Below are 288358 nucleotides of genomic sequence, written 5' to 3'. Positions count from 1 at the left end.
AACTATCTGATGATGAATGAGGTTCAATGCAGCTCCTGAATCCACTAGTGCTGTAACACATGATTGGTTAACTTAAATAAAAATGGTCACAGGAAGAGTACAATTCTGACTGGAAACTGAATCAAATGTGATGCTCACCCTTAGAGAAGATCCAGCTGAGGCTCTGGCTCTATGTGGGCATGTGTTACAGTGATGTCCTGGTTGGCCACAGTAGAAATACAACCTCTCATCTCGTTTGTGCTGCCGTTCCTCTTCGGGAACCATCATACGCCCGATTTGCATGGGTTCATTCGATTCGGCTGACGAAGTAACAGGAGATGAGGCAGTAGCAGAGAAATGCTTGAGTACACTGGATCGTGGCTGATTGCGCATGAGATTGTCAATTTTAAAGGTCAAGGTAATGTACTCAGACAAAGTTAATGATTCATCCTTGCATGCCAGCTCAGCTTGCAGTGTGGGATTTAAACCTTCTTGGAATACTGATTATCGTTCCAACCGCTCTGTGCTGCTAAAGTACGAAATTGTACTGGATAATCGGCTGCACATAATTTCCTCTGGTGTAGATGCAATAACTGCACAAAAATGTCTCTTCCCCCTGCAGGGTATTCAAAAACATCCTTAATCTGTTGCGAGAAATACGTGAAGGACTTGCGAATTTGTTCATCAATATCCCAAATTGCCGAAGTCCACTCTAATGCTTTTCCGGTAAACAAACTCATCAATAAAGCACATTCCCCTTCTGTCACTCACTCAACATTGCGTCGATGTAGTGACACTAGGGGTCGCCCTTGGGAGCCCCAAACACCTCAGATCTTTGAGAAAAGACCAATGAAAGTTGGCGAGTGGAATTTGCATGTACTCCCCCAGACATACTGGTATAATAGGAGCTGGCTCGCAACCACTCATTCAGATTTTTTCTTAGGAGCCGAGCGGTTGTGTGTCAGCACGCTATCTTCCACTACCGGTCCATTCACCTCCCAAGAAGCGTTTGCTGTTGGATATATGCCGCATTCCAGCGGCTTTTCTCTCCTGCACAGATCTGTGCAGATTACGCCCATGGGCGCTTCGACAGCACAAAGAGAGTTTATATTCCTGCAAAGAGTATATTTTCTCTATTAGAGCAAACATATTGACATGAACGCCTTTTTAAAGACGTGTCTTTTTCAAGATGCCTTTCCGTCTTTGTGTGATTCCTGGATGCGGTCGCTATCTCTCCGCTTCCAATGGCCACGGGCACTGCCTCATGTGTCTGGGTTGTAATCACACTGAGGCAGTGTTTGTGGATGGTTCATGTTCTCATTGTGAGAATATTACCATGGCAACGTTGCAGTCACGGCTTTCCTTCTTCCAGGGGAAAGCCACTCTAGCCTCCCCCCGTGCCGTGCCTTCTACCTCCGGGTACAAGACCGGCCCGGCTGGCACTGGAGACGATTTGGGGGCTTCAATGGGCACGGCTCCGCCGGGTAAATCTTCGTGGACCTCCCATTCCCCAGCACGCTTGTTTGCCCCTGGCGAGTTCCAAAAGGAGACCAGCTTGCCCCAGGGCCAGCTTAGTGCCCCTTTCAGAGCTCCGGAGTGGGATGAGTGCTCGATCGCTGCATTGGAGAGCATATTGGCAATGTCAGATGCCGAGGACTCGACTGGGCTGCCACCTTCAGGTCAGCCCACCCAGTCTGAGGCTGACAGCGAGATGACCGCCATGCTTGCCCGGGCCGCCGCGTGTGTCGGGTTGGAGTGGAACCTTCCACCCTTCTCTGAGCCCTCACGGCTAGATGATTGGTTCCTGGGTTCGGGGTGCAGCTCACAGCCAAGCCCCCGGTCCCTTTCTTCCTGGAAGTGCACGATGAGCTGACGAGGTCGTGGAGGGCACCTTTTTCTGCCCGAAACCGACCTCCCAGCTCGTCTGCTCTCACTACCCTCAATGGCGGGGCAGCCCACAGGTATATGGAGATCCCTCAGGTGGATAAGGCGGTTGCGGTGCACATGTGCCCGCAAAGCACAGCCACCTGGCGGGATCACCCGGCACTCCCTTCCAAGGCCTGTAGGACGACGTCGTCTCCGAAGGCCAAAGCCTACAGCACCGCTGGTCAGGCCGCCTCTGCCCTGCATTCCATGGCCCTCCTGCAAGTACACCAGGCCAAGGCACAAAAGGAACTGCACGTGGGTAGTCCTGATCCCGATGTGATGCAGGAGCTGCACTCGGCGACCGACCCTGCCCTCCGGGCGACGAAGGTCACAGCGCAAGCACTCGGGCAGGTGATGTCCACCCTCGTAGTCCAGGAATGAGATGAGGGACACGGACAAGGTTCACTTTCTCAATGCCTCCATCTCCCAGATCGGCCTATTCGGCGACACCGTCGAGGACTTCGCACAGCAGTTCTCGGCGGTGAGGAAGCAGATGGAGGCTATACAACACATCTTGCACCGGCGCGGCTCAAGATCCCGTATCCCGTCTGCTCGCCGAGGGCATCCCCCTGCGGCGGCGAAAGCCCAGGCAGCTCTGCCTCAGCCCGAGCCCAGTTCTCGGCCCCAGCGTAGAGCCCCCTGCAAGAAGCTGATGCCCCCCGCCTCACGGGCACGAGGACACTGAAGGCTCCTAAGCGCCCCTGAGACAGACAGCCCAGGGAGCGAGATGTCTGCTGCAAACCCGGAGCTGGTATCCAGACCACTCCATCCCCCGGTGGAGGGCCGGGAGGTAAATCCTTGGTTTCCTTTTCTTTTATGTTCGCCGCACCCCAAACGGGCTGTGGTACCCAAATTCTCAATAAAAGAGCAGTTTCCTCACTCCTTGGGCCCCCCGCCTTCGCGCTTCCAGTCGCACCACACTCACACCCACAGCCAGGTGGTTGTGACGGACTACGAGGATGGTCAAAAAGTCCCTCCTCCCCTGTCGCCAACCTCCCCGACGCCGGGTACATAGAGCAAGGTAAGTGCTTCGAGGGTCCCCTCAGCACAGCCACGAGTTCGAGACGAAGCGAGGCTCCTCGACGTGGCATCCCCTGCTCCCTCCAGCTGCGAGGCCCCACCCACAGGTACGTTAAACACGATCGTCCCCTTAGTGCCCCTCGCCTGGAGCTTGGACACGTGCCTAGCACTTTCCAACCCATCGCGGTGGTTGGCCAGGACCATCCGACTCGGCTACACGATTCAGTTCGGCAGGCGCCCGGTTCAGCGGCGTCCTCTTCACTTTGGCGAAGGGCCACCTTGCGTGTGGAGATCGCGACCCTTCTGCGTAAGGGCGCGATAGAGCCTGTCCCTCCAGCCGAGATGAAGAAAGGGTTCTACAGCTCTTACTTCATCGTACCGAAGAAAGACAGTGGGTTGCAGCAAATCTTGGACCTGCAAGTTCTGAACCGGGCCTTGCACAGACTCCCGTTCAAGATGCTGACTCCAAAGCACATTTTGGCGTGTGTCCGGCATCAAGATTGTTTCGCAGCGGTAGACCTGAAGGACATGTACATTCACGTCTCAGTTCTACCTCGACACAGACCTTTCCTATGGTTTGCTTTCGATGGCCGGGCGTATCAGTACAAGGTCCTCCCCTTCGGCCTGTCCCTGTCCCCTTATGTCTTCACGAAAGTCGCAGAGGCCCGTTAAGGGAAGTGGGCATCTGCATTCTCAACTACCTCGATGACTGGCTGATTCTAGCTCACTCTCGAGAGTTGCTGTGCGCACACAGGGACCTCGTGCTCAGGCACCTCAGCTTCGGGTCAGCTGGAAAAAGAGCAAGCTCTCCCCGGTTCAGAGCATCTCTTTTCTCGGCATGGAGTTAGACTGAGTCTCGATGATAGCACGCCTCACGAGCGAGCATGCACGGTCGGTGCTGAACTGCCTGAAGTCGTTCAAGCAGAGAACAGCGGTTCCACTGAAACACTTTCAGAGGCTCCTGGGGCATATGGCATCCTCGGCGCTGGTCACGCCACTAGGGTTGATGCATATGAGACCGCTTCAGCACTGGCTTCAGACTCGAGTCCCGAGATGGGCATGGCGCCGCGGCACACATCGCGTGGCCATCACGCTGATCTCCTGCCACTTGTTCAGCCCTTGGACAGACCTTGCATTTCTACGGGCAGGAGTTCCCCTACAGCAAGTGTCCAGGCGTGTCGTCATTATGACAGATGCCTCCAAGCGAGGCTGGGGCACCGTGTGCAACTGGCATGCAGCCGCAGGCTCCTGGACAGGACCGCGACTGTGTTGGCACATCAACTGCCTCGAGTTGCTGGCAGTATTGCTCACCCTGCGGAGGCATAGAGAGAATATAGAGAGAAAAGGGCGCGGCCTGCTCCCATACTAGATACGTCTCTCTCTTTTTGTTGTTGTTGTCATTTTTACATCTAGATGCTGTTTATGAATAGTGTATATATATTTTTATATAAGCAAAATGTGATCAAAGATTAAAGGTTGAACTTAAGTTCTAAATAAAGTAATCGATTAATGTACTCAAAAGCAAACGTACTCAAAATTTCCATACCTAATTACTTACTGGCTTAAGCCAAATGTATTAGCACACCCCTCCTCAACAAGCCAGCAAAATTTGAGGTAGGCTATCGTTCATGTCCATAGCACAAACATTGTGGAACGAATTACACACCAATGTCTGCTGTAGGGGTTTGTTCAAATCTCTAACCCTACCGGTATGTGCAATATTAGTGATACTTGCCTAATAGTGATGCTTGCCTTAGCAGGCATCGCTACTGTAGTAACTACGGGATTTTGGAGAAAACTGCAGTTACTATGGTGACTATTTGCAAGGGTTAAATTTGTCTATCAGTGTTTGGGACTGAAAATAAATCAGTCAGGTATTGCAGTAGGTGACAAAGCAGGTAGCTTGTCCGTTTAATCTTAGCTAAACTGATTAGAGAATGTTATCTTACTCTGAGACCTCTGTCACAAGTGAAGCCCAGTGTTCACATTAATAAGAGCACACTGGTTGTAGCTTTTTCCAGCTGAGTTCAATGGCTCATTAAATGCCTTTTATTTAGATTTAAACTTACACACTAGAATTGAGTGGCACAACTGTGTTCATGCACCTCCGTGTGTGCCGGCATTTTGTAAACAGAAGGGCTCAAGGACTTGTAGTTGCTAGGAGAGAGGCCAGATAATGCTCGCCTCCCACGCATAGCACGATTGTGTGTGTTCATCACTGCTGCAGTAAGATACAGAAGGCCACTAATATCACTCTATTCAATTAGAGAGATCACTAATAGGATTGCTTCTTTTGGGTCACATTAGGACCACACAGGCCTACTGCTTTTGCCAGAGAGCAGAAAAATGTCCCCAAACAAATGATTTGTTGACTGTGGCAGCATTCGTTATAGTCAGCTTCTATCAAAACAGCAAATGTTTTTTGAAGCCAAGTAGGTCCGTATAGTTTTTAGCCCTAAAACCAGGTAGAGAATAGCATTTTCGAGCTTCCAATGGGATTTTAGAATGGCGGTTTTCAGATTCATGAGTAAAATATGGTCTGTAGTTAAAGGTGCAGTATGTAAGATTCAGAAACCCTTGTTATTAATGACACCTGTGGCCATTAAGTGAACTGCAGCCAGCTACCTGTTGCTCGTGCTCGCGCTTATGCACACACTCCATAGGGACGCGAGCGAGCGATCATCGGCCAAAACAATGACATAATGTACAAAGAGACTGAACGTGATCCACTGGCATCATGCTGACAGATAAGGTAGCATAATTAAAATTACACAGTTATGATTGTTTTAATACAAACTTTGAGACTAAACTAAAACATAGCATACTGATAAACACATACAGCTACATACTACTGTACTACACCAGACAGTTTACTGTTGCACTGCAGTGTTATGTTGCACTAATGTATGTTTTGTATGTCACATGTTGTACTATGATCAACAAACCAGCGTATTTGCTTAAATTCATCCTGTATACCTGACTTTTAGTATAAAGAGAAGATCGTTACGAAGCAATTCGTCAATGTTAGCAGGCAAGATCAAGTTAGCTAAAATTACACAGATCAAGCCTTATGGCACTATATTTCACATGCATTGCAGTTATAAGCTTACCTGTCTAATAAGAAGAATGCTCCCTTCACATGAAAATCAGTCTACAGGCTTTAATAGGCAACCTAGGAAGTCCGGGAAAGGCTCATTTTTAAGTTGCATTACAAGCCGTTCACACATTGGCAAAAAAAAAAGGCAAAAATTACATGAAAATTGTTACATATTTCACCTTTAACATTCCTTGAAAATACTTTTACATTTTGTTTTACAGCATACACACAGTGCAGTCATACCTCAAACGTGACTTTTGTAGCCAGTGTCTTTTTGAAAAAAGTAAGTTGCTTACAACTTGCAAAATAAGGTCTACAACTACCACATCAATGTGAGTTTATGTGCTTGACAAATTAGACAACCATTGTAGTCCTTGAAACATGTGTTTTCAAAATTCATGTTTAAGGCATGACTGTATCATTTATGTTGTAGAACAAAAAGTCTCTTCAAGAATTGTTAACAACAGACATTATTTTACCAATAAACCGATAAGCTCTTAGGAGGGGCGATTCTAAGGTCAGTGGATATTCAGGGCTTAGCCCAGACCTCTGTGGATACATATGGGACCATCCATTGATGAAACATCAGAATATAACCTCCTGAGACCAGAGCGTGACTGCTGTGTGCATTTTCCATTTCCCTTATTGATTTGTAACTAGTAGCACCTAATAAACATGCAAATAATAATAATACGAATAAGAAGAAGATGAAGAAAATTTCTAGAGCAAATAGTTTTCCTAAAAATTTATTTCAGCATATTTGGACAGCGTGACTAAGTTTTGACATTTTTAATAATACCAAGCTATAGATATTCAGATTTTTTTTTTTTTTTTTTTTTTTTAATCAAACTGTATTGATTATGTTTCCAGGAGTGTTGGATGTTTATGTTTTTGAGACGTTACAGGCATTACAGCTGATTTTCTGTAAAGCTGCTTTGGAACAATGTGTATTGGGAAAAGCACATTTAAAACTATACAAATAAAAATGATTTAACTTGATTTTACTTTTATGTTACAAATGTTTTTCTACTTTGGCAACAAAATCTTAATGTTCTCTCTTTGCACTGTCAAAAAAACAAGTGAATCATAAATTTGCATAATTAAATCTGATACAAATAATGGCCAGCATCATCCAATCACTGCCAAGCATGTTAAAATAAAGTTATACATTAAATGGTCTATTTAATTTATGAAGTTATACATGTTGAGTGGTCCAAACTCCATCTGCAGCCTGAAACTGAACTTTTGTTTGGATTTTAGGAGTGAATGCACTTGGCTGCATAGGAAATCTATAGGATATTCCATTGCTCCCTATTTAGTGAAAGACTTAACCTCCAGTGTGCTGTTTGTCTGCACTGGTCTCAGAACAGTTTGATATGAACCTTATTTTCATCCCAACTCCAAATAAATACTCTTAAAGCAATTTTTTTCTCAATGTGATAATGCAGAGTAAATATAGGATTTTTAATGAAAAACTAGCATTATTGTCCAGTATAGTGTACATTGCGTTTAACAGCATTCTGCTTTGCGATAAATCGCACAAATGTTAAAAATGGCAAATCGGATGAAACTAGAGACTCTAATCTTTAACTTAAACAGGTTTCAATGTAAAAACCTAATTAGGTTTCTTACCAAATGTAGCTTTGTTGGCATTTTTCCCAAAGACGAACTCGTGCCATATTGTTTTTTCACATAACTCTGTACATCGAAAGTTTAACCTTTTACTGACCAGTGTTGGGGTAACGTGATAAAAGTAATGCACGTTACGTAATCAGACTACTTTTTCAAGTAATGAGTAAAGTAACGCAATATTTTTTATTTTAGACCATAATATCGGAGTTACTTTTTAAATAAAGTAACACGGCGCTTTTGTACCCCTACTGTTCCTGTATTGTGAGAAATCAGTAATAAAAGTGTGCAAATTTGGGGGAGGAGACCTGGTTCATGATTGGCATTGTATTTCTATAGAGTGTGAGGCTGGAGACCATTTAGCAGATAGAGACGAGTCACTTCTATTTAAATGAATGGGAGAAACTGGAATGCCAAATAAGAAGCTCTAGCACCCAACAGTCAATGGATGTAGAAAGGAAGTCCCGCCTTGCAGGTAAAAGAGCCAATCACCTTTTAGATATAGACATCGCTGTCAATCAACTCACTAACACGCATGCGCATTTAGTGTTTTAGCTTAAAATTAGGTCAGCATTCGTTTGAGTGAAACGCGATTGATTCATGTGTTAATACACACTCCATTAAAAAAAAATCAGTAAACGCGTTTAGGCAGAGGGATTATAAGACTAGTCTTTTACACTGGCCACAACTTTATACACAGGGTGAAATACTCACTCAATTCACTGACTTATGCAGCCGAACTGATCTGTGTTACAGCTCCCTGTAACTGGGAGAATGGGATAAGAAAAGCTGACTCTGGATCAGTGACTCCAAGCAACGTTCTACATCGATTGTGTATGCAGAGAAAATGTCTTAGTTTCTAAAAATATTCTACATTTTTGTTTTATAATAAACAAGTAGTTTGGTTCATGAAACAAACCGTTTTTATGACATTTTGATAGAATTAAAAACGATTCCATTCAAGTTGTATCAACATGCGCCTTTTAAGTTGTGGCGTCTGTACGCACACTGTGGATCAACTCAAAACAAGCGTGCACTGAGATGATTTAATGAAAATTCCATTCAAGTTGTATCAACATGCGCCTTTTAAGTTGTGGTGTCTGTACGCACTGTGGATCAACTCAAAACAAGCATGCACTGAGATGACTTAATGAAAAATTTTCATTTATTCATCAGACTTATTCCTTGAACATGTTATGCTGGCATTCCCCACTGAATTTTATCCTGACTTTTGAAAAACATCTTAAGTTGACTCTGACATTGTCGATGGGCACAGCACATGATGACAGATATGATGCAGGTTCAAGTGTTGGACTTTGCTGCTTTAGGCAAGAAAAAAATTGGTTATTTTTCATTATTCATGTTGGCTGCCATGTTGATGGAAAAACAAATCATGCGTATTCATGTTATTGATTCTTTTTATAAATATGATGTGAAGACCTACTATCTAAATATCTGTTTGTGTAATATGTTGTTTTGACATGAGTGTTGTACAGTAGCTAGCGTGTCCTGTAATGTCTCTTGTATGGAATGCATGGCTTATTTGTATGGAATGCATGGCATAGCAGAAGAGAAAGTGGCTGTGAGAAAAAAGTAACACAAAAGTAACGTAACGCTTTACTTTCCATAAATTACTTTTTAATTAATTAAGTTAATTTTTTAAGAAGTATGGCAATATTCTAACGAGTTACTTTTAAAAGTAACAGTACCCAACAATGTCTTCTAAACTGAAATCAATCTGTTGAAATGAATTTAAATGAGTTTAAATTATGCATTGCATATTGCAAAATCAAAATACAATGTCCACGCAGAAGGACGCGGGGTTGAACGAGGATAATACACTTTATGGGGGTATTTACAGTTGGTCACTTCACATGTTTTTGCTGATCGAATTGCTAGCCGATCATGAAAAGATATAAATCTGATCATTCAACCACATCCGGAGGTGGTTTGAGACACATTCCATTCAAAACTCTGTCAAGTGTAAATGCATCCGTCTGTTCAAGTCACATATTTAAACTTTACTCCTCCCAATTAGTGCTACATCAGCATAGGGAAAATGTGAAATATAACAGCAGGTACCAAGTATTTGAATAGGGCTTGCGTCGTGCAATAAATAATACCAAATTAAGAAATGGATGCATGTTGCTGGATGCATTTGAAGCAGAACGCTGATGAAACACTGAAAATGAGTGCAGTTGACATGCATAGACATATCTTACAACAACCCCAGAGGGGCAAAATACAGTGCACGCATGGGATTCATGGGGCAAAGTCACTTGAAATAAAATAATAAATCACATTTTTTAAATTAACTGCCTGGCATTAGCATTATCATTATCAAAATGAAAAACTTTGTTTATTTACATATACTGTAGGCCTAGCATGGGAATTGGCGGAGACACATTGATGTGGCCAAGCGTAAATGGAATGTGCTCATTTAATCAGATAGCATGAAGTGGCCAAGTGTAAATATAAAATAAAATTTACACACAAAAAATGAAAGTTTTAAAAATGGCATCTGTGAGATGTTATTGATATAGTAAATATTTAAATATTACTGAAACTAAAACTAAAAGGTCCAGTTAAGCTTCAGATATGCTTGAAGATCAAAAATTGCATGCTTTCAACACTAAAACTTGATTTTAAAAAACACTCTATTGTCCCTTTCGGCTTTCCGTCGTTCTACGCATATTATGTACAATTGACTGTTTAATTCCAATCATTAATTTGTCATGTGTTTTAAAGGGATAGTTCATCCAAAAATGAAAATTCTCTCATCGTTTACTCACCCTCATGCCATCCCAGATGTGTATGACTTTCTTTCATCTGCTGAACACAAAGATTTTTAGAAGAATTTTTCAGCTCTTTTGGTCCATACAATGCAAGTGAATGGGTGCCAAAAATGTTAAGCTCCTCCCTTTAAATTAGTTTAGAAGACAGCAAACTGTAAATAGGCTCAAATAGGTACAGTTGAAGTTAGAGGTTAACATACACCTTAGCCAAATACATTTAAACTTAGTTTTTCACAATTCCTGACCTTTAATCATAGAAAACATTCCCTGGGTTAGGTCAGTTAGGATCACTACTTTATTTTAAGAATGAGAAATGTTGGAATAGTAGTAGAGAGAATTATTTATTTCAGCTTTTATTTCTTTCATTACATTCCCAGTGGGTCAGAAGTTTATATACACTTTGTTAGTATTTGGTAGCATTGCCTTTAAATTGTTTAACTTGGGTCAAACGTTTTGGGTAGCCTTCCACAAGCATCTCACAATAAGTTGCTGGAATTTTGGCCCATTCCTCCAGACAGAACTGATGTAACTGAGTCAGGTTTGCAGGCCTCCTTGCTCGCACATGCTTTTTTAGTTATGCCCACAAATTTTCTATCGGAGTGAGGTCAGGGCTTTGTGATGGCCACTCCAATACCTTGACTTTGTTGTCATTAAACCATTTTGCCACAACTTTGGAGGTATGCTTGGTGTCATTGTCCATTTGGAAGACCCATTTGTGACCGAGCTTTAACTTCCTGGCTGATGTCTTGAGATGTTGCTTCAATATATCCACATCATTTTCCTTCCTCATGATGCCATTTATTTTGCGAAGTGCACCAGTCCCTCCTGCAGCAAAGCACCCCCACAACATGATGCTGCCACCCCCATGCTTCACGGTTGGGATGGTGTTCTTCGGTTTGCAAACCTCACCCTTTTTCCTCCAAACATAACGATGGTCATTATGGCTAAACAGTTAAATATTTGTTTCATTAGACCAGAGGACATTTCCCCAAATAGTAAGATCTTTGTCTCCATGTGCACTTGCAAACTGTAGTCTGGATTTTTTATGGCGGTTTTGGAGCAGTGGCTTCTTTCTTGCTGAGCAGCCTTTCAGGTTATGTCGATATAGGACTTGTTTTACAGTGGATATAGATACTTGTCTGCCTGTTTCCTCCAGCATCTTCACAAGGTCCTTTGCTGTTGTTCTGGGATTAATTTGTAATTTTTGCACCAAACTACGTTCATCTCTAGGAGACAGAATGCATCTCCTTCCTGAGTGGTATGATGGCTGCGTGGTCACATGGTGTTTATACTTGCGTACTATTGTTTGTACAGATGAACGTGGTACCTTCAGGTGTTTGGAAATTGCTCCCAAGGATGAACCAGACTTGTGGGGGTCCACAATTTTTTTCTGAGGTCTTGGCCGATTTCTTTTGATTTCCCCATGATTTCAAGCAAAGAGGCACTGAGTTTGAAGGTATGCCTTAAAATACATTCACAGGTACACCTCCTATCAGAAGCTAATTGGCTAATTGTCTAAAGGCTTGACATCATGTTCTGTAATTTTCCAAGCAGCATAAAGGCACAGTTAACTTAGTGTATGTAAACTTCTGACCCACTGGAATTGTGATATAGTCAATTAAAAGTGAAACAATCTGTCTGTAAACAATTGTTGGAAAAATGACTCAAGTCATGCACAAAGTAGATGTCCTAAATGACTTGCCAAAACTACAGTTTTGCTAATTTTAAATCTGTGGAGTGGTTAAAAAATGAGTTTTAATGACTTCAACCTAAGTGTATGTAAACTTCTGACTTCAACTATACTTATGAGGAGATAATAGTTGTTAGATTTGCCAAAGTTTGAGGTTTATTGTATGGTGTCTTAAAAGAGTTCTACAAAAATAAAAATAAAAAAGCAAATGTCCTGACTCATGACTTAAAGTTTGCAAATTCTGTTACATATCTAAATATTTGGTACTTATTGCATCCGGATGGACAAACTCAACTCAAGTTTCCAAAATCTCACCAAGAGAGGTAAGTTGACTAGAGACACAGTGCTCTTCTTGCGTGCGTGCACAAACATATGATGAAAAAAGGAAAGCAGCTGCCAATAAGACAGCTCTTGTACTGAATTGAGTCTGTATTTGGTGTATAAAGACAGGTAGCCTATCATTAATTTGTATAACTTCATATTAAAATACTAAATAATATGTTTTAGTATCAACATGAAACCAAAGCACTGGTATCTGACATCACTACAAGATGATAAAAACATTCGTGGCTTAAGCTCTGGTAGCCCAGCCTTAATGCTGTCCATGGTTAATAGTAGTGCTGTTAGTTTAGGTAACAACTGTTTTTCACAGAGAAAATCAAAACAGTGCACACTAGACATTTTCACTAACACGTTTTCATTTGAAAACGCATCGTTTTTGTTACTTTTACTCCTCTCATTCACAGTGGAATGCCATTTTCTTTTTCTTTTTTCTTTCTTTTTTTTCCCTCCCCTTTTCTCTCCAATTTAAAATGCTCAGTTCCCAATGCGCTCTAAGTCCTCGTGGTGGCATAGTGACTTGCCTCAATTTGGGTGGCAGAGGACGAATTTCAGTTGCCTCTGCATCTCAGACCATCAATCCGCGCATCTTATCACGTGGCTTGTTGAGCGCATTACCGCAGAGCACGTGTGGAGGCTTCATGCTATTCACCACGGCATCCACGCACAACTCACCACACGCCCCACCGAGAGCGAACCACATTATAGTGACCACGAGGAGGTTAACCCAACGTGACTCTACCCACCCTAGCAACCGGACAAATTTGGTTGCTTAGGAGACCTGGCTGGAATCACTCAGCACACCCTGGATTTGAACTCACAACTCCAGGAGTGGTAGTCAGCGTCAATACTCGCTGAGCTACCCAGGCCCCCTGGAATGCCATTTTCCTCGAAAAACAGATAATTTTTATAATGCTCTCCATAACCTCTTACTTTGGAAAAACATTGACATTCAGAAACAGAAAACTTAGTTTTCAAACTTAATACACTCTGAACCAAACTTTGACAGATTCGTCAGGGTCACTTTGCAATGGATATCTATAAAATCCTGAAGATAACTAGCAGCCAGAACACTAATCTTTATTTTTATTTTTATTTTATTTTTTTGCCAGAGTTAATTGCATATGATTAAATGAAAGTTTTTAGTTGCCCCATTTGCAATGTGTCATTGTTCTTCATTATCTTTTTTGCATCACAAAAAGGCAATGTTTTTCTCTCACTTTGTGTGTTGGTTGTGAATTTGTGTTTGATTCTGCCCTCTTTGCTACTCTGTGAAATACAAAACACGGATCAACTGCAACATGGCATTTTGTTAAGGTGACACAAACATCATGCCTACTGCTTCTATTCCAGGTAACTAACCTTCCCAAGTGCTTCAATTCGTGTTTGACTCTGTAAACTCTTCATGACACGCAATTTCTCATTTGACAAAAGGAACTAAAAATTATTCCACTCATAAGCCTGTAAAATAATCTTCCTCATATAAATCTAAATTACAGAAGACAGGAAGTCAAAAGATTAACCGAGCATGTCATGCTGAAAGAGTGAGAAAATGCTGCCAGTCATTGGCATATGCCAAAGCATCTCTTGACAGATAATAAGGTGTCTCTGTGTTAGGAGTCATTACAGGTCAGGACCCCCAGCAGCATGTCATGAGGACTTCTAATTGCAATTTATGTAATAAGTGGGAAAGAGTTTTAGTAACATGGTTGAAAACGGAGAATAAATGATTAGGGCTTGGCAGAAATGACAGTTTTCAGTTTGGTACACCGCTCACTCTGTCTCACGCTTTCTCTTGCTGTGGCTCACTCAGCAATTAACTCATCGCCCATTACATCCTCAGTGCTGATCTGACTGACATGGAAAATGTCTATATTTATAATTATGGAGAGTGAAGTGACTGCTCCATCAAGCTTTTTTGTGACATGAAGGTTTTGACTGATACTGTTGATGTCAGGTGTAGCGTTTTGGGGCATTTGATGCTGTGCTTTGGTTGTTGCTTGGTTTGGTTAAATATTAACACACAAATCACAAAATCAATTCTAATAAATTAGAATTGATTTCCAGCAGATGTTCTTGATGTTGAAAAGAAAAATATATAATCAACTTGAGTTCTGATGGTGTTCTTAAAGGGACCGTTCACTCAGAAATATATTTTTTTAAATATGTTTGATACATGTTTAAATAATTGTAAGTAGTTTATACATTTTTACAAATATTTTACTATTTGGTCAGATTTTGGTCTGCTAAAGACTGATGCATGCTTTTGTCATTTTGTACATTATCGTCAACAAAAATATGTTACTTTTATAGACTAAAATTACAGTATATGCTTTTTTAGTCAGCGTACAATTGACTAAAATAAACAAATGACTAAATTTAAAGGATATTTTCATCAAAAGACAAAAATTATGACTATTATAAAAAACTGTTAACACTAACATTGTGTTACAGTCTAAGTCAGCAGTCACTTTCATTGTATGGACAAAAGATGCAATGAAAGTGAATGGTGACTGAAACTTACATAATGCCTAAAATCTCCTTTTGTGTTCCAAGGAAATGCATTTATCATTTGGAAATATTCAGTTCATATCAGGCCATGCACAAACCTTAAAAAACATAAGCATCTGATTCCTTTTATAAGCAGGTTTAATCTTGTTGCTTTAATCACATGACCAGGCTGTCTGTCTTTGCAGATTCTCAGAATCAAATGTTTATCTCCGTAACGTACAATGGAAAATCACCAGCCATCTAATACCCTGTCGAAATATGGTGCACACAGATGTGAGATAAACTTGTTACAGCAATCAAAGGGTTAAAGTGGGTGCATCAAAGTAAAATAAGCATGTCTGATGTGAATCTATTGTTTCACAAGAGCCACTCATCCATCTTTTGTGGGTCTCTCCAGCCAGTGCGCCCTCTCTGCATGCTACATCTCATTCAGTCGTTCATTCACTGACCTTTTGTTACCATTCAATGTCTTCATGCAGACATCCTCAAAGCTAACAAAACTCTTACAATTCAAATGATTTAGCAGTTTGGTGTATGCTTTCCCATGAAACTGTGCACTATTTGCGGAGTAATGCAAAATGTTCATTTCCTATAAATATGAGTGAGATTGGCAATGAAATCTTGTTCCAAAATGAACTTTCTTGGGCAGAGCTTGTTTATTTAGTATGTGGTCAGCAGGGAAACATATTAAATATCTGGAGAGCCTACTTGAGCAAAAAGTCTTCATTTTTTTTTTTGGCTAATTCTGTTTGTTTTATATTCATTGTGATTGTGACTTTGGCAGTGATTTTAAATCCCCACAGTGAAGACGCCTTTTCTGTAATGACACTTCTGAGGACTCTGCAAAAAGGTCCTGCTTAGAATGTTGTAGTTTTGCTGGGTGAAATTCAAATAACAATAGGAAGCATATATAACAGGGTATGTAAATGCCAGTACCCTGATAGATGTGTGAAGTAAAGTGTTTTGGTTTGGGCCTGCACTTATTCACTCTATTGTGTATTGTGTCTGCAGCATGTACAGTAACTGAATCATATTGATTGGTGAAAAGGATATCCAGGTGCCAGAAATTTGTGGCTTTGCTGTGATGATATTATTTTTCTCTGTGGTTGACCACTTTGCATTAGACATCGGTAACCATTATCTGGTTTAGTACAATAACTGTCAAGATGCTTGTGGTGACAAAAATGCAAGAGCAATTTCTTTCTTTAAAGGTGCACTCTGTATTTTTTGTTTACGTTGCGCTTGGTGATATGGCGTTCGTCTTGGATTTATACTGACACCTAGTGGCCTGGATGCTGCATCATTCAAAAGCAATCATTTATTTATTTCATTATGTAAGATGTCCTTTAATGGGGGAGTAACTGAGATCAAATAAGTAGTATTCGGGTGGTCATGTGATCTCAACATAGACATCAGCCCAGCTCTATGTAAAATAAAACAGCTTTTATAAGGCTACTAATATGGCTGGAGTCCTTATGTGAACTTATGTGAGTATGCATGATTTTAAACATATTTTTCAAACGTTGTGTTCATTTATTTTGGGATAACTATTAATGAGATAAAAAATAAAAATTAAAATTAAAAAAAAGTATGTGTACCTTATTGTACTGTTTATAACACCTCCATTAGCTTTGCATTTCATTCTTGATAGTGTAATTGTTGTTTAAGGGTGCAGATGTCTTCATTGTGGTACGTTGATATACAGTATGTTTGTGATGTGTGTAAATTCATATGCATGTTTGTTTTTGTTTGTGCATATGTGTTTGGAATCTTTTCCTTTCTTTGTCTCATGTCTACATGAGGAACATTTAATTTGAGGCTCTTGGAATCCTCTGGTGAAAATGTGCTCACAAACAAGTTCACTGTGAAAAACAGATGTAGAGTCACAGAGCCCTCTGCAGAGCACTCATAAATCTTTAAGAACAAGTGATAATGCACAACAGAACTCAAATGGTGTGTTGAGGACTTGTATTTGAAATTGAAGGTATATTCTGTGCCTTTGAGCAAAATATTCACCTGCAAAATTCTGGTATATGGAGGGCTGGTATGGTGTGATTTCAAATGCCCCATAAAAAATTTAAGAAAAGGGTTTTGAATAACTATTTTCAACAATTCTTTAAAAATGAATTATACATAAATAAACAATAAACAAATGCAGAAATATTTTTAATTTGCTTTTACTAAGAAACATTTAATATAGTAATTGTTCCTTTCCTTTTAACTTTTCTTCTTTTTATTATTATAGTCAAGTCAAAAACTTCATATAAATATTGCAATAATGTGCTTGTCATGAACATAATGTAAGCATGTACTTACAGTGCATACGGAAAGTATTCACAGCGCTTCACTTTTTTCACATTTTGTTATGTTACAGCCTTATTCCAAATTGGATTAAATTCATTATTTTCCTCAAAATTCTACCAACAATACCCCATAATGACAACGTGAAAGAAGTTTGTTTGAAATCTTTGCAAATTTATAAAAAATAAAAAACGAAAAAAATCACATGTACATAAGTATTCACAGCCTTTGCCATGACACTCAAAATTGAGCTCAGGTGCATCCTGTTTCCACTGATCATCCTTGAGATGTTTCTACAACTTGATTGGAGCCCACCTGTGGTAAATTCATTTGATTGGACATGATTTGGAAAGGCACACACCTGTCTATATAAGGTCCCACAGTTAACAGTGCATGTCAGAGCACAAACCAAGCCATGAAGTCCAAGGAATTGTCTGTAGACCGCCAAGACAGGATTGTATCGAGGCACAGATCTGGGGAAGGGTACAGAAAAATTTCTGCAGCACTGAAGGTCCCAATGAGCACAGTGGCCTCCATCATCCGTAAATGGAAGAAGTTTGAAACCACCAGGACTCTTGGCACGCTGGCCGCCTGGCTAAACTGAGCGATCGGGGGAGAAGGGCCTTAGTCAGGGAGGTGACCAAGAGCCCGATGGTCACTCTGACAGAGCTCCAGCATTTCTCTGTGGAGAGAGGAGAACCTTCCAGAAGAACAACCATCTCTGCAGCACTCCACCAATCAGGCCTGCATGGTAGAGTGGCCAGACGGAAGCCACTCCTCAGTAAAAGGCACATGTCAGCCTGCCTGGAGTTTGCCAAAAGGCACCTGAAGGACTCTCAGACTATGAGAAACAAAGATTGAACTCTTTGACCTGAATGGCAAGCATCATGTCTGGAGGAAACCAGGCACCACTCATCACCTGGCCAATACCATCCCTATGGTAGCATGGTGGTGGCAGCATCATGCTGTGGGGGTGTTTTTCAGCAGCAGGAACTGGGAGACAAGTCAGGATCGAGGGAAAGATGAATGCAGCAATGTACAGAGACATCCTTGATGAAAACCTGCTCCAGAGCGCTCTGGACCTCAGACTGGGGCGAAGGTTCATCTTCCAACAGTACAATGACCCTAAGCACACAGCCAAGATAACAAAGGAGTGGCTCTGGGACAACTTTGTGAATGTCCTTGAGTGGCCCAGCCAGAGCCCAGACTTGAACCCGATTGAACATCTCTGGAGAGATCTGAAAATGGCTGTGGACCGACGCTCCCCATCCAACCTGATGGAGCTTGAGAGGTCCTGCAAAGAAGAATGGGAGAAACTGCCCAAAAATAGGTGTGCCAAGCTTGTAGCATCATACTCAAAAAGACTTGAGGCTGTAATTTGTGCCAAAGGTGCTTCAACAAAGTACTGAGCAAAGGCTGTGAATCCTTGTGATTTTTTTCGTTTTTTATTTTTAAAAATTGGCAAAGATTTCAAACAAACTTCTTTCACGTTGTCATTATGAGGTATTGTTTGTAGAATTTTGAGGAAAATAATGAATTTAATCCATTTTGGAATAAGGCTGTAACATAACAAAATGTGGAAAAAGTGAAGCGCTGTGAATACTTTCCGGACGCACTGTACATATATATGTATATATATTTCATCTTTCATAATGATACATTATGTATGTATGTATATATGTATATGTATACATCTATATATATATATATATATATATATATATATATATATATATATATATATATATATATATATATAGCAGTAGCCTCCGTCTACTGCTCCACCGTCAAGAACTGCTGGGCAAAGTCCTCGACGGTGTCGCCGAATAGGCCAGCCTGGGAGATGGGGGCAGCAAGGAATCTTGTCCTGTCGGCCTCACCCATCTCGACCAAGTTGAGCCCAAGGTGGCGCTCCTGGACCACTAATGTGGACATCGTCCACCCTATAGACCGCACTGTGACCTCCGTCGCTCGGAGAGCGAGGTCGGTCAACGAGCACAGTTCTTGCATCAATCCCGGGGCGGAACTACCCTCGTGCAGTTCCTTTAGCACCTTGGTGGACTTGCAGGAGAGCCATGGCGTGCAGGGCGGAGGCTGCTTGTCCAGCGGCACCATAGGCCTTGGCCGTCAGAGACAACGTAAACCTACAGGCCTTGGACAGGGGCTTTGGGCACCCGCACCAGGTGGCGGCGCTCTGCGGGCATAGGTGCACCGCGAGCGCCTTTATCCACCGGGGGATTGCCGAATAGCACTTGGCCGCTCCGCCATCGAGGGTAGTGAGGGCAGGGAAGCTGAAAAGATCAGGACAGAGCAGTAAAAATGCCTCCCACGAACTTGTCAGCTCTTCATGCACTTCCGGGAAGAAAGGAACGGGGACGGGGCATGGGTTTGCGCAGCGGCACGAGCCCAGGAACCAATCATCGAGCCGCGAGGGTTCAGGGAAGAGCAGAGGATTCCACTCTAGCCGACGCTCACGGCTGCCCGGGAAAGCATGTTGTCATCTCCGCGTCAGCCTGTGACTGGGCAATCGTCCCCGAAGAGAGGAGCCCAGCTGAGGCTTCCGCGTCCGACTGAACGAGCCCGCTCTCCGATGCTGCGCTCGAGAGCTCATCACTTTCGAGTGCTCCGAATAAGAGGTCGAACTCGCTGTGAGACGAGCTGGCAGACACATCCGGAAGCCCGATCGGGGCAGACGAGCGTGCTGGGGAATGGGAGGTCTGCGGGGGGATACCCGGCAGAGGCGGTCCCATTGGGGTCCCCAAATCGCCCCCAGTGCTAGCTGCTCTGTCCTCATACCCGTGGGTAAAAGGACCGAGGCGGGGAGCCTCTGGGGTGGCTCGCTTTCTTACGAAGGTGAGCCGCGACCGCATCGTTGCCATGGACATGTCCTCGCAATAAGAACATGACCATCCACGAACGCTGTCTCCGCGTGAGCAGTGCCCAGACCCATCAGAAGGCGAGCGATAACAAGCGCAACCAGGAATAACACACAATCGGAAAGGCATCTTTAAAAAGACGCGTCTTTAAAAAGATGTTCCGTGTGTGCCGCTCTTTTAGAGAAATATACTCTTTTAGAGAAATATACTCTTATTTCTGCCGAAGTGCCCAGGGGCATTCTATGCATTGCACCAGTGCAGAGGGAGGAGAAGCCACTGAAATGAAAATCAGATCCAGCAGAGGGAATCTCTGTTGTGGGAATTCAGCTCAGTGAGCGTGACCGTTCGGCTCCGAAGAGAAAATCTGAATGAGTGGTTGCATACCAGCTCCTTTTATACCCGTATATCCGGGGGAGTGGCATACCACTCGCCAATTTTCTTTGGCCTTTTATCAAAGACCAGAGGTGTCTCGGGCTCCCAAGAGTGACCCCTAGTGTCACTACATCGACACAACGTCAAGTGAGTGACAGATAGGGAACTGAGGTATTTTGACAAAAATTTTAGTATCATTTAAATTAGGCTAACCTTTTAGGTCAAATCAATTATACTTTTGTTTATTGAAAATGTGTTGTAATAAATAATGTTTTTTAAGTGTTAATAGGCTCCTATTGTATTCATAAATAATATTTATTATTAGAAAGACTAGCTACATTGACTTAACCACAGAAATTAGGAGCCATTATGGTCTAATATGCTTATGGCTTTGCATTGTACATAGATATTTGAAAATAAACTGGCCTTGTTTTGTAAACTGGCACTTTTATAATACTGGCACTATTTATTAATTTTACAATGCATTTGGTGACTTGGAGTGTCTCAGTTCTCTTAAGTCCGATGAAGACGAATAAAAAACATTGAGACAAATATCGCAATATATCGTAGTTTTGAATAGCAATACGCAAAAAAAAAAAGAATCACAATAATGCCGTATCTTGACCTAAGCATTGATATTATATCATATCGCCAGTTACCTTGTGATATTCACCCCTAGTGTGTAATACAACTACATACACTGATTTCTACTCTCAGAGGATTAATCTATGCATTTTTGTTTACAGAGAATGAGCCTTAGACAGAACATATTTCTACACCTCCTTTTCACAAGACTATTTATCAATCACAATTGCATGTTTAGTATTTATAACGTCATGACGAAACATGAGTGTGGCAGTATGTAAATAGTTGATGTGATTACAACACCCTCGCATGAGAAATTGCTTCTTCGTTATGCTGGCCAGGGCTTATTTTTGATACTTAAGTAGGAAATTGAAAAGCAAACATCAGAAAACATATTGCAACACTGCCAGGGGCAGTCCCTCTGCACCCCAAATAAAAAACAACAAAGTGCACCTTTAATTATTTTGTGTCTCCCAATAACAACTTTAATTGGCTTGTGGAGGCAGGCAGGGACTGTGGAAGCGGAGCCTGTGTTCAGTTGGGACTTGAAGGGGACGGAGACTGTCCCCTAATGGCTCACATCACTAGTTCAACAGTCACAGCCTGCTAATGACTTCACTTGTCACCCATCTCGTTAGCACAGGTCCGACCTCAGCAGGCCCTCCCCTTGCCCAGTCGCCAGGGACAGGCCTAATTGGGTACAGGGTGTGGCTGGATTTAGGGTGGATGGCGGTCACTGTTGCATGTATGAGTACACTTGATAATAGACTCCCGGGAGACTGCATTAATCTACAGTTTCAAACCTGTAAATTGAACACCCATGCTCTGGCCTATCTCTAGGCGGACACCTAATAAACCATGCGCTTTAGTGCAAATGTATGGAGTTGGATACATATTGGTCATTCTTTGATTTGGCATAACACAACAACTCTGTTAACTGTATTGAACTTTTAGGCTATAGATTTTATAATTATACAGTGCCTTGAAAAAGTATTCAGACCCTTAACCAACACATTAACTTGGGTTGGTGTCGAGACAGCCATTGACCGGGAAAATAAAAAATGGCACTCCGTGTCAAAAAGGTTGCAGACCCCTGCACTAGACAGACATCTTTGATGGTTCTCATGTATCAAGCACTGCTTTTAAAAGACACTATGTCAAGTTACAACTCTGAAAAGGAGACCCCATTCTGTTTCATTCAGCTGCTCTGCGTCTTGTTGTTTTGAGCACAAACACGTCCTGGACTCATTGTTGCGCCCATATGTGCTATTTTTAATTGTTGATGTATGTAAACATGCACTAGATGGATGTCTTTGACCGTCTTGTTGCGTTTCCTGCGATGTGCACTTCAGTGCAGGAAGATACTGTATGTGTGTGCGTCTTGTTTCATCGTGGTTTGGACTATGTGTGTTTTTTTCGGCTCAGACAGAGGGCCAGAGACAGGGGGCTTTATATTAAGAGCACTAGCGCTAAGCCAAAAGTCATTAGCGCAGAGTCAAAGGGCATGGCCAGAGGCGGACTGGCCATCGGGAGAACGGTGATTTTTCCTGGTGAGCCGGCCGCAAAACGATGCCGTGATATGATAAAGGAGGCCGCGATATTTGGAAAGGGACAGTAAAACACATTGTAACAACGACCCCTCACCCCCCGGTCAACAACTTGATATCGCCCCCCAGCTGTGTTCATCTACTGACACATAAATCATGGCTAGTATTACACGATTTTGGTTTTGAACAATTAAATTCATTTATTGAAACATGAAAAAAATTAACCAAAAATATTTATAAATTTAAATTACACTTCAAACGAAACAAAAATATTATCAAAATAACAAAATGGTGTAAAAAAAAATCAAACTGTACAAAAAATCCAAACATTTATCCTCTCCAACTTCTTTCACCGGCACCTATTGCAGTGACTTAAAAATCACTCTTCGACAACAGGTGGAAAAATACCAACACAAATTAGATCATAAATACAATTGTAAATATAAACATAATAATAATCATTGAAAAATAAACCATGACCTATAGATAGTTTAACACAAAGCTAATACATTTTTGTTTCATAAGATGTTTCATAAATCGTCAGGGACATAATTTGATGTTCCACTATATTTTCAGAGTTTGGACATAAACTTTATTACCACTTGCTGGTGGAATCTCCAAACTGCAAATGTAGGGACTGAGTTTAGACTTTGTGCTGAAAATAGAGGTGGTTTTAAAACGTTTTAGCGCGATGACCTATTTCTCAGGAAAATAGCAAATTGCATTTTGCCACATCATATTAACACAATACACCCACGGTTTGCACGCATACACCCACAGTTAGCGCAAACAATCCCAGGGTACTATATGTGTATGACAAAAATTCATCTGGTGCACTGGTTTAAATGATACATTCAAATTTGAAGAGAAGTTGCCAATATTGATTCCGAGAGTTCCACTAACCTAGTGTCAGCTACATTATGCCGACACACTGACAAGTGCCATCTCCCATCAGACATTTTTGCATCGGCTCAAGTGTGTTTACCTTCCCTTGTGGTATGACCACAAGTATGTTGTGTGAGCAGCGTGAGACACCCAGGTTTGCATCCCACACTGAAACCAGGAAGTAATCATGTTTGCATAGTCAGTGACAAGCGTGATTCAGAGGCTCCACTGATGGTTAGGTTTAGTTTTGGGTTTGGGTTGGGGGGCACAGTTTATAAAATATGCATTCCACTTTACATCCTGTAAAGATGAAAACAACTCGCTTTACAACTTTCTTTTGGCGCCCCTCCGTGGACATTTCATTCACGTGCCAATACGTCTACAACACTTACTGCTTTAGCCACTGGGGGCAGTGATTCAGATTTTGGTGAGCACAGACTGATTTTAGCTAAAGAAAAGTCATCCAACTGTTTCCGATTTCACTGTGAGATCAGTCTCCTGCTAGTGCATTAGCGAACATATTACAGCTTTATAAAATCCATTTTTAATATAAGCTGTCCATCATGGTTCTGCAGTTTGCTTCTTCTTGCAATGTCACATTTGGTTGTCTAATTAATCTACACAGGGGAGAAATTCACCAAAGAGCCTGTCACCCAGCAGCCATTTTGACAGGTCCTGTCACAAAAATATGAAACTGTATATCAAGACTACTCAAATTTGGAAAGGTCAGGGGCCGCAAGCTGGATCCCTTTACCCTTGAGGGCCACACTCTTATGGCATAGTTCACCTAAAAATTACAATTTTCCACTATTGTGCGTGAAAATCCCAGGAGATCAGCAGTTACAGAAATACTCAAACCAGCCCGTCTGGCACCAACAATCATGCCACGGTCCAAATCACTGAGATCACATTTTTTCCCCATTCTAATGGTTGATGTGAACATTAACTGAAGCTCCTTGCCCATATCGGAATGATTTTATGCACTGCTGCCACACAATTGGCTGATTAGATAATCGCATGGATGATTGTTGGTGCTAGACGGGCTGGTTTTTTTTTTTTTTTTCTGTAACTGCTGATCTCCTGAGATTTTCACATACAACAGTCTCTAGAATTTACTCTGAATGGTGCCAAAAACAAAAAACATCCAGTGAGTGGCAATTCTGTGGATGGAAACACCTTGTTGATGGGAGAGGTCAACAGAGAATGGCCAGACTGTTTTGACCTGACAAAGTCTTCGGTAACTCAGATAACTGCCCTGTACAACTGTGGTGAGAAGAATATCATTTCAAAATGCTATTCTGAGATGCAGGTTGGCACTGTTTTGACAGCACGAGAGGGACCTACACAATATTAGGCAGGTGGTTTTAATGTTGTGGCTTATCGGTGTAGATTTAACCACTGGAGTCATATGGATTGATTTTATGCTGCTTTTATGTGCTTTTTTGGGCTTCAAAATTCTGGCCACCATTCACTTGCATTGTATGGAAGAACAGAGCTGAGATATTCTTCTAAAAAATCTTCATGTATGTTCTGCAGAAGAAAGAAAATCATACACATCTGGGATGGCATGAAGGTGAGTAAATGACAATATTTTGGGGTCAACTATACCTTTCAGTCATTATTTTAAACATAAGGGGTGTAATAGTTAAATTTTCTGATATGGAACAGTTCTGTTGTCACTGTGATTGTCCACTAACAAACACCACGCGTGCTCAACTTCACATACACCAGAGATTTGTTCAAAAACCAAGAGCTATATATCGAAAAGTAGCAACAAAAATCCTTAAGTCATAAAGATTTGTTCACCCCCTTTGCGTTTTGTGTCAAAGTAGATCACTAAAAAGCATTTGCGTGAAGGCGCCTCAACGCCGTCACTGCAGGAAAACTGTTTTATTTTTGTTTTTTTCTTCCTGTAAATACTGTTGTCATGATGAGGACATATCTCTGATGAGCTATTCAAGATATTGGGCAGATTTGCGCCGTGTTGAGTCACTCTCAATTGAGATTGTGAGCGTGCATGTTTGATTGACAGACCACGCCTGAGCGCACATGTACTGTGTATGAACGCGCGCGCAGACCGACCGCCGCTCTCATAACATCAGCCATGCTCAGATATTATTTGTTGTTTTTTATTTGTAACACGTCCTCTTGTTGAATTCCCTCTCTAACGTGATTCAGCAATGTAGAGAACTAGCGTAAATCCTCATGAAAATGGACACCTCACAATTCATACAGATTTCATAGGCTGCTGATAAAATATATTGATGATGATATCGGCCGCGTGTCGACTAGCGCTGCTGTATAGGCTATACATACTTGACACAATCCACAAGTTTCACTTTCTGCTCTGCTCTGCACCCAGCAGGCAAATAAACAGCGAAATCAGGGCATTGACTGGCTTTTAGTGTTTTCTGTCAGAAACTGGAATAGAATCAGAAAACACTGAGCTTGTCTTCATTATTACCATTTATGGTGATACTGTTATACAGTACAGTAATATTTTCCCACTTTACTGTACATATGTAGGTGCCACATAGTGTAAAAAATAGATTTCCGACCTTAATATTATATTCCTCTCTTTGTCTGCAAGCTCCTGGACTATATATAAGTAATGCAATATGTATATTATAGGAAAAGAATTGCATAGAGATCTAATTCTAATAATAATAAAAAAGCGAATAAATAATGACAGTTCTGAGGTCAGATCACAGAAGATTGTAGTATAAAGATGGCAATGACAATCTGCTGTGTGCCTCAACAATATGTAGTATCACCGAAAATATAAGTTACATGCTTGTAGTTACATACAGTAAACACATATATAGTAGAAAAATGTAAATCTCTGCACACTAGAGATGGTGGTCTTTGAGATTATATTTTTCTGCTTTATTTTTCCAAATATGTGCATGCTTTAAGGTTTAAACTTTAGCAGCTAAAATGTGTCAACATTGCTGCTATCCTGTAGTGTGGCAACAATTAAATAATCCCAACACACATACACACACGCCATCAAACACATACATAGCCATCTGGCGTGTCTGTCAGAGGACCTGACAGTCTTACCAGATATCACAGAGGGTGCTGTATGATGTCACACAAGAAACAGCCTCCAAAGTGATTTCCCGCCCCCTCCTATGCATGGCACTATTATAAACCGTGAACACACTGGCTCTCTTTACATATATGCCCCTTCTATAGGAGACTGAATACATCTCCATGTTTTATCACTGAGCAAATTGCCTTCGAATATGACTGCATAAGAGTACACAATGTCCACCTAATGTCCATCCTGTTCTCAGTGCTATAGTCCAATATTGTTATATCCTCATAGTCTTTACATTGCAACAAAACTACTTATTTGTCTCTGAAACGGACCATTATGCCAATTAAAATAATGTAAAGCTGAATAAAGAAGGAGGGGCCTAATCCCCTCAAACACAGGTCTCCCATGAGGAATAGGTGTGAAAATTCACTACCATCTCGTCTTGTGCCCCCTTCATCCAGCTTTCTCCTCTGCCAATCGACCCCTCCCAACAAACACACACCAAAAGCGCCTAGCGCACTCCTGGCATAGTGTATATAATATGTAGCTAGCTAATTGCAAATCATCTGTGATGTACACGACTGCTTCACTAATTGCCGTTGGAAGCTGTGCTCATTAACTGTTCTCATCTGGCTCGGTACACAAGCTAAACAACCTGCAAACGATCCAGCAATTACTGTTATTTTACTTTGACGACGCCAGGCGCGCATGAAAATAGCTGCTGTAAATAACAAAAGACATTTGGCTGCAAATGTCTGGAAATGCATCACCGCCAAAAAAAGAGGCTCATTAAAGAGTAGTTATTTATTGAAGAATGTCTTGAACAAAAGACGCAAAAGCAGCAGGGCACTCCTGAGGGACTCACTGCGGCTTTCCTGAGTTCGGAGGTACACCCACGGATCATTTATTGACCAAACTGAGCTTTGTTGTTTACCGATAAAATGGTGGTACACTGACAATGTTTGTGTAACATATGCCTCACGCATACTGTATGTCACCAGAAACGCACCCTTACAATTGGGTGAGACAGTGTTTGTGTGTACAGTGTGTGTGATTGAGAGAGGCGGAATGAAATGGAACACACTGAACAATTTTTTGTCATATTGACTGTCTATCTTCTGTTGAGTTCTCACAGACACCCCTTTGCTAATTAAACACTTTCACGCATATATTCTCGGCTGCTCCAGATGCCTTTACAAATATACATGTATACAAATGCACAGACCCAATCAGGGAGGAGTCGAGTTTTACTGCTGTAGTGGCTGTATTATGAATGTTTATTATTGGGGCACTCCTTTAGACATATCTTTGGAAAGGCAAATTTGTCAATTAGTGACATTTTTGTGACCTCACCCATAAAGACATTCTTGTCTAGTGCTAGCATGCTTGGTCCACATTAGCAATCAGCAGAAATTGTTTTAAAGAACGTGACATTTACCTTAAAGGAATATTCAACACACTCTCACGGCGAAATCGTAAGAATTCATACAGGGGGCCTAGGTAGCTCAGTGAGTATTGACACTGACTACCAACCCTGGAGCCGTGAGTTCGAATTCAGGGTGTGCTGAGTGACTCCAGCCAGGTCTCCTAAGCAACCACATTGGCCCGGTTGTTAAGGAGGGTAGAGTCACATGGGGTAACCTCCTCGTGGTCGTGATTAGTGGTTCTCGCTCTCAATGGGGCGTGCGGTAAATTGTGCGTGGATTACGGAGAGTAGCATGAGCCTCCACATGCTGTGAGTCTCTGCGGTGTCATGCACAACGAGCCACATGATAAGATGCGCAGATTGATTGTCTCAGAAGCGGAGGCAACTGAGGCTTGTCCTCCACCACCCAGATTGAGGTGAGTAACCACGCCACCACGAGGACCTACTAAGCAGTGGGAATTGGGCATTTTTTTAAAAGAATTCATACGATTTCTCTAAATTTGCCAAATTCTTATGTTATCGCACGACTTCTCTCATATGAATTCATACGACTTTCACTACAGCCAATCACATTGCGCGACATCGTTTCCATCTAATACACAACTATTTCTTTCTACTGTCACACACAACTGCTTCTTATCATGTTTACACACTCTACTGATCGGTTAGGTTTAGATGAAGGGTTTGGGTAAGGGCATAATATTAACAAGCATGTCCTTGATGCCTCGCACACGGAACTCGTGCTTATTTACGCATAACACATCCAGGCATTTGCACGTGACCAACTCATACAAATTCATACTAACAACATCATCATATGATTAAAATGTGAAGCTTTTAATATTATAAAAGCACTTACATTAATTCTTCTGTTAAAACTTGTGTGTTAGAGCAAAACATATTAGTGGGGAACAAAATCTTTATGGCTGCATTACAGTCAGTAATCTCTCATTTCATCAGCATGTAACATGATATAACATTATTACATTAATTTACTGCATCCTATATAGTGCTTAGCCCATTATGTGCATGTTGTTTCCCACCATTGAATCTACTGATGATGCAATAATGGTGTTTGGAAATTCAGCAAATTAAGTGTGTAGAAATGCATTGAGAGAAATCATTGTAAGAGAAAGTGAAAGTGCTGAAATATCTTGACATTTAATCAGAAAATGATGAGACTTACCTTGTATTTGCTGATATAATCATACAGAAATGGAATCATGCTCTGAAACATCAGTGTTATTACGGCGTGCCATAAAATGTGGATAAATGACTAGATAAAATAACAGGAATTAGAGGAACGTGAGATCAATGAAAATGAAAGGATTAAAGACTGTCGGTTGCATTTGGAGAAATTTGGGACCGGGAAAAAAAAAATCTGATTGGCAAAACATTGGATCTGTCTGAGATTTGCTTTTGAAAACATAAACTTTAATAATACACTCAGAAACAAAGTAGCTCAGTTTGATGTCCCTCCCTCTCACCCTCTCTATTTTCTGTTTTACATACCCTTTCGTCACATTTCCCCATACAGACACACGCACGTGCACAAAGAGAACTCATTTTAATGTGTTTATGGAATTTGAAGCCATTCATTTTCGAAATCTTTTCTCTTAACCATTATCTCTCATTGTAACACATAAGGGCGGAGACGGGAGATTTTGTGTGTGGGTGTACAGCAGGCTTCTCTGTGCAATCATCTTAGAGGGAGAACGAGAAAGAATGGTGATCTGAAATTAATCCAAAAAAGGTAGAGACACTAGAGGAGGGAAAGTGAGGCCATTAATGCAGACACTGCTGGTAGACAGAAGGGCACTCTCTACCACAGATCTGGATAATTATTCTAGGAGAGAGAGAGAGAGAGAGAGAGAGAGAGAGAGAGAGATATGATAAAATTGCTTGATTAAGAAAGAGGGGGAAAAAGAGAGGGAAAAGAAAGAGGGGGATGGGTAAATATCCAACTAACCATATCATTTTCTGCCTTGAAAATCAAACAGTAACAAAATCATGCAGATGTGATCAGGAGCTTGACTTAAAGGGATGCCAAAAATGAAAAATCTGTCATCATTTACTTACCCTCATGTTGATCAAAACCCGTGGAACACATGCAAGTGTCAGTCATTTTCTTCCATACACTGAAAGTAAATGGTTACTGAGTCATTCTGCACAACATCTCCTTTTGTTTTCCACAGAGGAAAGAAAGTTATACAGGTTTTGAACAACATTCTAATTTTGGGTGAACTATCCATTTAAAAACCAAAGGACATCTTTGGAATTATTTTTTCATTTTCATCATGGATCTAATTTTCACAACAGAACAAGAAAATACCTTTTCCAAAAATAATCTTTAGGTTTCATCAAATTGTTCTTTGATACTCGAGTAACAAATCCTGTTTTGACCACCTGCTGATAGTAATCTCCTTTTTTTACGTGACTATATTAAGGACAAAGATTAGCATGTATTTTGGCTTTTACAAAAGGAGGGGAAAATGTAATTTGCCTCAATAAGGCTTGATTTAATACACTTCTCTGCATGTAATTTATTATGGAATCTTTTATGATCTCATTGGTTGGAACATATTGAAAAGACATCTGACAAATCTGTTCCACCAGCATAATGCTCTTAGGTTACACATTATGTGTTTTCTGTTATCTTTGTCCTAGAGAGCAAAAGTAACTCCCTAATCCAAAGCACTTGCCATCACTTTAACCAGAATATCAGCTCTGCCACTTAATCCTCTGAGCAGTGTCTCTATACAGCATTGCACCACCCAGCACAAACATATAAGCAAGGCAGAGAGCTTAACAGGAGTAGTGGCAGGCCGAGTGGGTTGTGAGCTGAACTAATGAAGCTCAGGTTGGAGCATCATCGTCCTGTGCTTTCCCACCTTTCACAGACGCTACCAAGGGAATTAGTTTGAACAAATACAGAACATATTGTGGCTGGGTTCATTGCGGTGTTAATTAATGTAGCAGACGCTGAAGAAACTCTGAGTACAGCGAGTCCCAATTATCCAGGGAGCTGATTTGCCATTTGTTATATTAAGTATTTGGAATTAGCCTAGTCCAGGTATAATTAAAAATTGTGCCACTTTCACCTGCAACATGTGGAAACTTGTTAATTCCCAACTTTTCCCCCCTTTCCCCCATGATTTAACAGATGGTGAGAGAGAAGTAAAGGGTAGTGCATAAAAGAAACATGTTGTTGTTTAATGTAGAAGTGGAGCATAGCTTAATAAAGAGAAGTTGGCAATATTATTCTGTTTGATGTAAATGAGGGGACAAAGAATTTCTGATGTTGTGTTTATCCAGGTTTTTTCGTGTCACTGAGGATTAACCAGTCACATGTCTCATTTCTCACTCGGAGGCTCGTTGGCGTGCTAATCTTTTTTCACTTTTGCTGTTTGTTTGTTTGGAGTCTGCCTTCACTTTCTGTACCAATAAAACAAAACAGTGGAGGCGAGACACAAAATAGTAATCATTTCGATCAACACGTTGCAGGGCTTCTTCCTCAGGCGTCTGTGCTGAAATAGAATTGTGCAGTATGCATTGAGGGAAATGTCTGCGAGCTACATCTTCAAATCACAATATTTCTGATATGTGTGTGTAGATGTGTGTGTGTTTGCTTTTATAGGCTGGGTTATGGCGTCAGTAGGAAGCCGACTTCATTTGAGCATGTGTGTGCACGGTGATGTGGGGGCTCAGTGTGAATCGTAGGGTTGACATGGAGGACTTCAGACACAGGTCATTTAGCACAGTGGGAATTCTGTTCCACCACAGCACAAACACACACAGTACACAATCATACACACAAATATACACTTGTGCTGCTGTAAATACACTGTGCCTTACATGAATTTTTCTGGACCTTCCTCAAAAGTGTAGTTTGAAAGAAACTTTACAAGTAGTCTTCAGAAGTCAGTTCTTACTGTAAAAATGTGCAGTTGTTACCTTAAGGAGTTTTTTTTTTTTTTTTCTACTTTATCTGGCCCTTAAAAATGATTTTGGTGTAACCCAATGAAGTCAGGTTGATTCAATCAATTTAAATAACAATTGTGACTTAAATAAAACCAGCTAATTTAGATGTTCCCACATGACATGAAGCAAATTTCTCAAAGGATCATTTCACCCAAAACTTTAAATTCTTTCATTATTTACTCACCCTAATGCTGCTTCAAAGCCGTTCTTACTTTCCATAAAACCACCGTAAAAGTATTGGACCCACTTTATATTAGGTGTCTTTAACTACTATGTACTTAATCATTGGATACAATGTACTTATGTATATACTTGTTGTTTCATTGAACTTATATTTAAAGTACCTCCATTTAATTACATCTGTAGTTACACAGTTAACCTTACCCCTAAACCTACCCCAACACTTACCCTAAATCTGACCCTACACCAACCCTTACCCTAAACTAAGGGCGTAGTCAAGAAATTTTTTTTTACCAAATTTTCCTTATCAACAGAGAGGCAGCACATTCAAACAGTTTTTTCACACTTTCAGAAATCAGAATTTATGCATTTTTTAAAACTATTTTAAATATATAATTGAAGTCATAGAATAATCTCTAATATTTTGGTTGGGCCTGGGTCTAATTTGGGCCCACCCTTGGCTACGCCACTGCCCTAAACCCTAACCCTATTCCTAAACCTACCCGTACCTCAACCTCAGTAGCAACAAATGGGAATCTTGTGAGAATTTTGCGGAACTACAGAGTTACACAAGAATCTCGATAACATCAAACCTCATTGGTAAACCGATAAGTAATTGTACAAAATAGCTCGGACAAAAAACTTTCAACATTTACTCCCACAGAAAGAAAAAAAAACGAACCAACGAATGATGTAATGATTTCCTAAATTCAACCACTGACCCAATCCTAATCCTAACCATGATTTCAACAAGAAAATAACTTTTATGTACCACTGAAGAAAGATAACATCTGGCTTTGAACGAGACGAGGTGAGCATATTTCAGGTTATTGATATACATCAGCGGTTTGTATTGCTTAAATAAATATGGAATGAGTAACTGAATTTGATAACAGATGTTTCTTTTCTTCAAATAAATTGTTGGAAAGGAGGCTCACTAGAATCTATTGAATCAAATTGAAATTTTGTTTGTTGTTTGGTTGGTCTCTACACTGTAAACCTTGCTGTAAATTACAGGGTAAATAATGGTAAAATGGCCAGTATATTACTGTAATATCAATAAACAGTACTTTACTGTAATATGAGGGGCGTAAACAATAAATTACAGTGACCAACTGTAACATTAAACAGTAAATTACTGTCATTTTAAACTGGCCCGACCTTCATAACACCTTTTCTTTGAAAAGTGTGTAAATCTTCAGGCAGAAAACAAGGATTTATGCATCAACACACACACGCACCGGCTGACTTTCCCAAAAGCGGAGGTGAGTGCGCCTTTAAGTCAGTCAGAGTTTGTCCGCTTTTCACTGTCCAGTCATCAGTCAGTTGTTGCATTTTCATACTTTTGGCCTCATAATGGAGCATCCAACAACTAGTAAGTAAAAGTTCAAATATTGGTGAGGGTTTAAATATATGATGTAATGTTAAATCGTTATTATGCGGTCTTGGACCCGCTCAGCTCCAGATAGATAGCTAGCTGGTAACCTGTCCTCACAACTTTCAATAACATCCCTTGGGGTAAGATTTTCTTCGTATAACTACATTTATCAATAATTGACCACTCAACTTAGTTTGTTCAATTTATTGGTTTGTTAAAATTAGCCACATACCATGTACATATGCAAATTCTGCGACTTGCCTTTCCGGCAACTAAAAGTTTTTTATGCACATGTGAAAAGACACCAACATAGAGCACATTTTTAATTTGCCTGTGGAATACAGCGGTGCCCTTGCATGTTTGAGAAATTCTCCATATTTAGGTCACATATGCACAGAAATCACAGACAGTCACAAAAACAGGATACACATAGGCTTCCACAGGCTAACCTGCACTGTAAGGTTCCAGGGTGTGCATTTGTGGCTGGGAATTTTTCAGAGCTGTGCCTCCACCTGCAAATTCATATTAGAGATGGTAGAAAGGTGTGCTGTCCAGTTGAAGGCTGTTTGAAATATCTTAGAGTGAGTACATCATTCATCACCCATCTAAATACTTAAAATAATAAAAGTATAATTTTTTTTGGTTATTTATATATTCAATTAATTTAAAGAAACACCCTCAGCTTTTTTAGTGATCATGTTAAACTGAATTCAGCATGCTCCTTTTCTTTCTGAGCTGTAAAACAAATGGCTGTGGTGGCTCTCTTAGTAGTGTTACAAGTTTGTGAAACATTTAAAGGAATGGTAAACTGAAAAATGAAAATTGTCATCATTTACTCACCCTCATGACATTTCATCCAAACCCGTATGACTTTTGTTTATCTTCTGAACACAAATAAAGATATTTGAATAATGAGGAGTAAAACTTTGATACTCCAAAAAAGATACAAAGGCATCGTCAGTGTAATCCATGTGACTTGTGTGGTTTAATCCAAGTCTTCTGAAGCAATTTAATTCCTTTAGGTGCAATAAAAAACAATAATTTAGTGTTTATTAGCAAAATATAATCACTCCCACTCTGCTCTCTAATGCATGGTTTAAACTTTAATTATTGTTTTTTATTGCATCCAAAAGAATTGAATTGCTTAAGAAGACTAGAAATAAACCACACGAGTCACGTGGATTACACTGACATTATCATTATAGGGACACAAACAGCTGAAAACTTTATTCAAATATCTTCATTTGTGCTCTGAAGATTAACAAAAGTCATATGGGTTTGTAACAACATGAGGGAGAGTAAATAAAGACAGATTCAAAACCAACAAGACAGTAATCTTAAAGAGAACTGAGATTACTCCATATCATGAGATACTGCTTGAATTAAAGCAGTTGAGTAATCTTATTATTTTTTGTTTTCAAGGAAACGTCCACCAAGATGTCTATAGAAAATGAGCTAAACCTACCAGCCACACCAAGGCTTATCATGCACGGTAAGTAGGTTTTATATCATTTACAATGTATATGTTCCTTTGCACTTGTATTTATGGTGACTTTTCATATTTCAGGAGATAAACTTCTAGCTTCATCCAAGTGGTTGGTCAGCATTGAGGGAAAAGTCACACATTGCATGGACAACCAGCTGGATTTTGCTGCAGCACTCTGTGTGTTCTTTGGGTGCTTCTATGTTTTTAATATAGAGTACCAGGAGTCAGCCAGTGCCACACTAGAGCACATTTAAAGGTGAGTGTTGAGAACATTTTTATGTCCAGCCATGGCTTTATTTGAATAACCGCTACTCCAATACTTTCACCCAGGGAACAAGTACTGTTTTGCCACATTTTGCCACATTGGTGGTAGGCTATATAAGACTCTTTTTCCTCCAGTAGCTATGCTTCCTTTCTCTCACCATCTCCATATACTTAGCTTCCCCATCTGCTTTTTCTTTCTTCCTCTCTTTCTTTTTTTTTCTTTTTTTTTTTTCTTTTTTTCTTTTATATCTATTTGTTGTACTTCTCATAAAACTGGAACTGTTTGATTTGTTACTGACTGACAAAATTCTCAAATTGATGTTGTGTCTGATTTAATCATCAGATTCTTTGTAAGGATTAATCCTGAGGGTACGAAGTGTGCTTCGAAAGCAGGAACTAGCCGCAAAACCGGGTCAGCTGTTAAAAGAAAGGGCCAAAGCTTTAATCCACGTCTATACATTTTTGCAGAGGGTCACCGAATTTGAGTGGAAAACATCTAATTAAGTAAGTGCAAGCAGTAACATAAACTTCAAGGGATAGTCCCCAAAAATGAAAATTGTCATCATTTACTCACCCTCATGTCGTTCCAAACCTGTATGACTTGTGTTCATATTTGGGACACAAATTAATTAATAATAATTAATAATTTTCTTTATTTATCACACATTATACATTTGCACATATACAGTGAAATTCTTCTTTTTCACATATCCCAGCTAGGCTGGGGTCAGAGTGCAGGGTCAGCCATGATACAGTGCCCCTGGAGCAGATAGGGTCAAGGGCCTTGCTCAAGGGCCCAACAGTGGCATCTTGGCAGTGCTGGGGCTTGAACCCCTGACCTTCTGATCAGTAACCCAGAGCCTTAACTGCTGAGCCACCACTGCCCCTTTTTTTAATTAATAATTATATTTATTTATCACACATTTGCACATATACAGTGAAATTCTTTTTTTCACATATCCCAGCTAGGCTGGGGTCAGAGTGCAGGGTCAGCCATGATGTGCTGCCCCTGGAGCAGATAGGGTCAAGGGCCTTGCTCAAGGGCCCAACAGTGGCAACTTGGCAGTGCTGGGGCTTGAACCCCCAACCTTCTGATCAGTAACCTAGAGCCTTAGCTGCTGAGCCACCACTGCCCCTAATTAAGATATTTGAAGAATATTTTCAGCTGTTTTTGTCCGTATAATGAAAGTCAATGGTGGCCGATTTTTCTTTTTTGTTGAACTAAGGTTTGTTTGTTTTGTTTTTTGCTGCTATTGGTTATAGGATGTTATTATATTGGCCATTCTATTGGAAATGTGTTTAATGAATTACTTGAAGTCATACAGTGGCAATGTTATGTTCATTTTTGTGTAATATTGTTATGTCATGATTTGATGAATTTCCTGAATTATTTTATATGTATTGTGTATATATGTGTGCCACACTAAAAAAAAAAAAAAACAACAACATTTAAAATGCTTGCCCTTTTTTAAAAGGAAATAACAAACTGTGAAGATTAATTTTTACAGTATTTTTTTACGGTATAAGACAACAACAGTAATGACATGTGTATACAGTATTATCCTGTGAGTGGTTGCATTACAGTAATTAACTGGCAACACTGTTGCCAGTTAATTACTGTAAAAAAGCCCAGTTAGGTCTAACAGTGGGAATAAAAGTCGTACCTTCTTTACGAGCAAAGTCATACAATATCTTACGATTTGGCCATCTTTTATTATTTTTTACACTTTGTGCTACTTGCAGTGAAGGTGGCCTTTAAAAATGATGTGTGAGATCATGGAAAACAAGCAGTGTTGTTTTCAAATGTGGACAAACATCTGTCCATCAAACCACACTGTGTTTCGGAGTGCTCAGACAAAGGTTTAAAACCTGCAAAGAAAGCACACTTGCACTGATGCACACACACACAAACACACTAAAACAACAGTTAGCATGATGATGAAGACAATGATTTAAACAAACAATCGCGTAAAACACAAGATAGGATCAACAACAAATCTCAACAGGAACAAACCTTTACAGGAAGGTGTGTATGTGTTTGTGTGATCATCACCTTGCAGACAACAGTTGAGGATGTTTTACAATGTTGCTATGGTGATGGTTTCTTTGACATCCAATAAAATGTCTATAGCTTTATCTTAGACTGTAACAATTTTTACTATCCATAAATGCTTATTTTTAACTAAATACACCCTGACACCCTAGGACAGTGGAATGGTGCTTCAGTCTTGCAGGTACATGTAACCTAATAAAGGTGTAAGCTCATGAGTCTTTTCAGTTTTCAATGTGATAAACTACCAAGAACAAAATAATTGTCAAAGCTAATGTCCCATTCAACCATAAAATGACTGTGAAAAAAGGAGTATGAATCTTGCACATTATGGTGAATTAAAAATATTTCTGAAAGTCAACAATGAAGACTATATTTGAAAATTATTCTTAACAGCCTGCACTCTAAAAAGTGAATACAGGCAGACATTACCTTAGAGAGCTATATCTACCTGATTTGGCATTTATAAATTACTTTCATTTGTGTAACTTAATGTATTCAGGTTGATTTAGTCATATTAAATTATGTATTTGACTTGAATACAACCAGTTAATTTAGATGATACCACATGCAGCACATTTTACAAAACAGTTTTTTTTTTTTTTTTTTTTACAGTTTGTTCACAAACCTTTTAAAATCAGGATCAAGCTTGTTTCTCCCTCACGGTTCATTCCCTTCTCACTCTTCGCTCTCTCATTTTCCTCTTTCTTTTCGCGTATTATATTCATTGGCCTCAAGGCACTGGGTCGCCATTGGGGTGACACAATAAGAGCTGAGACAATAACAAAACCTCATTTAGGATGCAATGCTGAGTTGAGAGCCCCACTATAATGTCCTCATAAACATTTATTTCACCCTTTCCACACATAAACACAGTCAAACTGCTCAAACTTTGTAAAATAGGGTTACCAGACATCCCCGTTTTCCGGGAATAATCCCGTTTTTTTGGTGGTCTGTCCCCGGAAATGTCCCCATTTTTCCTGAGCATTCAAGACAGTGTTCATAGTGAAATATTGCATTGTAAGAAAGCCCGAGCAGCAAAGCCTACCATGTGTTGTTTGTTTTGACCAACAGAGGGGGCTGCTCGCAATAGCAACTTTAATACGTTCGTCTTCCTTTACTGATTACTTGGTCGGGCCAGTTTTGCCATTAAGAACTGGACCAGGCAATTGAAGAGAATTAACATCATTGCTATAAGCTTCAAAGTAATGCACATACTAACTATTTATGTTATAAAGTTATATTGTTATGTATTTTATAACAGGTTCTGAATTCGGCACGGGATTGTATTGAAAGTTTGGCCTTCATAATGCGGGAGTTCCCGCACAAACTATAACATGCTGGTGAAGAGTAGTCAAAATAATCAGAATATTATTTTATCTTTAATCAGTGTGTGATATGTATTTCAGCACTATCGGCCCACCACCCCCTCTCATTCCCTCTCGCACCAGTAATATTCACACACTAAAAGAAGCACCTTCTCACATATTTACTCATTTGTTGTATTAACATATATAATATGACATTAATAACATGGAAAAATAATGTATAATAAAATATCAGTAGGTCACTACATTACCACATGAATTACAATGCACCTTGCAGGGAAACAAGTGAGTGAAAAGGAGCACCATAATACGCAAGACTCGATCAAAATAAAAGGTAGTAATTAAGAAAAAAAGGTCCATGTGAGATATGCAAACAGTTAGGTTAAATAGTATTATAATAATAATTATTATCATTACTATACAATATTGAATATCTTTGTGTCCATTGATAAAATATGTTTTAGATGCTAAATGTTTACATTCTTCACTGTATTCCATGAAATTATTACGATGCTCAAAGGGCAGGACCCCTGTTCTGTGGAGTCAGCTGCAATAGTTCCTCATTGTTTATACATGTTTGTTTAGTTCACTTTTATGACACACTGTCATCTGTACAGCATAGAAAAGAATGAACTAATTGAAGATGAAACAGAAGAGCATCTAAAAATGATCAACTTTACCTCCCTGTTTGAATTTCATTGAGACAGGCTACAGTATTCAATAGAGCATGATACACCACACTGTAAAAATTATTTCCATGATTTAACTTTATATTTTTACCAGATCAACTTAGAATCACTAATGTGTTCAGATAACATAAGAATTTGTGTTGAGTAAACTAATGGAACGTTGGCAATGCACTGATATAATGTTAAATATATATATATATATATATATATATATATATATATATATATATATATATATATAAACAATTAAATTATACACGTCCACGTGCGAATTACTGTTCTCATTTGAATTTGCAGATATTGATTGTTTTGCATCCGTGTTATGAGTGTGAACGGTGGGGTAGACCTATATGGACAGAGCAAGTTGCAGGAAGAAGAGAATTAAATAAATGTATATTAAATAACTAACTGATATTTAATATACATTTCTATTACATTTATTTCTTTATTTTATTTTATTATCATATTTAATTTTAAATGAACTCAAAATTTTAAGGCAACCAGGTTACTTACTTTTTTTAAGTTAAACCAAAATAATTTATTTCAGTGCATAGTCAGGCACATTACTACATTCACCATGGTCAAAATACATAAAATCCGATTTGTCCCCTTTTTTAATAAGTAACGTGAAATTTCAATGACCTACTGACCACTGATTTTCAGAAATCTGGTCACCTTATTGTAAAAGAATCAGGCCTGCTCCTGAATTTGTTCTAAACTGGCCTCACAAGCCAAAGCAGTGTGTTTGTTAGATGTTTTTATTTGTCAAAGATCCCTATGCAGTCACAGTTTAATTGACAAGTGAGTTTTGCCTTATGTAAAATCTGATTTAATCCAAATGCCTTTTCTAATAGGCATGTTAACAACACAAGATATTAGTAAGCAGTAGCACAAACAAGTCATATTAATGAACGAAAAATATTTTGATGATACATTAATGTGTCAAGAGCTGTGGTTTCAAAAGGAATGTGTATAATTAGTTTTTCCTGCAGACACACTGAAGTCACAGAGCTCTCAGTGAGGGGCAATCACATGAAACTTTATTGAGCACTGCCATCTACAGGCGTGATGAGACATTGCACGACATTAAGAAATCAAAGGACGTTTTTAATAATTTTGTAATTATTTATTAAATAATTAGTATTCCAGACTTATTTGAACCTTATAACGATTGAGAAACTTGGTGAGAAAAAAGACAAATATAATAATAATAATAATAATTAAAATACACCATGACACCCGAGGACAGTGGAATGGTGCTTCAGTCTTCAGGTTCAATGCAAGTTAAAATAATTTGTGGCGTAATGTTGATTACCAGCTAAATGTATTGTAGCCTAGGTATATAACAACAACAACAATAATTATTATTATTATTATTATTATTATTATTTATTTATTTATTTATTTATACAGTATATCTCGGTTAAATTAAGGAACGAACGGGCCAGTACTTAAACATTAATATACACACTGTTTCAAAAGCATAGCAACAAAATAACATTACGCGATTTTAGTGTGATAACATTAGGGATGTACCATTTAAATCCTAAATTATAAAATTCTTCAATTCTAAATTTGCCATTTAGCCCTACCAGCAGTGTTTACACCGCTGTGTCGTCAGTCGTCATGACGAAGCTGTAGGATAAAACTTTACACAAATAATGAATTTATTACTCCAAAATCCTTTTAACACGTAGGCCTATAATGTTTACGTCTTGTACTATACTTTTGAAACGGTGTTTTTTTATTTTTATTTATTTTTTTCTAAATGGCCCCCTTCACATTCATAAATTGTTAGCGATTTACTGTTATCGCGATTTTTGCTTGTTTTTTTTTTTTTTTTTTTGCTATCAACATGCCACAAATGCTGAGCTGAACTTGTATTGAACCCAGGGCTGAATTGGTAATCTGGCATACCGGGCGTTTTCCCGGTGGGCCGACGCACTTTGGGGCCGATTAGGGGCGGACTAGCCATAGGGAGAACCGGGACAAAACTGAAATGAGCCGCCGCGTTATGCAGAACGGGACACAAAACGGCGCCGCGATATGCCGAAGGGGGCAGCGATATGCAGAAAAGGACAGGGACACCTCATCTCAGCAAATGAGGCATCATACTAACCTTCACACTGTCTGCGAGGGGGCGCTGTGTACCGAATCTTGCCAATCTTTATTTCAGAGAGGGATTCTTTGGTTTGACACCTGATCTTGACTCTTTTGGTCATTGAATATGTTTAATTATCAAATATTTAAGGTCTTTGAAGTGAAAATGAAAGAGATGCTTCAATATGTTTTAATCACTGGAAAAAAAAAAAAAAAAATATATATATATATATATATATATATATATATATATATATATATATATATATATATATATATAGTGTACTGTATATTGGTGTTCAAAGCTCCCAACTTCTCTTTAAGTGGCTGGACCTTTCTCTTCTTCCTGCAACTTGCTGCTTTGAGAAATTTGATTTTCTGCAACTTGCTGTCCATATAGGTCTGCCCCCCCATTCACACTCATAACACCGATGCAGAACAATCAATATCTGCAAATTCAAATGGGAACAGTAATTCGCACATGGACATGTATACATTGAAAACAATTCGCATGTGGACATCTTTACATCACAACAATTTACGAGTGCATATCCTGATGTGTTTGGGATAGGAGGTCCGCACTCTGATATGTACGTATGCCTATAAGTGGAAAAAACTATTTGTACGTGTGAACAGGCCTTGTCATTCCATGCAGACATCAAGCGAAATTGTGTGACTGAGGTTTGCTGGATGAACGAACAGGGCTTAAGTGGTCATGGTCTCTCAAGGAAGCAAATGCCAAGTAGTGATAGGATTTGTGTCTTGGATCAAGTGCTTGTTCGAAAAAAATTAACTTAATGGTCAGTTATTACCTATTGGACAGAGGCCTACGCATTGCTGTAGTTCACTCTGCTGGATCCAATTAGATGTTGATGGCCTATGGCCTATATTTAGCCTGTAATTTAGTGTTTGGATTGGCTGAACCTGTTTGTTTTTGTCTGACCCAAACAACGATCGGGGATTACTGTAATGAGCGATGACCTGCTAACGCCATGCAATCAGCTTACATATAAACCTGTATCCAAGATAATACATAAATCTTTCAAGCACACTCATTTATGACAAATGCTTAATTGAGGGCATTGTTTGCAGGCTAAGGGTTTCTTGTTTGTGGCCATCACATCTTAATCCATACAGTATATTTGTAAATATTTTGGGCTTTGTGCATGAAAGATTGGTGACCCCAAAGCACTAGTGTAAACAGAGATGCTTCCAGGTTTTGTATTGTCTTATGTCACTACAGCATTTAATGCAGCACTTGTGATTGACAGAAAGTGTCAAAGGCCAATCATCCTTGGGGCAAGGGTTTCCAGCTTGGGAACAGTACTCGGATAACAGCAACATCACACAGGCATTATATATGAGTTTGACATAGGAAAACATGGTATCAGGCATTGGCAAACTATATCATTTCTCTAAAAATCTTAACATCTATCTCTGTCTATAAATGAAAATTTGTTCCTGTATCTCAGGAACCTGCAACTGTTATCATAAGGAGCAATATAATATAATATAACATAACATAACATAATATAATACAATACATGCAGACGCTTTTATCAAAAGTTACTTACAAATGAAGAACATAAGCAATTTATCATTCAAAAGTCAACAATATCTTCAGTATTGCACTGTCAAGTTCTCAAAGTGGCTGGAGTAGCATAGATGCTTATAATAATATAATATGATATAATATAATATTAGTATAGTATAATATAATATAAGATAAGATAAGATAACACCTGACATGAACATGATTATTAACCAGTAGATGGCATTATTTTAGTTCGTCTTATAGTCTTTAGTCTGTAAACCTGGATTAAAGAATTTTATATCTCTCTACAAAGAAACCATTAGTTGTTGTTATCATAGAATAAAACAGTGTTTCAGCATAATTGCTCAGCAGCACAGGCTGCTATTGCTATTTGGGGATAAAGTACATAAAGCAGCACCACATTTTAATCATGTTTCTCTTCTCTAACAGTTTATGAGATTCACATTTAACAAGGTACTGTGATTCAAGCCAACAATCTGAATTAAGCATCAGGATCTGGAGAATGGATGTCACTTCTCGTAGGATAGTAATACATTATGAATCAGGAAACAGATCATGTCTAATGTCCAATCGCACAGACATAGCCAACACGAGAAGGAAAGTTGACTTAGCTAATTGATGTAATAGTGTTTGGATAGCTTATAAGCCATTGAGCGCTGCCACATGAACTTGAGGCCTAACACGTTGATTTCTCACAACCTGCTGCATGAATATCGTCTGAACGGCAACATAAAAAAACGGAGACGCAGAGAGGGTGAGTGGAGTGGCAAACAAAAGTCCAGCTGTGAGCCTGTAGAACCCGCGTCTAAATGAAGACGGAAAAGATGGAAAACCAAATGTGTCAGAATACCATAATTTACATTTGAAATGCATCCACAGCATATTACATTCACAAAGCGTTTCATTGAGCCATTAAATGAGTATTTCTATGGATTTATTTGTATGGGTTATTTATTTATTGATGTTTTCCGTCGTCAGAGTGAATGTCAAATTGTACGGGGCAGGAGCTTAAGCAGTCACGCAACAGCAGGTGGTGATGCTTCCAGGATAGACAAGCTGCGTATAGACACACAAACTGCCAATCAACAGAGGTTTGAATGGTACACAAAGTGTTGAAACTTTGAGATCAAATAATTACTTAAAGGAGCTTCAACCATCATACCTAATGCCTATAACCTTAGGGATGTAGCCCTGTTATATAAACCAAAAATGTTAGATTGGCTAATATCACAGTTGGTAGAGTTTTGGTTTCCCTGTTATTGTCTTTCCACCCTAAACCAAAATGGATAGTGTCACACTCTGAGCAAGTATCACTTCAGGTAACCTAAAGAAAAAAATTCATCATGCGGTAACTTTTTATTTCAAGACTAAAAACTAAAACCTGAAAACATTAGGTTAGACCAACAGAAGTATTTTTTATTATTATTATTAGATCAAGTACAAACATCACCTTAAGTAACAATTGCATGTACTGGTAACAACTTTTTATAATGTACTCTGAAAGAAAAGAAAATGTGCTTCATGTGGTAACATCTAAATTAACTGGATTGTTTCAAGTCAAAAATGTTACTTAACATCATTGAACCAACCTGAATACATTAGATTACACCAACAAAACTCATTTTCAGGGTTGGATCAAGTTGAAATAGCTTAAGATAGCAACCGCATGCAACAACTTTTTATAGTTTAGGATGGCCTCAGATACAATAGTGCAACCTGCTCTCTAGAAAGGACAAATCAAGTTATATTCTCATATCCAGAAAATTGTGCCTCTTTTAATCCATTTTGGAATTAGATTGACAAAATATGAAATAATGATTATTGCCCAAAATCATACTATAACTAATTTCCTAGATTGCTAACTGTGCAAACTGTGAAAAATATTCTGTGTTGTGTGTGTTTGCATAAGTGTAGGTGCATACTGTATGTGAACATATGGCATTTTCTTTGGGGGATCTGAGTCATTTTTGATTCCTTAGGATAATAGAAGTGTTAAATTGGTTCATACACTCAACCACTGGGTCATTTATGGAACAATACAGAATATAGGTCGAATCACATGATGGATTGTGGGATTCAAATCCCACACTAAAAGTATGGAACCATTTTTATTCATAGCACATGACTCTCAGAAAGTTTGAGTACTGTCTTATTAAGAGATTACAGCAGTGGCAGTAATCCCCAGAGACTGTTGGTCCCTCATCACACAATTTAGAGTGAAATAAAGGAGGCAGGTTTTGGGGCTGATTATGAGACTCTTCTGAGATATATATTACAGTTAAAAATGATGTGCTAGTATGTACAGGTATACAGTATAATGGTACTGTATTCACTTGTATCTGTATTGCCTGCCTGGATATGGCCTTTTTGTCTTAGCTTGTGCACAAACTAAAGGTAGACCGGAATTTCATTGCCTATACAATTTTGGACCATGAACTAAAATTTTACTATTTTTAAATGTTGCTATTTGTCATCTGTTCCATTTTTCTGATTTTTATAGCTCTGATTTAAGTAAGCATCTTTATTAACCAAGTTGGAATGAAAGTGACAATTAGTTGTTAAAACCTCAGAAAAACCCACTCAACCCCTGAGGCTATCTATGAACACAGTGTACAAAAGACAACAGAGAAAGTGTGACAGCTTGGATCTCAGACCAGGTGCACCTATGCTGATCAGCATGCTTGAGACAACTATATGTGAAAAATGAGGCCTGGGGGTGTTAAAAACTAAATGGAGACAGAACTGCTCTGTCAAATGAAATCACTAATTATGACTTCCACCAAGTCCCTCAGTTCTGGCAACTGACGGCTCCTTTAATGGGACCATTGGCATAATGAGAAGGAGAGAGAGAGTGAGAGAAACTGTCTAAAAGGGGTGTCTTGCGTTGACTGACATCTTTGATGTCGAAACCAATTAGATTGGGCAGAGCGGGGTGGACTCGCCGCTCCCCCTTTCCCGAGTTTATTATATTCTGTCACAGACGCAAGGCTCGATTTGTCAATTCGGTATCAGGTTGTGTGGGTCTGATGGAAAGGGGGATGTGGAGATTGACAGGGTTTGGAGGGCCCAGAGAACAAATGAGTGTGTCTGATAATGGGCATTCCACGCACTGTGTGACATTTCCTACCCAGCTGTCCGTGGGCCTGTCTAGCATTTAAAGAATCGGGCCCTTTGTATGGCCACTCTGAATGGAGGCCCTGAGCAGTTTCCCAGAGAGGAAACTGAGAGGCTAATAGAACGAGTGAGATGTGTTGCCAGGTTCTTTCATTATGTCCATATTCCAAGGGTTGTGTTAACGAGGCGTCGCCTCAGGTTGAGGTTAACAAGCTGTCTATCACTCTACAATCACATATACTTGTGCGCGCGCACACACACACGCACACACAAAGAGAGAAAGGGGTGGAGGAAGGAGGAGACCCAGTGCTAACAAGGGCCACAAACACCATTCATATTGGGTGTAGAGTTCTGTGCTAAACAGTTAGTGCCTTCAGATGAGGTTCAGATGTATGATATACATGTCTAGAAGAAGACACAACACATATAAGGCTTAAGGATACAGAGCAGCAGTGGTGTAGACATTTATGAAAGTTTGTGATGAATGCATTGTGAAGATTTCAATTCACAATGATGTTCAGAGCTGACCAATATGGTAGATATGTTTAAAGAATTGTTGAAATCATGGCTGGGATTTTCCTTGTGCTCCCCATATACTTCTGACGCTCCCCCCAACTCCCCCTCCAGTCGGGTGCCGAAACGACCAAGGCCCCCGCCCCCCCATATTTATCTATTTTCTAATCAAAGCTAAAGCGTGTAATTTGTTGTGTTAAAATACTTTTTCCACTCCAAGCTTAATGTGCAAAGACAAGTATTAGTAAGCCATTTGAAGGTCAATTTCCCCATAAAGTGTAAACGCTGTGACTTTGGGGGGCTATCAAAACTTTTTTCTGTTTGTTTTAGCATCACACAGCGACATCGGCTCATAATTGGTCAGTAACAATAACAGAAAAAGTGCATGTTCCTAGTATTTCTCCCCATGAAATAGTTCACAATGAGTGTGCTGATCGTGTCCTAAAGGGGCCATGATGAGGGAGCATTGATTCACCAATGTAGTAGTAAAGATGCTGTGCCTTAAGATGCTGATGGTTTTTTGTGGTGTTCATATGAATTTTAGAAACAAGGGGTTTGAGCTCTGTAAGCGTGCTAAGTATAAGATGCAGTATGACTCGGACTTCCTTGGAGTGATGTTGGAATTAACAGTTGTGTCATTGTGGGCTGTGATGTTGTTTTCATTTCAGCTAGCTTTGATTAGCGTAGCATCAGATGTAAGTTAGCCTTTAGCTAGCTTCAACATAGGGATGTGTGTGTGTGTTTGTATTATTCAGACATTTTAATTGTACAATAAACTATATAAACCAATATAGGCTACATCTTATAAATTCTTTAGCAAACAGTATTAGCATTGTAGCATTGCCTTATAAAATAAAAATGATTAACAAACCTCTATATACCTCCAAAGACTACCTTAGAATATGTTCTGGGAAAACAGAGCTCTGCTACGTTTCTTTACTCCATTACCCTGTTAGTGTTGTAAGACAGAATGACAGTGTGTACACTTGCATTGATTTTCAGGTCTGTTCATTCATGCATTCGGAGAAATCTGCTTCCCTCACAGTGAATCTTGGCAACAGGAAAAGATGGTTTGGGAAGTCTCTAAATATTTTCTTTTAGATTGAGTATAACATTTACTAAATAAAATCAAAATACTGACAATTACACATACAGCATAAATCAGAAATATCAATAAATGCATACTGTTAATTACAAGGGCAGACTACCTCAACACTTATAAACATAATCACTTCCATTAAGAGCATGCATTGTGATCTACTAAGAACATTCATTTAGGGAGGTTAAATCCTCCAGCCATAAGAGTGGCAGGCTGTCTGTTAGTTTAATCCAGCTGTCAGCATACAGTACACCACCATTCTCATTTGTGGCCATTGTTAGTGGGGCAAGTGTCATGCTTTGGTGTAATCCTTTCTTAATGCATTATAAGAAATTTCAAATATCTTCATTAGATTTAATTCACCTTTTCATTTTAAGGAACCTGTGATATATTGGTGCTACACAAACATACTAGTCTTTCTTCTTCTTCACAATTGCATGTACAGCACAGAATTGATGATAGCTGTTGTGACTGTTGTAATGTTTCGACTAAAGCTGTGTAGTTAAGCATTGTTCTTTGGGATCATAGACTTGTTTTTCTTCCCCTTGTTCTCCACCAAGTGCACTGGGGGCAAGAGACATCCTCTTTTAGGCTGCAGTAAGACCTATAAAACATGTAGTTTGCCTTGCTTTCTGAGTGCTAAATGCAGAGCTATGCTTATAGCTTATATGCTTATAGGAAGAGCAAGAATCAAAATAAAGGAAAACAACTGTGTGTATGCACAAGGGAGTGTGTGCAAGCACTAGGGAGATCTTCATGTTCCTTTAGTGCTATTCTGTCTAAAAGGGTGGGGAACCCTGCTCCTGGAGGGCCACTGTCCTGCAGAATTTAATCAAGCAAACCTGAGCAAACTAATGAAGGTCTCCAGCATTACTTGAAAAAATGAAGGGCAGGTATGTTTGATTAGGGTTGGAGATAAACTCTGCAAAAACAGTGGCCCTCCAGGTGCAGGGTTTCCCCAACCCTGGAACAGACACTCCACATCCCTTGTCCATCTCCCTGTGACATAACAAGGAGCAAAAAAAATGAATGAAAAAATTGTGTATTTTAGTGTTGCTTTGATAATCATGGATAATTTAATGATTCTAGTATTCCCTGGCCCAAATTAAAGAAGCTTTCAAATTAGCTGCTTGTGCTTTTAAAATGAAGGTCAGTCATCATGAAGTCACTCTGCCATCTGACACATATCGTTTGCAGCCGTGTGTGAAATAAAGATCCATTTTCAAGCTCAAATTAGAACATGAACCAACACACAAATAACCCATTTTCTCAGAGACAGTCTTCTGAGTACCCCGTCCAAATAATTATCCAACCACCACATCCAATTAAATAGAACATAAGAATATTAAAATGTGAAAGTTGGAACAAAGACTGTATTAAACAATGATGAGGTGAAAGGTTAATAAAACCCCCTTTTACTCTGGCCGTTGAGTTGGCCATTTTTGGGAGCATGTTGAGTTGGGGGAGCAGCGGGTGGACCATGCTCCCTCTCCCCTGACCTTTTACAAGTTGCGTCCTTGTCACAACATATCTCCTCTCGCCGATGACCTATTAAACTCTCCTGGCCTCAGTCATTCAGCGGCATCCATACAGCGCTACTGTCAGCGTGCCTACCTCTGTGGACACTGAATTACTCTATCCAAAGTAGGGCATGTATAATCCTCCCGTGCTGTATCTCAACATGCCAGCCATGCTGGATAAATAAATAAACTGAATCTCTGGAAGTATTGCACAAACACTGAAATCTGCAGCTTTAGCACTTTTGGAGAGGGAATCATGAAAAGGCCTGTCAGTCAAAACTCAAAAATAATTTTGATTAATTTGTTCCGAAAGGAAAATTCTTTTCCAAAATAAATAAATAGAAAAAATAAAATAACAGAATAGACCATTTCATAATTTCATGTAATATTAGTATTATTAGTGACACTTTACTATACGGTTCAAAACATGAACAAATTTTAATACATTTATTAACATGAACTAACAATAATGTTTTTTTTGTTTTTTTGTTTTTGTTTTTTTACAACATTTATTATTCTTGGTTAATTTATAAATATACACTTGTTTATTGTTATGTCATATTGCATTAACTAATGTTAACATATACAACATTTAAGATTAAAAATGTATTAATATATGTAGAAATTAACATGAACTGAGATCAATAAATCCCATAGAAGTATTGTTAATTGATAGTTCATGTAAACTATTGTCTTAACTAATTACATAATTATACAATCTTATTGTAAAGCGTTCCATATTTTAAAACTTAGTACTTCATACTGTGATACTTAATTAGATTCAAAGTATATTGTGCATGTTATTACTGACACCATGTGCAGTGTTGCATGCTGGTGGGAAAAAACATACAGAAACAAACTTTAAAAAAAAACTTTATTTGCATATTTAATTTTACTCAAGTTATCTAGAAAAGATATTTACATGCAAAAGCCGAAGTCTTGATTTTTAACGGTCATGCACTCTATCTGGAATCTGTTTGAACTCCAGATGACCCTTAATAATTTCCATCAAATGCACATTGCACATAAGCCCTGCTAAAACCGATACCAGTTCCTTATGCTCCAGAAACTATAGTTTGTTTGCATTCAGTGTGTGCACCTTTGCTAATTGTCCAACAATTATGAAAAGACACAGATTGATTTCCAAAGCATAAACACCCTGGGCTGCTGTGTCTGTGTGTGGGCAGTTACATTTTTATTTGTTAGTTTCTACGCCATCATCCCTACCCTCTCTTTTTCATCCCTTCTGAATGGGAGGCAACTCTGCCTTCCCTGCACTAGCCCAGCCTCTGCATGGCTCATTCTCTTTTTTTTTCGTCCTGTCAGAGTTTGCGTGCTGTTTTATAATGTTTTCATTGATGTCAAGACCTTGGTATAAAACATGACTAGCACTGCACTAATTCTCCCTGCGGTCCCCTGTGTCTTCCCCCAGTTTCCTCCTTGAGCTAGTGACACAGCTGCAGGACTATTTACCCTACGCCTTATTTCCCCTTTATCTTAGATGTCCCAGGATGTCAAAGGCTGTGAATTTAATATTGATTTTATAAAGTACTTTTACTGTAACATGTCAGCTTGGATTAGGCTCAAACGCTCCACGGCTCGCGCAGTGAGCCGGGTTTGCACGCAATGTTGCTTTGCTGGGGCTCTCACTGAGCAGCTAACTGGAGCGAGTGCTTTATTTATTAAAGCGACAGTGTGCTGTGAAAGCAAGGACAGCACACAGCTCCCAGCGATCTTGCTGTCTTGTGTACATAGCATCAGCGCTTTGTGTATACATTATGCTTGGCAATTGAAGTGGATCAGAGAAGTATCATTTTGCTGATATGTAAACAGACCAATGAGTTTATAGATTGTAAAAAGCCCCAGTGACAAAGCCTTCGAGCAAAGCCCCCCACCCCCCAAGGATTTATGTGAGTGAGAGATAGGGAGGTATCTCCACAGCCCTGATACTCAAAATGTCAGATTGGTGGTGCCTGCTTGTTACCACACTAACTGTTTCAACACATTCCCATGATCCAACACAAACAGCAGATCCCGAGGGTACATGTACAAAAATATGCTGGGGAGACAAGCTCTTTATTACTCTTGCAGAAGTACAGAAGAGCTTGCAGCCAAATTAAATCAATGAATAGCTATACATAAAGCTATTTTTCAAATGAATGCAAACTAGTCCATATTTTTAGGCCTTAATTTTTCTCACATGTAAAGCATCACATGCCTTTTTCATAATCAGTTAACAGTGATTTAGGCTACACAAGTGTGAAGGACTTATTACAATGTGACTGTTTTTCAATGTGTTTTTCTAGAATGTGTGGTTGTTAATTGCCATCATAAGAGGCTTCTCACTGAGTGTGTGGGCCCACCCATTAAGTGACCTTCAGAGGTATTCTATACACTGCGAAGTTGAAGTATGCATCAAATGTGTTAATTAACTGTGGCCAGTAATCTACAGTAAATCTATAAATCACCATGCTCTATGGTGTTCTTTACACTCCATGGCTCTGACCGCTATTTGCTCCAGGAGGATTGTTTATGCTTTAACCCTGTAACACCGTGCATATTATATTTGATAAATATTTTCTAAAGCCTCTATATCATCAACATGATCAAAGCTTTGCTGAAAAACCAATATGCAATGAATTAGATGTCTACTGCCTCCTGGTGGAAGTTTCCGTGCGCTTCTGGGTGTAGAAGACCTTGTAAAATAATTTCCAAAATGGCCGCCTTCATATTATGATGAACATGTCTTTTTGTTGTAAATTTCTTTGCTGATTTTGATAAAGTAACAATAATGTTTGTATTATTACTGATATTGCTAAATGAGTAGGCCTATTTGCTGAACTGAAGCAGCTTGTACTTGCTTAAAATTTCATGCATTATTTTATATAAAGATCACAAAATGTGTCTATTAAATATGATGCCACAGGCTTTTGAGGAATTTTGATCTCTCTGACATCATTACATTCTATTTTTGCCTACCACAAAAAAATAAATAAGAGCTTTGAAAATACTGAAATATAATTTTAATAAATCTATTTAAAGTGTGAACTGATATTTCTATGTATTTTTATATATACAGCAAGGCTCTAGACTGTGCCTAAAATGGTTGCAAATGTGCCCAAAAAGAACTGATTGCGACAACAATTAAAAATGTAGTCACCATTGGCGACAGTCGGGTAGTGTGCGTTCATATGCGGTTTCGTCAGATATCATCTTGTGAGATATTGAATACATCTTTAGAGCGCAAGTGTGTCTCAAGCCGCTTTGCATTCTGTTTCTGATGAGCTTGCTGCACCGCAACAACAAACCCAGCACGAGAGAGTCGTTAACAAATAACTATTTTGAACCGGGTCTTTTTCATGAATCACCTGAGGGAACTGAGGGTTTCAACTCAGGAGCTCAGGTTAGCAGTTTGAATCAGATTCACTTTCTAAGCAAATCAGCCATCAGTGAGCTCACAACTGGGAGCACAGACATTTCAAAATAAGAGTCCCATGTGTATTTCGGGCTTGTTTATAATTAAAAGTCCCATATAGTGTACCACTTTTTTTGTCTCTGGTAATTATTGATTGGGATTGGAGTAGCCCAATTAACTGCATCTGGGATTCCATTCAACTTGCACGCTTGTAGTCTCTGTGTCTGGGTCATTGATGCTCAAGAAGACAACACACTACTATATGCATACTATGTAGATTCTGAAGAGCAGTACTAAATGTTTATCTCTTATATTTGTATAATCATGAAAGTGGTGTGAACATTTATGAGACAAAAGGGAATGCAAACTTATCTTCTCAACTATACACACTGTTTATTAAACCTCCGATTAATGGGTTTTCAGCTGTCTTCCGTTTCTTCTGCTTTCTGTCTTGTTTCTGAACAACAATCTAAATCGAGCAATTCTTTGATTTGGCTCCTTAATGTTTCAGTTTAGAAGCTAATGGCTCCTAAGTCCTTAGTCTGGAGCCCTGTACAGCCTGCTTTGTCATTTTAAAGATCTAATTGTTTTACATTACAAGCTATTATGATTTCAATTTTTTTAAATTCACATTGTATTTGATGTGCTGAATTGTAACATCATACATTTAGACAATTTAGACAAAAATGAATTGCTAGGTCTCAGGAGGATAATTACCTTTAAAGCCTGATGAATGAAATATGAAAATAAATAAATAAATAAAATCATTTAGAAAAATTTTAGATTTTGTTTATAGGTTCAAAAACAGTTCCATTAAAAAATAATAATATTCTGAGTATTATTTTATATTTCAGGCTTCATAGGGTTAAAACTATTTGAAATCTAGCATTTAAAAAATCATCTTAAAAGCCTTAAAATAAAAACTTTAAGGATTTTGAAAAATGTAAATGCAGGAAATATTTAGCATTCTCAACTATTTATGAACAAGTCATTATTTTAAACTTGTTGAGCGAAAAAAGAAATGTAGGTAGTAATTTAAAAGTAAAATATCATTATTTTGAACTTGTTGAGTGAAAAAAGAAATTTAGGTAGTAATTTAAAAGTAAAATATTTAGTAATGTGAGTACTCTTGATGAAATAATCTGATTACAGTTTTAGAGAATTTAGTAGTAATTTGTAGTGGATTACTTTAAGTAACTTTCCCAACACTGTTTATAGGTCACTAATCAAATGAAAGCAATTTGTGGCACTGACCAAGTTAACTCCTTACAAACTGTAAGGCAGGACTAGTGGGCAAAATCTGGGCCGCCAATCATCTTTGTCTGGCCCTACGACCAAGGACGGATTAACCACTGGATGATTGGGCCGTTGCCCAGGGGCCTCTAAACCCAAAGAGCCCCAAGCTCTAAATCAATTATTTCTTTTTTTAAGATATCTATTATAAATCCATGTATGTCAGCCTTATGTGAAATACCATTTGTTCGGCCGAATGCATGCTGGACTACAACAGCGCGAGCACAGACACACGAGTGCGCGCTCAGGGAATCTGTCTCTCACAGGTGCAGCACATTTATTTGAAGGACTACAGAGAACAGCGTCTGATTTAAAAAAACTCTTCCAAAGATAAGGTGCAGTTTACCCTGGCTGTGTAGAAAGTGGTTAAAATTCGTGCTACAGTATAGATGACTAAAAAAGTTGAATATGCACGGTAACATTTTGTAATATTTGGTTAACCGTAAGAGTTCACGAATGGTTATTGTATTATTTGTTGGGAGTCAGGACTCGGGAATAAAGAAAGTTTATTGCCATGGATGCATCAAACGGTCACAGTCTGTCTCCCTCGTGTATCCTAGGACTCTTATTTTGAAGTGTTTCCCCCGGACTACATTACCCAGTATGCACTGCCCTCATCACTGCCATCTGTTCCTCACTGTTCTCACCTGTTTTCCATTCCCTCATTAGTTCTTGTTTGTATAAATAGCCTTTAGTTTTTGTATTCCTTTGTCAGTTCTTGTTTGTTGTTTTGATTTCACATTTGTTTGTTTCACTGTCATCATTTTTATTAAAGCCTGCAAATAGATCCTACGTCTCCTGTCTCATCTCAGCAACTATGTGTGAGACAAACACAATCTCAGACTAGCAGGGAATAAAGTGCACAATGAGCTATGAGCCGAAATAGCACTATACATAGATCTTCAAATGATAAAATAACATTAAAGTTGAACAAAAATAATCTCTGTCACTGCCTGCAACATAGCAGGCCTATTTTTAATAAATGGAAAATGCGTAATTCTGCTCGGGCAGGTTCACTTTCCATGAGGCATTGAATGCTATGGATTATAGGACTTCTTCGGGATGCTTTGATTTTTAAATGATTCAGCATTTAACTTGTGTAATTATTCTGCACACCAGAGCAAAAGGTGGGAAAAACATTGGCTCACTGTTTAACAAGTGCTGAAACTTTGCCAGGTGAAAAACAATCTGGAATAATGTGTAGGCTAACAGTCGCATTAAAGAGCCCATATTATGCTAAATTACAGGTTCATGATTTTATTTTAGGGGTCTACTAGAATAGGTTTACATCCTTTAATGTTCAAAAAACACATTATTTTTCTCATACTGTACATTTCTGCTAAACCTATTTTCATCCTCTGGCTCAAACGCTCTGAATTAGATCCTGTCTCTTTAAAGCCCCTCTTTCTGAAAAGACCAGTCTGCTCTGATTGGTCAGCTGGCCTAGTCTGTTGTGATTGGTCAACCGCATTGAGCATGTGTCGGAAATGTAATGCCCCTTACTATAACTGAGTTTCAGGCTTCCTTAACAGCTGTAAACACTATTGTAACTACAGTAACAGTGGCGTCAGTTTTTGCCGTACCAGTTTGAGTCCGATAATGAACGTTTGGAAGAACAAGCTGATCGACCCGAACCACTTTCGCAAGCACGACTTGAGCAGGACGTTTCACAGTGGTAAGTTTGACTTTTGTAGCTTTCGTACAAGTACACTGTTGATTATTGTGAATCTAACAAAGCTTCAAGTAAAAGACACGTAGTGCATCTAAGTTAGTCATCTTTTGCTGGAATGGGTGTAGCCGAACTTTATTCGCCTGAGATATGAACGGAGAACAGAGGCTTACTCCCGGTTGGACATTACCGGATGTATTAGAGAGTTACTGAGCAAGTTAGCCATGGACTACCATTAGCGTCCATAACATTACAGCTTGTAATTATGTAATTATATAAGACTCTTGAGATTGACCATTTTTTTACACAGTTTTAGGTAAATGCCAGCCCACAGCTGAATGATAAACCCTTACCAAAACATTAACATTACATAGCAAATTAGCCGAGCACTACCATGGATTGCAGAAGTAAAATTACCATTTGTAAAAATAAATCCATCTCCACACTTGATCACTATTCATGATAGTAAGAACAACAAACAATCTGCATAATTCTATACAATTGTAGGTAAAAGTGGGCCCGCAGCTGATTAGCAAAACAATTTCGACACAATAACATTAGCTAGCAGGTTAGCAGGGGCCTATAGCTGTGCACTGGGTGTACACCGTAGCTACAACACAAAACTCTGCATTTGAACTCTCGGTAGCAGATAAATCCACAAATAATCAAACATACTTACAGGTTGTGATCCTGAAGTGCCAGATTGTTCCAACAAAGTGGGAACTGCAGGAGTATTCGTCTTAAAAATCTGGCATTGGTTGTGGTTGTACTGCTGAGGAATAGTGGTAAAAATACATTTTAACCACTGATTCTATAAATTCGTCTGCCTTTGGAAGTCCAAACAAAGAGGTTTTGCTTTCGCAGTGAAGAGAACAGCGTCTTCTCGACATGGCGACAACACTAACCCAACTCAGCTATAACTACGTTTGTTTGAGGGCGGACCAAAGTAGCCCTTAGGCAGGCATTATGCAAATGTGTTACATGGTGACGAAGATACTTTACGGAAGAAATGGCTGGACTACAATCCAGCCGTTTCTTGTAGTACTTGAGCAGTGTTTTCTGTGGGAGAGAATAACTCCCTTTTGCGTGGACGTTGTGCTTTGTTGCTTTACAGACCTTTTACATGCACAAACAGCTATATTACACACTAAAGGAAAGGTAAAATCCCAAAAAGCATAATAGGGCCTCTTTAAGTACTCTTTGCAACTTGAACTTCATTAGAATGTTGATTTGTGACACAAGTACTGAAAAAGCTTGATGCAGCACAACAAATGGTGATACAGAACACAGGTTTATAAATATTATAAACTTTTAAACTTCTAAAAACTTTTAAACTTAATGCAGTGTCTAAAAAATGCCACGGTCCTGAGTTGCGGCACAGCACAACGATTAAAGACGTCCGTCCAGTGCGTGTTTACATAGAAAAACCATTTAAAAACAGTGCAGACGCACATGTGAACAGCCCGTAACTAGCCATATAGCTTACTTGAAACTGACCCAAACCTTGCCCAAAACCTGTAGGTTTGTCGGGTACCGTCGGACTCAGATCGGTTTGAAGAACTTGCGTGCAGAATAACCGAACTGTGATATTGATATTTGAATACCGTGCATATCCCTAATAATAACGCATGATTAATTAAAAAGTACATATAATTGGCCGTGTCAGACATTGCTACAAACGTTTCTTCCATCTATTTGAAAAATCCAACCAAATCTGACAAGCGTCCTGTAGCGCATAAAGGTGAACGTAATCACATCATGGGGGGCCTCCACAGTGTACCGACCCATGGGCCTCTCAGGTCTTAATCCGTCCTTGCCTCCGACTGAATTTTGATCAAATTGTCTCATCATCTGAAATACCAGAGCGCTCTCTGTGCAAAGCTCAGCGTTCATAGGCATGAGCCTAAGCAATCATCGGTGAGTTTAACAACTCTCATTAGCACATGCAACAGCATTCAGCCGTCATCACTTGTGCGGCACTTGAGCGCGTGTTTAAGCTTTTCTGGCAATAGTTTAGTTACACTGTTTGCTAAACATGGATCACACTGTTTAGGTGAGCATTTTATAGCATCTTTTTCAATCAAATGTGTTCATATAAAATTGCTTAGTTGTGTGGAGTGCGGTCAAATCTTCAGATGTAAAAAAAAAGATCACCGCAGTTGTTACAGAAATGTTGTCAGCACATAAGCACATTAGGCAACAAAAGCAATCACTTATGAAAACTGAACGTTCAAAGAAAATGTGCTGAAAATTTGTTTTTAGTCACTATTCTTGAAGTGTCAAACGATCGTGTCTCATCTGTTCAGGGTCTGTAGGCTTAGAAAAAAATTATAACGTGAAACTGAACCAGCAAATATCCTGATTATATTCGGTTATATACAGCTGTGAGTCAGTCCTCTCAATCACGATCAGCATCAACTCAGTTTGTTCTTTTGCCAGTGATTACCTACACAAAATCTGGCTCCTGCACTGGCTGTTGTGTGCAAATTCACAATATTTGCAGGACTCATTTTTTCCTCACTGAACAGGATGATACTTTATAGAGAAAATGGAAGAATAGACATTTTTCATTAAAAAAAATTAAAATTGCAGACATTAAAAAGTAAACATGACATGACTATTGTTTTCAAATGTGGGTTGATATTGTGAGAGGGCTTTAGCAGGTCTATATATTTCTCCTTAGTTTTAATAATTTGTAAACAATAGCCCTAAAATGTTAAAATTATATATATATATATATATATATATATATATATATATATATATATATATATATATATATATATATATATATATATATTTTTTTTTTTTTTTTTTTAAGTAAAGTTGATAAAACAATTATTTGGTAGTTAAGAGTATAACTCATGTTTGTTCTTCGACCATATCTTATGAAAGAATTTATGGACAGACCTTAAAAAATTATAATTCAATATACAGTATACCCTGTGACTATTTTAATATGAATAAATGCACAGTATTAAGGGTGTTTTTTTAAGTAGCATGTTACTTGTGATGAAAGTGATAGCTAAGATAATACAGAAAAATAATTCTGGCCCCCGCCAAGTTTTCATCTGGATAATCTGACCCCAGCAAGAAAGTAGATGAAGAGCCCTGCTGTAAGGTTTCCTTGGTTCCATTGAAGCACACAAGATGCTCTTTGAAATATTCTGGAATATTCAAATCATGCTGGGATAACATGGATCAACAGGTTTTGCCCAAATTTTATTTAAACTTTTTACTTAAAATATTATGCTGTTTTTAATGAATAATAATAACATGAATAAATGGAATCCATTATTTATTTCATTATAAAAATGTAACAAAACAAAAAAACAAGCCTTTTTACTAGTCTAGTGGCCTCAGACTTTTGTACCCCACTGTATTTACCATAGTATCTACAACCTAAATATATGCTCTCTACTAGGATTCAAATCAAAACTTTAATATGACAGGTGAAAAGAGGAGGCGTGGAGTATATTGGTTCTGTTACAGGACCTTTGCAGCACTCATGGGGAATAATTGAATAGATCTGGCATTGCAATTGCAACCCGGTTTATCCAGTCTCTAACATAACCTACAGCAAATCTTTCATTATTGTGCAAAGGGTCACAACTACAAAGAGTACTCTAAATGTATATCTGTGAATATTATACAACATCACATTGTGTTTGGTTTTAATCAAAGGTTTGGCTACAAATAAAAGGCGTGATTTAGCAGTGGATCGCAAAGCCGATACCGAGTTTCACACTTGGCCAGATGTAAGCTGTACACCTCCGCATGGCTGTTTTGATGGAAACAGTGTTTGACAGACACCCTCACATCAACAATGGAGCAGAGAAAAGAGGAGAGTGAAGAGATGTCCCCATGCCCTCCACGTTCTGTGTTTGTTCTCTGGAGCATGTTGTATTATAAACACACCCAATTTGGTAAAGCAGAACAGGAAGGAGGGGGTGTTCGGGGAATCGAGTGGAGAGCGGGTTGTTGGGAGCTAGGCCTCTCTTCGCTTACCCATGCTTCATTACTCCGTAGTCCAAACTGTTCACTGACCTTCTAACCCTGGATTGCTCCCATGGCATGGGGAGACCAACACTGCCTAATAAGGGCTTGAAGTAGGGAAGTCATTGGTTAATCCAGACAGGAATTCCAGCAGGGCATCAGAGGAGTTGGACAGCTCTCCACTGGCATGAGCTCTGATCTGTATTCTTCCCTTCATTAGCATGAGGCCTGGGGAACCTGGTAGAACAAATTAATCCACCTGCAGGCCCCCCTACCATGCTAAGACTCTCCATCTTGACACAGACCGTCATGGAAGCACATTAATGAGTTCTCTTGAAGAGTCCCGCATACTTTTGAAAATGAGAGAAACCTTGGAAAGAAAAAATCAAGTAGCACCTAGAATCTTCACAAAGTAGCAAAAGTTCCACTGAGACAATTTCAAATTTAGTAGTGAACAATTAAAGCATTAAGCCATGACAGGCCATGCATTACAGTGATTTTACCATGGCTTAGGGGCCAACCACACCGAATGCGTTTTTGTTAACATGAGCTAGATAGACAATTTTAACCATTGTGCCGCATCTCACTGGAGCGCAATGATTTTTTAGAGGATGTGTCGACTTAAAAAGGAACTTAAACTTTTAAAAACATGTCTTAAGACTCCTGCATTCTGTTCTATCCGCTGCGCCGCATCTTCCTTTTTTATTGTAAGAACATGTTCGCTCTAAACGCTTAGACCTTATTCACGCTAGCACCATCTTTGATTTTTAATGGGAATGACAAAGAAGCTGTGAGAGATAGACATACAGTCTCTTTAATAGGCTGTACTGAAGATTAAAATGTTTTTGGATTGTTCTGCAGACAAAGCATTGATAGAATATCTGTCCAAGAACATTCAGTATACAAAGAACTTCAGACAACATGAGTTGTGGAAAATCAGATGTGATCTAGGAGCTTTATACAGCTTTATGTTGTGTTCCAGTGGAAATCAGAGGTGGGAATACTTGAATTGAAATTCCACTTACAACCAAAAACGCTCCAGTCCATCATGCTTTGCGTTTCACTGTCGCCAGATGCAATGTTATCACTAACTAGCTGGCTATTTGCTAACTAGCTAGCTAGTAGCTCATTAACAAGCAAAATAGGCAAAAATGTTGCCATTCATTAATGTACAACCACTTCTTCGATGTTCGAACATCTTCTCATGCAGTGAAAATACTTAAAAACTAGTTTTTTTCCTTTGACATAACCCAGTCACCATCTTGGAAATGACGTCAAAGGACACTTCTCACTGAAGTCTAGGTTGATTGATCAGCCCCAACTTTTTCAAGTCTGATGTCTGACCTCGAGTGCCATTTAATTTTTTTCCAAGTAGGAGTCGGGAAAAATCCAAGTTTTCTGGAACAAAGCATTACAAAATATACTGTATATTATAACTATACTTAATATGAATACAATATACAGGTGCATCTCAATAAATTAGAATGTCGTGGAAAAGTTCATTTATTTCAGTAATTCAACTCAAATTGTGAAACTCGTGTATTAAATGAATTCAATGCACACAGACTTAAGTAGTTTAAGTCTTTGGTTCTTTTAATTGTGATGATTTTGGCTCACATTTAACAAAAACCCACCAATTCACTATCTCAAAAAATTAGAATATGGTGACATGCCAATCAGCTAATCAACTCAAAACACCTGCATAGGTTTCCTGAGCCTTCAAAATGGTCTCTCAGTTTGGTTCACTAGGCTACACAATCATGGGGAAGACTGCTGATCTGACAGTTGTCCAGAAGACAATCATTGACACCCTTCACAAGGAGGGTAAGCCACAAACATTCATTGCCAAAGAAGCTGGCTGTTCACAGAGTGCTGTATCCAAGCATGTTAACAGAAAGTTGAGTGGAAGGAAAAAGTGTGGAAGAAAAAGATGCACAACCAACCGAGAGAACCGCAGCCTTATGAGGATTGTAAGCAAAATCGATTCAAGAATTTGGGTGAACTTCACAAGGAATGGACTGAGGCTGGGGTCAAGGCATCAAGAGCCACCACACACAGACGTGTCAAGGAATTTGGCTACAGTTGTCGTATTCCTCTTGTTAAGCCACTCCTGAACCACAGACAATGTCAGAGGCGTCTTACCTGGGCTAAGGAGAAGAAGAACTGGACTGTTGCCCAGTGGTCCAAAGTCCTCTTTTCAGGCGAGAGCAAGTTTTGTATTTCATTTGGAATCCAAGGTCCTAGAGTCTGGAGGAAGGGTGGAGAAGCTCATAGCCCAAGTTGCTTGAAGTCCAGTGTTAAGTTTCCACAGTCTGTGATGATTTGGGGTGCAATGTCATCTACTGGTGTTGGTCCATTGTGTTTTTTGAAAACCAAAGTCACTGCACCCGTTTACCAAGAAATTTTGGAGCACTTCATGCTTCCTTCTGCTGACCAGCTTTTTAAAGATGATGATTTCATTTTCCAGCAGGATTTGGCACCTGCCCACACTGCCAAAAGCACCAAAAGTTGGTTAAATGACCATGGTGTTGGTGTGCTTGACTGGCCAGCAAACTCACCAGACTTGAACCCCATAGAGAATCTATGGGGTATTGTCAAGAGGAAAATGAGAAACAAGAGACCAAAAAATGCAGATGAGCTGAAGGCCACTGTCAAAGAAACCTGGGCTTCCATACCACCTCAGCAGTGCCACAAACTGATCACCTCCATGCCACGCCGAATTGAGGCAGTAATTAAAGCAAAAGGAGCCCCTACCAAGTATTGAGTACATATACAGTAAATGAACATACTTTCCAGAAGGCCAACAATTCACTAAAAATGTTTTTTTTATTGGTCTTATGATGTATTCTAATTTTTTGAGATAGTGAATTGGTGGGTTTTTGTTAAATGTGAGCCAAAATCATCACAATTAAGACTTAAACTACTTCAGTCTGTGTGCATTGAATTCATTTAATACACGAGTTTCACAATTTGAGTTGAATTACTGAAATAAATGAACTTTTCCACGACATTCTAATTTATTGAGATGCACCTGTACAGTTCAAGTCAGAAGATTACATACAATTTTTTAACCACTCCACAGATTTAACATTAGCTAACTATAGTTTTGGCAAGTCGTTTAGGACATCTACTTTATGCATGACACGAGTCATTTTTCCAACAATTGTTTACAGACAGATTGTTTCACTTTTAATTGACTATATCAAAATTCCAGTGGGTCAGAAATTTACATACACTAAGTTAACTTTGCCTATAAGCAGCTTGGAAAATTCCAGAAAATGATGTCAAGCCTTTAGACAATTAGCCAATTAGCTTCTGATAGGGGGGTGTACTGAATTGGAGGTGTACCTGTGGATGTATTTTAAGGCCTAGCTTCAAACTCAGTGCCTCTTTGCTTGACATCATTGTAAAATTAATAGAAATCAGCCAAGGAAATCAATTGTGGACCTCCACAAGTCTGGTTCAGCCTTGGGATCAATTTCCAGATGCCTGACTGTACCACGTCTATCTGTACAAGCAATAGTACGCAAGTATAAACACCATGGGACCATGCAGCCATCAAACCGCTCAGGAAGGAGATGCATTCTGTCTCCTAGAGATTAACATAGTTTGGTGCGAAAAGTGCAAATCAATCCCGGAAACAACAGCAAAGGACCTTGTGAAGATGCTGGAGGAAACAGGTAGACAAGTATCTATATCCACAGTACAACGAGTCCTATATCGACATAACCTGAAAGGCTGCTCAGCAAGGAAGGAGTCACTGCTCCAAAACTGCCATAAAAAGCCAAACTACAGTGTGCAAGTGCACATGTGGGCAAAGATCTTACTTTTTGGAGAAATTTCCTCTGGTCTGATGAAACAAAAATGTAACTTTTTGGTCATAATGACCATCGTTATGTTTGGAGGAAAAAGGGTGAGGCTTGCAAGCCGAAGAACACCATCCCAACCGTGAAGCATGGGGGTGGCAGCATCATGTTATGGGGGTGCTTTGCTGCAGGAGGGACTGGTGCACTTCACAAAATAGATGGCATCATGAGGAAGGAAAATTATTTGGATATATTGAATCAACATCTCAAGACATCAGCCAGGAAGTTAAAGCTCGGTCGCAAATGGGTCTTCCAAATGATCAATGACCCCAAGCATACCTCCAAAGTTCTGTCAAAATGGTTTAAAGACAACAAAGTCAAGGTATTGGAGCAGCCATCACAAAGCCCTGACCTCAGTCTGATAGAAAATTTGTGGGCAAAACTGAAAAAGCGTGTGCAAGCAAGGAGGCCTATAAACTTGATTCAGTTACACCAGTTCTGTTTGGAGGAATGGGCCAAAATTCCAGCAGCTTATTGTGAGAGGCTTGTGGAAGGCTACCCAAAACGTTTGACCCAAGTTATACAATTTAAAGGCAATGCTACCAAATACTAACAAATTGTATGTAAACTTATGACCCACTGGGTATGTGATGAAAGAAATAAAAGCTGAAATAATTCATTCTCTCTACTATTATTCTGACTTTTTTCATTCTTAAAATAAAGCAGTGATCCTAACTGACCTAAGACAGGGAATGTTTTCTACGATTAAATGTCAGGAATTGTGAAAAACTGAGTTTAAATGTATTTGGCTAAGGTGTATGTTAACCTCTAACTTCAACTGTGTGTATGTGTATATATATATACATAGCCTATAGAATACAATTAATAATAGAATGTACAGTCACAGGTTTATAGTCATTTTACAACAGCTTTGAATGCTGCTGGTCCAATCAGAATTTACAGTTGGAACTATGCGTTTTATGAAACAAAATTAAATCACTTTTACTCAAGATATTTAAGTAAATCTGTACCAGTGGCAGCAATAAAAGAACTTCAAGCTCTTTTTTTCCCTTGCCAAAAGCTGTATGGTCAGAGTAGACATCCAGTAGAGTAGATATCCAGTAGAAATAGTCTGTTAACCAGTGACCCCAGAGTCTCATCTAGAGCCCCTCACAAGCCCTACCACCTGACAGGCCAAGTCATCCTCTCAATATTTCATTAAAACAATTAAGCTTCCCCGGACAGATGTTCCCTGTTGACAGAATCGCTCACTGTTGAAAATGTCTGCACTGTAATGTGTTGCATGAGTGAGACCATTAAAAGAGCATGAAAACAATTGCCCTGTTTGCACCAAGTCTGCGCCCAGTCCATGGCTTAAAGCCACTGATGTCAAGTCGCATTAACAGAGCAGCGCCAATATGCTCACTATGGGCTGTTTTCGTAGGTGAATTTAACCACATCACACATGCAAATGTGTCTCTGAAATCTCCCGAAAGCGCTTTAATAATGCAGTGGAATTCAATTGAACTGCATGCAAGACAAGCACTAAAATATAGCACAATGAGGGGAGTGACCTAGGGCCATGAAGAGCTAAGGAAATATCTAATCCCATTAGAAGGCCTATGATCCAGCCTTTTTTCTTTTCTTTTTTTTATCCCCTTTTCTCCCAATTTTGAATGCCCAATTCCCACTACTTAGTAGGTCCTCATGGTGGCACGGTTACTCACCTCAATCCGGGTGGCAGAGGACAAGTCTCAGTTGCCTCCGCTTCTGAGATAGTCAATCTGCACATCTTATCATGTGGCTCGTCATGCATGACACTGCGGAGACCCTGCATGTGGAGGCTCATGCTATTCTCCGCAATCCATGCACAATTTACCACGCGCCCCATTGAGAGCGAGAACCACTAATCGTGACCACGAGGAGGTTACCCCATGTGACTCTACCCTCCCTAGCAACTGAGCCAATTTGGTTGCTTAGGAGACCTGGCTGGAGTCACTCAGCTCACCCTGGATTCAAACTCGCTACTCCAGGGGTGGTAGTCTGGCCTTACACTTTATTACTGAGTTCATAACGCTGATCTGTAGGTCTGGAGTCTGTGCACATCACTTTGTTTTTATGAATGAGCTGAGATAAAAAGTTTTAACCAAAGTTCACAGCTTTTGTAGAATAATATCTTAAAGCTGCACTCAGTGATTTTCTTCCTCTTTAAAAAGTTTTACCCCTAAATAAAAGCATAGTACTTTTGGAAAAATAAATTACAGACTCTCACATGAGATTATTTTACATGGAACCGTCATGCTGAGATCGCATGACCAGCCAAATACTATTTATTTGATCTCTACTCTATTATCAGACACTTTTGCTTGTGGAATAAATTATTAATGGCTGACAGAAAATTGCGCATTTGAACAAAAGCTTTGGTAACCGAAAATGATTGCTTTTGTGTGATGCCAATAGGTGTCAGTATACATCATTTGCTGTGATTGCAATTAATTATTCGGTTTTTAGTCCAAATAATTGTGATTAAGCTTTTTGTTTTCTCGACTGGTTTGGAGTATAAAAAAATAAAAAATAAAAACATGGAAATGTACCAAAACATGGAAAATGAGTTTGTTTCGTGTTCAAGATGATGGGGGGCTGGCAAATTCACATGCTAAGACTAAGCCTCAGCCATGGTACTTTATTTGAAAAGCCAGATTATCTTGAGCAGTGCTAGCAGACAAGAACCAAGTGGAGCGAATTTAACCTGACCTTCCCCAGCAGCTTGAACCCCCACCACTCCCCAGCCATGCGTGTACAGAGGGAATGGTCTTAAGACGTCTCTCCATTTATAATGCATAACCATATTTATGGAGCATTTACGAGTATGCAAGCACAGAGCAGAAATCCAGTGCCCTCCAGAGAAGCTGGCACTGGGTTTGCTTGATTGTTTACAAACCATTTTAACTCTAACCCTTAAAGGGAGCGTTCACTTGAAAATAAAAATTATGTCATTATTTACTCACCCTAATGTGTGCCGAATCTGTATAACTTTCTTTCTTATGTGGAACACAAAAGACGATGTTAAGTGAAAGGAATGCCTCAGTCACCATTCATTTTCATTGTTTGGAAAAAAGATCCAATGAAAGTGAATGATGACTGAGGCTAACATTCTGCCTTAACATCTCTTTTTTGTGTTCCCATAACAAAGAAAGTAATATGGATTTGGAACAACATAAGGGTGATTAAATGATGACAACATTTTCATTTTAACTATCCTTTTAATAAACAGGCAGTATAGAAAAAAAAATCAACAAGTCTAAATAAATTACATCTAAATACTTTTTAAAAATAATTTTTCAATAGGAAAAAGCTTTTACCCTCACAGAAATCTAGGTTTCAGAAACAGAAATAGCTCAATGCAAGAAAAATAGCACTATACCCAAGCAATAGCTGAGGGTTAAAATTAAAACCATGAATCATAACTGGCTTGTTCCAGTTATGCTTGTTTTCATGTCTGAAAAAAAACAAAACAAAAAACAAAACAAAAACAAAAAACATAAAATCACCATATCTGTGACAGATACATTCTCTCATATTTCTTAAACAAAAAATCTATCTTTTATGAGTAGTTTAACATGAGAGATGAGAGCTGTTGCCAATGGTTACCTATACTAGGACAAACACATACATATTGGGTTATTCACTCTATTAGTTTCTAGGCAACATGTGTCTGGATTGCATTTCAACCGGTCACACAAATGTTCTCTACAGCCAACAACAAACAAATACACATACTGATTCTCTGTCAAGGGTTAATAAAAACAGCAGCAGCAACATTTGAAATGTATATATTTTATATATATATATATATATATATATATATATATATATATATATATATATATATATATATATAGGACTGTCTATATCCTTGGATATTTCCAAAAATCTTTCTTCAAAGACCTCATGAAATCAACTGACAACCATTTTTATTTTATTTTATATTGTACCAACGTATTTCCTATGTAGCGCAATAGTCTGGTTCCGGAAGTAAAAATCCCATTCATTTTTCCAAAGGGGAATTAATTAGTAGTGATAACTCTTAAACCTTTACCAAAAGGAATTGCAATAATAGACATTAGCCCTATTTGGATGGCAATTGTTTCTCAGGGTGACGTCTGTAAAAGTACATTTTCATGGCTCCTCTGTGATAAAACTCATGTGTTCGGATGGCAATTAAATCACAGGGGATGAGCGAGACCTTTTGTCGATCACATGATTGCAGTTGCACTTGTTATATGGAAAATTCATCAATCCACAAACTGTGTCCTCTGTATTTGCGTTTAAATATGTTTGGAATTAGTGGGGCCTGGGTAGCTCAGCGAGTACTGATGCTGACTACCACCCCTGGAGTCGTGACTTTGAATCCAGGGCGTGCTGAGTGACTTCAGCCAGGTCTCCTAAGCAACCAAATTGGCCCAGTTGCTAGGGAGGGTAGAGTCACATGAGGTAACCTCCTCGTGGTCGCTATAATGTGTGGTTCTCGCTCTCGGTGGGGCACGTGGTGAGTTGTACATGGATGCCGCGGAGAATAGTGTGAAGACTCCACACGCTATGTCTCTGCGGTCAACAAGCCATGTGATAAGATGCACAGACTGACGGTCTCGAACGTGGAGGCAACTGAGATTCGTCCTCTGCCACCTGGATTGAGGCGAGTCACTACGCCACCACGAGGACTTAGAGCGCATTGGGAATTGGGCATTCCAAATTTGGGATAAAAACTATATATATATATATATATATATATATATATATATATATATATATATATATATATATTATATATATGTTTGGAATTACGCTTAAGTGAAAATAAAAATTTTAATGCATGAGGGAACCGTGCTGCAAAGCGATTTGGATATTTACAGTGTACATTTTCACATACGGAGCAAGCCAAAATTCTTGCGAAGAGCAATTAAATGAATCAAGAAACTATAGGGACAAGACTGTTTATCGATGCAGCCAAATATATCTGTCAATGGGGGTACGCATGTTTCATCACCCGCATCACCTCAGTTGCGCCGCTAGCGTACTCTCTCCTAAGCGCACGCAAGGAGATATAGAAGCTGCACTTATCAAAGACAGTAAAGATAAATGGCTTTTGGAATATAAACTCAAGAGATGTGGATTCGGACGGTAATTAAATTACCACACGAAAAATAGCCTGCTCCTCTCCCGCCGTTGCTTGCGTGCTAGTGATTACATGATTACAATGACATAATATAAGAAATATTTAAGATTCCACACAATTTCATGATCAGTAATCAAATAAGCAAATCTGTTACTGAGATATCATTTTGTACAGAATTACAGGTTTTCTTTCATTAAAGCACTTTCACAGGATGCTCTGTGAAAATTCACATGCAGGATCATGATTATATCATAATCATCAGGTTTTGCACAAATTTGTCAGCACAGCCATTGACCAGGAAAATAAAAAAATGGCACTCCATGTCAAAAAGGTTGCCGACTCCTGGTTTAGAGTATAAAGAGCCAGCACAATTCTGATTAATCACAACAATTGGATTATTGAGTTTACAGTGCTGTTCTTTTAAATGGTTAAGACACCCTACACAAACACACAGACACACAGCACCACAACACACAAGTCTTTGAAACAAGCACATTAACACACATAAATAAACACCTCTCTCCTCGCTCAGTGTCTTTCACACATACAGGATGACACCTAAATGAACATTACCAATTATTCTTTGTTGTCTGTGTGATGAACAGTGGCCACGAAAAAGGACAACAATTTGGACACTTAAGCCACACATAATGCATGTACATAACTGCATTACATAACAAAATATCAAACCAAGTGGCATTTGTTTAAAGAAAGATAGCACAAGCACACAATCGAAACTTCTTACAAAAAAAGTTTGGTAGGGGAACATCATCCATTGAAAATGACCTCGGGAGCACTTGTTTACAAGTAATTGCAAAAATAGCCAAGAAAAGTTTAGTTAGTTTGAGAAACACTCTAGCTTTATTTGTTTGTAGATGCCTCTTGGATCATTTTATTATCTAATGCAATGAAATTCATACAATTTAAGTGTGCCTTAAGTGTCCAAATACTGTTTGTTCTAAACTGGGAGTACCAGTATGCCAGACTCTGGGAAGAAAAATAAGGTGGATAGGGGAGGGATGGCTGGTCCTCTGTTGCTAGAATCTTCACGTGGCTCCCTCATGGTATGGCTAATCCAGGTCTTGACTTCCACAAAATCCAAGCTTCCCTGCTGGAGAGAGAAACAACATAGTCAATCATTTAATCACAGGCAATCTCAAATATGTATTTACTAACATTGTCTACTCCATATGTTCCCTTTAATGATGTGGCTCTACCCTTGCGCTGCAGCTGCTGTGCTGACCTGTGCAAACGTTTTTTGAGCTTGTCTTGGGCTGAACGGTTTATTATGTATGCATATGGCTATATTCTCAGGGGCTCAAAGCAGACAAATAGTGGACAGTTAATCCCTTGGAAGCTTGATCCTCAAATAGAACCTTTAGAGATTTATGTAATGTGGGACTAGGGCAATCAAAGCCCAGGGATTTGTATCGTTATATAGTTGTATCGTCTTCCTTCTTGCTTATTTCTTGATTAATCTAGGAATTAATTTTATTGAGCTGGCACTCCATGATGTAAAAATTAGCCCTGCATTTTGACAAAATATTAAAGCTCACTTCTAACAAATTAGTTAGCTACCATTGCATTTGAGAATAATTATCTCCTTTGTTTTAAGAGAATGTGCAGGCGCTAACATGTATGTCTAATTGATTAGATAAAGCAATTAATTATGGAGGGAATGAATTATCTCACTATCTCTGGTCCGCAGTTTAAACTTTCTAAATCAATCAATCTATCTATCTATCTTTAAATGGATGTTCAAAAGTTACTGTTTGTGGTGCAGTTTTGCATATTCTTTGGTACAACATTATAGTCCAAAATCTGTACCATTTAAACAGACCATTCGATAGACATCTTTTTGCCATTAGGCTGATAGCTCATCATAACCTTCAAACCACTCTACTGCATGCTTCCAACAACAAAAAACACAGACCCGACCTTCCATCCAGAGACGGTTGCTATGAAACACATTTTCCTTGTATAATTCATTTACACACTGCATTCAAATATGTGGACAATTAACCCCTTTTGTTTGCATAATAAATTTGTATATTTAATGGAAGCTCATCCACATGTGCTCTACAAGCTAGAAGAAAACAAAGCGGCAGCGTTGTGCAAACCACAACGCCCCATCCACTGCAATCATGCCCTGCTACCTGATTTCAGTACAGAGCCAGAAAAGGAGGATAAATTACCCCTAGTACAGCACAGAGCTTTAATTATAGCCTTGCAGACAAGAGAAAAGCTCATTGATGTGTAGATGAGGATGGGCTATGCATGTTGCACTGAAAGAACCCATGTTTTGGTGGTTCTCTATCAAAAGAACAGCTGGGTTGCCATTTTCTCTCAAATTAGATTTCACCAAAGCAATGCAATGTGAAACTAAGAGAGGCAATTTCAAAAAGTTATTTTTCTTGTTTGTTGAGTCATAAGAGCAACAGGAAAAGTTGATCTTGAATTATGTTCGCTGGCAAAAACGGGAGAGGAAGCAAACATCCCAATCATCTGCGCTAGGTTCAAAGGTTGAATTGAAATATATGCGATCGTTTTTTGGCTCAACCTTTTCAGACCCTGAAGCAGAATAATGCCATATCACAGAAAGGCTAAGATTATGTATGCAACAGCTTGAACTAATAATTTCATACATTCAAAGGAAACAAGTGATATTTAAAAGAAGAAACAAAGAAATCAATCATGTAATTTCAGCAGGGGAGGCATGCTTTTTTTTTTTTAAGGGAGAGTATGTTGGGTGAAAGATGTTACCTCTGTCCAGAGACTTGGTGCTAGCAGTCCATCCTGTGTGTTTGTTTTCAGTGTGCTTTAAAAAAGATAGTGTGGTGAAACGTTGGGGTTATTGATACCCCTGCATGCCTCAGAGAGAAGAAGGCTCCACCCAATTGTGAACCCTGTGACCTGTGGGTGACGAAAAAGAAGAGAGCACACACAGAGGCACACAAACACACACACACACACACACACACACACACAGGCATATCAAACTTGTTTGCTTTTCTTTGTTATACCGATGGAGGTTTGTTTCTTGCTTTTCACCCTTAGAGAGTTTTCTGCCATGCAAATCAAATCATATCACAAATAATGATAGGCCTATGCTTATTCGTATTACAACATAAGCTCATTTGGGAGCATTATTCATTAATCTTTCAAACACAAAATTGGATAAATTGCATAGGAGTCTGTGAATTGTGTTGCTCACTAGGAAACAAAACAACTAAAATCATTAAATTATTTAGGCTCATGTTATGATAACAAGACAATTTTGCCCAGAGTCAAAAGAGTCTGCCTGCAAGTCTTTATGATGTTCTGGTCCATAGATGTGGCTTAGGTCCCTTCTTAAATGCAAGTATATAGGATTTTTTTGTTTGCCAGGCAAAAATCATAAGTATGATTGCTTAGAAAAGCAATAGCACACATCTCTTCAAAAAGCTGCATGATTTGAAGTCAGTCATGTCAAGATGAGTTACATGTCGAAATGTAATACTCAGTAACAGTGATGCTTTACTTAGCAAAAACCAAACCACTAATGAACACCTGTTATGATAAAATGGTGTATATTCCCAAAAGAATATTTTCCAAATCAATATCAGCCGTTAACAAAACTTTTGACAATCGGATGAAAGCGAAGAAAGAAATAAGTCATTCTCTGATGTCTCGCTGCTGTTCTTGCCCTGAATCTTTTCACATTTCTGATTAGCAGACACATTTTATCACTCTTCAGACAACTCAATTTTCGTTTTGGGAGGGGAGACAGGGAAGGTGACAGCCCAGGGCCTTTAAGGCGGCTTGGGGACCCCAGCGAGCCCAGCGCTGAAGCTGATAATTAGACTTCCCTGAACCACAGGTCAAAGAGACAGAATTATTTGGCCTGTGTAGACAGCATTTTCCTTAAGCCACACGAGATGAGACATCGCAAGCTGTTATACACGAGCACCGGGAAGCCTCAAGAGTAGGGTTGGAGTCAATCCTGTTCCCAATAGAAATTTGTATGTTGAAAGAGCAGCTAACTAGGGACCATGAGCATTTAATTTGACTTCTTTCAGGGGACCGTGTTCCTCAGCCATCAATTTCAGAGACTGGTTTGCAGCTCTTACATACTCTGATAATAATATCTAGGTTTTTCCCCTGCTTTTTTGTTTCTCGAGGAGAGAGCTCTTAATCAAGGTTGCCGGTCATGTCGATTAAATGTATCAAAAGTGACAGAATATAATGAAAAGGTTGCTGTCTCCTGTGTAAGCTCTATCACTCTCGCTTTGATAAAAAGAGGCTGGGGGTTTTCAGAATGTAGCAGAGGTGTGTAGAAGTGTGGGATCCGGAGTGCATCACACCATCTCGGAAAGTCTTAGTATACTAGCCATAATTGAGATAGTGGATGATTGATGCCTCATATGCTTGGGATGAAACTACCAGAAATTATTGTTTTAAAAATAGCTGTCATTCCACCCTCCTCTCAAAGTGTGAAAGATATAGCATGCAAGAGTATTTAGAATACATATTTTACTACCATTTACACATATTTCCATGTTCCCTGTTAAAAAAAACCTATGTGCCATTTCCCATATTTTGAGCAGAGATCTGGATATAACTGACAAATTTGGTAGAGTTCTCAGCAGAGCTCTAGACACAAAATTACAAAATATGAAAACATGCTTTTCTCTGTGACAAATCGAGGAATTTGTATGTAGACTCAAAGTTAGTCGGCTGTCTTTGTAAATTTATACAATGTTACATTATCCTCAAGCATTATATGGCCCATGACACCTGCTTCACAAAGTACAATGAACGGTTGAGTTGAAAGGAGAGAAAGTTGTGGCAGATTCTTCATGAAAGCCTTTACTGAAAAAGGTGTTTTTTTGTGAGACAGAGGCTGATGCAGTGGCTGGAAATGCAAACACAGGGACAGCTGTTTAATTATACTGTTTTTACTGTCGGGAGCTCAGTATGTGAGAGGAGAATTAGCATCGCACCTGTGCATAATTGGCTAAATTAGCTTGCATAATGCAAACTCTGAGAGGCATTGGACACTGGGGGAGGAAGTGCTGTTTTGAAAATTGAGGGAGTTGTTTGGACTCCCTCTGGAATTTAGTCATGGGAAGAAAAGCATGGCCTGTAATGTTATATCTCAAGTCAAAAGAGCATTCAAGGACCCCCTTGCAAGTGTTGTCAAACAATAGGCAAGTCAAGACCTTGATCGAGGTCTCCTGGATCTGCTCAGGCAGGACAAACAGACAAGCAGCCCAGCACTTATTTGTTTTAATCCACTCCAGTGAGTCTCTGAATCAGTTGTGACTGCTCAGACAGAACAGCACAGATTAGTTTACAGGTGGGAGAAAACTGTGAGCTGAATTTAGCACATGCCCAAAATAACTACTTGAGAAATCTTTTACAACACTTTTCCCTCCAGGGGCACCAGATGTATTAATCAGTTCTTATTATCAAGACCAATGAGTAAATAGATGACTAGGTCAAACAGTACAAATGCAAGGTTTTCCATTTTCAAGCATTACATCCTGACATAACGCTCAGTAGCGAAACTTGCCCACAGTTAGATTTCATCACAATCTTCCATTCTTTTCCATGAAATTTTCAGATATCAAGTGTATTTTTTTTTTTTAATTGTTATTATTATTATTTGTGTGTGTGTTTGTATCTTTTAGACTAATTTAAAGAAAGTTGAATTTGAAACTTAAAAAGGTCTAAAACAGAAAACAGAAGTCCCCCCCCCCCCCCCCTTTTTCAATTATGCTGTTGTAGAAATAAATAGGGTAACGTAATAAAAAACAAATACATGAAATCAAGTAAAGGATGTCATTTAATATTAGGTCATTAAATTACACGATTCACAAAATATTTCAAGCATATAGGCATAAGCTAACTTATTAACATTATCTTATGTGAAAATAATTTTAGAAAATATACTTACCAACTTTTGACCTTTTGTGGTCCTCAAAAGCATGTCTTGTTCAGTCTGGGGTGGATATGTCAAATTAGTGGACAAATATCATCAGTTAATCTCTGATCTGGGATGAGGATCAAAAGCATCTCTGCTTTAAAATATTTTGATCTGCTACCACCTACTGGTTAGTTATACTAATGGGGCATCAAAAAGGCGTTTTCTTGGGTGTAAACTGTAGTACAGTCAGTGCATGTGAAAATATATCTGACATAAAAGGAAATTATTTATATATAGATTAAAAACTCACATGCACATTGCGATAGCCTACTTAAAATATAATAAAATAGAGTGATTTAATAAAGCTTTATAAAGCAATTAACCTGAAACAGCTAACACCAAATTAAACAATTGAAAAGTATCACTTACTATAGTGTTTGGCCTCTGCCAAAAAAAATAATAATAATAAAAAAATAAAAAAATAAAAAAAAAAAAAAATATATATATATATATATATATATATATATATATATATATATATATATATATATATATATATATATAAGAATCAAACTTCACATTTTAAATGGTTGTAAAAGTCCTCTGTGTTGACTTTTATTTTGAAGGAAAAAACGGAAGTGGCGTATTGTGTGACCTTATGTGCCTTTTCCGCAGCGCAACGTTTTAGTCAGAGCCCCGCCCACCGGAAAACCTCTGTTTTGGTTTGAATTGAACCAACCGAAAGCAGGCGGAGGCGGATTTTCACGGGGAGAGGGAGTTTTAAATTTGTATAATGCAATTTACACACACGTATTGCTTGGATATATTTTATTACAATTAGGCTATCTTTTAATGTCTATATGAGTATGTGTTCTATCTTTTAAACCGAAATAACAATTGTATATTTCTTACTCTGATAACACTGAAGTGAATGCAATGGCAGTTAGTGAGTTAGCAGCAGACTGCTAATTGTTGGCGTATTTTTGCACATGTCACAGCGATCATTTTAACATTTCTTTACGTTTTACTTTCTGATCGCTGTTTAACAAACTAATAATAAGAGCGAAAAAAGAGATGGGTACTGAGGTAAAAGAGATAAAGGACGATAGCGATCTCAGTAAGTTGTTTTTCTTACAAGTTTGCTTACTTATCAACGACACTTTCAAAGTCTTCCTAATGATAATAACAATAATCGGGTATCTTACTTTATAGCAGGATGTTTTTACCCTCTTTTCTAATGAAGTTAAGATCTTGTTAATTGAGATCTGTGTCTGGTCTTTAGTTTGTGTACTTTGTAAGCGGCCCGACAACATTCCAGAAAAATATGGGGAGAAGATCACTGTTGAACAGCACAAACTGACTGTCCACTATTTCTGTTTGGTGAGCGACTGTGAGCTTACTTTTATACTTTACAGTTTGAGTGAAGCACATGCTATGAGCTTCTTATTAGGACCAGCAGCTCTATTGCAAACATGGCCACTGACAGCTGTTTTACATTTATGCTGGTGTTGTATATTTGGACAAACATTTAATTTTGGAGTCCTCCCTTTTGAAATTGTCCAGGTTAAATTATTGGTGGAATTCTGTCCCATTTACCCCGAAGCTTGTGATTCTTACAAAACCTGTCAAGAAAATATCCTAGTCCTATTTTAGTCAATAACAACACACACACACACACACCCACTTATATTAATAAAAATGTCTGTGTTACAGTAATGAGAATCATCACTGAAAATCAGGTACTAAAAACAAAATGGTTTTCATCTGAGCAGAAACAGTATTTTTTTGTTTGGTTAAGGCTGCAGCCTTCTTTCCAATGGTAACTGGTTACAGCTAAATAAAAGAATGTTGAACAACAGTCATTTTAAAATGACATTACTCAGTGCTACGAGTGGGTTAAATACCATTTGCAGTCTTTCCAGATCTATTAAAAGAAACAAGGCACCTGTTTTGGAGGAAAAAACAAGCTCAAAATGAGGGATTTGCCTCACCCAAAATAAGCAAAAACAAGGTATAACTTTCAGGTTAGAAATCATTAGCATAGTATACAATAGACTGTGTAAAGTAACATCTTTTCAATCAATTTTTTATTTTTTTTATCCCCCTTTTTTTTACCAATTTTGAATGCCCAATTCCCACTACTTAGTAGGTCCTCGTGGTGGCACGGTTACTCACCTCAGTCTGGGTGGCGGAGGACAAGTCTCAGTTGCCTCCGCTTCTGAGACCGTCAATCCACGCATCTTATCACGTGGCTCGTTGTGCATGACACCGCGGAGACTCGCAGCATGTGGAGGCTCATGCTACTCTCTGTGATCCACGCACAACTTACCGCACGCCACATTGAGAGCGAGAACCACTAATCGCGACCACGAGGAGGTTACCCCATGTGACTCTACTCTCCCTAGCAACTGGGCCAATTTGGTTGCTTAGGAGACCTGGCTTGAGTCACTCAGCACACCCTGGATTCGAAACTTGCAACAGCAGGGGTAGTAGTCAGCGTTAATACTCGCTGAGCAACCCAGGCCCCAATAAATGTATTATTAATATTAAATGTATCCCCAAAAATATTTCAAATATTAATTTGGCCACCTAAAATCAAGTAATAGCCCAAATCTGTCTCTCCTGCATGTATGCACACACTGCATGGGCATGTTTGGACTAAACGTCACCTCTTGCAGGCTGAATGATTGGTTTTTAAACTAGCAGTTTCCTTTAGAATCAAAGTGCATGCTCATGTTCTGCTAAAAAGAGAGAAGCCTCATTTTCTTCAGGCAACAGGAAGTGATATAATTCTGAAAATGTACTGTGATAAACCTTTTGGTCTTTGGTTTCATGAAAAAATTATCGGAACAAAATTAACCAGTAATAAATTGATTACCAGCATTTAAAAATAATGTTTTTACTACAGAACAATTGAAAGGGATTTCTTTCTGGTTTTTGGTTACGTTCTGCAAAAAGTTTAGTTCATTTTCGGTTTTCGTTCCTTGAACTGTTTTTAGTCCATGTTGAAAACAGTGGGAATGGTAAAAATAAAACCTGTGGACAAATTACTGTAATGAGAATTGAGTTAAATGTGCTAAAGTGTCCTGAAAATAATGTAACAAAATGCTAAAAATCATGATAATATGGGGTTAAATATGAGAATTTGTGAGAATCACCTGTAATTTGTCAGCCATGAATCTCTTATGGGAATGCAGAATATCATATCTCACATACTGTATGTTCTCTATAATTCAGACCTGTTTCAAACAAGAAAGCTGTTCCCTTCTAAACTGAGGTTCTGACGATTTGTAAATATGAATTATTCTGTATTATTTTGTACAAATATTGCAAAAGCCCAACACTAGACTCTTAATTCAAGTATAAAGGTACTAAAATAGTCCTAAAAGTATTCTTCTATCTCGTACAGCTGGTGTCTAGTGGAGTATTTCAGAGAGGAAAAGAGGATGAAGGCATACTTGGTTTTCTTGTGGATGACATCAAGAAGGAGATTCGCAGATCTGCGAGGCTGGTAAATCCACAACTGTCATATTCAATTCAATAACATCACTGCGTAAATTCTTCTGAGACGGTAACGTTTTAAAAACTTCACTTGCAGAAATGCACGCACTGCAAAAAAAATGGTGCTTCAGTGGGGTGCTATGTCAAAAGCTGCAGACAAGTGGTCCACCTGCCTTGTGGAATCGAGCAGGAGTTTATTTTCCAGTTCAATGGCTCGTTTCCGTAAGTATCTCTTGAATAGGTATCATCACTTTTGCTTTCCAAAGAAAGATGATAGTGTAGGGTCCCACAAACCATAACTTAGACTGTAAAGAAAATCTAGAGTGAAATTTCCTTTAAATGATTATTTAAATGAAAACAGGGGGCTGATCTTGGTATAGTACAGAGCCTCTGAGATATTGATTATGATTGCTCTTGTTTGCAGGTCTTACTGCAAAAAACATGCACCTACTCAGGTCTGTGTGTCCAGCCCCAGTCTGCCACTGTCCTGCTCTGTGTGTCTGGAACCCACTGAACCTATTCTCTCCTTTAATGTGCTCAAGTGTCCTGCATGTCATGGAAGCTGGTTTCACAGGGATTGTGTACAGGTAACCAACCATACTGTAAATTCAAGCATGCTTTTAGATGAACGTGTCCTATATAACTATAAATATAAAAATTAGAGGTAGACTGGTATATTGGTTTTACAGATTAATCGGTGCCGATAGTCGCTTTTTGGCAATATCGGTTATCGTCAAAAATCTATGCCGATAGTTGCCAATATTTCTTTTCCCCTCATTTGTTTTTATTTTGTATCAATAAACCTCATCTGGTGAAACATACACATACAAAACCCTTCATCTGATGAATATATAGGCAATAAAAAGCTTAATTTGGTAAATATTTACATATAGAGCATTGTAACAAAGCCACGTCTCTGTCATTTCAAAATAAGTGTCCTCTGTGTATTTCAAGCTTCTTTATAGTTAAAAGTCTAGCATTATGTACCAAATCATAATTTTTCTGGTTATTATTGGGATTTTGGTTGCACAATAAACTGCTTTTGGGATTTTATTAATTTTGGACTCTTGTAACATCGGTGTCTGTGCCTGTCATAGTAAGGAAAGACTAAGAATTTTTTTAACATTCTATAAATCAGTTGTAAAACATTATCGCCCGATTAATTGGTTGTCGGCCTTTTCCACAACCTTAGTTATCGGTATTGGCAAAATCCACTATCGGTCAACCTCTAATAAAAATCAGGTGCTGCAAATCTAAGCCTGGTTCTCAACTCTGTTGTTCCAGCAACATGCATACAGTGCAGCCATGTTTTTCTTCAAATGCACACTTTGCAATAACCAGGACCAGTTCCAGCAAGAAATGCTTAGAATGGGTATATATATACCAGAGAGGTAAGTGACAATTGCTTTCTGCTGATTTTGATTCTGCTGATAAACACTGCATTCTCATTGGCACTTTTTCCCTCAGTATTTGATTTGTACTATCCTTAAAACTGATGTGTGTCATTTATTCAATGTTAAAATACTTTCTCCAATGGTAGCTTGTTATGCAAAAACAACAATTAGTAAGCAATTCACTGGTTGATTTCCCTGAAAGTGTTAACACTGTGGCATTATCACAACATAGCTGTGTTTGAGCATCTCGACAAGCCATAAAGCATCATTGGCTCAACCAATGGCATGAGTTTGAGTGGGACTGTCTGTTTGTCTGACCAATAGCAGATTGGGGAGTGAGAAAACCTGTCAGAAATGACACACTTCAACTATAAGTACCTGTAGATTTAACTAACCATATGATGAAATATTGTATATTTGCTTCAGGGATGCATCATGGGAACTAGAGGAAAATGCATATAGGGAATTATTGCAGGTGTACCAGCACTGTGATGCTGCAAAGTGTCGCTGTTCTGGAGGTCGTACACAGAGTTCACAGTCAGGGTAATCTGTGCACTTTATTATTCTAATTTCTTACATAATTAAACAGAATCAGTTTAATAATGTTTGATAAAGGTTACAAACAAATTAAGATTTTATGTACTGATTGAGCACTATGGTACCGGAAATTAAGATTGGGTATGACTGTGGTTCACAGGCCTTTTGAAATCATTCTTTGTAAGTTCTGTGGATCCAGCGGAACTCATCGAAAGTGCTCCAACCTCAGGCTTTATGATACCGACTGGGGCTGTGCTGACTGTAAAGCTGTTGTTGAGGGGAAAAGTAAGTTCTCCTGAACTATTATTATTGATCATCCTGTATCAGTATCCTGTATAGAATTTTCTATCAGTTTTTGTTAACTTAAGGTTTACTTAGTAATTTTTTTCTTCATTAAATAGTTTTACCCTTTACTACACTTTTTAAGACACCTGGGTTCTGGAAGTATTTTCCCTTAATTTTTTTGTATAGGCTTTTTATAAAAACCCCCACAAAGAGTTGTAAGCCATGAACCAAACCAACCAACCCCGAGGCGAATCACAACATTACAAACTTTGTTTTGAGGCAAAAAAGTTTTTGAAAATCGGATAAAAAGACAAAGGTACAAGACTGTTGTGACGAGGAGGAGGGCGTGGCCGGGCCGGGCCGGGCCGTGACGACGCACGCCCAGCACTGAATTGTCGTAATCAGCTGGGAGGGGGATAAAGACTAGCCGTTAGCGCCAGTTTGAGAGAGAGAGAGACACACGGCTGCTGTGTGTGTGCGTGTGTTTTATGTTGTTTTAAGTTATTTTATGTCGTTAAAGTTATGTTGACTGTTCTGCCAGTTCCCGCGTCCTCCTTGCCCATCCTTTACCCGTTACATTGATGCCGAAACCCGGGAAGGAGGAGGGATGCGCTGTTGCGGAGTCCTCGCCACTGCCATCTGCCAGGGGAGCAGCCGCGGCCGTCTGCCTGGGGACGGAGGGGTCGCTGCCGGCCACCGTGAGTTGGAGGACTCGCTGCTGTCCGTCAGAGGTCGGAGAAGTGGCTGAGGACCAGGCGATGGCATGTCCGGGGACCGGCGAGCCAGTTTTCTCTCTCTCTCCTCTCCCTCTCTCTCTGTTGCTCCGCCTCGCTCTTTCCCTCTCCCCTTTCCTTCCCCTCGTCTCTCCCAGGGCTCCAGAAAGGTGGGGAAGACCTGCCGGCAGGCACGGAGTACGTCATGCCGGGGGTTTCCCCAGCCTGTGTCGGGCGATGGAGGAGTGTGATGAGGAGAAGGGCCGGGCTGTGAGGACACACGCCCGGCCCTGAATCGGGCTAATCAGCCGGTAGGGGGATAAAGACGAGCCGGCGTCAGTTCGAGAGCCACATGTGGCCGCGGTGTGTGTGTGTCTATGTGTTTAAGTTGATTTGAGTTAATTTATGTTATTAAAACTTACATTGACTGTTCAGCCGGTTCCCACCTCCTCCTTGCCCACCTTACCCCGTTACAACTGTGTAATAAAATGTTTCACATGAACACGAACTACAATCCCATGAAGCATTGCAAATTATGTAAATGAATAAAAACAATGGGAATATATAAAACTATTGGTTTTATTGTTGTTGATTAGAAGTATAGAAACAATATATTTGATGTTTATTGCTAAATATTCTGATATGTACAAGTATATAAGTCGTTTAAGTGTGAAGGGAGGCTGACTCGATTACGTCATATGCAGTGCGTCATGGGTAGTCACTCCTGGGCTCTTTTCTCTGATTGGTGAAGCTTTTTCTGCTGGACTATGCGTAATGTTTGGGGGCAGTGGTGGCTCAGTGGTCAAGGCTCTGGGTTACTGATCAGAAGGTCGGGGGTTCAAGCCCCAGCATCACCAAGATGCCACTGTTGGGCCCTTGAGCAAGGCCCTTGACCCTATCTGCTCCAGGGGCACCGTATCATGGCTGACCCTGCACTCTGACCCCAGCTTAGCTGGGATATGTGAAAAAAAAAGAATTTCACTGTATATGTGCAAATGTATAATGTGTGATAAATAAATAAAAAAATAAAAAATGTAGTTGTTCACCAGGAATTTTGCAATCAAACACAATTTTTAAACAATGAAGTTGAAATAATGCAGACTGATGACAGAAGCATATACCATTGATGAACAACCTCAGAGCTCAGGATAGGTCTGTCTTTAAATGTTTATAAGTTATCGTTGGAAATCAATCAATCTATGAAAGAGATTTTTACTTCCGGAACCAGACTGTTGTGCTCTATTGATGGGCGCTTTAGTTAACAAAATAAATTAAACAGAGCTGACTGTGAATAGCCCATTTCTACAATAGCATCAAATTATTACTTTTGCGTGATGCTGCATTCACACTGGCTTTAGTGTCCACAGTTTTCCTGACCAACCACTGGGTGGCGCCATGACACCTGGACTAATTTTTGGTTCCGGTCTCCAAAGAAGCGATGTAAAATATACTAAATGAGCAAACCAGACGGAGAACGATAACCATTTTAAGCATTAGTTAAAATGAGTTCAGACTCATCTTGTGCAGTAGTTAGCTGTCATAACAACTCGGAAGTAGTTAATGATATCAGCATAACAAACCTCAGGCCGTCACACTGGTGAGGTACTGTCAAAAGACAGTCATCGCAACGCTGTAAAATCTGGACACTATGGAGCCACATGTATGCTAAACACAATTAATATGCTAAACATCACATTATCCGCTAAAACATGCACAGATACAAGTAAAAACACTGGAAACCGGAAAAGGAAAACACACTTCTGTTTTGAATCGGGGGTATTCAGAAAGCAGTTCCGTTTGGTGGTACTAGTGGCACAGAAATGACATACTTCAGCTATAAGACAGTAAGTCACAGTTTGCAGATACCATAAAAATTAACGGGGAGAGTCGTAAACGCACACTAACCTGTCGCAAAAATGTCCGTGTCATTTTACTGTAGTAAACTCCACACATATTTCATTCCAAAAGTATTGTTTACTGTAAAACAGCAGACAGGCATCTCCTCCATAGACATCCATAAAAAAATCTGGTTTCCTTACCAATGTACAGCCCCATAGAATGTATATGACTGCCAGGTTATGCATTTTGTTGCTAACCTTGTAGGCTCCCCTTGGTAGGAGGGCTCTAAAAAAGGTGGGCAAGTTCAAGATGCCTGCCATAATGGCCAGCGCAACATATAGAGAAAATTACTGAGTGTTAAATTACTGCTTACATTTAATATTTAAAAAGTACTGTATGTGCAGTGAAGTAATCAAATTATATAGAACAAAATCTAGTTTTATGGTTCCCATGGTCATGGAAAACCTGGAAATATCAGATTTTAAAATGGAGATTTTCAGGCCTGGAAAAGTCATAGAAATTAGTTAAATCCTTAAAAGTCATGGAAATTTCTTTAGTGAATATATTTTAAAAATTAATTGGTTTAGCACAGCTCTAAAATATTTTATTGGCTTGAATCCAGATCTGTATTCTGAACCACTCATAGAAAAATTGTGGAAATTATTTTGTCAAAAAGCACGGGAATCCTGTAGCTTCATTCTCACTCTTCTTTGCCACCTGTATTAAACCTGTGTTCTCTCACTTTGGCAGAGTCAGTGCCTTTGCCAAATTATGTTACATCACCACTGGCTAAAAGGCAAGAGAGGAAGAGGCTGTTGCAAAATATTTCAGACCTTCACTCTTCACTCATCACAAAAAGGTACTTGCTTAATCACCAGCATCTGGTTTTGTAAGGGAACTTTCTGGAGAACTTATATGTGCAGCATCTGTGGCATGCTGTTAATTACCACAGAATAGAGCTGCACAATTAATAGTATTTTAATCGAGATCACGATTTCTGCCTCTCACAGTTCATTATGCATAAACATCTGTGATATTAGTGAGCTAGCAAACAGAAATTTTCAGCCAGGTATAGTTGCAAATTGTTAATTTTCATTATAGGCTGTCTATGGATGATAAATCACAAGTTTCACTTGTTTTGACTATAAAAACTCTGCCAGTACAGTAAGACAAAATACACATGTTAAAAATACATTCTCTGAAAAACCTAAATATCTTATGCAGTGTTGTTTCTAAAACAAGATAAATCTAACTGACCTAGTTTTAAGGATTTTTTGATATTTTTACAGGAAAACAATACAAAAATATGATTTTTGCCCTAATATCAAAGGTCTTACTAGAAAAAAGAAATTATGATCCAACGTGAATTTTCTTGATAAAAAAATATGATCGTGCCTGGTAACGTGCATGTAAAATGGCTAGAAATAGCATTTTAGCTTAGTGTAAAGCTGACAATTTACACAAGGATTATTTCTATTTCTTCTGCTCCAAACTTACTTCAAACTTACTTCTCTGTCTACTCGTATGAATGTAACACATCATAAGAAAGTGTTTCACCGCTGTTCAAATGCACTTTGGATCGCATCATTTATATGTATAAATGTTTTCCATCTGAAAGGACTTAATATTAAATGAAACAAATGACAATAAAATGCAAAGTAACTGTATTCTAATTACCAATGATTTAAATTGTAACTGTAGTGGAATATAGTTTCTTATATTTTGTATTTTAAATACTTATTCCCGTTACATGTATTCCGTTGCTCCCCAACACTGGGTGAGGATAATGCACGAGATTCCATCTGTGCTCTGAGTTCAGATCGGTTCGTGGGCATCGCTAACGTGCGCTGACGGCGTTATATATAAAGTGCTCCAGATTTACTCAGTTGCACATTTGCGTTATTCCAAATATGTTTGGCCATTACAAGTATGTAAGCAAATCTAAAGTAACCCCACGGCACTGGGGTTGTGTGGAGCAAGGAGGAGATAAGAGCATATCACCATGTATGGAAGGAACACAAAACTATTGTCACTTGCTGAGTTCGTAATTGCATACTACCCTACTACTCCTACTACTTCTGCCATATCTGTCTATGGCAAAAATAGTGAGAGTAACATGATAGTATGCAATTCCGAACTCAGCGTCTGTCACTTCTGCTGGTAATACACAGAAACAACACACTGTCTTCCTTCAAAATAAAAGACTAAATAAAATAATTAGGTTTCCTTCAAAATAAAGGCTTGAGACTGTATAACATTTCTGCTTGCTCAATTATTACAGAAATATATTTATATTATCTATTACTGAAGGGTATGGGAATAAAATAATTTAAAGAATGGATCTTAAAAGAGGATGCAAGTGTAAACATTACTACAGAGTAACTTTTTCTATTAGCAGTAAAGAATGGGCAAAACATCACTTAATTTTGGTCAAAAGGAATAATTTACTTGTTTGTAGTTCCTACAACTTGTTCAGCACTGTTTAATGTAATTTTATGTTTTCTGTTTTTTAGAATCGATATCTAAGCAGTGGCAGCAGTAAAAAAAAAAAAACATGTTCAAATTGTGCAGTCTTGTAATAATCCCCCCCAAATGACAGAATAATCGCAATTAATAATTGTGATTAAAAGTTTGCGCAAAATAATCGTGATTATCACTTTCACCATTATCGTGCAGCCCTACCACAGAACATTTCTTCAGTTTGTGATAGATTTTGATCTTAAAGCAATCTTTCGATGTGCATTTGGAAACTTAGAATTAGTAATTATTCATTTAGTTGGCTAAATTCTGTTTCATCAACAAAACCTAACATGAATAAACTGTGAACATATCAGAGGTTAGTAGAGGATAAAACACTTGTTGAATCTATTACAACGCACACTAAAGCCAATCAAGTGGATCATGATTTTTTTTTTCTAGAATTTTGTTGCTTAACTTTACTGCATATATACAGGTGCATCTCAATAAATTAGAATGTTATGGAAAAGTTCATTTATTTCAGTAATTCAACTCAAATTGTGAAACTCGTGTATTAAATAAATTCAATGCACACAGACTTAAGTAGTTTAAGTCTTTGGTTCTTTTAATTGTGATGATTTTGGCTCACATTTAACAAAAACCCACCAATTCACTATCTCAAAAAATTAGAATATGGTGACATGCCAATCAGCTAATCAACTCAAAACACCTGCAAAGGTTTCCTGAGCCTTCAAAATGGTCTCTCAGTTTGGTTCACTAGGCTACACAATCATGGGGAAGACTGCTGATCTGACAGTTGTCCAGAAGACAATCATTGACACCCTTCACAAGGAGGGTAAGCCACAAACATTAATTGCCAAAGAAGCTGGCTGTTCACAGAGTGCTGTATCCAAGAATGTTAACAGAAAGTTGAGAGGAAGGAAAAAGTGTGGAAGAAAAAGATGCACAACCAACCGAGAGAACCACAGCCTTATGAGGATTGTCAAGCAAAATCGATTTAAGAATTTGGGTGAACTTCACAAGGAATGGACTGAGGCTGGGGTCAAGGCATCAAGAGCCACCACACACAGACGTGTCAAGGAATTTGGCTACAGTTGTCGTATTCATCTTGTTAAGCCACTCCTGAACCACAGACAACGTCAGAGGCGTCTTACCTGGGTTAAGGAGAAGAAGAACTGGACTGTTGCCCAGTGGTCCAAAGTCCTCTTTTCAGATGAGAGCAAGTTTTGTATTTCATTTGGAAACCAAGGTCCTAGAGTCTGGAGGAAGGGTGGAGAAGTTCGTAGCCCAAGTTGCTTGAAGTCCAGTGTTAAGTTTCCACAGTCTGTGATGATTTGGGGTGCAATGTCATCTGCTGGTATTGGTCCATTGTGTTTTTTGAAAACCAAAGTCACTGCACCTGTTTACCAAGAAATTTTGGAGCACTTCATGCTTCCTTCTGCTGACCAGCTTTTTAAAGATGCTGATTTCATTTTCCAGCAGGATTTGGCACCTGCCCACACTGCCAAAAGCACCAAAAGTTGGTTAAATGACCATGGTGTTGGTGTGCTTGACTGGCCAGCAAACTCACCAGACCTGAACCCCATAGAGAATCTATGGGGTATTGTCAAGAGGAAAATGAGAAACAAGAGACCAAAAAATGCAGATGAGCTGAAGGCCACTGTCAAAGAAACCTGGGCTTCCATACCACCTCAGCAGTGCCACAAACTGATCACCTCCATGCCATGCCAAATTGAGGCAGTAATTAAAGTAAAAGGAGCCCCTACCAAGTATTGAGTACATATACAGTAAATGAACATACTTTCCAGAAGGCCAACAATTCACTAAAAATGTTTTTTTTATTGGTCTTATGATGTATTCTAATTTTTTGAGATAGTGAATTGGTGGGTTTTTGTTAAATGTGAGCCAAAATCATCACAATTAAAAGAACCAAAGACTTAAACTACTTCAGTCTGTGTGCATTGAATTTATTTAATACACGAGTTTCACAATTTGAGTTGAATTACTGAAATAAATGAACTTTTCCACGACATTCTAATTTATTGAGATGCACCTGTAGAATAGAGTTTTTGAAGTCTATTGAACTTCTTGTTTTTTAGGCAGTGTGTGTCAGCCACTTCTCCAGAGATTTTAATGGATCTGGCCTGTCAGATTTCACAGCAGCATTCCATAGAGGTGCTAGTGGGAGATGATGTTAATGAGGTGCTGGAAGCAGCTCTGCGGGTTCTGCGGCAAAGTGACTTTAACCCGTGCTACACTCTTTCTGTAAAATTCTCCAAAGACAATCTGAACAACAACGTTAGGAATCAGCATCTGTTCCTCAATGGCCTCGTTCAAAACTTACAGATGTCAGAAATCTTTGAGGGACCTCATGGAGCTAAAAACCTGGTTCTGAATTCAAAAGGTAGGTCAGGCTTTTATTATTTGACTAACTATTTTTTTATTTAAAGGGACAGAAGAAGTTTATTTGATTTCCAATACAGTACCACTCACTCCGAACAACTGACCTTCAAAACTAACAATTGTATCATATGAACAGCCCTGAGGGATGATCTTTACTTTGAGGTTGGTAGCCTGCTGGCTCTCTCTTTGGTTCATGGTGGTCCTCCCGTGGGCTTCTTCTCTCCAGCGCTGTACCATAGTCTGTTCCACTACCCCACAGACTACAGGCCTACTTTAGAAGACCTGGGAGACACTGCTTTTGCACATAAAATCAGAAGGGTGAGTATTATTTAGATTTTAAGATTCAGAACTGGACAGATGTACATTTGTGGAGGCACAAATCATCATTATAGCTAGCAGAATGCAAATTACTGTTGTTGTACATATTTTAGATTGCAGAAGCAAACTCCATGAAGGAGTTGAAATACGCAATGCAGTCAGCATCACAGTATTTGGAAGTAGCAGGCTGCTGGCGAAAGATCGGCAAACTGTCTGAGAAAGACATGTTGGTGGAGGATGTTCTAAATTTTTACCTGATCATCAGAGTGCAGCTGCCTCTTCAAAGGTTGGTACCCTAAACTGCTTGTGTCTTATATGTACAGTTGTGCTCAAAAGTTTGCATATCCTTGGAGAACTGGTAATATATGTACCATTTTAAAGAAAACATGAGTGAGCAGGCAAAACACATTCCTTTTATTTCTTAAGGGATTCATATTCAACTGTAGTTTATAAGAGAATGGCACAATCATAAAACAAAACATGGCAACAATGGAAAAAATTGAAATGACCCCTGTTCAAAAGTCTGCATACCCGTAGTTCTTAATACTGTGTATTGCCCCCTTTAGCATCAATGACAGCGTGCAGTCTTTTGTAATAGCTGTCTATGAGGCCGCAAATTCTTGCAGGTGGTATAGCTGCCCATTCGTCTTGGCAAAATGCCTCCAGGTCATGTAAAGTCTTTGGTCGTCTTGCATAAACCGCACGTTTGAGATCTCCCCAGAGTGGCTTGATGATATTAAGGTCAGGAGACTGTGATGGCCACTCCAGAACCTTCACCTTTTTCTGCTGTACCCACTGGAGGGTCAACTTGGCCTTGTGCTTAGGGTCATTGTCGTGCTGGAAAGTCCAAGAACATCCCATGCGCAGCTTTTGTGCAGAAGATTGCAAATTGTCTGCCAGTATTTTCTGATAACATGCTGCATTCATCTTGCCATCAATTTTCACAAGATTCCCCGTGCCTTTAGAGTTCTTTTCTGCTCCCCATGGCTCAGTATCTAGCCTGCTCAGTGCATCCACATGAGAGCTAACAAACTCATTGACTATTTATACACAGACACTAATTGCAATTTAAAAAACCACAGGTGTGATTAACCTTTAATTGCCATTTAAACCTGTGTGTATTACCTTGTGTGTCTGTAACAAGGCCAAACATTCAAGGGTATGTAAACTTTTGATCAGGGCCATTTGGGTGATTTCTGTTATCATTATGATTTAAAAAGAAGCCAAACAACTATGTGATAATAAATGGCTTCGTATGATCACTATCCTTAAATAAAAGACAGTTTTTTTGCACGATCAGTCCTATTTTCAAAATCAATGCCAAAATTTCACAATTTCTGCTAGGGTATGCAAGCTTTTGAGCACAACTGTATACCTACAGTGTATACAGTAAGTTAAAAAAATGTTTTATGATTTTCCATAAGTTCCTATTTTCTTTTTTCAGATTTCGTGAGGGTCTGAGGACACTAGGACTGTTTGAGCGAGTTCAGATGTGTGCAGAGGGTTTCTATTCGGTTTTCTGTGGCCCCATGGAGAGGCTGACAGCTGAATCCATGATGGAGCTCTTCACTGCCCAACTTTCAGAGGAGAACGAACAACAAGCAAAGGAGCACACAACCATAAGCTTTTGGAAACAGTATCTACATGAGTGTGAGGGTATGTTTCATACAAAATTAGTAATGTGTGTTGGTAGAATTTAGAAACACAGTTTTTGTTTGGAGAATGAGTCCAGTCCACTGGCCATATAATAGCTGTTTTCCTGAGCAACCACTGGGTGGCACCATGATTATTCTAATTGCCTGTTTTGTGTTTCTGGTCTCATAACACAATGTAAAAACTACCAAAACGAGAGATCCAGATGGAGAATAACCATTTCAGGTTTTTTTTGGAGTAAAAATTAATTTCAGGCTCTACTTGGGCAGATGTTGGCTGTCATAACAACTCAAAGTAGATAATGATATCAACATAAGTAGCCTCAGAAAATCGCTTCATATCATCTACCCTAAAAATATGGTCATCTCGACTCTGTAAAGTAACACAACCCGCTAAGAATATACGCCAATGTGAGTTAAAACTCTGGAGACTGGAAACTGAAAACACTTCCACGTTCAGGAAAAAGGTGAATAGAACTGGATTGCTGATGATGTCATAACATCAAAGCCACTGTGCCGCCATATTGGTGTTCCCAAACATTCAAGTGTGCCTACTGGCTTAATAGAAAATCTTCTCATTTCAGTGAGTAAATGTTAGCTATTCAATCACTGATTTTCTATCAAAAATCTGCCTGTAAAACCTTGCTAACTTCCTACGCATGTGCAAGGTTTATTTGAATTGTAACTGATGTGCTTGGTTTTAATGGTTTTTAAATGGCAAATACACACACAGAATGTGTGACGTGTATGACTACAGAGAGTACGTCAATATGAAAACAAAGTCAAATCCAGGGCAATTTAGAAACTCGGACCAGACTGAAAAAGAGGACCTCCGGGAAGAAGCATGTATGTTCAACCTATAACAAGTAGAAATTGCAACTTTTCCTACTAGCATCACAACCTGTGGACAGTTTTGCCACATCTCTTAGTGAACATTGTGCTGTATTGATACGCAGCACCCCAGGGCAAACGGATGCTCTTGAGTCGACATCGCGATTCACAAATATCTTCTCCCTTGCAACTAATATTATCCATAATGAACAAATTCAAAGTTAATCAAGCGAAATGTGTCAATCTTACCTGAAGGTTGGAGACTGTGATACGGCACCGTTATCACCTGTCAGTTGTTGGGGATACCAATATGACCACTTGAACACTTCCAGTGGCTTCAGCTCCTGCAGCAATCCAGTTCTAATTAAAGATCATTGGTCCAGTTCCAGAGCGCTTGCATAATATAAAACTTGTGTATACCTCATTTCTATTAACAAGATGTGAATATCCAGTAACTTACATTTTAGACACAATTTGGTCAGTTATTTTGTCTGTATTTGCTCCACTAGTTAAAGTGATAGTTCACCCCAAAATGTTAATTCTCTCATTATTTACTCATCCTCATGGTATCCCAGTTGTGTATGACTTTCTTTCTTCACCAGAACACATTTGAAGAAAAATAGAAAACTATCTCAGCTCACAAAATGCAGTGAATGGTGATCCGATTTTTGAAGCTCCAAAAATCACAGACAGTCAGCATAAACTTCAAGAAAGTCATACACACCTGGGATATCACGAGGGTGAGTAAATAATGAGAGAATTTTCATTTTTGGGTGAACTATCCCTTTAAAATCATTCCAAACAAAGTCAAAGCAGGATCAACCTTGTGGTCAAGCAAAGCACATACTGAGAGCCTGTCTGGAATGCTGGGAATACTGACAAAAAAGTGATACAAACAGTGAAGTGCCCAAGTGCTGTTATAATAAATATTATCACTCTTAAGGGGGTCGCACACCATATGCGTCTGGCGGATGACATGGCGCATTCTAAAATTCGAAACAACTGTTTTCAATGAAGGTACGGACACCACCGCCACTCGGCGTCTGTCGGCAGCGCCCAGCTACGACTCCGGAGGCTGCTCAAATTTCTGCCACTCCACGGAGCGCAACTTGCATATTTTCCATTTAAATTCAACCCAAATCATTATCAAAGGACATATATTATTTACTTTAGCGTTCTTCATTCTTGAACAAGGGAAAAACCTTGGTAACTTTTGTGTGTACTGTCTGCAACCTGAACCACATCTACGTGCCCCATGTTTGATACCTGTGCCGTGTCCTAGCTGCGGCATGGTCTAGCGCTTCTCGTCCGGTGTGCAACCGCTTTTAGAATGCTGCTAGTCCAGTCAGATTTGAGGGCTGTAACTAACTGTTGTATCATTGCATACAACATATATTTTATTTCCAGCATATAGTGGTACAACATGAGCTTAATCCTGTCCTTGTGTTTCAGGAGGCCGGTGTGCAGCGTCACTTGAGGATGTTCTAACGTTTGCCACTGCTACAGATGTGATTCCTTCCATTGGATTCAACCCGGCTCCGTCTCTTTCATTCCTAAACTCGCCAGACACTTCCTGTGCCTTTCCTCAGAGCAACTGTGACACCAATCATCTCATTCTGCCAATACTACCTTCTTATGAGATCTTCAAGAAGCACTTGGATTACACTGTGTGTCAGTTTTCAGTTATGCAGGCCACTTAAAGAAACTCTTCCTCCACTCTGTGGATATTTCAGTAGATTCATGGTGTAGATTTACCCAGTGATCTACAATGGTGCTAAATATCTATGTTTCTAATTATTGGAGTTATTGATTATTGTTATATGAACAGTATTTTTCACTGTAGCTCACAGCAGCATTACTTTGATTACCATGACCATAGGTTGCTCCTTACCCAATTTAACCTTTCACATTCATCAGAAGCTTCTAGCAGTTATTTGGCAGTAAATTGGAATTTCTAAACAGAAAATACAGATGATGTCCTGGCACTGTTACAGTTTGCTAATATTTACATTAATAACTGCAACCAGTCAGCAGTTGTCACATTTCATAGGAATTCTCAGTTATGAGGCAATGCAAGTTCTTTACATTCTTAGACTTATGTTAAGGTTCTGTATTCTTTGTGCATTTTCTAAAGAATAGTTGCATTTTTTTTTTTTTCTCAAAGAAGAGATGTTCTTTCTATTGTTAATTGCTGTAAATTTGGTCTTTATAGTGAGATCTTAAAAGTACTTGAAAACTTGTAATTTATGCAAATGCATGTACACAAATGGCTCTACAATAAATTGTCTCTTTGGTGTCAGCTAAATGTTCCTAGCTATACATTTCAGAGGTGCACAGGTTTTAGTTAGTAGTGCAACCAAAGTTTAAATTGTTGAATAGGTAGTGTTGTATGTACTTACAGCACGTGTACTAGGCAGCGAAGAGAATTTGATTTTCACACAAGAAAGGTTCACATTGTAGTCTAAAAACTGATAGCAATTTCCAGGTAGCCACAAGATTGAGCAATTGTTCATTTTGTCATCATTATTCGCCAACATCCAGTTGCCCCACAATAGACAAGATAAGATGTGGTCTACGATCTTTTTAATAGCTTTATACAGTGCATTTCTTTGAAGAGAAGGTAAGTCTATCCCTCACAGCTTTGTTTTCATTCCTGTAAAAAAATCAAAGATAGCGCTGCTGTGAATAAGGTCTATGAATTTGAGTCAGCTGTTGCTGAGTTCTATGTTCTCAATTTGTTTGTCCCTGAGACTATTGTAGCAATCATACACAAGCAATGTATATATTTTTCACATGTATAGTTTTCTATTTTTCCTGTTTTTGTTTAAGAGTATACGATGGCTTGCCTGTTCTGTAACTCATAATTTATTACATTCTTTCCCTTTACAGTTACACTCATTGTTTCCCCTCTTGGATTTAATAAATAATTGTATATCTATGCAAGTATGACATTTATTACTGAGAAATGGAAAAGCCAGTTCCAAGACATCACACATTAAAATATGCATTTTTGTTTCAAAGATTATATCCATATCAAAGACAACAATCCAGTAAGACAAAGACAAATGGAGCATAACATGTAATCTGAAGTTAATCAAGTGGACCTTTCTTTTTTTGCCTGAATATGATGGATATATATATATATATATATATATATATATATATATATATATATATATATACACACACACACACACATTCACAATGGTGTCAAATAAACTTTTCTAGAAACGGCACACATTCTTAGCAGGCAATGTGCTGTTGAAAGGATTACATTTGTAAAAACTGTCAAAAAAACGGGACTGTATAGTGTTACTACGTTGACATTAACTACTTTTAGTTGTAATGACAGCCAACAACTGCACAAGTTGAGCCTGAAATTGATTTTTACTCCTAAAAAAAACTTAAATGTTTGTTCTCCATCTGGATTGCTCATTTTGGTAGTTTTTGCATTGCGTCTCAAGACCAGAAACAGAAAACAGGCAATTAGAATCATATAATGGCGCCGCCCATTGGTTACTCAGGAAAACTGTGGATAGCCAATTGTACAACTTCGTTGCCATGACGATGTAATGTCAACAAACCCTAAAATGACTGTAAAATGGTTACAGGAGTTTTAAAGGAAGAATTAATGTAAGTGCTTTTATAAAATTATAAGATTCACATAATCTGCCTTTAAACTATCCAAAAAATGGCCCATTCACTTCAATTGTAAGTGCCTCACTGTAACCTCGATTTTTGCTTCTTTTTTTTTCTTTTTTTTTTTTTTTAAAGAAAAGGAGGGATAATTCTGAATAATTTTTGTGGTAATCAACATTATGCCACAAATGCTGTCGATTGAGTTTAATTTATTGAACCTGGAATATTCCTTTAAGCCTGCTCTGTGCCTGTTCAAAATTCTGTGTATAGACGCAATGGCGCATAAAAGCCAGACTAAATTAAGCCTGCTCTGACCCTGCTCTGGTTCACTCACATTGCGTCTGCTGACGCTAAGGGGAACTCCTACAACCTATTGAAGCCCTTATGCCATAACGCCAATCTGCTGATTGGCAATGGTGTTTGAACCCCGCCCACCTAGGCGCTGTTAATAAGCCTACAGTTGAAGTCATAAGTTTACATACACTTTGGTTGAAGTCATTAAAACTCATTTTTTAACCACTCCACAGATTTCATATTAGTAAACTATAGCTTTGGCAAGTTGTTTAGGACATCTACTTGATGAATGAAACAAGTAATTTTTCCAACAATTGTTTACAGACAGATTGTTTCACTTTTAACTGACTACAGGTGCATCTCAATAAATTAGAATGTCGTGGAAAAGTTCATTTATTTCAGTAATTCAACTCAAATTGTGAAACTCGTGTATTAAATAAATTCAATGCTCACAGACTGAAGTAGTTTAAGTCTTTGGTTCTTTTAATTGTGATGATTTTGGCTCACATTTAACAAAAACCCACCAATTCACTATCTCAAAAAATTAGAATATGGTGACATGCCAATCAGCTAATCAACTCAAAACACCTGCAAAGGTTTCCTGAGCCTTCAAAATGGTCTCTCAGTTTGGTTCACTAGGCTACACAATCATGGGGAAGACTGCTGATCTGACAGTTGTCCAGAAGACAATCACTGACACCCTTCACAAGGAGGGTAAGCCACAAACATTCATTGCCAAAGAAGCTGGCTGTTCACAGAGTGCTGTATCCAAGCATGTTAACAGAAAGTTGAGTGGAAGGAAAAAGTGTGGAAGAAAAAGATGCACAACCAACCGAGAGAACCGCAGCCTTATGATTGTCAAGCAAAATCGATTCAAGAATTTGGGTGAACTTCACAAGGAATGGACTGAGGCTGGGGTCAAGGCATCAAGAGCCACCACACACAGACGTGTCAAGGAATTTGGCTACAGTTGTCATATTCCTCTTGTTAAGCCACTCCTGAACTACAGACAATGTCAGAGGCGTCTTACCTGGGTTAAGGAGAAGAAGAACTGGACTGTTGCCCAGTGGTCCAAAGTCCTCTTTTCAGATGAGAGCAAGTTTTGTATTTCATTTGGAAACCAAGGTCCTAGAGTCTGGAGGGAGGGTGGAGAAGCTCATAGCCCAAGTTGCTTGAAGTCCAGTGTTAAGTTTCCACAGTCTGTGATGATTTGGGGTGCAATGTCATCTGCTGGTGTTGGTCCATTGTGTTTTTTGAAAACCAAAGTCACTGCACCCGTTTACCAAGAATTTTGGAGCACTTCATGCTTCCTTCTGCTGACCAGCTTTTTAAAGATGCTGATTTCATTTTCCAGCAGGATTTGGCACCTGCTCACACTGCCAAAAGCACCAAAAGTTGGTTAAATGACCATGGTGTTGGTGTGCTTGACTGGCCAGCAAACTCACCAGACCTGAACCCCATAGAGAATCTATGGGGTATTGTCAAGAGGAAAATGAGAAACAAGAGACCAAAGAATGCAGATGAGCTGAAGGCCACTGTCAAAGAAACCTGGGCTTCCATACCACCTCAGCAGTGCCACAAACTGATCACCTTCATGCCACGCCGAATTGAGGCAGTAATTAAAGCAAAAGGAGCCCCTACCAAGTATTGAGTACATATACAGTAAATGAACATACTTTCCAGAAGGCCAACAATTCACTAAAAATGTTTTTTTTTTATTGGTCTTATGATGTATTCTAATTTGTTGAGATAGTGGATTGGTGGGTTTTTGTTAAATGTGAGCCAAAATCATCACAATTAAAAGAACCAAAGACTTAAACTACTTCAGTCTGTGAGCATTGAATTCATTTAATACACGAGTTTCACAATTTGAGTTGAATTACTGAAATAAATGAACTTTTCCACGACATTCTAATTTATTGAGATGCACCTGTATATCACAATTCCAGTGGGTCAGAAGTTTACATACACTAAGTTAACTGTGCCTTTAAGCAGCTTGGAAAATTCCAGAAAATTATGTCAAGTCTTTAGACAATGAGCCAATCTGATAGGATGTGTACCTGTGGATGTATTTTAAGGCCTGCCTTCAAACTCAGTGCCTCTTTGCTTGACATCATGGGAAAATGAAAAGAAATCAGCCAAGACCTCAGAAAAAAAAAATGTGGACTCCCATAAGTCTGGTTCATCCTTAGGAGCAATTTCCAGACACCTGAAGGTAACACGTTCATCTGTACAAACAAGAGTACTCAAGTATAAACACCATGGGACCACGCAGGCATCATACCGCTCAAGAAGGAGATGCATTCTGTCTCCTAGAGATGAACGTAGTTTGGTGCGAAAAGTGCAAATCAATCCCAGAACAACAGCAAAGGACCTTGTGAAGATGCTGGAGGAAACAGGGAGACAAGTATCTATATCCACAGTAAAACAAGTCCTATATCGACATATCCTGAAAGACTGTTCAGCAAGGAAGAAGCGACTGCTCCAAAACTGCCATAAAAAAGCCAGACTACAGACTACACGTGCACATGTGGACAAAGATCTTCCTCTGGCCTAATGAAACAAAAATTGAACTGTTTGGCCATAATGACCATCGTTATGTTTGGAGGAAAAAGGGTGAAGCTTGCAAGCCAAAGAATACCATCCCAACCGTGAAGCACGAGGATGGCAGCATCATGTTGTGGGGTGCACTTCACAAAATAGATGGCATCATGAGGAAGGAAAATTATGTGGATATATTGAAGCAACATCTCAAGACATCAGCCAGGAAGTTAAAGCTCGGTTGCATTCCTCCAAAGTTGTGGCAAAATAGCTTAAGGACAACAAAGTCAAGGTATTGGAGTGGCCATCACAAAGCCCTGACCTCAGTCCGATAGAAAATTTGTGGGCAGAACTGAAAAAGCGAGTGCGAGCAAGGAGGCCTACAAACCTGACTCAGTTTCACCAGTTCTATCTGGAGGAATGGGCCAAAATTCCAACATCTTATTGTGAGAAGCTTGTGGAAGTCTACCCAAAATGTTTGACCCAAGTTAAACAATTTAAAGGCAATGCTACCAAATACTAACAAAGTGTATATAAACTTCTGACCCACTGGGAATGTGATGAAAGAAATTAAAGTTAAAATAAATAATTCTCTCTACTATTATTCTGACATTTCACATTCTTAAAATAAAGTAGTGATCCTAACTGACCTAAGACAGGGAATGTTTTCTAAGATGGTGTATGTAAACTTCTTCAACTGTATAAGTGGTTACTCAAACAACATTTCTTCAGAATTTTCTTCCTTCAAGACTGCGACTACACCTCTGGTCTTGAACGCTCTCTCAACTCTGCTTTGCCGTCGAAGACACGCATTCAGTGGAGGGATTCTCGACTTGGACTCGAGCAAGATGACTCATCACCTTGACTGCCAGCAGACACCTCAGCATTTTAGCTGTATCTGCAGCACCTCAGCGGAGAGTTGTATCCTTTATTGCCATGTATTTTATATACTGTATTTATATTGTTGTTCCTCCACAGAGGATATCATAAAAGAGCCGCTTGTGTACGCGTCTTTTTGAAGATGTCGTTTCTCAAGTTTGCCCTTTGCGAGTCACACATCCCGCCATCTGACGGACATGAGAACAGTATTAGGGTTGGGCGATACCACTTATTTTCTTTTCAATGCGATACCAATAATTTCAAGTCCAATGATACCGATACCAATACCGATACTTCTATTAAATAAATTTTTTTGCGATTTCTTGGGATAAAATGGGTAATTTAAGATATTATTTTGTCATAATTCGTCATTATTATTATTATTATTATTTTACATTTGTGAGCCTAAACAGAAAATTATTAGACTTCTGTTTTGTTTACCCTTACAAAAATTAACCATAGGTTCACTACAGTAGGCTAACAATAGTTTAACCATGGAATTTAGTTAAACCATAGTTACCAAACAATTAACCATGGTTACTACTACAATATTACTGTAGTAAAACCATATGGTTTCAAAAATTCCCTAGACTACATTACATTTACAGAATGTTAAAATGAGCTACGAGTCTGTTTTGGAATGTTCATGATTTCAAACTTCAGTTTTCAAAAACTATTTTAAACTTTCAGACAAGGTTTTGTCAGGCCAACATTATAGTTTGTCTCGACAAACTTTATGTATCTAGTTTAATCAGTACTTTTAAACCACACAATAAAATGTCAATATTTTCTTTTTCCCAACCGCCTAAGCCAAGGTTTTTATTTATTTATTTATTTATTTATTTATTATGCAGGGCAATCATGCAGTTATACCAACAAACAGTATAATAAACATTTTTGTTCAACAGCCCTTTTATACAAAAAATAAAACTTAATCAATGAGTCTATTTGCCATAACGCCTACCATATTAAATAATAGTAAGAAAATTATATTTTTAAAACCTGTTTAACCCTATTTTTCTATAAAAGAATTAATGTTGCTTGAATTCAATAAATACTCATTTAGAAATATCAGTAACAATATAATTGTTATTGTTAATTTTACTTTATCAAAATCAGCAAAGATTTCACATAAAAAATACGAGTGCATCAAAACATGGTGGTATCTATTTTGGAAATTATATTACAAGGTCTTCTATTTCCAGAAGAGCATGGAAACTTTCACCAGGAGTCAGTAGACATCTCATACACATTGTGATGATGATGATGATGATGATGATGATGTCTATAAGAGGGCTGGGGGCCCTCATAGTCACAGGGCCCTGTTGAGGGGGCTTGTAAGCTCTGGGGCCCACATATTTAAGACAGTGGTTTAGTAGTATAGTCCCACATAATATGCAATTAATTAATTCATTAGTTAAGCATTGTAGCTAATATGAGTGTAGTAATGTTCACGTTAACACGTTATCTTGCATTACCATATATAGTCTATGTAATAATTAATAGTTTATATATATATATGTGTATATATATATATATATATATATATATATATATATATATATATATATATATATATATAGCAGGGAAATACATTTACAGTGCAAATTATTGTGAAGAAATGGTGTTTGAGCACTCGCTTATATAGACGTATTGACAGTGCCTAGGTGGGCAGGGTTCAAACACCATTGTTATGGCATAAGGGCTTCATATAGAAGGAATTCCCCATAGCGTCAGCTGATGCAATGTCTCATTCCCACTTCTCTGGTAACCGAGGTTGCATGTGCAACCGAGACGTTCTGCAGCATCAGAGCAGCCTTAAACATTGTTGTTGTCATAATAAAGCATAAATGTTATAATTTTGGTCCAATTTAAAAGTATAATCTCATATTTTCATTCATTTTACATTTTTAGATTTAGAATTTTATATTTAAAACATAAATCTTATAACATTATTTATACATCTGTAATTGCTGTGTAAATGCATGTATGCCTGCTCTGAGCAGTATTAAACGGTCTGTGTAAATACACCTAAATGCCAATTCAGTTGCCAGCTTCTGTGCCACCTTTGCAGTGAAAAGATGGCTCTAGACAAGGAGTGCACTTCAAACTCATCCGATGGATGGATAGATGGAAAGAAAGAAAGAAAGAAAGAAAGAAAGAAAGAAAGAAAGAAAGAAAGAAAGAAAGAAATATGGTCACCATTATAACTTTAGGAAGATGATAGATGGAGTTTTCATAATTCTGGGCCCTGTATTGATTTTAAATGCATAATGGTATAGACAGATACTGTTTGGTATAGATTTTATTTTAAATAGCTCTGATATCAGTATTGTCCACTCTTGCTTCACTGATATCTTGTTCAGACTGTGGTACACCAGTTGCCACGTCACCCTCACAGTCGTCACCGCATAAACAGTAAAGATGGCGGCCTCCATCCGGGAGAAACAGACAGGTCTGTTCATAAGTTTGATTTGATATCGAAACACTCGATATTGTTGATATTATTTAAATGGACGATTTTCAAGCCTTATTTATTGCAAATACATACCACAATGACGAATACACAACAACTGGATTACAAAGTTTAACAGTCAAGCTGAGGATGCTAACAGTTTTGTTCATCTAGCAGCTGGTTAACATCAGATGGATGAACGATATGTTAAGCCAGGGTAACTAGATAAAGAAGTATTTGTGTTTTAATCCCTACATGCTGCCAACCAGCTCGTTTATGAATTCTGCGTGTATTTTAATCCCTGAGACCTGTCAAGAAACCCCTGATCACAATAACGCAATCTTAGCGAAACTGTTAAGCTTAATATTTAGTGGTATAGAACAATTCTTTTTGTGTTAAATGGGTATTGTTTTCATGATGAACTTTGTATTTATTTTTCAAAGGCTAACATTTTAATTTATGGATGTTGACACTGTCAGCTACGTCCATTGAAAAGGTTATTGATCTTTTATGAATGTGCAATAGATCTAATTCATCTTTAAATACCTGTAAAATAATTCCTGACTTGTGAACATTGCATAAAATACATAAACTAGAAAAAGAGTGTTTTCCAATTTTGCATTCCCTTGGTCAAATCCTGTAAAAAAAAAAAAAAAAAGAAAGGTTCTGTGATGTCTAATGTTCATGCACATAGGCAAGTCCTTTGAATCTCAAGCAAGTAAATCAGCCTTACCATGTGTTTGTCTGTTTTCTGTTTTTAAAAAGTGATATATTTACACTGTTTTAAATGGTGATGTATTCATATGATGTTTCTGTCATTAGCTGCTCTAAAGCGAATGCTCAACTTCAATGCCCCACCCCTGAAAAACACAATAGCTGAGCCGGTATGGAAGGTAAGGGTACTTAACATACACCTAGCTGTGTGCACATTGGTGCAGTGATGCTTTTGTTGTTGTCATTTGCATCAACACTCACACTTCGCCGATCTTATTAGGTTCTTATTTATGATCGCTTTGGCCAAGACATCATATCTCCCCTGCTGTCTGTGAAAGAGTTGCGAGACATGGGCATCACTCTGCACCTGTAAGGACTGTAATACTTCTTTATGTGTTACACTAATGTTATTATATTATATTATTGTGGTGGAGTAAGCCTTTTATGTAATAGATATTTGAATACATTTTTCACTTTTCAACTATACGTTCGTGGTTTTTCCTCTTTGAATGACTGTTTACATTTGATTTCTTTGGTTCATGCTGTTTGTTTTATCTGTTAGCTTGTTGCACTCAGATCGCGATCCCATTCCTGATGTTCCTGCCGTTTATTTCGTGATGCCCACAGAGGAGAACATTGACAGGATATGTCAAGTAAACCTTAAAGATGTTTTTTTCTATTTGCATTAAAAATATTAAAACTGCCTCTCAGTCATGACTATTAATGTTAAAAGATAAAGCAGTTGCAAAACTAATACAGTTACTTTTACCATTGCAGGACCTGCGAAACCAACTCTATGAGCCCTACTATCTGAACTTTATCTCTGCGATCTCCAGAAGCAAATTGGAGGACATAGCAAGTGCTGCTCTTGCAGCTAATGCAGTAAACCAGGTGACCAAAGTAAGTCAAACACATGTGTCCATATGTCATTCATTTGTCTTCTTGACAATGTATTATGAGTAATGGGTCAGTTTGACAAGGGATTAAGAGTAACTTGCTTTTGGTTTTGAGATTTCTTTGAAGTTTATATAATGTGACTTCATACACGTCACATTATATCTTTTTTTCCTACACAATAAATGCTTAAAGGAATAGTTCACCCAAAAAGGAAAATTTTTCATTTACTCCCACTCATGTTATCCCAGATGTGTATGGCTTTCTTTCTTCTGCAGAACACAAATGAAGATTTTTAGTAGAATATCTCAGCTCTGTAGGTCCTCACAATGCAAGTGAAAGGTGACCAGAACTTTGAAGCTCCAAACATCATATAAAAGCAGCATAAAAGTAATCCATAAGACTCCAGTGGTTAAATCCATGTCTTCAGAAGCGATATGATAGGTGTGAGTGAGAAACAGATTCATATTTAAGTAATTTTTTTGTACTATAAATCTCCACGTTTGACCAGCCCCGACCAGTAGGTGGTGATATGCACGAAGAATGTGAATCGCCAAAAAACGAAGAAGAATGTTTAACTGAAAGTGAAAGAGGAGATTTATAGTAATAAATGAAATAAATATTGATCTGTTTCTCACCCACACCTATTATATTGCTTCTGAAGACATTAAAATAACCACTGGAGTCTTATGGATTACTTTTATGCTGCCTTTATCTTTTTTGGAGCTTCAAAGTTCTGGTCACCATTCACTTGTATTGAATGGATCAAAAGAGCTGACATATTCTTCAAACAAATCTTTGTGTTCAGCAGAAGAAAGGAAGTCATACACATTTTTGATGGCATGAGGGTGAATAAATTATGAGAATTTTTTTTGTATTTTTGGGTGAACTAAACTTTAAGAGTGGTAACAGCCTAGTGTTGATTTGATAGTTTTTTTTTTTTACGGAAAACCCTGCATTTTTTTATTTTACTGTTTTTATTTTTACTAACTTTGGTTGTCTCACACTGAAATACAAGCTCTATGAATGCCTGAAGAGAGGCAAAAAATTGACTGGTCATTTGTATAGCATAGACTGGTTCAAATGCCAGAATGTGCACTTTAATATATTTAAATGTTTCTTTCTAAAAGATACTCTGTCTCTCCACAGGTCTTTGATCAGTATTTGAACTTCATCACACTTGAAGATGATATGTTCATTCTCTGTAATCAAAACAAAGAACACATCTCCTACCACGGTATGCTTCTAGAAAGAATTCTAGAAGTATTTACTTTATATTTACTCATTTCATTTTCAACCTAAATTAAGTAATTAACAAAACTACTTTTCTCTCCCTTCAGCAATCAACAAACCAGATATCATGGACACAGACATGGAGGCTATAATGGACACTATAGTGGATAGTCTCTTCTGCTTCTTTGTCACTCTTGGTAAATAATGGCAGTTTTTTATTCTTCTGTACATTTAGTCTGTCCATTGGGTTGTTTTGAATTAGGATTATGATTTGGTGTTGTGTGTAATTTCTGCCCGTAAAATTCATGCCATTGAGACCCTGTCTACACCTGATATAAAGATGTGTATTGTGTGATCCCATCACAAGTTGTCAGCGCTAAATAGAGGTGTAAACGGCGTCCAAAACATTTTGTGATCGGATCACAAAAACCACATACAGAGGTAGCAAAAACGCACATCACATTTGAGGTGTAAACACTAATTCGTCCTGATGCGTCCCGGACCACAGGGAAGCACCTCCCCTCACCTGTCCATCAACCGCTGTGCTAAAACTTTGACGTTTACATGCAGATTTAAAAAGCAATAAAGGAAATATCTGTCCAGTCGAAAAAAAAAGAAAAAAAAAAGTGCAGACATACACCTGCACAAGAACTTCACGGAACTGCTTCAGAGTGTTTGATATCAACATGCAGTGACACAGATGAGAAAAATGCACATCTGAAGTTCAGTTAAAACAGGTAATCCACTAAAATAATGGAGAATTTAGCTCGAAATTTTCAGTTTGTGTATATGTTTATAAACAGTATGTTTGTTCAGCTTGGATTTAATCATAACAGCATTGGGGAAAACAGCACGCCTGTTATATTTGCGTTTTCTTTGTATTTTATGACTTTTTTTGCAGTTTATTATCATGCAGTAACACAAGTGACATAGCAATTGTTGTATGTTGTAATGAAATCAGAGACCCTCCCCCTGAACTCCAATCACAAGTGGTCACATGAGACGCATCTTACTACTAGGTGTAAACAGGGTCTATTAGAGCTCGGAGTTGAAATGTCTGTCCGCTCAAACAAACAGCAGTGTTTTAAAAGCAGCTTAGACCCACAGTGTTTAAACTCTTTGGGGAAATCAACATAGACATAGTTTACTCACTATTATGAGAAAGTATTTTAACACTAAAAATTCACATTTAAAGATGCTCTGGCACAGAAATTGAAAATCCCAACTAAAATTCCTTCTGACTAAAATGTCATATGATTCTTTCCTCAGATGGTAATGTTGATTATTATTTTGTGAAAACTTGATATTTTATCAAGATAGAAAAGCAGTCATTTTTTTTAATTATAATTATTCTAACGTTACACCTGTCACAAAGATCCACTGGGTGGCAGAGCTTTACTAAAATGGTTCTGTGTATTGCTCAAAAGACAAAAAAAACATTTAGGGGATGCATTGAATATTTACATTAGGTCAGTTTTTAGTTTACTGAATACAATTTGTCTTTCATACTAAATTATAATGAAAAAGTTGAAAAATGCAGATTTATAAAGTGTTTCAATTACTCCAACCTCAATACAGGAAAAAAATGATTTTTATTTAATAGAAACATAACAATTTAAATGAATTGCAATGATCTATCCTACATTGCTAAAGTTTGAGCATAAGTTTCCTGAACATTCTTGTGTATCTTGGGAGTTGGGAGCCTTTGTGCATATATTTAATGCACCCTCTTATTGGCAGTAGAGTAAGCTTTCCTGTTATCATAGGTGCTGTCCCAATAATCCGATGTCCAAGAGGGAATGCTGCAGAAATGGTAGCTGTGGTAAGAGATCCACTGATCTGTTATTTAATGTTCCTCTGATACCTTCTTTATTAATAGTTTGAGACACCTTTGTCCACTCCTGCTCAGTAAAGAGGGTCTTATGAACTCAGTGCTATATTATGGCTGTGGTAATTCAATGATCAACCCCTCCACTAATCTCTGGGTTATAGTGCATTTGTAAATTTTCATACTCTGTGTGCAGTGTGCAAACTGATACTGTCGCTTAATTCTGTTTGACAAAATTCTTCTTTGTTCTGTTTGTGGGACTCGGTCCAACCTCGGCTCATTTTCTCTAGAGAGCTGAGCTTTAGATGATTAGTTTCAGCAGAAGAATGTCTCCCTGTAATGTGAGATAAAATTAACTCCTGAAGTTGCTCAGTTTATTGGATTAATTTATTTTATACATATCGTACTACTCGTTTCTACTGGAAATATTATTAATGTTGATTTAACTCTGTTTTGCACAGAAACTTGACAAGAAACTGAGAGAGAATCTGAGAGATGCTCGGAACAGCCTGTTCGCCGGAGACACCATGGGCACTGGCCAGTTCAGGTGGAGCAAAATACACTTGTACAACCCATTAAAGAGTATATGAAGAGACTGTGTGGATCAGTTTAAGTTCTAAATCTTTATAGATAGATAGATAGATAATTTGAGGACAGATCTAGAAGGACAGACTGATTTCAGTACAACTCCATTGTCTTTCTCTCCACCACTCCCACAGTTTTCAGAGGCCGCTGTTTGTTCTTGCCGACCGTAATTTGGATCTAGCGACTCCTCTCCACCACACATGGACGTATCAGGCTCTCATTCATGATGTGCTGGTGAGCAGAACTCAAAGAAACTCACATGACCTGAAATTAAGGCCATATTAATTATATATTACCTTTTTTCTACAAGAGTTAATGCAGTTTCCATTTAGGGAAAAAAGTACAAGTATTTCCATGTAGCAGCATATGGAAAGATGAAGTTATTGCAGTTATCATATGGATGACAAAGGGGTTTCATGAAATGTGGAATGTACTTGCTGGGCTGCTTTTTGTGCCAATGATCATTAATCCTTTGGGTATTTTTTCCATGGTCACAAAAATGATTTTGCTTAAATATAGCATGCCTTCAGTCCCCTCTGTGCCAACAGTAATCTGAGGGATTGTATCGTCTATACATTTAGAGTGAAAGCTTTCAGTACTGTTTTCATACAACAAAGTGTAACACCGTCATTTTGAAAAAGTTGTCCAGCAGCTTTAAAAACAATATTATATTTTGGTCTACTTCTTTTGCCTAGTCAACAGTGTGACTCATTTGTTGGTATGTGTGTGTTTCTATCAGGACTTCCACCTGAACCGGGTCAGTGTGGAGGAGTCTCAGTTGTCAGAGGCCAGCCCAGCTGGGGCACGACCCAAAAAGAAAAACAAGAAGAGCTATGATCTAACTGCTGCTGACAAATTTTGGCAAAAACACAAAGGAAGGTACAGTTGAAGTCTGAAGTTTACATACACCTTAGCCAAATACATTTAAACTCAGTTTTTCACAATTCCTGACATTTAATCTTAGAAAACATTCCCTGTCTTAGGTCAGTTAGGATCACTACTTTATTTTAAGAATGTGAAATATCAGAATAATAGTAGAGAGAATGATTTATCTCAGCTTTTATTTCTTTCATCACATTCCTAGTGGGCCAAAAGTTTATATACACTTTGTTAGTATTTGGTAGCATTGCCTTTAAATTGTTTAACTTGGGTCAGACATTTTGGGTAGACTTCCACAAGCTTCTCACAATAAGCTGTTGGAATTTTGGTCCATTCCTCCAGACTGAACTGGTGTAACTGAGTCTGGTTTGTAGGCCTCCTTGCTCCCACACGCTTTTTCAGTTCTGCCCACAAATTTTCTATCAGATTGAGGTCAGGGCTTTGTTATGGCCACTCCAGTACCTTGACTTTGTTGTCCTTAAGCCATTTTGCCACAACTTTGGAGGTATGGTTGGGGTCATTGTCCATTTGGAAGACCCATTTGCGACCGAGCTTTAACTTCCTGGCTGATGTCTTGAAATGTTGCTTCAATATATCCACATAATTTTCCTTCCTCATGATGCCATCTATTTTGTGAATTGCACCAGTCCCTCATGCAGCAAAGCACCCCCACAACATGATGCTGCCACCCCTATACTTCACGGTTGGGATGATGTTCTTCAGCTTGCAAGCCTCACCCTTTTTAACATAATGATGGTCATTATGGCCAAACAGTTCAATTTTTGTTTCATCAGACCAGAGGACATTTCTCCAAAAAGTAAGATCTTTGTCCCCATGTGCACTTGCAAACTATAGTCTGGCTTGTTTATGGTGGTCTGGCAGTGGCTTCTTCCTTGCTGAGCAGCCTTTCAGGTTATGTTGATATAGGACTTGTTTTACTGTGGATATAGATACTTGTCTGCATGTTTCCTCCAGCATCTTCACAATGTCCTTTGCTGTTGTTCTGAGATTGGTTTGCACTTTTCGCACCAAACTGTGTTCATCTCTATGAGACAGAATGCGTCTCCTTCCTGAGCGGTATGATGGCTACGTGGTCCCATGGTGTTTATACTTGCGTACTTTTGTTTGTACAGATGAACGTGGTACCTTCAGGCATTTGGAAATTGCTCCCAAGGATGAACCAGACTTGTGGAGGTCCACAATTTTTTTTCTGAGGTCTTGGATGATTTATTTTTTTTTATTTTCCCATGATGTCAAGCAAAGAGGCACTGAGTTTGAAGGTAGGCATTAAAATACATCCACAGGTACACCTCCAATTGACGCCAATTAGCCTATCAGAAGGCTTAACATCATTTTCTGGAAATTTCCAAGCTGCTTAAATGCACAGTTAACTTAGTGTATGTAAACTTCTGACCCACTGAAATTAAACTGAATTAAAATTGAAACAATCTGTCTGTAAAAGAAGTGTTGGAAAAATTACTCATGTCATGCATAAAGTATAGTTTGCTAATATGAAATCTGTGGAGTGGTTAAAAATGAGTTTTTAATGACTTCAACCTAAGCGTATGTAAACTTCTGAATTCAACTGTAAATATCTACAGTACTGTTAATAAAATTCATGTGCCACAATGATCAACGATAGGCCTACTTATTGTTTATTATTAAAATTAATTCCAGTATTTAGTATTCTGTTCTGTAGTGTTCTAGTATTTAGTCTTGTGAATAAATGTAATATAATTAGTGCTGGCCGATATATCAAATATTTACAATATATTCTAAATGATTTTGCTGCTGATAACAACAGCTTGAATATCGCGATGAATTTAATGTGCTTTTTATTTGGCTATTAAATTTCAGCGTCAACAGATTTGTTTTGTGATTCTCCCTTTTTTGCAACTTGTGAGTATGAGAGCGTTAAGATAAAGATAGTGTCTCATTCAACCTTTAGTAGCTAAACAACGTTAGAGTTGGTAAGGTTGATGTAATTCAGTGCATAAGTTCAAACTGTCTGTTTCAATTAATTGGTTCAAAAGTGGATCTCTAACTTAACGATTCAGGTCTGCATTTGATGTTAGTTTCTTTTTCTAACAGCATTTTCATTATGTATAGCAAATATTTTGGTTGTTCTGGCAAATATGTAATGGCTTGACTGGAGAACATGCATAGTTGTCTTAAAGGGATAGTTCACCCAAAAATGAAAATTCTCTCACCATTTATTCACCCTCATGCCATCCCAGATGTGTATGACTTACTTTCTTCTGCTGAAGATTTTTAGAAAAATGTCTCTGCTCTGTAGGTCCATTTAATGCAAGTGAATGGTGGCCAGAACTTTGAAGCTCAAAAAACACATAAAGGCTATAAAATAATCAGTTTGACTCCAGTGTTAAATCCATATCTTCTGAAGTAATCCAGCACTTTGAGAACAATGTTCCCCAAAGACAAATTGGAAGGATTTTGGGCATTTCCCCCCCTACAGTGCACAATATAGTTAAAAGATTCAAGGAATCTGGTCAAATCTTGGTGTGTAAAGGGCAAGACGAAAACCACTTCTGAATGTACGTGATCTCTGATCCCTCAGACATCCCTCTCTTAAAAAACATAATTCATCTGTAATAGATATCATGAACATGGGCTTGGGATAACTTTAGTAAACCTTTGTTGGTCAACACCATTCGCCGCTGGATCCACAGATGCAAGATAAGAATTTACTATGCAAAGCAGAAGCCCTACATCAACACTGTCAAGAAGCGCTGCCGACTTCTCTGGGCTTGGTCTCATCTTAGATGGAAAGTAGAACAGTGGAACTGTGTAAATAGTTTTTGGAAATAGTTTTTGAGAAACGCAGCCATCATGTTCTCCGTGTCAAAGAGGAAAAGGACCATCCAAGCTGTTATCAGCATCAGGTCCAAAAGCCCGTGTCTGTATGGGCCAGGGGTGTGTCAGTGCCCATGGCATGGGTAACTCGCACATCTGTGAGGGCACCATTAATGCAGACAGACATGTAAACGTTTTGGAGCAACATATACTGCCATCCAGCACCGTCTTTTCCAGGGAAATCCCAGAATTTTCAGCAGGACAACTTCAAACCACATACTGGCTGAATAAGCAGAGAGTGCAGGTGCTAGATTGGCCTGCTTGCAGTCCTGACCATGTCCAGTTGAGAATGTGTGGTGCATTATGAAGCGCACAATATGGCAACGAAGACCCCGTACAATTGAAGACCTGCATAATGGATGAATGGGAGAAAATTCCACTTTTTAAACTTAACAAACTTGTGTCTTCAGTGCCTAAATGCTTAATAAGTGTTATTAGAAGAAAAGGGGATGTTTCACAGTGGTAAAAAAGAGTCTGTTGCAATCAATCTGATATGAAATTACTGTACATAAAAAAATAAAAATAAACAATGAAATTCACATCGTAGAATGTTTAGTTGTAGTGCTTTCAATATAGTAAAGGGTGACTATAATTTACAAATCACTACTTTTTGTTTTTCTTAGCAGTTTTCATACTGTCCCAATTTTTTCGGAATTGGGTTTGTAGAAAAGGGGTTAAAAATGTATATTTTTCTCATCTACACCTATAATATTGCTTATGAAGACATGTATTTAACCAGTCTTATGGATTACCTTAATGCTGACTTTATGTGCCTTTTGGAGCTTTGGTCAAGTTTTGGTCACCATTCACTTGCACTGAATGGACCAACAGAGCTGAGATATCCATCTAAAAATCTTTGTGTTCAGCAGAAGAAAGGAAGTCACACATCTAGGATGCCATGAGGGTGAATAAATGATGAGAGAATTTTCATTTAGTTTTTCATTCTGTTGCAATATTTGTTAATGTTTACCAATGATTGGTATGTGCTATTAATTTTTGGTAAATGAAAACAGTTGTAAGTTTCTCTGTGTTTTGCAAACTGTTTTAGTTCCATTCCTGCTTTCAGACCGTATCCACTAATTTATATAGATTTATTTACGACAGCTTAATTGCATTCAGGCAAATTTTTGCGTCAACAGAATTAAAATAATTTAATTCATTTCCGTTTACTGTTCCAGTCCATTCCCTGAGGTTGCAGAAGCTGTGCAGGAGGAACTGGATACATATCGAGCACAAGAGGATGAGGTTAAACGCCTCAAAAGCATCATGGTAGGACACAAGGATGCGGTTTGTTATTTGTGGAATCTAAGGAGGCTGATGCTTAATAATAAATGAAGGAATTGTTGCACGGTAGCTGTGATAAGATGCCAGTAACACAGATATGTGGTTTTCTTTAAGGGCTTAGAAGGGGAGGATGACGGCGCTATTAGTATGTTGTCAGATAACACTGCCAAACTTACCTCAGCCATCAGGTAAGAGAAAATAAGTATTTATAGCATCATAGTACTACGAAACAATTGTGCCTTAAACACATATACACATTTATATTGATAAATTGTATATCTTATTACAAGGCTCTCTGGTATACTGTATTCTGATTTGTCAATCGCAGAAATCAGCAGTCCGATATTTTTGTTTAATGATGTATTTGACTGTTTTCCCTGACAACCAATTTCATACACTGTGCTAGTTCCAAGTTTTTTGTAGCATTCCACGTTCTTTCCTCACATAATGAAATAATTTCAACTTAGATCAATATTTAATGTCCTACTTATTTATTTGTTAAGAAGTGTAATATACAGGATAATGAAGTCAGCTGATTGTAATCACAAAATAAACCCCTTCAGGATGATACAAGATCCCTCCACTTTTTGTTTGTGATAATAACTGGCTGTCTGTACATTATTCTTTGAATAGTTTTTATGCCAGAAATACCAACAGAAAATCATATATTATTTCAATAACATGGTTATTTTCTTGGTTGAGAGTGGCAGGTGAAATCATTTTTTATTTAGCGATCAGTTCCATTTACAAGAAAAGGTGAACCTCCCACCCGGAATTTCAATTTGTTTTTATTCAGTTATGTAAATGAAATGCAGTATATCCTAATATAATCTAATTACATCCAGTACTTCCTCATGTTGCCAGAGAGCTTTTATAAATATGTACAGTATTAGTCAATGTACTCAACAAAAAAAAAGGCCTACTGCTGTACCTTTGTCTGACCCTATGCATGTAGAGTTGGATAACACGGTGCTCCTCTTTCTAAACAGTTCTCTTCCTGAGCTTCTGGAAAAGAAGAGACTGATTGACCTCCACACCAATGTTGCAACAGCGGTTTTGGACCACATCAAGGTCAATGCACACTGAGAAAAATGTTTTTCATCTCTTGGGTTACATTTTCATAGCATCTTATTATTCCTGCGAGGAAGAGCTGCATATTTTTCCTCTAAATTTGACTGTCTGTATTTAGAGCCGTAAGCTGGATGTGTACTTTGAGTATGAGGAGAAGCTCATGAGCAAGTCCACTCTCGATAAATCTCTGCTGGACATTATAAGTGATCCTGATGGTGAGTCTTCCTCAAGTTAAACATGTACTGTATCAGTTCTATCACAAACCATAGTGTCACTACAGTTTTACTTGTTTGTGAACATTCATCAAATGGATAGTAATGGCTCTTAAAGCTGTTTGAATGAGCCATGTTTCAAAGGCATGACAAAATAGCCAGTATATGCTCATCTGTAACTGCATATTAATTGAATTCTGTATTATATTGTACTATATATATTATCGCAGCAAGTTGCTACAAACCATTAAAATATTTTTATTGTGATTTATTCTTAATTTCAGCATATTCAGTTAATGCATTCATTTCCTTTTTAAGATGGAACTAAATAATACATGTAATTACTGGGTTCTGCAATTTGTGTGAATGACACTGACAGCGGTATATAATAATGATAATAATACTATACATTTATATAGCGCTTTACATTGCAAGGCAATCTCAAAGCATGTTACAATAAGTTAAAAAAATATATATATTTATTTATATATAAAAAATGCTGCTGGTAGATTAATGCAACTGTGGCCTTTTTATATTCTCTATATTCTCAAATTGCATCAAAACCCATAGGAAATGCAAACGCAGAAATGCAAGTCTGCACAATTTAATAATAAAACAACTTTCCCCACACTTTTTGGATGTAATCTTATATTTAAATTTTATTTAATTAAAATTAAAACCCAAGGGTAATATTTCACCTGCAGAGCATCAATTTTAATGAAATTTCACCATACGTAGAATGCAAATTACTTATGTTAAACGGCCCTCTAGGTTTCATTTATAAATAAATTATCTGTACTGAGAAATATGTGCGCCATAATTTTAATCAAATTTTGTCAAATTGAATGAATGTGTTAGTTAAAAAAACTAATGACATTAAACATATTTAATTACATTTGACGGCCCTAATAATACTAGATAATAATAATACAAATATTGATGATAATATTATTATGATCTTTGATTGTTACATTGCTTGGCAACCATTCTTACCTTTGCGTTGTGCCTGACAGTACCCCTTAACCACGGTAAAATCACTGTAACACATGGCCTCAAGTGGCTTATTGCTTTAATATGCCTTGACTTGTCAACTGGTCTTCAAGTTTGATCGTATTCCAAACATCACCGTATCCCTCCAAGCATGGCATTCTGCCTCACTGTCATAAAGTTTTGTTTTATCAAGACCAGCCTCATCATGAGAGATCAAACGAACTAATTGAATGAGTAACTCCTACCCCATTCCCTTAATGAGAGTCTATTCCACCCCTTATCATCATCCAGTCATTTTTCCAGCTTAGTGGACTGAAATACATCACATCCCTGGGGGGAAGCGGTCTGCTTTAAAGACTATCTGTGATGCTACTACCACAGGATGAAATTTGTTTTCTCTCCTGCCAGCATTGTGAGGTTTCAAAAGGACACAGCTTCTTGATCTCCACAGGGTCCTCTTTAGGTTCATAGGGTTCTTACGAGTACACAGGAATGGCCACTATTTTAACTATAATGATAATGATCCGTTATTTTTCAAGTGTTGAGAATACACAGTGCGTTTTTGTTCAGTCGAGTTTAATGTTTGATTTAAAAATCACATTTCAGCATCGGTGGGGGAAAAAATATTGACAAACGCTTGTGTTTATTATTAAATGTAAATTAACTGTATTCATTTTCATTATAAATGTATAAATGTTTTTCTTATCGGTAGCCGGAACTGCTGAGGATAAGATGCGGATGTTTTTGATCTACTACATCACTTCCCAGCAGCCCCCATCTGAGGTAAGGTCCCAGACCAATGAGTATCATACATAAGTTGATAAAATATCCAGTAACAAGCTTCACATATAGTTGATTGTGTCCCATACCAACATTAAAGGGTTAGTTTATCTGTCATCATTTACTCACCCTTGTGTCATTCCAAACCAGTAAGACATTTTGAGTAGGCTCTAAGTCCCTAAAATTATGTCTAACATCTCTTTTTGTGTTCCACGGAGCAAAGAAAGTCTGGGTTTCAAACAACATGAGAGTGAGTAAATGATGACAGAATTATCATTTTTGAGTCAACTATATCTTTTACCTGAAATAATAAAAATTTAAAAAGTCTAATCATTTACTCACCCAAATGCCATCTTAGATATGTGACTTAATTTATTAAATGAAGATTTTTAGAAGAATATCTCAGCACTGTTGTTCCTCACAATGCAAGTAAATGGTGGCCAGAACTTTGAAGCTCCAAAAGCACATGAAGGCAGCATAAAATCCATATGACTCCAGTGGTTAAATCCATGTCTTCAGAAGTGATATGATAGGTGTGGATGAGAAACGGGTCAATATTTAATCCTATTTAATACTATCAATCTCCACTCTTTTGTTTTTGGCGATTCGCATTCTTCATGCATATCGCCACCTACTGGGCAGGGAGGAAGATTTATAGGCACCCACATCATTTAACTTTTATGTTGCCTCTATATGAATTTTGGAGCTTCAAAATGCGTTACCCATTCACTTGCATTGTGGGACCTAGAGAGCTAAGATATTCTTCTAAAAATCTTTGTTTTTGTTCAACAGAAGAAAGATAGTCATCCACATCTGGGATGGCTCATGGTTAGTAAATGATGAGAGAATTTTCATTTTTGGGTGAACTGTCACTTTAATATTGCTAGATAAATAATCTTAAAGCATAGATTTGTGGTATCTTCTATCGAGGTTGCCTGTGGTGGGCTACCCTGATGTGCACTTTCGGTAACACCACACTTTATTATAATCAGTGGTAAATGCATGGATTTCACTGTTAAAGGAAACATCAAGCCAAAAATATTCCGACCGCTCCCTATGAAGCTCGGCCCGGGTTCTAAAACCCTGTACTTTCAGACTGTCTTCAAAAGCCTTGTTGTTCTTTGGGACACATGCAGCGCAGATTTGAGGAACACTGACACCCTTTGATGCAGTGTCCAGAAGTTATTACTCTTGTACCTTGATAAAGTAGAATTGTTCAGATCATGGAAAGATCTCTTTGGATGTTACTTAAATGGCTGTAGAAATGCCAGTATGAGTTCTTCCAATGAAGGGGGCAGACGCATGGGATCAAGCTGGGATGTATGTACTATATCCAAGCCCTGCCGCTCCCAAAATGGTGACCACAGTTCATCCATGGAGTTTAGTCCTTTCACGGTAGAGAAAGCACACTGGCCAGTGCTTTGGGCAGGGACCCTGTAGTTATTCTCTATCCATGTTGATCAATGCAGGCTGTAAAAGCTTTGACTTTCCAAAGAATAATGGTGTGTTCAGAGTTGACAGCTGAAGTTGAGTAGGAACTCTTTTCCATGTCTTTTGGTATCCTTTCTTTCATCTGTGTCCTCCTGAACCGGTAGAGATTATTGTTGGCTAAGCATATGCTTAAACTCCAAAAACAGACTTTTTGTTGTTTGTTTTCTGAGGCAGAAATGAGGTTGGTGACATCAAAACGGCTTTCTCACTCATGTGGCGTAGACTCGTTCTGATGAATGCATATGACTTGTGAGCTATATGTCATTCTTCATTCTAGAAAAACAATCCCTTTTGAACTGTTGGATTTTTGTTTTTCTCTTTGAGAGTCGAGTGTTGAATAAATAAAAGTTTGAAGCTAAGACATTTTGTTCCTTTTAGGTGGATCTAGAGCAGTACAAGAAAGCGATGGTGGATGCAGGCTGTGACTTATCCCCACTTAACTACATAAAGCAGTGGAAGTAAGTGCTGGCCATTGTCAACAAACACATCATAACACACTGTCACACTTGCCTAGTTAATACATTCAATTCAGCAGAATAATAAGAACAGTAGTGTTGCAACTCGTATAACCTATTTTCCAGAGCATTTACCAAAATGGCTGCAACACCAGCCAATTATGGGAGCAGTGGAGTGAAACCAATGGGGTATGAGGCTACACCAAATTACATTTTGTTAGTGCCATAAGTGTTTGAAAGCAAAAGGATAATGGCCTGTCTGTCATCTTTTAGACTTTTCTCAAGGGTGATGAACACCGGCTCCCAGTTTGTGATGGAGGGGGTGAAAAATCTGGTTCTGAAACAGCATGTGAGTATATAGACTTATTTTTTTTCTCATGCTTTAACCTACATTAACTAACTTATTCTAAATATTCATATCTGCACTGGCTACTATCAACTACACTAGAGTAACTGACTTAAATTAGATTACGTATAAAGTCAGATTAAACCTCAAATCTTGTGGCTTTTTGAAGAGAGGTGGCTAGTTCTTCTAAGAGTTTGGAACCAAACTATTTTTGCCTGAAGGACAAAAAATGGATGAAAAAAATGCATATGCTTACATTGAAGGAAGGACCCAAGTTACTGTATATCTAGGGACCAGGATATAATAGCTTTTGACTTGGGACAGAAGGAAACCTCCAAGCAATGCCTAAATAACCACCCAGAACTCCCTATCAAATGCATCAGTATCATCACAATTTCTTTAGAAATGTAAAAATGTAGTGAAACATGAGATTGGACTCACTTCTAAATTGCATTTATGCTGCCTTCACATGCTATCTGAGTGATACTACTTCCCACTTCTGAAGTTGTAATTTTGTGTACGTCACGTTCAAGTGCATTGTTGTCTTCCAGAGACATGGAAATGTTCATTCAGGTTCATTCTTGCATATTTCTTGGAGAACTCTTATTTTGACACCGTAACACATGTTGGTCAACTTGTTGATGATATTGGGATTTTGGTCAAATACATGCCTTTTTCTTTGTGTAAAAACATTTACAATATGCATCAGATGGTTACTGATATACGTAAATGTACTGTAGGGCAGTGGCAGCTCAGCGGTTAAGGCTCTGGGTTACTGATCAGAAGGTCGGGGGTTCAAGCCCCAGCACTGCCAAGATGCCACTGTTGGGCCCTTGAGCAAGGCCCTTAACCCTATCTGCTCCAGGGGCGCCGTATCATGGCTGACCCTGCACTCTGACCCCAGCCTAGCTGGGATATGTGAAAAAGAAGAATTTCACCGTGTATGTGCAAATGTATAATGTGTGATAAATAAAGAAAATTATAATTATTATAATTGTATATGACCGAAACGGCAAGCAACAAGGTAGTTGCATTTAGAAAAATTTATAAAACCTATTAGGGCTTTCAATTTAAAATAAAAAAATCACAATTAATTGCATATATCTATATTTGTCAAAAAAAAGCCCACCAAATAATAATTTGGTACATAATGATTAAATAATTTCAATAATTATAAATATATTTTATTAATAGAATAATTCAAATAATTAAAATGCATTGCATAATTGTGGCAGTCATTATTGTATTGGCATTGATAAGACAATACAAAAAGTGGCTTTAGAAGGCAATATATTGTTGATTTCCATATTATTGAGCACAAGCCTGTCATTGGTCTACAGTCCACAGAAATCCATTTTGCAATTTAATTAATCAATCTGTTCGAGATCGATTTATTACAAGGATGGTTTTGGAACGTCTCAATTTGGTTGCGCTGTGCCATAATAAACACAGCATTTTTAGGTAAAGTGAAACGTAATTTGAAACTTAGAAAAGCGCGTCTTGAGATCCCAGCATTCGGAATTGCCTTCCGTTCAGCTGTTTGATCACAAGAACACATTCTCATCATGTGCTGTCGCTAGTGTCAGGGAAGCCTAAATGTGGTTTGTTCTCCAGTACAGCTGGAGTTTCGCTTACTGCCCCCTGCTGAAAATAGATGGTACTTCAAGCTTGAATTGCTCAGATGGTAGGAATATTCCTTATTACAGTCCAGGGACATGATTAACTGCGTTCATTTTTGTAACGCTTTATTTTTTATATAATGGTGCTGAATTAATATCCTAAATCAACAGCCCTAAAAACTATTATTCACTACAGAAACCGTTCTCTTCTCTGCCATGTTAAAATTCTCCTCCCAACTCGGAAACTCAGGTAGTGAAATTATTCTTATAATTCTTATAAAGAGTTTCCCAGTCATAAGTACGACTTGAGGGGGCATTCATGTGCAACCTCAGAGGAGGAAACTTGTTTTTTCGAGAATTGGATAGCATGTGAAGCATGTGGCATAATATTTAGGTTTTTGGGCTTGTTGTGATTCTCATTTGTTTGTCTCATATAGAACTTGCCAGTTACTCGCATCTTGGACAACTTGATGGAAATGAAGTCAAACCCGGTGAGCGCATGATCTGTTCATCTTCTTCCTCATAAACTCAAATATTCATCATGTTTTGCTGCTGTATTAGTGTGAAACTTACTTGAATTGTATATAATAATAATCTTATGGTTGTTGTTGTTGTAGTTTTTTTTTTTTCTTTCCACATACTACTACTACTAATGGCTATTCTAAAAGCTGACAGCCTTTATCCAATTTTTTTTTTTAAAGATCATTAGGATTTTTGTGTCAGTGTGCAGTGTGCAAAATAGTATTTTGTATGGCCAAGCCTGACTGCTTTACCTCCTACTGCGGATTAATGCGTATGACATTGCAGTGCTATGGGACACTGATTTCACTCTGAATGGTGCACTGAAGAGACTCTTTGAGTGTAGCGAGACCTCAGTCCAGGCAATCTGATCTGCACGGTTAATGCGACTGTCTCAGCCACGGGAACACCTGCAGAGAGAGAATGAGAAAGAGAGGGAGAGGCTTTCTAGTGAGCAAGCATTAAGTTTCTACAGCTCGGGGAGTTGGAAGCAATCCATTTGTTCTTTTCACCTTTGTGAAACAGAACAAAGGTCCATACCCCTGTGTGCATAAAGCTAATCTTAAAGCAGGGAACTTCTGTATGTATGGTGAAGCTAATTCAATGCTAATGGGATTGTGTTCTGCTAGACAGTAAGGGTAGCAGAACACATCCCTTTAGAAGCTGCAAACGTCTGTATTTGAAGCATCAGGTTTTTAACATGCTGGCTGTTTTCAAGTTATTATTGGACCATCTTGAAGGAATAGTCTACTTTGAAAATGCTTTGAGATCAACTAACTGCCGGGGCTGTGTGGGGGGAATGATTGATGCTGATTTTTTATAAATGTGGAATTACTAAAGAGGATGTGATGTGGCAATTCTTTGACAGCGCCCTCCTAATATGACTTCTAGAGACATCTTGAGGTGTTTTATATATAAAATGCTGCAATGGAGACAGCGAGCTGACATTTTAGCTCTTGAAATCAACAGTGGCCTTTTAGCGTCCACTTTCTCCTACCGTGACATAAAGACATTAATTCCCTCTAAAACCCCCTCATGGTCCCTCTGATCTTCTTGCTCTCAAAAGCTGGGGTGGACAGATTACCGTATCTCGTTACAGACTGGAAATGCTTCCCCTTCAAACCCTTCCTTTTATGCCCATAAACGTGAATCAAACATAGCAGTATTATCATTTTCTCAGCTACTGGAATTTCAGTGCCCTGCACAATATGGCTCTTGTTGGAGAAGCTGGGCAGCTGAAGGCCTTAGATCTATCCAGAATCTCCTGCCTCCACCACTTGTCTCACAAGGTTTAAGAGTGTGTTCAGCACTCGCTATTAAGTATTAGCTTTGCTACCTAGCAAGGGTAAACAGATAGCAAAAAAATCTGCATTTAGCCATTTGGAAGTGCAGTGGGGCTCCTCTTTCAGTAAGTTGACGGCAAAGTATTTCATCCTATAATGAAGTATGTGCCGGTGCGCCAGGGCTGTCAGACCAGACTGACTGAGGTCCCGTGTGGGAAGAGACAGGCTTGGCCCATCCAATATGGAGGATGAGGAAGTAGGAGGCCATTGGCCCCCGCCTCAGAGACAGCTCTCTTCAGTTTTTGTCGAGACTATTCAAAGCAGGGAGACGATATCTGGGTTTTTTAGTCTAACTGAAGGAATGGGAGAATATATATATATATATTTTTTTTTTTTTACTGTTTGAGGCTCCTAGTTCTCGGACGAATTGTTGCCGGGAAGCATTTTATCTTCATAAGCATTTAATGCAGATGAATGAGGTGGTTCTTAGGAGGTGGGGAAATGGGGAGGGTGCAGTGAATGTTATTTAATCCTTAATTTATTTACGCTCTCTACAATCCCTATTGTTATGTGTTGTGATTTTTGTAGGAGACAGATGACTACAGATACTTTGATCCCAAGATGCTTCGTGGAAGTGAGAGGTAGGACACCAAAAACGAAGACCAGGCTTGATAGTCATGAGAGCTTCTTATATTTTCTAATTATACATCTCTATGTTTGACTTGGTCCTGCTGTATTCAAATATTATGTTAAAGGCATTTGATACATGGAGGAATTTTAAATCGGTTGTGTCTTTATTACATACACATAAGGCAGTATTGAAGTTAGGTAAATAACGGATTCACACTTCCTTGCCAATGCTGCAACTTTCCACTGAAAATATTTACAATATAAGAAGATCTGTCGTCTTTCCACAACTATTGGCTGTTTGCACTCTCTCCTAGAAATGATGAATTAATTCTAACTCTTTAACTCCCTCAGCTCCATTCCAAGAAACAAGAACCCCTTTCAAGATGTGAGTATAGAAACCAGCGCTGATAGCTGATATCTGATATGTGATGTTTCACTACACTTGGTCGTGATTCTGCACTGTGAAGGTGTTGATATGGTATCTTCATGGTTTGACGCCCATGCATTGTATCCTGGCAGGGATAATCTGTGTTTGCAAGGCACAAACAGCCTTCTGTTCCTAAAGGAGATTAGGCCCTGCTGTTGACAAATTGAGCTGGAAACCCAAACTGTCTGAGATCTGTCTGTAGGAGTGTCATTTATTTCAAGAGTCCTTCTGTGAAATATCACAGAATGCTTTTTTACAGGAAAAAAGTGCAAGTCTGCATTAAAAATGTAATTAACTGATGTCAGATTTTCTCATTTCACAGGCCATTGTCTTTGTTGTTGGTGGAGGCAATTACATAGAGTATCAAAATCTTGTTGACTACACAAAGGTATGCTTGACACATTTTGATGAAGAACTCCGTTTGCTTATAAAAACAAGTGTAATGATTTTTTTTCTCTTCAGGCCAGACAAGGGAAGCGGGTTCTTTATGGCTGTAGTGAGCTTTTCAATGCAGCCCAGTTCATTAAACAGGTACGATAACTTCCCCTACAGCAGGGGTCAGCAACATACAGCAAGGTAATCACTGGCAGGCAAGCAACAGCGATGGAGGAGTAGACTATTTTATTTATATGCAGTCCCTCGCATCTGCATGCCAATCTACCTCTTGATGTAATCCTTCCTCATGATCATGCAGCATGTTTTCGTGACCTGAATGGGAGGCTAAACAAAAAGTTATTGTGCGTCGAGTCTGCTGTATAGTTAAAAGACTCACACATCACGAGCCAGCAACGAAGATGAATTCAGGCAGTGCTTCACTGTTTCGGTGAATCGTGTGAGTAAACGCACCTGCTTTGCTTCAGTCTTGCTGCGCGGTTGAGCGGATGACAGCCTGCATTTCATGTTTTATTTGTTTCTTTTTGCTTTCAGAACAACACGTGATGTAAATAAGAAGACACCTCTACCAATCCTTGAGATTTTTAGCCCAGCACACGCCCTAATTAAACCACAATGCTGGTGACTCTCAAAACTTCATGAAAAGATTAAGAGATTAAACATAAACACACATCGTGGAGTTAAAAAATCTGAGTCTGATTCCAAATAAATTAAAACTTGAAATAAAGTTTTAGGATTTTGCTGGTGCATTTCACTGAAAGTGAAGCACTTCCTAAATTGATCTGCGCTGCCGGCTCATTATGCGTGAATGGCTTGCACGTGCTGCGCTCGTCTGTTGCCTCTTCACACTTTAATAGTGTTTAGCCTCCATTCAACACATGAAAACATGCTGCGTGATCATGAGGATTACACCAAGATGTAGATTGGGTGGTTAGGCATTGGCATAGCCATTGACAAGGAAAATAAAAAATGGCACTCCATGCCAAAAAGGTTGCTGATCCCTTCCCTACAGCATAAACCTGTAAGAAATGTTTGTTTGAATCACTGTCAAATTTAACATATCAAATAGACTTTGTTTGAAGGACATTTAATGCATCATTCAAGATTTCAGTCTCGATGTCGCGATTAGCATCACGCTTCAGCTGGGAGCTAAGAGCTACAAATTCATCAATATTTTTTTCACGTGCATGGACAGAAATCAGTGAAAAATACATCTGATTATCCCTTAGTTGGAGGGAACAACACTGCATTGAGTGTCTTGGAATACTTTTTGCTGCTTGAAGCAAATCTACATTGTACTTTGTCTTAACAAGTTGACACCAAGTCATAACATGCCTTTCCCTCTGTAAATATTTGTTAAACATTTTGCCCAGTTTTTTTCCCCACACAGAATTCTTGTTCGTATATTTTTACCCCTTATTCCTCTTCCTGAGTGAAAAACATGGGAAGTTTTTGTATCTCGCTTCTTCCATCAGTAGATTTTAAGTTATGTTTGTGGTCTGTCTGGCACCTTTACTGCAAAACAAGTCTGCCCTAGAAGTATAATAAAAGTTGAATTGATCTCTTCCCTTGGCCATAAATTTCATAATACTTTGTCTGACCTGATTTTCCCAAAATGTATTCAGTAGTAATCGTACTTTTGTTTAAGTGTTAATGTGTTTATGCAGTATCAGAGCTAAGACAAAACCCATTCATTTCTTCACAGCTCTCCCAGCTTGGTCAGAAATAGGAGGAGCATTGGAGTCCAGTTATCCAGCCTTTTCGAAATTGGAATCAAGATCTCTTCGGTTATGATCCATTGAAATCCCTCTAACTTGAGAATCACTGCTATTCCATGTACTTTATACTGTTTTCCTAAACTATTTAATGAAATACTAAAGGTTCCCCACAATAAAGTTTAACAGCTTAACCCATCATTTGCATACTGTTTTCTTTCTTCTGGTTCACTGTGGATTATCAGAATATGCGTAGACTTCTAAACACTTAGGCTTATCAATGTCGGAGGAGTTCAAGAGCGGAGGTAAATGCCTTAAGTGGTTTGGTGACAAGTGCTGTCCCAAAAATCTTAGTCTCTAAAGTCCTTAACATAAGGAGATTAAATTCAGTCTTGAATGCATCAACACTGGTGCTCTGTTACACTTCAGATGTGTTCTCAGGCATAGATTGAGGGCAGTGGGTCTGGTCTGGATAGCTTGGGAATATCTGCTGGATGTGCTTAACTTCTTGTTGGAACATAAGAGTTGAGCCAATGATGAGAGCTAGACTGTGAACCCTATCAAAACTCTTACTGAGATGAGTCTAAACTAAAAGTTTCACCATCATCAGAGACAACATTATTGAAGATGGACACCCACAATGTTCTTTCCAACAATGTAACAGTCTACCAAGTGTCGGATAGAGGAGAGACAGCTATTGGTGTCTATTTGATAACACTAGGTAAATAAGACCATGTCAATTGTTAAGACGTTTGTGGTAGTTGTCAATTTTTCTGTTCTTTTTATGGTTTGTAGCTTTACTACATTGAAATATGTCTGATGTCTCAATTTTTCATTCATTTTTTTGATAGGATGGCTCTCTTGGATTGGAAATGGGGTTGTGATATTACTTTTAACCAAGCAAAGAAAGTCACTCGAACCGCAAGATTTCTTGACACTCAACCTTGCAGTTTCTGATGCCAGCATTGCAATTTTTGGGTATTCTCGTGGAATCCTTGAAGTTTTCGATGTGTTCAGAGATGAGGGCTATCTTATAAAGACGTTTTGGACATGCAAGGTAAGGGGATAGTAACTTGCAGTTTGGCACAAGTTTAAATTATTAACTTTTCAGTTTACAGCACGATTCTTCATTGAATGCTTGTGTAACTTTTGGAGATATTATGCAAAACCACCGACTGATGTGAGAAGTCTATCTATTCTTTTTGCAGTCTGTCAGGTGGTTATGAGGCAGTAGGGGCTGTAGATATGAATTATTTGTACTCGTTCCAAGTACACAGGCATGTGTCCTTTTATCCCCTAATCTCGCTGGCTTCCTCCCCGGGGCCTGGTTAGTGGGTGATGAGACATGTCAGACTGATTACTGCCTCAGGTTTGCAGAGAATGCCAGAACTGTTTGCAGTGTATAAGATGTTGTGTCTTGGCCAGGTGGATGGATTCCTAATCCTGCTCTTCGGACTCATCAGCATCAACACACTGACAGCCATCAGTGTCATCCGCTACATCAAAGGTTGCCAGTCTCAGCATGGTATGCACCACCTTGAGCAAACCCACTGGGTTATTTTACATTTGTATAGCTTAGGGTGCCCAATATATAGTCCAGGCGCTCAGTTTAGTGGGGCCAATGAAAGCTGCTCTGCAACTATCTATTAAAAACGGTGCCATTTGTTTCAGGCATTGTTCTGATGGAACTTCCCATTGTTAAAGGGATAGTTCACTCAAAGATGAAAATACTCTCTTCATTTACTCATCCTCATGCCATCCCAGATGTGTATGACTTTCTTTCTTCTGCAGAACACAAACGAAGATTTTTAGAAGAATATTTATGCTCCATATAATAAGTGAATGGGTGCAAAAATTTCAAAGCTCCAAAATGCACATAAAGTCAGCATAAAAGTAATCCATAAGATTCCAGTGGTTAAATCCATGTCTTCTGAAGCGATATGATAGGTGTGGGTGAGAGACAGTTAAATATTTAAGTCCTTTTTTTGTTTTTGGTGATTTGCATTCTTTGTGTACATCGCCCTCTTCTGGGCAGGGAGGAGAATTTATGGTAAAAACTAACTTAAATATTGATCAGTTTCTCACATGCACCTATCATATCACTTATGAAGATATCGATTAAACCACTGGAGTCATATAGATCACTTTTATGCTGACTTTATGTGCATTTTAGTGCTTCAAAATGTTGGCACCGATTCACTTGCATTGTATGGACCTACAGATCTGAGATATTCTTCTAAAAATCTTTGTTTGTGTTCTGCAGAAGAAAGAAAGTCATACACATCTGGAATGGCATGAGGGGGAGTAATTGATGAAAGAATTTTCATTTTTGGGTGAACTATTCCTTTAAGTTCAGACTCACTGCTGCTTTTTAGGGTTTATTTGTTATTCAAATGTATTTTAGCCCCCAATTTGCCAATTGTACCTTGCTTTTTTTTTTTTTTTTTACATGAATTTATTAGGTAATAGAGCACAACAGTCTGGTTCCTTGAGTAAAAATCCCTTTCATTTTTTGCAAAGGGGAGTTGATTATTAACGATAACTTACAAACCATTAAAGACTTTTACCGTGAGCTGTAAGGTTGCTATCTAATGTGCATCTGCTGAAGCCATCGGTTTGCAATGTTGTTTTTTTATTCTTTTTTTTTTTTTTTTATCTTGTTTAATAGTGGAAATCCTGGTGAAGAACTACATTACCCATGATCCTGAGGTGACAAATCCACCAATCAGAGAATCATAGTAAAACCTAAAATCTCCCTACACTCTCAAAATAATATATTTAAATATATCTGAATATTTTGCAATATATCCTACATATACTGATTCAAAACTCACAGCCAACAACTTTAAATCAGTTGTTTAATATTTTACTATCATTTTTAATTTGATTACATAATTTGAAGAGCTTCCTGGGATTGTAGTTCATTGTAGTTCTGTGTGCTTAACGTCATTAAAGATCTTTGTCTTTTTGTCCAATTTTCAAATACTCTTTGCTTCAAATCCAAGTTTGTGATGTTGGGATTCACCTAGAAGTGGGTTGGTTTGGTTCGGTTCATCACTTTATGAAGGATATTATGAAATTAATAAATGTATGGAAAAATAATTCTGGAACCAAGACAGCTGAAAAAATGGGCAGGCACTGTTGTGCTCCATTATCTCTTAACGGGTGCTATCTGCATCTCGTTCTAAAAGTGGCAGATACTATTTTCACCCCAGTCAGAATCGAACTCGGGTTGTCTGCGCAAAAATACTAATGCATTTGCTCATCCCTTCAGGCCACTTCTCTGACACCAATTTTGAATTTTTTATACATTGGGGTGCAAATAGCTAGTGCGGCTTTACACCAGTGCAGATAGTCGCTCTTATACATTACTCACCTCATCTGAATAAGAGAGAGTTGTGCAGTACTTAATACTATATTCTAATACACAGTTCTAGGAGCAGTGATCAAAACAAATTATAATCTAGCAGGCCCTGTTCATTTCAGGGTGCTTTTTTCATCGAGCCAACATTTATTTCTCGCAAAAGATTTCAAAACCTCTGTAATTGAGCATTTGAGAATTTAAGGATTATATTTCTTTTTTTTTTAGATGATCTTCAGACTTGGCTTCACAAATACTAAATAAATCCAGTATTATAACACTGAGAGATCTGTGCTGATGCAAATGTTTCTGCCATGTACTCAGCTCATCACATCAGCAAGCGTAACATCGGCTTGGTCATAGCTGTAGCCTGGCTGTGCTCTCTGTTTTGGGCTGGTGCTCCTCTGCTGGGCTGGGGCAGTTACAGAGGTAAGACTTATAAGAGGACATTCTCTCCTGCATTTTTCTTTCTCATAGATTGTCTTTAAAATTGTGATTTCATTTGAAATTTTCCTCTGCAGCTCGCAAATATGGGACATGTGAAATCGACTGGGGACAAGCTCTATACTCTGTTCCCTTCAAGCTCTATGTCATTAGCATTTTTTTCTTCAACTTCTTCGTGCCAGTGTTCATTATAGTTTTTACCTATGTGTCCATCATCCGCAAAGTCAACTCCAGCCACAAGTCCAGCCAGGGAGGAGATGTCAGCAGGAGGCAACGGAAGATTGAACGCAGCATTACACAGGTAAAACTGTTGCTCAAAACCCGTTATTTCACCCAACAAGAGGCATTAGCCACTCAACCATAGACTAATGATCATTTAATAAGGAAATGTGCTCTTGCTGCAGATTCTCTCTTCTATTAACACAGATGTGTATTAATATACTGTACTATGCACTGTAGAGTGTTTTCGATTCCCACTCCAGGTCTCACTCATTCTGTGTGCTGCCTTCCTGTTGGCTTGGTCCCCATATGCAGTCATTTCCATGTGGTCAGCCTGGGGTTACCAAATCCCCCCACTTAACGGCATCCTGGCAAGTCTCTTTGCCAAGTCAGCAAGTTTCTACAATCCGTTTATCTATATTGGCATGAGCTCCAAGTTCCGACAGGACCTGCAGGCTCTGTTCTACTGCCTCAGACCCACATCAGTGCAAAGACCCACCCCTCCTGTGCCATTGGCCCAGCCTGGTGATGTGCAGCTCAACATGGATGGTTTTAAGGAGATTGAGCCGGTGAATCTGGACTCTGGGTTGGACATGGGCCACAATGCAAGTGAAAGTGTCCCGGAAGAGAAGGTGGAGAGCCCTCCAGAATCAGAAAGCCAGAGTAGCCCCTTAATGGAGTCTAGCAGCGTCAGTCCACAAGAATTTTTGAGGAAACTCAGCAACTCTGGAAGACTTTGAGCTTTTGTTGTCTTTTAAGTTAGTTTTGTTCTCTGAATATTGACATACATTAACATCAGTGTTAAAAGATAAATGTACATTTACTGTCTGTTGCTACTGTTTCAATACTGTGCACAGTTGAGTAACAAATGGCAACAGGCTAGGACACTGCAGGCTGCTAATGTGATTCATATTCATACTTAATGTTTAATTGCAAGAGATCAATCAAATAAAATTGAGATAAATCTTATTTAGCCTCATTTCTGTCTCTGAAGCTTGTAAAGTGTTGTTCAGATACGTGTCTGAGAAAGCACACTGTGTGACATGGTACAAAGTTTGCATATTTGAAAGTAAAACAGATCAAATCAATTGATTTGAGTTTGTCGAAATGTGTAATAAGCTAACCAGCAATCCCATGGACCAGGAAATCATCCAAACAAGGGAAGTTTACTTGAGAAATATAGCTAGAAAAGGCAAAAGTTTTTTTTGTCATAACTGCAAAAATGTGGTACCACATTAGCAATATAAGGAAAAGAATTGTGATGAGTCTCAGCCCATTGTGAGTTTGTTTAGGTCTAATTTTAGGTCTTTATATCTAATTATGAATTCACAATGTTAAGAATTCAGCTAAAAAAATCAAATAAAAAAAAAGTTAAAATCTTTCTCTTTAAGGTAAAGCTAAACTTGCAATTCATGGCCGGTCAGATATACTGTTTATGAATAGTAAATTTTCTCTATCCATGAGCCCTTGCAGGTGTGGCAAAAACATAATTTTGATTCTGACACCAAACAGTAAACACACTAATGTGGCCTGTCTAACCACCCTTACCTTCACAACACAAAACGACACTTGTGCGACTCACATGCTTCTCAATTATTATTCTGCGTGGCTTCTAATTCTGAACAGATACTTCAGCAACACAGGCACTCAGATTCACTTCAGCCAAGGAAAATGTTTGCGCATCAAGCCATTATGCCTTCTCTTGCTCTTAAAATCAGTTTTTAGTTTATGGCTAGACACATGCTGAAAATTTTTACGTTTGAGAGTATAGCTGCAATCTGTTACTGCTGATTGGTGAATTTAAAAGTCTGTGCGTTGTTGCTGACTTTTAGTAAAAATAAAATAAAATATTTTTTTATTTTACAACAAAGGGTAGAGACCAAATTTCCTTTTAAGGCAAGTCAGTCTACTCACCAGCCATCTTGGTAATGTTACATTTTCTATGGATACAAGTTGTATGAAATATTTCAAATCAGCAGTAAAGTCTGGCAACAATGGTTTCATAAATTGCGCTTCTTTTGCCAGGATCATGACAAAAAAAAATAATAATAATAATAATAATAAAACTCTATTTTTCAGGCTGATTTAGCTTATGCTCATTCTGGAGTTGACTGACAGGCTTTTTTTGTCTCAGTATTTTAAAGATTTATATCTTTCAAAAGCAACCCAACCCAGGCTAAAAAAAATTAAAAAGAAACTCTAGCTCAGAAAAGCTAATTAATTTTGAAGGATGGATTATGTTCAATTTGTAAAAAAAAAAAAAAAAAAAAAAAAGCTGAATAATTCCATCTGTATTTGTTTTTAAAACATTAAAAAGCAGACCAAAGTGTGTTTTCAACCCAAGTCAAATCTATGTGTTAGGAGCGTTGGAGCAATTGTTTGGATATGGGTAGTGATTTTTCTCAGAGAAATGACCAGGACCTGGGAAAGTCCTCCCCCTGCCCTGTTCATAGCATTCCAAGAAGCAAACACTCCACTCAACCATGTTCTCTTTTTAAATAACAGCAGAGAGAATTAGTCCCACACAGTGATCACAAAATTAGACGATCTTATGTTCTGGTGCTTTCATATCCAACCATCCCCCAAATTGGGGGTGTCAGGGGTTAAATCTCTGTTACGCAAGAACATTTTTGGCTAAAACTCTACACGCTTATTTTAGTGCAAAACATCCGCTGGCTACCGGGTTCTTTGAAAAATAATGAATTACGGAAAATATTAATCAGTGTGATTGCATAGCCTACTGTATAATTTGATGATATAAGGGAGGAAAGTCTTTAAAAAAATAAATTAAAAAAACCCCTCTTGTATCTGCATAAAGATGATTTTATATCCATTGTAAACATATTTCTACAGCTACTGCCATTTACAGTCAAGCTATTGACAATGCATAACACATTTACTTGAACTACAATTCCATTAGCTCTAATGAAGAGTGACAAGTACATAATAGAGTATTAGAAGGTCTCCATAGATGACCCTACAAAGCTGAACGAGACTGCCAAGAGCACACAAATGGCACACAAACACCCTCAAGAAATGTCTGGGAACTACCTTAACCAAACCAAGCTAGCTATTTCTAAAGCAGACTTTCAAAAAGCTTTTCAACATGCTGTAGATCTTCATTCCTCCAAAATTTGGAGACGTATTACTTCTGCTGCTGCGTTTTCATTGCAAGACATGTGGTGCATGGCATATAGAGAATATTTATCCCAAAAGTAGAAACCTAATACATGCTCTCTTATATTAATAGTGAAGTATTGTAGATTATGGTTAATTTTTCCAACATAGAGAATGAAATCAACTTTTATTTTGGTGAAATACATTTCTTTTATGCAGACAAATCTGGGCTCAAGTCAATGCAACATTAGCCAAGGCTAATATTTGTGTAGGTGAAGACAGTCGCCTAAATGAGACATCCATCGAAGTATTGGACACTTACTGCTATTTATAAGGAGTGAAGTGGTAGCCTTCGCATTCTTGGACAAAAAGCAGTAGATCTCCCATGAAGTCTCACATGGTGTGGAACGTGACAGTGTGATGCTGGCCTAGGAAGAAACGTGTGTGTCACTTCTCCTTAATTCGGGCTTTTTCATCTGACTGAACAGACTGCACACAGGCAGCAGTGTCAAGCCAGCTTTTCCATATGACCATCAGCTGCCCCAGTGGGGACAAAGGACAGGATATCATTGCCTGCTTGATCTCTTATAATAAAAACCCATTCTATTACATAAAGGAACGCCAGTTCAATAGGAAAATATTACATTAACATGCATATGCATAGCTATCAGTATTAACATATGTAAAAAAAAAGTGACACTTTAATATTAGTTTATGACTTGATAATGCTAATAAGTTATCAAACATAATTCAAATATATATATATATATTATATAAATACTCTATAAATACTGAAAAAAGGAAATGCAGCTCTATTGAAAATACTAAACCAGTACACTTAAAATCAACTTAATACGTATATATGTTTGACATGAGAATGTCATTATATTGTGTAAAGTCCAAGTGAAATTCAACACAGTCATCAAAAGTGATATGATTACATTGCTATGAAATGTTCAAATGGATTCAGACTTCTAACGGATGGGGTTTACTCAACGTAATTTTAACTGTTTGCTCAATTATCTATATTCAGTGAGGTTAATGCAACACAATTCTATAGCATTTGGTCTCAGCTTAATTTCATTATGTACAATTCAATTACATTTATTTAATCAAATTGTGTTGGGACTATGGGAATAATATTTGTTGCATCAATGTATTACTGAAACAGAGCAGGGGATTTACATTACCCAGCATGCTTTGCATGGGACTAAATTGGGAGAGAATATTTTTAAATTAAGTGTTATTTTTATATATTTTTATGCAAAATGAGACAGAAATACTCAAATCAGCCCGTCTGGCACCAACAATCATGCCATGCTCCAAATCACTGAGAGCATATTTTTTTCTCCATTCTGATGGTTGATGTGAACATTAACTGAAGCTCCTGACCCGTATCTGCATGATTTTATGCACTGCACTACTGCCACACGAATGGCTGATTAGATAATTGCATGGATGGTTTTTGGTGCCAGATGGGCTGGTTTGAGTATTTCAGTAACTGCTGATCTCCTGGGATTTTCACACACAACAGTCTCTAGAATTTACTCTCAATGGTGCCAAAAACAAAAAACATCCAGTGAGTGACAGTTCTGCGGATGGAAACACCTTGATGAGAGAGGTCAACAGAGAATGGCCAGACTGCTTCAAACTGACAAAGTCTAAGGTAACTCAGATAACCGCTCTGTACAATTGTTGGCGCTGTTTTGGCGGCACGAGGGAGACCTACACAATATTAAGCAGGTGGTTTTAATGTTGTGGCTGATCGTGTGTGTGTGTATATATATATATATATATATATATATATACACACGTGTGTTTGTATGTGCATTTTTTTCACTACAATGCAAGTAAATGGTATACAGTGCATATGCATACACACAAATAAAAGGGATGTTATGCAGAATGTTATCTTCAGTTATTAATTTTTATTGTATTGAAAAAAAGGATGCAATAAAAGTGAATGTTGACTGAGGCAGACTGCCTTAAATCTCCTTTTGTGTTCCACGTAAGAAGGAAAGTCAATTAATTTTTGTTTTGTTATTTCATTAATAATGTTAATAATGTATTAATGTTATTTCATTGATAATGTTATCAGTAATGTTAATACATTATTATAAATTATTCTCATATTTGTAATGTAATGAAAAGACTTATTAATGTTAATGTAAAATATGTTTGCTTCGGGAGATAAACGTCAATTTGTTCCTTTATTTTGTCCATAATATGCTTTATAACTTAGTAATAGTTTATTAGGTACCAACTTGATTGTGTCTTTGTTTAATTCTATCCACAATCTAAGGTGACAGACCACCTTTTTCTATTCCAGTCTGGCACATTAGTAAACTCCTTAAACCTCTGGTACTGACTCATTAATATTTGTGTTCATCTAACCAAGCTTTACTTTATATGATGTTGAATGATTTGTTGTTTCCACCAAGACCTTCTCAAGAATTTCCTTGTGAAAAACTGCTTTAGCCTCAGATGTTGTGTCCATTGAAATATTAATTGAGAGACTGGGAGAGTTCCCAGTTGTTACAATGGAGCAGTTGTTCAAAGGAGGCCATAACCGATGGATCAAGTATCATTCCTAGAGACATTTTTTGTATCTGTCGCTCTGAATAAGCACCTTGTCGCACACCACACACCCATGCAAACTTCTACAGCACTTAATTAGTAGATTCAAATGAGTTGGAAGATGCCACAGTCAACATTATCCTATCATATTCCTGTTTGCTGCCGGGTGTACACCTGGAAATGTTTCCAATGATTCTAAAATGATCCACAGAAGATCCCATCTGATGTAGGATGATTACAATAAAGTTACCAGGAGAAGAAAGAGAAGTTTATGAAAACAAGACGGTCTTAAACTAATGCTAGCTAATCCTAGTGAGGAGGTTTCTTATTAGATTGTCCCAAAGGTGTCCTTATATAAATATTCTGTAAGTCACTTTGGATAAAATATGAACACACTGACACATTAGCTAATAAATCTATATTCTGTTTAGTGTCCTCTTTAAATTGCAAGTCCCATTAAAATCATTCAGGGGGGGCTTGTTTGTTTTAAATTGTATTTTTAGCACTGCATCAAGGTTATTTACTCCTCATAACAGCCTCAAGGTAAAGTTTTGTACACCCAGCTATAGGCAGTGGGGTCTATTCATGCTGTGTTGGAACAATGCCTTTTTCTTTTCTTTTTTTTTTTTTTTTTGCCCACTCTTTGAAGCTACCATTTTTCTTCTAAACACTACTGATGTAACTAAGCTAAATGGATTATGTAGTGTTAAGGCATAGCAATGTTAATGAACAAACTGTAGTACATATATCTAAATGACTGAAAAGAGGGAGAACTTAAAATAATGCCCTTTTCAGGTGGTTTGGATGTAAGGCCCGCCTCTTGTGATGTCACGGGAGAATCATTGGGGTTTTTGAGGACATTATTTAAAGGACTAGCTCTTTCCTCCTCAATATTCAGACACCTTGGGAATATCATCCATAACGGAATTATTTTATTTTTTTCCTATAAAGCGTTCAAGGCTGAGGAAACATCATCCTACACATTATATGTAAGCTGGATTTAACCTTTATAGGTTTGATGATGTTTGGCTGTTTAGTGCATTTTAATAGTGATCATTTTTATTTCCAGATACGCAGCTTTTTTCTTCTTCATTCTGGCTCTCTCTTCTCGCTCGTTTTGTGAGTGGATTAACTGAAATATGCAAGTCCAAAGGAGCTGTTTTTGATAGATGTGTCTGGGGAGATTTTTTCCTGTATCATATCTGATTTCACTTCTGCCAGCAAAATAAACAATACACACTAAGATATAAGAAAAAAATATAAAGGATAAAAAGTACATTTTTGAAAAACATTATTCTAAGTTTATTCATTGTTGCATTGCATTTTGCACTTTTGTCCTACAGATATACATTAACCTTCATTAACCATGTCGATGTGGTTTGATGTACTTCATATATTAGGTAGGCAATATGATTATGAGTTTGTTCAAATTCATTTTCACAATTTGTTTAATTTTTTACATGGGTTGAAATATGTCATTTTGAAGGATCATTGTCTTACAATAGAAAATGTTATTTTCACAGGCATTCTGTCGTTGAGCTGCTGCACTTTTGGATCTGAATTAAATGGTCAGTAGCTTCTTTACTTTCAACTGTTTTCACATTAAATACAAGCAATTGAGTGATGTTACAGAGCCAGTTTAAAAGAAAAATACCTCTTTTGAAGTATTTTTCAAAAAGGTTTATTTTATTTGCAAATAATTTTTTGGAAATGCTTACATTTACTTTTTCTTTTCATTTTTCCCCATTCAGTAGCTCAGAGACTCTCAAATACTTTTGGAATAATGTTACCTTTTAAATTCAAAATATGTTTAAAAAAATTGTAACATGATTTATGGATTAATGTGTATGGCTCCATGCATACATACAGAAATTCTATACTTAGGGTCTAGTGTTTATATATCTCAGTTCCAACACCAATTAGCTGTGGAACTCGGGCGGTTGACCTACCAGACACACGTCAGCTGGTGCTTTGCCCAGCAAACTGCACTCTGTGGAGTCTGTCAGTGTTCGGCTCAGGAGTATATGCCTCTATTTCCAGCATCTGTGGAGCAGCAATACACAGGTAAAATCTTCTAAAACATTTTGGAAAATAAAAGATTTGTTAGACTACATACAAGGAACACTGAAAGCAAAAAAACAAAAACAAACAAACAAACAAAAAAAAAAGAACATACTGCATTGCTTCACTGCACAAGAATAAAACATATTTTTTCCATCACCAGTGCGGTGTATATAAATGAAATATGGTGTGTGTAAAAGGCTCTTGTTCCCTTCTGTCTTTCTGTTTCATCAACCAGAGGCATCATAAGTCTATCAGGTGGACCTGTGGAGGTTCACAGACTGCAAGGCAGGACAAACTACCTCAGCTCTTACGCTCATGGCGTCCAGTCTCAGTTCCTGTCACAATGGACCTCATCTTTCACTGTGGCCAGTGAGTGGAGACATTTATGGTTTGCGCAATAGTCTTGTCTGTTTTGATTTCAAATAAAATCAAATTTGTAAATTTGTTTGCTGATGGAAACTTTTGTAGAATGGGAAACTACACACTGAACTCACAGTCAGAAATGTTGATAATTATCACGTTAATGTAATATAATCACAATATGCACTATACTGTATGTAATGAAATATTTGAGAAATATAACCAATAATTATATTGCAATTAATATACTTATTGTAATTAATATTACTTATTAGTACAAATATAATATAAAAGTGCATGAATATAAAATATTACTTTGTGTTGGGTGTTAACATAATGTCCTAGCAGCTGTCCAGCCAAATCATACAGCCCAATCTTTTCTTGGCCCAAAAATGTTCTTTAACTAACATTTCTAAAATATCTTATGATGTGGCTTTAAAAATATGCTTTTAAATGTGTTATTAATCTCAGGAATTATATGTCATAACTTTTGGTATTTTATATGCGGTACTACTAATAATAAATAATATAGTATGTAAAATAAAATTGAATATAGAAGTGCTTGAAATTCCATTTAGACTGTTGATAAAGGTATTTCTTGCGTTAAGTGATGTGTTTGTTTGTCTCAGGAACAATTAGCTTGCCTTTGGAAGTGTCCAGCCAAACAAGTAGTTCTGTCACAGCTGCATCTGGAGCAGGTAACAAGGAGTTCATAAACAGGAGTTGATTTATCCATAATGAATACTGAATATGCAACCCAAACTGAGAACCCCTACTTCTCCTTTGCAGCCAAGAAACCAGTCAAAAAACCTGTAAAGAAACCTCCTCCAACAACAGAAAACAGAGGTCTGTATGACTTCAGCTTATTTCAGTTTGAGTTAAGTAATACATAGCTATTTATGGTCATGATTAAACAGGTGTTGTGTAAATGTTACCTTATTTCAGATTGCCCCGTGGATATGGCTTTGCTGATAGATAGCAGTTACAACATTGGAAAGCGCCGGTTCAACTTGCAGAAGAACTTTGTCAGTAAGCTTGCAATGATGCTGAAGGTGGGATCACCAGGACCTCATGTAGGAGTGGTGCAAACCAGGTGAACTGTACACATCCAAGTTCTTTATTATATCTAGTGTTTTTGGTTGTATCACAATATAATACCTATGTTTTCTTTCCAGTGAGACACCTCGAACTGAATTCTACTTGACTAACTATACTACAGCCAAAGACGTGACTTTTGCCATCAAAGAGATTCCATACATTGGGGGCAATACAAATACAGGTTTATATGCAACCTTCAATACACATTTCATTTGAATGATTAAGTGAATCATCTCAATAAAATCTTGCCACCCTAAATGGAATGTTCCTGATACAATACCCTTAGTTTTTAATAAAAAAAAGAAAAATCGAATTAAACTTAATCCTTTACAATGGAAGTCAATGAGACAAGGCCTGAATAAACATTAAAATACACACAGTTTTGTAGTAGTACACTGAAAAAAAAATCTAGTAGTTTCAACTTCTTTAAAATCTTAAGCTGTTTAAACAGAACATAAAGTTGACTTGAAAATCGATATAGAATAAATATAACTTGTTAAATGAGCTTGAGCTCAAGTTTACTTTTTAAGTAAACTTGACTTTCTTAGTTCAATCACCTTCACTCTAATTCAAATCAAACTGAATGAAGAACTTAAATTCCTTATATTATCATTTAATATTATTGATAACCATAAAAGTAGTTAAGCTATCCCATTGTCAGAGGTAAAATAAACTTCTATTTATGGTAAATGACCAGTTGACGATGATCAGAGACCAAAATCAGATTCCACTATTATATTCAGACTCAACCTTGTCAAGGAGAAATGCAGTGGCCTCAAAACTTTTCACGGCAATCACAATGATGGTGATAATCATCAAACAAGTAAAAATATGAGCTTTGAATTATTGCTACATGACAAATAACTGAAAAGGACAATAGACACAGCAACCAACAACGTTATGTGTGTAATTCTCTTGACTTTTAGTTTTTCTAAGTTCAATAATTTATTGCAAGTTTAGCCAACAAAAACTTGGATAATTGAGTTCTCAACAAGATCAATCCAGGGCGGTTAATCTAATAATACATTTAAGTTAAAGTGTTAGTTCACCCAAAAATTGTAATTCTGTCATCCCAGATGTGTATGACTTTCTTTCTTCTGCAGAACACAAAGATTTTCTGAAGAATATTTCAGCTCTGTTGGTCCATACAATGTAAGTGAATGGGTGCCAAAATTTTAAAGCTCCAAAATCCACATAAGGGCAACATAAAAGTAATCCATACAACTCTAGTGGTTAAATCCATGTCTTCAGAAGAGATATGATAGGTGTGGTTGAGAAACAGATTCATATTTAAGTCCTTTTTTACTATGAATTCTCCTCCCTGCTCACTTTCCCTTTCACATTCTCCTTCTGTTTTTTGGTGATTCACATTTTTTTGTGCATATTGCCCCCTTCTGGGCCGGGAGGAGAATTTAAAACAAAAAATGACTTAAATATTTATCTTTTCTTACCCACAGCTATCATGTTGTGTCTGAACACATGGATTTAACCACTGGAGTCATATATATTACTTTGATGCTCCCTTTATGTGGATTTTGGAGCTTCAAAATTATCCATAAGACTCCAGTGGTTAAATCCATGTCTTCAGAAGCGATCTAATAGGAGTGGATGAGAAACAGATCAATATGCACTTACACATTCAGCCACCTACTGGTCGAGGCTTGTCAATGGTGGAGATTGATATTAAAAAAGGACTTAAATATTTATCTGTTTCTCACCCATACCTATAATATTGCTTCAGAAGATCTGGATTTAACTACTGAATTTATATAGATTACTTTTATGCCTACTTTATGTAATTTATGGTCCTTCTGAGTTCTCGTCACCATTCACTTGCATTGTGAGGACCAACAGAGCCAAGATATTCTTCTAAAAATTTGTGTTCCACAGAAGAAAGTCAAACACATCTGGGATGGCATGAGGGTGAGTAAATCATGAGAGAATTTTCATTTTTGTGTGAGCTATCCCTTCTGGTGTAGCAGTGTGTTAGCTACAAGCCTTAAACATTATACAACAGGTAGATACATCCATTATATCTAAAGTAATATCCATTATTTCAACCTGTCCTTGTACAGCCTGTAACTTTAACTCAGTTGTATAGAACAATAGTCCCAAGGATGATTTAGACAACTTTAAAGCTCTAATAACATTGCAGGAAAGAATTATTATAAGTGCTTTAACCAAAATATGAGATTTCGGCTTTTAAACCATTTGGAGTGCCTTACCCTATTGACTTACATATTAAGTGTCAGTGTAAGCAGGTTTTGTTTTTTTTTTTTCGTTTTTTTCGTTTTTAAAACTGAGGGAAGAGTCAAAATTATTTTCTCTGTTAACTGACAGCATGCACCGTTTTCTTAATCAGTATTTTGTGGTTGTTCAGGAAAAATATTTCTACATCTTTAAAACAAGACTTTTTAGCGTCTAACAAAAAAAAAAAAAAAAAAGCTAAATTGTGCAATTAAGAAAAAACTTTGTTGATTTATGCTTAAAACCCCAAAAAAAAAAAAAAAAAAAAAAAACTATTTACCATTGGGGTGAAAAGTCTAAATATCTTACAGAAATTTTTTTTCTCAAGTAAATTTGTCTGGTTTAAAACAGTTTTAGATATTTTTTACTGGGAAACAAGACAAAAATACTGATTGAAAAAATAATTTTTGATAATGTAATAAATCTTAACTTGAAACATTCCTTTACAATTTCTGACATGATCACCCTACATGTCCTAGCTTCAATGAGCAGAGCAATGCAGGCTTGAGTTATTGGCTTTTGCACAGGTAAGGCTATATTACACACTGTGAGGAACTTCTTCAATCCGGATTTCGGTGTTCGGAGAGGGTACCCAAGGGTCATTGTGGTGTTTGTCGATGGGTGGCCCTCTGATAATGTGGAGGAGGCGGCAGTTTTGGCCAGAGAGTCTGGCATAAATGTGTTCTTTGTGTCTGTGGCCAAACCTGCCCCCGAGGAGATGAGCATTGTGAGCGATCAAGACTTCATGAGAAAGGTGAGATGTTTCACATATGGAAAAACACCAGTATAGAGCTTTAAGAGACTATGTTTAAAGGGAAAATTAGAGTTTGCTGACATTATATCTAATATGTATCTGACAGGCAGTGTGCAAGGACAATGAGTTCTTCACCTTCACCATGCCCAGTTGGATTGGAACCAACAAGTTTGTGAAGCCACTTGCTCATAAACTTTGCTCCATTGATCAGATGGTCTGCAGCAAGACCTGCTATAACTCTGTGAACCTGGGCTTCCTGATTGATGGCTCCAGCAGTGTAGGTGATGGAAACTTCCGGCTAGTGCTTGACCTTCTCGTCTCCATTGCACGCAACTTCGACATCTCTGACATTGGGTCTCGCATCGGTGCCATCCAGTTCACCTACGATCAAAGGATGGAGTTCAATTTCAATGACCACACAACGAAAGACGATGCTCTGAGGGCCCTGCAGAACATCCCATACATGAGCGGAGGCACCGCCACTGGAGATGCCATTAACTTTGCTGTGCGAAGTCTCTTCAAACCCCGCACAGGCTCTGGAAAGAAGTTCCTCATTATCGTCACTGATGGACAATCTTACGATGATGTAAGAGGGCCGGCTATGGCCGCCCAGAGAGAGGGTACGTTTTTTTTTTTTTTTTTTACACACACTCCCTTAGATACATCTAGAACAAGGGTTTTCAATCAAGGGTCCTGAAGGTTCTCCAGGGGCCTTTGAGAACATATATATATATATATATAAAAACATACAGAATTTTATGAAACATGGAAAAATCTTAAATCCAAGGTTCCCACTCATTTTCAGCACGCATTTATCTGACGTTTCCAGGCACTGTGATTATTTGATTTTTTTTTTTTTTTTTTTTTTAGAGATTGCACAAGAGTAATTTCTAGCCAATAAAATATTTTAAAGCTGACCACAACTATATAAAATTACCTTCACTTGAAATAGTATTTAAAAAATAATATACTTTTTTAAAACAGTATACACACATATATATATATATATATATTACACGTGTTGACAACCGTCCAACTTAGGCCGCCAACAATTTTGTTTGAATCCGTGCGATTTTTTATAATAACAGCCTGTAGAGAGAGATTGTGGACGTTATTTTGATGCCATTCTGACCATGTTAATCTCGATTCATTTTAGGAATTACCGTGTACACGGTTGGTGTGGCTTGGGCTCCGATGGAAGATTTGAGGGCAATGGCGTCCGAGCCCAAAGAGAGCCACGTGTTCTTCACTCGCGAGTTCACCGGCCTCGCGCAGTTCCAGCAGCCCATCTTACGAGGGATCTGCAGGGACTTCACAGAATACAATTAAAGTGCAACTGTCTGAGTGACAGAGAGAAGGAAAGAGAAAGAAAGAAGTAAAGGGCGAGCGCAATTAAAAGAACATTATTTGTATTATTTAGAGTTTTGTTATACATAGAACAAGTGTGACCAGCGCGTGCGTGTGTGTGTGTGTGTGCGCGTGCGTTTAACTACACTGCAAAGCAGTGATGGGCTTTGAATTGTATTTGCACGGTTTTCAGCTTTAACGGTATTGGTGTGTCTGACGATACAAAGGATTGATACATCTTATCTTAGAACGTTATCACACAGTATTGTACGTCAACCTCTCTGTATTGTGGACTATGTAATAATTTTGTGATTTGTAGCCTTTTTCATTATGTTCCTGTTAAAAAAAAACAACAACAACATTATTTTACTTCTTTTGGCAAGTCTGTTTGCCTGCGGAGGGGTCACGGTAACAAAAGGCTCTTATTCATATCGGGACTTGAAGATTCTTTTCCAGTTACACTTAGTTGAGGGCAAGATGGGGAAGGTGACCAGAAAACAGCTCTGAAGAGGTTTAACAGTGAAACAGCACCCTCCAACGCCTTCTGTCGGCAGTATGGATCACTAGACTTCTGGATGCATCTCTTTCCTTTTTATTTATCTCAATAAATCAATGTTTGCTAATTCATACCATTACATAAGTAGATCTGGGTTATATAATAAAACAATATGGTCCTTCCCAGAGGTACCAAACAATATACAAGCACTGTACAACATTCACAAACACTCTTTCAGTCACACATTTTCACAAAGTCATGTTATGTCAGAGTGAGATATTAGAATTAGCAGTTTTAAATCTTATATATCATTTTTTCTTATACTTTTAATGTCACCTACTTTTTCTGTGTACCCTTCCATATGCATGCTTTACTGCCTCACACAATGATGTCAGAGGTGGGAGCATCAAAGTGCTTGTACATTTGTTTATAATTTATTACTTTTCTCAATAAAGGACAAGGTGTTTTTACAACTTTTCCAGCTGTTGATCAAACTGACATCACATGCCCACACCCTCTTCTTTGACCAAGTAACTTGTCAGGTATAGTAAAACACTGAAACAACCCATCCACGTAACATGTCTATGTTCCATTTACATAAGGGTTTGTTTATCCTGAATCTGACTCAAAAGAAACGATATTAAAATTATGAATCTTGGCAAATATCTTTTGCTACTGTCAATCAAATCACTTTACAATAAGGTTGTATACATTAATGCAATAGGTACGCTAACACTTTACATCATGTTTTAAATATTGGTCAAATTCAAATTCTGTATATACTAATAATTTTTTTTAACATTAAATGCCGTATACCTGATAACATCAGCTAATGCGTTATGAGCCAACAAAGAACAAGTGTATTTATAACTTAACATTAACAACGCTTAAGTGCTGTGAAAATGATTGTGTTCATTATACCTAATGTATTTAATGGTAATCTATAGAACCTTATCATAAAGTGTTACCATGTATTTTGATAAAATGCTTCATGATTATCGAGACAAGGGGCATGTTGCATATACAGATACACCATTTAATATTTATTATAGACATTTTATATACATTACTTTTCAACAGCCGTGTTTCGCTATGTTGTACAATCTTTAAAATCTGTTGATTTTGTAGTAAATCAAAAACCTTACAAAACTCATAAAAACTCTTCAAACTGATCAGAACTTTTTGGAAGACTAGAAAAAATACTTTATTGTATTAACCATGCATTACACAAACAAAAAAGGTCTTTTGTTACACCATAAACGGCATTGTCTTTTTTTTTTTTTTTTTTTTTTTTAAACAGATAAAGGTTGGGACACAACAACCAAACCAAATATTTCAAATTGCAATTCATCATAAATTCTTTTTTATTCAAATCCTTTAACTTTGAAAAGGTCTGCCCATTCTTCAAAGCACTGATTGCCAGTATCATGGGGTGAAACCCCATCCTCAGCCAACTAAGAAACTATGTTTAAAATTAGCATTTATAATATTAGTCTATAGATTCATTTCTTTTTGGATTGGATCACGTGTCGTTTTGTTTGCAACAGCCCAATCAAACAGTTAACATCGAGCTATGCTCTGAACAAAGGATAAGACTATCCACAAACAGTGAAATAAATAAGCCAATAGCGTTCCGATCTCTAATCTGTGATCATTAAACTCGATTACAGTAAGGTGTACAAAAACATCACATAGTGACAAGATGCTGCAGTTTACTTGTTGATTGCTAAAAGCTCTCAGGGCATCACGCACTGTGCTTCTCCTAGCGTACAGTCTCTCCGTTATGTGATCAAACAACGTTTAAGCAATGTTACAGAGTAGTATGCATTAGAGCAGCACTCATTCGGGGTTTCCAGAAACAGAAGACCATTCATGACAGAGAACTGGATAAAATGGAGGGCTTGAGCGGGAATATAGTCCCTTCTTTTAAAAACAATGTGATTATCAGCGGTTTTATGACAGTCTTTATTTATATAAAATTGATTATAAAAACTATACTTTTTTTTTTTACACAAAAAATGAAACAAACCCTAAAGGTTGACTGAGTTGAAGAGTTTTAACTGTATTCTTTTTCACGCTACATTAGGGTGATGGAGACTGAGATTAGGGTCATTATGGCTCGGCGGGGCAGGCAGGGCTCCGTTCCTCTAGTGCCCGGATGATGGTTGGTGGAAACCTACTGATGAACATGATAATCACTCCATGGTCACTGAAACATACCTACAGGACACATTATCAGCTCAGTTCAAAACCAGTCAAAAGGCTACAAACACTGGTTTCACTCCAGCTTTGACGTACAGTAAATTACAGTTAAATTGTTTTTCTTTTTTTTTTTCAGAAAAAAAAAAAAGATGAAAACTGTTTGAGCACTCCACACTGGCTTCGCAAAACAGCACATCCCCCTCTTGGCACCTGGTATCGTTGTGTGTGTGGTGTGAGTTTGACAGCGTAGATAGATGGTGGTGGAAGCCACTTCAATGTAGTGTGAGAAATGCTACTCTTGTCACACAAGGCAGTGAAGCAGTTCGCTCTTTCCGTCTGTCTTAACGTATGCATTAATTCAGGTGTGAACAAGGGCTTTTATACAAATACTTTGGCCAGGGCGTCAGCTCCAGCACTTCCTATATATGCCTTAGATGGGTGGAAGGCAACGTCGTATATGGCCTCATCCGACTTTTTTCTGTGGGCGGTGACCTCCTGTACACATGTCTTACTGTCAAGGTTCCACAGACGGATGGAACTATCGTGACCTGTGTTAGACGGTGAAGAAGGGGTGTTATTTTTTATGATGTCCAAGCTTTATTTGAAGGGTGTATAGAAACCTTAGATATTATCATGGAGAAGACTAACTACATAATATGCTATATAATTGAGATTGGAAACAAGGAAAAAATATCCCTGAGCCCTGACTGATGAGATTAAAGGAATAGTTCACCCAAAGATGAAAATGCTGTCATAATTTACTCCGCTCATGTTGTTCCAAACCTGAATAACTATCTTTCTTTTGAGGAACACAAAAGGTGTTTAATGAATATCACAGCTCATCTTCTAAATACAATGGCAGTGGAATGCAACTCACTTTAAAGCTTAAAAAGATAGTTCACCCAAAAATGAAAATTCACTTGCATTGCATGGACCTACAGAGCTGAGATATTCTTCTAAAAATCTTTTTTTGTGTTCTGCAGAAGAAAGAAAGTCATACATATCTGGGATAGCATGAGGGTCAGTAAATGATGAGAGAATTTTCATCTTTGGGTGAATTATCCCTTTAAAAAAAAAGAACTCAAACTTATCACTCCAAGTCTCAACAACACGAAATTCAAGTTAATTTTCAGCAAAAATCGTGACGTCTGTTTCGCATTAAAGAGCGCTATGAGAGAAGCTCTCACAATTAGCGATAAAAATCTAAAACATTTTGCGTGAACATGGATTTGGAATGACATCAGGGTGAGTAAATTGTGACAGAATTGTCATTTTTCAGTAAACTACTCCCTTAATAGGACTCAGACACTAAAGTGTCTTTGAATGGGAGGACTGAATGAAGGCCTATTCCAATCATGTCCAAATTTTCATAACTAAACATGCATGGCAAGAAAAACAACATTTTATATATTTAAGTCAGAAGTTTAAATACATCTTAGCCAAATACATTTAAACTCAGTTTTTCACAATTCCTGACATTTAATCGTATAAAACATTCCCTGTCTTAGGTCAGTTAGGATCACAACTTTATTTAAGAATGTGAAATATCAGAATAATAGTAGAGAGAATTATCTATTTCAGATTTTATTTCTTCACATTCCCAGTGGATCAGAAGTTTATATACACTTTGTTAGAATTTGGTAGCATTGCCTTTAAATTGTTTAACTTGGGTCAGACATTTTGGGTAGACTTCCACAAGCTTCTCACAATAAGTTGCTGGAATTTTGGCCCATTCCTCCAAAGAGAACTGGTGTAACTGAGTCAGATTTGTAGGCCTCCTTGCTCGCACGCGCTTTTTCAGTTCTGGCCACAAATCTTCTATCGGATTGAGGTCAGGGCTTTGTGATGGCCACTCCAATAGCTTGACTTTTTTGTCCTTAAGCTATTTTGCCACAAATTTGGAGGTATGCTTGGAGTCATTGTCCATTTGGAAGACCCATTTGCGATCCAGCTTTAACTTCTTGGCTGATGTCTTGAGATGTTGCTTCAATATATCCACGTAATTTTCCTTCCTCATGATGCCAACTATTTTGTGAAGTGCACCAGTCCCTCCTGCAGCAAAGCACCCCCAAACCATGATGCTACCACCCCCATGCTTCACGTTTGGGATGGTGTTCTTCGGTTTGCAAGCCTCACCCTTTTCCCTCCAAACATAACGATGGTCATTATGGCTAAACAGTTAAATTTTTGTTTCATTAGGCCAGCGGACATTTCTCCAAAAAGTAAGATCTTTGTCCCCATGTGCCCATACAAACTGTATTCTGGCTTTTTTATGGTGGTTCTGGAGCAGTGGCTTCTTCCTTGCTTAGCAGCCTTTCAGGTTATGTCGATATAGGATTTGTTTTACTGTGGATATAGATACTTGTCTACCTGTTTCCTCCAGCATCTTCACAAGGTCCTTTGCTGTTGTTCTGGGATTGATTTGCACTTTTCACACCAAACTATGTTCATCTCTGGGAGACAGAATGCATCTCCTTCCTGAGTGGTATGATGGCTGCGTGGTCCCATGGTGTTTATACTTGCATACTATTGTTTATACAGATGAACGTGGTACCTTCAGGCATTTGGAAATTGCTCCCAAGGATGAACCAGACTTGTGGAGGTCCATAATTTTTTTCTTCTGAGGTCTTGGCTGATTTCTTTTGTTTTTCCCATGATGTCAAGCAAAGAAGCACTGAGTTTCAAGGTAGGCCTTAAAATATGTCCAAAGGTACACCTCCAATTCAGTACACCTCCTATCAGAAGCTAATTAGCTAATTGTCTAAAGGCTTGACATCATTTTCTGGAATTTTCCAAGCTGCTTAAAGGCACATTTAACATAGTATATGTAAACTTCTGATCCACTGGAATTGTGATATAGTCAATTAAAAGTGAAACAATCTGTCTGTAAAATTGTTGGTAAAAATTATGCATCAGACTTGACATATAACTTAGTTAAAACAGGCCTTTATAGCAGTCTAACTCTGAGAGCTAAAGTGATTGCCATGTAATGATGGTAAAAGTATATGGGGAAAATGAGTCTGTAACAGAGTAAATTTGGCAAACTGGAGTAAACACTGGCCACTGACACTTACTTCCTGACATCAAGTAGATGCCATTTGGATCTATAGCCAGACTAGTGACAGCATCCAAGTGAGCCACCATTGCATGGATGGCTTTACCTACACAGAGAAAGGGAAAGAATGTGATGAATAATCCCTGACATGAAACACAAATAAATCACACCTTTACTCTGGATATTAGTGAATTCTAATCAACAAAGGCAACATATGTTATTTATTTATACACTCGAAAAACGCTCACCTGATTTATTATCAAAGAATTTGATGTGTCTATCCTCATGGGCTGTGACTGTGATTGGCAGGGTGGGGTGGGTGACTACTTTATTAATGTGATTTCCAAATGGAACAGCTGCAAGAAAAGCAGAAGCCAGTAAACATCACAAATACAACAAGTCAAATTCTTACACTCTATAATTAGATTACTGATCTACATATGAACTCTCTATGATACTACATAAAATCTCTGACACTACAAAAGTACACTTTGGCTCTGAGGGACTCCAAGGCCCCCCATTGTCGGAGAAAATATTCAAAGGCCCCCCATCTAGGCTATTAGATATTTATATTATAAGATACATCTATTATAAGATATTTCCTTAAAACTTGTGATTCCAGAAATGTCTAGAACTGTATATTCTTCATAAAAAGCAAGTTGTTGAAGGGAGTTATTAAATTTTTAGCATTTTCAGCAAGTTGAATTATAATAATTATATAAAAATATGATAATATCCTATCATATTTTAAATAATATTAAGCGATCTTGAGGCCCCCCTGGAAGTGTGCTGAGGCCCCCTAGTGGGTCCCAACCCCCTGGTTGTGAACCACTGCTCTAAAGGACAAGTGGAAATGTGAAGGATGTACCGCATTCTCCTTGTGCCGAGAACACCATGACAGGCTGTGAGGTCTCCAGATCGTAAATGATGGCATCTCCCGTGTTGAAGGATGCCACCATATGAGCTGGATCACACCCATTGAAGTCAACGGATGTGGGAATACCATGATCTGGACAACAAACAGTTAAGAACTTAGTGATAAATAAAATTAAAATAACAACTCAATGCCACCTCAAAGTTAAAGTGCAATGATACAGTAAAAGTGGTTAGTTTGCCCTCACCTCTATCCAAGTTAAATGTGGTAAGACATGGCGACTTCTCCTGAGGGTTCCACAACTTGATCGTTCCATCAGCTGAACAGGAGAGAAGCCGGTTTTTGATTCCGCTGTAAGCCAATCCCCACACTGCATCACTGTGCCCCAACAATGAACCGGCCAACACACTGGGATCTGAGCAACATAGAGATCGTTTCTGAGCCACACATATAGATGGCACTAGTGAACAGAACTGGCTGCTTCGGTGTTCTAATTTTCAAAAGGAAAACACGCAACTTAAATGTGCACTTAGTAACATATGTGTTCATGTTGCACTGACACCTAGCAGTGTAAATGCAGCATCACGCAAAAAAAGTCTAAAGTTACCGATGTCATCGTAAAAATGCCCTTTTCGCAGTCAGCCATGATTAATTTCTTTTTTCACGAGTAAAAGCGTCCAATTGCGAGGGATTTTTTAGAAAAAGTGAGTGTTAATCTAATTAAGCAATAAGGTATGAGAAGCGATGCTATATTGTGAATATAGTCACAGCTGAAGGGCATCGACTACATTCATTATATAGCACAGCCTTTAGTGCCTTATTGCGTTAATAAAACGGTAACCACATAATAAAAATATTAAGGACACAAATGTTTACTAAAATTTTTTGTTAATTCTATTGAGTAAAATCATTAAATGCCATCCAGTCCCTGACATGTGAATAGCAACAAAATGTTGTTAAAGGGATAGTTCACCCAAAAATTTAAATTCTCTCATCATTTACTCACCCTCATGCCATCCCAGATGTGTATGACTTTCTTTCTTCAACAGAACACACAAGTGAAGATTTTTAGAAGCATATTTCAGCTCTGTTGATCCTCACAATGCAAGTGAATGGTGACGAGAACTCAGAAGGACCAAGAATTACATTAGAAGGCATAAAAGTAATCTATATGACTTCAGTAGTTAAATCCAGATCACAGATGTACAGTTAAAAAAGGACTTAAATATTGATCTTTTTCTCATCCACACTTATTATATAGCTTCTGAAGACATGGATTTAACCACTGGAGTCTTGGATTGAGACTCAAAGTTCTGGTCACCATTCACTTTCTTTGTATGGACCAACAAAGCTGAAATATACTTTTAAAAGTCTTTGTGTTTTGCAGAAGAAAGTCATACACATCTGGAATAGCATGAGGGTGAGTAAATTATGAAAGAATTTTCATTTTGGGGTGAACTATCCCTTTAAGCAACAAAAATAACAGTCAGCTATGGATGCAGTGACACAAAAAGTAGCTTGTCGAAAAAGTCATAGCTGTGCTTTATCGTGAATAAACCATGACTATTGACCAATCAGCATACAGGACCGGAACTATTAGTTTCATAATGAGAAATAAATGCCCTCTTCTCACCGTATGTGTCATAAGGGTCTACATTAGAGCTGGGGATGTTCCACCATTGTATTGTTGAGTCGATTCCTCCACTAAAACACTGCTCGCCACTCGAGGTCACAGCCAACGAGAGCACAGGCCCACTACAGATAGCAAACAGAAAACAGAACAACCAGGTTGAAAAATATTGATAACAATAACAAAACATTACACCCAACAAGAAATGTGTGGACACATTTTCCATTTGTGGATTCAGCAATTTTCACCATTGTTGATACAGGGGCCCCAAAAATTACTTGGACTCGCTTCATTTTCACTGTAAATCTTGCCATTGAAGTTTGTAGGCACGATCATTATTTGAAGCTCAGTTACACTTCCTAGTGCTTGATGCATGCATAGGGTGATTTCGGAATGGCATCCTACCCATACTACTCTTACTATTCTGCTATATGTGTCTAAGGCAGAAATAGTATGAGTAGTATGCCATTCTGAACTCAGCCATAAAGCACTAGATGGCGCTATGAAGTGTAATCGAGCTTGAAATCATGATCACCAAGGTGTCCGCTTATGTCAAGATTTATAGTGAAAAAGGAGTTACATGTTGGTCTGTTCTCATCCAAAACTGATCGGATCTTTTCAGAAGACATGGATTTAACCACTGGAGTCTTATGGATTACTTTTATGCTGCCTTTATGTGCTTTTTGGAGCATGTGTGATGGCTTATGGGGGAATAAATGATGAGATAATTTACATTTTTCTGTGAACTATTGCTTTAAACCAAAAAGATCAAAAAACAAAAAAACTGTTAAAAATGTCTTTGTCAGACTTAGTGGAGCATGTGTATAATTAATTAATAATTAGTTACTCTGCTAGGATACCTGTGTGATCTTGAGGGGAAATTACTTCACACATCCACAAAAATTACCTTGAGACCTGTTAAAGTTTTCGTAAAAATGGCATTAACAAAAGTCAATTCTGAATAAATGAATGAATTAATGTTACACTTATATAGCGCTTTTCTGACACTACACTCATAGAAGATTTAAGACAATATCTTTATCTAGCATGAACTTTTGGCAGAAGCCACTTGGTTTTTTATCTAATGAAATTTCAGATATTTTAAATTATAGCTAAAAGTGTCCAAATAATTTTAAGGGCCACTCTAGATGCATAAATTCAAATATAAAGCCATACAATCTCTAGTCAAACAGTGGCAGTAAAATGGCCTCTATATAACCCTTTCATATGGATCATTGTATGTCACTATTCAAACAACAAAGGTTTGTTAAATATCTGCCCTGGTCATCTATTAGTTGCTGGAAACATCCTGGAGTATGGAAAGTTTCATGATAGACCACACATGCTCACAGAATGAAATTGACCGCTGGAGCTCTTAAGAGTATAAATACCACTTGTCCTCAGTTGCAACACACATCACCATTTCAAAAAACAACAACAGCACTAGCTAGAGCTTGTTTTCAGAAGCTTCATGAAATGGGTTTAAATTGATGATGAGATCACCATGCACAGTTTTGGCTGGAAAGATGGAACACTGCTGGAACAATGGGAACACATTCTCTGAAGTGGCAAATCACATGTCACATTCTGATGGATGATGTGGACTTGGCAGATGCCAAAAGAACTACCTGTCCAAATGGATAATGCCAATTATAAAACATTGACTTTAACCCTACTGAACACCTTTGGAATACTTTGGAATGGCAACAACAAACTTGGCAATGAAGCCAGAACACATTAATGCCCTTGCTGCTTATTGAAATAAAATCATGAATCTGCCTTCCATGGCACAATGCTGTTATAGTGGCTCATGATTGAAGATGTTTGACAAGCACTTTTCAAACACTTTAATCAATGCAGTGTATTTTTCTGAAACCAAACACAACAAAATTCAAACATATAATCAATATCATCAAATCAATACTCACATATGCCCTCTAAACGTGTATATAGGCTCCACATCAAAAGAGGCACTTCTGCAATACAAATTCAAACATTGTTTAGCAGTATGATTTGAATATAAGAACTAGGGAATGATATCAGTGTGTTTCTTCAGTAAAGTAGTGATAGACCAAAATATTGGCCAGGCTGATTAATCGGACGATATTTGGCCATTTTGAGATTATCAGCAACCAATAACCATGCCTACTTGGTGGCTTAACAGAAACTTCTTACTTGTGCAAGTTCATTATCTACTGCTAACCTTGTCAATGGATATTGCACACTTTTGATGATTTTTTTGATTTTTAAATATTGTGCTAAATAATTGTATGTACGATGCAATGACGAGATATTATGCACGTCAATTGCTTTGGTTAAATTATAATATATAACATCTGCATTATATCAACCACACTGCTTTCTAGATATTGACATCACCCAGACTACTATTCTTGAGACATCACTTTGTAGATCAAACCCATTCAGGCAGCATTCCCAGGACTTCCCTTTCCTTGGAAAACTAAAGTGAGCTCTTACTTTTTGGCAGGAACTGTTTTTTGGAGGTTCCACAGTTTGAGGGTGTGGTCTTCCGAGACGGTGACCAACACAGGTTCCACAGGATGGAAGGCCAGGGCCCGCACTCCATCAAAGTGGCTTCGCAGGGTATATTTGGGATTCCATGTCTTCCTGAACGCGTCCTTATTGGCTGGCAGCTAAAAATAGAGCGTGGGGGAGGGCCAGAATAGAGGCATTTTAACAACTGTGAAATGAAACCTAGAAATTGCAGGTCGACTGAAAGTAAGGCATTGGGAAAGTTGTCCTATTTGAGAGCACACAAACCACACTTGCTTGAACAGAGTCCTCTTTAATCTTTATACAGAAGAAAACTAATACATGACACTGGAGTTGTTTTATATAACAGCTAAAGGGATGGTTCACACAAAAATGAAAATTCTGTTGTCATTCACTCACTTTCATGTTTTTACATGACTTTCTTCCGTGGAACGCAAAAGGAGAAGTTAGGCAGAACGAGAGCCTCTGTAACCATTCACATTCATTGTGTGGAAAAAAGATGCAATGAAAGTGAATGGTGACTGAGGTTAATATTCTGTCTAACAACTCCTTTTGTGTTCCACCGAAGAAAGAAACTACATGTAGGTGAGAAAATATGACAGAATTTTTAAACCTTTAACTGATGGTTAGCACAATAAAGAATGCATTAAAACAAATAGAAGCATTCTAGCAGGGAGTATAAATTGTTTTAAAGGGGTAGAGGCTCCTTATTAATGTCAACATGCATCTGGCACTGGTGGCTTATTATTAAAGGAGAGCAGCATAGAGAATGTCATGCTGGGGTACTTACATCATAGCTGTATTCAGCCTCATCATTGGACACAGTCAGATCGGCGAGGTCTCCAAGGCCCAGCACACTTTCCAACATGTCATCAGAGCCCATGATAAAGGACTTGCCCCCCCCAGGCGTGAATGGTAGAGGCTCAGCTAAGAATAGGAACGCAAAGAGAACAGTCCAGTAAACAAAGTGCCACACCTTGGAGACAAAAACAGAGCTCCCCGATTGGTTAAACTATTGGTTTACCCACTCTCCCCACCCAGTCTCTCAATTATCCCAACGATACCCCAATATTAAAACTATCATAAAAGTATTCCACGTGACTTGCGTGCTATTTTAAGTTTTTAATCCAAAATGTAAGTATTTTTTTCAATGATAATTCAAACGTCTGTTGCATGTTCATGAGCACTATGAGAAACTTGTTCACAGCAGCTTGTGTTGTTTAATGCAGGGGTTTTCAAACTGGCGTCCAGGGACCCCCAGGGTGCCGCTAGGGGGTCCGTGACAAATTTGAGAGAAAAAAAAAATTGTAAAAAATGTTTGATTATTTTTTTTATTAGCAGCCATAGTAAGAAATAAAAACAGATAAAAAAAAAAGTGTATAAAATTTCCTATGTCATGAAAAAAATTCTTATTTTTAAGAAACAAGCATTGTAAATCACTACTCTCTGTAAAGCTGCTTTCAAACAACATCTATTGTAAAAAGTGCAATACAAATAAATTTGAATTGAAATGTTCCGTATATGAAAGTACAGGTTTTGAACGACATGAGGGTCAGTAAATAATGACAGAATATTCATTTTTGAATGAACTATTCTTTTAAATATATGTACAGAGCATGTATAGCCTTGAATTAAGGGTGATTAAACCTTTACATATATAAACCTTATAAGTTGTCTTTTTACCAAAAATACATGTCCTATTTAGGTTTGATAGACATTTACATAATCCTTAGTTTTCAAAGTGGGTCAGATGTGAGAGAAGAGTGCAAGACCAAAAGAGGCAGAGATAAAGACAGCAGAAGTGTGGGGTGAGAGTAATGAGCAGATGTGTTTGACCCAGCTGGCTCTGGTCAGAGCAGGGTAAGAGAATCTCCTGCGCTGGAAGCGTTCAGGAATGCTGATGCAGCAACTGGCCTGATTGAGATTCGACTACAGCGCCAGTGCGTCGTCATTTTTATTTGTATAGCACTATTCATAACACACATAGTTTCAAAGCAGCTTTACAGAAAATCATGCTTTAACATGCATTAACAGAAAATAAAACGGCAATATCTATCAACGTGTGCGGCCTAGAACGCGCATGAAGGACACATATGCACACATTAATGGAACAGTTCACTAAAAAATTTTTTTTATTTTTTTATTTACTTATTTCATTACAAACCTGTATGACTACTTTCTTCCATGAAACATGAACAGAGATGTTAGGCAAAATGTCAGAGCATCGCTTTTCCATACAACAATTTTAACTGCCGAGCTCCAAAAAGGAAGCACCATAAAAGTAGTCCTTAGACTTATGCGCTGTATTCCAAGTGTTCAGAAGCCATATGACAGCTTTGTTAAAAAACAGATTTTAATTTAAGCTATTTTTCACTGGTTAAATTGCCCTCTGCAGTTAGCTCTCAAATATAATGTGCATACATGACTGCTAGAGATTTGAGAGCTATAGCAGTAGGGAATATTATTAATGACGAATGATGATTTTAATTTCTAAAAGGAATTGTTCACACAAAAAATTTAAATTCTCTCATCATTTACTCATCCTCATGCCATCCCAGATGTGTATGACTTTCTTTCTTCTGCAGAACACAAACGCAGAATTTTAGGAGAATTTCTCAGCTCTGTAGGTCCATCCAATGCAAGTGAATGGTGACCAGAACTCCACAAAAATAAAAAATAAAAACAATCACTTAAACGCAGCATAAAAGTAATCTTATCATTAAGTAATCATATCGCTTCTGAAGAAATGCTGCCTTTATGTACTTTTTGGAGCTTCAAAGGTCTGGTCACCATTTACTTGCATTGTATGGACCTACACATCTAAAATATTCTTCTAAAAATCTTAAAGCGGTCATGAAATACTTTTTTATAGTTTCATTTTCCTCCTTGAGGTCCACTGATAATGTTAGTAAAGTTTTTTTTTTTTTTTTTTTTTTTTCCACCAAAACAGTCATAATTTATTAATATATGATAATTTTCCACCGTCTCTGGCCATCTTTCTGAAAAGCTTGATTTTTACCTCAGCTCCTCTAAACTTCAATGTAAACGCCCTCTGTTTTGATTGTCTAACAGCGTGCAGTCCCTCAAATTCAGCCATTTTTGAAACTCAATCGGAAGAGAATAAACAAGCACCAAAATATTAGAAATGTACATTTTATAGTTTACACATAACGCACATCCAACACACTGCATCCGAATATATTACACTATTAATCTCAAGCACAACTGTTAACACTCACACCTCGTCTACACCGGATGCTATAAATCAATGATGCTATTTACCATGGAAGTGTCCGCTGCGGCGCATCACTCCAACAGTAAACAAACAGATGTCCCGTTCCATTTTGCGTTGGCGCTACTACTGCCAACAACAAAGAAACGTTTCAGAAAGTGTTTGTTATAAAATAGTGCTGATAGATGAACGAACAGTTTGTTGAGCAGTTTAAGCAAGAAAACAACAGGAGTCACAGTAGCTGATGAAACATCTTCTCTTCAGTTGAAACTTGACTCTGCGTCTTTTAAAAGCGTGCCAGAGACAAAGACGTCTGTGTTGTACATGTTTGTTTACAAAAATAATTCAAAATAGTCCAGATGGGTCCCCTTTCATGTTCAGGAGTAGTTAGGCCACAGACAGTAGGTCTTTTGTCCTTCAATCTGTCTCTGTTTATGAGCCAAGTGAGCATCAGTGGGCGGGGCCATAGGTGCGATGATTTTAAAATAGGCATTGATGTTGTTGCTGTAGAGGCCGTCTTGAATTAATGAGTAACCCATGTGACGTAGGAAAGTCACGGAAGTAGAGAATGGCGCATTTTGGCAGCTTGGTTTCAATAAATGCTTTTATTGCACTGGGGATAAAGTTTTGAGTTCTGGAATTTACAGTATGTTTTTATAGTAGAATGACCTCTTATATGTCAAAATATCAAGGAAAATTTGATTCGTTATGACATGACCCCTTTAATTTGTATTCAGCGGAAGAAAGTCATGCACATCAGGGCTGGCATAAGGGTGAATAAATGATGAGAGAATTTTCATTTTTGGGTGAACTTTCCCTTTAAGCTTTCATTTGTCTTTGGAAGACTTGGAATATATCACAAAAGTCATATAGACTACTTTTATGGTGCTTTATCTGTTTTTGGCAGTACTTTATTTTTATCATCTACTTTTGTTGTATGGAAAAAGAGTTGCCTAACATCCTTTTTAATTATAATACAGGGTTTCAATGATATAAGGGTGAGTAATCAACGACAACAATTTCATTTAAATGTAATTTCTAGGCTTTCTTTTAACCCTAAAACCTAACACCTTAACAGACCTGCACTTTTACCTCAATCTTTTTTTTTTCACCCAATTTGAAATGCCCAATTCCCAGTGCGCTTTTAAGTCCTCGTGGTGGCGTAGTGATTCGCCTCAATCCGGGTGGCGGAGGATGAATCCCAGTTGCCTCCGCATCTGAGACCATCAACCCACGCATCTTAACACGTGGCTTGTTGAGCGTGTTGCCACGGAGACATAGCGCGTGTGGAGGCTTCACGCCATCCACCGCGTCATCCATGCTCAACTCACCACGCGCCCCACCGAGAACAAACCACATTATAGCGACCACGAGGAGGTTACCCCATGTGACTCTACCCTCCCTAGCAACCGGGCCAATTTGGTTGCTTAGGAGACCTGGCTGGAGTCACTCAGCACGCCCTGGGATTCGAACTAGCGAGTTCCAGGGGTGGTAGCCAGCGTCTTTTACCACTGAGCTACCCAGGCTCCCCACTTATACCTCAATCTTAAAAAATAAATCACTTTAGATTCTCAAAAGATGGGTTCTGTGTCACAACAAATAAAAGACAATCTATAATATTTGAGTTTGGAGAGCACTATATTACCCCACTCTGTGCCATCTCCTGAACTCCGAGCCTCACCAGCACCTTCACCATCCTCTGCATTCACCAAGAAGTCAAACTCCTTCAGTGCCTCCTCTGTGTCTGGGTCATCCGGCAAGTCAGAAGCCAAACCTTCATTTCCAACCTGATGGAAAAGCAGTCAAGTTAGTGGATTTACTAAGTGGATCTCTGGAATACTTGATTCAGATTGGTAAATAACATCATTCCACGGTCAAATATTTTTGTATAATGACCGCTAATCTATAATTTTTCTTCTCACGGAATAAAATAATTTTTACTTAATATTTTAAGTCCATTTATTTGCCAACTAGCCGTGTAATAAGCGGGCTAATATACAGACAGCAGGACATTATCGCAATTTTTTTGGGTGCTTATTTTGTGATGATGACCAGCTGACTGTACATTATCTCTTACAAATGATCTTGCATAATGCCAGATCATTAGATTACTCGTACATCACTGAGCCATTTACAAAACTACCACTAAAATGGTTCCTTACCCTAAATTTATGTTTTTTTATTCTGCGTTTATCACTCCTGTCTGGCACGTCCTCCATTATGTCTCCCTCTTCATCCTCCTCTTCATCACTATCGTCAGCATTTTCTAAAAAATTAAATGTCTCCAGAACCTCTGGATTCCTGTTAAACCAAAAGGATCATGATCACCAATCAAGCCAAGAAGGAAATAATTTCAGTGATTCTGATATCTAATGTCTAATTAATCTACATTGATCCGCACAGACCCAAATAAATCCAAGTTGGGCAAATCTGTGCCTTTTAGGGATGTGCCTTGGTGGTCAACTAATTGACTAGTCGACTACTAACATTAATATTTGTAGTGGTGGTGGTTTTGACTGGAGACACAACTCTCAAATGAATAGAAAGACGCAATTTCTTGGAGAGCGTTTTTGCATGTTGATAGCTTGCTGTGCTAAAATGAATAAAAGTAAAACCTTCAGCAAGAAGTTTTGTCTCTTTAATGCTTCAAGTTTAGACCATTTATGTACCGCTACTGTTTCAGCCATCAAAGAGTTGCATCAACAATACGTTACAAGACGATCACTGTCGGACGTTAAATTCTCTGCTGTGAGTAATGTACCCTTATTTGTGAGGTGCTTTGGAGAGATTGAAGTATTTTGCTGATTCTGTCTGACACTACTTAAATAAATAGTTGCAGTACAAAAGGTTCCTTGATGTCGTGAACTAGATGTGTACCCGCATCATTATCTTGCAGTTCTGCGCTCTTGAATGCACAGTGAGGTTCACCCTGAGACTCCCTAGTGCTCTGGTTACATAGAAGTGCGCCATTATGCATTCAGGATTTACAGTTTTTGTGCCGCTCTGTTTTGGAACCTTTCTTATTTCTTACTCTCTTACTTTGTTAGTTTTGTGCAATGAGATGTAATAGCTATTTAGCCTATATTTGTAGTTGAATATCCGTTAGTTATGTTGAAGTGCTGCACTTAGCATCCATATATCCCTCTGAAACATGTCTGATTGGGGTAACGTGAACATAACAGAGCATTGTAATACATTTTTATCCTTAACACCGACTAGTCGATTATGTAAATTGGTAGTTTTGAACATCCAGTACCTTTTCATGTCTTGTCCCTTTCTTTTGGCTGGAGACTCTCCTCCATTAAGAATTTGCTCTAGATTCTTAGTTTCCACTGAACCATTCTGCTCAGAGCCGGACAGCCCCAGTAACGACCGCACTCTTTGCGACCGAACGTCCAATATTGTGTCCGTGTAACCTACTTCCTGAAGATATCTGAAAAGGGCAGAAATGCATAAGGAGAATTACATAAAGCTCAGACAATCAGATGACATAAATAGTCATAATATGACGACACAGATGCCCATGAACTTCCTTAGCAGGCGGACTGATGCTTTGACGCCCATAGAGGAAGTGCAATTCAGAAAGGCGTAATGACACAATAATGACTCAAGGCCACTAGCCACTTACTGTCTGAGGAGTTGCCTGCCCTGTTTCCATGTTAACTGACTGTTCTGAGGTATAGCTGAGACCTCTGTATCTTTGGTATCTTCTTTAGGGAAAAAATAGACAAAATAAACAATAAAACTATGTCAGTGCATTCAGAATAAAACATGGAGCCAGTGCACATTTTCACAAAAGTAGGCTGAGTCTACTTACCTGACTCAAAGCTGGGCATTTTCACTTCACCTTGATTTAGTTCTGTCCCATATTTTAATTTATGGTATTTTGCTCTGGTAATGGGTGAGAAAGTATGTTTAATAATGCTTTCAAAACTTCTGCATACAAAGTATTGCCCTGTGAAAAAGGCAAAAAGTTAACATGCTTAAACGTAATCATACAAACCTTTCTTGCTTCAGTGCATATTCTAACATTTTTATTCTTCTAACGAGGTCGTTCTTTAAATTTTCTTGACCCTTTCTCTCTCCTTGGAGGAACGCTATCCGAGCCTGGAAGACAAAAATAGAGGAATAGGACATTTGTGACACAAATATTAACTCAATACAGAATATCCTCTCTGACATGTTCATGAGCTGTGAAACACTGCTATGCTGCAAAGGACAACATTAAACCATACAGGGTCTCTATGCTCATATCCCATATCACTTTTGCAAGATAATATTGACCAGATGGATGACAGGAGGTTCAACAGGGTATTAAGTAAGAGCACAGAATATTTTTACACAGAATCAAGGCTTAGTTGTCAGTAAACAAAGGCTATTTTTGTACTGACAAAGAGGATTCAGTTATTAAAATTATTTCGGCCTGCATATTTATTAAAGGTGTCATGACATACCTTTTTTATTATCTTAATAGGTTCCTTGAGGTTCACTTATAATATTAGTAAAGTTTTTTTTGCACACACACACACACAAAAAAAAAAAAACCAGTCATATATTTGTAAACATGATAATTTTTCACCCTAATTCTGACCCTCTGTCAGAAACACTCAGTTTTGGTGCTGCATCTCCTTTAAGACTTGACAGTAAACGCCCACTGCTATGATTGGCTCTCTGATCTTGACTGACCTGCTCTCTGTACTTGCCATCTCACTGACAGGAGAGAGCGTAACGGTCAACTAGCGTGTTATGACAGTAATTCGCCATTTGCAGATCCCTAACAAATGAATGGGGAGAGCCGTAAAGTGACACCTACTAGGGCTGGGCAATAGGACGATGTTATCGGAAATCAACGATATCTTACAAAGATCCCGATGCCGACTGCGACTCTTGATTTACAGACGATGATTGACAATATCGGGAAATGGTAAAATCATGGATCTGGGAAGTCAGCAAATATATTAACAGTAGCCCAGGGTGTGAAAGCACCCACCACCTGCCATACGCGACGAGGTTAAATGCAGGTATTTAATGTGCAAATAATTTTGCTCATCTGCCCGCAACAGGAGGGCGAACTATAAGACGTCTTGGAGTGAAACATGACAAGAAATGCTGTTAGTCACACAGACATGCGCTTGAACAAACACACTTTATTATATTTTTAAGAACAGACAATAGAATAGCAGTCAATGCTCGTGTCTGATTCGCTGTTTGTTCAGAAGCATGCAGCACGAGCCTGTCATGTGGAACACACGGATGTCAGCGTGCAGCGTGAGCCTGTCTCGTTGAACAAGCACATGTAAAGAGTTTTCACTCTTTTTTCTCTGTTTCATTCGTCTGAAAAATGTTTGCAAATATAATGTCGTCTGTGAGAATGCTGCAAATGATCTCCGATCATCTCAGGAGGTGCTGTGAGTTTAGTTCGCTTTATTTCCACGCGGTTAGCATGCATTGTGAACGCAACACTGTAAGTTCAGTAATATATATCTTTGTATTAAAGAAACAAAGATGAAAGTGATAAAATCATAAAATAAATCACCTTTACCCTACAATTGAGTTCTATTTTCTTCTCTTTAGGCAGCATTAACTGTATTAACAAATCGCAATTCAAACACAAATTCGATAAGAACACACATTTGGCAGCATTATTTTGAGAACACAAGGGAATTTATTAGGCTTTATTATTATTATTATTGTTATGATTATTATTATCTTCTTTACATTTTTAATTGTCTTTAGTTCTTAATCTGTAGGCTATTAGTAATTTTCCAGCTGTTGTTGTTGACGGATACTTGCGTGATGGCAAATGGGGCCGTTGGAGACGGTAAAAGTTTGGATTTGTGGAGGTCGTTAAATACGATTTTTTGGTCACTTTATTATTTTAATCGCTTTATTTAATTTAATTTAAATGCAATTTGAATTTAGAAATGTCTTATGTTTTTCGTGTTTCAATAAATTACATTTTTAAAACAAAATCAATAATACAAAAATATCCACCTACTCGGTAGGGGGGTTGACGATATAATCGTATATCATGATATTTTTTTAAGGCGATTATCGATAAAATATTTTTTTTACATTTCGCCCAGCCCTGGTCACAAAATCCTCTGTAACTTCTCTTACAAAAACATCAATTTACCATAGTAAACTCCACACATAGTTTATTCCAAAAGGTTTGTTTTGTGTAAAACATGTTGAAGATTAGCGGAAAGGCGGTCAATTCATTAAGTGATGAACTGTTTCCTCACAAAAGCAGTTGATTCAGCACACTGAAGCATCTCCACCATAGACAGACACACATTCAAAAAGAACAGCCTCTTGTCTCCTCACCAGTGTACCGCCCGTAGAATTTCTATGGGAGCACCGTGTTATGCTTTTTCAGGCTAAGCTTGTAGGCTCCTCTGGAAGCTCACCGCTTCTGGGCGAGGCCACGGAGGTGAAGGTAAAGTAGGTTGTGATTAGTGGTCGACCGATATATCACCGAGGCCGATAAATTGGCCGATATTCTGACTTTTTTAATTATCGCATCGGGCAATACATTTTCCCGTTTGGCCGATTTGTTTCTTGAGGGCGGCAAAAATCACCTGCTTGCGTGCCATCGTATTATTGCAATAATAGACCGGTGTACAACACAGTGTCATTTAAACGATCCGCATATCAGAGCCGCGGCAGATGCGTTTGAGCTCATAATGTTAAAATGCTCGCGTGTTTCATTATCCCTCTCTCTCCTCAACAGTTCCCTGTAACTTTTAACTTTCTTTTCTAATGATAAAAGGCAAATATCAATAAAACTAATATCATATACAGTTTGCAAATACGCAGATACCTTGTTTAAACAGATGTAATTCACGGACCTCACGAAAATCCAGCGTTTTCTTCCCGTCAAGTGCTCATCTCATATCTTCCTCTGAAGTGCGTATTCTATCAGCCAGAATCAAAACTTCAGGATCAGGATCAAAAGTTCCTCTAATTCACAAATCATGGCGGTCACTCAGTGACAAGCAATTTTATGTTTATGTTATTTACTATATTAAATTGTGTGGTATATTGGCATTGTATCGGCTTATCAGCCACCCTGCTCTCTGGATATTGGGATCTGCATCGGCCATTAAAAAACCCATATCGGTCGATCACTAGTTGTGATGTGTTGTTGTGGAGGTGTTCAGATGCAAATGTCTACCACAGTGTAGTCTCAGCCTCAGACGGGATGCCCACAGTCTGTGTACTAACTGTCTGACGCTTATAGCACAACACTTTCTCAGTCCAGTCAGACCAAATCTGATTGACTGACTTCTACAGGATTTCCGAGAGCCTAGTTTGCGCTGGTACGGGTGGAAGCACGAGTCGAGTGCACAAGGTTCTGTGTTGATACAATGAGCTCTTTTGAGGACCAAATAATCACAGAATTTACCCAAGTTTGCCAGGTTAGTCACATCAACTCTTTCAAAGATATTCAGTGTTTGGTTTGAGGCACTGAGCAGAAAGTAAAGTGGATATCCATGAGCAGAGCTGTATATTCTGCTTTGTTTACTTGGTTATGTCTGTGAAATACTCTGTAATGAGGTTCTGTGCTGTAGTTGCATGCGCTACACATTTTCTGCTATTTTCCTGTGTGTTTTCAGTGCAATCGCTCACAGAGACTCACACACAATTATATAAATTATTTATTTTCCCATGCCGGTCTTTTATTATGGTATAAGCCGTCTCTAATAACCCTGCCCATAAACATCACGTAATAACAAACCCAACTGTGACCGGTCGCTTTACATGTCAGTTAGATTGCTTTTCCTGTCTAAGTGGGCGGTTCTTTACCAATGTTAGCTGTGATAAACAGCTGTGACATCACAATGTGGAGGAAGCAGAGAACGAGTCGTTTTGGCAGCTTGGTTTCAACAAATGCTCTTTTTGCAGTGAAGAGGAAGTTTTGAGTTCTGAAACGTACAGTATGTTTGTGGCGAGCAGGGCGGGGCCGAGCGGCGTCTGGGCAGAGTGAGGCTGGTGAATGAGGTCCACCTGTGTGCCACACCGGTCTCGCGTTCCAGTGAGGGGCAGCGGGAGTATTTAAGGAGAGGAGACAGTGGCAGATGGGAGAGAGACGCACAAAGCTGATTGTGTGTAGTGTTAGCTGAAAAGCCAACAGAGTTTGTGTGTATTGAAGCTGAAAAGTGTAACGTAGTGTGTTATTGAGTGCGGCTGAAAAGTGCAACAATAAATGCCTATGTGTTTTGTCAAGTCGATCCCAGCTTCCTCCTTTCCTTAATTGTTACAATGTTTTTATAGCTCTTACTGTATATGTTAAAAGATCAAGGACAATTTGATTCCTCATGTCATGACCCCTATAAGTGACTCTAATGACAAAGAGAATTAGGCCAAAACTGCCCCTTTGCCATTACCTGAACTCTTTGAACTAAACATTTTTGCCAGTTAAAGGCAAGTAAGGTGCTGGTAGCGGCGCAGAAATTACACACTTCTCCTTTTGAGAATTACCCTCAACAAACTTGAACATGAGCTTTTCACCAATTTAAGATTATGTTGTGATTGAACATGAGATGCCCAGGGAAATCTGCCAATTTCTTTCTGGACGACAGCTGAAACACATGTCTGATTTTCTAAAGGGGAACCAACACAAGCCCGATAGCAGGCAATGGTCTAGAGGAGCATAGCTCTACAGAGCAGGTTTTCATTAGCAAATGAGAGCAGCTGTGCAACTTGACCCCTCTTAAAAGGCCAGTAAGTGAATGAGAGGAGGCAAGAGGAGGGGTATTTATAGACAAGACAACCCAAAACTTAACCTTCCTCTAGTCTAGATAAAGAGCTCTTGCATGCTCTCATGACAACACCAGGAGGACATTAGGGCCGCCCCCTAATAGTCAACCAAATGTTAGTCGATGAGAAGAGTCTTGGTCGACCAAGTTTTGATTGGTCGGTTGGTCGCAGAAAAAAAAAAAAACTCCACAGGAAACCGACGAACACCGGTATTACCGCTGGTTGGACGCTAGGTGGTACTATGGGGTAATTTTCGTTAAGCAGGGTTAGGGTTATGCCTACAAAATAAAGCAAGACACCTTAATTTCAAACTTTGAACTTTATTTATTTATTTATTTATTTTAACAAAAAATTCAAATGAAACTGGAAAAAAATTAAAAGCAATTAAAATGTGTGTTGTTTAACTTTTTGAAAGATGGCTTTACAACAGTTGTGAAGGGCAACATCTCTTTGGAAACTAACCTGCTTATATATATATATATCTATATCTATATATATCTATATCTATATCTATATATCTATATATATATATATATCTCTACATATCTCGCAATATCCAATTACATCGGCAACCCCCGGGCTGAGGGATCGGTGTATATTCTTGCTTTAGTGATTTTGCATTGAAAATTAAATGAATTTATTTAAAAAACAAAAAACTTAAATCAAATACATTTCTAAATTCAAACTGCACTCCAAACGAAACGAAAAAGCAATTAAAATAATGAAGTGATCAAAATAATTATATATAGGTAGTCACGTGACGCCATGCGAGGTTTGGACGTGTGAACGACGAGCTCTGCGCACTTTGCTAGTTTTGATACTTTTAATGATATAAACCGGTGAGATTTGATACACCCTGATCCATAACTGTTCAAGAAGACAACATGTCAAAGAATTCAAAATCCTCAGGCTCTGGAGACATTAAAAGACAGGTACGTGCTCAAGATGACGCGCCTCCGGAGGCCTCGGACCAGGGAGTCAATTTGGCCAAAGATGTGAAAGAGATTCCGCGTGAATTGTTGAATATGTCGGCAATGCCTGCGAAGGTCATTGCTGACTTGGAGGATCTTGCTGCAAAACGTCGATCGATCACTGCCGTGGAGACGAAATTCACTGATGTGGTTATAAGAGTGGCGTATGTCGAGAAACGGATAGAATATCTGGAGTCATCGGAGAGGGAATTAGCTTCTAATCTGCTATGCATCTAAATATGATATAGTGACCAGGGTGGACTTGGAGCGTGTCTGGGAAAAGTTGGAGGATATAGAAAATTGTAGTCGGTGGAACAACGTCTGAATTTTTGGAATTCCTGAGCGAGTAGAGGGTCAGAATATGGTGGAATTTCTAGACGGGCTCTTTCCAAGTCTGCTCGACATAACAGGCCATAAGCTGGAAATCGAGCGAGCTCATAGAGTTCCGGCCCAGCGATCCGCTGAGGGAGACAGGCCCCGATCAATTCTGGCCAAATTTCTGAGATCATCCGAAACAGATCTTGCGTTACGCGAGGCGAGGAGTAAAGGAAGGCTTTCTTGGAAGAACCACAACATTTCTTATTCCCAGATTTTGCAAACTCGACAAGAGAGAAACGCGATCGATTCAAGGAATGCAAGAAACTCTTAAAGGTCGCCTTTGCATTGATGTTCCCAGCCAAATTGAGAATAGATGCTAAGGATGGCTGCAAAGTATTTACTTGTCCCCAACAAGCATTGTCCTTCATAAAGTCAATGGAGTGAATAAGTCATTGTGTGATTCTCATGTTGCAGCTGAGTGGGCCTGACTCACTGAACATTCACTTGACCGTCCGAGGAAGATGTGCGCCTTTTTTGTTTCTTTTTGTGCTGGTTCCGCCTAGTGGCTGGAGTTTGTTTTGTGTATTAACACACCTTCAAGAATCTCTTACATCAACGGAAGGTCACTTTTGCACTGATGTTTCCGGCCAGGTTGAGAACAGATGCTAAGGATGGCCGCAAAGTATTTACATGTCCCCAACGGGAGATGTCCTTCATGGAGTCAATTGAGTGGTGCTCGCGTTGCAGCCGAATTTTGACACACAATCTATTTTTTCTAATATGTCAAAATGTCAAATGTTAATATGAGTGGATTGTCTCTCTACACATTGAATGTGAATGGGTTGCGGCACTCCATAAAAAGAAGGAAGGTTATTTCTTTCTTAAACGTAAGAAATATGATATAGTGTTTCTTCAAGAAACGCATCTTTCCCCGCAGGAAAGATTCAGGGGCAAAGGTTGATTTTGGCTAATATTTATGCACCTAACGCTGATGATCAGGGCTTTTTTATAGATCTTGAAGGGATGTTGCAAGTCGCTGGCACCCCTCATGATATAATATTGGGAGGAGACTTTAATCTATTGATGGACTCAGTCCTTGATCATAGTGAAGCAAAAGTGTGTAAGCCCCCTAGAGCAACACTGATGCTTCACAGGATGTGTAAAAATCTGGGTCTTACAGATATTTGGAGACTTTTGAACCCATCTGGTAGGGACTATAAACATTTTTCATCAAGATTTATTCTAGAATAGATTATTTATTTTTTTAATCTCCAAGTCCCTATTTCATCTGTTGTTGATTGCACAATTGGAAACATCTTAGTCTCAGATCATGCCCTGGTGTCTTTAGAGGTGTTGCCACATACGGAGAAAAAGAAATCATTTAGTTGGCACTTTAATGTATCCCTTTTGCAAAATCCTGAATTCCAACAAATGTTAAAGGCTGAAATCAATGTTCATATGGAGACCAAATGGTCCTCAGTATCCTCTGTGGGCATGGCTTGGGAGGCACTTAAGGCTGTTCTTAGGGGCCAGATTATACAGTATGCCTCATTCACCAAAAAAATCCAAAGCACGAGAACTCGTAAAGTTGGAAGGGAATATTAAAAGTGCCGAAGCAGAGCTGAAGTGCCGAATGTCGTCTGATGGCCTCAGAGAATTGACCCAACTGAAATACAGATATAATACTATTTTGTTGTGGAAGGTGGAGTTTTGGCTGTTCAGGGCAAGACAGTCATACTTTGAGGTGGGGGACAAAGCAGAGAAGCTTTTGGCTAGTTATATAAAGCAGAGAGTCTTTTTCTATCATTCCCTCAGTGAAATCTGCTGGTGGTGAACTATTTACCTCGGCCATTGATTTTAATAATGCGTTTAAAGAATTCTATCTTGATCTCTATAGTTCCACGTCTTCGTCTACTGATGAAGATATTAGAAACTTTGTGGAACCATTAGAACTCCCTAAATTGACAACTGAGCAAAGAAATTCTCTTGATTCTGAGATAACCTTGGAGGAGTTTGGTGAGGTAATTAAGGCCTTGCCTACAGGCAAGGCTCCGGGGCCAGATGGCTTTGCCGCTACAGAACTGTCTCCACTTTTGCTAGAAGTTTATACAGAATCATTAAAGAATGGAAAGCTTCCGCCAACCATGACACAAGCCCAGATCAGTCCGATTCTTAAAAAGGACAAAAATCCAAGCAAGTGTAAGAGTTACCATCCAATTTCCCTTATCTAGCTAGACGTTAAAATATTGTCAAAAAGTTTGGCTAACCGATTAAGTTATACATCTCTTAAACATATAGATCAGGTGAGGTTTATTCGGGGCCGCAGCTCTTCTGATAACATTAGGCGTTTCATTAGTATCATGTGGTCAGTGGCGAACGATCAGACTCCGGTCGCTGCCATCTCACTTGACGCCGAAAAGGCATTTGATATGGTAGAATGGGATTATCTTTTTAAGATTTTGGAAATAAAAATTTTTTGGGAATGCTTTTATTGGATGGATTAAGTTACTTTATAGACACCCGGTAGCGGCGGTACAAACAAATGGAATAGTTTCAGATTATTTTACTCTGGATAGGGGCACCCGGCAGGGTTGCCCTCTTTCCCCATTATTGTTCCGTCTTTCCCTGGAACCATTAGCAGCTGCGATAAGAAAGGAAGATGATTTTCCAGGGGTGGTGGTGGGAGGTATGGCGCATAAGCTTTTGCTTTACGCAGATGATATTTTATTATTCGCCTCCGACCCCATCTAGAGATGCAAGGGTGCGCCTTATGCAATTCAAGATTTTACATCGGGGGTGGGGGGTATTAATCGGGGTTAAGTATTGATTCTGTTTGTATATGTTTTGCTGTTCTTTGTTTAATATATGAATCAATAAATAAAAAAATGTATCACAACAAAAATTCTCTATATATATCTAAAATATATATATATATATATATATATATATATATATATATAACCACCTTTCCTTTTACCGTCAGGCAAGTATCTGTCTAAACATGCAGGTAAATGAAGACATAAAAACAATTATAAATGTAAAAATAATAATTATAATGATGATAATAATCACTGAAATATAAATCATGGTTCGAGGTGAACATGTTTTTGTATTATTTTATGTTTTAATCAAAGATGTATAGGCTGCAGAATTGTGGTCACAATGAACTGCTCTGTGGAAATAAAGAGAACTGAACTCAAAGCACCTCCTGAGCTGAGATGTCGGAGGTCATTTGCAGCACTCATAGATGATACTGTTCTTGCAAAAAATAAATCAGAAGATAGAAACAAAGAAAGAGTGAGAACCTTTAACATGCGTGTTCCACGAGACTGCATGCCTCCGAACAAACAGCGTTTCATACATGCGCATAGACGGCTTTTCTGCCATCTGTTCTTAATATTATAATAAAGTGTGTTTCTTCAAGCGCGTGTCCATGTCTCTATGGGCAAATTATTTGTAATATTAATTTGATCATAATAATAGCCTAATAATAATAATTTAATACATTAATGGGAAAACGAGCCAAATATCGTCTTGATCAGAGAATAATAGTAAGGCTGAAAAGTATGTAAAAGTCCCTAATTTCACTGCAGAAGACATTTTAAAGAGGTTTTAGTGGCTTGTGAAAAAGCCTACATAGCACAGCAGGACAGTAAGACACAATTCCATTGATTGAGTCAACACTACCTTAACCTTTTGTACTAAAATATTTTACTGCCAAATAAACTCAAATATCTGACAAACAAAACACCAGCATTGTGTAACATTTTCTAAACCAATAAAGGGCCCCACAGGAACCTCAGAACACAGAGCAGATAACAAGCAATTTTATTAAGTTACACAAGCACTCTGCGATATATTGAATATTCATAATGTATTTGCAATGACTTGGTAATATAAGATTAAGCAACACTGCGAATATTGCAATTATTTTAATGTACTTTTTAGTTTCCTAACGATCATGTCATTAGACTAGTTTATGGCTCTTTTCTTGCCTCGCGGCACTTGTGAAAATGAGTGTTAAGTAGGGTTGGGCGATGTATTTAATAGGGATGTGCAAGGCCTCCATTTGTAATAATCAAATCAACGCGAGGATTCACGAACTCCAGAATAGAGAGCGTTATTGCAATGGATATGCGTGAATCACTACTCAAAATAGCAGGGAATAAAGTGCATAATGAGCTACGAGCCCAAATAGCACAATACATAGATCTTCAAATTATGAATTCACTCACATTAATGTTAAACAAAAATAATCAAAAACCTCATTCACACTGGGCTTTGATCCCGGGATTTTCCCCGAATAATTGCAGAAGAGCCTTCTGTGTGAACGCAAGCAGGAATAACAGAAAATTTGTTCCCGGGATCAGACCCTAGTAACAGAGCAGATACCGTGAAGGGTGTGTATCGCAGTGATGACATATTTATCATGTGAAGGAGAAAGTTTGCAGCTATGCAGCCTAGAGATGAAAAAAAGACAGCAGTCATCTACCGTTGACATTTTCTTATTCACGGCATGTTGAATTTTAAGTCAGGATCTTTTCCGATTTTGTATTAATTTCATTTTTGTTTTCCTAAAAAAATAAATAAATAAATAAAAAACTTCAAACTATGCTATCTTATTTTGAAACCGTTCTTGATAACGTTTTTGAATAAAACAAATGATACATTTCATGTATGTTATTTTTTAACATGGATTTTGATTTACAAGCAATTTCAAAATTATTAGAAAATGCCCATCCCTAGTAGAAATCATGAAAATGACATCGAAGACTTGCTGAGGCAAGTCCCTAATTTTGAGCTTGTTTTTCCAAAACAGGTGCCTTGTTTTTCTTTCAAGATCTGGAAATACTGCAACTGGTATATCACCCACCCTTAGCACAGAGTACTGTCATTTTAAAAAGAATGTTATTAACCATTCTTTTATTTCATCCTAATAAACTTTTCTAAAAAATATCATTTTTGCTCAGAACGAACCGAAATGAAAAATGACCGTTTTAGTCCCTGATTGCAATGCACATTTATGACGTGATTTTTTTTTTTTTTTTTTTTTTACAGTTACCAGTTTCAATCTTTATTGTCCTCGAGAGGCAATTCAGTAGGTAAAGAGCAGCCAATAACACAAAGACAGTTAACATCGAATAATACAAAAACTGATGCGCTACCTGTAAAAGTAAGCCTTATAAACTACTGCGGGAATAAAATCAATAAAATTAGCTATTGTGCAAATCTTTTACAGTTATACACTTAAAAACACACACAAAAAAAAAAAAAACACAAAAATAAGATAATTACTATGAACTTGAGTGATACGATGAAATTAATTTCAAATTCAGATGATGAAATTATCCATCAGTTTAGTGGTACTGTATGCTATTTACTTGTTTACAATGGGTTTAAAGTGTGGGCTTACTGAGAGAGTGCTGAATCTTTTGGGTGAAAAACAATTTGGAATCATGTGTAACAATCACATGAAATTGTCTTTGCAACCTGAACTTCTTAAGAACTTTTTGACTTTGTGACATGTGCGCTAAAAAACCTAGGAATAAAACACACAATGAATGAAAGAATGCAGGTGTCTCAAGTGTTTTTAAATTTGTGATTCAAATAATGATGATTCTGCTGGCGATATAAAATGAAGGATTATCGTGAATATCGCAATGATTTTAATGTGCTTTATTTGGCCACTACGTTTCCTAAAAAGCCCGCCTTTAGACTAGCTTCACAATCTATCAGGGGTGCACGATTAAATTAAAATAACATCAGACTCGCAATGTAGTCATATGTGAATATTAAACCTCAAAAGGCTGCAGCATAATTAAATTAATTCATGTGTGCGCACGTGTGGGCGTCTCATGAAATGCCATTGTCAGTGCTCTCGGAGCGGTTTATGTGCATTGTGAAAGTGCTGCAGGTACACAAATTCACAAAATTCCAAACATTTATAACTGCTACAAATTATTATACAAATCTAAAAACTTAAAGAAAAGGAGCAGATGACAGCGATTCACCAGATTTGTAATTAGGAACAATGTAAACTAACTGTCACATACACACTGACACGGCAGTGCATTTACAGTGTTCTGCCAAAATAAAAAACTCCAGGTCAAGGTGAAGTAAATACGACACAAAAATCATATTATTGTATAAAACAATTTTAATCCTCAAAATAATTTTTTTGCACACCGTTTGAATCTTTTTGGCTCCAATGGCTGTTTGGTTGAAATGATGATTCCTCTGATAAAAAAATAAAAAAATAACAGCCATTTCAGAGCAAATACACAATTGTCGAGATAAATACTGAATATCGTCAATAGGCGGATAAAAATCAGAATATAATTTTTGTTGCCATATCGCCCACTCCTATTGTTAAAACAGATGTTTTAGTAGTGTATCGTATTTAGACTTCAATATAAAAAAATTTTGTTAATTGGTAAATTAGAAAAAAATATTTAATCCCACGTGGCATTTTTAATAGAACATTTTAAAAACTTTGCTGTTTATTAGTTCTTTATTTTGTTCAATTTGGTGGTGCCTATACATGAAAACGATTAAATATCAATCTTGTGTTTATTCAGTGAACAATGAGAACAACAAGCCTTGATTATTTCAAACTAGACTTTTGTAGCATTTTAGTTTGTACATAAAAAGTTCTGAATTTAATTTGCAACAACTTTTTTTGTGTTTTTATTTTTTATTTTTTTAACTATGGTTCCTCCCATTGAAAAAAAAACCCCAAGGCATTTCAGCACAAATACATAAATATCAAGATTTTACACATACATTTTAAGATGTATTAAGCATGGAAAAGAACATATAAAGACATTGCCTATTAAATCTGGATAACCTGATTTAGAAAGATGTTAGATTAAGATTAAACTTGCCTAGATTAAGAGTGCACCACAATGAAGAAAAGGCAAGAGAGAGAATACAGTCTGAGCTAGGGTGGGTGGTCAGAGCTTTCACAGAGACAGCTGTTTGTGCTTGTCTTCAGATTACAGACATATTGGAACGAGACTGACACACCGAGGCCTGCTCTACTCAAGAGCACACCATGTGTACAATCCCTGTAAAGTAACATGACTCATGATCTCATTTGAAAAATAAATAAAAGATTTTGAAATGGATCTCTGGATAATACAACACCTGGACACAAATCAGTAACTAAAGGACCTGTAGTATGTGGTCTAAGATACTATATATTCCACAGTAGAGTTATAATAAAGTTCTTGAGAAGAAAAGTCCATGTGTCAAGCAGAAATGTACTTTCACAATCCACCCCCACATTCACAGTGCTAGAATCAATGTGTAAGGTCACTCCATTGAGATACCTCACAGGCAGCCCGGGGGAACACAGTGAGATCACTGGCCAAAGCTAGAGCCTTACAAAGGAGCAAGCAGCAGTGCACGAGGCAAGAATAGCCCTCACCAACGCATGACACATTCCCCTGTACAGTTGTCAGATAGCGGAGTTTGAGGTGGAGAAGGATGTAGGTTAGAGATAGAGGAATGGGAATGGTATGTTACAAGATAATGGTAATCAAAATATTTTCCTGAGAGACGGCTAATCTGCCATACTCAACTGAAAATTATGAGAAACAAAAAAATCTCTTTTTGAGCTTGGGGGAAGTAAACATCCATCAGCTCAATTAAAAAGCCACTGTATAACAAGTTGACTGTCAAAACTACAAGACAGGCACACATCTGTATCATTACAGTTTAGTTAGTAAGTGCATGGCTTCTAGATTAATTATTCAAAACCCCACGCAATCAACTAGCTGGAGTGAACACAACAAGCAATGCCTCTCATCTGAACTCAAAAGCAAAGTAACAGTAACACACATTGTTTATAAAGTGAAGCATTAAATAACTTACAGGGAGAAAACAGAGTTCAACAGTCAGGTTACAAAAGTAAAAAATACCATAATTTTTTTTTTCCATAGGGGTATTGATTATTAACGAAAACCTTTAAACACAGGCCTACCGTGAGCTGCGAGGCTGTTGATCGATGGAATATGCTTCTGTTGAAGCCATCATTCCACTTTAATTCGATTTCGTATTTATAAAAATTGTTTAATTGTAGAATTTCTGATGAATAACTACACTATGATCCCGAGGACGAAAATCCACCAAATCCACCAATCGTGGCAAAAGAGCCTATCAGCAACCACCCACTTTCATTATGCACTGTGAATGACGCAATTGAGTCGGTCTCCCTCCACTCTCAAACCTGATTTGTACATGTCTGAATATTTTACAATATACTTTAAATATATTGATATTGAAATAATTATACTTAAATCAATGGTTTTATATTTTTCCAATGTTATTTTATTCAACTACGTTATTCGCAATGCTTCATGGGATTGTAGTTCATTATCTCATGAAAGACGGTAAGTACACAGTTTTGTTTTTTTTCTTTTCCTTTTCTCCCAATTTGGAATGCCCAATTCCCAGTGCGCTTAAGTCCTCATGGTCACGTAGTGATTTGCCTCAATCCGGGTGGCGGAGGACGAATCCCAGCTGCCTCCACGTCTGAGACCGCCAACCCGTGCATCTTATCACATGGCTTGTTGAGCGCGTTGCCACGGAGACATAGCGCGTGTGGAGGCTTCACGCCATCCACCGCGGCATCCACACTCAACTCACCACGCACCCCACCGAGAACGAACCACATTATGGTGACCGTGAGGAGGTTACCCATGTGACTCTTCCCTCCCTAGCAACCGGGCCAATTTTGGTTGCTTAGGAGACCTGGCTGGAGTCACTCAGCATGCCCTGGGATTCGAACTAGCGAACTCCAGGGGTGGTAGCCAGTGTCTTTACCACTGAGCTACCCAAGCCCCCCATAAGTACACAGTCTTTTACTTTTGTCTTTTTGTCTGATTTTTAAATACGGTTTTGCTTTAAATCAAAGTTTGTAATGATGTGATTCACCTCGGAGCTGGTCGATTTGGTTCATGACTTATAACTCTTCCATGATGTACTTTATGAAATCCCTATGGGGGGGGGAACAATGGTAAAAAAAAATTCCAGAACCAGGATGGCTAAAAATGTGGATGGGCACTGTTGCACTCTATTGCACACATATTAGTGATGTGTTCTAAATAAGAACTGTGGAGCACTGAGCGTCATTTGTTTTCCTAAAAATGTCTTTTAGTAATTTCAAGTTTATTCTTTGACAAATGATATATGTCAGGTGGCACACTAGATTTTGAATGACCTGCATACAAATACATTATACATTATACAGATATACATTTAACCAGTCAAGAGAATTTACTTCAATTTCTAAACTGAATTTAAGTTTCACACATGAGGTTGTCCTGAACAGCAATTCATCTGTACAAAATCTCAAGAAACCAGTTGGAATAGCCTATTTAGCTCCAATGGACCCTTTCACAGACTGCAATAATGCGACTCCATATTATTTAGCAGCAAAAATTAGCAGTAAAACATTTTTATATTGTCCTTATATTATATATATATATATATATATATATATATATATATATATATATATATATATATATATATATATATATATATATTATTTAACATTATTCTTAGAGTTCCATTACTTGAGCATATATATATATATATATATATAAAAAAAATAAAAAATAAAAAACACCTGCCAAGGAAGACATTAAATTTGGCTTTTCAGACTGCTGTTATCCATAACTTCATTGTACAACTCTGCTGCATCTGCATATCATCAAATTAAAATGTGTTCTTTTTGCTCACAGTGCCAATAATTGGAGGTATTGCTGTTCCTCCACAGTTATGCACTTTATTGATGTTCGTAAAAAAATGCTCCGACAAAACTTTCACAACTATTTACTAGGGATGCACCGATCTGATATCTGGATCGGTATCGGCTCCGATACTGAAACTTTTAGACAGATCGGGTATCGGTCCGACGAACCCGATCCAAATCCGATACTGTGTTTTAGTCAACGTTTAGTCAAGCTCCAAAAATGACATAAAAGAACCATAAAAACACCATTAAAGCAGTTCATATGACTCATGCATTTTATTCAAAGCCACTTGAAGATGTGCGATAGCTCTGTGAATCACAAAAGGCTGTGTTTAATAAGTAAATATATAGTATGCGCAGCGCAAGCGCGTTAGTGAATGGACTGTTCTGTTGACACAAACTCACGCACAGGCTGGTGATGCACAATATTTGAGCTCTACTTGTAGTTCATGAACCCCTTGTACTGCAAACATAAACCCATTCTGTTTTTAAAAATATGCTTATTTTTATATTATATTTTATATATATATATATATATATATATATATATATACACACATTTTTTTTTTGTCTTAATGTACATTATTTAATATGTACTGTATATCAATGTGCCTGTTATATTCTCATGGCATTAAAAATAGCAGCGAGGTTCAGCAATTCGTTTGCACTGAGCTCGTAGAAAATCCCCCAAAAAAGACACTTTACATGCTGTATTTTACTGCAGACAAATGAATAGCAGAACCACACTTCTATTTTTATTTCAAGTGTAATATAACAAAGTATTGCAAACATTTTAATAAAGACTGAGAGCCAGACTATTCTTTTATATACTTTTAATTTTCTGCATCATATTTCATAATATACCTGTTATTCTTAATGTACATTATTCCACATGTATTTATATTGCTGTACCTTGTGTTATATTATCCAGACATTCATCCAGGCATTATAAAAAGAGAAGTTGGCTTCAGGTGTCCGTTTGTAATATACTTGTAGCAAAACACACGTGCAATTAAATACCCAACAGCGCTCTTACTCATCTCACTTACATAAAAAAAAAATACAAAATAAAAACTGATTATATACTCCTCACAATGAATCAACACCATGGAAAAACATAATGAAACTGTTATGCCAAATTAGGTAAATAAATGCTTTAACAGCGTTCATTATATTAATCTCTAACAGCTGAAGGTGCTGTTAATAACTTGCAACATATCTTAAAACATCCCCACCACACCTAGTTAATCATAGTCTTCTGTTTTTAGGCTAAATTATAAGTTAAGGACTCAGGACAAGAGTACTATAACAAACAAAAACACAGTTTAGAGCTATCAAATTACTACACTGCTTTGTCTCTGTAATGGGATAGGTGCATTAAGACCTGAATATTAATGATGTGACTCTGTATTAGTAAAGCATTAAGCCATTATAAGATAATCCAATACTTCTGTACTAACTTGACAAGACCTACATTTTTTGCCATTTCAATTTCACTCCGAGTCCTCTCATGTATCTTAAGAAATGCAAAGTGCTGGCAGGTAATGCAAAGGAATACTGCTGTATTAAAACACAGCGCTGCTTGTGTCAGCAGTGTGTGAGGATGGCTTTTACACATATGGTTAGGAACAGCTGGCTGCTCAAAGCCCTGAGCAATACCCTGATGCTTGGAAGAAATCTCTGTCACCTACCAGATTTAAAGATCGGTGGAACAGCATCTCAGCTGTGCAAACTGAACACAGACACTAAAAATACTTTGGCTGTTTTTTTGGCTTTGGCTATTTCTGCATTGAAAAGTACCTGTTCTCTCGGTCACAGAGCTCTCTCTCTCCCTCCTGTGCCAACACATTTTTACACACACATACACAGAAAGAGTGAAGCTACATTTTTACCTGTGTCTGTTCTGCCGCTCTTCAATGAGAGAAGTGATCGTGAAGATCAACCTAAATATAGCCGCCAAAAGGCGATATCCGCGTTTTGATGAACTACAGTTACGAGCCGACCTACAGATTTCTTCTCCCTCATAGTGGTCTCGGACCGATTGTTTTGGTGCGGATCTGAGTGAGATTGCCGTTTTCATATATGCCTGTACGAACTGAATGAACCAAGGGAGAAAATGCACAATGTTCAGAAACAAATGCTCCAAACGAGCCAGGTGTGCGATTCATGGAGTGAAAAGGGCAGGAAAAACGCTTAGTGACAGAATCACTATGGATTACTACTGTGTTTGAGATTATATGCAGCTGAGTGTGATCGCAGATGAAAACGTTCAGATCAGCTTGACGTCTTGTCAGTTCTTCATTGAAAAAAGCAGCTCACTGGTCTAATCGGCTCATATGGCTCAGAATTTCCCCTTGTGGATTTCGCATGGAATTCAAGTTTGATGAACTTTGACAGGTGATTTCGCCTCGTTGACCAATTGGAAGTTGCTTGGTTTGGCAGTACCTGTGTGTGGGCGGTGCTTCGTAAACAGCAACACTGAATACTCACAATGGACTAGGTTATCATTTTAGTGGCAAGTTTCTTTTTAACCTTCATCTCCCGGAGTATAAAGTGCAAAATTTAAAAGTGGCTGCGTTGCAATTTTTTTGTTGGTTTCACACATGCTCAACCAACGCCTTCTTTGCCCACAGAATTTCGCCATGCAAAGATAAATGTGACTGCGCCTTTACTGTACAGGGTGAGACTGGTCACTGGTATACTTATGAATGGAAGAAACCGTAACCCTCTATATGGAGGCTCTAGTAATAGAAGTCCCCTTTAAACAAGCAATTTTCTTTTTGATAGAGTTTTCATAGAGTAACTGCATGCGCATTATCTAGATTTGCCTGAAAAAGTGTTTTTTTAGCATGATCAGAGCTCAAGAAGCACAATTTATGATATCATTGTTGTCAGATTTTACTGCTGATTTGAAATGTGTTATTTGCTCACAAACTTGATCAACCCTTTTGGAGATTTTGGTCTTTCCCCATTCAAGTAGATAGGAGCTGTACTTGTATCCATAGAAAAAAGCTTCCCGCAGGCTGCCTGGAAGTGTTATGAACATGACCACCAAGTGACCTGACTTGGAAGGATGGCACATGATGAATTGCTGAATAAATTTATGTTTAACAAAAATACATAATTGCATTACGTAGTAATCATATTTCACTATATAAGAGCACAGTCTCATATGTTATTGCTTAATTATGACTGTGATTACACTTTATGGAACGACTATCCTCTCCAGAGACATGGTTACAAATGCTAAATAAACACTTAATTATGTTACAATGTGATAAATAAAGGTTAAAACCTGCACAGAACTTTAATCCCTGATAGCTGGAGAGGCAATGAGCTATGACTCTGAAGACGGTGCTACCATGACCCATAAACCCTGAACTAACCCAGATAACGCTAATCAGCCCCATTCCTGATGTGACAGCTCAGGACATCTCTGCTAGCAGCTATGCCTAGGAGGACTGACAAGCTGACAGCAAGAGTTTGACATCAATTAGGGCCAGACAGTATCATAAAGTAGCATGGAACTACAACCCATTATGATAACATTAACTGTCTTCCATACATACACACACACACACCAAATGTGTGCCATTGCAGAAGTCTTTACTTGAATGTAAAAGTAGCACTGATAATGGACCTCAGACTTCCCATGCGTTTCAATACCACATGCAAATTTGGATAGGCAAGTGAAAAGCTCTACACTGTGCCATTTTTATAATTGCTTACATATTTAGAATTCTTTCGATGCAGATTTGTCTGTAGCATTTTTGTTTGTAGTATGTTCGGAATGAATCTAATGATGAGGTGGCAGTTTTAACATCTGAAACACGGAATGTGGAGCAGATAAACAAGACCAACCCCTTTTTTTTCTGAGAAAACCTGGATTGGTATGAGTGTGGGAGAGTACAGACTAACTCCTCCTGAATAATGAACAGTGCCCATTAGGTTAGATGTGGGAGTCATCTCAAAAGTACATCACTGAACAAGTCTGTACAGGGGTGATTAAAATCTCGCAGCCTCCTAAGAGAAGACTGACTGAGTTTACATAACACAACCTTCTGACACAGTCCTTCCAGCTCCTTTCCTCATTCACAAAAGCTAAATAACTACCCTCATCTCTGCTAGACTAATATATGTAATATGACAGCTCCACTCTTTAATAAAGGTGGAACAGAGATTTAAATGCCATGATAACAGCCTTAAGAGTAAGAACCTACATTATTTGCTGCTGGAAAAGGTATGGCTATTAAATCCCACTTGAATATGCATATCCGGACACGTTTTTTTTTGTAATTTACACCCAAAATAGAGCATTGCTGCTTTGAAATCAACCTGTTTATTTATTTAATTTTGTTAAATACTGTTACCTGCCAGAATGCCTCCACTGTCAAATGCTACAATTAGGCCATGCAAGTACTACTGGCCTATCACAACAAGGTTAAAGGAATATTTCGAGTTCAATAAAAGTTAAGCTCAATCAATAGAATTTGTGGCATAATGTTGATTATCACACAATTTCAACTTATTCCTCTTTTTTTTTTTTTAAAAAAAAGAAAAAAAATGGAGGTTACAGTGAGACACTAACAATGGAAGTGAATGGGGATGATTTGTTTGAGGGTTTAAAGGTAGAAATGTAAAGCTTATAATTTTACAAAAATCACTTTTTTACTTTAAAATCATTAATCCTGCTGTTTAAAGTTTTGTATTATTTGCGCTGTAAAGTTATTTAAATAGTCTTTTTTTCAGTCGTTTTAGGGTGTAAAGGTTTAAAGTGTTACGTTGTCAAAGCAACAAAGTTGGAAAAATTGTATATAAATTTACACAGAAAAAGTGATTTAATCACACTAAAATCATGTTCAGCCAAAGATGAAAATTCAGCCAAAAATGAAAATTCTCTCATGATTTACTCGCCCTCATTTCATCCTCGATGTTTACGACTTTCTTCCTTCTGCAGAACACAAACAAAGATTTCTGTATGAATCTCTCACCTCTGTTGGTCCATACAATGCAAGTAAATGGTGGCCAGAACTTTGAAGCTCTATAAAGCACATAAAGTCAGCATAAAAGTAATCCATCTGACTCCAGTGGTTAAATCCATAAAACTCCACCTTTTACCAGCCCCGACCAGTAGATGCACGTGGTATGCACGAAGAAGAATGTGGAAGTGAAAGTGGAGATTTATAGCAAAAAAGGACTTAAATTTTGATCCGTTTCTCACCCGCACCTATTATATCGTTTCCTTTATGTGCTTTTTGGAGCTTAAAAGTTGTGGTCACCATTCACTTGCATTGTATGTACCTACAGAGCTGAGATATTCTTCTAAAAATCTTTGTTTGTGTTCTGCAGAAGAAAATCACACATCTGTGATGGCATGCTGGTGAGAAAAAGATGAGAATTTTCATTTTTGAGTGAACCATTCCTTTAACACACTTTATGTTGTTTATGTCTTGTGGCTATAGGCTACTTTTGAAACATTATATTAACTCACTTGGCCCCATTCACTTTCATTGTAAGTGCCTCACTGTTACCTCAATTTTTGATTATTATTAAAAAAAAATTAAAGGAGGGAGGAGTCATTATTTTTTGGGGGGGTGGAGGGGGAGAGCCAACATTATGCCACAAATGTCTTCTTTTCCTTTGACACTTTTATAAAAGGTTTGCTTTAGTTTGCTTCACCTCCGCCAGGATGAAAAGGGTTTTGTAATTAGAGATTATGTCATCCAGACATCTAGACGTTGTCCCTGTAGCTAGACTGAGTTGAAGCAAAAACAGTGAAAGACCACATCAAAATCTCGTAAGCCAGGGTATACCTGCAGAACTTTGATCATTTGATTTGGCAACAGAGGACGAATGATTCATTAAAAAACATGATGGAAACCCAATGGAGCAAAACACAGAGCAAACTAACAACAGCATCGACTAAAACAGCTTAGACTATCTTCGGATAGCACTCAAAGCTGATGAAAGCACCGCGTCATTTGCTGCTTATGTATTTAGACCATCACTTTAGTGAATTTTGCACTTTGTCACATACAGTCCAAAAATACTGTGCATTACAGATAAGGTGTGAAAGTGAGTGTGCTAGTAGGATGGATCGATTAAAGAAGGGACCCGTCCGGACGCCATATTGACCAAAGCAAAATGGCAGAACAAGAGAATAGTTGACAAAGTCTGCTGGTTTTCACTGACAGATGATTTCTCAAGGCACGATAACCTGCTACAACAACGCATCAACGATCAAATCTGCTCCTATGTTCATGGGTAAGAAAATCTGAATCGATTGTTCCCGGTGTCTCTGAATACCGTTAGTAAAGCGATGTCATATTAGCTTAGCTTAGCCCAATACAGACAAGCGAAAACACCCCATCTACACTGTAAGCGATCGACGCGACGCGTCACATTAGAGCGGGACAGCTTCATTGATTGTAATAGGAACTAATTGTTCTAAATCGCTCGCTTGAGTGTAGACAGCGTCGTTTATTGTAATGGAAGCGCTCTGGGTTATCGCGTTGCTAGCAGTATAGATAGGGCGGACAGGAAGCTCGGAAGCTCTTTAGTTTATTGCTCAATAAGTCCAGAATACATTTCGAAAACACTCTTTAATGAAAGTTGCTGATCGGGTGGCAAATAAGTTCCCCCACATCGCGTTTCAGACTAGTTAAACCCCGGTGTGACAGCAGATCTGCGGGTTTGTACCTGGAGCTCGGCCCTCTCCACTTCCCAATGCGCCCTCTCCATCTCAAAACGGGCCCACTCGTGCTGAATGTAGTGTAAAATCCCCGGGATGGTGTATTGTTGGGGCCTGGGCATCTCGTCCTGCTGTTGCTGGACCATCGGGGCTCCACCAGCGCTGGCGATCTGGGGATTAATGCTGTTGTTACCCTGCTGCGGTGCGGGCTGCTGCTGCTGCCGCTGGGCGGCCATTCCTACTCCTCCTCCGCCGGGCTGTTCATCCATTATTTAAAAATAGGAAAGTCCTGCTAGAAGTCACCGATTGCTTCCCCTCAACCCGCCCTTATTAGCCGTTCGCGTAGCGATCCGATGTCGCCCTGCCCCCCACCCCACGAAATCGGCTGGCACCTGAGCGGGCTGGTACGCTGTCTTGGATTTCGTGTCAGCGCACGGATTTGCCGGCCGCCATTATAGTCCGATCCCTGTATATGAGTCTCCTAACTGCGGCGGTGAGCGAGCGAGCGAGTGAGTGAGGACTACCGCGCGCTGCATGATGGGACGCGTTCACCCATCCCTGCCGCTGTCTATGTCTCAATCATCCGAATACAGATCGGCGGACACAGGGCATGCGTGTGTGTATGGCAATGATGATTTCTGAACTTGGAGATATAATGTGTCGTTGAAAAATAGGGTGATTTTCACGAAACATGTCTAGAAAATACCCAGGTCCTATTTTACTCTAAAACCGAAAGAAACAAATAATTCTATATTGTTTAAAGAAAATGACTATTTTTAGGTTCATTTAATAATTTTGTTGTTGTTGTTTTTACTTTGACAGTTACGCAAATTTTACGCCCAATTCTCAGTATCGCAATGCGAGAAAAAACAAACCCACGGTCATTATGATCTTCCTGTTACCGCAATGAGGAAAATTAAATTTTATTTCATTTGTAGTATTTATACAGTACTCCCGTGGGCTACTACTTTTCATTTGAGCTTATTTAAATAAAAATAATAATAGCTTCATAAAAAAACATTGTTCATCAGCATCTTTTTTTTTTTTTTTTTAACTGTAATATAGTCAAAAAGAGTGCGTTACGGTAATGAGAATCATAATTAAAAGCAATGGGAATAGTAAAAGTAAAACGTTGGGATGCGTTACGGTAATGAGAGTTTTGATCTTTAGGGTGGGCAAGTGGTTGTCTCTTTATCGGACCGGGAAGGTGGTGTCAGAAGTTTCTGGAAGGGCACAAATTTAATCTAGTGGGGGTTAATGCCCCCTCAGCCCACCCTTAGCCCCGGCCATGTTAAATGTCATGAAAATAATGCCACAATGCAAAAAATAATATAATTTAATTGGTCCTTAATACAGGTAAGAATATCTGTCTATCGATCTATCGATCTATCAGTCAATCAATCAATCAGTCAGTCAATCAAGCGTTGATAAAACCTTAGATGCCTAGCCTTTTCTTGGTTTAATGATGGCATTTTGACAGATCTGGACCAAACTCCAGGCATGAGCTGTCAGTCGACAGCGACTGCATGTCACCCACCTGTTTAAATGAGGCCAAAGCCAATAGGAGTGTGGTCTTTAAGGAAAGCACCCACAGCTCAACAGATTCAAATGGCTAGAACAGGGAGTTTGTGAGTGCCTTCAGCACCAGATTCAAGTCCCAAGTCGGCACCATAGCAGGATGAGGGGGGTTCAAATGCCTCGCTCCTCTAAGGACCTTTATGACTAGATTATGTTTGCCTATTGACAAGCCAGCCTCCAGGGCATAGTATGCTAAGATAGTCACTAAATAAACCTTGAGCGTTGACGGCGTAAGACCAGGGTCCAGCCACTGTTGAAGGAATGTCAAAATCTCAGCTTTACCACGTGAAGAGCACCAATTTGCAAACACACACCATTTAAGTGCATAGAGGCGTCTTGTGGACAGTGCTCTAGCCTGTAAAATGGTGTTAATCGCCAACTGAGCCAATTCTGGCTCGTCCGATGTGCTCTGTTCAGGGGGCACACATGTAGGTTCCACAGCTCTGGCTGGGAATGCCAAATCGTGCCTTGTACTTGAGAGAGAAGGTCTCTCCTCAGCGGTATTTCTCATTGAGGGCCGTCTAGTATTTCTATCATCTCTGGAAACCAGGACTGATTGGGCCATTTCGGCACAATTAACAGAACTGTTTCCATGTCCACTCGGACTTTGCTGATGACAGAATGAAGGAGGCGCACTGGGGGAGATGCATACTTGCGTTTCGCCTGGCATTTGTGAGCCAGCGTATACACGCCCAGCGGGGCTGGGAACATGGAGTACCAAAGGGGACAGTGGACGTTCTCCATGGAGGAGAATAGGTCGATTTCCGCTTTGCCAAATATATCCCAAATCCTCATCTCTGTCTGAGGATGAAGTCTCTATTCCCCTAGTAATGCTCCCTGGCATGACAAGAGATCTGCTCAGAAATTCAGACGGCCCAGGACATGTCGCACGCACTGAGAGGAGATGACGCCTGCTTCATTGGAGGAGGCGTTGTGTCATGCTCATTAATTGTGGCAATCGGATTGATCGATTTATGTACGCCACTACTGTTGTGTTGTCCGAACGAATCAGAATGTGGTGATTCAAAATGTAGCTCTCAAAGCTAGAAAGACCAGGTGCCGAAAGTCGGGTGTCCATCGCACACCCCAATGTCCCCAACCTGTGTTGGATGCATCTGTGCATCTGTTCCCTCGAGCGCGAATCTCAAAAACCACCTGTGACGTGGTGCAATTGGTACATGAAAGTACGCATCCTTCAGATCTATTGACGCAAACCAGTCCTGAGGATGGATGTGCGATAAGATCTGTTTCTGAGTCTACATTTTGAATGTGCGCTTCATGAGCGCGCAATTCAAGCATCTCAGATCTACAATGGGCCGAAGCCCCCTGTCTTTCTTCGGAATGAGAAAACAACGGCTGTAAACCCCGCTGTGTGTGTCGCAGTCTGGGACAGTCTCTATCGCAATTTTTTGCGAGGAGACTGTGACTGTGTGGTCGGACCACAGTTGAAAACGCCGGTGAAGCAAGGTGGCCGGCGTACAAATTTAATCGTATAACCGTGCTTGATTGTTTTTAACACCCAGTCTGACACGCCCGTGAGGGACAGCAGACTTATTGATTCGCTCGCTATAGGAGATGGGGTTGAGATGGGGTTCCTTCACCATAGGGAAGCAGTTGAGCATAATGTGTGGGGTGTATGATACGTGAAGAGGAAATGGTCCTTTTTCTGAGAATGTGTGAGCATCCCGTGTTTTTACAATGGGTGCTTTTTTCTCTTTTTTGAGAACAATGTTTGTTTGAGTAATACACACAGAAGCAACATTTTGAACAATGTCCCCTTCCCAATGAACAGTATTGGGGAAGAGGGAAGAAACACTCTGTGCCTCGAATTGAACCTTCTTCGGCTCTAGGCCGTGAATAACGATGAGCTCTGGGCTCCTCTTCACGGGGCTGGGCATGTCAGGAATGTTTCTGCTGCCAGGCTGGGTTTTTTTTGTCAGTGCTTTTTTCGCGCTGAGATGGCGTGTGCTTACGCATAGGCCATGGTTTGCGTGGCTTCACAGACGGCTCAGTAGTAGCTTTAGGCTGCACTGGGGCAGTGAGAGATGGATTCTTTGCCAAGTGCTGAACGGAATTAGATCAGGATCATGCCGGGAAAGGGGAAGTGCTACTTCTCTTTGGCAGAAAGTGTTTCATCGCTTGAGACTGCTTTTGTGCCGTGATGAGGCACTCTAAAAAGCCTTCCAGGGCATTGCCAAAGAGACCGTCGGTCAACACCGGGGTGCCGAGGAGGGTGGCTTTCTCTGCGTCACGCATCTCCGTGAGAGTTAGCCAAATATGCCAGTCCAGAATCACCAGCCTGCTCATCGCCGACGGCCTGAGCGGTAGCTTTCGTGACTCACAGCACCAAATCTGTAGCGGTGCAGAGCTCTTTGAACAGCTCTGGATCGGGGCCTTGCTCATCTGTTTGTCTACGGAGCTTAGCTTGAAAAAACTGGAGCACCGGCATGCTGTGGAGTGCTGAACCAGCTTGGTCCGCTGCTGTAAGCTCTTCCAGCCAGTGCAGATGTCAGTTGACACGGCTCTGAGGGGTGGGCGGGGTTTCCATCCCATGGCAGTATTATGGCAGAGGTGAGCTGCGACTGCGTATTCCACCGGGGGAAGCTTTTAGTATTCTTTTTAGTGAGGATGGCAGCACCTCCGACCTGAATGCATGAAGAGTAAGGCACACGGCAGGTCTTTGTGAGCTCCGTGTGGACCTCAGGGAAGAATAGTGCGCTCCTCCGGACTGCATTCTGTTGACGAAGGCCGGTTTTCAAAAGCCATTCATCCAGGCAAGACTTTTATGGCTCTTTTGGCGGGGACCACTCAAGACCGAGCTCTTCAACTGCTCTCGCGGGGGTGCAGAGAAGCTCCTTGTCCGTGGTGTGTGCACGTTCTTCACCCTCGCTGGGGGAAGGGGTGGCAACATCCTCCGTGGACCACTCGCCTGAAGCTGCGAGTGACACAGCATCATCCCCATTGTCAGAGCCGCCAAATGTAATGAGGCTGTGCACTCCAATAGAGGGCCAGAGCTCATCACGTGCATATTGCACAGGCGAGGATGTTAGATTGGAAGTTCGGGGGGCTCGCAGGACTTGCGCCGGCATGAGATCCTCCTCTAATTCTTCCAGCTCATACTCACTGCTCTGTTGTGCCTCCTCATGTGGTCCTTCGGTACTTAACAAAGAAGAGGTGGGTGGGAGGGCACAAGAGGCTGGATCTTCCCTCAGAACGAGGTTGATCCCACAGCATAACGTCTGGAGATTCATGCCCTCAAAGTGAGAGCAGTCTGTCTCCATGAGAGCTGCTTGTGTGTGGGTGCAGCCCAGGCAGTGAACACGGCTTTCGTGCTCATCAGGCAGCAGGATGTGCCGTTCACATAGGGAACATTTGTGGAACGACATCTTTTAAAAAGATGCGTATCACGCAAGCGGCTCTTTAGTTAATATTGTGTGTATATATATATATATATATATATATATATATATATATATATATATATATATATATAAGGATACAGTAACTCCAGCCAGAGCGCTGTGGGAAGTAGGAGTTTCACTGAAGCGTTGCGTTGATCAATGACGAGCGTCTGGAGCGAAGAACCCGTTCACCGAGAGCGTCTTCGATGGCAATGTGGAGAACTCTTCACTGGAACACACAGGGGAGCGGAAGCCTCTCGTGCAGGCGCTGAGCACAGGCGATGAGTCGTCCTGTTCACGTCTTGCTGAGAAGTTCCGTCTGCTGTAAGTGTATATCAGCGGCAAAGCAGAAAGGGTTCCAAGACGAAGACGAAATTCTCAGTCTTGAAGGAAGAAAATTCTGAAGAAGTGGTGACTGAGCGCCCGCTTATATAGGCTCAGACACCATTACCAATCAGAAGATTGGCGTGATTGTATAAGGGTTTCAACAAAGTCGTTTGAAGGACACTCCTCATAGTGAATACAGCAATGTCGAGTGAACTGATTCGAAAGGGAATCATGGTTAAAGAGTGAAAATGATCAATCATCTAATATAAGTGATCTCATGGGATGATTTTTTTTTTTCTCTCTCTCTCTCTGTAATTAAACAATTGTAATGCAGGCATGGGCTTTTTCAATATTTTTTAGTCATACTCTTTATAAAAATCTACCACAGTATCCACCAAAATGACAAAGGTACTACAGTTGTTCTAATACAATTTTTGATATCCTGATATTAGGCACCACTGCACAGCTGAAGTACTAACAACAGTTGTGAGCGCTATGGTGTTTTGGTTGAAACTGTGAACATACACTTTTATAAGGGGAGTGCAAAAATCCATTACGCCATTTACAAATAAATCATAATTAAAGGAATTGTTCACCAAAAAATAAAAATTATCTCATAATTTACTCACCCTCATCCCAGATTTGTATAACTTTTTTCTTCTAAAGAACACAAATTAAGGTTTTTAGAAGAATATCTCAGCTCTGTAGGTCCATACAATGCAAGTGAATGGTTTCCAGAACTTTGAAGCTCCAAAAAGGACAAAGGTAGCATAAAAGTAACCTATACGACTCCAGCGATTAAATATGTCTTTAGAAGCGATATGATAGGTATGGGTGAGTAACAGACCAATAGTCCTTTTTCAATATAAATCTTAATCTTTGACCTGCCCTGACCAATAGTTGGTGATATGCACAAAGAATGTGAATCACCAAAAAACAAAAGAAGAATGTAGAAGTGACAGTGGATATTTATACTAAAAAAGGACTTAAATATTGATTTGTTTCTCAACCACACCTATCATATCGCTTCAGAAGATATGGATTTAACCACTGGAGTCATATTGATTATTTTTATGCTGCCTTTATGTGAGTTTTGGAGCTTCAAAGTTCTGGCTACCATTAACTTGCAATGTATGGACCTACAGAGCTGAGATATTTTTCCAAAAATCTTTGTTCAGCAGAAGAAAGTCATACACATCTGGGATGACATGAGAGTGAGTAAATGATGAGAGAATTTTCATTTTTGGGTGAAATATTTATTTCAATAACTATAAAACTGTGCTTATTTTTACCCTCTCAGTTTACTAATGATGAGTCCTCTCCCTTTCCAGTTCCTACCTTCATTTAATACCTATACATTTTCTGTATGGTTTAGTGTTTGTTTTTCTTTTCTCCGTATCTATAGCTGCTTGTTGTCTTAACATTTGTTTTTATTAATTCAAAATAAACTGTTAAAATTAAAAAAACAAAAAAACAATTCACATTCCAGTGGTGGCCACTCTTCTGATTTACTATGATCAAGTTCCTGCTGATGGTCAACAAACAGGGGCAGACTCGCCTGTCTAAGTATTATGAGACAGTGAACATTCAGAAGAGGGCAGCTCTTGAAGCTGACGTGGTTAGGGGATGTCTCTCTCGGAGGAAGGAAGAGGTCAGTTTTGTTTCCCATTCACTTTCAGTTTAATGGTTAACCACATTGCTTTGTATCCAATTCTAAATTAAGATAAAAAAAGCAGACATGCAAATACTATTGATCCCTTTAGTGCTAAACAATACCAACATAGTACAATACAAAACATTACTTTGTGTACAATTAAAAGCATATAATAATGTATTTTTCATTGTATGAGTAAATTTGTATAAATTTCCTCTTAAAATCTAAAAAATTTAAAACTGGTCCTTTCAGAATCTGTAAAATTTTGCTGTGATATACAACTCTAAATCTTTCTTGCATCTCCTTCCTCAGTGTTCGTTTGTAGAGTATAAGGACTACAAACTGGTGTATCGACAATATGCAGCTCTTTTTATTGTTGTTGGCATAACCGATAATGAGGTTAGTTATTCATGTTATTGGTAAAATACACAATTACTGACATAATCAGGCATCAGTATTAATTATGGAATTATTAAGGTCTGCAAATTTACATCTTTGGTTTAAAATGCTACAATTTAACAAATACTCTCCACCCTTTATTGCACAGAATGAACTCTCAATTTATGAGCTTCTGCACAACTTTGTCGAAGTGTTAGACAAATATTTCAGTCGTGTGGTAAGTACTAACTTTCCTATATATATATATATATATATATATATATATATATATATATATATATATACATACACACACATACATTTGAAGTCATAAGTTTACATACACTTTGGTTGAATCCACTCCACAGATTTCATATTAGCAAACTATAGCTTTGGCATGTTGTTTAGGACATCTACTTTGTACATGACATGAGTAATTCTTCCAACAATTGTTTACAGACAGATTGTTTCACTTTTAATTGACTATCACAATTCCAGCGGGTCAGAAGTTTACATATACTAAGTTAACTTTGCCTTCAAGCAGCTTGGAAAATTCCAGAAAATGATGTCAAGCCTTTAGACAATTAGACAATTAGCTTCTGATAGGCTAATTAGCTAATTGGAGTCAATTGGAGGTGTACCTGTGGATGTATTTTAAGGCTTACCTTCAAACATAGTGCCTCTTTGCTTGACATAATGGGAAAAACAAAATAAATCAGCCAAGACCTCAGAAAAACATTTGTGGACCTTCACAAGTCTGGTTCATCCTTGGGAGCAATTTCCAAATGCCTTAAGGTACCACGTTTTATCGTACAAACAATAGTACGCAAGTATAAACATCATGGGACCACACAGCCATCATACCGCTCAGGAAGGAGACGCATTCAGTCTCCTAGAGATGAACATAGTTTGGTGCGACAAGTGCAAATCAATCCCAGAATAACAGCAAAGGACCTTGTGAAGATGCTGGAGGAAACAGGTAGACAAGTATCTATATCCACAGTAGAACCTATTTCGACATAACTTGAAAGGCTGCTCAGCAAGGAAGGAGCCACTGCTCCAAAACTGCCATAGAAAAGCCAAACTACAGTTTGCAAGTGCACATGGGGACAGAGGTCTTATGAAACAAAAATTTAACTGTTTGGCCATAATGACCATCGTTATGTTTGGAGGAAAAAGGGTGAGGTTTGCAAGCCGAAGAACACCATCCCAACTGTGAAGAATGGGGGTGGCAGCATCATGTTGTGGGGGTGCTTTGCTGCAGGAGGGACTGGTGCACTTCACAAAATAGATGGCATCATGAGGAAGGAAAATTATGTTGATATATTGAAGCAACATCTCAAGACATCAGCCAGGAAGTTAAAGCTCGGTCGCAAATGATCAATGACCCCAAGCATACCTCCAAAGTTGTGGCAAAATGGCTTAAGGACAAAAAAGTCAAGGTATTGGAGTGGCCATCACAAAGCCCTGACCTCATTCCAATAGAAAATTTGTGGGCAGAACTGAAAAAGCATGTGTGAGCAAGGAGTCCTACAAACCTGACTCAGTTTCACCAGTTCTGTCTGGAGGAATGGGCCAAAATTCCAGCAGCTTATTGTGAGAACCTTGTGAAAGGCTACCCAAAACCTTTGACCCAATTTAAAGGCAATACTACCAAATACTAACAAAGTGTATATAAACTTCTGACCAACTGGGAATGTTATGAAAGAAATAAAAGCTGAAATAAATCATTCTCTCTACTATTATTCTGACATTTCACATTCTTAAAATAGTGATCCTAACTGACCTAAGACAGGAAATGTTTTCTACGATTAAATGTTAGGAATTGTGAAAACTGAGTTTAAATGTATTTGGCTAAGGTGTATGTACATTTCTGACAAACTGTATGTATAAAATCAGATATTAACATTTTAAATTCCCTGATTATTAACTGAGCTGCCCTCTTTTTTTGACAGAGTGAACTGGATGTATCCTTTATCAGTAAGAGATGGTGAAAAAACAATTACATGTGATTGGCCAAACTTGGCTACAGTCGTTTTATTTTTTGCTCTCAATGAGATTTTATCAATTATTTAACGAGTTGTAGCATTAGTGACCACGGTGTTTCATTTCTTAATTCAAAATCAGATCATGTTCAATTTGGATAAAGTGCACATTATTTTAGATGAAATGATCCTAAATGGACACATTGTGGAGACCAACAAGAACCGAATACTGGCACCATTACTGGCCCTGGACAAGATGACTGAAAGCTGACAACATGCAATGATATTTCATTAATATTCCATTAATAAAACTAAAATGGTACCCGCTAATCTCAAGTGTCTTCCATTCATCCACAAAATTGCTTTTTTTGGGGGGGAATATCATTTTGATTTGACCGGCAATGAGCTAAATGCATTGCGTAAATAGAGACAAAGTTCCTCTTAAGAATTTTCTAATGCATGAAAATGCCATGGTTTAAAAAGGCAACTGACCACAAATTATATTGAATATCTTTTTAACCACATTTTCAGGACTTAAGTAAATTTGAAGAACAGAAATAAAATGCCAGAGAGAAGAGTAGACATTACAGGGTTTGTACTTTGCAAACATTTTAATGATTATTTTTGGAGCATACACATTTGAAAATATCTGTTTACTTCAAACTGCAACTTGAGTTAAATAAATGTTTATAATATACAAAGAAAATACAAGGGAGAGCACAGCTTGCTTTTTGCTTTGTTTTTAAATGTGCCTTGCACACCAAACCAGTGTTTCTGTATCTATAGCTTTATTGTAAAATTACACAAATGCACTCAGGGATTTTGATCCTTTAGCAGGGCAATGAACGGTTGAAAAGATACTTACACGGTAACGGAAGCAAAAAAAGAAAAACAGAAAAAAATAAGCATGTGCATGATTGTATGCTGACAGATTAAGTAAAACAAATGAAAAGAATAAATCCTAATATTTCAACAATGCAGGCACTAGTAAAACATAAAACCTGTTAAGGAAATGCCCAAACACTCTATAGTTAGCTCTAAAGAATAGGGTGTGCTTGTGCCTCCCTGTGCAGGGAGACCAGGGTCTGAGGATGCTGGAGATGGTGATAATTTGGGTCTGAAAAAGATGATCTATGCCAAAATTTACACTGAACCTGGTGTATGACAGTAAACACAGTAGAATGAGGAGAGACTACCCTGGCTGCCAGCGGCTTAAGCCCTTAAGCAGTAGAGTGACCTGGGAAAGGCCTTGTGGAGCAGTCAATGGAGGAGGACAAGGCCCTAATCTGTTTCAGTAGCTAGTGAAGCTGCGATGGGACTTTTTTTTTTTTACCTGTTTATTTAGGTACATGTGGGGTGCATTGGGTATGGAGGGGGAGGGATTTCATCAGAGCACAGCTTTATTTTCTGCAACAAAACAACAGGCTTCACCAGTATGGGAATTGGTCAAAGATGTAGGGAGAGCATGCTCAGTTGAGGTGGAAGCCCTTCTCCATAGTGGCAGCGAGGAGGCGTTCTCTCATGATCTCTTCGGAGGAATACTCTGGCAACTTCAAATAGTGTACACATGTGTTAACTGAAGGATAGCTGGCATCTGTTGCATCAACCTAGAGGAGAAAAAAAAAAAAAAAAAAGGACAGTGGGAGTTGTTTTTACAAGTTATAAAACAATGGTTTTGTAAAAAAAAAAAAAACAGCTCACATACCTTCCGGACTATTGTTAGACGAGGGTATAGGTTGGCTAGTCCACCAGGGGGCAGGGTTGAGCAGCCTGTGGTGAATTGGAGAAAGGCTTTCCTCTCATCAGATGACATTCCACACAGTACTCGCACAAAGCGCAAGAAACCAGGACTGCAATAAAAGAAAATGATCAGTATGGATAAGTGAGTTTGAGGGAATTTCCTGGAGATTCAACAAGTGTGGACATTGTATCGATAAAAAAAAAGGTTTTAGTGTATAAATGTTATGAACAGTTTCGATGTTAGCTATACTACATCTCTAACCATATCACATTACTGAACAAGGGATATTCCGTTACCATGGGGGCTTAATACCAAAGACCAAATTTAACCCTCAGTCTTTGCCATTGTACAATAGTACATAGCCATAAAAATATTTATACAATAGGTCTTTATAACTACCTGTCTCTGGTGTAGCCTAGTTTAGGTTCTGTGTAGTTAACAATGTCTTCAGCAGTCCAGGATGGCATTTGGTTACCACACAGGATCATTTGCACTTCTTTGTGACTAAAAGAGCTGAGCTTCTCCATGGGAAACACCCTGTTAAAGCCCTCTGAAAACAAGAGATACTTTTTAATTTGTGTATGCTCTTACTGGTTGCCATTAAAGGGATAGTTCACCCAAAAATGAAAATTCTCTCATCATTTACTCACCCTCATGCCATCCCATTTTGGGTGAACTATTCCTTTAAGGTTTTAAAGGTTACTTAAACTCTGGTACATGCTGATTATAGCACAAGCAGACTCTAATGTAGAAGGAAAGACAGGAGTATGACAGTATTTACAGTCTGCCAATCCAGTCTTACCTCTAAAGGCCTCCATTTGCTTCTGGATTCCTGTGTGCATGCAGAAGTCAAACATGAGCTCTACATACTCCTCTGCATTGTCCATGGTGACAATCTGATGAGAGAAATGATTTATTAGCAGTGTAACTATAGTGGGTCCAGTTATTTTATTCAGTAACAATTCAGTAACTATTAAAGTATGTTACAAGTATTATGTTACAAATACTGCCGCTAGGTAGACATGTAATTTTTCAAGATGACACGCAGTATAGAGGGTGATACAGGAACCCCGGCAAATGGAACAAATAATCCAGTCACAACTTCAAATACATCAAGCACAAAATAATTTTCCAATGGAATGTGCTAGATTATAGAATAAAATAGTTTTTGGTTTGCATCTTGCCTAATGGCTGGGTATACTACGTTTTCCAGCATTCCGGATCACATTGTGCCCGGTCTATCAAGTTGCCGTTCAAAATATACTGTTTCGACCGCAAGCGAATACAAATGCATTCGATGCACACACACTACGACTGCTTTGTGATAGTCTTTTAGTACTGTCAAACGCATGTGCATGCAGCGACGATGCGCACAGATGACGACTGTCCGCGTTTCGAGAAAATTTGGCCCGTGCTCGGACAGTCCTCGCAGACTGCTAATGACCAAATTTACACATACTGTGCATGTTCCGATCAGCAACAAAGTATACTTTGGCCTTAAAAGTTACGCACTTTTAAATATTTTGACAAAACATTGAGCAAGAAATGTTCTGATGTTTCATTGCATACTTAATTACATTCACCAGAAGTTTGTATAACGGAGTGCACTGAAGGTAAAATAATAGGCATTTATCCACAACAGAAACATTTCATAGCTCCTGGAACTATTTCAAGTTCACGTTTTTCCACCACATGAACTAGTTCCATGGGGAACTAAAACGAACCAAATCAAGAACTTTTTTTAGTACCTGCTTTTCGAAGTGGAACTTTCCTTGCAAAGCAAAACAATTTCAGTGGAGACAGTACAGTGAATGTTTCTAGTTGGTTAAAAATGTGCCATCATACAGCTGATAATGGTTAGTAAACTGTGAGTTGTTGTGATTTTAGGTTTTTCAAATCAAGGATCTGTTGAGTATTATTGGAGAAGAAAAAATGCTGTGAATTTGAAACACTGATTGCCAGATAGGGGTGTAAAGATTCATTGATCTGGACAGATGCATTGATCAAATAACCAACAATGTGATGTCAACAATGCAACACGTAAACATCTATGTATACTTTCTACGATGCACTCGTATTATTCTGTCACTCTAATACCAGCCACATCCGTACGCATTTCTTTCGAAGTGCGCATGCTCCCGATGGTTGTGGGGTTGAAACAGCGTGTTTCCAAAAGATTATTGGACATTAGGGCTTCTTTAAATTTTCACCTGGATTGGTCGATCAGGATAAACTCAGAATTTGAAATAAATTATGATAATTCACAGATCACTGTCATCGTTTTCACTTCTGCTTTATTAGGACCCATTCGCCCTAGAGCTGCTGTTGGTAGATTTAAACTTTTCACGAAGGAATCGCACAAACTGATCGCAAACAGCTGTTTTTAATTTCCAAAGTGCTATCGCTGTGATGGATATGAGGCCAAATACAGTACTCTAACGATGATCTTATATGAACAAGACACTCGTGTATTTTTTACCTTTTAAAGGCTTCATGGCTTGCATTATGCAGTAATAAAGATGTTTTTACTTTGCCTCAAGGCTATACGTCAACATTTTAACGTTTGTAATGTGTACATATGATCTAGCCTGTTTATTGTAGGCACTCATATGATCATACAAAAGGTATAAAAAAAAAAAGCAGTAAACAAAATGCAGTTGACTACAGATGAAGGTAGCGTTAAAGCAGTCTCTTCACTGCTCTTGCCCTCCTGTTGTTTTCCATTTCCTCTAACAAATCCAAACACATTTTGTGCACGTGAAGTTTTGCACAAAACAGGACGATTAAAAAAGAAAAAATAATAATTTATTTTTTGAAGGTCGGCTCAGCTGTCATCACATTATGTTCAGGCTTCACCACTTTAACATTATCATACTTTTATCAGAATGGGTGTAGTTCCACAAGGAATTCATTTTAGTTCAGGTACTAGTTCCACAATTGTGTGTAAAAAAAAAAAAAATGCCTAATAGTGGCCTACCTCATCCTCTCCATTGGGTTTCAGGTCCACCGTTGAAAAGCCATGTACTTTGGATGATGGACAGAACTGAAAATTCAATCTAATAACACAAATAAAATACAAAATATGACTGACTGTCAGCAAGCAAGTAACATGCATTAAATTGACCCATCTCTCTCTAATTTCTTAAATGATACGCAAAGAGATTAATATCTCACCCTAGATCTTCTACGCAAAGTGGTGGGCCAGAGCCCATAGGGTTCTTCAGCATAAGATCCTGTAACCGTGTGTTCTTCTCATCCTCCGACAGGCTTTTATTGCCCAAGATCTGCCTCCTCTTCACAGACAGTGCCTTCAGCTCCTTTAGAAACCGTGCTCTGTGGGGGTTCACCAGTTCAAAGTCCTCCCATGTCAAAATACCATGATACCAAGCTGGTGGCTTGGGCTTAGGTGGGTCAAGGATGAACTCAGACTTTGAGTCTTCATCAAAGCTACCCACCGAGTATGTGTCCTGACCCTCCTCAGTGGAGGCTTCCGACTGGATTTCAGAGAGGTGACAGTCTGACTCTATGTGGGTTTGGTAAAGGAGCTTACTCATGTTGCTTTTGATGTCGCCCATACAGAGCAGTTTGAAGAAAGGTTGTGAGATGGGTAGGTCTACAAGCCGGTTGTCCTGGATGCATTTGGCCAGAAAGATGCCAAGGAAGAGGAAAAGCTTGGTAATACGCTCAAGTTCATCACTGTCCTGAGGAAAAGGTGCGGGGAAAAGGCCGCAGGAACGCTGCACATAATAGCCTGGTGGTTTTAAGCCACCGCCCAGATCCACCTGACCAAAAATTAATGCAAACAAAACCAGTCAAGTAAAAAAATAAATACAAAAATAAAACCTGTGCCATTGCCTTAAGATCAAGCAGGTAATTGTGTGGCAAAGCACTTACTTGACGTGATTCATCATCTGGAAAGTCATCGTCACAGAGCCAGATACCAAGTGAGGTCCTCTGGAACTCTGCAGCCACGAGAGCGTAGAATTCCAGAGTGGGACCAAGACCAGTGCCTTCCTCCCCCTGGAACTCCACCTGTTCAAGACAATCATCATTATCCATCATCTGCTGCTCATCAAATTCAGTAATCATTATAAACCTAGTGTGAGAAACATTAGTTTAAACTCAAGGAAGTATTATACACAGGGTTCAGCAGCCAATGTAACTGGGGGACGTTTTAAAGCATTTCTACTTTCGTCACCTAACTGTTAGGAAGATAATCAGAAACCATGACCTTTTCTATGACCATATGACCTTTTGTACAAAGGAGTTTCCATGATCAATGTCACAAATTTCCTTACAGGGTTACTGCAGAGTTTTTAAAATCAAATTTAAGACTTTTTAAAGACCTGATAATAAACAAATAAAATTAATACCATATCCCCATACCAAAACAAACCAACACAATCTCAAAATAAATCATGCATCACAGACTCTTACTTAAACAGGCAGGGGCACACTTTCAACATGGCCTTAACATTGCTTATTAAAAACAGGGTAGGCTATATGCAAGTTAAAAATAATCAAGACATGTTTTCCACATACGTATATATCACATTAAAATTGGTTTATGTACCATTATATAAATAAATACAAATTAGAGGTAGACCTATATTGGATTGTGCCGATTCGATAATGTGTTGAAAGAAAGCCAGTTAGTCTGCCAATAGTTTTTTTTAAATTGGTAGCCTATATTAAATGTTCTTAGTCTTTCCTTCCTTAGATGGGGAGGGCCAGACAGCTGCTACAACAGTTCAAATATAATTAAATTCCAGATGCACTTTAGAGGGGGGTGGGGGTTAATTCATAGTGTGGAACTTTTAACATTAAAGGCACTTTAAAGCTGCACTACGTAACTTTGTGCTCTCTAGCGATATTTGTGGTTGAAACTTAAAATTGCAAGCAATTTGCGGAAGAATACATTGCGTCAGTCGTGTTTCAGCACTGCTCTTCTGGCGGATGAATCTCCCAATTTGAGTCACCTGGACATCTACTGTGTGTGATCATGACTAGAGCTGGAGTCATAACATGCTATTTTCATGTTGATATTATGTTATTCGATTAAACATTTGAAACGGAAATATTACTTGCTTTGATGAAGAAACAACACTCCTATTTACATATTTGAATGTATTTTACACTTAAATCGCTTTTCTGACACTACACTCAAAGTACATTTAAATAGAGAACAGGGGACTCTCCTCAGCCACCACCAGTAGATCTAAATAGTGTTTTATTTACTAATGTTTGGATTGTACTACTATTTTCAATTTAAGAGGTTAAACTCGTGATATGGCTGATACGAGTTCAATAGAAGACTTTATTATTTTTATACTATATTGTCTAGCCTCAGTTACTACAATAGCATGTTTGCGCAATGCACACAATAACACCGTGAACTAAAAACATAAAACGAGGATTCAATAATGATGGGGATAAAATATACTTCATTAAACGTAAAAATAATATGCTTAAATATGCAATATAACAATTACAAGAAGTCAATTTCAGAAGTCATACATATTAAACATGTCACAGTAACTTCACCGGACAACGTAGATACATCGCGATCAGTTAACACACGAGTAATGTTCGATTCATAAAAGCATGACAAGAAATATAAGCTTCAACAACCATACCAGAAAACATATCCAAGAATTATAACAGGTAAACAACTTCGCCAAACGGATAACAGATAATCATCCATCTAGACTGCAATGATGCTCTCCTGAACTGTGTGAGTGTTACTGAACTGAGCTGAACAGCATAGTTAGTTTCTCCAGCCAGAACATGAGACAGGTGAAACTTCTTTCCTGTGTGTGCAGACATGATGTAATGATGCAAGGATGAACGTCATAAGCCAGCGATTGCGTGTCAAAAATTGAACCCGACAGCTCAAAATACATAGAATCTTTATAGGCTTACCGTAGTGAATCAGGGTAAGGTAAGGACATTGTTTTGAACACTGATTGTTTATATTCTCAATCAATAATGGCAATTTGTTCATTTTTAACCAAACAATCTTACATAGTGCTGCTTTAACTTTGAAATACACCGGGGATTCTTATTTAGAAATGTTTGCACTTCATTGCTTCCAGCTGCTCATTCAAACAAATAAGGGTTATAAAATGTGCACTCCAACAATAATCTACAATGCAATACAATATAAACAATTAAAAGTAAACACTGTCATATTTCATCTACACTACATCCTCATCAACAGTTGATCTTTAGTGATAACTTGTCATACATTTCCGATACGGATTAATGATTGTGAACTGCTCTGCAACAGCTGAAACCACTAGCAAGCCCGCCTGCTTGGAGAAAATACAACAGAGTGCCATGTTTCACTCTGAAGGACGCAGCGCATGCATTTAATTAAATTGTATTCTTTAGAGGTTTGATAATCACATTAGGTCATATCACGATTCCTGTCTTTCCGCCCCCAAATTTAAGACCTCTTTAAATAAAAATGAAGACTTTTGTTGTATTATTTAAGATATTTCAGACTTTTTATGATCTTACATTTTCGAAAACTGAATTTAAAACATTAAGACTTTTTAAGGATCCGTGGGAACCCTGGCTTATTCGGTTAGTGACCTGGAAACCTTAAATATTTCAAAAATATATCATACATATTAAATTACAATATTTCTGTTTGAATTTTTTTTCAGTTTATATTGGATTTTGAACTAAAGAATTTCAATTTAGACTTTTGAACCCCACTGTATGTCCATAAAGTATTGGTCTTTATAAATGTTTTATCAAAGACTGCTTAAGAGCTTCATGTCTTGGCCTTTACCTCCAGTACAGACTTTCTGTCAGCGTGTATCTGCATCACACTTTCAGCCCACTCCATCATGCTCTCTCCCCTAGGCACCTTGACACGCTCGTGCTTGAGTCTGCCTACTCGGAACTCCCCAGGATCATCACGACGCACCGTGGTGGAAGGCCGGGAACGCTCCATGGTGGCTTCTCTTCGGTTTTGGAGCCAGACTATAGCCCTGGAGAGAAAAACAAAGGCACACAATCAAATCACCGTTTCACTTATTGTGCAGATCCATGTGCGCAGCGTGACAATATCTATCAGTGGGCATGCTTTGCGTGAAACAAACCAGGCTTGAGCGGGGATGAATTCGCCCGTTATTTGAGCGCACTGGTTTAGCGCCAGATTCACTAAAGGAATTATGCAGATCAGGCAACGGTGCAAACGCGCCCACAAACTCGTGGCTGATTCTTTGTAATTCTGATTTTGCGGGCCGGTTCTGAGCGCTCTACAGTGGAGGAGGAAGAAGTCCACCATGATCTGACTGACACACTGCCGGGAGAGCATCACTGTGATCCAGACACCTGAATCATCTCTTTTTAACATGCTGAGGCGCGCTTTACTACACCGTACATCTGTACGTCTCCATCGTTTGATTAATTTTTGCTGATGTGATCAAAGGAAAAGTTACGAAAATGAAGGGGAGCTTATTATTAAAACAGGTGCGACATCCGGGTCACAAAAACTGACACAGATTAGAAAAAATGTATCTGCAAACTGTCACACGACAATAATCACTTGTGGTAATACAAACAATCAGTTTTAACACCTTAAAATGAAGCACGCTAAAGAATATTATGTAAGCCAAAAGATGTGCTCTGCATTAATTCCATCTTTAATTTTTTATTTTATTTTTGCAAAACATTTTTATAAATATATTTTAAATTTATTTTCTGTAAGAGATGTTATTTTCATTGTGTATTTAGATACTTTTGCTTTGAAAAGATCTTTCTTTTCATTTCTTGAGGAAAAAGTCCTTTCTTGAGGAAAGTTTATAATAAATCAACAACATAGACTGAAATGTGGCATAATGTGAAATTGAGTATATGGTAAGGTTGATTTAATTTTACTTTTAACTTTGTCAAGTTCTAAATAAAGATAAAATTATATAAGTTTTCATTTAAAATTTCACTGACTAGGTTTTCCAAAAACAGGCATTACAATATGGTTATTTATTATGTTAACCTATTTTTATTGGTTTTCCATAAAGAAAAAAAAACACTATCACGATCGTTATGATCTAAAATTACTCGTATCGCGATAAGATTTTGGTCATATCGCCCACCCCTAATTCTGTGAATACTGTGGGGACAGACCTGGAGGCTCCAAATGCAGTGCATGTAAAGTAAAGCTGCCGGGTCTCAAAGGGGATGAGGAAAGGACACTTGCTGGTTAACTGCTCACACCAGTCCGGAAGAGCCCCGCTAGCCAGGGCCAGAGGCTCCTAAAGGAAAAGGAAAAATGAAAAAAATAAAATAAAATAAAATAAAAAAAATAATAATAATATTAGTCCACAAATCATGCGATTAATAAATCGAGCCACCGTTGAACTGAAGCCTTACATGGGAAAATCTTCTTTCTTTTCAAATATACAACAGATATAAAAGACAAAACTTAAAAGGCATTTGCTTTTTATTACCTCGATCTGCTGAAGGATTTTAGTTGTAATTTTTTTGCTGGTGAATTCCTCAGGCGATGCATTGAACTGTAGCTCTTCCACATCTACATACATGGGAAATAAAGTCATAAATGCATACTAATGAAAAAAATAACTGGTAAAAGCTAAAACAGCTGGTTAATGTTAAAGAATATGGTTGGGAACATGATTGCTTACCTTCCTGCAGTGTGCGGCCAGATGAGGGTTCTCCTCCAATTGTGAAGAGGATGCGCAGGAGCTGCAGTACGTCTTCCACGCTGCAGGCGCTCTGACCCGAGCCCGCTTTCGCCTGAGCCTGCTCCCGTGCAGCACTCAGGATATCGCAGCTCTGTGTGGCAGACAGCGTTCCTGAACTCAAGCCTGATGACCTGCAGCCACGCTCACAGAAGTCCTGTAAACCACAAGTGCATGCTGTTACACCCACTACCCCAACTTTTCTCCCCATCCCTTCATAACACTATCACAACAGACCTATACAATGCAATTACTGCATTCTAACAAAATCAAATCCTTTATGACCAAAGACAACAACAAAAACTTATAATCAAACCAAACAGATAGTCCACAATGACAGCTAAAAACTTTCATGGTATAACATTTACACCCAATAGATAATCATATTTACAAAAGGACAACAACAACCAGTGACAGTCAAGCAAGAAGAAGAACACACACTTGAAAAACAGAAGGAAAAATAAAGATGGTACGTATAGATAGATTATGCACATCCGATAGCATTCTATACCTTGTATGCAGCTATGAGCTGCGAACAATTTCTGTTTTTCCTAATACTTTTATTAGAGCCGGTTAATTTCCAGTGGCGCAGGAAAGTTGAGTCTGCATTCTTCTGCATGTAGGTTATCAAGTCATTCTTTGGTAATTCATCTGTGCCAAGGTACTGTTCCACATGCTCTACAGACCAGCAACCCTACAACAGGAAGAACCAAATGTTGGTCTTTCCTGATTGTAAAGTCTCACGCAATACACATGCATTACAGTAGGTTTAACCACTAAGAGGCCCGTGCAGTTAACAAAAGATACCACTTGGGATCATTTCAAAGTCTCCTAGCTTTAAGGTTAATGACGATAGACAGACAGTTTACTGAGAAGGAGCATTTACACATTGGAGACAGCCACAGAAAAATCACAGCCAAGATTTTAATGAGCCGAAAGAGCGAATGAAAGGAAGATAGGTAGAGAGTGTGAGGAGTGGGAGGGAGGGTAAAAACAAGTCATTACCATCTTTCCGCTCTCGCTTTCTTTGTCAGAGTCCTTCAATTCTCTGTACATTATCCTATTAAAAAAAACATTTTTTAGGAACAGAAAAAAAGCCTACACACTGAAAAAGTTTTGGAAAAATAAACCTAGTGTAACTTACGTATATGTAGGCTCCCAGATGCGTCTAAGCTTGTCAGGTTTAATAGCACCATTGCATGAGAGCTGGAGAAGCTTTTGAACATAATAGAAAATAGTGGACTTGTAGTTGGTGAGAGGTAGTTCTACTTCTCGTGTTGTTCCCAGCCCTGCTACTTTTAGGATGAGAGCCAGACGGGGAGAAGGCGTGCACTCCACCTCCTCCTTTACCTCAGAGCAAGGTGTACCTAGGAGGATTAAAAATAATATATTAAATACACAAATTCTGAAACATGTACATGCTGTAAGTTAGAAACAATTGTGATTTCACCCAGTAGCTGAGTAATGTGAACTTATCCAATCTTTAGAGTAAATAAAAGAGAGCAGACACCTGGAGGTGTACCTGGTGGAGGGATCTCCAGGTCAGTAGTTTGCTGGACATTGGTCCGGCCTGGCCTGGGGTCAAATGCAGGTACAAGAGCAGAAAACTGTCGCTTCAGCACAAAGTCATCATCCCAGGTCCTGCGGCGACCCCCTTTGGTTTCATACTCCTCTTCCTCCTGCCAGGCCGCCATTGAAAATGCAAAATCGTAAAATTCTCTTAAACATAACACTCAACTGCATGTGCACACAAAACACATTCATTTAATCTAAATAAAGACATGCTACACATAGGAACCATGCTGGTAAATACGAAAAAGGAACACCAAGTTCAATTCCTAACCAATGAATACACCACTGTTGACCAAACTAAAAAAAAAATACAATACAAAACAAAACAAAAAAATCCAGTTAGCCATAGAGAAGGTGAAAACCAAAAAATAAAAGGAGCTGCACTGTACTATTATTGAAACTACAACAGGTTTTACCCTATGAATATGAACGTGGTAACCAAGGTTGACCCTGGACCGTACCAGAACTTCCTCATACTCCTGTTCTTCCTGATTGTCATCCTCATTCTCATCATCATCGTCATCTGGCTCTGGCAAGTCTTCCTCATCATCTAACTCTGCAAGCAGTGTGTTGGCCCGACAACTGTCCAGGAAGTCTAAGAAAAAAACAAGAAAAAAAGGGAAAAGATTGAGCCATCATATTGCAAACATACACAGATGAATTCAGGGAATAGTACACAGGAAGTTTGGTAACAAGCAACATCAAATTAAGGATTAACTGAATGAAAATAAAATTAACTGCAATAAAGAAAAATTACATTTAGTGCTGACAAAATGGCACAGACTTAAAAAAATAAAAATAAAAAATAAAAAAAAAGGATGGAAGAGAGTTTACTATCAGTGTGTAACATCAGTGCAACAAGTGTGTAAGTGAATAAAATGTTACATGGCCTACCATAGAGGGAGAACTCAGCCTCCTGACCTGTGTCACTCTCGCTAGATGTTGAGGTCAGGCTGGTCGTCAGTGTGTTACTGAGCAACTGGCCGACGGACAAACCTGTTGTTGCCGTGGCTACATTATTGCTGCTGGTTACTATGGAGGTGGACATTGTAACAGTTGAGGTGGTACCAGTGGTTGTAAGGTTAGGAAAGCTCTGCGCACCCATGAGTGGAGAAGCTGCAAACAAAACCAAAAACTGAGATTAGTTTCCAAAAAGAACAAAAGAAGCAGGTAACAGGAAACTGCAAGCTTGCTCTACATACTAAACATGCTTAAAATAATTGCAATATGCAAAATCATGGCAAAAATTAGAGTCAAAAATGTTAAAATAAAAAAGGATCACATTTCGTAAATATACACAAAACTATATAAAATATATAAATATTCACGAACATGACAATTCAGTAATCATGGAATAAACCAATGACTGCCAATATGTAATTTGGAGTAAAAACGATAAGATGTACTGCAACACAAGCTTGTAACTTAAAGGGATCGTACACATAAAAATAAAAAAATTCTAGCACCATTTACTCTGACAACCCACTGTTGTCGTTTCAAAGCCATAAGACTTCCTTTTTTCTGTGGAACACAATAGGAAATGTTACGCAGAATGTTAGCCTCTTTTCAGTTTCATTGTATGGAAATAAAGATGCAGTGAAGGTAAAAGGTGACCAAGGCTGTCTTTGTACCTAAAGGCACGGTCACATTTACTTTTGCACAGCAAAATTTTATGGGTGAAATACAATCATCTGAATGGGAATCCGTGCGATCGAGAATTGCGCGTGATGGACTTCCACTGGCAACACATTTGGCAAGTTTTTTTAAACTTCACTTCCCATTGTAATGTGCAGCATTAAAAAGAGGCTGCTTGGCAGTTGTTTTTTTGTTGATGGTTTCACACATGCTCCACATCCACCCACGCCTTCTTCGCACACGGAATTTCCCCATGCAAAGGTAAATGTGACTGCGCCTTTTCTCTTTTTGTGTTCCAAGGAAGAAAGTCAGTCATATCTTCATGTTGAGTAAATTACAGAATTTTCATATTTGGGTGAACTATCCCCTTAAAAGGAATTTGCGAAGAAATGCACTGCAAAGAAAAGCAACAGAGGAAAAGAATACTATGGCTGTTCTAGACTCCGTACTTGATTCTAAGTGCAGTTCTTAGGTATTATAAAATATTTTTCCAGAGTGCTTGCACTTGCTGCAAGAACTAACATAATGAGCCTTCTTTTATCTAAAAGCAGCTACCCAGGAATTGTCTTTTAGTGGAGCGGGAGGCTGCAGATACTCACTGGCAGTGCTCATGACGTTGCGTCCCAGCGTGTTAGTGTTGTTATCACTGCTGCTTCGGCTCAGGTTCATGTTGTTGGTGGCATTGGTGCGAGACATGTTAGGCGCTCTGCGAACGAATGACTCCATCAGGCTGGCCTCACGGGAGGACAAGTTGGGCACACTGGCGCTGGAGCTCATGGGTGCTCCGGCTGCCAACAGAGAGCTGACGGACAGCCGTGCACTGGTGGCAGAGCACAAGGGTCTCTGGGACACAGCATCCTTACTAGATGACTCCGATACGGAGCTGACATCAGGTGAGCTGACGCTAACAATTCCCATAGAGATGGCTGCTGACTCAGCCGACTGTCTATCAGGTGCTGGTGTTTTACGATCCTCACTTCCCATGTCCGCTGTTAGTGTGCTGGTACTGGAGGCGGAGCCACCTTCTGCCGAGGAAAGCACAACAATTGGTTCTTGACCCTCGGCCCCCGGGGGCCCTCCAACGATGCCTACTCCCTGCTCCAACAGGCTCTCGACCCTGCGCTCAACTCGGGTGGAGCTGAGACTGATATCACTGCTGCTGGCCACGCTACACACCGAACTGCTACTACCCTTGCGGCTGAAGGAACTGGCCCCCGCTGTGGAGGACGAGCCACCCTTGTCTGGACAGTTATTTTTCACCAGGCTGCTCCAGGACTGCGGTGTGCCTGCAACAGTGGATGAAACAGGTTTGGGTGACGGCGCTGACTCAGGGTCGTACCCTGGCGCAAGCTTGAGGTCAAACTTCCCCTCTGCACCCATACGATACGAGTTTGAGCCACCGGCTTCCCAGGTGACATCAATCCAGCCTGAAAAGTGGGGGAGGGAGGGGGGATATGAACGGGTGAGACCCAGCAAGAGAGCAGAGAGAGAGAGACAGCAGCAAGTCAAAAGACAACAGCTTTGCTCAACACTGGACCAGAAACAGTGTAATAAAACCAGACCATTTTATATAGTCAAATTCAGTTTTATGTCTCTGCTCTTCGCAGACTCCATTAACTTAGAACCAAACCTCTAGCAATTCATATTGAAACTTCTAACAATCCTCTTATCAATCTGGTCCAGGTGAAGCAGTGAGGTAGAAACATGAAGCACAGAAAATGACAAATAAAAAAAAAAAAGCAGTAGAATTTTGCAAAATGCCAAGCTACAAAGCCACTTAAGAAAAAGAACAGAAGAATAATTTGTCAGTGTAAAATACACTTGCAATGGAGTTCATTCGGAGCTTGCAAATTGTGACATCAACATGCTTGACTGATGGAAACAGGTAAAAAAAAAAAAAAGGGTGCTTTACACACTGAAACATGGTTGCCCAAAGAATTCAATAGCAGAGTCGACGTTTCAGATAGTACGAGTAGAGTAGCACATAGAAAATGTTACCTGTTAGGTTGGGGGGGAGGGATATAGGTTGCACTTCAAAATAGCAAACATGAAAACACAAAAGTATGGAATGACAGTTGCAGAAAAGTAATCTAACAATTATCATAGAACTTCAGTGTAAAATAGATTGCTTTTGATATTCATTTTACAGGGTTCCCACTCTTTTAAACCAACACATTTCCATGACTTTTCCATGACTTGAAAGGTAATTACCATGCCCAAACATTTAGCCTCTGAAAATGGCACCGAAATCACAAAATCGCAAATTTGTAAAAAAAAAAAAAAAAAAAAAAAAATATTGTTTGACAAAAGTTTAACTGAAAATATTTAAATTTTAAATTGAATCCATACGAACATATTGCATGAATCCTAAAATGGGCAGGGATTAGTGGCACATCATTGTCTCTAATTGGTCAGGCAGGGCTCAGTGCTAAGGATTGTTTCTACTGGCCCGGTTGGACCAATGGTTCAGATTTTTACTTGCCCTTCCAAAACTTTTAACTGGCCCTAACACAAAAATGAAAAATAGCTGTTTTACCATCATGGCTTTAAAAAAATGTGTCTGAAGCAAAAACATTGTTTATATTAATACGTTATATAATATTACGTTTTTAAGACAATTTCCCCCAAAACTGTATCACATTTATCATTTGCAAGATATGATTTATGCCTTATGTAACCCCATATCAGTGCTTTACAGATATAAATTAATAAATTCATCATATTAAACATTTACATCTGTTTTTAAGTGAAGAGTTCTGTGGAGCAAATTATGGGTTTTCCATCACCCGTTTAGTTTTGCTGTCAACTTTTAAACTCGGTGTAGTTTTCTCAAGCAGGATCAAAGATTTAGTCTCTGAGTTAAAGCTTTGATTATTGGCTGAATGTTATAAACGTATGAATCCCTGAGAGAGGAGACCATGCTACTAAATCGGTTGTGATGTGTTCAGTATATACACAGTAGGTAGATATTAGGCTTAATCTGTAAATTAAGAGTGTGGATATCAACTTGAAATTAGACAACCCAAACAAGACCAACAGTGACTGATACACAAAGCACAGAAAGTATCTGTACATTACAGAAATGAGAAATGTAACGGGTGTAATGAGAAAAATATGAAGTAGACTGTTTTAAATAGTCATCTTCACCCTGCATCTGAACAGCTCTGAAAATAAATAACTGTAGTGATTTGTCACTAGTGGACTGTAGTGAACTGTTTGCTTCTATTCATATCAAACACCATTGGCATGTCGAATTAATGTTTACATTTTGTAAAGCATTACCTAAATGTATAGGCCTACATGCATTTTGGATACTGGGCAGCTCAGATTTCCAGTCACATGTATATCTGGGGTTTAACAAAGTTTATTAGCGCTTCATCTCTAAACACAAAATAATGAGAGAAACTGTGCTTTTTATTGTGGGAAAAATACTCTCTCTCGTTTGAGTGCGCGTGCACGTTAAACAATGTCTACACTGCATGGAAAGAAGAGAGAGAAATGCACGGACAGGGATGGATTTACAGTCTTATAGAAATTAACTGTTGATTTCATGTGTTCCAATGTGTGGATTAATAATTTTCAACATGTTAAAACGAAAAAATTGGGAATTTCGTGCAATGTGATATATATATGGGAGTGCACATATTTATTTTATATACTATACATATACACATACAGTATGTATATTATATATATATATATATATATATATATATATATATATATGTATATTTTATATATAATAAAAACTTAGTCTTTCTTTATTGTGACTAGATTGCAGTTTATTGTGCTACCCCAATCCCAATCAATAATAACCATGAAAAAAAAAAAAAGAATTTAGTGCATAACACAGGACTTTTAATGATAAACATGCCCGAAATACTCATAGGACTACTATTTTGAAATGTCTATGCTCACAGTTGTGAACTCACTGATGGCTGATTCGCTGAGAAAGTGACTCAAATTCAAACTGCTGAGTTCAAATAAGCACGTCGGGTGATTCATTACAAAGACCCGGTTCAAAAGAGTAATTTGTTCACGAATTGGACATCATGGCTCGCGCTGTGTCTGTTGGTGCATGCAGCCAGTGAGCTCATATCATCAACAGAAACAGAAAGGGTGAAAAGCGGCACGAAACAATGGCGCTCTAAAGATGTATTCAATAACTCACAAGATGATATCTGACGAACCCGCATATGAAAGCACAAATCCCCACTGTTGCCAGTGGTGACTAGATTTTAAATTATTGTCGCAATCATTTATTTTAGTTGCAGTCTGGAGCCCCGCTGTGGAATGTGCGGGCCATCAGGCAGTCCTTATTGTCGAGCCCTGGGTCAAGTATTCTAAATAACATGATACATTTATCACTCTTCACTGTGTGTTTTTAATCCAGTGCAACATAACACCCCGATTAACTATTTTAGGACAGAGCATAATAAATAAAAATATATTAACTATAAAACAATTGCATGATTTCTCCATGACTGAAGATTTTATTAATTTACATGACTTTACCTTTCCAGGCCTGGAAATCACAATTTTGAAATTCCCTGATATTTCCAGGTTTTCTATGACCGTGGGAACCCTGATTTTAAATCATTTCTTCATGCAGGATAGATGCAAGAGGAAAGCACCATATAGGGAAGTAAACACAGGAAGGAAAACTGGTTTCAGATCAGCCCTGTCAATTATCTGTATCACAGCTTTTCATTAACTATACACAAAGCATGTGAAGATACTTGAATAAGATGGGCTAGTTTGAAAGCAGTCCTTTTCTAAAGCATGCCGGGAAAACGAAGTCCAGTGTGACAATGTTTTATTGTTTGAACATCAGTAATGGAAAACTCCATCCCCCCTCACTTGTCTGTTGTGATGAATTTGCTGCAGAAAGCTCCTCAAAACATGCAAATGCACTTGATGTTCACAATTTGTTTCCCTTAAATATTGAAGTACAACTGAACTCCATTGTAGATTGGCAAGTAAAGTACTTTTCATGTAGTGGTCCGATGAACTGATGCTGTAAACACTGTTGTACAGAAAACTGCTACTGCATAAGCATTACACACATTGCGCTGACCTATACAAGCTACTAACAGTTGGATGCACACACTAGAGTCTCAAAAATTACTTCGGTCCTCACCATTGTGGGCCTCTCCGGTCACAGTGCCCTCTCCGGCAGGATTGCCGTCCTGGTCTCTCCACTTCCAATCGATGCCACGTACCACCCGTGCCCCTGGAACGATGTACTTCATCACCTGCGAGCGAAAAAGACGCCGCTGCCGCCTCAGGTTGGCCTCTGCCTCCTTCACTGCTTTACCTGGTAAGGTTAATAATAAGAATCATGAATAAAGTCAAAACAGCCTCAAACAAAAGCAAGCACACCAGTCAGGACAGTTATTTTTCTTTTGTAAAGCACTGACAAAATTTAAGTTAAATATTTTCTAAAAAGCTCCCCTTTTAACTACAAAAAAAAAAAAAAAAAAGTGTGGGGTGTCCAGTTTTGGTCCACTTACTTTCCAGCTCATATATATATAATTATATTAACCCTGATTTTTAATAAGATATGACTATTTTAAGCCAAATTTAGTCTATCATGAAATTCAGTGGCATTACGAATTCTTTGATGCTGTCAACACGTTCTTTATCTTAAAGGGATAGTTCACCCAAAAATGAAAATTCTCTCATTATTTACTCACCCTCATGATATCCCAGGTGTGCATTACTTTCTTTCTTCACCAGAACATATTTGAAGAAAAATATCTTAGCTCAGTAGGTCCTTAAAATGCAAGTGAATGGAAATTTCTCTTTTTAAGCTCCAAAAATCACAGACAGTCAGCATAAACGCCATCGATACGACTCCAGCTGTTAAATTAACGTCTTCTAAAGTGACATGATTGCTTTTAGTGCGAAAAATATAAATATTTAAGCACTTTCCTTTTTTCTCTAAAATCATGTTTCTGTTCTGCAGCGGTAAGCACGTGACGTAATCATACTGGCATTTGAAATGCGCAAGAACTGAGGCACGTGCGTCACAGCCGGAAGAGAAGCACTGTTTACAAATGAGGAATGCTGTACAGTAACTTGGTTGGTTTTGGATTAGATCTGTATTTATCTATTTCTTTACTCACAATGGTGCATTTGTGTGTTTATCCTGGATGTCTCAACCGAGTGGAGAATGTGAGATTACGTCTGTATCATGGCAATGTGAATATATCACACGATAGACCGCTTGGACTCCAACCTCGTGCGAAGCCTAACAGAAGCAATGGTTTATAGTTAAAAAGTACTTAAATATTGATATTTTTTCATACCAAGTGATCATATTGCTTTAGAAGACATTAATTTAACCGCTGGAGTCATATCGATGGCGTTTATGCTGACTGTCTGTGATTTTTGGAGCTTCAACAGAGAAATCTCCATTCACTTGCATTTTAAGGACCTACTGAGCTAAGATATTTTTCTTCAAATATGTTCTGGTGAAGAAAGAAAGTCATGCACACCTGGGATATCATGAGGGTGAGTAAATAATGAGAGAATTTTCACTTTTGGGTGAACTATCCCTTTAATAGAAAAATCAATGCAATTGTGTCAGCCCATTCAGATCAGTGACATCGTAAATATTTGCAACATTGAACATTCGACAAAGCGTAAGTATTATAATTGGATTATAACCAGATGAAATTGACCTTGGAGAGTTTGGACGATATCTGAATTTTAAGAAATGTCTCATTGGCACTTACCCAGCTGGTCCTCACACACACCAGTAACTGTGCCATAGATCTCTAGACCAGAGAGGGAGAGGTAGTGTGTTTGTCCGCTGGCATTCTTCCCCATTTGTTTAATGCGAATGTGTCTCCAGCCCTGCTTTTCATCTTTGGATGGATCTAGAGGCCATGTGGCTGTCGACCTAATGCAGTAACAGGAGTCATATTAGGAAGTACACAAAACCAATCGCCAGACAACAGTAGGCAGAGCAAAATAGTAGGGATGCACCGATTAGTAATTTTTTGGCTGATACTGATTTTCACAAAAAACTATGTCGATACGGATATTTTAACACTTACCTTATTTTGTCATCAGATTACTGTTTTAATCAGAAATTATGCTTTACAAAATGTACAACAGATAAATAATAAAAACAAACAATTCCCCTTGAACATGGATTGGATCTGTTGAACAAAATTTTAAAAGGGAACCACAATGAAAGATCAATAGAAAAAAAAGCCAAAAAATAAATAAATATCATAGCATGATGACTGATGTGATGAAAAAAAGCTTTTCTTCTAAAACATTTTTGCTCTTTTGGTTTTGCAGTTCACATGTTATGACATGTATGTACTGTATGACATAACATTACAAAATCATATGCAGATGCTGGGCAATTCTACAGAACCACTTCATGGAAAGTTATAACCAAAGGAAAAAATGCCCGTTTAATTTCTATCAAGGTGTTATGCATAATAGATATTGCCATCCAGACTGGTAGAGGGCGCCGCTTGCTCACGTCACATTGACTTCAGCACTGAAATGCATACTATATTTAAAACAAAGCCTTCTAATGTTCAGTAATCGTGCAAGACAATATTGGGATTTAAAACTTAACTCAATCAATTGTGCAGGCTTAATGGATACCATACCAATGTCTCAGAAGTCAAATTGAGGAAGCCTTTTGAATTGTTTCCCTAATCATGTATGGGTAAGTTCAGTAACGGGAGAACAAGAAAGAAAAAAATAAATATTACATGTTCTTAGGAGTGCCAACCCTTCTAAATTTTTTGGCTATCAATACTTCTGGATTGTACATTTCAGTTCAGAGTTTTTACAAAGTGTGTTGATAAATTCCAAATAACCCATAGGTTTTTCATATCTGTTTTTTCATGCTTATAACCAATATACAGATGTTTTTAATTTGGTCAGTAATTGGCCGATAAATATCGGTGGCCACTACATCAGTGCATCCCTACAAAATAGTAACCACCACAACCCATGTGCTCTTCCTGTTTGCAATGCAGCACACAGACCCCTAAATACTGGTATAACTCGCATACCCCGGCTCATTGAGAGAGCTGTCATCTACATGGGTGTAGAGAGTCATCCAGTTCTGACCATCTTTGGACACTTGAAACACCCAGTTGCGGAGGGCGGAGCGACCATATCCACGGGCGTGGCGAAGTGTGTAAGCAGAGGGCACAACCCACAGACCAAGGTCAATGGCAAACCAGGCATTTTTATCATCGTTAGTGTGACAGTTGAGGGCGGAGCTGTCTCTGCTCAGGATGTCCTCAAGTCGGCCGTAAGGCAAATTTCTGCCCTCAGAGGAGGTCACCACAACTAATCCATAGGCAGCAGGATTCACCCATTCATACGCAGTTCTGAGGCCAAACAGAAAATATCAATTTGTGTGCATGGTTATAAAGCGTTCAGAAATGACTATTAAGTTTTTGATAAGATGGAACTATTCAATTTGTCAATTAAATCTATTTAAAGCTGAAATGTGTAATATCTGCCCAACAAGCGTCACCAAAAAGAACTGTAAAGATGATTGTTTCAAACAGACTTCCTGAACACTCCTCCTTTCTTCTATTAGTCATGCAAACAGATCCCACCCCAAACTCAAATTCACTTTAGTGGTTAAGCCACTGTTGCCATGACAGGCTGGTCGTGATAATCCAACAAAAGAGAGCAATGTTTAGATAGCACTAGTTTACACTCTTTAGTAAATCAAGCAACCAATCGCTTAGAGCTGCCAGCATATTAAGCTGAAATAAGAGCATTTTAACATAAAAAATAATAAAAAAAAAAAAGACAATTCATCTTTAAATTATGCTTTTGGATAATCCAAAATTACAAAAAACAGGACAAAGCAGCTCACTTTGCATTGGTGCCGACCCAGTACACAATTCCGTTTTCATCAAAGTCATGCTGGTGTCTGAAGGTGAAGCTTTGGCCCTCTCTGAGCTTCCTAACAAAAATGAATGAGGATCTGTCAAAGTCATACCACTGCTTGGCCACCTGGGGAAAGAGAAGAGAAAAAGTTATGACATTTTCTCAGATGTCTGTATGAATAAAGCAGAATAAATAAGGAATAATAACAGAAGAGAGCGGCTTAAGACAGCTTTCTCACCATTTTGAGCAGATACTGCTCAAGTGACTCAACGGTAGCCAGTGGCTCCATCTTTAGCATTCTACCAGTGCGATCAATCAGGGCTGTTTCACCTGGAGCTCGTTCCAGACGGAAGCGTAGTCTCCTAGTCAGAATCTAACACACAAAAGGTTTGAATGAAATACACCACTCACAACAAAATACATCTCAGCATTGCACATGCATCAAACTTAAAACACAGATGCAAAAAACACGTTATAAGGGGGGCAATAAAAGATACAATCACCTGTAAATTGTAAGTTGAGCCTGGCGTGTCATATAAGTGGAGAGGTAGCCGCTCTATTGACTCCAACACTGCTATCAGTTTGCGGATTAAGGCAACTGCGGGTCGACTAGAGGACAGAGAAAAAGTGATTATTATCCCATTTCTCCTAAATTTTGTTTGCGACAGAGTTACAATATTAAAACAACAGAAGCAAGAAATTCTCTGGTGTTCTTAATAACAGAACATATTTTTTTACCTTTCATCATCTTCATTTTCAGTAAACGCAGTCTTGAACACATTTATTCTTTCCATTAACGGCTTACAATCATGTTTCATGTCTAGTTCCACACTCTGTAATGCAAACACATACTATTAATAAATCATGAGTACTAAGAATAAAAGCTGACAGAAAGTTTCCAATCAAGAGTAATCTGATTGTGCGACTAACATTGCTGAGGACAGTAAAAAGTGCTTGCACCAGGCCACTACTGCACATTTCATAGGGAGAAATTGTGTTCTCATCCTTAAGAACGACAATCAAATTTTCAAGAGCTGTTTTCATGAGGTCTCTCCAAGTGTTTTCACCCTCAGTACACTGCAGGAAACAAGAAGCAAAATCTACATCAATATATGGATGCAATTTAGCTCCACAAATCAACAACAATGATCAAGTATGTGAGACACCACTGGCATGGGCAGGCTGAGTTTTGAGCATCACTATACCTGTCTGTTAGTATGCAGCTCCCAAGCAGACTCTAGCTGTGTGGCGATGTTTCTCAGAGTGACCACCACACCTCTCGGCATACTCTCCACAGCCTTGAAGTGATCATCATACAGATCTCTGGCCATGGTTTTCACCTAAACACAAAGGCAAATGGAGAAAGTTGTGTAAGGTCAGGTAATGTATATGGTTGGCCAACTGTGTAGTCAAATCTACCTGTGAAGGATTATCAACGCTAAAAATGTATTATGACAGGCTGTCAAAGCTTAAACAGTGGTGAAAGTTGTTGCTTATAGCATTTGCCTGTTCCCCCTAAAATGTATGTTTATTCACCTTCTGTTTTGTTTTCTCCAGTTTGGATTTGAGCTTTCTTCCTCGTTTACCAGTCCAGCCAGTAACAAACTCAGACCCTGTGAAAAATAAAGGCCATGACAAAGGCTTGAGTAAGAGACGGACAGAGAAAGTCATCAATTTAAATATTTGCTTGTAAACAAATACTAAATCTCATAATTTACCCCAAACCTACCTAGAGATGTTTCTGCAGTGAACGAGTGCTTAGTGCCTCGGTTTGACTCGAACACAAAGCCTGGCAGGTCCTCTTTGAGGATGGTGGCCTGCTGGCCATCTGAGTTGTGGATGGCGATTTCGCTCTCTTTTAGGCAGGTGAGAGACCAGTTGCCCACAGTAAGCTTGGTGGGACCCTGTGTAGACAGAATGGGCTGGCTGGCGGTCACTAGTTTGACTTGACTCCTGGCACGCTGCAGCTTTTCCAAAAACTCACTTCTACTTTCTAAGGGAGAGATGGAAAGAAACTATCAGCTACTACGGCTCATTTTGCTGTAGTATTTTAGTGTTGCCAAAAATGAGCGATGTTTTTAGTAAGTTCATCAACCTGTTTGCAGGGGGCCTACCTGAGCTGTCAGATCCACCCTCTGGGCTACCACTGGAATACATTGTGGCCAGTTTACCGTCCAGGATGAAGCGGAACCAACCATTGCTACCATTTGAGAGCTCCAATGCGGCTGCATCACTCCAGATATAAAGGCAGTCCCTGCCTCTAATGATGGACCAGTCTCTCCAGTGATAGGGCTTCCCCTGCTGAATCTCTTTGGCATCCTCTTGTGGTTCATCATCCTGAATACAGATACAGATTGAGCAATCAACCTACTGGATTTATTTCTGAGCAAATCCTGAATATTTTGAAGTAGTTTAGTCCTCAATGCATACTTTTTTAAGGCCCAACAAAACAAATAAATATTGTATGATAACAATGGCTCATTTCAGTCTGACCTTCTCAGGTTTGGCCTCTTCCTCATTTTCATCATCTGACATGGGCCCTGCCAAAGTGGACACCTTATTAATGACACCCAGTCTGGCCAGCTGGTCTAAGAACACGTCACCTCCCTTATCCACCAAATCCCTAATAATCTGCAGTGCCAGGAGGTGCCCGTCATCATCATCCTGTGAAAGTAGAGATGCCAATGAGAATTAAATTTCACATTAGAAAGTCATAAGTCTACTTTAGCATATGGCAAAAATCATAATCACCATTATTTTGGTCAATCTTGAGATCACGATTATTTAACACGATTACCCATTGACTTTGGAAACATCATGCATTTATTTTAACTTGTCTTTTTAACAGTGGATTTCCTTGTACTTGAAATGTAAACTGCACTGGATAGTGGAGGAGGCTATTGTCATATGATCATTATTTTATGTTACCTATGGTAGTCAAATAAAGTAAAGCCTCCATCGCCATCATTTACAGCAGGGGTGCTCACACTTCTATGGAATGAGATCTACTTTTTCATCATGTTATTGCAGCAAGACCTACCATGTACAATAAAGGCTATACATTATCACAATACCAAAATTTCAATAGTCGGTAGAGAAATTTGACGATTCTCAACACCAGCTTCAAAACCACAACAAATAATAACACTAACTAATATGTTAATTATGGAAGAAAGGTTTCGAGTTTTTAAGTGATTATTCAAGACTAGTAAAAAGTAATAAAATAACAAAAAAAACTGCAATGAATAGAAATAGATTAAAAATAATAGAACAAAAAAATACAAATTAAGAAAATTCTTTACTTTTTAAAGCTACTAAAGTTACCCAGTAAAGAGCAGTGAGAGTTTTCTTGTTATGGTTGTTTGATTATAATGACACACTTGACAGCATCAGGTCTATTAGCTTACATTTATACTTACGAGTCCGACACTTTAATACAAATCTGCTTTTTTTCTCAGCTGTTTACATTCACTTTAGACATCACTCTCTGTGTTTACATGAATACCTCACCAAGATGGGTATTTGAGGAATTTTGATATATATTTGACTGTTCAGGTGCACATTAGCGCAAGCATTTTTGGAACACGCACGCATGTTAAGCGCACACACGCCACCTGTTAATCAAACTGGGCACAGCTTATGTGCTCTGGAATACTGTCAACAGCAGAATAAGAATATGAACTTTCTAATAAATGACAGAGGCCTAAGCTATCACAAAACTGTCTGGTTTGGTTCAGCAACGAAATCAGACATCAGAAGACTACAAAGGACAGTTCGGACTGCTGAGAGGATTATTGGTTGCCCCCTGCCCCCCCTTCAAGAACTATACACTTCCAGAGTGAGGAAAAAGGCTGGACAAATCACTCTGGACCCCACTCACCCTGCCCACTACCTTTTTGAACTGTTGCCTTCTGGCCGGCGCTTCAGAACTCTGAGCAACAGAACCGTCAGGCACAGGAACAGTTTTTTCCCTCAGGCTATCCATCTCATGAACAGTTAAACTGCCCCATTAGCAATAACTATGTGCAATACACAGTGTAGTCTTTTTTATATTTATCCAACACATCCAACCTCTTCTGCCATTTCATTCCTCTGAGAGAGAGAGAGAAAAAAAAAAAAAAAAACCTTCGCACTGTACATAACAGATTTGTATTTACACTGTACATAACAGATTGTATTAGATTCGCACTACCCATATGTATGTATGTGTGTGTCTGTACGTACGTATGCGTATAATTATTTTTTTATTATTATCTATGTCTTGCTGCTGTTTTTGTATTCTTTTTGTATTGTTGTACACTGGAAGCTCCTGTCACCAAGACAAACTCCTTGTATGCGTAAGCATACTTGGCTATAATCAGAATCAGCTTTATTGCCGGTTATTTTTTCATTATTGATGTTTTAATCCATCTGCTTGTCCGGTCGGGCAAGTAAAACTCTCTTTCACTTGCCCCTTCAAAAATCCACTTGTCCCGGACAAGCGTTAATGTCGAGCCCTGATTAAATATTGTATTCAACACTCTCAGATAACAATTTTTTCTTCTGGAGTATAGCTCCTAAAGTAAATGTACATTGTCTTAAAGGAGTTTTAGATATTAATTTGGAAAACAAGCCAAAAAAAGACTAATCAAAAACATATTTTGTTCCATTGTATAATGGGCTAAGACTACACTCTCTCACCTTTATGTTCACTTCGATCCATCTTTAACTCACAAAAAACAAACTTTTTTTTTCCTCCCCCATTTGGAATGCCCAATTCCCAATGCGCTGTAAGTCCTCGTGTTGGCGTGGTGGCTCACCTCAATCCGGGTGGTGGAGGACGAATCTCAGTTGCCTCCACGTCTGAGACCGTCAATCCGTGCATCTTATCACGTGGCTTGTTGAGCCCGTTAACTAGGAGACCTAGCGCGTGTGGAGGCTTCTCGCTATTCTCCGCGGCATCCACACACAACACACCACGTGCCCCACAGAGAGCGAGAACCACATAATAGCGACCACGAAGAGGTTAACCCATGTGACTCTACCCACCGGGCCAATTTGTTGCTTCGGAAGCCTTACTGGAGTCACTCAGCACGCCCTGGATTCGAACTTGTAACTCCAGGTGTGGTAGTCAGCATCTTTACTTGCTGAGCTACCCAGGCCCCCAAACTTTCTTTTCTTAATAGAGCTGCATATCGCCGATTTTCTTCATGATAAGATACACAGTGAACGTGACATATTATGATTCACTACGTTATAATCTAGCTGCAGCAATCACGTGCGAGTGACGAGCGTCCCTGCACCAGAGTGTGCATCAGCCAGGAGAAGATTCAATCTCTTTCCCGGTCACTTCAAGCAACTCATGCTGGTGACCGCACAGAGAAATGCCAGTTTCTGAATTTATTTTCATAACCCTCTTCCTTATTATTTAATCTTTAATAAAGGATCCTTTAAAGATATAACGCCGGGGAGTTTCATTACGAAACAGAATGCGGCACAATAATAGTTTTATCTCGATTATCTTGTTTTCATAATCGTTGGATGCCAAAATCCTAATTGAAAACAAAATGCGATTAATTGCCCAGCCCTACTTTAGCACTATAAAAACAGGAAGCAATCATCAAAATATAAATAAAAAAAACCCCACAAATTATCTGACCTCCTGATCCAGCACTGTTGCAGTGATCTCCACAAGAACAGTGGGCAAGTTGTGTCCAGCATCAGAGTCACACACTTCTTTTAGTAGAACTTCAGAACTGTAGTGCACCATCTTCCTGATCAGTGCTAAACTAGCTTTCCTGTAAAGGACATAAAAATTATAAATCAAACTTTGATAAAAATGGAAAGGAGTCATGTCTTGAAGACTTCTGGCTCCATAATACAAAATCATAATTTGAACTTGTTTTCTTTCGGTTTTAAATGTAGTTCAGACACTGATGGTCCTCTCAAGCCACTAACCTTATTGAAGGCAGCATGGTTTGCTGAAAGGTCTGTGCAAATACTGGGAGCAGCCTTTTCAGGTAGATAGGAGCCATCTCAGGGTCACCTTTTGGCTCACTGCCCTCTTCCTCCTCTTTATTGACATCCTTCTTTTTCTTGTCATCTCCCTTGTTAACAGGACACATCCAGTCTCCTAAAACATAAGCCATAAACAACACTTTACTTTCAAAATCCTCCAATTGTCCAATTCCATCAAATCCACTTGGAGTCACCATAATTAAATCAATGGCCAGTGACTGCATCTGTGCCTTGACTATGGCTGTCACGATTGTGAAATTTGGCAGATGATTGTCAAACAAATAATTGCGATTATGATAATTGTCTGTTTTAGTACTTTGATGATTAATTGTCTTAAGGGCTTTCACGATTAATTGTCATATAAATTGTAATTGTTTTTAAAGTGTGCTTTTTCATTTTTACATATTTAATTTCAAATATATAAATCAAATAACAAAATGGGGATAAACTATGATTACCTTTTAAGGCTTTAAAAACTTATGATTGACGAAAAATAATGTTTTAAATAAAAATATTCCTAAATACTTAAAATATGTCTCTTTTTGGTCAACATTAATTTTAGTCAATTTTACATTTACACTTGTTTTTAACTATTTGTTTTTTTTTTTTTTTATTAAATGCAAAATAAAATAATTTATATATTTTTTATATTATATTTTTATTATATTATGCAATAGTAAATATTTCTGTCCTAATTTCTTCACTTTCACGTTATTTTAATGCTCCGATTAAACACACAAGCCCTTTTTTGTCATGAAGCAAAACCTTTGAGATTTCATTTAATCATTTTATCACTCCACAGATAACACAGCATGTATGAACCAGGAACATTTGCCATTACACGATCATTTAAAGTGAAACAGGAGCGCTCTGCATTCACTATCAAAGTTTATACTGGTTCGTTTATATTTTCGTGGGAGTTTGGCACAAGCCTCTACTGACAGCGTGCACATCAGAGTGCTTCATGCGCTCTTCAGGACAGTAGCTGGGTGACCAACGCGGTGCGGCTCAGTGACGCTTAGACTCAGAGTTCAACTGAATGACACACAAACGTGCCATTCATGGCATTTAAACAGTATATTCGCAAAAATTCCCTTATTTGGGCATTAAAATGCGATTTGAATTTGAATGCCCAATAATCGCGGTTGTCTCAAATAACTGTGGTTAATCAAATAACCGTGATCAGATGGTTATTTAATAATCGCGTCAGGCCCTTTCAAAAGGAAACTTGACTGATAGGGTTACAGTGGTTAACTAAAAAAAAGAAATGTCGTGACAGAAATGAAAGCCAATGGACCCACCAGGAGATTGGAGGATTGCTACAACCTCGCTGTGTCCCCTCTCTCTAGCTTTATCCAATGGGGTTTTCCCATCTTCATCTCTCAGGTCAGGATTGGCCCCATGGCGCAATAAAGTCTGTAAGAAAAATAATCACCAACAAATAAATAGACTGAAAGTGTTATTTGTTAAAAACAAAAACAAGACTTGGTTACACATCAGAAGATTTTACCTTGGCTACTTGTGGCCTTCCAAAACAGGCAGCATAGTGCAGAGATGATGACCTCTGGCCTCTGTTGACATCAGCACCTCTATCGCACAGAAACTCCACCTGAACCAGGCCAGAACAATTTGAACTCTCACATCCATCAGAGAACATTATTCATTTGTTGTCCCTCTCAATCACACAGGCCACCACCAGACAAAGAGTGTCAACAAATCAGGTTTAACTATGTATGGCATTCATAACACTGTTACTGGTTGCTGGTCAGCCAGCAGCACAATCTTGCCTATTCAGCTGTGTAACAGATATGGCACCGTCCTGAATGCTGCTGTCCTAAATTCAGCGAGCAACCTTTCTTCATAAACATGCTGTTTGTTTGCTCTCACTGTTGGACTTTTTTCCATGAGTCACTCAGTTTGAAGGACAATTTGTGCACATAGAAACAAATTTAAAATGCCAGACATGACAAAAGAATCTCACCATCTCTTGTGTTCCAAATGCAGAGGCCCAGTTCAAGAGTGTCTGTCCTACATCATCCATGAAATTCACTTCAAAAGCTTGGAAGAACAAAAAACAAAAAAAAAAAAAAAAAAGTTACATTTTGAACTACACTAACTGTACTCAGAAAAGCAAGTTTCAAACACTTACCACCAGTGTCAATGGCGTCAATGAGAGCATCAGTGTCTTTGCTGCGTATACAGTCAATAAGCTGTCGGTGGGAGCGTTCTCCGGAGCTGTCAAGACGCCGCAGACCCGGGATACGGCCAGTGGACCCAGCTGTGGATTTGGGCAAAGCCTTACGTCCCTCGAAGAGCAGCACCAGCAGCAAATCCACCAGTCGCATGGTGTCCAGCACACAGCGCTCATCCCCCTGCAGAGCACTCTCCATAGAGTCAGGCAGCTCGGAGCGCAAAAGATCCTGAAGGACAGCAACAAAATCGTAAGGCAACACAATCAAACTTAGAAGACCTCAATTAAAACAAAAAACAATCTAATTCAATGCAACGTTGAATGTTATTACACAATGTAAAGAGTGGAAATGGACTTAAAGGAATACTGTAGTTCACCCAAAAATAAAAATCTTATGTTCACCCTCATGCCATCCCAGATGTTTTATGACTTACTTTCTTCTGCTGAACACAAAGACTTTTAGAAAAATATTTCAGCTCTGTAGGTCCTCACAATACAGGTGAATGGGTACCAAACTTTTGAAGCTCCAAAAAGCACATACATTCAGCATAAATGTAATCCATCAGATTCCAGTGGTTAAATATATTCAGAAATGATATTATAGGTGTGAGTGAGAAACAGATCAATATTTAAGTCCATTTTTACACTAAATTCTCATTCCCTGCCCACTAGGTAGCAATATGCATGATGAATGTGAATCACCAAAATCAAAAGAATGTGAAAGTGGACTTATTGATCTGTTTCTCACCCACACCAATCATATCACTTCTGAAGATATGGATTTAACCACCAGAGTCTTATGGATAACTTATATGCTACCTTTGTGCTTTTGGAGCTTCAAAATTCTGGTATCTATTCACTTGCATTGAATGGACCAACAGAGTTGAAATGTCCTTCTAAAAATCTTTGTGTTCAGCAGAAGAAAGAAAGTCATACACATCTTGGATGGCATAAGGATGAGTACATGAGAATTTTCATTTTTGGGTAAACTTTCCTTTAATGAAGATTTCTTTATTTCTTTATTTTTTTTATTTATTTAAAGAACTTACAAACTAAATAAATGATAACGAAACATTCAAATACAAACAACCTCAAACATACTACCAGCTTACTTATTATTTTGAGACCTTATAGTCATTAGTATGAAGTATCCCATAAAGCACCATTATGGAAAACTGTATTTATTAATGTATGAAAATATGGGCCCTGGGTAGCTCAGGGGGTACTGACGCAAGTTCGAATCCAGGGCGTGCTGAGTGACTCCAGCCAGGTCTCCTAAGCAACCAAATTGGCCCGGTTGCTAGGGAGGGTAGAGTCATATGGGGTAACCTCCTCGTGGTCGCTATAATGTATGGTTCTCGCTCTCGATGGGGCACATGGCGAGTTGTGCGTGGATGCCGCGGAGAATAGCGTGGGCCTCCACATGCCCTATGTCTCCACGGTAACGCGCTCAACAAGCCACGTGATAAGATGCGTGGATTGACGTCTCAGACGCGGAGGCAACTGAGATTCGTCCTCCGCCACCCAGATTAAGGCGAGTCACTACGCCACCACGAGGACTTAGAGCGCACTGGGAATTGGGCATCCAAATTGGGGAGAAAAATAAAAATAAAATATGTGTATAAAAAGACTACTTCGAAACATCCCAATCAAGACGTTGCTAGCATGGCAAATAATTAATCTTAACTCTGAATCAAGTCAATCGTGGAATTGTCATTAAACAGTGCTTCAGAAATATCTGTGTCCTCTTGAAATGACATTTTGGAACAAATAAAATAAAAACCACAGGGTTTGTGAGGAAACCCACAGTACTTGTGACATCTAGCAAATGGCAAGCACATTACTGTAAATATATATCTTACATGTGTGACTAATGGTGAACCTCTGCAGAGTGTGGACAGAAGGCTGACGATAGTTGACACTTGGTTACTGAGTTTTGAGTCTGCAGCAGATGGTGTAGCTCCACTGGAGGTTCTGCCAGGCTTGCAGGTGGAGGAGGGTCCAGATGCCGTTCCTCCTGCTGCAGCCATACGGGACAGCAGCTCTTCCGTTAGTCCATGCTTAGCAAGAGGGGCTGGGTCAACTCCACGCCGTGTGAACCGGTCGGCCAGTGAAGCGAAGCAGCGTAAAGCTCCATCAGACACCTGTTGATGGCACAAAGGCAATATTGACCATTTACTTCTATGCAAACTGTCACATTTTATCAAGGTGAATCAACTTTATGGAAAAAACACTGATAAAAAAAAACAAAAAAAAACAACAACACTAAGTTAGGTGTCACTCATGTATTACCTGGTGGTCTTCATGTTTCAGCAGACTAGAAAGGGACTCCACACATGTCTCCAGGGAAGAGTCTTGTGGCTCCATCTTACTGCAGAGACGTGAAACCACTGCCATGGCAGAGTGCAATGTGTCCTTGTGCACTAGATGACCACTGTCCCTAATGAAGCTAAGAACACAGTTCAGACCCCCTGCTTCAAATACAGCTCCAGACTCCCGTGTGCAGATCAGCTCCAGAACCTGATGACATGAGGAAAGATGTGTCCGCTGTGGTTGATGGCACTTAATATTCAAAAAGATTAAGTCTCTCAAATCTCTTAGAATTTACTTTAAAAAAAATCAGTAAATAAATAGATCTTCTATTAACTTGTATCTAACTGAAAGTCAAGGCTCCAGATATAGTAACATTTACCTTCACACACTGTTCAGCCAGATCTCTGCTGGTCCTATTGTTGAGCTCCACCACAACCAGCCGGTTACACAAGGCCTTGATGGCTCCATCCACTCCAACAATCCTGCGGGTGCATTCAGCAGATACGTCCAAGTAGTAGGTGATGGCCCTAGCTGTCACTTCCAGTACGTTATCGGGTGCACTCTCATCCAGGAAGATCTTGCACAGAGCTGGGAGAAATGTCCGTGGAGGACACCTAAAGTGGAGAGGCAGCAAAAACAAGAGAAAGGATATTTAGAGTCCATCCTGTAGTTCTGAAACTTAATGAGGAACTTGAAGACTTGTTCCAAAAAGCCAATCTTCCCATTCAATTTAACTCATTGAGGAGTATGAAATTATACAATAAAGTAGATCAACAAGAAGAGTCACATGACTCTTACATGAAATAAAATGTAACACATTCCAGTGATCCCATACTTTTTGACTAATGAATTTCCATGACTTTTCCAGTTTTTTCATTGACAAACATTTTTATCATTTATAGAGATTACACACATTCATTTCAAGTTAATGAAATGTTCAAGATGAACATACCTAGAAAAATTTAATTTCCATAACTTTTATACATTTCAATGGGCCTTATTCATGAAACATAAGCCGAACAAACTTGTGTATAAATGCATTCTTGCAAAAATGGTCATTTTGAATAGACTTTTTTTCATGATGACTAGTTCCAGTTAGCTCCATTGAGCATTGTGGTGTAATGAAACTTCTGGTTTATCTTATCAATGGCAGTGACCACAGGGCAGAATTATTGTTGCTTTTAATGTACAATTCATCTGAAATATTTAATATAAACAAACAACCTTACCTCAATTTCTAATGAGTTTCCTGGGATGATGAAACAAAGAAAATGGTTTTATGATATTTGGCTGAGTGAAACGCATATGTGGTTTCAAGGGGGAAGAATGCATACCTGTTTAAGCAGCAAGTCAGAGTCTGACTACTTTATTAAAGAAATACAAAAATACAACACAAACAATGGTACATGCACCCTAATAACATTAGATAATGACAGAGCTATATGCGCAAAAAAAAAAAAAAAAAAAAAGAAAAACTTACATTTGTCTATTAAGAAATGTATTTGTACATTCATGAAGATGTGCATAATAAACAATGATTAGCCTGATTTTTTCACTGGTCTCGTGACCTTTCTATTCATATAATCTCCATGCATGTTTTCAGACCAATTTTAAATTGTTGAAATAAAATAATCTTTTCACCTCAGTTTAATTATTCAGGAACCACTATTTTAAATGTCTTATACGTGGAGATAAAACCTCCCGATTTGCATGGAAGGATTGGAAAACATCCAAAACAAATTGACTGATGGCATTCCACTGACAGCCTGAACTATCAGAGTCAGATGTGACGACACATGGACATGTGAAAAAAATTTTATTAAATTTTAGTAACCATTTACACACAAATTAGTTCCACTCATGTTTCATGAATAAGGTTCAATGAATATTCCAGACCTAAAAACCAAAATGTTCCCTGATAATTCCTGGTTTTCTTTAAAAACTTGATCTATTTGCAAGATTTCAAACATAACAAATACTGGCCACATAATACATCATTCAACCCATCAAAAGACTTCAGACTTACGTTTCAAAGCAGCGATCGACGTTGTCTGACATGAGCAACAGCATGCAGAGCTGCTCCAGAGCGATGAGCTGCATGTCCCGCTCATCACCCTGTCCCATCTGCAGCCACTCCAGCAATGTGTCCGGGTCCACGTCTGCCATGACGCCCCACTACCCTATCTACCCAACACCCAGTAACAGCCCCAACTGGTGACGCATCCGCCAGCGGCAGGAGAGATTTGAAAAGGGGCAGTCACTGGTCCTCTTGTTGTCTCATCAAGTCTTCACCTTCATAGGAACAAACAAAAACAAAACTAACTAAACAGGCATGGAAAAAAGATCTGGGACTTCCCGGGCTCAGTGATGAGAACTCTGCCAGATAGCCTCAGGCCTTAATACCCCACCTTCTCCCATTTGTTAGGCTTCTCTTTGAACAGAAAAACACAACACTTAAGTAATTGAATGAAAACACATGAGTAATAATGAAATGGGTGGAGCATATGACTCCTTTGAGATGTATGTACTTGAAAGGTATTCTAATAAGAGTTAAAACAGAATATAAACATGATGAACTACTCCCTGTAATCAAAAGAACTGAAAGAAATCGCTGTTTAGCTGATTAGTAAGCTTGGCCAACAACCACTCACATGATGAATAGTTCATCAATTACTTCAATCAATTAAGCCCAGCTCACTGAAACATACTAGGCAATACAAATTTACAGTCAGTACAGTTTTTATTGTTCTGAGAAACCCACCATTACGAAAAAGAGCAGCACTACTTTCCTTTGGTAGAAAAGACAGGCAAAGCTGAGCCAAGCATGAAGGTAATTTAATTTATGTGAAATAGCACAAGTCTGTCCTTCATTATAGTCCTGGTGGCTATAAACAGGCTTGAGATAGATCCACCATCTTCTTAGAGACTAACAACAGAGAGATCCACTTATCAACAGATTAAGTGACTAACATGACTCAGGAAGAATGTCCAGTTGAACTTGACATCAATTGAAAAACAGGGTCTAATTAATTGATCTAATTCACATATTAACTGGAAGAAAATATACCAAGTTCAACAGTCACCTGATGGTGATGAGATTAGAAATGTATTTTGCAACACTTGCCTTTATCATAATTTTTATTCAGGACGTCATCCATGCTGACATCTAGATTGCTCTTTCTGGTTTTGTAACTGGGTTTTGAAGGCATCATGCATTGAGAAATCAAATTTTCCTTGATCTTTTGACATATACATAGTGCTATAAAAACATACTGTAAGTTTTAGAACTCAAAATGTATTCGTTAGTCCAAAAAAAGGCTTTATTGAAACAATATTCCTAAATGACTCGTTTTCTACTTCCTTGTCTCTATTACGTAATAGAGATGAATACATCAGCACAAGTCTGCCTCTGTATAAACAGGTCAACGCCTACATCATCGCCTCTTTGGCCCGCCCACAGGTTTGCGGTGATAAGAGTCGGCACAGCAGGGAGAAACACAGGGATTATTGGAGCAACAAGAAGTTCAAGATGCCGGCAAAGTTTACAAAATGTTGTGCAGTGCCAGGTTGTGGAAAAACAGACTCTTTGCATTTGATTCCTAATGATCCTAACATTAGGAAAGAGTGGCTGAAATGTATTTTTAATGAAGTCCCGGATCGCATTAGAAAGACAGTGTTTGTTTGTTCACTTCATTTTACTGTGGATTCTTTTTCAAACAAGACACAGTTCGACACAGGATTTGCAGAAAGACATGATCAGTGCCAACTATACTGGACCCGACAGTAATGTCGCAACAGACAAGTGCGAGTATCCATGTTAAATGTATTGCTTCATTTTATGGTTGAAACAATTATTCGATGTTATCGACAACAAAAAATGTTAAGACAATTTTTCGTTGTCGAATAGTCGTTTGATGTCATTTAACGTAACGTGAGATCACATCAAACTCTAATGATGGCGCGCGAGAGCAGCACTGCAGTTGCGCCTGACCTGAGGAGAGGAAGAAAACACAGCTCACAGTCCAGACACACTCTAAACTTTCCAGACAGCTTCAGGTGATGTAGATCGCAAAGTATGAGGGAATTATAATCCAAAAATACAAAATAAGTAAATACAGAAGCACTCTCATTATGGAGCAAGTGGAGCTGGAGCAACACTTGCGTGTCGAGCATCTTTAAAGGAAACACCCCGGTTCATCTTTAATGCAGTTATATTTAATGCGTTATAGCTTTATTAAAGTTCAAATAAGGAAGCAGGTCATGTAAATAACTCTGAAACTGGCATTTCACTGTGCAGTCAGCACCTCTTCTGAGTTGCACGAAGTGTCCCGATCTAAGGGGGAGAGATTGAAACTTCACCCGGCTGAAGCACCCTCTATCACGGGGACGCTAGTCCATCCAGCGCGCACGCTTAATGCAGCTAGATTATAACGTGATGGCTCGCGACTTATTGAATCATAATATATGTGCCACAGTGCGTTTCTTTTTGTGAAGAAAATTGGTAATACACAGCTTTATTAATAAGAGAGAGTTTGTTTTTTAGAGTTAAAGATGGATTGAAGTGAACAGAAAGGTCAGAGAGGGTAGTCTACACCCCATTATGCACTGCAACAAAATAATTTTTTGTTTTGGCTAGTTTTCCAATATAAATATCTAAAACTCCTTTAAAACAACGTACATTTTCTTTAGCAGAAAGAAACCATCTGAACTTTTCAAAACAATTCCACACTAGAAATGTCCGATTCTTGAATGAATCATTCTTTTTAACCAATTCTCAGCAAGTAACCGGTCGAGCCGGTTCATAACATCGAACTGAATCGAACTCTAGTTCCGGGATGATAATGCAAGATGCACAGCTGAAGTAAATGTACTGGCACGTCAACTGTACGACTCAAAAATAACCGAATGAGCCAGACCCACTGACTGTTGAAGTTTGCCATGGATTACCGAGGACTTGCTATGTGTTGAGATGTTAATGGCAGTAGCCGAATAAAACATTGAGAAATCTACAGATGTTTGTTTTTGTGCTAGTTTTGAATTATTTACAAATATTTGCAAATGAAGGTCTTGAGGCAATTCTACTCAATTATGTTACTAATACATCCAGGCAGGCGGCTCTTACACGTTACTAGACCAGTTATTGAACCAAAGAACCCATTCGAAATGAAAGAATCAAACCTACACGTTGAATCGAAAGTCAGCTCTTCGGTCGTGTCCGACTCAAAAAGAACCAGTCCACGAACTGTCGAAGTTTGTTGAGGATTACCAAGGAGTCTGATGAGTAAGCTGCTGATCCTATGAGCATGCGTGTACCAAGGACATGAACAAGCCTGTGGCGAACTGTAAGTTTCTTTAATGACAACCATAACTCACTGGAAATATTCGTATGACTAGTTTTATTAAATAAAATTTAAGACACGTAGAACATATATGCGTTTGTGCACAGTGTCTGTATTGGGTGCTTTAGGTGCAAAACTTTAATTTAGGAAAATTATCTGAGATGTAATCAATATCAGTTGTATTCGACACAGGATCACAGAATGAAACACTGATGACAATAAATGCCATTATTAGTATAACTTAACTGAATAAAAGGTAATAATCAGCAATGTGCATTCACATATGGCTCTATTTAAATGTTTGTGTGGAAACCATGACTCCAGGATGTTAGAATTACGTGCTAGAGACGTCATTACATGATGTCGTTTTTTGAACCGGTTCATGGAAACGAACTGTCCGAAATTAATCGGAAATTAATCAGACTTCCATCACTATTCCACACATATACAGGTGGGGGCGTTGACACTTATTTCATATGCAAAGATGTTACCCAATCATAGCAGTGGGCATTTACATTAAAGTCTTAAAGGGGACACGACCCAAAAATTTTTGCATTTTAATCAGAGGGCTAAAAACAGGATAGAAAATGTACAATTATTTCTAAATTATGAATATTTTTGAAGAAAAAATCTTACTAACATTATGAGTGGACCTCAGTGAACATTATAAAAAAATTAATAAAAAAACAAAAACAATGCATGACACCTTTAATAGTAACACAGGACCATTGTGAACCAAACAATGCTTTTAATATACTAAACTTCTGAATCCAAACCAAGTTCTGTAAGAGTAAGAGCTGTTGGCTCATGGGGACCAAGGTTCGAATCCTGCCTTGGTCATATCCTGATCCCATTCCCCATCACTCTTCACATCTTTCCTGTTGGCCTCTACTATCCTGTAAATGAAGGCTAAAATAGCCCCAAAATATAATAGAAAAAATAATAACAATAATGAAAAAAAATCAGATGCGAGTTATCTGTTTATTTATAATTTAACACAACAATAGAAAACAACTATTTTCATATTAAGGTTTTGTTAGTTTGTTAAGGTCACTAATACATTGAACTAATTCTCATTATGCACGCTACTTTAATAATCTGACCTGAACCATCACAAGGAGGAATACACACTGGTTTCCCCACGTCTCAAATTCTGGAGATCAAAGCAGATTATTTCATTCAAGATTTATATATATATATATATATATATATATATATCGCTTTACAGATTCTTTACACAGTCTGGTGTTGTTCTTACAGCACTGAGATCAACTTTACCATGTGAGTCACAATCCACACAGATTTAAATAATCAAACACTTGTGTCTTTTGGGGGCACGCAGGAAAGTAAACGGACAGCTTAATTCAAGGGCTAATAAGGCTCGGCGTTTCCTGGCATTTGATCTTTCATGGCCAAACACGCGTTTAATGATGTTTTTGGGCTTTTTGCCATGGCAGCTGACTAACGTGTAATTGCATGAGTCAAAAAAACAAAAACAAACAACAACTTGGTTTCAACCGATGTCATCATGACACCAGCCTGACATCCCCATAAAAGTTCACCTACCCATTGAAAACTGACAGCACATATAAACGCTTTGTCAAACAGTCTGATAAAACATCTAGTTGCATGATTAACTTCATGTATGGCCATCTAACATGATCCTGAGAGCCAAGCAGAACAAACATTTAATCGCTGTCCCAATTAAACACACAAAACCATCTGGACATCAATATAGATCGTTATCAAACTCCAGAAGTGTGAATAAGGGTTCAAACAGGCCTAGCTAAGCGTAGAAATAAGAGATATTTTCACGTTCAATCCTCTAGTTCTGATGGTCTCTGAGAGCTTATGTTGGCTTGCTCGCCATGCCAGAGTCCAAATAAGTTGTATTTTTTTTTTTTTTTTACATTAAAAGTCGTCGTTTTCACCACGTTTCCTTAGTAAATTAATAAAAAGGCCAAAAAGATTAGCGACAGTGAAAGTGAGGTTTCGTTAGCTGGGATTAGCTAAACCGCGTCCTGCTAGCTTCACTTCGACAGACCTCATTAACTCAAAACCATCTTTTACTTAATAAATAACAGACATATACACACATATATGTTTCCATCCACAAACACGACCCATCCGAAAATACCTTTAGGGTAAAAGCAAACCACTGTACAGTAAGAGTAATGCGGCCTTGTGTTTACCAGCAAATCCACGATCTGAAGTTGAGTGAAAGCCCGAGGCCTAAGCTCGACTGTCAGGAAGAGATACAAACACTTACCGCTAATCGCCAAACGACGAGAAGAGAGAAAAAAACACTCAAAGGTGGACGAAATTCGGCTCTGGATGAAGTTGTGTCAGACGGTAAGAGAGGGATATTGCTTCATTCCCCACTTTTGTTGTTTGTAAGGTAGAGGTCAAAGTGAACGTGAAGGCGACGGGTGAAATATTGAGTGAAATGGAGAGCCGTCGAGAGAACTAGTCGAGGCTCCGCATATCACGAGGCTCTGCAACCGCGGTCGGTCAGGAATATGCAGTGCAGCGGCTGAGCGACAGGGGGGGCTAAATTACAGTCAATGAGGACGCACAAACAGATAGCAAGTCATTCACTTGGATTGCACAATTGCAAAATGTCAGTTGTGACATTGAAATTAACTCATCTTAAAACAGGTCAAGATTTTAGTCGGTTAGTGTGGTCCTGAGGCTTCAAAAGCAATAGCACTGCATTATGCATTTCCCCCAACGATTCTAATTGAACAGATGAATCCAAATTAGGACATACTATGCACAGGGCTAAAAAAAAAAAAAAAAAAAAAAAATAGCAGTATTTCTCCATCCAGTAAGTTTTCTCTGAATATTAACAAGTCTCACTGCTGATTTAGACAAAAGTACACAAACTGCAACTCTTGAAGCAAAACTATATTTTATTCTTCCAATATATTGAGAAAATAAATGTTAATGTTGCCTTAAATTTCAATCTGTACATATTACAACATACAAAAAATATGGTGCATTTACAAATGCAGTATGTAATCATCACTGCTTCTAGCAGAAACAGCACCTTAAGTCTATAGTTACTGAACCAGCCCCACCTCCCCATGGTCCAATATTTGTAGAATCTTATGCATTTGCATTGTAAACTTGTTTGTAGTGCTGTTATAGTAGTAAATATCTTTGCTCTGCTTACGCCTTCATCTACTAATTACTTAAGGTTAGATCTATTACACTTGCTTAGACCGTCTGCTTTCTAACCTTTAGAAATGCAAAGTGGATAAGTCTTGTGAGAAACAAAGTGATAACAGATACATCTCCATGCATAATTAGAATAATAATACTATTGAACGTGTACCATAGTTGCTTTAAAAGTATCATTTGGTGATCATAAATACATTTTCAACAAGCATAGCTATCTCTTCGGAATTTAAAATATTTGAAATTGGGAAAGATAATGAAAAGAAGAAAAATTCAGCAGATGACCGTGTTTGAAAATTCTCAGTGGTGCAGTTGGTATTGCACAAGGTTTGGCTGCAGCATGTCAGTGAAAAATTATTCATTTGCATTCTATTTACAGACACAATGACAATGATATTTGTCACAAAAACCATGCTATGTATTATTGAGTTAGAGAAAATCATTACATGTTTAGAGTTGTGACGAGTTAATCATTAAAACTGAAAAGTTGATATATATGGAAATCATAAAATTCACTCCCTTTGTTGAGCTATCTTTGCCATGAGACAGAGGGTTAAAAACGCATTTCCCCTGACCTTCTCGAGTAAATATGTATTACATTCCTCATAGAGGTTAATACAGAACTTAAATTGAAATGTACACTACAATTATTAGATGAGAAAAATTATACCCTCATTTAGCTTTAAAACCATGAAAAATTAAAACAACACCTTGTCATTTACTCAAAATAGTAATTCAAATCATAATAGTTGTATCATTTACAGTCAGGAGACTGCATATGCTGCGTTTGAAATGGACGCTGGATTCACAGGAAATTGATCTTCAGTTGGATGCTGGGTGTGCTTTTACTAATGACCCGGGCTGCTGGTGTCTTAGTGTTCACACTCTCCTGGTTCCCCTTGACGGCTGCCTCCAGTCGGGCTTTCATGTGTGGAGCGGAGGCCATCAGTGATTTGAAGACAGCCGAGTGTTGGGGGCCAATGCGCATGAGGTCTCTTAAGGCTGATTCATGCAGTGAGCGAGAGGCTGCAGGAGCAGATGCCAAAGCATTCTCATCCAGCAGCAGAGAGATGAGGATAGGCAATAGCATAGCCACCAGCTGTGGACCTGCATAGATAAAAAACATAGATTTAATCTGTGATATAGCTAACATATTCCTTTAAATGATGAGATTGTTCAGTTTCTGTTCTGTCTTGCTCTGATTTATGCAGTCCTTTAATACTGTAATACTCTACAACTACTATAATAAGATGATTCAATTAAGGGCACTTTTAACTAACAATGGTACATGAAATTTGAAAAATGAAACTTCTTGAAACAATGTCTTCGTTAAACATTTACTTCATGTTTTTTAGTTTTTGGAGATATAGGTTGATAAGCCTTGAACTTGATAACACAGCAAATTTACTAGAAGTAAATTAATTTTGTATTTAGAAATGACATTTTAAATAATAAACATTTTGGTAATGACCCCTAAAACTGTTACGCTCTCATTTCTATTAAGAAGAAATTCTCTTGAAAAAAACTCATCTGTTCTCTAAAATGCTTGTCATAATACTAATGACAGCAGAAATTGCACAAATATATACCAAATTAACTGAATATGATTTTTAAGCTCTTGAGTTAAAGTGAAAAGTTTAACTTACCTGATTTAACACTTAAACTACCTCTAAATTTACTTTAATTTGTGTAGGAAACAAGCGCATAATAAATACATTTTGGCAAATCTTTTTATAAATGTTATAACCTTTCAATACCATGTAATTTTTTCCAATAAGTAATAGTTTAAAATGTAGTTTAAAATTAAATGGACATAAAGTTTAAATCAATTATGATTCATAATATAATTAAATTATAATCAATCTTTTAAAACTACAATTACAATTTTTATTTCAAATCATCCAAGGGGACAGAAAAGTTCCCCTAATTAAAGAATCACCCAGTTCATAAACATTTCCACAGTCACTTACGGTGAGTTTCGTCAGCAGCAAACACTAGTGCTTCCAGGGCTAGGACTGCGTCTTGCACTGCCTGTAGCTCTGCAGGGCTCTGAGGACGACTCTTTTCAACTCCTTCCAGCTGTGACACTAGACAGCCACCCAAAGCCAGAATAAATGGCCTGGCTACTTGCGCTGGGCCTTGAAATAAAGATACTAGCAACTGATAACTCCTGCTCAGCACCTATTGGAGACATTATTATATGGTATAGAAAAGAAGAAAATGTTAAAAATATTAAAAAGTATTTCCTTTAGGAATTTTAAGCAAACTTAAGCAAAGCTCCCTATTTAAGCAGTAAGATGCAGAAATGTTGTTTAAAATATTTAGTCAGTTTAGCTTTATATTGAATCAGATCTCTGATTTGGGTCCCTTGACTCACCAAAGGGTCCTTGGACTCAAGACTGGCTCTAAATGTCTGGATGCAGCATGTCTGCAGTGGCTCTACAGTGGTGACCTCAGCACTAGCATGCAGCAGGAAGACAGTGAGGGCTGTCAACATTGTAACCTCATCCATTCCAGGCTCTGTTTTATCTGCCCATAACAATTGTGAAATCCATGAAGTTATGAAGTTATCCTTGAATTATTCAGCATCATGTGCAGCTCTGTGAAGCTCGAAGATGGGCTTGTAAGCTATTTTGTACAGTGTACGTAAAGACCAACTAAAATGGAAGGAGTGGGGTGGATGAGTGAGAGAGAATTACCTTCACACCAAAACTCCAAGAGTGTATGTAGTGCACATCGCAGCAGTTCAGTCCAGGCACCGCGACTCTTCTCGGCTCTGCTCATGGGAGAAGTAAGAACAGTGCGCAAGGCCTGCAGGATACCTGGTACCAGCTGTCCACTCTCAGCTTCAACAGAACCCTTCATCACCTCTCTCAACACTCCAAGCAGCAGATAGAGCACTGTCGGTAGCACCGACACACTGCCTACAGAGGAAGTATAAAAACTTTAGATCATTTATGAAACATAAAATAAGCCTAAGGTTAAATGTATTTAACAAGTAAACATTATACACTTCACCTTTAATTCAATCAATGGTATTAAACAAAATAATATGGGTAACCAGTATTTTATTTTTGTTACCTTTAAAGGAATGGTTCACCCAAAAATGAAAATTATCTTGTCATTTACTCATGACTTTCTTTCTTCTGCAGAACACAAATTATGATTTTTAGAAGAATATTTCAGCTCTGTAGGTCCATATAATGCAAGTAAATGGGTGCCAAAATGTTGAAGCTCCAAAAAGCACATAAAGGCATCATAAAAGTAATCCATACTCCAGTGTTTTAATCCATATCTTCAGAAGTGATATGATAGGTGCGGGTGAGAAACAGATCAATATTTAGTGCTTTTTTGCTAAAAATTCTTCCCCCTGCCCAGTAGGGGGCGGTATGCATGAAGAATGTGAATCAACAAAAACACCAGAAGAAGAATGTGGAAGTTAAAGGAATGTTCAAGTTAAGCTCAATCGACAGCATTTGTATCATAATGTTGATTACCAAAAAATATATATTTTGACTCGTCCCTCCTTTTCTCTTTTCTTTTTTCTCCCCAATATGGAATGCCCAATTCCCAATGCGCTCTAAGTCCTCGTGGTGGCGTAGTGACTTGCCTCAATCTGGGTGGCGGAGGACGAATCTCAGTTGCCTCTGTGTCTGAGACCGTCAATCCGCGCATCTTATCACGTGGCTTGTTGAGCCCGTTACCGCGGAGAAGTAGCGCGTGTGGATGCCCATGCTATTTTCCGCGGCATCCACACACAACTCACCACGTGCCCCACAGAGAGCGAGAACCACACATTATAGCGACCACGAGGAGGTTACCTCATGTGACTCTACTCTCCCTAGCAACCAGGCCAATTTTGGTTGCTTAGGAGACCTGGCTGGAGTCACTCAGCACACCCTGGATTCGAACTCACGACTCCCTCCTTTTCTATAAAAAAAAAAAAGCAAAAATCGAGGTTACAGTGAGCCACTTACAATGGAAGTGAATGGGGGACAATTTTGTATTTTAAAATACTCAGTTTCAAAAGTATAGCCACAAAGGATGTGTGTGTAAAAAAGATTTTAGTGTGATAAAATCACTTACAAACCTTTTGTGTGTAAAGTTATAGCCAATTTTACAACCTCATTACCATGACGATGTAATGTCAACAAATGTTACAACCCTAAAACGACTATGAAAATTACAATTCAATTTACTTTACAGATCAAATTATACAGAAGTTTTAACAGAAGATTTAATGTAAGTGCTTTTATAAAATAATAGTCTTCATATTTCTGTTTAAACCCTTCAAAATTTGGCATTGTTAGTGCCTCACTGTAACCTCGATATTTGCTTTTTAAAAGATAAGGAGAGACAAGTCGAAATACATTTTTTTGGTAATCATCATTAAGCCTCAAATGCTGTCGATTGAGCTTAACTTGGATTGAACCTGGAACATTCCTTTAAAGTGGAGATTGACTGAGCAGGGAGGAGAATTTATAGTAATAAAGGACTTTAAGTTTGATCTGTCGTTCACCCACACCTATCACATTGCTTCTGAAGACACTGATTTAACCAATGGAGTCTTATGGATTACTTTTATACTGACTTATGTGATTTTTGGAACTTCAAAATGTTGGTACTCATTCATTTGTATTGTATGGTCCAAAAGAGCTGAGAAATTCTTCAAACAATGGTTATTTGAGTTCAGCAGATAAAAAAGTCATATACATCTGGGATGGCATAAGTGTGAGTAAATGATGAGAGAATTTTCATTTTTGGGTGAACCATTCCTTTAAGGTTTAATTCAATCAATAAATCATTTTGAGAATCCCAAATAACTAAACTGCAAAGTGGACTAAAATTTCTCTGTATCTCTTACCCTCTGGTGAACAGATGGAGGGCAGTTCTGAGAGGATGGCCAGAGCAGATGTGACGATTCTGCAGTCAGTGTTGCTGAGGGAGTAGGTCTGTACTCCCTGCCACAAGGGACTGCCGGCCAGCTTGGGGACGAGCTGTGGAAGCTTCCGGACCAGAGTGCACAAACACAACTCCAGAGCTCCAAACACAAGAGACTTCCCCGGCACTAGACCTCCAGTGTCCCGCCCCTCTCCAAACTCAGGAACGGTCTCCTTCTCTGCCGCACCATCATCCACTGACCAAACAGAACAAAGATCAGTGAACACTGACAGTGGAGGGGGGGATTTGGTTTCTAAATTAAACGGACCAGACTTGTTTGTCTACCGTTGTTTTGAGACTCACCCTCAGCACTGTGGCGTTTCTCTTTGACATGCTCCTGTGCAGCACAAACGATCTGGTGAACCAGTTCCAACACAGCCATATGAATGCTGGGAGATTCCCGAGTGACTATGAGCCTGTGCAGAACACTGAGCAGTTCTACACTCAGAGCCTACAGAGAAAACACCATAGAACCATCAGGAACACAGTGACAAATGACTATAACAAAAAACATGCTAGAGATCAACTACACAGCTCACCCCAATTGTATTAAGTTGATAAAAGATATGTTGACACAAAAACAACTAAAACAATAACAACTTATTACCATGAGTAACATATAACAACATATTACCAATTGTAGAGTACCTGATCATTGCCCACTTTGGAACGGGTCCAAGGCACCTCTAATAAGGCCTGCAGAGCTTGGAGACATGAATCGATGTATTCCATTTGGTCCCCGGAGTGAGGGGAGCACAAAAACTCCACACTGATTCCTAAAATGAAAATTGCAGAAAAAAGAACAACATTAAAACAAGACTAAAATTAGAGAATAATAGTTCATTAATAGACAAAAGTTCAACCAAAAATGAAAATTCTCTCATCATTTCCTCACTCTCATGCCATCCCAGATCTGTGACTTTCTTAATTCTACAAAACACAAATGAAGATTTTTAGAAGAATATCTCAGCTCTGTAGGTCCATCCAATGCAAGCGAATGGTGACCAAAATTTTGAAGCGCCACAAAGCGCATAAAGGCAGCATAAAAGTAATCCATACAACTCCAGTGGTTTAATCCAGGTCATCTGAAGCGATCTAATTGTTTTTTTGGTGAGAATGGATGACAAAACAACTCTTTTTCAACAACCTTTTCACTATAAATCTTGACATCAGCAGTCTCCTTGGCGATCATGATTTAAAGCTCGATTACACTTCCTAGGGCCATGAAGCATCATGCTTAGAGACTGCAATGGCAAGATGTACAGTGAAAAAGGAGTTATATTTTGGTATGTTCTCACCAAAATGCAATTAGATCACGTAAGAAAACCACTGGAGAGTTATAGATTACTTTGATGCTGCCTTTATGTGCTTTTTGGAGCTTCAAAGTTTTGGTCACCATTCACTTGCATTGTATGGACCTAAAGACCTGATATTCTTCTAAAAGCCTTCATTTTTGTTCAGCAGAAAAAAAAAAGTCATACACATCTGGGATGACATGAGGGTGAGTAAATGATGAGAGAATTTAGATTTTTTGGGGTCAACTATCCCTTTAAACCTCGTTTTGAGATTCTGATCCTACTCCTGCATTGAATCCTGAAATATGTATTTATGATCCTCATTATACAATGATCCTGATTCTACCTCATAATCAGCCCATGTCAAATTACTAAAGCAGACAAATATTTTATTCACTCAGATTATGTGAATGATTATTTCATTCAAATAATCTGTATACAGCAAATATTAACTGAGCTCCGCACCCAGGATGAGGTGGAGACGGTCAGTGTTGAGGTCCTCTGGAGATTTGACACTGCACATCGAGGTGGACTGGCCCATGGAGGTGGGCGTGACGGGACGAGAGAGGTTGGCAGGCCCCTCGTCCACCATGATGAATCCAGTGCTGTTAAGCCAGAGTGCGGTAGCATGGAGAATGGTAGCCCAGGCACTGCAGTAATGTGGAAGGGCCTGTTCAACTGTCTCTGCAGTGTAAAACAATCCACCTGACAAACAATGATACAAGTTAGTCATATACAGAGGCTCTAAAAAAGATAAATCACACAGAAATGAATCATGTAATCATGGTCTGACTCCTAAAAACATCAAGTACTGACCTGTAGATGGGAGTTGATTGGAGTATTGTGGGGGCAGGGTGAGCATGGCATGGTCCTGCAGGGCAGCCAGCCACAGGCGGCTCAGGGTGGCCAGATCTGTCTGAACCAGTTTGAGCAGACCAGCCCCTGCTGCTCCCACCTCTTCACTCTGTTGTTGACTGCATGGACTCTCCCTCTGCCTGGAGCTCTGGACTGCAGTGATATACAGCTGTGAGCAGGTATAGACAACACATATAGTCAGACCTTTATTCAGAAACATGCAAAATGCCTGAGACTACAAAGAAACTCATGCATTTTAGTGAATTCTATCTTTCTTGACAATAATAGGGATAGTTCACCCAAAACTATCACCTTTTACTCACCCTTCTGTTGTCTCAAACCCATATTACATTGTTTCTTTCTTCTGTGAAACACAAAAGGAGATGTTTGGCAAAACGTTAGCCTTTTGTCCTTTTGTGTTCTACAGAAGAAATAAAGTCATATGGGTTTGAAACAACATGACGGTGAGTAAATGACAGAATTTTCATTTTTGGGTGAACTGTCAATTAAACATCACACACATAACTCTAAAGTTATGAATATTCCACATTTAGAATGCAGTGACTGAATAATTGGTAGCTCTGCTTCTGTCTTACACTTTTGCATCACCAGGTAATAAAATTATCGTAGCAAAGAGTGGAATAGAATAAATGTTAGGTGTGCTGGCAGGTGGAGGTGCAGCTGACAGTTTGATACTTCAGTGATGGGGTCCAGTACCTCTGCCCAGGCTTTGAGCACAGCCAGCGTCTCCATGGTGAAGGTACTCTCATTATACAGCTGACTGGAAACATCTCTCCCCGCCTGAACTTTGGCGAGAGAGGAGGCCAGGAGCTGATGTACCCTTCTCAGGTCATGCAAGTCACTGATGACACCACTGGCAATCCATGCACTGCAAACCTGAACGGCAAACAAATGCATTTCACAACTCGGCACTACTGGAAGAATTTCCAGCAGCAGCAGTGTACAGCTCAACTCAGGGCAGAAACTAGGTCACGCTAACCCACGTGAACTCGAGGTATTTCAAAACAAGCAGGACAGAGTTCTTTAAGAGTACGAAAACAGTGTGAGGGTTTGTTTTGGGACCTTTCGCCGCTTGCAAAAGATCATACTCGGGATGCTCAATTTGACAAGGTTGTTGAACATAATGATTCTTAATTCATTTAAGCACCACACCTGGCAGGCTTTGGCAGTGACATCTGGAGGTGCATCCGCATTGAAGGCAGGTCTAAGAGCAGCTCCAACCTACAAGATAAGTCAAATTTATTCCAGACAAAATCACTATAAAATAATAAAAATACAAAAATACAAAATACAAGTTTGTATTGTATTGTCCATTTCTTTAAGAATAATGTATGGCAATGTACCCGACTGAGTAACCTTATTAAACCTTAGTATTACAGGGGTGCTATTACGTAGATTGCAAGACAACCACCTGTCAATCTTGTCAACAGGTCAAACTGTAAAGGGAGCAGAGAGAGAAACTACTAAACTAATGAAATTCTTTTTTTTTTCTCCCGTTTTCTCCCCAATTTGGAATGCCCAATTCCTCATGGTGGCATAGTGACTCGCCTCAATCCTCCGTGTCTGAGACTGTCAATCCGTGCATCTTATCACGTGGCTTGTTGAATGCGTTACCGCGGAGACCTAGCGCGTGTGGAGGCTTCAACCTTTTCTCCGTGGCATCCACGCACAACTCACCACGCGCCCCACCGAGAGCAAGAACCACACATTATAGCGACCACGAGGAGGATACCCCATGTGACTCTACCCTCCATAGCAACCGGGCCAATTTGGTTGCTTAGGAGACCTGGCTGGAGTCACTCAGCACGCCCTGGATTCGAACTCACGACTCCAGGGGTGGTAGTCAACGTCAATACTCGCTGAGCTACCAAGGCCCCCAATAATGAAATTCTTAAAGATTACTTTTATTTCTCCATTTCGACTCCCACACGGGTGGCTTTCCAAACTGTATGATGGCAGCCAAAAACTCATTCATATTCATGATGAAAGCTCTACCTGATTGTTACAGTTACGATTAGGCATAGGGCTATAGTTTCTTCGACCAATCAGGAAGCGCTTTCCTAATAAATATTACTGAATCATCCAATCACTTTTCTCGTGAATATAAATGTCTCTTCCCCTGCAATCCTACTTTTCGGAAACTCGCCCTCCGCACACTGTCTGGCAGACGGCTTCGGTTTGTGGTCGTGTGTCGTGGGAGCGCTCACATTAATGTGGATACGAGCCTGTGTAATGGTCAAATACATTTCAAAACGCCTGTCTTGGCGAGATATTGATAGAAACAGTCAGTTATGTCTGAAGTAAGTGTAAACACCAGGACAAAAAAGGCAGATTTGGATAAAAATTTTGGATCTGTGCATTAGGACTTGCAGTGTAAATGCAGCCTGATAGACCTGCCACTGTCTCTGTCATTGAAGGGATAGTTCACCCAAAAATGAAAATTCTCTCATCATTTACTCACCCTCTTGCCATCCCAGACGTGTATGATTTCTTTCTTCTGTTGAACACAAATTACGATTTTTAGAAGAATATTTCTGCTCTGTAGGTCCATACAAAACAAGTGAATGGGTGCCAAAATGTTGACACTCCAAAAATTACATTAAGGCAGCATAATAGTAATCCACACGTTTAATATATATCTTATATGTTATGTGATGATATAGGTGTGGGTGATAAACAGATCAATATTTAAGTCTTTTTTTGCTAAAATTCTTCTCCCTGCCCAGTAGGGGGCATATGCATGAAGAATGTGAATCACCAAAAACACAAGAAGAAGAATGTGAAAGTCCAGCCTGACTGAGCAGGGAGGAGAATTTATAGTAAAAACTGACTTAAATATTGATCTGTTTCTCACCCATACCCATCAAATTGCTTCTGGAGACATTGATTTAACCACTGGAGTCTTAATGATTACTTTTATGATGACTTGTGTGATTTTTAGAGCTTAAAACTTTTGGCACCCATTCACTTACATTGTATGGACCAAAAGATCTGAGAAATTCTTCTAAAAATCTTAATTTGTGTTCTGCTGAAGAAAGAAAGTCGCACACATCTGGGATGGTATGAAGGTGAGTAAATGATGAGATTTTTGGGTGAACTATTCCTTTTATATTAACAACAACAACAAGAAAACAAGAAAAGCAGCCACTGCTCTTGGCTGGTTAACTTTAGTAGCTTTAAAATAAAATATGAATGTATTCGAATCATACAGTGAAGACCGGTAATACACGAGAATGTAAGAATGTTTACTTGAATACTTGATACTGCTGTTAGAAATTTTAAGCACTGTTTTCTTAATTTGTTTCTTTGTTCTAATTATATTACTGCCTCTTTCCTTGTCTAGTTAATAAATTAGTTAGTATTAGTTTTTGCACCGAGAATCACAAAATTTCACTGGTATTGGTTCCGCCTGCTGAAATGTTGGTATCATGACAACACAATATTTATTTAAATTGTGCATGGTAGATCTTACTGTAATAGGGTAATGAAAAAGTAGATCTCATGCCATAAAAGTGTGAGCACCCCTGGTGTAACACATTCTAGCACATGATGCTGAAGATGATTCACGTCACTATTCGAAACTACGCCCCCTTGCAAAGCCCACATATAACCTAATTTAGTGTAAGTTATACATGCCCTCACATGTGTACACACACATGCACACACACACACACTTAGTAACGAGACTGATGAGCAAGCTCAGGTACTTCTTGGGGGGGGGGGGGGGCTCTAACAGCTGAGAGCTACACTGTACAATTCTGAACATACAGTATTAAACTTTCAACCATCCTTGTGTCTAGCAGGAAGTTTAAAAAAAATTACTAACAGCTGAAAGTCCCTGAAAATAACCTGCAACCTGTGCATTTAGGGAAAAGATCATTAACCAAAGATAATTTCAAAGGCATCTAGGAAACACCTCATTGAATAAAGTGATTAAAGTACAACATTACTTGTTTGGAAAAAACACTTAATCACAAAGTCTTCTTTTCAACACCTTTCTCTGAATTTAAAAGCATGCAGTTGATTTTAAGACTGATGCTGGAAAGCAATTGCTTACATTGGCCTGATACTGTTCCAAAATGACATGGCCAGGGAACTCGGGCTCTGGCACATTGGAGAATTTACAGATAATGACCAGCAGTGTTTGTAAACCGGCCAGTCTGAGCTGATCACTGTGGTCTGTGGCTGCCATAAAAGCCATGCGGATGAGGTCTGCCAAGTGGAGAACCAGGAAATCTGCGAGACAGAAGGGGTGCAGGTATTAACACGGTTAACAAAAGTATGTGTATCGCCCCAGAAGATGGTGCTAAGTTTCAGTGATACACTGTTGGATCTGAGAGCGTATCAAGAAAGACACAGAGAAACACAAATGTGTGTAATGTGTCTTACCTGTGGACTCATGTAAACGTTGTTCTTGAGCAAGTGCCATGTTGAAATGAGCCAGATCTCCGTTCTCACACTGGGCTATTATACGACATACACACTCCATGGAAAAGACACGAGTGGACCAGCGCAGGTTGTTGAAGGGGCCACTGGACTCAGGCTTTGCGTGGAATGCAGAGGAGTCGTCATATCGATCTCCATCGTCTTCCTGCTGTGTCTCTACAGAGGCAGCTGCGGTTGAGTCTAAGGGAAGATAAACCCAGAACAAAAATGAAATCCTCAATGGTAAGTCTCTTTAAAAAAGTAGCATAGATAAAAAGGAAGGAGGAATACTCATGAAGCTGTACACAGTAAATGCTATTCAATTAGAGATCCCAGTTTAAAGGCAATCTCAAGACTTATTCAAACCTAGTTTTCGCTAAGACAAGATTTTAAAATTAAACCACACATCCCCATGGAGATAAACATTTTGTGTTAATACGTTTGATGTGGAAAGTTTTTTTTAATTTTTTTTTTTACAATTCACAATTTCAAATTCTTGGTGTGAATAGGCCTTCAAGATACAGGAGATGACTCCTGAGATTAACAAATTTGTTGTTCTTTTTTGTTCTAATTCTGCTCGAACAACTAAGCCCACCTGCAGAGACAGAGAGCACATCTTTGCAGAGTTTCAGCCAGTGTGCCAGATTGCCCTCAGCAGCAGAGCTTATCATGTGGACCAGTGTCTCCCGGATGTCTCGGCATATGTGCGGGTCAGACTGCCTATCCAGCAGACTGAACAGAGCTCCCTCCAAACCCACCTCTTTAATAGTGACATCTGCAGGATAGACAATAACAATTTACAAAACATCCTATCCAATCACTTATTTTTAAGAAATGAACATATCACCTTTGAGCCTGATGATGTTTGGTACTCTGTTCAAAAATTAAAAATAAAAAGCAAAGACCTTTATGATTTTCAATTTAAATTCAGTTACAGTGCCCCCCAAACGTTTTTTTTAGGCCACACCTAAAAATATAGAACTTCCACTGCATTAGATCAGTGTTTCCCTACCTTTTTTGTCGTAATTACCCCCACAGCACCATTAGTAAGGCTCAAGTACCCCTTCATCGACACACAACCAAAAATGTGTACCAAAGGCTAAATATCATTTAACATTATTAAAATGGGCAGTTATTATTTATTTTTTTTATCAACAACAACAAAAACTGGCCAAATGAGTCATGTAATGTGCAATTAGAACAGACTAATGCTGTTAATTATTCAATTTATTAAAATGTAACAAATGTAATTCTTTCATCATTTTGGTATACTATTAATGTTAACGCATGCAATTAATGAAAAACAAATCTACCAATTTTTACATTAGTTTCTGATATTTTATTCAGCTCTGTGTGAGTTCTAACCACTGCTTTGAATAGGGCTGAACCTTTGCGATGTTTCCAGGGTCAATACACTGATGCACACACCACAAACACACACACAACAATGATTCTGTGTCATTGATCAAGTGATGGCGAAAGGACCACCTGTGAAAAGCTGCATTAACAAGACTCGCTGGAGTTAAGCTTAAGGTTTCCCCGGTGTCCTGTTGTGCTTCCGTCTTACCGGACAATTAGCATTAAGTATCATTGACGTGCGCAGTGCCAGCAAAAAAGACGTTCTCTGCAGTGCTTTTTTTATGTGAAGTTCAAAACACGCATCATGTAAATGATGAACCTCCACTATTAATATTGTGTGGTTAAGGACTACCACCCCTTGAGACGCGAGTTCGAATCCAGGGTGTGCTGAGTGACTCCAGCCAGGTCTCCTAAGCAACCAAATAGGCCCGGATGCTAGGGAAGGTAGAGTCACATGGGGTAACCTCCTCGTGGTCATGATTAGTGGTTCTCGCACTCAATGTGGCGCGTGGCAAGTTGTGCATGGATCACGGAGAGTAGAATGAGCCTCCACATGCTGGGAGTCTCCACGGTGTCATGCACAACAAGCCACGTGATAAGATGCACGGATTGACGGTCTCAGAAGCGGAGGCAACTGAGACTTGTCCTCCGACACCCGGATTGAGGTGAGCAACCGTGCCACCACGAGGACCTACTAAGTAGTGGGAATTGGGCATTTCAAATTGGGAGAAAAGGGGATAGAAAATAAAATAAAATAAAAAATGGCTTATGGACAACAAAGTCAAGGTATTGGAGTGGCCATCAAAAAGCCCTGACCTCAATCTGATGTGAAAAAGTGTGTGCAAGCAAGGAGGCCTACAAACTTGACTCAGTTACACCAGTTCTGTCTGGAGGAATGGGCCAAAATTCCAGCAACTTATTGTGAGAGGCTTGTGGAAGTCTACCCAAAATATTTGATCCAAGTTAAACAATTTAAAGATGATGCTACTAAATACTAACTAAGCGTATATAAACTTCTGACCCACTGGGAATGTGATGAAAGAAATAAAAGCTGAGATAAATCATTCTCTCTACTATTATTCTGACATTTCACAGTCTTAAAGTAGTGATCCTAACTGACCTAAGCCAGGGAATGTTTTCTACGATTAAATGTCAGGAATTGTGAAAAACTGAGTTTAAATGTATTTGGCTAAGATGTATGTAAACTTCTGACTTCAACTGTATATATACTGTATATTGTATATATATAACAATCATCCATGCAATTAACTAATCAGCCAATTATGTGGCAGCAGTGCAGTGCATATAATCATGCAGATACGGGTCAGAAGCTTCAGTTAATGTTCACATCAACCATCAGAATGGGGAAAATATATGATCTAAGTGATTTGGACCATGGCATGATTGTTGGTGCCAGATGGGCTGGTTTGAGTATGTCTGTAATCTCCTGGGACTTTCACACACAACAGTCTATGGAATTTACTCAGAATGGTGCCAAGAACAAAAAAACATCCAGTGAGTGGCACTTCTGTGGACGGAAACGCCTTGTTGTTGAGAGAGGTCAACAGAGAATGGCCTGACTGGTTTGAACTGACAAAGTCTAAGGTAACTCAGATAACCACTCTGTACAATTGTGGTGAGAAGAATATCATCTCAGAATGCTATTCTGAGATGGAGGTTGGAGCAGTTTTGGCGGCATGAGGGGGACCTACACAATATTAGGCTGATTGGTGTATACATACAGTATATATATATACAGGTGCATCTCAATAAATTAGAATGTCATGGAAAAGTTCATTTATTTCAGTAATTCAACTCAAATTGTGAAACTCGTGTATTAAATAAATTCAGTGCACACAGACTGAAGTAGTTTAGGTCTTTGGTTCTTTTAATTGTGATGATTTTGGCTCACATTTAACAAAAACCCACCAATTCACTATCTCAAAAAATTAGAATACATCATAAGACCAATAAAAAAAATTTTTTAGCAAATTGTTGGCCTTCTGGAAAGTATGTTCATTTACTGTATATGTACTCAATACTTGGTAGGGGCTCCTTTTGCTTTAATTACTGCCTCAATTCGGCGTGGCATGGAGGTGATCAGTTTGTGGCACTGCTGAGGTGGTATGGAAGCCCAGGTTTCTTTGACAGTGGCCTTCAGCTCATCTGCATTTTTTGGTCTCTTGTTTCTCATTTTCCTCTTGACAATACCCCATAGATTCTCTATGGGGTTTAGGTCTGGTGAGTTTGCTGGCCAGTCAAGCACACCAACACCATGGTCATTTAACCAACTTTTGGTGCTTTTGGCAGTGTGGGCAGGTGCCAAATCCTGCTGGAAAATGAAATCAGCATCTTTAAAAAGCTGGTCAGCAGAAGGAAGCACGAAGTGCTCCAAAATTTCTTGGTAAACGGGTGCAGTGACTTTGGTTTTCAAAAAACACAATGGACCAACACCAGCAGATGACATTGCACCCCAAATCATCACAGACTGTGGAAACTTAACACTGGACTTCAAGCAACTTGGGCTATAAGCTTCTCCACCCTTCCTCCAGACTCTAGGACCTTGGTTTCCAAATGAAAAACAAAACTTGCTCTCATCTGAAAAGAGGACTTTGGACCACTGGGCAGCAGTCCAGTTCTTCTTCTCCTTAGCCCAGGTAAGACGCCTCTGACATTGTCTGTGGTTCAGGAGTGGCTTAACAAGAGGAATACGACAACTGTAGCCAAATTCCTTGACATGTCTGTGTGTGGTGGCTCTTGATGCCTTGACCCCAGCCTCAGTCCATTCCTTGTGAAGTTCACCCAAATTCTTGAATCGATTTTGCTTGACAAACGTAAGGCTGCGGTTCTCTCGGTTGGTTGTGCATCTTTTTCTTCCACACTTTTTCCTTCCACTAAACTTTCTGTTAACATGCTTGGATACAGCACTCTGTGAACAGCCAGCTTCTTTGGCAATGAATGTTTGTGGCTTACCCTCCTTGTGAAGGGTGTCAATGATTGTCTTCTGGACAACTGTCAGATCAGCAGTCTTCCCCATGATTGTGTAGCCTAGTGAACCAGACCATTTTGAAGGCTCAGGAAACCTTTGCAGGTGTTTTGAGTTGATTAGCTGATTGGCATGTCACCATATTCTAATATTTTGAGATAGTGAATTGGTGGGTTTTTGTTAAATGTGAGCCAAAATCATCACAATTAAAAGAACCAAAGACTTAAACTACTTTAATCTGTGTGCATTGAATTTATTTAATACACGAGTTTCACAATTTGAGCTGAATTACTGAAATAAATGAACTTTTCCATGACATTCTAATTTATTGAGATGCACCTGTATATATATATATATATATATATATATATATATATATATATATATATATATATATATATATATTTAAAAAAAAAGCATCGATCGAAAAAAGCAAAAAATCGCAAAGCAAAATTGAATTGTGTGTGTTTTCGATCACACAATTCGATTTTGCTTTGTTTAACCAGAGACTATTTAGCAGAGATGGGCCACTTCTATTCAAATGAATGGGAGAAATTTGGAACACCCAACCAGAAACTCTAGCGTCCAACGGTCAACAGATGTAGAAAGAAAGTCCTGCCTTACAGGTAAAAGAGCCAATCACCTTTTAGATACAGAATCACCTGTCAATCATTTCGAGAATGCGCATGCGCATTAGCTATACAAGCCGGGATAATTGCGTTTTTTACGTTAATCTGAGGTAAAGAAGCACAATTTATGATACCAGCGTTGTCAGATTTTACTGCTGATTTGAAATATGTCCTTTGATCGTAATCCTGACCAACCGTTTTTGAGATTTCGGTGTTCACCCATTCAAGTAGATAGGAGCTGCACTGGCATGACTGGAAAGTCTCCCGGGAGCGTTCCAAAGAAAAAAGACTTTGGTTTAACATAATAAACAAAATGTATGACTTAAATAAAAAATAATAGTGATGAAGACTGTTAAAATATAGATTTTCTGATTAATCGTTCATTTGATTTAGATTCTTAAAATCCTAAAATGTAAACAATAAAAATGTAGGTCTAACTACAATATATACATATATTACAAGTAAATACAAGTATTATTTATATGGAGAACAAGTGCTAAAATGGAGCAGTCTCTTTAAGAAAACCAGCAGTTCAGCGTTTTGTTTTGGTTGAGTGCATATTAATGAGCGGAGTCACACGCATTGTTATAATTACAATTAAATGTTTCTTGTTTGTGGTTTTTGATCAACTGACTGTAAAGAACAGAAATGTTATTAAATGAGACAATATTTATCACAAATGGATTGCATGGATCATTAACGGAGCAAGTCATACCAAACTTTTACTCTCAACACACAGATCTCTGTGCATAACTTTGCATATTAAAAGATCGATCTTAAGATTTTAAGAATAGATATCATGCTCGTTCAAAGGAAGATCGCGATTAATCAGAAAATCTATATTTTTACACAGTCCTAATCCCTATTATTTTAAATTTAAGTCATACATCTTGTTTTAAAGGTTAATCTAAGCAAATCTAATTCTTTTTAAGTACCCCATGGAACCTGCTCATGTACCCCTGGTTTGGAATCACAACATTAGATAACAAAATATCAATCCAAGTAGGGCGTGGTGAAATGACAATATAATGTATATCGGGCGACGATATAGAGTGTCAATAGATAGAGATTTTGCTATATCGTGTATATCACAAATAAAATTACTATATCGCAATATACTGTATATCATTATTGTGATATAAAATGATTCACATTGTGATACAAGATTTTGGTCGTATCGCTCACCCGTTTAAACCAAGTGGCATCTGCAAACAAATAATGCTAGACAATTTCACAGAACTAACTTCACTTTTCTTAGCCATGTTTGCAATTACAAGGTAATTGGTCCTAAGGTAATTTTTTAACCCTAAAGTTCCAAGGACTTCTGTGGGGGTGGGGGGGTGGGGTTCCATCACTGCAGTCAAACCCACCTCAAAGTGCAGAGTACAGTGAAATAAAAGTGCAAGGATACTATACTGTGTCGTGGATGTGATGCTGACTTACCCAGCTGTGTGTTGTCTCTCCGAGGCAGCTCTTTAACCAGAGCTACTGCATGCTCAGATACCTCTACGGCCTCCCTCTGAGCCAACTGCCTCAGACATGCCACAACTGCCCGCCTTAGAGACAGGTACGAGCTGCACAGGTTTATCTGCACATGCACAAATGCCCATTGATAAGATTAAATAAAACCAAAATAAGCTCCAACATGAGCTCTTAACATAAGTCTGATCATAATAATCAGGAGTTGTGAGTGAAAAACAGAACTGAGTTGTATTAGTTTGGAGTGTATTGGCTGCATTCACAAGTAAAACATAGGTGTTCTGACAAACTTCATCAAATATGATGATCACTTCATCACATTTAGCACAAGAAAAGTGCAACAATGACAAAGACTCATCAGCATACAGTGGCAGCCACAGTGAAGTTAGTCCCGTTATGTCAAAACGATCCCACACGAACAGTCTTTCAGTGCAGAGAAGGACAGGGGGAGAGGAGAAAGGGAGAGAGCAGGGCTACTGTCAAGGCTTGTTTTAGCAATAATTGATGTGACAAGCGATTTGTTTGTGAAGAATAGGATCATAACTCAAAGCATCTAAAAATAGAGCATGTAGAACAAAGCATGTTTACTGTCTAATATTGTCTTAGTGCCTAAGTGAAGCTGTGGCAGGGAATGAGAGAGAGAGAGAGAAAGAAGAAAAAAGACAGAGAGAGAGAGAGAGAGAGAGACTGAAGCTCACAGTTACAAAGCTTATAGCTTGAACTGGCCTGAGGCCACAGCTGTGGATGTGAAGGCCATGTGCACTGTGTGGGTGGTCAGTGTTAGAAGCCTTAACAGAAAAGACAAGGCCAAGCCAATCTAATCCTTGGCATTAACCCTGCAGTTAGAGGCAGTGACACTGTCTGTTCATGCTCAAAACCAGACCTCCTATTTGATTTAGTTTCTCAGTGGGAAAAATGTGAGAACAACGGAGCAAATTTAGAAAGGGAGAGAAATATGAGGTGCAAATAAAAGAAAGGGTATGCGTATGCAGCGGCCTGACAGGAGAGGTGCAGAGAAAACCTACCAACACAGAATAATCCAATAAGATCTCCTGTATGAGAGAGCAGAAAACAGTACCATCACTACAGACAAGGGCAAACTCAGGCCCGTGTACACTCACCTCTATTTCAAGGACAGTGATTTATTACTACATCTATGACTCTCAATAAATTAATGTGGAGAGTGGAAAGTGCTACAGTGAGAATAAAACTGTGCAGCTCCTAAGGGATAGTACAATTTCCAACCACCATGTTTGATTGTGCATAAGCGTGAATAAGGTGTAAGAGCTAAAGTAGAGGAAAAGATTTTTCTGCAAAAAATACTTTAATTTTGGTCTGGTCCTCACACAACAGTATTTTATTGCTTTAAAAGATGTTAAACATAGCACAAGAGTCATATGGATAATTTTATTTTGTCATATTAGGGGCCTGACAGCCACTGTTTACTGACTACTATTGTTGTTTGGGAAAGAACGTCTTGAACATTCTGCTAAACTTGAGACCGTCAATCCATGCATCTTATCACGTGGCTCAGTGTGCATGACACTGCGGAGACTCCCAGCATGTGCAGGCACATGCTACTCTCCGCAATCCATGCACAACTTACCACGTGCCACATTGAGAACGAGAAAAAAAAAATTACATGTATTTCGAACAACAAAATGTACATAATTTTTAAAGGGATAGTTCCCCAAAAATGAAAATTCTGTCATCATTTATCAACCTAAAATTGTTCCAAACCTGTATGACTTTATTCTGTGAAAAACAAGAGATATTAGGTGCAACGTTAGCCTTAGTCACCATTCACTTTTATTGCATCTTTTTTTTTTCTTCCACACAATAAAACTGAATGCTGACCGATGCTAACATTCTGTCTGACATCTTCAATGTTCTATGGAAAAAAGAAATTCATGTCTGTTTGGAACAACACAAGGGTGAATAAATGATGACAGAATTTTCATTTGGGTGAAAAATCCTTTTAAATTTTGACAGAAGTTTTAATTTTAGGTGAACTGTTCCTTTAAATAAAATGTATTCCTAACCAAAACTATGTTCTCCTCGAACTTGAACACTACCCACACTCTGTGAACCAAAGACAACATCAGTTCAATATTGACCACATTTGCTTTCTTTCTTAATGTTCCTGGTCTTATTGTGCACAACTCATCAGTGTCCATATGTTTGTTTTCATAAACTTTTGTAAAAATATAAAAATGTAATGCACTTTTCTGCTCTGCTGAAGCAACCAAGGCCATGTGGGTGGGGATAAAAATCAATGACCATAATATAATTGACAAACATTTTATGATCCAATCAAATCCCAAATAAAATGAATTCCCATCCTTCATGTCCCATTAAATATTATGTTTTACTCAGAAATACAGGAAGTCACAAAAGTTAACTGCATTGTTTCATGCTGTCAAACTGACATGGAGATGTCTAACTGTCGGTTGCTCAGTATGACTGTGAGTGTGTTAAGTGTGTTGATCACATACACAGAGGCTGGGCACCAGGCTGGCCAGGTTCACAAAGCGTGGAGCAAACATGTGCAGCTGCTGGAGGCAAGAGATGGCTTGGGCCTGGACCAGAGAGTCTGGACTGTCCTGCATCACAGCACAGCCCACCAAACATGATGTTCTCACCATACACACAACTACACCCTCACCTGTGGACAGCCAGAGACATTTACATACAGTACCATAACCAGAGAGAAGAGAATGTGTTTGAAGTCTTGCTAGCATGATCACAATGTACCAACTGTGTGAATGTGTTTACTGGTATGTAAGTGTGTGTCTACCTTGCAGATCAGGACCCATGGAGGTAATAAGGGCATTAAGGCAGCGACCCAGGCTCTGCTGCACTTCCACATGTGTGTGTGGTGTTGACAAAAGCAATCGTAGCACCAAAGTGAAACTGGCCTCCAGGTGACAGTGATACAGAGGCCCTGCTAGATCCACCACCATAGACAGAGCATGGAGAGCCCACATCTGCAATACACACACAGTTTACCAATTACACATTTCCAATAATCATATATTGATTATATGCATCAGGTCAGGTGGTGTGTGTACCTGAACTTCAGGTGAAGTGCTGTCCTGGGACAGGGTAAAGAGGACCCCAACACAGGCACTAAGGAACTGGGTGGAGCTAATACCACCCAGGTAGCGGTAGACAGCCCCTAGTGCCAAAGCATGACCTGTGCGTGTGATGGCATCCCTTGCTGTCTTTAGTCTGGAATACATTTCCATACATTTCAAATGCTTAATTTCATATTCTGTTTTTTTGAGGCTTGAAAACAAACATGGTTCTTATTGCAAATACTCACTTGTCAAAGCTCATGAGAGTGATGGAAACAGTAAAGCTGGAGTCATTAAGAACCTGCACCAGCCTGGCTAAACCCTCAGCAGCCATGCACCGCAAGAGAGGGTTTGAACCCTCTAGCGCCCCCAATAGGAGAGACAGGGCCGGTCTTTGTACCTCCTCTGGACCCAAATTCCTCCGACTTGATGCTAAACACTACACAGAGGAAAAGGGAGGAGGAGAGAGAGAAAGAGAATCAAACAAACTGACAGACAAACAGACCACTTTATACAGTGTGACTGCAATGGTTCTAAAATTATCTTAAAGTATCAAAATATCTTCTTACCTTCAAAGCGCAACAGAAAGCAGCAGCTACATGGATCTGAACTGTTTGTTGCCGGGCTCCTTTAAGCTGTCTCACAAACCCACAGAACTGCTCCAGGATCTGAGCCCTAAGAAGGAAATAGCAAAGATACCGCTATACATAATGAAACTGACCCAAAACCTTAACAGGTGTACAGTAAATCATTGTCACTAGTACTGGTCAGAGCACAGCTACTTCTGGAGATAAAGGCCTAAAAAACTATCAAAGCATAGGGCTGGGAGGTATGACAGTATATATATATATATATATCATGGAATGGTAGAAAGGTGTCTACTGGTAGAGATTTTGCTATACCATTTATACAGCAGCAGATTTATGAATCTAGAAAACTATGAAGTGAAGCAGCTATTTTTGCACAGATGCCAGACATTATTATTGATTTGTTATGAATACTCATATCTTTTCATTTGCATCCATAAAATCAAATGACAATAATCTTTTGCGTTTAATTCACTGGATTATCCAAAATAGGCATTACCACATGGTTGTTACAATATAAGCAACTTTCATTGAATTTCCAGCAAAAATAACTCTATTGTGAAATACTGTATACTGCTACCATGATAAAAAATTTAATCGATTACAATTTTGGATAATACCACCCGCCCCTACCAAAGAATTACAAAACTGTTTGTAAATTCATATATGTATCTTAAATATCAAGAGTAGGGAACCAGGGGGCCTGGGTAGCTCAGCTAGTATTGATGCTGACTACTACCCCTGGAGTCGCGAGTTCTAATCCAGGGTGTGCTGAGTGACTCCGCCAGGACTCCTAAGCAACCAAATTGGCCCGGTTGCTAGGGAGGGTACAGTCACATGGGGTAATCTCCTCGTGGTCGCGATTAGTGGTTCTCGCTCTCAGTGGGGTGCATGGAAATTTGTGCGTGGATCACGAAGAGTAGCATGAGCCTCCAAATGCTGTGAGTCTCCGCGGTGTCATGCGCAACGAGCCACATGATAAGATGCACGGACTGACTGTCTAAGAAGCGGAGGCAACTGAGACTTGTCCTCCACCACCCGGATTGAGATGAGTAACCGCGCCACCATGAGGGCCTGCTAGGTAGTGGGAATTGGGCATTCCAAATCGGGGAGAAAAAATAAATAAACCAAAGTTTATTCCTCTCGGAAAATGCTCTTGAAAACGTTAAATGGATAGTTCACCCACTACTGAAAATTCTCTCATCATTTACTCACCCTCATGCCATCCCAGATGTGTATGACTTTCTTTCTTCTGCAGAACACAAATTATAATTTGTAGAAGAATATTTCAGCTCTGTGGTCCATACAATGATGCTCCAAAAAGCACAAAGGCATCATAAATTAATCCATACGACTCCAGTGTTTTAATCCATATCTTCAGAAGTTATATGATAGGTGTGTGTGATAAACAGATCAATATTTAAGTCTTTTTTTGCTTGAAATTCTTCTCTCTGCCCAGTAGAGGGTGATATGCATGAAGAATGTGAATCACCAAAACACAAGAAGAAGAATGTGAAAGTTAAAATGGAGATTGACTGAGCAGGGAGGAGAATTTATAGTAAAAAAGTACTTAAATACTGATCGGTTTCTCACCCACACCTATCATATCGCTTCTGAAAATATTGATTTAACCACTGGAGTCTTATGGATTACTTTTATGCAGACTTGTGTGATTTTTGGAGCTTCAAAATTTTGACACCCATTCACTTGCATTGTATGGACCAAAAGAGCTGAGAAATTCTTCCAAAAAATCTTCATTTAAGTTCAGCAGATGACAGAAAGTCATACACATCTGGGATGGCATTAGGGTGAGTAAATGATAAGAGAATTTTCATTTTTGGGTGAACTGTCCCTTTAACAATGCTTCTGGAAAACTGAAGGTCTTTGTCACTCTTCTATATTTAAAAAATGAAGAAGCAAAAAATACACGCAAGCTTTTAGCGGTACATCAAGGGATGAAGGATGCATTGCAGTAAGACAGGTGGCTCCATAAGATAAGTATAATTTCCTCACCACTGTTGTGTTTACTAATGTATGGCAGAATGACAGGGCCAGAACAGCCCCCAATTATGCAAATGTATGCAGCTGTCTAGTTGCAAATTTGGCTGTGGTGCATATGAAAGTGTTTCAAAAAGCTTCTGGTCCTCATTAAGGCCAGTTCCAGCAAGCATTAGCCTATCAATAACAGTATCAGTTGCATATAACAATCCAAATAACTTTAATTGGTCATGCTGGTAAACATCAATCTAGGAGTGAACAAATAACCACATTCCAGTGAATGTAACATAAATAAACTATATAAACAAGAAGTGTGGGACATTATTTGTGCAAATCAATCATTAGGAAAAAGAAAGGCACTACAAAGCTGTAGAAAACAATTAATTAAATAGCCAATAGCTGTTTAAATATTCATCTGTGTTTAACAATTCATCAGTGTTACCTGTTAATTTGCACATGTGAAGCACTATGCATTGTTTTGTTTGCATAAGGTCCTATATAAATTAATTGAAGTTTTTATGTATCTCAGTGTATCTCTTGTTTTCTTCAGGATCCTTTCAACTGAGCTTAACTAAAGCCACTCCAAGTAAGTGAGAGCCTTCAACGCATCAAACAACAGTCACACATGTGAATGATAGTATGCTAATAAAGAAGCAACATCATTCAGACAGCCCTTCATTTCAGCATCAGCAGCAGTTACTCTGGTGAAGGTGAACATACCTCTGCTGGATGCCCAGGTGAGGGAAAATTACTCCAAACAGCTGGACAGCTGCTGCCGTTAGAGCACAGGCTGGAGGGAGGGGGGTAGGAACCTCCTGAGCTTTCTCAAAAATGGTGAAAGGGTCATACTCTAAAGTCCCACCTCCAGAACCACCCCCATGGAGCTTCAAACAGACACAGAAAATACAAAAAGATGAACGAACAAACACAACAGGGTTTAAAGTTATAGTTCATCCAAAAATGACAATTTGGTCATAATTTATTCAGTCACTATTGTATGAAAAAAAGATGCAATGAAAGTGAATGATGATTGAGGCTAACATTCTGTCTAACATTCCTTTTGTGTTTCCACTTAAGTAATCCAGGTTTGGAACAACATGAGGATGAATAAATGAAAACAGAAGAAATCCATCCATCACGACCATGTCAGTGATAATATTTAGTTTGGTTTTGTCATTATGGAGCTGAACTTGCTGTGATGCCGACCTGCTCCTCGATGTAGTGCTGGTCCATATCCTGTAGTCCCGGTCCCAGCAGTGCAAGGTCTTGGCTGTAGCACAGCGTGGGCAGCAGATTCAGCTCGGCACCTGCTGTGATTTCTGGCCCAGTCAGGTCATTCAGCAGCTGCTTCAACACTGTGCCAAAGCTCTCTGAGCCAACACAACCAAATCAAAGTAAACAAATAAATAATTGGGCAATCAAATGGCTGACCTTCCATATCCAATTACAACATATGGAAAAGACAATCCAAGCAGCTCAGTTGGACTTCAAAGCACATAATGATGCATCTCATATATCACTTTTTACATGACAACAAGGGCAAAAACCACTCATAGAAGGCTCAAAATACATTACATAAAAAAAAAAAAATCACACAGCAGCGCATTATCCAGGCCAACAGAGTCTTCTTCATTTTAGAATTTGCTTACCTTCATATGTTTTAGGCTGCAGCACTGTGAGGATCTCATACACTCTCAATCTGAAGACAGTGGCAGCATTTTTTATTTGCTTTCCATAGGATTTGATGAGTGAGGGCAGCCTAAAAGAGGAGATGGGCACTAAATATCATATCATGCAAACGCACTGTCTGATGGAACATCCTGTCTATTAGAGTAGTTGACATGAAATCCTTTTGGGAAGTTGTTCCTGCGGTGTGACATGCCATATTCCATCAAAAACTATTTAAAACAGCATGTTGCTAATTCTTTTACATTTACAATGTATGCAGCTTTAGACAGCATATTAATTGAGAGACTACGTGGAATATTTGTACTTTACAAAATGTAATTGTCACACCGCAGGACCATTTAAAAAGTGAAGGCAAAAAAATAAGGCTATAAGGAATGGTGACCAGTTACAGCTTCTAAGATATACACTTTCTATTACACATTCAAATACATTTTGACATTGATGCTGATAAAAAAAAAATGCTGATAAAAAAAATAAATGCATAGATATGTTATGCATCAACTACCCATTACTAACTTTATGGTGCTCTGTTTTTGTCTGAAACAACCACGAAACACTCACTGAGTGAGCAGGGCCACTGCACAGGACAGGAGAGGAAGCAGACGACTGATGACATCATCGGTAAGGAGGTCTTTGCAATGCAACACCAGACTTTTCATTGCTAGACGGGAGATGACACACACATGCGTAATGAGGTGAGGAACACAAACTATGAAGATCAAATATCCTGAGCGATGTTTCTGTCTGTCTTCAGTAAAGCAAAGAACTTAAAACAACGTTTATTATTGTGAGGTCAAGGGAGCAGATCAGCAGATGGACTGATCCACACTGAAGAGTTAAAAAAGGAAAAAGAGACAGGAGTGTAAAGCCTGTGAGACTTGTCAAAGACTCTCACCGCACAGTGCTCCAGCTCGGCCCTCCAGGGTCACCTGCCAGGTGAAGGAGTCTCCACGCCGCAGCTCACTCTCCAAGTCCTTTACAGACAGCGGGAAGGCACATTTCCATAGCAACAGCATTCGAGGCAGGTGATGCTCCACTACAGTAGGACCTTAAAGGAAAAGATCAGTAAGAAAAAGGATGTTTGAAAGAAATTTCTGCTGGTCTAACAAAGTCTTGTCTGCAAAGAGAAGGCAAACTTTGAGCTCACTGTCCGATACACAATGTAGTATGTATTGCCAAATCTTGTCAACTGACATAATGAAATTAAAGATAATAAAGCATGAGGACTAATTCGTACACAGTGTAGAGAGGGCACTGAGTAGCAGCCAGCCTCCTTGAGTGCGCTGGATGGAGATTCTGCTGTTCTGAGCAGCAGAACGCAGAAGATCTTCAGCCACAGTCATCACCACCTGCATCCAGTCCATCAGAAGTAAAACAGTGTTCAAATGAGTAATCGTCATATATATATTAAAGTTGCCAGAAATTACACCAATAACACTGATAAGGAAGAAGACACAAATCATCATATTTCAGGAGAGAGAATAATTCTGCTTTTCCCTTAAATTGCACTATTACAGTATATTTAAAGGGGTCATGACATGAGGAATAAAATTTCCCTTCATCTTTTGACATAAAAGAGGTAATTTTACTACAAAAACATAATGTTAGTTTCAGAACTAAAAACTTCCTCCTCACTGCAAAAAAAAGCATTTGTTGACTCCAGCCAGGTCTCCTAAGCAACCAAATTGGCCCGGTTGCTAGGGAGGGTAGAGTCACATGGGGTAACCTCCTCGTGGTCACTATAATGTAGCTCTCACTCTCGGTGGGGCGCGTGGTGAGTTGTGCGTGGATGCTGCGGAAAATGCCGTGAAGCCTCCACACACGCTATGTCTCTGCAGTAATGCGCTCAACGAGCCACGTGATAAGATGCGCGGATTGACGGTCACAGACGCGGAGGCAACTGAGTCACTACGCCACCATGAGGACTTAGAGCGCATTGGGAATTGGGCATTCCAAATTGGGGAGAAAAAGAAAAGAAAAAAAAATTGCATTTGTTGAAACCAAGCAGCCAAAACGACTTGTTCTCTACAACTACACATAGTGATGTCACACTGTGGTAGACATTTGCATATCACCGGCTCCACAACAACACGTCAATGCCTACTTTACGTTATCACCTCCATAGCCCGCCCAGTAGTGCTGAGCATTGAGATGCCAAGGAGAGAGCAGATCAGTCAAGAGTAGAGTGCAAACCATAACAGTGGCATTTACTGTCAAGTCTTAAAGGAGATGCAGCACTAAAACCGAGCGTTTCTGACAGAGGGTCAGAATAAGGGTGGAAAATGATCATGCTTTACAAATATATGACTTTACTCACTTTATGGTTCACAAGTGAACCTCAAAGAACATATTAAAATAATAATTTTCAAAAAGCATGTCATGACCCCTTTAAGTTTTGAGTTTTTGTGGTCTGTGTTAGGGCTGCGTGATATGCAAGAAATAGGTTCACAGTATTTTTATAAAAATATATTGCAATATCCGATTACATCGTCAACCTCCCTGCCCCCACTGCAGAGGGTGAATTTAATATTTTTGCTTTATTGATTTTGCTTTCAAAATTAAATTAATTTATTGAAACATGAAAAACTTAATCCAGAGATATTTCTAAATTCAAACTGCACTTCAAATGAAACAAAAAAGTGAAGTGTTATAATAAAAAGATTATAATAATAAAAAAACACTTAATTCTTCTGTTAAAACATATGTATTATTTGAGCTGTAAAGTTCTTTTAGGGCTTATTGACTTTACATCATCATGGCAACAAAGTTGTAAAATTGGATAAAATTTTACACAGAAAAGGTTAGTAAATGATTTTATCACACCAAAATCATGTTAACATGCATATTGTTTACGTCTTGTGGCTATACTTTTGAAACCATTCACTTCCATTGTAAGTGCCTCGCTGCTTGATTTTTGCTCTTTTTATAGAAAAAGACATTTTTATTTTTTTTGGTAATCAACATTATGTCTTGCAAACTTGTACTGAACCCAGAACACTCCTTGAAGCTCGAACTGTTCTGTGGAAATAAAGCAAACTTAACTCCAAGCACCTCCTGAGAATGTCTTAGGTCACTTGCAGCATTCTCATAGATGACACTATTCTTGCAAAAAAAGATTTTTGTCAGTTATCATCAATATCTGATTACATCAGTCTATTGCCCAGCCCTAATCTGTGTTAACCACAACTGTCTAGGTAGATCTTGTGATAGCACTAACTAGCACTTAAAAACTACAGAAAACAAAAGACAAACAATCCAACTGTGTGCACAAAAGGATCTGTGGGACACGTATAGACACAGATCTCACTCACACCTTGCCCTTGGAGTGTGGTATTCCCAGCGGACAGAGCTGTACAGCTCCAAGTAGAGCTGCAATGGCAGCACTGTAACCAGCCACAGCCTCAGGGCATGACTTCAGGGCATTCAATCTCTCTGCACAGCGGTCAAGCATCACTGCCAACTGAGCAGGCATCGCTACCGCAACACACCGCAGGCACCAAGCAGCAGCAAGACGGGCAGATGCACTGGGTTGAAGGAAAACGGAGATCACAGTGTCGAACATCCCTGTGAGAAAGAGAAATAGAATGTGAAATCCTATTGATATGAACTTCACATAAATGCAGCATTAGTAAAGATCCGGGGATCACAGATAAGGAATCTGAGATCAATTGTGCACTTTCTGGAATTGTTATAAAGCTGGTGTCTCTAAAACAGGCTGGATGTGTGAAATCTGCAGCTGCAGGCACTTTCTACGCTCACTTCTTCATCCTGGTTATGCTGTGACTTATCCATTAAAAAGCAGATGCACTCACACACAGCACACTGGCTGAGGCAACGGGCTTCCTTCAAACACAAATCCTTACATTGAATCAAGAGATACAGCTTTTCAATATTCGGAAACACACACACACCCACGCATACACATACGCAAAATATTCTTCTTTAAGACAATCACAGAAATCTCAAAATCTCAAATCTCTTCTATATCACAGTCAAAAAGCTTCACAAAACTAATGGGCAGTGCAACATGAGCCGCTTGATAGAGCAGGATGTTCCCATGCCAACAAAATCGCCAAAAATATCAAAGCTACTCAATTATTAAAGCTAAAATACACCACTCAGAAAAACACAACATGCTACAAATACATATGCTGAAGGTGGGTGCAAAACAACTGCATGTGAAGAAAAATCACAGAGCCCTCTACATGAGTTTAAAACACCAATACACACTATACATGGAGTTTGCTATGCCAGGGGTGTCCAAACTGTTTCTATTGGGGGCCAAATAAGGGAAGTTTATGGAAGGTTTTGTGAGCAATATCATTGTAATAAATACAAAAAAAGGCCTTGATGCTACTAGATTGCCACTCTTACATCATCTTTATAGTTTTAATCACACTTGTAATGGAACAGTGATGTGTTGTCTTTAAATTTTTTGCCTATGTAAAACATTTTTTTTTTTTTACAAAATATTATACTCACTTATTCATATTTGTATCTATTTGATGTCCATACAGTATCACTGAAATGCACTTATAGAGCTGCTAATGAGCAGTGTTGGGTGTAACCCATCACAATTATCAGATTACATTTTCCATTAATGAATTGATGTATGGAATAACTCTTATTTTTCAGTAATGAAATTAGAGTTTTGTTCTGTTGTTACTTGCGTTACAAGTATGATTTTTAGTTGATCAAAATGATTGCGTTTCCTTTTATTTGGATGACGCACAGATGCAAGCTGAGTGTACGCAGTACAAGCTCTCCCATGTTCTCTCAAGTGGCATTGGGAAGCCTGTGTATCATTTTTCTTGTTTCAGTGAACATCAGAACGAACCAATTAATTACAATTAATGAATTTCTAGCACTACAAAGGCCATTCTGGAGAGTGTGCTAGGCTTGCTTGTCTCTGCGCGCTCAATAAACTTGGTGCAGCCGCTTGCGCTGCACAACAGCCGCTCTACTCAGTTGTTTAAGAATAAGAATTTCATATAATTTCTCAATAGAGGGCCAAATTCTGGTCTATTTCTAAAATCACTCACGAGCCGCATCAGAGCAGTCAGTTTGGACACCTCTGGCTATGCAAGCAACACTATTACAGCTTTTTCAAATCCCTAACCCCAAGTATTAAACTTCAATCTGTAACTTGAACGGTACCTCAAATCATGTGGCTTGTTGAGGAAAAGTGTGCCGTTATTGGCAGATGATATAACCGGGTGGAAAAAAGCCATAAAACTTACATGCAAGAAGGGACCTGATATCTAGGGACTAGGGATGGCCACAAGTACTCGGAAGTGACAGCAATGATCGATCATGAAAATGATGATAGATAAAGGAAATGCATGACCTGACTTTTCATTGAACTGTTTTCAACTTAACACAGCCTTTTAAAAACGCGATGGTTATGGCGTCTCCAGTCACACCAACCGCAGTTTGCAGATACACTGTTCAGAAACAGTAGTGTGCACTTACTCAGCTTATTACGGTAACCTGAAGGAAGAACAGAGATGCACGTTCTGTGCATTGTTTCAATGAATATGACAGCGAGTCTTCACATAATGACAAAATATCATGCATTATATTTTGATAATGCCCTCTTTTGTACTTATTGTAACAGGCTACAATACAACAGCCTATAATGAATAGACACTGGAACAAAGAAACGCAATGCAGCAGCAAAAGACGTATAACATATATGTAAATACTGTATATGTACATGTCTATGTGACACCCACCCGAGTACACAAAATGACCAAAATGCCCATCCCAAAATATCTTAAGAGTAAGCAACCACCCAAAACACTCTAGCAACCACCTAGCAATGCTCTTCGATTTGATGGGGATCCCAGTGTTTGTAGGTAGTAATGCATGACAAACCTATGCTAGTGTCCTGCAGCAGAGGGGCAGCAGTGGAGCTCAGGTCCTGCAGCAGTCTGCCCAACTCCAGCAGGGTACACACCAACATGTGCTGACTAGCTGCTACATCTGCAGGGCTCACTCGTGTCTCAACGTTCCCCTCGTGAAGAGCTGCATCTGATAAACACATAGAGAAACACGTGAAGCTATATCAATGTATTAAAACTCATATTCAATATCCTATCATATGTAATAAAGATCATATGTGATCATTTGTCTAACAGTCTCTTACCCACAACCCTCTTCTGTTTGCTGATCATTTGGCAGATCTCCTTGGCGGCTGCGATCTGGGCCTTCTCCCCCAGCAAACTGCCAAGAGTGGCCCGCAGTATGAAGGAGACACAGCAGCGACAGGCGACAGCATCTGCAGGGCACTGTGTCGCCCGCGTGTGCGATACCCACTCCGTGAGAAGAGAAAGAAGAGAGGAGAAGTGTGTCTCCAGCCACGAACCGCCCAGAATGGATACAAACACTACACATGTCTGCTTGGAAGAGAGGACATATGGTATTCAAAAATATTAAACAAGGGCATTAAAATAGATCTGCATAGATATACTGTGAAGTTAGTTCTGAGAAAAGCTCTAGCATAACTTGTTTGCAGATGCCTCATCCATTTTTATGTGTGACTTGAGAGTCCAAATTGTGATAATTAAAAAACAGTATTTAAGGGGCCTGGGTAGCTCAGTGGTAAAATACGCTGGCTACCACCCCTGGAGTTCGCTAGTTCGAATCCCAGGGCGTGCTGAGTGACTCCAGCCAGGCTTCCTATGCAACCAAAATTGGCCCGATTGCTAGGGAGGGTAGAGTCACATGGTGTAACCTCCTCGTGATCACTATAATGTGGTTCGTTCTCGGTGGGGCGAGTGGTGAGTTGAGCGTGAATGCTGGCGTGAAGCCATGTCTCCGTGGCAACGCGCTCAACAAGCCATGTGATAAGATGCGTGGGCTGGCGGTCTCAGACGTGGAGGCAACTGGGATTCGTCCTCTGCCACCCGGATTGAGGCGAATCACTACGTGACCACGAGGACTTAAAAAGCACAATGGGAATTGGGCATTCCAAATTAGGGAGAAAAAAAAAACAGTATATAGGAAAAAGACTTCTACAAAAGAACAACTTTATGAATTTTTGCATGATCACCAAGCAGAATATGAATGAAGCAAATATATTTTCTGTTTTTCCGTCACTTTATAACCTCTACTTGATCTTTTTGTTCACCAAAGAGATAAAGAGATAAACAATCTCATCAAAGGTAAAGGATTTGAGGAGGAAAAGTGACCTGGGTGATGCCCACGCGCACTTCTCTGCTGACTGAGCTGGTGCCTTTCAACATGTCTCCACTGGCCCGCAGAAAGCCGGCTCCCCCCCGCAGGAAACCAGAACTCAGCAGCTCCATCACCTCCTCCAGGGAGTTGCGCTTGGAGCCTGGCCTTGGAGCTGAGACCAGAGATACAGGAACAGGAGAGAAAATGAAGAGAAGCCAGGAAAGAGAGGAGTGGGGTTAAATGATGGAGCAGATTGCAGAGAGGAAGAGGAAAGATGAGAATACAATTGGAAAAATAAAAGAGGTATGCAAGTATGTGGGGGGCATAAAAGAAAAAAAGGGAAGTCACAAACTCCATCGGTAAAGATCAATGTATTATTGTCCGAGAATAGTTCTAACGTTACTGTGTACAATCCACCTACCAATAGCCTGTCTGGGCTCCAATGCGGATGCTAGTAAAGTGCCAAGCAGTTTTGAAATCGTGACTCGGACATCATAGTTCGAGCCCTCGAAGGCTCGGAAACAAAGAGTGGCCACATTCTCCAGCTCTGTGGACCACAGAAAAACAGCCTCTCTCTGCAGCTCCAGAAGACACTACCAAAGATACATACACTTTAAATACATGCAGCAGAGTCTCAAATATCTATCTGAACTATTTATCCTCCTCTTAAAACTGCCAACAGTGATAAGGCTCAAACAGCTATTTCCAATATTATAGACAAGAAAACAAACAATTCATTAACACTACAGCCTAAGGCAGGGTCAGAAATTAAGGAGGGGGCTCATGGCAAAAATGTCATCAAAAGCCCCTAAATTTCAAAATTTGGGTTCCTGTTTTTTTAAGTGTAAAATGGCGAACGGGGCCTGTAAAAAAACACACTATCAAATATTGGTAAAATAAAACATGTTTGTCATACAGACAGAAGATTAGAAACTGAGGGATTTGGATCAATGCTTAGTACCTTTGCAGCAGCACAGCGCACAGCCATGGAGCGATCAGTAAGACAGGTACGGGCAGCTTTATAGATGTCTCTGTGACAGGACACGGCACTCACACCTAAACCCTTCAGAATCTTCTCAATACACAACATGATCTCACAGCGGCCCTGGGACTGGACACATTAACACAGAGTCAACATTACACATTGTAACATTTACTAAAGTTACAATCCTCCGGGCTACATAAAATAATTTCTTTATGTCTTAACAGGCGAATTGTGTTATTTGTAGTTTTTTACTTAGCTGTCTCTGCATATTAAGCTAGGATAGGAGGAGTAGACACACCCTCGTGTTGTAACAAACCTATATGACTTTATTCCGTGAAACACATAAGAAAATGTTAGGCAGAGTCACCATTCACTTTCCTTGAACGGAAAATCGATTATGAGTGAATAGTGACTGAGGCTAACATTGAGCTCATTTAAATAGACACAACAAAGCCATTTATTGTGAGAAAGCTGCTTTGCTCTGTGTTCAAGGCTTTTTCTTACTCTCCTATGCATGCGGCTCGGTCAGTAAGCAGCTTTCTCCACAGCAACGTAATACGAACGGGATACGAGGAAGACTTTGCTATTTTATTCTCTGTTGCTTCGCTTCATTTCCAGATATTCCAGAGTTGTTGCGGTGGTTGTTTTTTTCTTTCTTACTTTTCATTGCGACCTGCAGTGGAATTGCACAGTGATAGTGCGGTTTCCCTCTTACGTCAAACTTCAGGATTCCCTTAAACGAATGTTCCGGGTTCAGTACAAGTTAAGCTCAATCATCAGCATTTGTGGCATAATGTTGATTACCATAAAAATGTATTTTGACTCGTCCCTCCTTTTTTTGGTTCCAGTGAGGCACTAACAATGGAAGTGAATGGGGGCCAATTTTTGAACATTAATATACTCAGTTTCAAAATTATAGCCACAAGACATAAACAATATGCGTGTTAAAATTATTTTAGTGTGATAAAATAATTTACAAACCTTTTCTGTGTAAAGTTATAGCCAATTTTACAACTACATTGCCATGACAATGCAATGTCAACAAACCCTAAAATGACTGTAAAAATGGCAATTTAAACAAATTTACAGCTCAAATAATACATGAGTTTTAGCAGAAGAATGAATGCAAGAGCTTCTTTTTTCCCCCAATTTGGCATGCCCAATTCCCAATGCGCTCTAGGTCCTCGTGATGGCGTAGTGACTCGCCTCAATCTGGGTGGCGGAGGACAAATCTCAGTTGCCTCCGCATCTGAGACCATCAATCCGTGCATCTTATCACGTGGCTTGTCGAGCGCGTTACCGCAGAGATGTAGCGCGTGTGGAGGCTCACGCTATTCTCTGCGGCATCCACACACAACTCACCACATGCCCCACCGAGAGCAAGAACCACATTATAGCGACCACGAGGAGGTTAACCCAACGTGACTCTACCCACCCTAGCAACCTGGCCAATTGGTTGCTTAGGAAGCCTGACTAGAGTCACTCAGCACGCCCTGGATTCGAACTTGCGACTCCAGGTGTGGTTGTCAGCATCTTTAATTGCTGAGCTACCCAGGCCCCCTTAAGGCAAGGGCTTTTATAAAATTATAAGCTTCACATTTCTGTGTTTAAACCCTCCAAAAATTACCACATTCATAAGTGCCTCAGTGTAACACAGATTTTTGCTTTTTTTAAAGAAAAGGTTTTTTTGTGGTAATCAACATTATGCCACAAATGCTGTCGACTGAACCCGAAACATTCATTTAATGTACTTGAGCACATATACGGAAGTGAGGGACAGCAGCTGAATTTAAATTGCAGCTTTAAATTGATGTGTTCTGTATAAATCGTAATGTTTTATAGTGTATATGCTTTTTCCCTTTTCCACTGTACTTCCAGAAATTTTAAATTCTTTCCGCTGTGTTGACTGGTTGATATAATGTATGGTTCTATCCTATGACGTTGGTTATGTGGTCTGTTCCACCCACATGTGCACTCTTCAAAAACCTATAAGAACACCACTTATGCATTTACATGCCCACATAAGCCACGTTCACTGGGAGAAACCAAAATCTTTCTAGCAAATCAGTCCACTGTCGGCCATCTTTGGAATGCTCTCGGGAGGCTATTTCCAGTCATGCCAGTGCAGCTCCTATCTGCTTGAATGGAGGAACACTGAAATCTCAAAAACGGTTGGTCAAGATTACGATTAGAGAACCTATTTCAAATCAGCAATTAAATTTGATAATATTGCTAAAACACGCAATTTTACCATCTTGTATAGCTACTGCGCATGCACGTTAGCGAGTTGATTGGCAGGCGATGTTTGTATTTTAAAGGTGATTGTCGGGACTTCCTTTCTACATCTGCTGACCGTTGGGCACTAGAGCTTCTTGGTTGGGCGTTCCACTTTCTCCCATTCATTTAAATAGAAGTGGCCCATCTCTGCTAAATAGTCTCTGGAGAAACTCAGGTGCGTTAAACCGCATTCTCTTAATCCCTTAAACAGTGCAAGGAAAACGGTGTTCTCTTGTACATGACGTATCAGAACGTTGCTTTCTGCAAAAAGCCTGGAATAAACTGTTTTCTTAAGTGCATGTAAACGTGGTCATTCTGCCTAACATCTCCTTTTGTGATTCAAAGAAGAATGAATGTGAACTATTCCTTGAATATTTTAAAAATTACACACGTCACCTATAAACAAACAGCCATGACACAACAACAGAGGCAAAAACTATCATCCATTTCTTGACTGACATGCACTTAAACGTTTTGTCCAAAATAAAGAAATTTAGTACCAGAATTTCCTGTTATGCATATCTTTAGTCATGTAAAATGTTATGGCCTAAATTTTTTCTAATCAAGGACAATCTCATCTCTGCGTTCAGCTAAACTGCAAATCACAAACAACTAATCTCAACTTACCTCTGCACTCTTCATGGCTTTCAGAAGGTTTGCCACTGTCTCTTTAAATGAGTTGATAAGGAGTCGCCCCAGTTGCTCATACAACATACCCAAACAGGCCACAGCTGCCCTATAGGGAACAATAAGTACCAAATCAAGCTGTCAAGCTGTGGTAGAATCCCATCTGCAGCGCATTTGGTGGGGGTTTGTATGATGAGCATGTAGGATGTAGATTAATGACACATTGCACTCACAGTCGTGAAGGCAGGAAGCTGGGTGAGTCGTCCTTGTTGCGGATGATGTCATTGCAGCGGTCCACAGTGAGGCTGGACGTTAGGGAGTCGCCCATTCTGTACACCAGCGCCAGACAGTGTGCCAGCAGACAGCGTGTCGGGGGGCCTGGAGAACTCGTTAGTACCCTCGTCAGCTGCTCCACTAGCCGCTTCTGGTTCTGTTTCACATCGGCCTGCCTCACAAATAAGACACCGACATATTTAGTTGATTGACAGACAAACATGCTCATGGGTTTGTTGGCGTTTCACCAGCAAGAAACAGATAGACCCATAACCAGTCTATTTCAGACAGAGAGACCACTGGCAGGCAGGCAAACAAATAACCAGAGAGTCTGTTCAAAGCGGCTGCTTGTTTATGTGTGAGAGAGACAGACAGAATGAATCAGCATTTCTTCTCAAACAGAGAGCTTATTGTCAAAGCACTCAACTCACCCGGTCTGTGGTAGGAAGCAGCTTCTTGAGGAAACGCAGCCACTCAAAGACAAATTCGGCCCTCTGGTGCTCCCTCAGCTGACTGCAGGTTTCCTCGTTGAGCAGTAAACTATGAGCCTGCTCCATCCTTGCACCTCGCCTCCCCTTCTCTCCAACTTTTTACCTGAGACCCCAACCAGAGTGACAGCACCAGTCACTGTCTCTTATTAAAACACCTGCCTGACACCTCCATCTACCCTGAAACAAACAAGAAGTGACTTAAACATAAAACACAAGTTTGCCACAAAAGATCCACCAAAAATGTTTGTACCATAGTACTGAAATAGGGAAATGACACAAGTACAATGACTCTAATTACCTGAAGCTGCATTTAGTGATAAGAATGTCACTGCATCATTTCATAACTTCTACATTTCTGCACTAGGTTTGGAGTCTATAAACCACTGCAGAAAAGTCAGTATGTTCATTCCTGTTAAAGAAATAATTCACCCAGAAATGAAAATCCTGTCATCATTTACTCATTTGTGCCATCCCAGATGTGTATGACTTTCTTTCATCTGCTGAACACAAACAAAGATTTTTAAAAGAATATCTCAGCTCTGTACGTTCATACAATGCAAGTGAATGGTGGCCTGAACTTTGAAGCTCCAAAAAGTACATAAAAGCATCATAAAAGTAATCCATCCGACACCAGTGGTTTAATCCATGTCTTCAGAAGCGATATGAAAGGTGTAGGTGAGAAAAAGATCAATATTTAAGTTTATATTTAAGAGACATTCTTCTAAAAATCTTAATTTGTGTTCAGCAAGAAGAAATTCATACACATCTGGGATGACATGAGGGTGAGTAAATGATGAGAGAATTTTCATTTTTTCTGGATGAACTATTTCAAGTGAAAATCAGTTATACGTTTTCATGTCTTAATATATTGGATAAAATATGTTTAAAGATGGAAATACATAAAACTAATATTTCTTGCAGTTTACAGAGCTCAAAATGTACTGAATAACAGGAATGAGCCTGTAAACATAGCACAGTCCAGCTATTAAGGGTTAATAACACATGGCATGGCAACCCCTCTTCAAAAAGTATCTTGTAAACTTATCTGTTGCCATTATAAATAATGCAGTGTGCAGTGCACATTGGACTTGCGCAGTCTTGAGGAAAAAACAAAACAGCAGACCATACTGTTAAGATGACAAGACAAGATCTTAAACAGATCTCATACTCCTTTATATTGGCAAGTGTTATTCCAGAGCTCAAAGTGTTGGATTTTCCTTGTGTGGTCCATAATGAATGAGGCAGCCGGGACAGAGTCCCCTCACACTTTTTTTTCTCTCTCTATCTTTCAGGTTTATATTCTGCATGGCAGTCTGCAAAGAGCAGATTTGGCTTGAATGTGACAGCAGTGAATCAAACCTTAATACCATGATGAATAAGATGATTGTGGCAACATTTGTACTGTATTAACCTGTAGCTTTCTGATAAGTACTCTGTTCGTACACTCGATAAATACATAAACATTTTTCACTATTAAGTCTTCATAGTGTTTTTGATGTCTTGCTGTTGTATATTTATGACTCCTGGCTAAATGAACAGGGCTCCTGGCTAACCCGCTTTACAATAAGTTAACGAAAGAATAGTTATGTTGTAAAAAATTGTTTACTAAATACAAGACACGCCCTAAAATGAATTTGTAGTTGTCAGTAATTTAGCCCGTGTCTTGTTGACATAATGAAACTCTAATGCTAGCAAATGCTAAGCAATTCACTGACGTGCTAGCTAGTGAACTCTTCAAAAGCAAGAATTTAAGTGCTTCATCAAAATGAAAGTGCCATGAGGAAAAGGTGTATTACCTGCTAAATCCATCAACTAAATTTTCGAAGGAATATCCCTGTTCAATTCGACCGTTTGTGTGTTATTCCTCAAAGACATCTGCTCGCGTGAAAGTGCGAGTGAAACTGTAAGCGCAACCACGTTGAAGACAACAGTACCCTGAATGACCGCTAGAGGGAGAAATACAGGACTGCCTTTGTCCAAACCTAGTAAAAGCTGCCTACTTGGGACAGTTTTCCCCCAATTGTACACATTTATGTGTGTATATTTTTTTGAGAAACTCAAGGTGAAAAGGTAAAATAAATTTGGTATTTGTAAGACAAAAAGTGCGCTAGTGTGATGATCAATCTAATTGTTATCAGGCTTTAATTTATAATCTTTTTAAATAGGCTGTCTAATGAAAATAGAACATAAAGGGCTTGATAATCAGTACTACTACTTATTATACTGGAAGAGATTAGGCCTTCAGTTATAGAATCAGTTCCCAGAATATACAAGTGTTAATTGTTAATTTCCTATTACATAGACCTGTACACAATAGACAACTAAAGAACACTAGGAAAATTTTCCAAAAAAGTCTTTCCAATAAAAATAATGGCTGTACATTACAGCTTTAGTGCACAACTAACATATTTATTGATAGCCCAGGCTTTCTGCAAACTACAATTGGGACAAAGATTAAGTTTTAACTGTTTTATTTGTTCATATGTTGTATTTGCTTACATATTTATTTACAACACAATCAAATAAAAGAATTTAAATGTTGCATTTTAGTTTCCGTTTCTTTCACACCACAGTAATTAGTTGGAACATCTGGTCTCTTTTGCATCAAAACTTTATACTAAGTTCATTTCCTTTAATTTGAATCTGATGACATAACATCCAATCAGAATATGAACTCCCAACTCCAACCCCCCCACCCCCAATATCTGCATTTCTGAACAACCAATCTAAAACCATACATTTTACATGTGAAATAAATACATAATTTGAGCTGTTTTGCTTACTCCAGAGAGTAGACATTAATTCTGGAGCCCTGGCTTTTGCCATAATGTGGCTGTCACACAGCACAACCCAGTTAGCACTTAAAAACAACTGGATGCTTGGTTGATGCTAAAATTTTGTAAAAAAAAAAAAAAAAAAAGTGATGACCAATACTGTACTGATGAATCAGTCTCATCATAAGAAAACTAGCTGATTAAGGACGTAAGTTTCAAGTACTAAACAATAATAGTGAAACTCAGCAGTATTCCATAAAGTAATCATCCTCCTCATCACTGTCATCACCTCTCGATGATTGAATTTCCTTTTCTGAGAGCATATTCCAGACAACAAAGTCATCATCTTCAACTGTTGAAAACAAGAGGAAAAGAACGAATAATTAAAAAAAAAAAAAAGCAACAAATAGCAAAAATATACATTTGTAAATCCATTTAGCATTGTTCAACTCTTTGCATACCAACACATCTCTTTATGGTCTTCTTGACTGCTGGAGTTGGTGAAAGCTTGTCCTATACAAGAAAATTATTGCATAATAGGCATATTGGGGGGGAGGGGGGGGACATAACATGTTTCAATAAATAAAACTGAACACTAATTGACTCGTCGCTAAGCCCGCCTTAAAGTGTTTCTGACCAATCCTGTCTTAGCAACTGTCACGTCCGCCATTTCTCTGGCTAGCGTTTTCTTTGTTCCCAATGAGAATCTACAGGAGTGATGTGTGCTTGCATAGTTTTAAGCAGAATTTTATAGAAATTATATTAAAAATACATAAATAAATAAATAAAATTTGATGCTGGGTCAATTGTAATAGTGACATGAGGTAGGTACCTAGAGAGGATATATGCAGTGTTTTTTCTTTCTTTTTTTAAAAATCTTTAAATAAATCTTGAGAAGAGCATGTTATGAATTAAACTCTGCCATTCCCAAATGAACATGTATATCAACAAGGACACCTACACTTGCTCCAAATTAAATTCAAGCTAATAACTAACGTTAATTCGCTTATGTATCGATTCAGGTTTTAGTAAAGGCGAGAATAAATAGAGTTCACAGCATTAAAGTGAGTGTGTTGAGATGTTGTGAGCAGTTCTGTTCACTTACACTTATGTTATCTGGTGTGTAATCACCATCAAATTACTCTTTTCTCATTTCAAGTGAGTGTGATAATCATTTGCCTCGATTCAGATTCAGTCTCCAGTTTTCAATCAAACTGCTGCATAATTTAACAACTTGTTTTACAAAAAACATCAGATAAAAATGCCTTGCAATGTCACTCTTCATTCCAGCCCACATAAGAATATTAGTAGGGTTGTCAACCGATTTCATTTTTTAAATCAAATTAATTACATGACAAGCTGATTAATTAATCTAATTAATCGATATTAATCGTATACATCATTATTTGCTGAGAAAGGCCCCCTAATAAACATAATTCATATAAATAATGCATATCAATTCAACTATTTATAAATATAATATGTAGGGCTCGTAAAAACAGATTCAAGCTTGAATTGCTCGTATGGTAGGAAAATCTGTACTTTTACTACGGAATTACGTACACTTCAGGGGGCATGATTAATTGCGTAATTTTTTATATAATTAATCAAACTAAATTAACACATTAAAAATCGACAGCCCTAAATATAATCCATTCGGTTTATGTAAATATTTTCCAAAAAAAACGCACCTTTCACGGCAATCTCAAATCCCAATTCCAATAGGAAGTTCTGCAAAGCTTGTTAGAGTGAGCAACAGTAGCCAAGAGGGGCGGAGCTTAGCGAAGGGTCAGTTGGAAAATGTTAAAAACAAGTCGAATTTTGGGACTGCCTTTGTTACCATTGATGCAGCCTTTTTGCCCTGTTTCCGTCCCTTTCGTTTATTCTGAAGATGGAAAATGTACTTGTCCATGTTATTCCTTAGGAGAAAAAAAAAAGTTAAACCAATTTATACAAAAGATCCACATTAGACATCTGAAACAAAATTATCATGTAAAAAAAGGCAATAAACCTAACATGGGCACACAGCATCTGCCCACTAAATTTTCCAAAAGCATGAAAAGATTTGATAGTAGTCCAATAAGAATAAAAACATACTTATTAATGGATCCCAGCATTCCTGGGCTGATGTGCAGACACTGAGGGGTCTTCACTGCAGAAAAGATGCTAGAACTCGGTGTCTGGGGGTCCTGAAGTTGGCAGAAATCTTCCTCATCTCCATTTGCAGACATAACTGGCAACTAAAACAGTCAAATGAGACTGTCTTAGGTGAGGGGGTAATTCAGACATGGGGCTTTATCAGGTCTATACAGTTCACAAACGATCCAAGTTAGTTTAGTTGACTCTGAATTAATGAATAAAAAAAGCACCTTGATTTGTTTATTGTGCATTGGTGAGCTGGCAAAGACGTCGTCATGGTCATCTTTGGGCATGTGATCCAAGAAATACCTCATCTGCTGTCTCCTTTTAAGCGTTCCTGCTCTAGCAGTTATTTCAACAACTTCCTTTCCTGTTAACCAAAATATGAGATGAGGCATCGCTTTTCCCTTTTTAGATTGCATGGATTTAGTCACCAGAAAACTTTCACAATCTACAAAGTGTGTCATAACTGTTTGGACTGTACCTGGTTCCTCAGTTGTAATTGGTTTCTTCTGTGGTCTTTTTCTGGGTCTTCTGTTTGTCTTCTGATGGGTATTATACTGTTCCTGACACTCTTCAGCTGAACGGGTGCCAACAAAATAGGCAACATTTCCCCAGTAACCACTCTTGTGCATGGGTAATGAGTTCACAGCCCTGTTCAATGAAACAAAAACCATCAGTACGTTTACATGCATTTTGTGGTGGACTTCAGTCGGACTAAAAAAATAGTTACTCTTTTTAAAATGCCATGTAAATGCTTTAGTCCAACTGAAATCATAACCGTCCGATTTTTGTGAAGTAGAACTAACAAACCTAGATAATGCGATTGTAGCTCGACTTCGTCCAGCATGTATAAACATTAGTCAGAACACAACTGGCCTCACTGTAGTGCGCATGCTCCGAAAGACAGGTGACATGCAACATGTATTTAACATTTTCTTAGCTGATGTCCTTCCTTAAAGGGATAGTTCACCCCAAAATGAAAATTCTCTCATCATTTACTCACCCTCATGCCATCCTAGATGTGTATGACTTTCTTTCTTCTGCAGAACACAAATTAAGATTTTTAGAAGAATAATTCAGCTCTGTAGGTCCATCCAATGCAAGCGAATGGGTACCAAAATTTTGACGCTCCAAAAAGCACATAAAGGCATCATGAATGTAATCCATATGACTCTTAAATACATGTCTTCAGAAGTGATTTGATAAGTGTGGGTGAGAAACAGATCAATATTTATGTTTTTGGTTTTTTTTTTTGCTGGAAATTCTTCTCCCTTCCCAGTAGGGGGCGATATGCATGAAGAATGTGAATCGCCTAAAAGAAGAAAGTGGAAGTTAAAGTGGAGACTGACTGAGCAGGGAGGAGAAAGGTAAAAAAGGACTTAAATATTTATCTGTTTCTTACCAACACCTATCATCTCGCATCTGAAGACATGGATTTAACCGCTGGAGTCTTATGGATTACTTTTATGCTGACATATGTGATTTTTGGAGTTTCCAAATTTTGGCACCCATTCACTTGGACCAAAAGAGCTGAGAAATTCTTCTTTTGGGTTCAGCATATGAAAGGAAGTCATAACACATCTGGGATGGCATGAGGGTGAGTAAATGATGAGAGAATTTAAATTTTTGGGTGAACTATTCCTTTAAAATATTTGATTATGAATTGAGTCATGAATACTTGGAAAGTAGCCTGACTATGCCAAACAATATCTTTCTACATCTCCAACTTGTGTCCTCTAAAATCACCAAAACTCATGAACAAATTTTCTCTTGATCCTTTTTTCCTAATTTGTAAGAAACTAAGAAACTTGAAACCCAAAATTAAAGCAACATTACAACACAATTCATGTAAAAAGGCAAATCTGTATTGGCAACGCTTTCCAAATATGACCTTGACTTGGATTGATTAAAGCTTACTTTTGTAGTTTTTGTAGCTCTTCTTCCATCCATTTTCCATCCAATGCATCTTGTTCATTCACATTGTTGTTTACTTTTTCTAGCTTTTTGCTTCTGGTGCTTGCTTTTCCCTTGTCAGATCTCTTTGATCTTCTGTTATTTGGAACATTATTATGAACACTTTCCTCATCTTCTGACTGCTCATAATGCATGTCCGTTGAGGAAAACAAGTGTCCATTTGTTCTGAGTTCAGATTTACCTGAATCTTTATTTTGCTTTGACTTCTTTAATACGGCCTTCTTGTCTTGCTGTCCTCGTTCTTTATCATCAGAGGGTAAGTCAACAGAATCTCTGACCAAAAAATCATCTGAATATCTCTGTGTGTTCTTTTTTGGTCTACGTGAAACTCTCACTAAATCTTGTTCATTTTGTTCCTTGTGACTGGCAGAATTCTGCGGTACAGAGGCAAGCCTCTCATTTTTATGAGGTTTTGTTAGCTGTTTACGGTCAATGGAGCCTCTTCCTGTATGCCTCTTTGAAGGGTCTGGAGATGCAAAAGAGCTGTTTGTGTCTGTGGAATACTGTACTCTGGAACATATGCGAGAACTTCGTCGTAAGGAACTGTTGTCTGAGTTAACATGTGGCATGGAGAGCAGTTCACCCTGACTTCGTTTTTGGGAGGACTTGCAGTTGCACATTGTCCTCTGATCATTCTCAGAGGACATTGCATGTACAGGTGGGCAATGAACATGCTGGTCAGATGTAGCATTGAACGTATCAGCTTTTGTGTACTTCTCAGTCATTTCTGATCCTGAACATGCAGTGTTTTCCTCTCTAGAACTTGACTGTTGTTTCCTGAGTGAGGTTCTTTGAGGCCGGCTATGTTCAATAGCTTGCTGTTTTGCTGCATGGCCTGAGTTAGAGCGATAGGCCACCACAGGGGAAGCTCTACAAACTCTTGTAGATTTATATGGTGCAGTGGTGCTCTCTGTTGAAGGTGAAATGCTCTGAGATGGGACCCTCCTTTGAGATTTGGAATTCTGCTTGATCTTTCTTCTTGGTAGAGACAATTCATCTTCACTGCTAGATGTGTTGTGCCTCCCTTTTGTAAAAACAAATTAATGTGAAATCTTGCAATAAAAAAAAACTAATGAACTACAAAAGTACAAATAAATGATCAATGTACAAATTTGACCTCTTCCCAGAGTTTCAGGCAGGATTGATTTCTCCTTTGTGATTTGTATTGTTGCCATAGTTACTGGCTTCTTGGGCTGCATAGAAAATTCAATATCAAATTAAATAAATTGCCAACTTTCAACAATATTAAAATATTGTCAATGCCACAAGAGATCAAAGACATTGTTCACACTGCTCAAAAAAATGAGAAGAGTACCGTGGATGCCACTGAGGTAGCGTAGTCTTCATGAATGGTGACATTCATGTTAGAGTCCATAACAATCCTCCCTCCTTTCCAATATTCTAAAAGAGGTTTGATGAGTCGGCCACTGCGTGACACTTTTGCACTGCCCTGTAGCATGCTGTCAGTGGGAGTGATTGGAGCTGTACCACAAAAACCTCAATATATTAGTGTGAATGTCTTTGAGCATGACCAGAGTTTAAACAAAATATTTTAATTGGATTTCCGAACATTACGGATCCTAATAGTTGGCAATAACCAGGTTATAAAGTAAAAGACTGGAGGCCATATTTTGCTAATAGTGCTTCTGTGAAGGCCACCTTTACTGGTGAAATGATGTACTCACATGTTGTAATGACCTGAAGCCTGGGTTGTTTGGACGTTGACTTTTTAGAAGGGTGTTGACTTTTGACTTTAGGAGGTTTCGCACTGTTGTTGTCTTTATGAATTTTCTGGGATCTAAAACAGGAATTGGTAAAAAATAAATTCAAACAATCGTTTAATGAAATGTACAGTTTCTTATTTAATAAACTGATACTGTCTCTTCATAGGTAATTACAGAGTAGAGGCAACATACCCAGCATGATCATTCAAAAACTGACCCAGGTCCTCCTTCCACATTTTTGGAAACCCAAAAAGAAACTTCTTTAAAAACCAGGATGGAAATGCTGTGGAAAGGGTAAATACCACATGGTTAAATAAAGTAAACTACATAAAAGTAATGAGTCCTGATTTAAAAACAAAAAACATTATAATAATTCTCTTACATGGATTGGGATGTTTGGCCATTCTCCCAATGAGGATATATGTTCCGCCGGATGCCGTCTTAAGCACATTACTTGAGATTCTTTCAGTGATGAAACTGCTGTGCCAGGGTATCTTAGTGTCTCTATATATGTAAAACAAATATGTGTAAATCATTTTAGGCCTACATAATATTTGAAATAATGTATAAAATCATACTCTACTGTTGTCCCAAACCCTTATGAATTTCTTTTTTCTGTGTAACACAAAACGAGATGTTAGGCAGAATGTTATCCTCAGTCACTATTCAATTTCATTGCACTTTTTTTTCCGTTACATGGAAAAAAGAAAATCATATGGTTATAGAATAACACGAGCATCATAAATGATGACAATTTAATGTTGTGACTGTGTTATACAACTTACATGGTATCAGTCTTCAACAATTTATGAAGTAGTGCATTTTAGACAGGGTAACAAGCCTTAAATGTGACAAGACTTACAGAAATTTAGAAGTAATTCTTACATGCGAATACCATCAACCACAAGGTCTCTGTTGAGCAGTTTCAAAACCCAGTCTTTTAAATGAATTCCTCGCACCTAAAATTAGATTAGATTCTGAATTATTTGGAAGTGTGAATACAGCAAAAGGGTTAATCCAACAGAAAAATTACAAAAGCCTATAACTTAATTTAACCTATAATATTGCCCATGTTTTGATTTAGAACTGTTTTACTTTTTTTTTTACTTACATTGGTTCCATCATCCAAAGCTGCATCCATTTGTCTAGCTTGTCGTTTAGACTGAAACACAGATGCTCGCTTTCGTGGGATCAAAACACAGGGAGAGAGCTGCAGGAGAGGATCCACTAGCAGATTATGAGGGGGTTGAAGTGGTCCTGGGACCAATTCTGTGCACTCTGACTGACACTCTGATTGGCAAAGGGTATCAGACTCAGGACTACTGAAAACTTCAACTTTTGAGCGCTCTTCCGTGTTGTCTTTTTCTACTGAATCAGTCAAAGTGCTCATCTCACCAAATACAGCACAACCACCTGCAATCACACATTACAGAGAGCTAAGAGCAAAGGGAGAGGATCTTTTGCCTAACTTCTCAGATAAGTACACTTTGTAAAATGTAAGAATTACTAATATCTAAATAAATACTAAATTACTGGCTCTGACAAGAACCCTTAAAGGGACAGTTCATCCAAAAATGAAAATTCTTTCATTATTTACTCACCCTTGTGCCATCCCAGATGTGTATGATTTTCTTTCTTCTGCAGAACAAAAATGAAGATTTTTAGAAGAATATCGCAGCTCTGTTGTCAGCTCTCCATACAATGCAAGTGCATGGAGGCCAGAACTTTGAAGGTCCAAAAAGCAAACAGGGGCAGCATAAAAGTAATTCATACAATTCCAGTTGTTAAATCCATGTTTTCAGAAGCGATATGATAAGTGTGGGTGAGAAACAGATCAATATTTAAGTCCTTTTATTACTATAAATCTCCACTTTCACATTCTTCTTGTCTTGTTTCAGTGATTTGCATTCTTTGTGCATATCACCACCAACTGAGCAGAAAGGAGAATTTATAGTAAAAAAGAATTTAAATATTGATCTGTTTCTCACCCACACCTATCATACAACTTAAAAAAAAACAAAAAAAAAAAACACATGTCATATGGATTACATTTATGCTGCCTCTATGTTCTTTTTGGAGCTTCAGAGTTCTGGCCACTTGCATCGTGAGAACCAACAGAACCGAGATATTCTTCTAAAAAATGTCCCTTGTGTTCAGCAGAAAAAAGCCATACACATCTGGGATGGCTTGAGGGTGAGTAAATAATGAGAGAACTTTCATTTTTGAGTGAACTATCCCTTGAAGTCTTCAATTTTTTTAATTGCTCTTTTATGGAACTGTGAAGGCTTCACATCATGTTATGTAGTTCCCAATTCAATCTTTAAACCATGTTTTTTTTTTTTTTGTCTGCTGTGTACATTTTTTTATATTCTTCAATTTCTCCATGTATTTTTCTGTACTATTCTTTCATGATCATGTTATTTATTTAACAGTAAGTCTTAGTTTGTAATAGGGTGTAATGGTTCAAATTTCTCACGGTTCAGCTTGTATCGCAGTTTTAGGGTCACGGTTTCGGTACGGTATATGCAATGTACAGGAAAAAATATATATATATTACAACCAAATCCAAAGTAAGAATAGTCTATAGGGTAACAAACACTTCAACAGGTTTGACCCGAATAAAAATCATTGTTTTAAAGTAACCATAGTTTAACTATGGTATTTGAAGTAAAAACATAGTAACCATGACTCCAGCCAGGTCTCCTAAGCAACCAAATTGGCCCGGTTGCTAGGGAGGGTAGAGTCAAATGGGGAGAAAAAGGAGAGAAAGAAACAAACAAAAATAAAAAATCAACATGGTTACTGTCATGTTTACAATATATAGTACAATCATGGTTACTATATGGAAACTACAGTATTACTATTGTAAAACCATGGTTAACTGTATCAAAGTCATGATTTCTGCAAAGAAAACCATGGTAATAGCAGTCATGGTTACTATAATATTACTATACTAAAACCATGGTTAATTTTCGCTGGGTCTTTAACTAAAAAACCCTTTTCTCTAATTAATAAATCAACATTTTAACTTAATACCTGCACTATTACGCTACATGCATCAACATCAAATGCATTTCAAACCCTACTGCACATATATTCAATATTCAATAGCTGTACATCACTATAGAAGGAACTTTGCTATTAAAATGGATACGAGGGATGTTGTGACGCGGCTCGAGTGTTTTAATCATACGCGGAAAACAAACATCTTCGTCAGCGGAGTAGGGAAACATATAGTTGGCAATGAACACCCCAATCGCTTTAGTTATTTTTTCATGTCTGTCCGAATTAGCACTGAGCGTCTGCTTAAAAACGAAAGCGAGTGGTGCAGTTTCTGCTCATCTGCGCTATCTTTCCCCGGTGATTTTGACATAATTGATCATATGTCGATGTATTACCAGTTTACAGCACTCGTAATGAGAGATGTCTGCAAACAGTGCCTGTTCTGTAAACGTTTTTTGACCATCGCTGTTGTAATTGACTGCAAAAAGAAAATGTTTCCAGTCAGGTGACCTCAATAACACAGGGGGCTTCTCTATTAGTGGCTCGTTTTCTCCACTTGCCATTTTGAACTACACACAACGCTTGCAGAACAGTGATATCATCAAGTTGACCCACGTGAAAAACTGGCGGAGCGTATCCATCTACTGATCTATTCAGGTGCATTAGCGGAGGCTGTAACTGTTTTTAATTGTGTACTAATTAAATAGTTAATTATTTAAAATGACAATTTTTTATCTGTCTCTGCCTGGATTTCAAGGTAATGGACCCCTCTTGAACCAAGTGCATGTTGTCATGAAAATAGGTATTCAAATGCAGACACACAGATTATTCTAAATAACTGTAATGATTTCATGAGTAATGAAAAGTAAAACAAAACAACTTCTATTTTTGATGTCCATTGAACTGCTGCAATAACTGATAGGTTTCCACTGAAATTCTCACCAGAAAGCACCCTCTCCAACAACACATAAGGCTCTGTGTAAAGAAATGAAAACATGCTGCAGAAACTCTTTTGTGATCACTTTGCCACAAATTGATTGGGTCCCATTCAATACACATGTCCAACAATAGTAATTGCGAGGGTAAAACAATAAACATCGAAATCATACGTCTGTTTCTGTTGACAAGATTAATCTCTGGAAATTGCTTTCGCTTTGCCTTCATCCCAACAAACATCTCCTCTGGTATCTTCTCCAGCAAAACATGTGGTTCTAGATACACAAATAAAACTAAAAATTAATAGAATTTAATTACAGCAATCTGTTTATCATAGGCAAAAAAAAAATCTTAAGTAAAAAAAGAGAGAAAAACTAACCAATAAATGACTCTGTATCATACGTTTCATTTGGCCTGCCAGGCACTTTCTCAAAATTGATGGGATGGTTTTCTTTTGGAAAGTCCATCTCTCCATCCTGTGGATCTCCTCTCGGTGACTGTGGAGGAGAGATGGCTAAAAAATGTGTGTCCTGGTTGGTGTTACTCTTTTGAAAGTACTGAGTCTTGGAACTCGAGGGGACACTGTTACACTTCTCTTGGTTTCTTGCAGACTCTGAGGCTACCTCATTCCCCACAGCATTTTGCCTTTGAACTTTTGCCTTCATTCTTGCAAAAATCTTTGCTGGTGTCTCAGTGGCCCTTTTCAGCATCAGGTCAGCGTTGCCAGGGGCAACCACTGCAGTAGCATTGATGCTGCTGAGTTCACAAGGGATATTTGAGCTGTGTTCTTCAGCACCCTGAGCTGTGGAGTTCAGCACCATGTCTCGGTTTGAAAGTTTTCTGCCTGACCCAGTTACACTGGCTGCCCAAATGTGACCTGTTTTAGGCATTGTTTTGACTGGAGTAATCATGTCACCAGGTTTAGGGACCTGAAGAACAGTGAAATTGTCTTCTAATGGATGATACATTGTTGTGTTCAAAGAAAGCCGGTCCAACTGTTTACAATCCCCCTTATGATCCATGCTCTCTGCAAGTCCTATAACAAGACAGATGTAAGGAATCCAGAACTAATTAGCAGAAGAATTGCAACAGAAATTTGCAGTTTGACACTTCTCTCCAATAAAACTGGTGTTTTAATGAAGAATCAAAATGACAGAATATGTATTGAAATTATGGTAACACTTCACAGTAAGGTTTTATCGGTTAACATTAGTAAATGCATTAGTTAGAGTTAGCATTAGAACTAACAATAAACAATATTTTTATAGCATTTATTAATCTTGGTTAATGTTAATTTATAAAGGCTACAACTGATCGTTTGTAGGTGTAACTTCATAACGCATTAACTAGTTATTAAAAAATACAAATTATGTCAAGTGTATTGACATTATAAAATAAAAAATTGTTGTTTTAGTATAATGTAGTGATGAGAAGTCCGATTCTTTTCCGCGAACCGGTTCTTTCGGACAGTTCGTTTCAATGAACTGGTTCAAAAAACCAATTCACCAGTTAATTTACGTCATCGTAATGACGTCAATATATGTATATTGCTATTACACCGGCGTCGTATAATGTCGTTAACTAATGTCAACAAATACAACCTTATTGTCAAGTTTGACCAAAATTACAGACTTGCTGGCTTTCGCAACATCAGCGAGACAACACTATAAGTAAAGTGAATGTGCAATTTGCACAACCTGGCGTAGAAAAGCAACCTAATATATGAATCACTTACATGATATAAATACTTAAAATCTAGTGACTTCAGAACGTTAGCTGGTGTATAAATTGCTAAAGCTGACACGAAAATAACATCATGCAAACTTATCCATCAACAACCCCGTGTAAAACAATCGATTGCGTATGAGTGAGTGAACGAATGATAAAGTCTAACACAACATATAGGTGAATTGGTGATATATATATATATATATATATATATAAACGACCGGTATAAGAATGAAAACAAGTCCCTCACCATTTTGACCCGTTTGAATTTTCCCGGATAAAGCGCGGCTAACGTCTCTAATCTAGGCTGCGTCACTTCCGTAAATACCGCTACTAGGAAGTGAGTGAGAAGTTCGCATAAAGCAGAAAGTAAAGTGAAGTTGTAAGGATACAAAATGAGGACCGTTCACACGACCGCGTTTTTGTGTCCTTTTGCGCTATTTTACTTTGTTTTTCTAAGTAAACATGTGCTTTGACCGTTGCGCCACCTCTAGCTGTTTTGTTTTCAACGTCTCGCCCAGGGACGTCGCCGTGTCTAGACACCTGCGTCTAGGTTTCTTTAATCGCAAGAACGCGTTTTGTCTGAAGGGCACTTGAACGTGTTTGAATTGTTAAAAACGCGCCTCACAACACGTGCGTTCAGTTGTATTCGTTGGATTGCGTCTAGCTTTCTTTTTCTTGTGTGTTTTTTTTTTTAACCCAAAAACGCGTTCGGACTGAACGGCGGCTCCTTGCGGTTGAAATGCTACAAAATACTAGTGCAATTAACATTACATCGTTTGTTAAATGAGACAATGGCCGTGATTCAGCTCCCGGAGGAGATTTGGATGCACGTGTTTGGCTTTCTCTCCAATCGAGACAAATTGAGTGTTCGTTCAAGCTGCAAATCCTTTAAGAGACTGATCGACCATTGGTCCTTATGGAAAAACAATGTTGTTGTCCTTAAAAAGATCGGAGCGTACAATGCGCATTTCTGGAGAACACTTGGTAAAAGGAAAACGAAGTCCATTGTGATACAGAAGGCAACTGTAAACGAGTTGCAGAAACTTGTAACTTGGCTGCCATGGATCTGTTCAGTTACTCTGGTTCTGTGTTGTGATGCCACTGCCCTGACGAAACTGGGTACTTTAAAAAACCTCAGAAGGCTTGTTATCCGCCAATGTCGCTGCCCGAGACTCGCCAGCTCGCTTTTATCTTTGAAACCGCTGACTCATCTCTGCTTGTGTGAGGTCGAGCGAGCCTCGGTATCGGAGATTAGTGGTGCCATTTCACAACTTGTCAATCTGACCACACTATACTACCACGAAGATAAAAATCCCATCCCTAAAACTGTTCTTCATGGCATGTTGAGGTGTCTGCCTAATTTAAAACACCTTTCCTTAAGAATGGGACCAAAGTATGGGATTCTACCTGATGACTATTTTTGTCTCAGCAAAGAACGCCATAGTCAGGGTGCGTATGAGAAGATTGTACTTCACTTTAATATATTTTATTTTGAGTGGTTTATATTTGGTATTCAAAACTGGTATGTCTAACAACAATATAATCTTGTACCTTAAGGCATTTAGGAAAGTCTTTTCAGCCTCTTTATAATTTAAGTTTGTTTTTTTCTACTCCTGTTCAAGTATTCTCTTGAACTCAATCATCATCACCTGAATGTATTATTTTATTACACAGAAATGGGTGCTGAGGTTGGCCTGACCAGTCTGGAGCTGCTGAACTATGAAGACCCTTGCCTCTCCACTGCTGCCTTTTGTGGGCTATCCTCCTTGACAAAACTGACTGTGCACTATAAAGGGTGGCTTGTAGATCCAAACCTTTGCTGCCTTACAGATTGGCTTCTAGAGCTCCCTTTGCTCTCAGAGCTCAATATTTCTTGTAAGTATGAACATATAAAACAGAATGCCAACTGTCCTTCATTGACAAAACATGTCTATGTGATATATAAGGGCATTTAACACTAATAGAGCATGGGCTTTGCTTTATAATGTCTACCATGCTTGCTTTCTCAATATAGAGCGTTAAAGCAGGAAAGAAATAAAGACCTAACACATTCGCCAATTATTTGATTGTCATAAATCATGTTTCTCGACATTTCCATCTTTTTGTATTTTCTAGTAGGGTACCCACTCAGCGTCTATGCTAAAACAATACCCAGGAGAGTGCAAAGTTTGTCTCTCATGGGAGTGAAGGCTGAGTTGAATGCAGTCCGGATCATGGGGGAGCAGGTGCCAGATCTTCTGCACCTTCACTTGGACTTGTGTTGTCATGACAGCTGTGATATAATAAAAGAAATGCCACAGATTTTCCCCAAGCTGCAGACCCTAAAAGTGAGGTGAGATTAAAATGTTTGCCTCATGCAGAATACCTCAAACTGTGCTGCTTTTCCATAAAATGTAGGTATATGCATTAGGGGGCATACTGCTCTGTGTATGTATTTGGCCAATGGAAGTGGATTAACTTTCCTTTTAATCCACCTGTCTCTTTCAGGCACCAAGATGTTCCAGCGTCGTTGTTTCTTGGGCTTCAGGACCTACCCCGACTTAAGCAGTTAGTGATTTTGGATGCAACTCAAAGTCCTAGTCCTACTGTCCTAAATCTGACTCAAGAGCTTCATGTCCAAACAAACAACAGAATCCATGTGCTTCATTCCTTAGGACCAAAGGACCAAACCACTTGCACTTGTGGTTTTTGACAAGTGTGATTGTTTACACATATGTTGAACAATGTATTTGATGGACCTTTGTATTGGCATGGGAAGTTTTACAGAAAATTGTGCTTTACAGACAGGTTCACTTTAATGTGGTTTGTACACAAGATGAAAATGGGAAGTTATTGCAGGGTTCGTAAAAGGTGCTTAAAGTACTTGAATTTGGCTTTTTCAAATTTAAGTCCTGGAAAACCCTTGAAAATAGCCATTTTTACTAAGAGGTGCTTAAAAAGGTCTTGGATTATAGAAAATCATAAAATACGTTGCTTAATTTAATAAATGAATTTTCAGTCAGCTGTCACGTGGCAACTGTTACTTTTGGCAGCGCTGTTCAGAATGGGCCAATCACAATCAGTTGTTACTGGAAGATTAAAAAAAAAAATTGATACAAGTATAAATCCTTGCAACTATCATTTTTAGTTAAAAAAAAATTACTCTCCAGAGTGAGAAAATATGCATTTCCCTGGTATGCCTGATTCACTCTCTCATATGCAAAGTCTGAGAGGACAAGGAAACGATTTTATTGGTTGGGCCGAAATGGCCCATCCATCCATGGTTTCCGGAAATGTTAGAGATGCTGTATAGCTCGCTGTGGGAAATACCGCTGAGGAGGGATCTCCTCTCTTAGGCGCAAGGCACAATCTGGCATCCCCAGCCCAAGCTGTGGAATCTGCATGTGAGGGCCCTGAATGGAGCGTGCTAAACGCAACAGTCATGAACACCATTTTACAGGCCATAGCACCATCCACGAGACTCCTCTACATGCTAAAATGAAATGTGTTCACTGATTGGTATCTCTCACATGGCAAAGACCCAATAAGCTGCCCCATACATGAAATTCTCATATTTCTTCAAGAGTGATTAGACACAGGACTCACTCCGTCAAAACTCAAAGTGTATGTGGTGACTCTATCTGCGTATCACGCACATGAAGCCGGCGCCACTATAGGCAAGCATGATTTAATCATAAAGTTACTTAAAGGAGCAAGACGATTAAATCCACCTGATGAGTCGCAGGGTAAGACTTGTCCAATTGGTGTTAAAGCACACTCAACTAGAAGCATGGCCTCCTCATGGGCATGAACATATGGTGTGTCATTGCAAGACATGTTTTGCAGCAGGATGCTCTTCTCAGAACACAGCCTACATGTAATATCTCTCTCTCCACAAGTCCTCTCTGTTTCGAGCGCTTGCTATTTCATTGGCCAAATATATGTACTTATGCTCCTCCCTTTAAGGATGAGCTCCAAATCTTTTTACACAACTATACAATAGTTCCTGGCCCAACACGTGGGTCACTCATTGCGGCATACTCATGTCGGTCGCCGTCCCACGAGACTGCGGCGTCATGCGTCCTTACTGGGAGGTTATGTCATGTAGTGCGGCGTGATGGGATTCTGTTCCCCATAAACGCATGGTCAAGTGTACTGAGTCGTAAGGGAACATCTCGATTATGTACATAACCTTGGTTCCCTGAGACGAAGGGAACGAGACACTGTGAACGCTAGCTGCACTACAAGAATCAGAGTTCTTGAGGTACGAGCGATGCGCTCCTTGTTCTCAGTCAGAAATTCTGAGAAAGTGGTGTTTGTGCACCTGCTTTTATAGAGAACAGCTTCGCACCAAAACAGGCGGGGCTCAAACACCATAGCCAATATTAGAATATTTGTGTTATTGTAGAGAGGTTTCAACAAGGCCGTGTAAGAAGGCACTCCCCATATGCATTAATCAACGCAATGTCTTGTTCCCTTCATCTCAGGGAACCGAGGTTACGTACGTAACCGAGACATTAAAGATGCTCATTGAGATATGTTGTACTTGTAATAGGTGGTTTTATAAAAATAAATTAACTGAATTAATCATATTTTTTTATTTAAAATGAACAAAGAATTAGTTTGAATGACATCTCGAGCATAGTCCTTGAAAACATAAAAATGTGCTTGAAAAGTCCTTGAATTTAACTTTGGAGCATCTGTACGAACTCTGTTATTGGAAACAACAGACAGTTTACATTTTATAAGCATAAATATATGAACTTCATTTAAAAATGTTATGTAAAGAGCTTAAGGTGAGAAACATGATTGTGATGCGATGCTAAATCCACATATGAACATTTTATTTTTACTCTTTGTCTATGATTTTCTGTGCCATCATCAGTATTCACTTGATGCAATATTTAAAAAATAAATTCTCTATAATGATAACAGCAAAATGTCATCTTCAGAGGACCAAATCATGTACTTCCCAGCTTTAAAATCCATACACCTCCACTAGGTGGTAGTCTATTTGCACTTGAGTATAATAAATCAATAAATGCATTCAAGCCTCTAAACTCTTAATGCATCTTATTTCTAGTTAATACACAAAAGTGTAATCCTAAAAAGAAAATATAGTATGAATTCACATAAATGCAGGTTATAACTTCGTAAAAGTATATTGAAGATTTACCAGATATATTTATAGAGTAAAATGTCATGACAATAATTTTTTACTGCATTGACAAGCATATTGTACATTGTTAGTTCACACATTTTCAGACATAAAAGATTATAATCATTTTTTAAAGTTCTATAATTCTAGTTAATCAATTGCAATTACCCATTCCAGTTTAGGTGTTTAAAGGGGTATTTTTTATATTTATAAAGGATATCCATCAGGTTTTACTAATCAGGGGCCTGTAAAATTGA

General features: G+C 38.6%; 10 protein-coding genes across 32 annotated transcripts; 6 read left to right on the top strand and 4 right to left on the bottom strand.

Moving 5' to 3' along the window:
• The first annotated feature begins 75275 nt into the window (after window positions 1-75275).
• On the top strand, window positions 75276-93390 carry LOC127410656 (G2/M phase-specific E3 ubiquitin-protein ligase-like). Of its 2 annotated transcripts, XR_007892148.1 has the most exons (15): window positions 75276-75658; window positions 75824-75921; window positions 77951-78052; window positions 78140-78264; window positions 78467-78629; window positions 79327-79433; window positions 79863-79979; window positions 80134-80258; window positions 83561-83669; window positions 87388-87692; window positions 87828-88009; window positions 88123-88295; window positions 89454-89665; window positions 91095-91232; window positions 91945-92093. XR_007892148.1 is itself a non-coding variant. In XM_051645787.1 (14 exons), the coding sequence occupies exons 1-14, from the start codon at window positions 75616-75618 to the stop codon at window positions 92190-92192; spliced, it is 2109 nt and encodes a 702-aa protein (XP_051501747.1). In that variant the 5' UTR covers window positions 75276-75615; the 3' UTR covers window positions 92193-93390. The 2 variants fall into 2 exon arrangements, 1 of the variants encoding a protein (XP_051501747.1); XM_051645787.1 differs by lacking the exon at window positions 91095-91232 and having other exon boundaries at window positions 91945-93390.
• A 6853-nt stretch (window positions 93391-100243) lies between these two features.
• On the top strand, window positions 100244-122721 carry LOC127410658 (sec1 family domain-containing protein 1-like). Of its 2 annotated transcripts, none has more exons than XM_051645788.1 (25): window positions 100244-100300; window positions 101123-101193; window positions 101295-101383; window positions 101577-101667; window positions 101792-101914; window positions 103058-103145; window positions 103249-103338; window positions 104908-104963; window positions 105431-105516; window positions 105689-105788; window positions 106294-106433; window positions 110486-110576; window positions 110706-110779; window positions 111581-111662; window positions 111781-111877; window positions 113577-113647; window positions 115514-115593; window positions 115717-115779; window positions 115864-115939; window positions 117993-118046; window positions 119946-119998; window positions 120339-120372; window positions 120737-120802; window positions 120877-120945; window positions 122513-122721. In XM_051645788.1, exons 1-25 carry the CDS (start codon window positions 100270-100272, stop codon window positions 122534-122536), a joined length of 1899 nt encoding a protein of 632 aa, XP_051501748.1. In that variant the 5' UTR covers window positions 100244-100269; the 3' UTR covers window positions 122537-122721. The 2 variants fall into 2 exon arrangements, with proteins under 2 accessions (XP_051501748.1, XP_051501749.1); XM_051645789.1 differs by lacking the exon at window positions 100244-100300 and adding an exon at window positions 100358-100517.
• A 92-nt stretch (window positions 122722-122813) lies between these two features.
• Window positions 122814-127499, top strand: opn6b (opsin 6, group member b). The gene is made up of 7 exons (XM_051645794.1): window positions 122814-122827; window positions 122952-123243; window positions 123374-123579; window positions 123948-124047; window positions 126208-126312; window positions 126405-126628; window positions 126810-127499. The coding sequence occupies exons 2-7, from the start codon at window positions 123150-123152 to the stop codon at window positions 127284-127286; spliced, it is 1206 nt and encodes a 401-aa protein (XP_051501754.1). The 5' UTR covers window positions 122814-122827; window positions 122952-123149; the 3' UTR covers window positions 127287-127499.
• Window positions 127500-133098: 5599 nt separating this feature from the next.
• Window positions 133099-141083, top strand: coch (coagulation factor C homolog, cochlin (Limulus polyphemus)). 2 transcript variants are annotated; one of them, XM_051645790.1, is made up of 13 exons: window positions 133099-133229; window positions 133310-133359; window positions 133584-133640; window positions 133764-133808; window positions 134148-134304; window positions 134540-134673; window positions 135294-135362; window positions 135454-135510; window positions 135610-135757; window positions 135840-135943; window positions 138537-138763; window positions 138870-139383; window positions 139920-141083. In XM_051645790.1, exons 3-13 carry the CDS (start codon window positions 133607-133609, stop codon window positions 140090-140092), a joined length of 1662 nt encoding a protein of 553 aa, XP_051501750.1. In that variant the 5' UTR covers window positions 133099-133229; window positions 133310-133359; window positions 133584-133606; the 3' UTR covers window positions 140093-141083. The 2 variants fall into 2 exon arrangements, with proteins under 2 accessions (XP_051501750.1, XP_051501751.1); XM_051645791.1 differs by lacking the exon at window positions 133310-133359 and having other exon boundaries at window positions 133129-133229.
• Window positions 141084-141621: 538 nt separating this feature from the next.
• On the bottom strand, window positions 141622-181082 carry strn3 (striatin, calmodulin binding protein 3). 2 transcript variants are annotated; one of them, XM_051645786.1, is made up of 16 exons: window positions 180625-181082; window positions 158117-158220; window positions 157931-158004; window positions 157742-157820; window positions 157370-157546; window positions 156276-156414; window positions 155759-155900; window positions 151672-151808; window positions 150846-151021; window positions 150296-150343; window positions 148371-148492; window positions 146985-147152; window positions 146732-146872; window positions 146112-146219; window positions 145883-145969; window positions 141622-143356 (listed from the first exon to the last, which is right to left on the bottom strand). In XM_051645786.1, exons 1-16 carry the CDS (start codon window positions 180883-180885, stop codon window positions 143187-143189), a joined length of 2133 nt encoding a protein of 710 aa, XP_051501746.1. In that variant the 5' UTR covers window positions 180886-181082; the 3' UTR covers window positions 141622-143186. The 2 variants fall into 2 exon arrangements, with proteins under 2 accessions (XP_051501746.1, XP_051501745.1); XM_051645785.1 differs by having other exon boundaries at window positions 157742-157823; window positions 180625-181081.
• ap4s1 (adaptor related protein complex 4 subunit sigma 1) lies at window positions 179708-190269 on the top strand. Its single transcript, XM_051645795.1, has 6 exons — window positions 179708-180189; window positions 187412-187573; window positions 187889-187975; window positions 188124-188192; window positions 189910-189921; window positions 190082-190269. The coding sequence occupies exons 2-6, from the start codon at window positions 187436-187438 to the stop codon at window positions 190208-190210; spliced, it is 435 nt and encodes a 144-aa protein (XP_051501755.1). The 5' UTR covers window positions 179708-180189; window positions 187412-187435; the 3' UTR covers window positions 190211-190269.
• Window positions 190270-190531: 262 nt separating this feature from the next.
• hectd1 (HECT domain containing 1) lies at window positions 190532-230826 on the bottom strand. Of its 11 annotated transcripts, none has more exons than XM_051645773.1 (42): window positions 230597-230826; window positions 225015-225280; window positions 223368-223602; window positions 222968-223195; window positions 222538-222819; window positions 220634-220904; window positions 220466-220542; window positions 219995-220093; window positions 219786-219900; window positions 218425-218599; window positions 218126-218264; window positions 214981-215151; window positions 214602-214824; window positions 214217-214480; window positions 214024-214100; window positions 213693-213827; window positions 213418-213564; window positions 213226-213338; window positions 212991-213096; window positions 212726-212860; window positions 212474-212613; window positions 211650-211973; window positions 210342-210508; window positions 208742-208918; window positions 204201-205028; window positions 202861-203082; window positions 202383-202561; window positions 201905-202073; window positions 201539-201761; window positions 201400-201454; window positions 200906-201088; window positions 200338-200551; window positions 200143-200225; window positions 199820-199947; window positions 198480-198681; window positions 195575-195712; window positions 194855-195462; window positions 194658-194736; window positions 192483-192576; window positions 192080-192230; window positions 191645-191789; window positions 190532-191546 (listed from the first exon to the last, which is right to left on the bottom strand). In XM_051645773.1, exons 2-42 carry the CDS (start codon window positions 225152-225154, stop codon window positions 191409-191411), a joined length of 7779 nt encoding a protein of 2592 aa, XP_051501733.1. In that variant the 5' UTR covers window positions 225155-225280; window positions 230597-230826; the 3' UTR covers window positions 190532-191408. The 11 variants fall into 11 exon arrangements, with proteins under 11 accessions (XP_051501733.1, XP_051501734.1, XP_051501737.1 ...); XM_051645774.1 differs by having other exon boundaries at window positions 201917-202073; XM_051645777.1 differs by having other exon boundaries at window positions 202428-202561.
• A 395-nt stretch (window positions 230827-231221) lies between these two features.
• heatr5a (HEAT repeat containing 5a) lies at window positions 231222-270609 on the bottom strand. 7 transcript variants are annotated; one of them, XM_051646430.1, is made up of 37 exons: window positions 270477-270609; window positions 268621-268857; window positions 268150-268361; window positions 267917-268025; window positions 264989-265138; window positions 264449-264620; window positions 264042-264199; window positions 262997-263246; window positions 262726-262881; window positions 260162-260412; window positions 258086-258197; window positions 257744-257896; window positions 257410-257509; window positions 256809-256918; window positions 256366-256529; window positions 255880-256043; window positions 253144-253249; window positions 252823-253013; window positions 252569-252728; window positions 252295-252484; window positions 251993-252162; window positions 250523-250549; window positions 249462-249606; window positions 243640-243819; window positions 243009-243245; window positions 242677-242855; window positions 239772-239840; window positions 239316-239495; window positions 238560-238767; window positions 238209-238448; window positions 237097-237224; window positions 236752-236899; window positions 236372-236644; window positions 234207-234431; window positions 233885-234036; window positions 233478-233688; window positions 231222-232614 (listed from the first exon to the last, which is right to left on the bottom strand). In XM_051646430.1, exons 2-37 carry the CDS (start codon window positions 268744-268746, stop codon window positions 232313-232315), a joined length of 6108 nt encoding a protein of 2035 aa, XP_051502390.1. In that variant the 5' UTR covers window positions 268747-268857; window positions 270477-270609; the 3' UTR covers window positions 231222-232312. The 7 variants fall into 7 exon arrangements, 5 of the variants coding, with proteins under 5 accessions (XP_051502390.1, XP_051502391.1, XP_051502392.1 ...); XM_051646431.1 differs by having other exon boundaries at window positions 268621-268852; window positions 270477-270597; XM_051646432.1 differs by lacking the exon at window positions 270477-270609 and adding an exon at window positions 268979-268996.
• A 525-nt stretch (window positions 270610-271134) lies between these two features.
• Window positions 271135-283311, bottom strand: LOC127411282 (mis18-binding protein 1-like). Of its 2 annotated transcripts, XM_051646743.1 has the most exons (18): window positions 283212-283311; window positions 281613-282269; window positions 281407-281508; window positions 281240-281272; window positions 278406-278707; window positions 278180-278253; window positions 277677-277798; window positions 277487-277577; window positions 277256-277368; window positions 276886-277052; window positions 276688-276763; window positions 275514-276594; window positions 274078-274247; window positions 273824-273963; window positions 273552-273694; window positions 273295-273373; window positions 271916-271967; window positions 271135-271806 (listed from the first exon to the last, which is right to left on the bottom strand). In XM_051646743.1, exons 2-18 carry the CDS (start codon window positions 282253-282255, stop codon window positions 271697-271699), a joined length of 3498 nt encoding a protein of 1165 aa, XP_051502703.1. In that variant the 5' UTR covers window positions 282256-282269; window positions 283212-283311; the 3' UTR covers window positions 271135-271696. The 2 variants fall into 2 exon arrangements, with proteins under 2 accessions (XP_051502703.1, XP_051502704.1); XM_051646744.1 differs by lacking the exons at window positions 276688-276763; window positions 276886-277052.
• On the top strand, window positions 283288-287994 carry im:7136021 (uncharacterized). Of its 2 annotated transcripts, none has more exons than XM_051646745.1 (4): window positions 283288-284413; window positions 284639-284839; window positions 285080-285296; window positions 285452-287994. In XM_051646745.1, the coding sequence occupies exons 1-4, from the start codon at window positions 283756-283758 to the stop codon at window positions 285654-285656; spliced, it is 1281 nt and encodes a 426-aa protein (XP_051502705.1). In that variant the 5' UTR covers window positions 283288-283755; the 3' UTR covers window positions 285657-287994. The 2 variants fall into 2 exon arrangements, with proteins under 2 accessions (XP_051502705.1, XP_051502706.1); XM_051646746.1 differs by having other exon boundaries at window positions 283756-284413; window positions 285083-285296.
• The last annotated feature ends 364 nt before the right edge of the window (window positions 287995-288358 follow it).

The sequence above is a fragment of the Myxocyprinus asiaticus genome, chromosome 20, assembly GCF_019703515.2.
Source record: "Myxocyprinus asiaticus isolate MX2 ecotype Aquarium Trade chromosome 20, UBuf_Myxa_2, whole genome shotgun sequence".
Classification (NCBI taxonomy): Eukaryota; Metazoa; Chordata; class Actinopteri; order Cypriniformes; family Catostomidae; genus Myxocyprinus; species Myxocyprinus asiaticus.
The sequence above is the reverse complement of the archived record's forward strand: the minus strand, read 5'-3'. Positions and strand labels throughout refer to the sequence as shown.

Excerpts from the sequence above, each read along its gene's own strand:
- LOC127410656 (XM_051645787.1), top strand. The coding sequence starts at position 75,616 with ATGGGTACTGAGGTAAAAGAGATAAAGGACGATAGCGATCTCA. Across the intron at positions 80,259-83,560 it reads AGCTGTTGTTGAGGGGAAAA|AGTCAGTGCCTTTGCCAAAT; the intron begins GTAAGTTCTCCT and ends TCACTTTGGCAG. Across the intron at positions 87,693-87,827 it reads CCTGGTTCTGAATTCAAAAG|CCCTGAGGGATGATCTTTAC; the intron begins GTAGGTCAGGCT and ends TCATATGAACAG.
- LOC127410658 (XM_051645788.1), top strand. The coding sequence starts at position 100,270 with ATGGCGGCCTCCATCCGGGAGAAACAGACAG. Across the intron at positions 110,780-111,580 it reads AAACTTACCTCAGCCATCAG|TTCTCTTCCTGAGCTTCTGG; the intron begins GTAAGAGAAAAT and ends CTTTCTAAACAG. Across the intron at positions 120,373-120,736 it reads ACAAGAACCCCTTTCAAGAT|GCCATTGTCTTTGTTGTTGG; the intron begins GTGAGTATAGAA and ends CTCATTTCACAG.
- opn6b (XM_051645794.1), top strand. The coding sequence starts at position 123,150 with ATGGACACCCACAATGTTCTTTCCAACAATGTAACAGTCTACCAAGTG. Across the intron at positions 123,580-123,947 it reads AGACGTTTTGGACATGCAAG|GTGGATGGATTCCTAATCCT; the intron begins GTAAGGGGATAG and ends TGTCTTGGCCAG. Across the intron at positions 124,048-126,207 it reads AGGTTGCCAGTCTCAGCATG|CTCATCACATCAGCAAGCGT; the intron begins GTATGCACCACC and ends CCATGTACTCAG.
- coch (XM_051645790.1), top strand. The coding sequence starts at position 133,607 with ATGTCGATGTGGTTTGATGTACTTCATATATTAG. Across the intron at positions 134,674-135,293 it reads CTCATCTTTCACTGTGGCCA|GAACAATTAGCTTGCCTTTG; the intron begins GTGAGTGGAGAC and ends TGTTTGTCTCAG. Across the intron at positions 135,511-135,609 it reads TCCAACAACAGAAAACAGAG|ATTGCCCCGTGGATATGGCT; the intron begins GTCTGTATGACT and ends ACCTTATTTCAG.
- strn3 (XM_051645785.1), bottom strand. The coding sequence starts at position 180,885 with ATGGATGAACAGCCCGGCGGAGGAGGAGTAGGAATGGCCGCCCAGCGG. Across the intron at positions 158,005-158,116 it reads TATGCACTGAAGCAAGAAAG|AGCAAAATACCATAAATTAA; the intron begins GTTTGTATGATT and ends ACCCATTACCAG. Across the intron at positions 146,873-146,984 it reads CACATTTAACTTGGATAGAG|ATCATGGTATTCCCACATCC; the intron begins GTGAGGGCAAAC and ends TTTGTTGTCCAG.
- ap4s1 (XM_051645795.1), top strand. The coding sequence starts at position 187,436 with ATGATCAAGTTCCTGCTGATGGTCAACAAACAGGGGCAGACTCGCCTG. Across the intron at positions 187,574-187,888 it reads TCTCTCGGAGGAAGGAAGAG|TGTTCGTTTGTAGAGTATAA; the intron begins GTCAGTTTTGTT and ends CTCCTTCCTCAG. Across the intron at positions 187,976-188,123 it reads TTGGCATAACCGATAATGAG|AATGAACTCTCAATTTATGA; the intron begins GTTAGTTATTCA and ends TTTATTGCACAG.
- hectd1 (XM_051645773.1), bottom strand. The coding sequence starts at position 225,154 with ATGGCAGACGTGGACCCGGACACATTGCTGGAGTGGCTGCAGATGGGA. Across the intron at positions 213,565-213,692 it reads AGCTGCATACTAACAGACAG|TGTACTGAGGGTGAAAACAC; the intron begins GTATAGTGATGC and ends TGTTTCCTGCAG. Across the intron at positions 201,089-201,399 it reads AAAGCGAGAGCGGAAAGATG|GGTTGCTGGTCTGTAGAGCA; the intron begins GTAATGACTTGT and ends TTCCTGTTGTAG.
- heatr5a (XM_051646430.1), bottom strand. The coding sequence starts at position 268,746 with ATGGAGCAGGCTCATAGTTTACTGCTCAACGAGGAAACCTGCAGTCAG. Across the intron at positions 257,897-258,085 it reads CAGTGCCCTCTCTACACTGT|GTCCTACTGTAGTGGAGCAT; the intron begins GTACGAATTAGT and ends TTTTCCTTTAAG. Across the intron at positions 238,449-238,559 it reads CAATCAACTCCCATCTACAG|GTGGATTGTTTTACACTGCA; the intron begins GTCAGTACTTGA and ends ATTGTTTGTCAG.
- LOC127411282 (XM_051646743.1), bottom strand. The coding sequence starts at position 282,255 with ATGGATCATAAGGGGGATTGTAAACAGTTGGACCGGCTTTCTTTGAAC. Across the intron at positions 278,708-281,239 it reads GTTGGAGAGGGTGCTTTCTG|GTGGTTGTGCTGTATTTGGT; the intron begins GTGAGAATTTCA and ends GTGTGATTGCAG. Across the intron at positions 274,248-275,513 it reads GAGCTACAAAAACTACAAAA|GGCTGTGAACTCATTACCCA; the intron begins GTAAGCTTTAAT and ends TTCATTGAACAG.
- im:7136021 (XM_051646745.1), top strand. The coding sequence starts at position 283,756 with ATGGCCGTGATTCAGCTCCCGGAGGAGATTTGGATGCACGTGTTTGGC. Across the intron at positions 284,840-285,079 it reads CTCAGAGCTCAATATTTCTT|TAGGGTACCCACTCAGCGTC; the intron begins GTAAGTATGAAC and ends TGTATTTTCTAG. Across the intron at positions 285,297-285,451 it reads CTGCAGACCCTAAAAGTGAG|GCACCAAGATGTTCCAGCGT; the intron begins GTGAGATTAAAA and ends TGTCTCTTTCAG.